At 50.6% G+C, this 284497-nt stretch overlaps 6 protein-coding genes across 7 annotated transcripts; 3 read left to right on the top strand and 3 right to left on the bottom strand.

Annotated features, from left to right (window-relative positions):
• Positions 1–35119: 35119 nt before the first annotated feature.
• KCNAB3 (potassium voltage-gated channel subfamily A regulatory beta subunit 3) lies at positions 35120–82555 on the top strand. The gene is given in 15 exon segments (XM_060256072.1): positions 35120–35203; positions 35205–35368; positions 54922–54965; positions 55230–55267; positions 58041–58120; positions 63112–63156; positions 63999–64043; positions 65453–65496; positions 66693–66779; positions 71971–72056; positions 76611–76731; positions 77882–77976; positions 79306–79426; positions 80511–80599; positions 82287–82555. Coding segments are annotated over 15 exon segments (1233 nt in total). The 3' UTR covers positions 82377–82555.
• A 21406-nt stretch (positions 82556–103961) lies between these two features.
• Positions 103962–108469, top strand: RNF227 (ring finger protein 227). The gene is made up of 2 exons (XM_060255676.1): positions 103962–104501; positions 106537–108469. The coding sequence occupies exons 1-2, from the start codon at positions 103964–103966 to the stop codon at positions 106587–106589; spliced, it is 591 nt and encodes a 196-aa protein (XP_060111659.1). The 5' UTR covers positions 103962–103963; the 3' UTR covers positions 106590–108469.
• A 6770-nt stretch (positions 108470–115239) lies between these two features.
• On the bottom strand, positions 115240–216514 carry CHD3 (chromodomain helicase DNA binding protein 3). Its single transcript, XM_060256840.1, is given in 41 exon segments — positions 115240–115474; positions 118212–118338; positions 118454–118617; positions 119745–119940; positions 122446–122578; positions 123142–123250; positions 123524–123664; positions 124058–124159; positions 124652–124805; positions 125532–125650; positions 126168–126333; positions 129739–129883; positions 132654–132787; positions 133156–133241; positions 133821–133886; positions 135330–135507; positions 135610–135776; positions 137283–137514; positions 139833–139957; positions 140555–140672; positions 141688–141786; positions 141788–141820; positions 141975–142116; positions 143614–143787; positions 147211–147332; positions 147480–147613; positions 149854–150058; positions 168766–168957; positions 169041–169140; positions 169775–169906; positions 170890–171101; positions 171434–171637; positions 172275–172505; positions 173378–173553; positions 176985–177120; positions 178348–178478; positions 180300–180571; positions 190108–190229; positions 193115–193288; positions 193926–194044; positions 216435–216514. Coding segments are annotated over 41 exon segments (5880 nt in total). The 5' UTR covers positions 216445–216514; the 3' UTR covers positions 115240–115376.
• Positions 216515–237588: 21074 nt separating this feature from the next.
• On the bottom strand, positions 237589–250834 carry LOC132584878 (cytochrome b5 domain-containing protein 1). Of its 2 annotated transcripts, XR_009556268.1 has the most exons (6): positions 250607–250834; positions 249053–249129; positions 244951–245169; positions 243061–243291; positions 242264–242359; positions 237589–238197 (listed from the first exon to the last, which is right to left on the bottom strand). XR_009556268.1 is itself a non-coding variant. In XM_060256838.1 (5 exons), the coding sequence occupies exons 1-4, from the start codon at positions 250731–250733 to the stop codon at positions 243061–243063; spliced, it is 654 nt and encodes a 217-aa protein (XP_060112821.1). In that variant the 5' UTR covers positions 250734–250825; the 3' UTR covers positions 237589–238197. The 2 variants fall into 2 exon arrangements, 1 of the variants encoding a protein (XP_060112821.1); XM_060256838.1 differs by lacking the exon at positions 242264–242359 and having other exon boundaries at positions 250607–250825.
• Positions 250824–257526, top strand: NAA38 (N-alpha-acetyltransferase 38, NatC auxiliary subunit). Its single transcript, XM_060256839.1, has 3 exons — positions 250824–251033; positions 254983–255166; positions 257129–257526. The coding sequence occupies exons 1-3, from the start codon at positions 250929–250931 to the stop codon at positions 257239–257241; spliced, it is 402 nt and encodes a 133-aa protein (XP_060112822.1). The 5' UTR covers positions 250824–250928; the 3' UTR covers positions 257242–257526.
• A 10519-nt stretch (positions 257527–268045) lies between these two features.
• On the bottom strand, positions 268046–280870 carry TMEM88 (transmembrane protein 88). Its single transcript, XM_060255789.1, has 2 exons — positions 280598–280870; positions 268046–270762 (listed from the first exon to the last, which is right to left on the bottom strand). Exons 1-2 carry the CDS (start codon positions 280868–280870, stop codon positions 270496–270498), a joined length of 540 nt encoding a protein of 179 aa, XP_060111772.1. The 3' UTR covers positions 268046–270495.
• Positions 280871–284497: the final 3627 nt, after the last annotated feature.

Below are 284497 nucleotides of genomic sequence, written 5' to 3'. Positions count from 1 at the left end.
AGAAATCACCAAAATTTTGGGCTATGATTTTAAGAAAATTGCAGAGACGTTTTTACTTGGATTACAATTAGAAAAATACCCAAAAGAAGACAGGACTTTAATTTGGTACCTGTTATCAGCTGCTAGGACTTTGTACGCGCAGCTTTGGAAGCAAGAAAAAATACCAGAGAAATGGGAATGGACCATGAAAGTTTTATCGTGGTGTGAAATGGACAAATTAACCAGAACACTAAGAGACTATGATTTAGAGATATTCAAAAGGGAGTGGAGAAAATTTAAAGGATATATGGAGAAAACTTGGAAAGTAAAGAAATATTGGACATTTTTTTAGTTGTAAGAATATATATACGGAACTTTGAGCAATCAGAAGTGCCTTTAGTATGGATTTGAACTTATAACCTCGGGGAAGTCAACATTGGAGGGAGGGGGGATGGAAATGTCATATGGGTTAATGTGAAAAAAAAAGAAAAAATTAAGAAATAGATAAGCTTTGTAACCATATGCTACCAATAAATTGTTTAAAACTCTAAGAGAAGCCATGTTGGATCAGGCCAATGGCCCATCCAGTCCAACACTCTGTGTCACACAGTGGCCAAAACCCAAGGGCCATCAGGAAGTCCACCAGTAGGCCCAGAACTCCAGAAGCCCTCCCACTGTTACCCCCCAAGCACCCAAAACACAGAGCATCACTGCCCCAGGCAGTGTTCCATCTGTACCTTGCTAATAGCCACTAATTAACTTCTTTTCCATGTCTATCTAATCCCCTCTTGAAGTCGTCTATGCTTGTAGCTGCTGTCACTTCCTGTAACAGTGAGTTCCTCACGTTGATTACTCTTTGGGTGAAGTAGGACTTCTTTTTATCTGTTCTTAACCTACTGCTCATTAATTTCATTGTGTGCCCACGAGTTCTTGTATTGTGAGAAAGGGAGAAAAGTACTTCTTTCTCTACCTTCTCTATCCCATGCATAATTTGTAAACCTCTTATCATGTCACCCCTCGGTCATAGTTTCACCAAGCTAAAGAGCCCCAAGTCTTTTAACCTTTCTTCATAGGGAAAGCGTTCCAACCCTTTCATCATTCTAGTTGTCCTTTTCGGCATTTTTCCCAATGCTATAATATCTTTTTTTAGCTGCTATGACTAGAACTGTACACAGTACTCCAGATGAGGCCACACCATCAATTTATATAGGGGCATTATGATACTGGCTGATTTGTTTTTCAGTTCCCTTCCTAATAATCCTCAGCATAGCATTTGCCTTTTTTTTATTGCCATCACACACTGAATCGACATTTTCAGTGAGTTATCTCATTTCATTCATTCATTCATTCATTCATTCATTCATTCATTCATTCATTCATCATTTTATTTGTATCCCGCCCTCCCCGCCGAAGCAGGCTCAGGGCGGCTCCAAGATCTCTCTCCTGGTCAGTCTCCACCAGTTCAGACCCCTCAATGCGTATTTATGATTAGGATTTTTTTTGTTCTGATGTGCATTACTTTGCATTTGCCCATGTTGAACCTCATTTGCCGCGTTGATGCCCACTCGCCCAGCCATAACTGAGTATCTGATCCTTTCCTCTGGAGCGCCTCACATTCCTCGCGGTTCTCACCATTTTGAACACTGCATGACTCATGAAACCTCCTCCGCTGCCACAGATTTTGTTAGTCTTTAAGGTGCAACTAGGCTCTTGCTCTTTTTGCTGCTGCTTTAGACCAGGGGTGGGGAACCTTTTTTCTGCCAAGGGCCGTATGGATATTTATAACATCATTCGTGGGCCATAAAAAATTATCAACTTAAAAAACAGTGCGCCGCCAAGGGAGAACGATTCAGGCTGGCAAAATTAATGCAAATAATTGTTTTTCTATTTGAAGGCATGTGAGGCGAGCCTGATGTGGCGCACACACACACATACACACGACCCACCGCCCTTGGCAAAGGCATAGGTCCAGGGCTTTTTTGTAGAAAAAGCGTAACAGGAACTCAGTAGCATATTAGACCTAAGGTTGCCAATCCCCAGGTGGGGGCAGGGGATCCCCCGATTTGAAGGCCCTTCCCCCCGTTTCAGGATCGTCAGAAAGCGGGGGGGGGGGGGGAAGGAAATGTCTGCTGGGAACTCTATCATTCCCTATGGAAAGTTAGTCCCATAGAAAATAATGGAGAATTGATTCACGGGTATCTGGAGCTCTGGGGGGACTGTTTTTTGAGGTAGAGGCACCAAAGTTTCAGTACAGCATCTAGTGCCTCTCCCCAAAATATCCCCCAAGTTTCAAAACGATTGGACCAGGGGGTCCAATTCTATGAGCCCCAAAAGAAGGTGCCCCTATCCTTCATTATTTCCTAGGGAAGGAAGGCATTGAAAAGGTGTGCCGTCCCTTTAAATGTGATGGCCAGAACTCCATTTGGAGTTCAATTATGCTTGTCACAGCCTTGCTCTTGGCTCCACCCCAATGTCTCCTGGCTCCACCCCCAAAGTCCCCAGGTATTTCTTAAATTGAACTTGGCAACCCTAATTAGACCACATGCCCTAATATTAGCATATTAGGTCACACACTTATTAGCATATTAGGCCACACCCTCTGGGATGCAGGGCCAGTCCTGGTTGTTTCCTGGATGGGAGACCACCGAGGAAGAGGAAGGCCAGGGCAAACCACCTCTTCCGGTTGGCATATAACTGACGGGTACCTGAAAAACCCCAAAGGAAGGTTGTAGGATAGCACATTGATAGATCGTTTTCTTGTTTTAACTGCTGTAAACTATTTAATGCATTTTAATATTCATTAATCTTATTGTTAGAATTTTATGTCGTGAGCTTCCCTGAGCCGCCTCGGTGGGGAGGGCGGGATATAAATCAAATAAAATGAAAATAATCAAGTGCAAACAGAACGGTGGCAGTAACTTTTCTAGGCCCTGCAGCAATTCTGGCCGGCCAGCCAGGCCCCAGGGAGACTGCCGCACAGTACATCTGGGCCCTGTGATCTCTGCTTGGCCCTGGGGAGGCTGCTGCACAGCTCGGCTGGGCCCCACGATCCTCGCTGGCCAGCCGGGCCCCAGGGAGGCTGCCACATGGCTCGGTTCGGCCCAGCAATCCCCGAGGGCCATACCAAGTGACCTCAAGGGCCGTATACGGCCCTCAGGACAGAGGTTCCCCACCCCTGCTTTAGACAGACTAACACAGCTGCCCTCTTGATGTACTCCCATCAGTGGGCAATAGATTCAGGATAGGCAGAAGAAGATGATGATATTGGATTTATATCCTACCCTCCACTCCAAATCTCAGAGTCTCAGAGCGGCTCGCAATCCCCTTTATCTCCCTCCCTCACAACAGACACCCTGTGAGGCGGGTGGGGCTGGAGAGGGCTCTCACAGCAGCTGCCCTTTCAAGGACAACCTCTGCCAGAGCTCTGGCTGACCCAAGGCCATGCCAGCAGGTGCAAGTGGAGGAGTGGGGAATCAAACCCGGTTCTCCCAGATAAGAGAGCTCTGGCTGACCCAAGGCCATTCCAGCAACTGCAAGTGGAGGAGTGGGGAATCAAACCCGGTTCTCCCAGATAAGAGAGCTCTGGCTGACCCAAGGCCATGCCAGCAGGTGCAAGTGGAGGAGGGGGGAATCAAACCCGGTTCTCCCAGATAAGAGAGCTCTGGCTGACCCAAGGCCATTCCAGCAGGTGCAAGTGGATGAGGTGGGAATCAAACCTGGTTCTCCCAGATAAGAGCTCTGGCTGACCCAAGGCCATTCCAGCAGGTCCAAGTGGAGGAGTGGGGAATCAAACCCAGTTCTCCCAGATAAGAGAGCTCTGGCTGACCCAAGGCCATTCCAGCAACTGCAAGTGGAGGAGTGGGGAATCAAACCCGGTTCTCCCAGATAAGAGAGCTCTGGCTGACCCAAGGCCATTCCAGCAGGTGCAAGTGGAGGAGTGGGGAATCAAACCCTGTTCTCCCAGATAAGAGAGCTCTGGCTGACCCAAGGCCATTCCAGCAGGTGCAAGTGGAGGAGTGGGGAATCAAACCCGGTTCTCCCAGATAATAGAGCTCTGGCTGACCCAAGGCCATTCCAGCAGGTGCAAGTGGAGGAGTGGGGAATCCAACCCGGTTCTCCCAGATAAGAGAGCTCTGGCTGACCGAAGGCCATTCCAGCAGGTGCAAGTGGAGGAGTGGGGAATCCAACCCGGTTCTCCCAGATAATAGAGCTCTGGCTGACCATAGGCCATTCCAGCAGGTGCAAGTGGAGGAGTGGGGAATCAAACCCGGCTCTCCCAGAGAAGAGTTCCGCACATTTAACCACAACACCGAACTGGCTCTCAGAGGCAAAAGGAAACGCTTCTTTATTCGATCTGTAATTAAATTACGGAATCCACTGCCAGTGGATGTAGTGGCAGCCACGAGCGCAGATGGATTTGAAGGGGTGAGAGAGACTCGTGGAAGAGAAGCCCACCAGTGGCCTGGAGCCGTGGTGAGTCAAGGAACACCCCTGTTCAGAGGCAGTGAACCTCTGAAACCCAGCGTCAGATCGAAGGGCAGAGTTTTGACCCTCGAAAGCTCATCCCCTCCCCCCAAAAGCATGTTGGTCTCCAAGGTGCTGTACCCTCAGACATGATCCTCTGGGGAATTGGTTGCCAGCCCGAGCAGAAGGCGATGCCCAGAGGGGCGGCCCGCACCATCATCCACAGGGACATAAGGCGAGGAGGAGGGTCCGGTCGAAGGCCGGCCTGGAGGCCTTGCTCACCAGCTGCCAGCCCTCTAAATCCCCCACATGTTCTCTCCCCAGCAGGCGGGGAGTGGGGGGGGGGAGGGAGGGGAATGAGAAGGGAATCTCCAGGCATTAAGCGCCGTGGCTGCAGCTAAGCCACTGTCCTCGGCTCTGGTGCAGCAGGTGCCGCGGGCATCTCCGGCAGGCCCCTGGCAAGCCCTCCGGCGGGCATCATGTTTGCCAGTTCTTCCCGGGGTGGTCCTGCCCCCGCAGGCCGAGGGGGGGCCGGGGGGCCGGCGGGCAAGTACAGCGTGGACGAGCTGTACGGGCTGCCCAAGAAGAACAAACTGGTGCGAGGGGAGAGCGTCCGGCGCCGCAGCCAGGTCTCCCAGGGGGCCCCAGCGGGGCGGGAAGGCCAGGCCCTGACCCCCGCACAGGTGCTGGAGGCGGCTCGGCGGCTCCTGGAGAGGCGGCGGATGGAGAGCTACCTGTTGGAGGCTGGGATCGCTGCCGAGGAGCTGGAGAGCGGCCGCACGGGCATGGTGTACAGGTACTGGGTGCCGTTGAATTGCCAGCCAGTTAAAAGGGCAGCAAGGCTTGCACGAGGACGAGCGGTGCGGTTTCGGGACCCTGGCAGGGAATCGCAGTGTCAAGCTTCTAGCCCTCACGGCGGCTGGGATGTGGGTTCGGGGACCACTTGAAACCACAGGGGGAGGGCAAAAGGGAAGGGCTTCTGGATCGGTTGTCGTTCTCAGTCTTTTCGTGAGGGTTTTCACCTCCTGGGCCCTAACCAAGTTATCCGGCTTCTGAAAAATAAGGGAAGCTTGCAAGCAGGCCAACGTCTTCTGATCCTTCTTTCTGCCCATGGAAAACGGGGTTCTCAGCTTATGCCAAGGCGTAATCCAATCCAATTTATTACGGTTCAGTTGACCAGCAATAACAATACACAAAATCTCATAGTCACAGACCATCATTTCTGACGACATAGAAGCATGCTCATATTCAAATTCCGCCAATGTTAAACCTTAAAAACGGCATTATTAACCATCTCTACTTCGTTAAAAAAAACCCTTCCGCTTATTTATGGCTAAAAAACAATATTTTGCTATTGCCTGAGTTACAGGCTTCTTAGTATCTTCCGATAAGTGTTTCAGTAGCACGGCACCTGTAAATTCCAGATAATTATCTAGAAGTTTAAATGTAGAGAGTAATGGAAGTATTAGCTGATGTCTCTCCCTGGAATAGAGCTCACAGTGTAAAAGAATAGAACAAAATAGAAGACAAGGGCACCTTTAAGACCAACTAAGAAGAAGAAGATGATATTGGATTTATATCCCGCCCTCCACTCAGAAGAGTCTCAGAGCGGCTCACAATCTCCTTTCCCTTCCTCCCCCACAACAGACACCCTGTGAGGTAGATGAAGATATTGGATTTATATCCCGCCCTCCACTCCGAAGAGTCTCAGAGCGGCTCACAATCTCCTTTCCCTTCCTCCCCCACAACAGACACCCTGTGAGGTAGATGAAGATATTGGATTTATATCCCGCCCTCCACTCTGAAGAGTCTCAGAGCGGCTCACAATCTCCTTTCCCTTCCTCCCCCACAACAGACACCCTGTGAGGTAGATGAAGATATTGGATTTATATCCCTCCCTCCACGCCGAAGAGTCTCAGAGCGGCTCACAATCTCCTTTCCCTTCCTCCCCCATAACAGACACCCTGTGAGGTAGATGAAGATATTGGATTTATATCCCGCCCTCCACTCCGAAGAGTCTCAGAGCGGCTCACAATCTCCTTTCCCTTCCTCCCCCACAACAGACACCCTGTGAGGTGGGTGGGGCTGGAGAGGGCTCTCACAGCAGCTGCCCGTTCAAGGACAACCTCTGCCAGAGCTAAGTTTTATTCGGAATGTCAGCTTTTGTACGCTCTCAAGCAGACTTCACTAGACAACATGGGAACGGAAGCAGCGATTCTTAATATAAGTGGGCAGTGCAGAATCATGGGAATGTTTTTAGCATTTTCTACACTGCCCACTTACCGTATATTAAGAATCGCTGCTTCCGTTCCCGTGTTGTCTGATGAAGTCTGCTTGAGCGCTCACGAAAGCTGACATTCTGAATAAAACTTAGCTGGTCTTAAAGGTGCGCTTGTCTACTGCTTTGTTTTGTTGCTTCAGACCAACATGGCTGCCTACTGGGATCGGTGTAAAAGAATGCGAGCGACAGCTTCAACTTCCTTTTCTGAGCGTATGCATGAACAGGAAAGGATCAGATACTCAGTGGGGCCAGCGGCAGATGGAGGTGGAGGGCAGGGAGCAGGAACATGGAGACTGCAGCAAACAGGCGAGGTCATCCACTAGATCTTTCAGGGCATGCAATAAATCTGCCAATAACTTTGGAAACAGAGTCCCCCATGGGTCTGGGGGAGAGCAGCCCCTGCAGGCCCCTTCTGCCTGTCCGAGCCCCTGGGCCCCCATGGGAGAGGATGAGCTTCCAGTCCAAAAAGACACGAAATCGTTTCCTGATACCAATAATCTCCTAAGATTATTCTTATGCCAATGGATTAGTAGATAATGGCTCTTTCTCTTGAGTCCCAAGGGGGAGTCAGGAAGGAGAGCTCTCGACGGTCCAGGTCAAGGCGTCGGTAGGGAGGCCTCCATGTGAACCAGCCCAGGACCTGAGTTCATCTTCGGAGGCCCCTGTCCTTCGCGCTCTGCCTTCTGAGGATAGGCAGCTGGATACTAGCAGCAGGGCCTTTTTGGTGGTGACACCCTGGCTCGGGATCTCCTTCCCTAGGAAAACCTGCCTGGTGCCATCGCTGCTGTCCAGGTGCCTGGCGGAGCCTTTCCTTTGTTCCAGAGGACTTTATCGGCAATGAGCTTCCCTTTTGCCGCCGGGATGCGTTAGATGGTTTTTTACGTGTTCATCTTTTTTCTGTCGGATGTGCATTCTGCGGGTGCTCGGTGATTTGAAAGCCTGTAAACCGTTTTCGGGCAGGGGAGGCAGCACAGCCCGGTCTCATCCCATCCTGGAAGCTGAGCCAGGGTCAGTGGTTGGACAGGTGATCCCAAGCAAGGGTCTGCAGAAAAGGCCACGGCCAACCACCTCCGCTTCCCACGTGCTTTGAAAGCCCCTTTTCACATTTAGAAGAAGAATTGCAGATTTATACCCCGCCCTTCTCTGTGAAAGAGAGCCCCGTGGCGCAGAGTGGTAAAGCTGCAGTACTGCAGTCGGAGCCCTCTGCTCACGACCTGAGTTTGATCCCAGCGGAAGCTGGGTTCAGGTAGCCGGCTCCAGGTTGACTCAGCCTTCCCTCCTTCCGAGGTCGGTAAAATGAGTAGCCAGCTTGCTGGGGGGAAAGTGTGGATGACTGGGGAAGGTAATGGCAAACCACCCCATAAAAAGTCTGCCATGAGAACATTGTGAAAGCAACGTCACCCCAGAGTCGGAAATGACTGGTGCTTGCACAGGGGACTACCTTTACCTTTTACTTCTCTCTGAATCAGAGACTCAGAGTGGCTTACAATCTCCTTTGTCTTCTCCCCCCACCACAGGTACCTTGTGAGGTGGGTGGGGCTGAGAGAGCTCTCCCAGAAGCTGCCCTTTCAAGGACAGAGACTCAGAGCAGCTTACAATCTCCTTTATCTTCTCCCCCCCACAACAGACACCCTGTGAGGTGGGTGGGGCTGAGAGAGCTCTCCCCAGAAGCTGCCCTTTCAAGGACAACTCCTGTGAGAGCTTTGGCTGACCCAAGGCCATTCCAGCAAGGCCATTTACTGTTAAAGTCCCAATTTGAGTCTGATGCCTACCAATTCCTCCTTGTGGAACAAATGGATCTCCAAGAGCAGGGCCAGGCATCTGCTTGAGACAGGCCCGCGGTGTCTCTTCCAAGCCCGAGAGAGTCCTGCCGTGAGCTGTTAACGGAGGCTGACTCAAGCTCCTTCCTTCCAGAAAATAGGCTCTCTATCCAAGAACTAGTGGACGGGCTCTTCCCTTGAAGGGTTGCAGCCCGATGTTGCTGCAGCGCAAGGCCATGCGTTGTTCTCTTTGTTTCCCACCACAGCCATGCATTTGGGCTTACCGCACCCCGCAATGCAGCCACTCCCTGCTCTTCTGCATCTCGAGTTTTCACACACAGTCCCCTTGTAGAAGAAAGTAAAAATCGGATGGTGACCGTAGCCATGAAATTAAAAGACGTCTGCTCCTTGGGAGGACAGCTGTGGCAAACCTGGGCAGTAGAATACAAGATAGAGACGTCACCCTGCCAACAAAAGTCCGTATAGTCAAAGCGATGGTATGCCCAGTAGTAATGTATGGCTGTGAGAGCTGGACCATAAGGAAGGCTGAGCACAGAAGAATAGATGCTTTTGAGCTGTGGTGCTGGAGAAGAATCTTGAGAGTCCCTTGGACTGCAAGAAGATCCAATCAGTCAGTCCAAAGGGAAATCAACCCAGACTGTTCCCTGGAAGGTCAGATGCTGAAGCTGAAACTCAAATACTTTGATCACCCAATGAGAAGGGAGCACTCCCTGGAAAGACTCTCGAGAGTCCCTTGGACTGCAAGAAGATCCAATCAGTCAGTCCAGAGGGAAATCAACCCAGACTGTTCCCTGGAAGGTCAGATGCTGAAGCTGAAACTCAAATACTTTGGCCACCCCATGAGAAGGGAGCACTCCCTGGAGAAGACTCTTGAGAGTCCCTTGGACTGCAAGAAGATCCAGTCAGTCAGTCCTAAGGGAAATCAACCCTGACTGTTCCCTGGAAGGTCAGATGCTGAAGATGAAGCTCAAATACTTTGGCCACCCCATGAGAAGGGAGCACTCCCTGGAGAAGATCCTGATGCCGGGAAAGACAGAAGGCCAAAGAAGAAGGGGACGGCAAAAGATGAGATAGCTGGACAGCATTGCTAATGTAACAAACACGAATTTGAGCAGACTTCGGAGGATGGTGGAAGACAGGAGGGCCTGGTGTGACTTTGTCCATGGGGTCACAAAGAGTCGGACTTGACTGTGCGACTGAACAACAACAACAACAAAATCGGAACCGGGTGTATATTCCCTGGGCACACCCCTCCAGTTTCAGGCCCACGTCTCTTTTGCCCCTTCCGAAGCAGGTCAAGAGGGTGGCTGGATGACAGGAGGAGCTCATGCAGAGGAGACGAGGTTTAATCAGGAAGCAGAAAGCTCAACACAGATTGGGGCAGCGATGGGGATAGTAAAACTTCCCCACAACGCGGGGGATCCATTTCCATTTGCCCTCTCTTTATGCCTCTATCAGTCAGATGGACGTCAGCCTCAAGGAGCCAGAGATCTGCCTCTGCCCTGCATTTTTGGAATCCGATTTGGGCGGGTGGTCCTCCCAGTCTACCCATTCCCCCAAACTCCTCTTCCTTTCTGTTGTTGATAGAGCCAGGTGGGCAGCTGTATTGGTCTGAAGCAGTAGAACACAGCAGTAGTCAAGTTTCACCTTTAAGACCAACTAAGTTTTATTCGGAATGTAAGCTTTCATGAGCTCTCAACCAGACTTCATCAGACAAAATGGGAACGGCAGGCAGCGATTCTTAATATAAGTGGGCAGTGTAGAATCAGGGGAATGTTTTTAGCGTTTTCTACACTGCCCGCTTATATTAAGAATTGCTGCTTGTTGTTCCCATTTTGTCTGATGAAGTCTGCTTAAGAGCATACGAAAGCTGACATTCTGAATAAAACTTAGTCGGTCTTCAAGGTGCACTTGTCTACTTCTTTGTTCTAAAGCTTTATTGTTGTTTCAGCCCAGTTAACACTAACTAGCAAACACCAGACCCCGACTTGTGATTCTTCTAATCTGCTAAAAACTCACTGCCCACTTTCTCTATATTTAGGACTTCTTGCCATTCCATACTATTGTCTGATGGAGTGTGCTTAGAGCGCATGGAAGCTTACGTTCTGAATAAAACTTTACAACAAAGCAGGAGAATTAGGGTTTGTAGAATCTTTCGGGCTCAAGTGCCGTGTTCTACTGGAGAAAGTTTTCCTTCCAGACGTTTCGTTCTCAGCTGCCGAGAACATCCTCAGTGGCGTTGCAGCGGGAGCAGGCGCTCAGACCTTCTTGGCTGCTGTGCATTGAGTGGGATTGAGTACCCCTCAATGCACAGCAGCCAAGAAGGTCAGAGCGCCTGCTCCGGCTGCAACACCACTGAGGATGTTCTCCGCAGCCGAGAACGAAACGTCTGGAAGGAAAACTTTCTCCAGTAGAACACGGCACTTGAGCCCGAAAGATTCTACAAACCCTAATGATGTTACCAGCCGTGAAAACCTGAAATCTTTGATAAAAGCAGGAGAAGTTGCACCTTTATGACCAATGAAGTTTTATTTCGAATGTAAGCTTTTGTGTGCTCTAAGCGAACTTCATCAGATGAGGAATCCGGTACAGTGAGCAGAGCTGCATAAAACTGGTAGCCAGAGGTTTAGAATGCAAAATGGTACAAATTTAAGATCCAATGACAGAACAGTAAAATTAACAAATTGAGCAAAACTTTGATCTGGGCAGCATGAGCATGAGAAACCAATAAAACAGCAACATGTCAAAATGTGAGAATGTCTGGGCGTTTTCGCACTCACCTTCAGCCGGCGCGACCCCCCTCTTCACCGCGCAGGATCTGCGCGGATTTCGCACTAAATGCCGCGGAGCAGCCAGAAGAGCCGGAAACTCCCGTCGCAAAAGCCGCGCAAATGGAAACTGCTTTTTGACGGTTTACGTTTGAGCGGCTTTTACGCCAGGAGCTTCCGGCTCTTCCGGCTGCTCCACGGCATTTAGTGCGAAATCCGCGCAGATCCTGCGCGGTGAAGAGGGGGGTCGCGCCGGCTGAAGGTGAGTGCGAAAACGCCCTCTGTTAATCACCCCATTGTCATAAACCTGGTTCAAGATGAGGGCATTCCTTTCTCAGAGGTTTTTCCCATCCAACTAATTTACCTTTTAACATGTGACACATATAGTTTGCCTTTAGAAGAAAAACGCATTAAAATATAGCAGAAGATGGGTTTAGTACGTCAATGCAGCTCAAAGAGAAATACATTGGATAGTGATGTTCTTGTCCACCTAATTTACTTTTTAGCTCCCTGTACCTGATTCCTTGTCTGATGAAGTGTGCTTTTAGAGCACTTGAAAGCTGACGTTCTAAATAAAAACTCGGCTGGTCTTCGAGGTGCCACTTGGCTCCTGCTTTGTTCAACTGCTTCAGACCAAGACGGCTGCCCGCTTGGAGGAGTCAAACTTTGTTGGTCTTAAAGGTGCAACTTGACTTTCCTGTTGTTGAGTTGCTCAGCATCTGCGGAAGCCCTGGGGGAGGACACTAGGTATTTTTTTTTTCCTTTTGGTGACCCAAAACTTATCTGGACTCCACTTTCTCATGGCCTGATCTGAGGCCTCAGATTCAGTGGGAGCTCAGCTCCTGAACTTTTCTGAGAGTTCCTCCTCCTGAGAGTTCCACCTCCTTGTCCATTGAATATTGGATTTATATTGGATTTTGATTTATATCCCACCCTCCACTCCGAAGAGTCTCAGAGTGGCTCACAATCTCCTTTCCCTTCCCCACCCACAGCAGACACCCCGTGAGGTAGATGAAGATATTGGATTTATATCCCGCCCTCCACTCTGAAGAGTCTCAGTGCGGCTCACAATCTCCTTTCCCTTCCTCCCCCACAACAGACACCCTGTGAGGTAGATGAAGATATTGGATTTATATCCCGTCCTCCACTCCGAAGAGTCTCAGTGTGCCTCACAATCTCCTTTCCCTTCCTCCCCCACAGCAGACACCCCGTGAGGTAGATGAAGATATTGGATTTATATCCCGCCCTCCACTCCGAAGAGTCTCAGCGCGGCTCACAATCTCCTTTCCCTTCCTCCCCCACAGCAGACACCCTGTGAGGTAGATGAAGATATTGGATTTATATCCCGCCTTCCACTCCGAAGAGTCTCAGCGCGGCTCACAATCTCCTTTCCCTTCCTCCCCCACAGCAGACACCCTGTGAGGTAGATGAAGATATTGGATTTATATCCCGCCCTCCACTCCAAAGAGTCTCAGCACGGCTCACAATCTCCTTTCCCTTCCTCCCCCACAGCAGACACCCTGTGAGGTAGATGAAGATATTGGATTTATATCCCGCCCTCCACTCCGAAGAGTCTCAGCGCGGCTCACAATCTCCTTTCCCTTCCTCCCCCACAGCAGACACCTTGTGAGGTAGATGAAGATATTGGATTTATATCCCGCCCTCCACTCTGAAGAGTCTCAGAGCGGCTCATCTCCTTTCGCTTCCTCCCCCACAACAGACACCCTGTGAAGTAGATGAAGATATTGGATTTATATCCCGCCCTCCACTCTGAAGAGTCGCAGAGCGGCTCACAATCTCCTTTCCCTTCCTCCCCCACAACAGACACCCTGTGAGGTGGGTGGGGCTGAGAGAGCTCTCTCAGAAGCTGCCCTTTCAAGGACAACCTCTGCCAGAGCTATGGCTGACCCAAGGCCATGCTAGCAGCTGCAAGTGGAGGAGTGGGGAATCAAACCCGGTTCTCCCAGATAAGAGTCCGCACACTTAACCACTACACCAAAGAGACCTCAAAGAGCACATATCTGCCCCACCCTTCCAAGTAGCTGTGAGTGGGGCTGGCCGTGCGCTGAAAAACAGAAAAGCAAACCCAAGTTTTGCCTGTGAAACATAAGTGTGACCTTTCCTAAACTCCCGCATCCACAAGTTATTACAAAAGCAGAAAACAATTCAGGGTAACATATACCATAAAAATAATACCTATTCTTATGTCCAGTCCCGGGTAGTCCAGACTAGCCCAGGGGTGGCCAACGGTAGCTCTCCAGATGCTTTTTGCCTACAACTCCCATCAGCCCCAGCCATTGGCCATGCTGGCTGGGGCTTATGGGAGTTGTAGGCGAAAACATCTGGAGAGCTACCGTTGGCCACCCCTGGACTAGCCCAATCTCATCAAATTTTAGAAGCTACGCAGGGCCAGTCCTGGTTGTTTCCTGGATGGGAGACCACTGAGGAAGAGGAAGGCCAGGGCAAACCACCTCTGAAGGTCTATTTCCAGGCCTTGGATTCAGCAGGAGCTCACAGCACAGCTCCTGAACCTCTCTGAGGGTTTCGCCCTCCTCCTCCCCACCTACCTTGTCCATGGAATAGGAGGTGCAGCTGCATAACAATCCCTGGATTAGGAGAGCCGGCAGCCAGCCAGCCACCAGGGGCTTTGCCACACCCCCAGCAGCCCTCATGAACCCCTGGAGAAGCCCATGCCACCCTTTCTCCACTTCTGATGTGATTTTGGGCAGCGGGTGGCTTGCTGGCCTTTTGCCTGGGGGGAGTGGCGGCCCAGGAGAGCCTAGGGTTGCCAATCCCCAGGTGGGGGCAGGGGATTCCCTGGTTTGGAGGCCCTCCCCCCCCCACTTCAGGGTCATCAGAAAGCGGGGGGAGGGGAGGGAAATGTCTGCTGGGTACTCATGATTCCCTATGGAGACTTATTCCCATAGAAAATAATGAAGAATTGATCCGTGGGTATCTGGGGCTCTGAAGGCCGTTTTTTTAGGTAGAGGCACCACATTTTCAGTATAGCATCCAGTGGCTCTCCCCAAAATACTCCCTAAGTTTCAAAAAGATTGGACCAGGGGGTCCAATTCTATAAGCCCTCAAAGAAGGTGCCTCTATCCTTCATTATATCCTTTGGAAGGAAGGCATTGAAAAGGTGTGCCGTCCCTTGAAATGTGATGGCCAGAACTCCCTTTGGAGTTCAATGATGCTTGTCACACCCTTGCTCCTGGCTCCACCCCCAAAGTCTCCTGGCTCCACCCCCAAAGTCCCCAGATAGTTCTTGAATTGGACTTGGCAACCCTAGGAGAGCCCCAGGTGAGCGAGGCCTGCTTGGGCAGACTGGATCTCTAGCCAACCCAAGCAGACCTTGCTCACCCAGGGCTCTCCTTTCTTGCATTGAGTTGCTTTTGCCTGGGGGGAGGGCGGCATATGCTAATAAGTGCTGCCACTTAATTTTCTACAAAACGACCCGTGTCTGTTGCCTTGAAAACCCCACAGCAGGGGTGGCCAAACTTGCTTAACAGAAGAGCCGTGTGGAATAAGTGGCAGATGTTTGAGAGCCGTGAGGCATGAATGTCAAGCGGTTGAGGGAGGGAGGGAAACGGAGAGAGGGAGAGGTGGAAAGAAAGCAATTTTAAATGCATTTTCCAAGCAGCCAGCTGGCTTGGCTTGGAGAAGTGATTTAAAGGGACAAATGTCTTTTCCAAGCCAGCTAACGGGGTGGTAGGAGCTTCCATAGCCACGCAAGATGTGTGAAAGAGCCAGAGTTTGGCCACCACTGCGAGATCACCATAAGTTGGCCGCCACCTGATGGTCACCCCCCTCCCCCCGCAAAAAAAAAACAAACCCACCACTGCAGCATAGTCTACCATCCGGTTCCTTTTGGTTAAGTTTGGTGTAGTGGTGAAGTGTGCGGACTCTTATCTGGGAGAACGGGGTTTGATTCCCCACTCCTCCACTTGCACCTGCTAGCATGGCCTTGGGTCAGCCATAGCTCTGGCAGAGGTTGTCCTTGAAAGGGCAGCTGCTGTGAGAGCCCTCTCCAGCCTCATCCACCTCACAGGGTGTCTGTTGTGGGGGAGGAAGGTAAAGGAGATTGTGAGCCGCTGAGGGCGGGATATAAATCCAATATCTTCATCTTCTTCCTCTTCTTTTTTATAAAAGCATCTTCTTGAACCAATCCCAACGGAACCCTCTTTACCTTCATGCAAATGCCCTCTCGAACAAAAGGTTGATTTCGGATTGGGAAGGACAATGCATCTCCCCCGGTGTGGTGTGCCTGGTATGGCCCTTTTTGTGAGCTTCTCCTTCCCATGGCCGGCAGGTGGGAGTAGGCGGCTGTCTAGGGCGCTGCATGACCTACAGGGCCCCCCCTCCCCACACGCCAGCTGGCCTGGCCCCTTTTGCCCGTCCGAGACTTGAGTGGAGGAAAGAGGCCCCTCAGCCTTGCTCCCCTCAACTTTTCCTAATGGGAGGCAGCCTGAGAAGAGGCAGAGGCACCACACTGCAGGGGCGGCATTTGCACGGCGGGCTCCTCAAGAGGAGGCCGCCGTGCAAATGGGGCCATCCGGCCCCGTTCAACTTTCCCACTCTGTGGGGAGATCGAGTGGGGGGGAGGGGGAGACTTTTGCACAGCGGGCTCCTCAAGAGGAGCCTGTTGTGCAAATGGGGCCTGTTTTGGGTGGGCGCCCGGGGCCCTCCCCCACTGGAGGGAGGGGGGCGTGGCTCCTTGCCTAGGACGGCAGAAGCCCCAGCGCCAGCCCTGTTCCTTCCACCTCTGATGTGCCTGAGGGGAAAAAAACCTTTAAAAGATTCCTTTGTGGCTTTAATTCAAGTTCAGAGTAGTTCAACTGCCTCAGAAGGAAGTAATGAAAGACGCCGTTGTGGTTGGAAAAGTGAAAGCCAGACCACCGTAGGGAGAGAAGTGCCTTCTTCAAGCCAGCCGGTATGGAAACATATTGCAAGCCAGTGCAGATGTCCCAGCCTCACAAAGAGCACATTGCAGTAATCCAGGGCCAATGGCTGGGACTGATGGGTGTTGTAGACAAAAAACATCTGGAGAGCTACCGTTGGCCACCCCTGGTCTAAAAGGTGCTTTCTTTATATCTCTCCCATGGGATCCAGGGAACTGGACAAAGGAAGCTCTGGCTCTTTCCTTCCTTCCCCAGGGGACCAGGAGGGGGAGGAGCCTCAGCCAATAGAAGGAAGAGAGGCTTGGCTCAGTAGCTGTGTTGTGCGACAGAGAACCTGGCAAAGCAAGCTATCCCTCCCCTCCTTCCTCCCCCAGGGAGGAGCCTCAGCCAATGGTGAAAATAGAAGCTTTGCTCTGTAGCTCCTGTGCGATTGAGCCAGCCTGGCAAAGCAAGCTGAGATGCAGAAGGAAGCAAGAGAGAGGGAGAAGGAAGCAAACAAGAGCCAGTTGCTCAGGGGCCTGATAGGAGCCCCCTGGGGGCCTGATTCGGCCCCCTGGTCCGCAAGTTTGACACCCCTGTCCTAGAGCATCCCTGACACGTGTTTGCCCAGCCACTGATGAAAGACTGCCAGGTAAGGAGGAACCCCATTCTGAAGTAGCCGATTCCACTGCTGAACAACTCATCCTGTTAAAACAGATAAAAGGAAGTCCTTCACCCAAAGGGTGATTAACATGTGGTATTCACTGCCACAGGAGGTGGTGGTGGCTACAAGCATAGCCAGCTTCAAGAGGGGGTTAGATAAAAATAAGGAGCAGAGGTCTATCAGCAGCTATTAGCCACAGTGTGTGTGTGTGTGTGTATACACACACACACAAACATATATTGGCCACTGTGTGATACAAAGTGTTGGACTGGATGGGCCATTGGCCTGATCCAACATGGCTTCTCTTATGTTCTTATGTGACACAGTGTTGGACTGGAGGTGCTACTAGCCTGATCCAAGATGGCTTCTCTTATGTTCTTATGTGACACAGAGTGTTGGACTGGAGGTGCTACTGGCCTGATCCAACATGGCTTCTCTTATGTTCTTATGTGACACAGAGTGTTGGACTGGATGGGCCATTGGCCTGACCCAACATGCCTTCTCTTATGTTCTTATGTGACACAGAGTGTTGGACTGGATGGGCCATTGGCCTGATCTAACATGGCTTCTCTTATGTTCTTATGTGACACAGAGTGTTGGACTGGAGGTGCTACTGGCCTGATCCAACATGGCTTCTCTTATGTTCTTATGTGACACAGAGTGTTGGACTGGATGGGCCATTGGCCTGACCCAACATGGCTTCTCTTATGTTCTTATGTGACACAGAGTGTTGGACTGGATGGGCCATTGGCCTGATCCAACATGGCTTCTCTTATGTTCTTATGTGACACAGAGTGTTGGACTGGAGGGGCCATTGGCCTGATCCAACAGGGCTTCTCTTATGTTCTGTTTTAAAACAATTTTATTTGGTAACATATGGTAACAAATTCTATTTCTTGCGTCATTAATAACTTCTTTTATTTATCCCATATATTACTTTCTGCCCACCCCTCTCCCCGTTATTTGACCCCCGCCGGTGTTATTTACTTAAAGTACTAATGTTTAAAGGTACCCTTAACTAATAAAAACAAAAATTAATATTCTTCTTTTTTCTAAGACTTAATCATTATCAAAAACTGTCGAATGTCCTTTTATTTTCCACTCTTTTTCTACCTATCTTATGAACTTTTTCCACTCCATCTTAAAAACTTCTAAATCATAGTCTCTTAAAATTCTTGTTAATTTGTCCATTTTACTCCATGTCATAACTTTTACAATCCAATCCCATTTCTCTGGTATTTTTTCTTGCTTCCACAACTGCGTATATAATGTCCTAGCAGCTGAAAGCAAGTACCAAATTATAGTTCTGTCTTCTTTTGGAAATTTTTCCATTTTCAATCCCAACAGAAAAGTCTCTGCAACTTTCTTAAATTCATATCCCAAGATCCTAGAAATTTCTTGTTGAACCATATGCCAATACTTTTTTGCTCTTTCACAAGTCCACCACATATGGTAGAAGGAACCTTCATGTTTTTTACATTTCCAACATCTGTCTGGCATCTTGTTATTCATCTTTGACAATTTCTTAGGAGTCATATACCATCTATACATCATTTTAAAACAGTTCTCTTTAATACTATGACACGTCGAAAGCATAGAGTTCTTCCACAAATATTCCCAAGTTTCCATCTGTATTTCTTTATTTACATTAATTGCCCACTTAATCATTTGAGATTTCACTACATCATCTTCCGTAGACCATTTTAAAAGTAATTTATATAATTTTGAAATTAATTTTTTATTGTCTCCAAGCAGAACTTTTCCCATTTCTGTTTGCTCTTTTCTTATTCCTTCAGTTTTAATGTCATTCTCCACCAACCTCTTTATTTGTTGCATTTGAAACCAATCATATTTGTTATTCAGCTCTTCAGCAGTCTTCAATTCTATTTTGCCACTTTGTATTTTTAATAGTTGATTATATGACACCCCCTTTTCTTCACCCGTCTCAGCTGTTATTTTTATCACTTCTGCTGGCTTCTCTTATCTTCTTATGTGACTCAGAGTGTTGGACTGGATGGGCCACTGGCCTGATCCAACAGGGCTTCTCTTATGTTCTTATGTGACTCAGAGTGTTGGACTGGATGGGCCACTGGCCTGATCCAACAGGGCTTCTCTTATGTTCTTATGTGGCACAGAGTGTTGGACTGGATGGGCCACTGGCCTGAGCCAACATGGCTTCTCTTCTGTTCTTATGTGACACAGAGTGTTGGACTGGATGGGCCACTGGCCTGAGCCAACATGGTTTCTCTTCTGTTCTTATGTGGCACAGAGTGTTGGACTGGATGGGCCACTGGCCTGAGCCAACATGGCTTCTCTTCTGTTCTTATGTGACACAGAGTGTTGGACTGGATGGGCCACTGGCCTGATCCAACATGGCTTCTCTTATGTTCTTATGTGGCACAGAGTGTTGGACTGGATGGGCCACTGGCCTGATCCAACAGGGCTTCTCTTATGTTCTTATGTGACAGAGTGTTGGACTGGATGGGCCACTGGCCTGACCCAGCATGGCTTCTCTTCTGTTCTTATGTGACACAGAGTGTTGGACTGGATGGGCCACTGGCCTGATCCAACAGGGCTTCTCTTATGTTCTTATGTGACAGAGTGTTGGACTGGATGGGCCACTGGCCTGACCCAGCATGGCTTCTCTTGTGTTCTTATGACTGCAATTCCCTTTTGGGGCAGCTTACAAGCAGGCAGTGTGTGTGCCTAGACAGTAGGGATTTCAAAAGGGGTCTCAGGATGGCAGTTTGTCACCTGTGGTGTGTGTTTCAGTAGTGAAAGACTGAATGCTAGGCAGAGTTCATGTATCCTCCACCGCTAGGAAAAAGCACCCGGACGAACACACCTGATTCTTGCTGCATCCCCTGCCCCATTAATAAAGCAACTTTCCTCTCCCCCACAGGAGATTCTCTAATATGCTGTTAGAGGCCACTCCCCCATCTAGTAAGAGGCTCTAAGGTCAACGCTCCTGAGCTTCGTTTCCTCTAGATGGCATGGCGCAGAAGGCTGATGGGATGTTATTTGTAGTATATGCCTTATTTCCAAATAGATCTGCAGAACTATTTGCAGGCTTTTTTCTTTCTTTCTTTTTGCTGATCAGTTGCACAGTCAGGTCCGACTCTTTGCAACTCTATGGACCAAGTCACACCAGGCCTTCCTGTCTTCCACCATCCTTTAAAGTCCGCTCAAATTCATGTCAGTGACGCTGTCCAGCCACCTCGTCTTTTGCCATCCCCTTCTTCTTTTGCCTTCTGTCTTTCCCAGCATCAGGATCTTCTCCAGGGAGGGCTCCCTTCTCATTGGGTGGCCAAAGGATTTGAGCTTCAGCTTCAGCATCTGAGCTTCCAGGGAACAGTCTGGGTTGATTTCCCTTAGGACTGACTGATTGGATCTTCTTGCAGTCCAAGGGACTCTCAAGAGTCTTCTCCAGGGAGGGCTCCCTTCTCATTGCGTGGCCAAAGTATTTGAGCTTCAGCTTCAGCATCTGACCTTCCAGGGAACGGTCTGGGTTGATTTCCCTTAGGACTGACTGATTGGATCTTCTTGCAGTCCAAGGGACTCTCAAGAGTCTTCTCCAGGGAGTGCTCCCTTCTCATTGGGCAGCCAAAGTATTTGAGCTTCAGCATCTGACCTTCCAGTGAACAGTCTGGGTTGATTTCCCTTAGGACTGACTGATCGGATCTCCTTGCAGTCCAAGGGGCTCTCAAGAGTCTTCTCCAGGGAGTGCTCCCTTCTCATTGGGTGGCCAAAATATGGGAGCTTCAGCATCTGACCTTCCAGGGAACAGTCTGGGTTGATTCCCCTTAGGACTGACTGGATCTTCTTGCAGTCCAAGGGACTCTCAAGAATCATCTCCAGCACCACAGCTGGAAAGCATCTATTCTGCAGGCTTTTCATGGAGGCAAAAACTAACTCCTTCCTACACAGAGAGGACAACCTCCCCTCCATTCTGGGGTACTTTTCCTTCTGCCAGCTCTTAGAAGTTCTGTGACCCTCGCTCTGGTTTCCAGTTCAAACGCTGCCTGTTTGAGAGGTTTGGAGGGGGGGGGTGGGGTGCTAAAGGATGCTGTGAAAATGACCCTTGTAGCCTGAATGCCAGAGAGAGGCCATAGCTCAGGGGGGAGGCTTTTGTTTTGCGTGTGGAAGCACAGCCAGCATCAGCATCCCCTGAGATGGGGTAGCGGCCAGAGCTTCTGTTGGGGCTCACTCCCAGGGCTGGATTAACAATTAGGCCAAGTAGGCACCGGTCTGTGGGCCCCAATGCTTTTAGGGCTCACCCCCTGTTTCCCCCCTGCTTGCAGCCCTCCCAGCCTGCACACGGAGCCAGCAACTGAGCTGTTCTTTACCCAACTTCCCTGGTGCAGCTGCTGCTGGTGTTGTTGCCAGGTTTGCCTCTCTGTGCCTCTCCCCTGCAGCTTTGCCAAATGGGGCTTTTGAGAAGATGCCTGCAGGCTGCAGCGGGGGGGTGGGGGCATGGGGGGGTGGGGGGGGTGCTCTGACTCTGAGATAATTTGCTTGACTGCCTAGGGGCCTCCGCAGGGTTTAATCCGCCACTGCTCGCTCCAGCTACCACTGGGAAGCTCAGACAAACAAACACTGCGATATGCAGGCTAACGCATTTAGTACAACTTTTAAGAGAGTCACGTAAATCTTTTGTAAAAGTTATAAAGAAAGTACAGCTTTACAGTATTGTAAAGAAAAGTGCATCCAATGAGCACCAGGATGTAGGCTCCTTTCATCACAAGTCATCCTCGGGAGTATTTTCTATTTTCTTCCGAAGTTATCAGCCTCTTGTTACAATTCATTGTTGACCATGGGAGAAAACCGGGCCTTAACCGCCTAGATTCGGCTGGCAAAATACTCCCTACGACTTCTTTATTTTATTCAGAATTTATCATCCTGGAATAAAACATGGTAATTATAATGAGATACAACACAAAACTGAATAGAAGTGAATATTATTATTTTTTTAAAAAATGAATTTTTAAAAAAATATATTGATTATTATTAAGAACTTACCTCTCAATACAACTTGTTTATATTCATTAGGAGCGAGCCATTCCTGAACCTCTTCTCTAACCAGATGCAAAAGCCTTCTGAATGTTGATGGCAAAATGCTCTCCTTCCCATTTCAGTGTTTAATTTAGGAGCGAGCCAGTCTTGAACCTTTTCTCTAACCAGATGCAAAAAGCCTTCTTAATGTTGATGGCAAAATGCTCTCCATCCCACTTCATTGTTTAATTTAGGAGCGAGCCAGTCTTGAGCCTCTTCTCTAACCAGATGCAGATGCCTTCTGAATGTGGATGGCAAAATGCTCTCCTTCCCATTTCAGTGTTTAATTTAGGAGCGAGCCAGTCTTGAGCTTATTCTCTAACCAGATGCAAAAAGCCTTCTTAATGTTGATGGCAAAATGCTCTCCATCCCACTTCAGTGTTTAATTTAGGAGCGAGCCAGTCTTGAGCCTCTTCTCTAACCAGATGCAGATGCCTTCTGAATGTTGATGGCAAAATGCTCTCCTTCCCATTTCAGTGTTTAATTTAGGAGCGAGCCAGTCTTGAACCTCTTCTCTAACCATATAAGAACATAAGAGAAGCCATGTATACATATATATACATATATATACACACTGTGGCTAATAGCCACTGATGGACCTCTGCTCTATATTTTTACCCAATCCCCTCTTGAAGCTGTCTATGCTTGTAGCCGCCACCACCTCCTGTGGCTGTGAATTCCACATGTTAATCACCCTTTGGGTGAAGAAGGACTTCCTTTTATCCGTTCTAACCTGACTGCTCAGCCATTTCATAAAATGCCCATGAGTTCTTGTATTGTGAGTTCTTGTATATGCAAAAGCCTTCTGAATGTTGATGGCAAAATGCTCTCCTTCCCACTTCAGTGTTTAATTTAGGAGCGAGCCTGACTTGATCCTCTTCTCTAACCAGATGCAGACGCCTTCTGAATGTTGATGGCAAAATGCTCTCCTTCCCATTTCAGTGTTTAATTTAGGAGCAAGCCAGTCTTGAGCCTTTTCTCTAACCAGATGCAGACGCCTTCTGAATGTTGATGGCAAAATGCTCTCCTTCCCATTTCAGTGTTTAATTTAGGAGCGAGCCTTCTTGAACCTGTTCTCTAACCAGATGCAAAAAGCCTTCTTAATGTTGATGGCAAAATGCTCTCCATCCCACTTCAGTGTTTAATTTAGGAGCGAGCCAGTCTTGAGCCTCTTCTCTAACCAGATGCAGACGCCTTCTGAATGTTGATGGCAAAATGCTCTCCTTCCCATTTCAGTGTTTAATTTAGGAGCGAACCAGTCTTGAACCTCTTCTCTAACCAGATGCAAAAAGCCTTCTTAATGTTGATGGCAAAATGCTCTCCATCCCACTTCAGTGTTTAATTTAGGAGCAAGACAGTCCTGAACCTCTTCTCTAACCAGATGCAAAAAGCCTTCTATATGTTGCTGGCAACCGCCCTGCCCAGGGATTTCACAACAACCCTGGGAGGTAGGCTAGGCTGAGAGTCTGTAAATTGCTCAAGGTCACCCAGAACACTGCCACGGCAGAGTGGGGATTCGAACCTGGAGCTCCCAGATCTTAGTCCAGTACTCTAACCACTGCATCACACTGGCCCACCACTGGGAGCCAATGCTCAGTGACCCAGGCTGGTTTTCTGAGTGTCTTGGAGGTCCCCTGGCTGCAAGGGAGGGATGGTTGCTCAGTGGTAGAGCATCTGCTTGGGAAGCAGAAGGTCCCAGGTTCAATCCCCAGCATCTCTAACTAAAAAGGATCCAGGCAAATAGGCATGAAAAACCTCAGCTTGAGACCCTGGAGAGCCGCTGCCAGTCTGAGTAGACAATACTGACTTTGATGGACCCAGGGCCTGATTCAGCAGAAGGCAGCTTCATGTGTTCATAGATACTCCCTTTGGGAGGGATGGTGGCTCAGTGGTAGAGCATCTGCTTGGTAAGCAGAAGGTCCCAGGTTCAATCCCCAGCATCTCCAGCTAAAAAGGGCCCAGGTAAAGAGGCGTGGAAAACCTCAGTTTGAGACCCTGGAGAGCCAACTGCTGGTCAGGGTAGAGATGGTGGCTCAGTGGTAGAGCATCTGCTTGGTAAGCAGAAGATCCCAGGTTCAATCCCCGGCATCTCCAACTAAAAAGGGTCCAGGCAAATAGGCATGAAAAACCTCAGCTTGAGACCCCGGAGAGCCGCTGCCAGTCTGAGTAGACAAGACTGACTTTGATGGACCAAGGGCCTGATTCAGTGTAGGGCAGCTTCATATGTTCTTCTCCACCCAAGCTTCTCCTTTGTAAATTGTTCCGGGCCTCCAGGCTCTGCGCTTGGACCCCCAATCTCTCTCCCAGAGAGCCGTCACAACATGGAGATTGTGAGCATCACTCTTCGGATGCCGCCGAAGAGCAGGGAAGGCCTGGGTGCGAGAGAGAGAGCCGGTGCCGCAGCCTGTGCCCCCTCCCACCCAGCTTGGCTCCTTACCCCCTCCGGCCTACTCAGCTGACACCTTGCATCTGGACAAATTAGAAGTGATGGGTGCACAAACGCGTGCAGACACACACACACACAAGCGCGCCCACGCACAATTTTCCCTGTCCACTTCACCGGATAGAGACAAAGGCGGCTGTCACGTATTTGTCGTTTCGGGGAGGGGGGTGTTTTTGCCCTCCCTGCCCCCCCCTCCCCTTGGCCACCGCCATCTTTTCCCCTTCCTGTGAACGCGCGCTGGCCATGTTCCCTTACAAGCTGCACGGCACCGACGCTTTCGGGACCCCGTTACGGCGGGCCCCCCTGCGAGCCGGGAGAGAGAGCCTGAAGCGGAAGAGGTCAGCCCTCCCCTGCCCCCAGCCCCCCACCCCCCAAAGTGGCCTGCAGGAGTTCCTCACCAGCCATGGGATAACCACGATTCCCAGCCCGTTAATGAGATACAGGTAACCAGCCAACAATCCAGATCATAAGGCAGACCTGGGTGGGGGTGGGAACGGGGTGATAAGGGGCCTTCCCATCTCGGGTCCTCTCCCTGGGTCGAAGGGAAAGGTGGTTTATCTGTTGCATCAGGGCGGGACTTTGGGTTGCCAGCTCTGCGTTGGGGAATTCCTGGAGATCTGGGGGTGGGGCCCTGGGGTTTGGGAAGGAGAAGGAGGGAGGGATGGTGGCTCAGTGGTAGAGCATCTGCTTGGGAAGCAGAAGGTCCCAGGTTCAATCCCCGGCATCTCCAACTCAAAAGGGTCCAGGCAAATAGGCGTGAAAAACCTCAACTTGAGACCCTGGAGAGCCACTGCTGGTCAGGGGAGGGACGGTGGCTCAGTGGTCGAGCATCTGCTTGGGAAGCAGAAGGTCCCAGGTTCAATCCCTGGCATCTCCAACTCAAAAGGGTCCAGGCAAGTAGGCATGAAAACCTCGACTTGAGACCCTGGAGAGAGAGACTTGAGACAAGACTGACTTTGATGGACCGAGTGGGGTCTGATTCAGTAGAAGGCAGCTTCATATGTTCATAGATACTCCCTTTGGGAGGGATGGTGTCTCAGGGGTAGAGCATCTGCTTGGGAAGCAGAAGGTCCCAGGTTCAATCCCCGGCATCTCCAACTCAAAAGAGTCCAGGCAAGTAGGCGTTAAAACCTCAACTTGAGACCCTGGAGAGCCGCTGCTGGTCTGGGTAGATGAGACTGACGTTGATGGACCGAGGGGCGGGGTCTGATTCAGTAGAAGGCAGCTTCATATGTTCATATATGTAGGACCTCCGCGGGAGAGAATGTCAGAGAGTCCATCTTCCAAAAGAGCCATTTCCCCCGGGGGGGGGAGGGGGAAAGATCTCCATAGGTTGGGGATCTGACGTAATTCTGGGAGATCTCCAGGCCCCACCTGGAGGCTGGCACCCCTAGCTGAGAGGGGCAGGTTCCTGCCTCGTGGTCTCGTTCAATGTCGAGTTTTTTAATTGCATAATCGCTGCTGTCCTTGGGCTGAATGGAGGCTCCCTGCTGTTTCTGCCCTTTCTCAGCACTTCCCACCCCCCCCCCCCCCAAGCAAGCACTGGGTCTTTCTGGCTTGTTTTGTGGGAAGAGCCTTCAACGGAAGGCTGTTAGCCGTCTGGCTTCGATGAGGGCCAGGGCCTTTTCGGTCCTGGCCCCTCCCTGGTGGAATGAACTCCCGCTGCGGGACTTATCCGGGTTTCGCAGGGCCTGTAAGACAGCGCTCTTCCGTCAGGCTTTTAATTAATCCAGCAGGCGCCCTTTGAAAGTGATCACTTCCCCCAGCATTTCAACCATTACGGTGTGATGTGATGCTCTTAGCCGTCAGCCGCACGCTGTTTACCGCCTGTGTCTGTAAGATGGTTTACTGCACTGCTCATGTTTTTGTAATGTCTGTTTTTATGATGCTTTTTTAAACTCTGTTGTTTTATTGTTGTGAGCTGCCCCGAGCTGCTTGTGAGACAGAGTGGGATATAAATCCAGGGCGCTTTTTTTTTTTTGCAGAAAATCCCCGCAGGAACTCCTCTGCATATTAGGCCACACACCCCTGATGCCCAGCCAGCCAGAACCGCGTCCCTGTGCGTCCCTGCTCAAAACAAAAGCCCTGGGTATGGCTGGTGAGGAGGAAGGCACAGCGAAGGCCGAGGGCCAGCCTTCGTTCGATTGGCCCTTGGGAGGTGCAGAGCCGGCTCTGTTGCTAGGCGAACTAGGTGATTGCCTAGGGCGCTGGCCTTCTGGGAGCGCCGAATTGGGCGAGGGCGGGTTTTGGTAGAAAAAGCCCAACAGGAATTTATTGGCATACTAGGCCACACCCCCTGACCCCAAGCCAGCCGGAACTGCGTCCCTGTGTGTTCCTGCTCAGAAAAAGCCCTGTATAAATCTAAAAAATTAAATTAAATGAAGGCAAACTCAGGTTGAGCAGCCGGGCCAGGAGGGAACGGGAGGCGGCTGCTTCCGGATTTGGGAGCACGAGAGCCAGTTTCCGCTCGGGTCTGTCTCTTATACCAAGGAAGCTTTTAAAAAAAAAAAATCAGAGAGGGAGGCGGGAGCTTGTCCACAGCAATGCAGGGCTTCTGGCCGGTCTCCTGGAGAGGCCGCTCCTCGGCTCTGTCTGACAGCCTGCTGCTTTAGGAAGCCCTGGAGCTGACCGCTTCCGTCCTGGCTGGTGGGGTGGGGAGGTGGGGTCTGATGGAGAGACCACCTAGGGTATGGCCAGGGCTTTTTTGGTAGAAAAAGCCCCACAGGAATGAATTTGCATCTTAGGCCACAGCCCATGATGTCACCGCTGTTTCACATAGAGCTTTTTTTTTTAGAAAAAGCCCAGCAGGAACTCATTTGCGTATTAGGCCACACACCCCTGGTGCCCAGCCAGCCAGAACTGCAACTCTGTGTGTCCCTGCTCAAAACAAAAGCCCTGGGTATGGCTGGTGAGGAGGAAGGCACAGCGAAGGCCGAGGGGCAGCCTTCGTTCGATTGGCCCTTGGGAGGTGCAGAGCCGGCTCTGTTGCTAGGCGAACTAGGTGATTGCCCAGGGCGCTGGCCTTCTGGGGTGCCGAACTGGGCACCCTCATGTGACTCAGTGATGTTATCAGTGCGGAGGGGGGGTGCCCCAGAAGTTAGCCTTGTTAGGGTGCCAGTCAGTCTAGAACTAGGTGATGCAGCACAGGGTTGCCAACTAGGAGCGCCAACCTCCAGGTAGGGCCTGGAGATCTCCCGCTGTCCCAACTGATCTCCAGATGACAGAGATCAGTTTCCCTGGAGGAAACGGCCCTCTTGGAAGGTGGGCTCTACAGCCTTAGATCCCATTGAAGTCCCTCCCCAAACCCTGATTTCCTCAGGTTTCATCCTCCCCACCCCCCACACCTCCATCCCCAATCGCCAGGTTATTCCCCAGCCCGGAGCTGGATACCTTTAGGAAATTGCTGGGATATCGGGGGAGGCTGTGAATCCGAGGACAGAAATCAGTGGGGTCCAGGGCTTTTTTTTTTTGTAGCAGGAACTCCTTTGCATATTAGGCCACACCCCTCTCGTTAACCTGTACGAAGAGCCCCGTAAGCTCTTGGAGGATTGGCTGCATCGGGATGTGTGGCCTAATATGCAGAAGGGTCTAATGATCTAGAGTTCACCCTCCAAAGCAGCCGTTTTCTCCAAGGGGAAACTGATCTCTATGGTCCGGAGCCCAGTTGTAATACCAGGACCTCTCGAGGCACCCCCTGGAGGTTGGCTACCCTAACCTCTGCCGGTTCAAAGCTCACGCTCGGGTGTCAAGTCGTCAGGTGGCTTGAGGCAGGTCGTTCTTAGCTGCCAGTTTCCACAAAGCCCAGCTCCTGCCCATCACTGTATTGCCGGTTTAAGGACGACTGGAACTTAGGAAGCTTTACACAAATGCAATGGTTTCTTCGTCACAGAAGTCGGCACCTCCTTTTGCTCCCTTCCCTGCTACTTCTATTGCCTTTCCTGTGCTGGAGTAGCCAGCGGTTGCGTGCAGAAGATGGTGGCTCAGGGTTATTGTCAGGCCTTTGGCTTCGTGTTTTTTGCCCCCGTGCCAAGATAGATGCTTGGCTGGCGTAGGGTTTCCAATCCCTGGGTGGGCGCAGGGGACCCCCCAGTTTGGAGGCCCTCCCCCCGCTTCAGGGTCATCAGAAAGCAGGCCGGGGGGGGGGAGGAAATGTCTGCTGGGCACTCCATTATTCCCTATGGAAGATTTTGGATTTGGATTTATATCCCGCTTTATACTCTGAATCTCAGAGCGGTCACAATCTCCTCTTTCCCCCCCCCCCAAAAAAAACACCCTGTGAGGTAGGTGGGGCTGAGAGTGCTTTTACAGCAGCTGCCCTTTCAAGGACAGCTTCTATGAAAGCTACGGCTGACCCGAGGCCATCTCAGCAGGTGCAAGTGGAGGAGTGGGGAATCAAACCCGGTTCTCCCAGATAAGAGTCTGAGCACTTACCCACTACACCAAACTGGCTCTCACAATCTCCTTTATCTCCCTCCCCCACCACAGACATCCTGTGAGGTGGGTGGGGCTGGAGAGGGCTCTCACAGCAGCTGCCCTTTCAAGGACAACCTCTGCCAGAGCTATGGCTGACCCAAGGCCATTCCAGCAGATGCAAGTGGAGGCGTGGGGAATCAAACCCAGTTCTCCCAGATAAGAGTCCGCACACTTAACCACTACACTAAACAGGCTCTCTTACAATCACCTTCCCTTCCTCCCCCACAACAGACACCCTGTGAGGTGGGTGGGGCTGGAGAGGGCTCTCACAGCAGCTGCCCTTTCAAGGACAACCTCTGCCAGAGCTCTGGCTGACCCAAGGCCATCCCAGCAGGTGCAAGTGGAGGAGTGGGGAATCAAACCTGGTTCTCCCAGATCAGTGCACTTAACCACTTAGCAAGAGCTCTGGCTTACCCAAGGCCATTCCAGCAGCTGCAAGTGGAGGAGTGGGGTATGAAACCCGGTTCTCCCAGATAAGAGTCCGCGCACTTCACCACTACACCAAATTGGCTCTCTGGAGATCATTTCCCATAGGGTATAATGGAGAATTGATCCGGGGATATCTGGGGTTCTGAGGGGGGGGGGACTGCTTTTTGAGTGCCAGATTTGCAGCTTAGCATCCCATGCCTCTCCTAAAAACACCCTCCAAGTTTCCAAAGGATTGGACCAGGGGGTGACCTTGGGTCAGCGGCAGAGGCAAAGCAGAGCATCTTAAAGGCGAAGCGATGGGGATGGTTGTTGTTGTTCAGTCACACAGTTGAGTCCGACTCTTTGCGACCCCCTGGGCAAAGTCACGCCAGGCCCTCCTGTCTTCCGCCATACCCCAAAGTCTGCTAAAATCTGTGTTAGTTCCATCAATAACGCTGTCCAGCCATCTCCTCTTTTGCCGTCCCCTTCTTTGGCCTTCTGTCTTTCCCAACATAAGGGACTTCTCCAGGGAGGGCTCCCTTCTCATTGGGTGGCCAAAGTATTTGAGCTTCAGCTTCAGCATCTGACCTTCCAGTGAACAGTCTGGGTTGATTTCCCTTTGGACTGACTGGTTGGATCTTCTTTTAGTCCAAGGGACTCTCAAGAGTCTTCTCCAGTGAGTGCTCCCTTCTCATTGGGTGGCCAAAGTATTTGAGCTTCAGCTTCAGCATCTGACCTTCCAGTGAACAGTCTGGGTTGATTTCCCTTAAAACTGACTGGTTGGATCTTCTTTTAGTCCAAGGGACTCTCAAGAGTCTTCTCCAGTGAGTGCTCCCTTCTCATTGGGTGGCCAAAGTATTTGAGCTTCAGCTTCAGCACCTGACCTTCCAGGGAACAGTCTGGGTTGATTTCCCTTTGGACTGACTGGTTGGATCTCCTTGCAGTCCAAGGGACTCTCAAGAGTCTTCTCCAGGGAGGGCTCCCTTCTCATTGGGTGGCCAAAGTATTTGAGCTTCAGCTTCAGCATCTGACCTTCCAGAGAACAGCCAGGGCTGATTTCCCTTAGGACTGACTGATTGGATCTCCTTGCAGTCCAAGGGACTCTCAAGAGTCTTTCCAGGGAGTGCTCCCTTCTCATTGGGTGATCAAAGTATTTGAGCTTCAGCTTCAGCATCTGACCTTCACGGGAACAGTCTGGGTTGATTTCCCTTAGGACTGACTGGTTGGATCTTCTTGCAGTCCAAGGGACTCTCAAGAGTCTTCTCCAGTGAGGGCTCCCTTCTCATTGGGTGGCCAAAATATGGGAGCTTCAGCATCTGACCTTCCAGGGAACAGTCAGGGCTGATTTCTCTTAGGACTGACTGGTTGGATCTTCTTGCAGTCCAAGGGACTCTCAAGAGTCTTCTCCAGTGAGGGCTCCCTTCTCATTGGGTGGCCAAAGTATTTCAGCTTCAGCATCTGACCTTCCAGGGAACAGTCAGGGCTGATTTCTCTTAGGACTGACTGGTTGGATCTTCTTGCAGTCCAAGGGACTCTCAAGAGTCTTCTCCAGTGAGGGCTCCCTTCTCATTGGGTGGCCAAAGTATTTCAGCTTCAGCATCTGACCTTCCAGTGAACAGTCAGGGCTGATTTCTCTTAGGACTGACTGATTGGATCTTCTTGCAGTCCAAGGGACTCTCAAGAGTCTTTCCAGGGAGTGCTCCCTTCTCATTGGGTGATCAAAGTATTTGAGCTTCAGCATCTGACCTTCACGGGAACAGTCTGGGTTGATTTCCCTTAGGACTTACTGGTTGGATCTTCTTGCAGTCCAAGGGACTCTCAAGAGTCTTCTCCAGCACCACACCTCAAAGGGTCCCAAATCCTAACCCCAAGGAGACTTCATTTGTTGCCCAACTAAATGATGCCTGTGTTTGTTCATTGCAGATTTCCTCCTCCTCCGGGCCGAGGGGCAAAGGGTTTTGCAGGGCACTGGGGCAGCAGGATAACCCAAGCTGGCCCGATCCTGTCAGATCTCAGAAGCTAAGCCGGGTCAGCCCTTGTTAGTTGGCGGGTGGGAGACCACCCAGAAAGTTCAAGGTCGCTATGCAGAGGCAGACAATGGGAAATCGCCTCTGCTCATCTCTCGGCTCGGAAACCCGATGGGGGAGAGATCTTGGGGTCGTGGTAGAGAACTCACTGAAAATGTCAAGACAGTGTGCGTTTGCAATAAAAAAGGCCAACGCCATGCTGGGAATTATTAGGAAGGGAATTGAAAACAAATCAGCCAGTATCATAATGCCCCTGTATAAATCGATGGTGCGGTCTCATTTGGAGTACTGTGTGCAGTTCTGGTCGCTGCGCCTCAAAAAGGATATTATAGCATTGGAGAAAGTCCAGAGAAGGGCAACTAGAATGATTAAAGGGCTGGAGCACTTTCCCTATGAAGAAAGGTTGAAACGCTTGAAACTCTTTAGCTTGGAGAAACGTCGACTGCGGGGTGACATGATAGAGGTTTACAAGATAATGCATGGGATGGAGAAAGTAGAGAAAGAAGTACTTTTCTCCCTTTCTCACAATACAAGAACTCGTGGGCATTCGATGAAATTGCTGAGCAGACAGGTTAAAACGGATAAAAGGAAGTACTTCTTCACCCAAAGGGTGATTAACATGTGGAATTCACTGCCACAGGAGGTGGTGGTGGCCACAAGTATAGCCACCTTCAAGAAGGGTTTAGATAAAAATATGGAGCACAGGTCCATCAGTGGCTATTAGCCACAGTGTATGTGTGTATATAAATTTTTTTGCCACTGTGTGACACAGAGTGTTGGACTTGATGGGCCGTTGGCCTGATCTAACATGGCTTCTCTTATGTTCTTATGTTTGCCATAAGGCAGTATTTTCAGCCACCCTCACCAGGGCTTTTGGGGTGGGAAAAGCCCAGCAGGAACTCATTTGCATATTAAGCCACACTCTCTGGTATCACCATTGTTTCCCATTGGGCTTTTTTGTAGGAAAAAGCCTCACAGGGATTCATTTATATATTAGGCCACATCCCCTGACACCGTGCTAGCCGGAACTGCGTTCCTGGTCAGAGAAAGCCCTGCTCATGACCAATCTCCAAGCAGAAGAAGACGGGAAGGTTTTTATGCCTCTCTTTTCTCTACCCTAATGAGTCTCAGTTTGGTGTAGTGGTGAAGTGCGCGGACTCTTATGTGGGAGAACCGGGTATGATTCCCCCACTCCTCCACTTGCTGCTGCTGGAATGGCCTTGGGTCAGCCAGCCCATAGCTCTCGCAGAGCTGTCCTTGAAAGGGCAGCTGCTGTAAGAGTCATCTCAGCCCCACCCACCTCACAGGGTGTCTGTTGCGGGGGAGGAAGATAAAGGAGATTGTGAACCACTCTGAGATTCGGAGCGGAGGACGGGATTTAAATCCAATATCTTCTTCTTCAAAGCAGCTTCCCTTCAATTGCTTTTCCCATCCTCTCCACACAATAGGCACCCTGTGAGGGAGGTGGGACTGAGAGATTTCTGGGCGAACTGCGACTGACCCAAGGTCACCAAGCTGGCTGCATGTAGAGAAATGGGGAATCAAAACCAGTTCTCCAGATTACAGGCTGCGGCTCTTAACCACTACATCTCTGTACATAAACTTCTGATCTCTCAGCTGTCCGAGGTCCACGATGTATAATAACGTATAATGCTGTTGCTTTACTTTTTTGTTGTTGTTGTTCAGGCCAATAATAATTGCATTACAGGTGGGGATTCAACAGGCGCAGTTTACTTCAGCCAGACCTGTTGAGCTCCTGCCTGTCTAATTTGGAAGCGGTTTCTCACTTGGTGTTGGTAAATGTGAATTTCAGCCGCTCGCGCTCCTGAGTCCGTTTTTCAGGCTAAACTTTGTGAATTACAGGAAAAGAGGGGGGGCTGCAGTGGTGTTGGCATTGTGCGACAGGCAAGAGGGGCCCTGTGATATTCTGACAGCGGCACTCCTCACAGCGCTAGGAAGAAAGGCACAGGCAGAAAAGTCAACAGGAAGGAAGCCCACAGTTTGCCCATCTATCTCTCTGACTCTCTTGTAACCCCACTCTGGAGGCTGAAGCTAACGGAGAGCATCTGCTCCTTTTCTTCCGATAGGAAGCACCCTCGATCTGTCTGGCAGGCTCAGTTTTAAGCGGGAGGAAAATGCGATCTTTCTGAAAGTCCTTGTGAGGGAAGAAATGCCGATTTTTGCATGGAGCAGCCTGGCATTTTCCTTGCTGAAAACCAATAAGGCCAGCGTCGTGAATGGTTAGAGAGTCAAAGTAGGATTGGGAGACCTGGGTTCGAATCCTCACTCTGCTAAGGAAGCCCTGCCGCTAGGCAAACTAGGTTGTTGCCTAGGGTGCTGGCCTTCAAGGAGTGCCAAAGTGGGCACACACCCCCCCAATGTGACTCAGCGTCATTATCACTGCGGGGGGTGGGGTTGCCAGAAGTTAGCTTTGCCTAGGGGGTGCCAGTCTAGGGCCAGCCCGGTGCGTGATCTTGGGCCGGTCACACCCTCTCAGCCAAGCCTACCTCACAGGGTTGTTGTGAGGTTAAAATGGAAAGGAATCAGGCTAGCCACCCTGGGGAGAAATGTGGGGTAGTATAAATGAATACAATAACTCCTCAGCAGCAACCAGCAGAGGGCGCCAGGGGACTTGCCAGTTGCCCCACAGAAAGACTGGGGGAAACCTCTGGGGACGCTTATTTCACAACGTTTCCACGGCAGACTTCTTTACGGGGTGGTTTGCCATGGCCTAGCGACCCCGTGGCGCAGTGGTAAAGCAGCAGTACTGCGGTCTGAACTCTCTGCTCACGACCTGAGTTCGATTCCGGCGGAAGCTGGATTCAGGTAGCCGGCTCAAGGTTGACTCAGCCTTCCATCCTTCCGAGGTCGGTCAAATGAGTCCCCAGCTTGCTGGGGGGAAAGCGTAAAAGACTGGGGAAGGCAATGGCAAACCACCCCGTCAACAGACTGCTGTGAAAACATTGTGAAACCAACGTCACCCCAGAGTCGGAAACGACCGGTGCTTGCACAGGGGACCTTTCCTTGCCATTGCCTTCGCCAACCTGGAGCCGCCTACCTGAACCCAGCTTCCACCGGGATCGAACTCAGGTCGTGAACAGAGGTCTCCGACTGCAGTCCGGCAGCACTGCCGCTCTGCGCCATCGGGCTCTCCCTGTGAATTTCGGGGGAGGTCTTTGTGAGTTTCCTGCATTGCGGAGGGGTGGGGGTGGGCTAGATGACCCTGGAGGTCCCTTCCAGCTCCAGGATTCCATGATTCTCAATGGCTCTTCCCCCCCAATCCTCTCCCCCCCCCTCATCTCTCTCTTAACTTAGCCTGGTTCTGCGCCTGAGGATTATCCCGAGCAAAGAGGATAAAGGGGGGGGGGGGGGAGAGGAGGGTGCAGAGAGAGAGAGAGAGAGAGAGAGAAAGGGGAGGGGGGCGGACCACGTGCCCCCTGCAAGAGCCCTCCGCATCTGGCGCTGTCCTCTGCCCCTCCCTCCTCTCCGGGCGGCAGCAGCAGCCGCCAATGGGGGCCAGGCCTGGCGCCGCCTGCGCCCTCCCCCACGGGGTGGTCCATCCGCCGCTGCATCCTCCTTCAACTCGCCCGCATCCCGGCGCCTGAGCATCCCTCCCGCTGACGATGCGGCGGTCTCCGGGGGCGGGCCTGCCCCCCCAAAGCCGGCGGGGGGAGGGGCCTGGCATGCAAATGAGGCCCGCCTGAAGCGCACCGGCGGGGCCACCGGCTGCAGGACCCCGACGGCGGCGCCCCCCCCATCCCTCCACCCCCCCGCTGGTTTGGGAAGCCCCCCCCCCCGCCGCCCCCCCAGGGCGTCTCTGCCGCCCAGCCCGGCTCCCTTTGGCCCTCCTTGCAGCAGGTGGGGCTTGGGGGTCGCCCCCCTGAGCCGGGGGGGCCGGCAGGATGCAGGTGTCGATCGCCTGCACCGAGCAGAACCTGCGGAGCCGCAGCAGCGATGACCGGCTGTGCGGGGGGGGCGGCGGCGGCGGGGGGCGGGCGAGGCCAGGGCCCGGGCAACGGCGGCTACCAGCCCCCTCCCGGCAAAGCCAGCCGCCTGGCCCTCCTCGGGCCCCGCGCCCCCGGCCAGCACCTGCCCCACATCGCCTTCGTCCTCCGCGAGTCCACCGGCCGCGCCACCGGCATGAACTACAGGTAGGACTGGACGGCCGCCGAGGGGAGGGAGGGAGGGAAGGAAGGGGCCCTCCGCGCGGGGTGGGGGGCAGGAGAGCCAGGGGGTCTGGGAAGCTGGGAGGGGGGGCGCTGCAGGCAAGACTTGGGGTGCAGCAAAGGGGGGGGCACTTCCAAGAGACTTGAACCCAGGATTGTGCGGGGAAGGAGGGGGCCCCACCCAAGTGGGGGGGAGGAGAGCCGAGGGGGGTCTTGGAAACTGGGAGCGGGCAGATCCCGGGAGGGGGGGGGGCTCTGCAGGCAAGGGTTGGGGCGCAGCAAAAGGGGGCACTTCCAAGAGACTTGAACCCAGGATTGTGCGGGGAGGGAGGGGGCCGGAGGAGGAGAGCCGAGGGGGGTCTGGGAAGCTGAGAGGGGGCAGATCCCGGGAATGGGGGGGGGGCGCTGCAGGCAAGACTTGGGGGGTGCAGCAAAAGGGGGGTGCTTCCAGAAGACTTGAGCCCAGGATTGTGGGGGGAGGAGGGGCCCTCGGGTGGGGGGGGGAGAGAGCCAAGGGGGTCTTGGAAACTGTGGGGGGGGGGGCGCTGCGGGCAAGAGTTGGGGTGCAGCAAAAGGGGGGGCGCTTCCGAGAGACTTGAGCCCAGGATTGTGCGAGGAAGGAGGGGGCCCCACCCAAGTGGGGGGGAGGAGAGCCGAGGGGGGTCTTGGAAACTGGGAGGGGGCAGATCCCGGGAGGGGGGGGGGTGCTGCAGGCAAGACTTGGGGGTGCAGCAAAAAAGGGGGGCGCTTCCAAGAGACTTGAGCCCCGGGTTGTGGGGATGGGGAGGCCGGGGGGGACAGTGAGGGGGGGCGGGAGCAGGGGATTTGGGGGTGCAAGTGCCAACCAAGCATCTGAGGCCAAAGGGTCTCGGGACTTCCACTCTGATGGGGTGGGGGGCGCTCCCTGGTTCTTTGGCCTTGGCCTACCTCAAAGGTGGGTGGGAGGGGGCCCTGGAGGGGGGAGACTTTTGGGGATTGGGGAGGGGTCTTCTTGGGCAGAGAGGTTCTTGCTAAGGCCCAAAAGCTGGCCTGGAAATGCCTGGGACTGGAGCTCTGACTGTGAAGGTAGCGTGGGGCGGGTGGAGCTACTCTGGAAGACCCCTCCAGGTCTATCAAGGGCAGTTGGGTGTTTCTTGGAAGGGGGAGTGACTGGGGCTGGGGCTGCCCCACAAGAAGCCCCCCCCCCATCGCTCCTGGAGCCGCACATTCAGCCACACGCAAACAACTCTCTTGTCGCCTGTCTCTCTCCCCCCCCTTCAATTTAATCCTCCAGCTTCCTGTTTAGCATTTTAATTAAAGGCAGGTCAGATATTTGCTGACCCCCCCAAAGGGAATCCATTTGCTTGCGAGAAAGAGGGAAGGGGTGGGGGAGGAGAGAGGAGATAAGTAGCTGAGAGTTTTGGGGGCTCCAGAAGGACTCCTGTAAGATGGGGTGTTGGGTCTCACAGCAAGGAGGGTGCTGGAGGACTAAAGAAGGACCCTGCTAGATCAGACCCAGCATTTCGGTTTCCTAGGGCAACGGTCCCCAACCTTTTTGGCACCAGGGACCAGTTTTGTGGAAGTCAATTTCTCCACGGACCGGACCGGAGGCAAGGGCGATGGTTTAGGGATGATACAATTGTTCGCTTTCTTTCTATTCATTTGGTGCGGCGGTTAAGCGTGCTGGGACTCTGATCTGGGAGAACCGGGTTCGATTCCCCACTCCTTCGCTTGCAGCTGCCGGAATGGCCTTGGGTCAGCCGGAGCTCTCACAGAGCTGTCCTTGAAAGGGCAGTTTCTGTCAGAGCTCTCTCCGCCCTGTCAACTATCTCATGGGGGGGTCTGTTGTGGGGGAGGAGGGAAAGGAGATTGTAAGCCGCTCTGAGACTCTGACATTCGGAGTGGAGGGTAGGATTGGTCTTATTATTATTACTGCTACTACTATGGCCCAGTTGCTAACAGACCACAGAGCGGTATTGGTCCACAGCCCAGGGATTGGGGACCCCTGTCTTAGGGTGCCAGGAAGATGCCCCAGGAACCAAGAGAAGGCAGGAAGTTAACAGACCCCTCCCCACTGTCTGCCTCCCAGCCAATGTTATTTGGAGATACATTGCCTTGGGAGATGGAAGTTCCAGTTATCCCTTCATAAACCTTTTCTCCTCCTCCATGAACTTGTAAAATCCACTTCCAACACTACCTCCCCACATCCCCGGCCGCAAATTCCGTAAGTCAATGGTGCATCGTGCGCAGAAGGGCTCTCTTTGGCTTGCACAGAGGAAAAGTCAGGACTTCTCGAAGGGAAACCCGGGAGAATGGAGGTGGGGGGGGGGGGACATATTGTCTGCTCGGTCAAAGCAACGTAGAGAAGAGGGGCAGAACAGAACCCCTGCCTGTCTGGGAGGGGGCCTGGGGGTGGGGAGCCTTTACAAATCTGCCTTCACACTCCTGCCTGGCGCAGCTGACACTGCAGAAAAGAAAGGTTCTCTCGCCGAGTGTCGGTTTCTCGTTGGCGTTGCAGAATGAGTTAGGGGCCTGTGGAAGGGCCTGGGGTTGGGCTATTGGGGGAAGCAGGAATTGATGCAGGAGTTCTGGGTCTCTCGGAGTTGATGGGGCAGGCTCTGGTGTGTAAAGACTGGGGCTGATAGCCCAGAATCTTGGAGAGTGGACGAAGGACTCCTGAGTCCTGGGCGGAGGGGGGGGGTAGGCCTCAGGAACAGGGCTGTAGCCAGGATTTCAGGAGTGGTGGGGCCCTCAGTAGGATCTGTTGTTTGGAGGGGACACACCCCGTTTGGCAGCCCACGGCTTCAGCACTTAAGCTGCCTTGAGTTCCACAAGTCATCCCCCCTCTTCGTGCCTGGGCAGTCGCAGCAGCTCTGCTCCCCCCCCCCCATCCCTTACTTATGGGCCTGTCTCTCAGAGAGACAGAGACCTCTTGACTCTTCCCCTCTCCCCCCCCCCCCCACCGCCTTTGCTCTGCAAGGTGTGTTTGGGAAGGGGAGAGGAAAAAAGCGAAAAGACCAGCAGCGATGCTGTTACTTGTTCAGAATGGCGATACGGAGGAGCCAAATAGTTGGAAGGGGGGGTTGAAAGGATGGGCTTGGAGCGAGGGCACCTGGGACAGTCGCCAGGACTCCGGGGTCCAGTTCCCCTGGCGCACGCGAGTCAGATTGTTGTTGGGCCCGCCTGGCCACCCTCCAAACCGCCTCACAGATCTCATAATTGCTGCCTCCCAGCTCAGGTTCCCTTGGGCCGCAGCCAGCGAGGTTGCCTCAACAACAGATTAAAAGGACAGGCAACCTGCAACGGCAGGGAGGGGGGGGGGCTTTCAGGTTGAACTCTTGGGGCTGCGATGAGGGGAAAGAGCAGCCAGGGGGGAAGGGGGCAAATGGGATGGGGGCAGTTGGAGGACGTCATTCCCTCCCTCCCCCCACTCCCACCCCGAGAAAGAATTTCTAGCAGACCCTTCAAAAATGCAGTTCTGTTTTGAAGAAGGAGAGGATATTGGATTTATATCCTGCCCTGTACTCTGAAATAGAGCCCCGTGGTGCAAAGTGTTAAAGCTGCAGTCCTAAGCTCTGTTCATGACCTGAGTTCGATCCCCGGCGGAAGCTGGGTTTTCAGGTAGCCGGCTCGAGGTCGACTCAGCCTTCCATCCTTCCGAGGTCGGTCGAATGAGTTCCCAGCTTGCTGGGGGGAAAGCGTAGAAGGCAATGGCAAGCCACCCCGTCAAAAGTCTGCCGTGAAAACGTGAGAGAAACGTCACCCCAGAGTCGGAAACGACTGGTGCTTGCACAGAGGACCTTTCCTTTCTTTTCCTATACTCTGAATATCAGAGTCTCAGAGCAGCTCACAACCTCCTCTATCTCCGCCCCCCCCCGCCCCAACAACAGACACCCTGTGAGGTGGGTGGGGCTGAGACAGCAACTGCCCTTTCAAGGACTATATCTGCCAGAACTATGGCTGATCCAAGACCGTTCTAGCAGCTGCAAGTGGAGGAGTGTGGAATCAAACCCAGTTCTCCCAGATAAGAATCTGCACACTTAACCACTACACTAAACAGGCTCTCTTACAATTACCTGCCCTTCCTCCCCCACAACAGACACCCTGTGAGGTGAATGGGGTTGAGAGGGCTCTCCCAGAAGCTGCCCTTTCAAGGACAGAGTCTCAGAGCAGCCTACAATCTCTTTTCCCTTCCTCCCCCACAACAGACATCCTGTGAGGCGGGTGGGACTGAGAGAGCTCTCCCAGAAGCGGCCCTTTTAAGGACAGAGTCTCAGAGCGGCCTACAATCTCCTTTCCTTTTCTCCCCCACAACAGACACCCTGAGAGATGGGTGGGCTGAGAGAGCTCTGACAGAAGCTGCCCTTTCAAGGACAACTCCTGCCACAGCTATGGCTGACCCAAGGCCATTCCAGCAGGTGCAAGTGGAGGAGTGGGGAATCAAACCCGGTTCTCCCAGATAAGAGTCCGCGCACTTCACCACGACACCAAATTGACTTTCAGACAGAATTGGTAGGCAATTCTGACCTCCTTTAGTTTGGTGATGGAAATATTGGCATATCTTATGATGCACTAAGTTCCAAATGACGGTTGGTTGAACTTTATTGCAAGTTGCCCCAAGGATAGGGTCGCCAAGCTTAGGCATCGCCTGGAGCATCTCCCGGAATTACATTGATTGTCCATGCACAAGTGTGTGGGTTCCATGACATTATCCCTTAATGAGGTCCATCTCCAAATCCTGCCCTCTCAAGATGACACCCCCAAATCTCCAGGAATTTCCTAACCCAGAGTTGGCATCCACACCTGGGCTGGTCCTCAGGCTAAACCACCCAAAGGACTGCTTGAAGAGGGCCCCAATTCACTGTGAGCAAGCTGTGGCGGGGAAGGAAGGAAGGGGGCTGACTTTGCCTCCCCGCCCCCCCGCTCAAGGCTGGGATGTGGCTGCCAGCAGTGTAACCCAGGAGGGGGTGGGCATACCTCCGCTGAGGTCACAAAATGCCTTGAACCTTCCTGGAGGCAAACTGGATAAATCCGCTGCTTGGTCCATCAACGTCTGTAATGTCTGCGCAGACTGGCAGCGGCTCTCTAAGGTCTCCGATCAAGGCTTTTAACATCCCCTCCTGCCTGGTCCTTTTTGACAGGAGATGCTGGGGATTGAACCTGGGACCTTCTGCATGCCAGGCAGAGGCTCTGCCACTGAGCCACAGCACTTCTCCTTTAGTCTCCAGAGACTCAGGTTGAGGTCTTTCCCATCACCTCCTGCCTGGTCCTTTTAACTGGAGATGCCGGGGATTGAACCTGGGACCTTCTGCATGCCAGGCAGATGCTCTGCCACTGAGCCACAGCCCTTCTCCTTTAGTCTCCAGAGTCTCAGGTTGAGGTCTTTCCCATCACCTCCTGCCTGATCCTTTAACTGGAGATGCCGGGGATTGAACCTGGGACCTTCTGCATGCCAGGCAGAGGCTCTGCCACTGAGCCACGGCCATTCCTAAGTCTGTAAAGTCAAACCCGTAAGTCCTCGGCTACTGTGGACCTTGATGGGCCAAGAGCCTGATTCAGGTTAAAGGGACTTTGTGAGCTTGTCTTAGGACAGGTAAGTTAATGTTTTTAAAGAATATAATGTGATAGCAGATCCCCCGCCCTGCCCCAAGCCATAGTATCTTTCCTGGCTCACTTCTCGGAGTCAGTTGGGCATAGTGACTAAGAGCACAGATTCTACGCTGGAGAACCAGGTTTGATTCCTCACTCCTCCACACCCAGCTGCTGGAGTGACCTTGGCTCAGTCACAGTTCTGTCTCCGAGATGTTCTCAAGAGCAGCTCTCTCGGAGTTCTCTCGGCCCCACCAACCTCACAGGACAACTGTTGTGGGGAGGGAAAGGGAAAGGAGAGTAAGCCACTCTGATACTCCGAACGATGGGTAGGGTATAAATCCAATCTCCTCCACCTTGTCTTCTTCTCCTTCTCCTCCTCCTCCTCCTCCTCTTCTTCTTCCTCTTCTCCTCCTCCTTCTCTTCTTCTCCTCTTCCTCCTTTCCTCCTCCTTTTCTTCTTCCTCTTCTTTTTCTCCTCCTTCTCCTCTCCTCTTCTTCTCCTCTTTCTCCTCTTCTTCCTCTTCTTCTCCTTCTCCTCCTTCTCTTCTTCCTTTTCTCCTCCTCCTCCTTCTCTTCTTCTTCCTCTTCTCCTCCTCCTCTTGTTCCTCTCCTTCTCTTCTTCCTCTTCTTCCTCCTCCTTCTTCTTCCTCTTCTGCTCCTCCTCCTCCCCTTCTTATTCCTCTTCTCCTCCTCCTTCTCTTCTTCTTCCTCTTCTCCTCCTCCTCTTCTTCTTTTCCTCCTCCTTCCCCAGGTGTGAGTAGGTTTTGCTGGAATTTTGGCACCGTAGGTAATCTTACAAAAAAGGATGGTGATGATAATAACAACACCCCCTTTGGCAGTGGATATAGGGGAGTGCTCCAAGGAATACCTGAAGGGAGTTATTACTTATTTCAGGAAGGCACTTTATTATGAGTAGGTTAAAAGCTTCTTGATTTAACAATAATGTTATTTACTCAGGGCCTGCGTTTCTGACTCATACAAATGCAGGGCTATTAAAATGCATCTGGTTTGGATTTGGCAACAGGGTCAGCTGCGTTTCTGTCAACTGCAAAGCAATCACTGCGGGGGGTGGGGGAACCCTTGATTTCTTTCTGGAAATGAGGAGTGCGGCTTTGGGAATGGGCAGGGTTTGCTATCGGTCTTCTGGGACGAGTACCCTGCAAGAGGTTTTGCTGGGCTTCATCTGCATGTGGATTGGCTGGCTTCCTTGAGATGCCCGTGGCAGGCAATCTCCACTCAGATCCTATGAACATATGAAGCTGCCTTCTACTGAATCAGACCCTCTTTGGTCCATCAAAGTCAGTCTTGTCTACTCAGACTGGCAGCAGCTCTCCAGGGTCTCAAGCTGAGGTTTTTCACACCTACTTGCCTGGACCCTTTTGAGTTGGAGATGCCGGGGATTGAACCTGAAACCTTCTGCTTCCCAAGCAGATGCTCTACCATTGAGCCACCGTCCCTCCCTTAAAGTTGCCTTCGTTCCTTGTGAACATATGAAGCTGTCTTCTGCTGAATCAGACCCTGGGTCCATCAAAGTCAGTATTGTCTATTCAGACTGGCAGCGGCTCTCCAGGGTCTCCAGCTGAGGTTTTTCACGCCCACCTGCCTGGACCTTTTTTGTTGGAGATGCGAGGGGATTGAACCTGGGACCTTCTGCTTACCAGGCAGATGCTCTACCACTGAAGAAGAAGATAGAAGAAGATATTGGATTTATATCCCGCCTTCCACTCTGAATCTCATCAGATCTCAGAAGTTAAGCAGGGTTGTCCCTGAATAGTATTTGGAAGGGTGACCTCCAAGGAGTACCAGGGCCGGGATGCAGCAACAGTTTTCAGACCACCTCTGAAACGTCTCTTGCCTTAAAAACAAGTCTGGCTCATAAGAACATAAGAGAAGCCATGGCCCATTCAGTCCAACACTCTGGGTCACACAATGGCCAAAAAAAAGATATTGGAAGATACTGGATTTATATCCCGCCCTCCACTCCGAATCTCAGAGCAGCTCACAATCTCCTTTATCTTCCTCCCCCACAACAGACACCCTGTGAGGTGGGTGGGGCTGAGAGAGTTCTCACAGCAGCTGCCCTTTCAAGGACAACCTTTGCCAGAGCTGCGGGTGACCCAAGGCCATTCCAGCGGGTGCAAGTGGAGGAGGGGGGAATCAAACCCGGTTCTCCCAGATAAGAGAGCTCTGGCTGACCCAAGGCCATCCCAGTATCTGCAAGTAGAGGAGGGGGGAATCAAACCCAGTTATCCCAGATAAGAGAGCTCTGGCTGACCCAAGGCCATTCCAGCAGCTGCAAGTGGAGGAGTGGTGAATCAAACCCGGTTCTCCCAGATAAGAGAGCTCTGGCTGACCCAAGGCCATTCCAGCAGCTGCAAGTGGAGGAGTGGGGAATCAAACCCGGTTCTCCCAGATAAGAGAGCTCTGGCTGACCCAAGGCCATTCCAGCAGCTGCAAGTGGAGGAATGGGGAATCAAACCCGGTTCTCCCAGATAAGGGTCCGCGCACTTAACCACTACACCAAACTACTACCACTCAGCCACTATCCTGCCCCTATCTTGTTCTCTCCTTGGCATTCCTCAAAGCACCTCTCTTCCCATTCTCCCAGGGGAGATTTCCAGCAAGATAGCATGGAGGAGAAAGAGGGGAGAGGGGAGATTCAATGTAGGCAGGGAATATTTGTCCTGTGAAGTCCGACAGAGTTCTCAGGAGAAATTATTCTGACCCCCCCGGAGCAAGGTTGGACTCATGGAGGGGGGGGGGGAGTTTCCACAGATTGTATTTCTGGCCCGTCCTACAGTCTGTTATCCACGGATCCCTTATGGTTTAATTATGAGGCCAAGTCGCGGTTTGTATCAGCAGCATCTGGTATTTAGGGAAGGGTGATATTATCCCTTTTCAGGGTGGAAAGGGCAAGGGGGCGGAAAGAAGAGAATACAGAGGGCACAACCGCCTCTCTCCCTGAACATAAGAGAAGCCATGTTGGATCAGGCCAACGGCCCATCCAGTCCAACACTCTGTGTCACATAAGAGAAGCCATGTTGGATCAGGCCAGCGGCCCCTCCAGTCCAACACTCTGTGTCACATAAGAGAAGCCATGTTTGATCAGGCCAGCGGCCCCTCCAGTCCAACACTCTGTGTCACATAAGAGAAGCCATGTTGGATCAGGCCAGCGGCCCCTCCAGTCCAACACTCTGTGTCACGTAAGAACATAAGAGAAGTCATGTTGGATCAGGCCAATGGCCCATCCAGTCCAACACTCTGTGTCACACAGTGGCCAATATGTGTGTGTGTGTGTGTGTGTATACACACATATACATACATACATATACGCACATATATACACACACACAAACACAGATATATACACACACACAGATATATATATATATATATATATATATATATATATATATATATATATATATATATATATATATATATATACACACACACATATACTGTGGCTAATAGCCACTGATGGACCTCTGCTCCATATTTTTATCCAATCCCTTCTTAAAGCTGGCTATGCTTGTAGCCGCCATCACCTCCTGTGGCAGTGAATTCCACATGTTAACAACCCTTTGGGTGAAGAAGGACTTCCTTTTATCCGTTTTAACCTGACTGCTCAGCAATTTCATCGAATGCCCACGAGTTCTTGTATTGTGAGAAAGGGAGAAAAGGGCTTCTTTCTCTATAATCTTGTAAACCTCTATCATGTCACCCCGCAGTCGACGTTTCTCCAAGCTAAAGAGCCCCAAGCGCTTTAACCTTTCTTCATAGGGAAAGTGTTCCAAACCTTGAATCATTCTAGTTGCCCTTTTCTGCACTTTTCCCAATGCTATAATATCTTCTTTGAGGTGCGGTGACCAGAATTGTACACAGTATTCCAAATGAGGCCGCACCATCGATTTATACAGGGGCATTGCAACTTTCAACCTTTCAGACGCACACAGGAACACAGAGATAACGTTTGCCAGCTTTTTTTTTTTTTAATCCATCCAGCTCTTACACTTTTAACTAGCGCAGAGGTGGGGTAACTGGGGAAAACAGCTGCTGCTTCCTTTGCCCGTGTCAGGGAGCTGGTTAGGGACCCCAGATCCTCGCGTGCTAGAAACCAGAACTGGCATGTGCGGAACTGGCACTCCTCTCAAAAGTCTAGACGCCATGTCTTGGGAGATCGTCAGAGTAAGGGAAGAGTAAAGGGAAGAAAGAGGCAGGCACCGGGATAGCTGAGTCCGGCCCGGGGTTTCCGAGACCTTGATGAAAACAGCCGGATTTCATTTTTTAAATGAGAGAAGTTTGGGGGCTCACCATCTAGACCTGGAGATTCGTCCCTTATCCTGCTCCCCAGTGGGTGGCCATGGACACTTGGTGGTGGTGGGTAGTGCCGTCAAGTTACATCTGCTTTATGGTGACCCCGAAAGGTTTTCAGAAGGAAGTCCTTCACCCAAAGGGTGATGAACACATGGAATTCACTGCCACAGGAGGTGGTGGCGGCTACAAGCATAGATGGCTTCAAGAGGGGATTGGATCAACATCTGGAGCAGAGGTCCATCAGGGGCTATTAGCCACAGCATATTGATGGAACTTTGTGTCTGGGGCAAGGGATGCTCTGTATTCTTGGTGCTTGGGGGGGGCAACAGGTGGAGGGCTTCTAGTGTCCTGGCCCCACTGATCGACCTCCTGATGGCACCTGGGTTTTTTGGCCACTGTGTAACACAGAGTGTTGGACTGGATGGGCCATTGGCCTGATCCAACATGGCTTCTCTTCTGTTCTCATGTGTTGGACTGGATGGGCCTTTGGCATGATCCAACATGGCTTCTCTTCTGTTCTCAAGTGACACAGAGTATTGGGCGGGAGGGGCCATTGGCTTGATCCAACATGGCTTCTCTTCTGTTCTTATGTGACACAGAGTGTTGGACTGGATGGGCCATTGGCCTGATCCGATATGGCTTCTCATATGTTCTTATTCATTAAGGCAAGAGGCTAACAGAGGTGGTTGGCCGTTGCCTGCCTCTCTGCATGTCAGCCCTGCTGCGCTTTCTTGGTGGTGGCCCCCCATCTGAGTAAAAACCAGGGCCGACCCTACTTAGCTTCCAAGATCTGATGAGACTGGGCTAGCCTGGGTCATCCAGGTCAAGGCAAGAGATGTGCAAAGGTGGTTGGCCATTGCCTGCCTCTCTGTAGCAACCCTGGACTTCCTTGGTGATCTCCCATCCCAATATTAACCAGGACTGACGCTGCAGAGCTGCCAAGATCTGACAAGATGTGGATATCCTGGCCATCTTGGTCAGGACATGGGGTCTTAGTGGAGGCAAAGAAGCACTCTGTGTGTGCTCAGAGGCTCTGCTCGTTTCAGGACTGAGTGTAGATGTCATTTCTAAAGCAGTTTGGCGAGGGTGGGCTTCCCCATGCATGCTGAATTTGTTACTCAAGAAGTCGGTGGGGGCCACGTTCCAGCCTTCTGTTTGTTACAGAGGAAGACGACTGCGGATTTATACCCCGCCCTTCTCCCTGAATCAGAGAGCGGCTTACAATCTCCCATATCTTCTCCCCCCACAACAGGCACCCTGTGTGGTGAGTGGGGCTGAGAGAGCTCTGACAGAAGCTGCCCTTTCAAGGGCAACCTCTGCCAGAGCTCTGGCTGACCCAAGGCCCTTCCAGCAGCTGCAAGTAGAGGAGTGGGGAATCAAACCCGGTTCTCCCAGATAAGAGTCCGCGCAGATAACCACTTAGCAAGAGCTATGGCTGACCCAAGGCCCTTCCAGCAGCTGCAAGTGGAGGAGTGGGGAATCAAACCCGGTTCTCCCAGATAAGAGTCCGTGCGCTTAACCGCTACACCAAACCGGCTCTCAGCTCACTCTCTTGTTCGTTTGGCACACAAACTGGGGGGGGGGGGGGAGCGGGAGGGGAAGAATGAGTGAGCTCCCTGCAGCTCTGTCCTGTCCTCCACCACCACCCCCCTCTCCGTAGCAGAAACTTCCAGCCGTCAGCAGAACTGACCCGGTTTCGAAGCCCCCAGCTCAGCACGCCAACGTGGGTCTATTTTTATCGCGTTAGGGCTCTCAGCGGTGGCTCAACTTGCTAAATGAAGCCAGGAGAGGAAGGGCACACAGCACTAATGAACACAGGGCCGGTCCTAGAGCAGGAACCCCACATCTTCCTGGGAACTCTGGGAACTTGGGAGCAGAGTTCGAGAGAGGACCCAGGTGTCTGGACTCCTGACCCACCTTGGCTGCCGCTAAGGGGCACAATGAACCTCTGGAGGTGGGTTTGTTCCCCGCAAACACATTAGATGTTGCAGACTCAAGAGCCGTGGATGGAAACCTGCTGCCCTTTCCCGCTCAGTTGTGGGAGCGAAAGGGCAGCTTTACACAACCGTTTGCGTGCTTTTCGGAGACGTGCTAATCCAGGGCCAGCATCGATGTACCCTGAGGTGGGGCAGCTGCCACGGCCCAGGGTTTCTGGTGGGCCCACTGCCACCAGAACCCCCCCCCCCCTCTGCCCATCTCTCCTCCACCTGTTCACTGCCTGTGCTCCGGGCCGCGAAACCTGCCGGGAAGAGCACACAGGTGACATGCAACAGGCACAGGCAGGTGGGGGGATAGATGCATGGGGGCGTGGAAAGTGAGCTTGAGGAGAGGCAGTCATCATAATTATTATTGTCACATGGCTGTGGGGGTAGTAAGGCCAGGAGATCCTAAAATTGTCTGGCAGCCAGAAGGTCTAGTTCTTTTACCGCTATGCACCACTAGAGCAGATAAAAGGAAGTCCTTCACCCAAAGGGTGATTAACACATGGAATTCACTGCCATAGGAGGAAGTGGCAGCTACAAGCATAGACGGCTTCATGAGGGGATTGGATAAGCATATGGAGCAGAGGTCCATTGGTGGCTAATAGCCACAGCGTATTGTTGGTACTCTCTGTCTGAGGCAGTGATGCTCTGTATTCTGAGTGCTGGGGGGGTGAACATATGAACATATGAAGCTGCCTTATACTGAATCAGACCCTCAGTCCATCGAAGTCAGTATTGTCTACTCAGACTGGCAGCGGCTCTCCAGGGTCTCAAGCTGAGGTTTTTCATGCCTATTTGCCCGAACCCTTTTTAGTTGGAGATGCCGGGGATCGAACCTGGGACCTTCTGCTTACTAAGCAGATGCTCTACAACTGAGCCACCGTCCCTTCCCGGGTGGGAAATAGTGGGAGGGCTTCTAGTGTCCTGGCCCCACTGGTGGACTTCCTGTTGGCACCTGGGTTTTTTTGAGAGCCAGTTTGGTGTAGTGGTTAAGCGTGAGGCCTCTTATCTGGGAGAACCAGGTTTGATTCCCCGCTCCTCCACTTGTACCTGCGGGAATGACCTTGGGTCGGCCATAGAGCTGGCAGAGGTTGTCCTTGAAAGGGCAGCTGTTGTGAGAGTCCTCTCAGCCCCACCCACCTCACAGGGTGTCTGTTGTGGGGGAGGAAAGTAAAGGAAATTGCGTGCAGCTCTGAGATTCGAAGTGGAGGGCGGGATATAAATCCAGTATCTTCCAATATCTTCTTTTTGGCCACTGTGTGACACAGAGTGTTGGACTGGATGAGCCATTGGCCTGACCCAACATGGCTTCTCTTATGTGACACAGAGTGCTGGACTGGATGGACCATTGGCCTGACCCAACATGGCTTCTCTTAAGTTCTTATGTGACACAGAGTATTGGACTGGATGGGCCACTGGCCTGATCCAACATGGCTTCTCTTATGTGATACAGAGTGTTGGACTGGATGGGCCTTTGGCCTGATTCAACATGGCTTCTCTTATGTTCTTATGTGACACAGAGTGTTGGACTGGATGGGCCATTGGCCTGATCCAACATGGCTTCTCTTATGTTCTTATGTGACACAGAGTGCTGGACTGGATGGGCCATTGGCCTGATCCAACATGGCTTCTCTTATGTTCTTATGTGACACAGAGTGCTGGACTGGATGGGCCATTGGCCTGATCCAACATGGCTTCTCTTATGTTCTTATGTGACACAGAGTGCTGGACTGGATGGGCCATTGGCCTGATCCAACATGGCTTCTCTTATGTTCTTATGTGACACAGAGTGCTGGACTGGATGGGCCTTTGGCCTGATCCAACATGGCTTCTCTTATGTTCTTATGTGACACAGAGTGCTGGACTGGATGGGCCATTGGCCTGATCCAACATGGCTTCTCTTATGTTCTTATGTGACACAGAGTGCAGGACTGGATGGGCCACTGACCTGATCCAAAATGGCTTCTCTTATGTTCTTATGTGACACAGAGTGTTGGACTGGATGAGCCTTTGGCCTGATCCAACATGGCTTCTCTTATGTTCTTATGTGACACAGAGTGTTGGACTGGAGGGGCCATTGGCCTGATCCAACATGGCTTCTCTTATGTTTTTATGTGACACAAGAGTGTTGGACTGGATGGGCCTTTGGCCTGATCCAACATGGCTTCTGTTATGTTCTTATGTGACACAGAGTGTTGGACTGGATGGGCCACTGGCCTGATCCAGCATGGCTTCTCTTATGTTCTTATGTGACACAGAGTGTTGGACTGGAGGGGCCGTTGGCCTGATCCAACATGGCTTCTCTTATGTTCTTATGTGACACAAGAGTGCTGGACTGGATGGGCCTTTGGCCTGATCCAACATGGCTCCTCTTATGTTCTTATGTGACGCAGAGTGTTGCACTGGATGGGCCACTGGCCTGATCCAACAGGGCTTCTCTTATGTTCTTATGTGACACAGAGTGTTGGACTGGATGGGCCATTGGCCTGATCCAACAGGGCTTCTCTTATGCTCTTATGTGACACAGAGTGTTGGACTGGATGGGCCACTGGCCTGATCCAACATGGCTTCTGTTATGTTCTTCTGTGACACAGAGTGTTGGACTGGATGGGCCACTGGCCTGATCCAGTATGGCTTCTCTTATGTTCTTATGTGACACAGAGTGTTGGACTGGAGGGGCCATTGGCCTGATCCAACATGGCTTCTCTTATGTTCTTATGTGACACAAGAGTGTTGGACTGGATGGGCCACTGGCCTGATCCAACAGGGCTTCTGTTATGTTCTTATGAGCCAGACTTGTTTTTAAGGCAAGAAACATTTCAGAGGTGGTCTGTCATCACCTGCTGCTGCATCCCGGCCCTGGTACTCCTTGGAGGTCCCTTCCAAATACTATTCAGGGCCAACCTTTCTTAGCTTCTGAGATCTGGTGAGATTGGTCTATCCAGGGTGGGGCATTGGTGGTAGAATCCACCCCAGGCATACTCTGCCCAGAGCCATCCAAACATCTGGAGTCAAAAAAGGGGAATACTTTATCTTGGATAAAATAAAAGACAAGATCTCAGGCAAAATGTCTACTGCCCCACGTTCTACTCTACTGTTTAAAGGGCCACCTTTTCTAGCAGATTTTCTGGCTGGCCTCTGTAGTTCAAATAGGTATACTTCAACTATCTCTTCCACATTTTTGGTTTCTCGCTGCCTTTAGTTACAGTATTGTGGAGAGCCAGTTTGGTGTAGTGGTTAAGTGTGCGGACTCTTATCTGGGAGAACCGGGTTTGATTCCCCACTCCTCCACTTGCAGCTGCTGGAATGGCCTTGGGTCAGCCATAGCTCTGGCAGAGGTTGTCCTTGAAAGGGCAGCTGCGGTGAGAGCCCTCTCCAGCCCCACCCACCTCACAGGGCGTCTGTTGTGGGGGAGGAAGGTAAAGGAGATGGTGAGCCGCTCTGAGACTCTTCGGAGTGGAGGGCAGGATATAAATCCAATATCTTCTTATTGCACTCTTATCTTTGATGCTATTCGTTTTTGTGTTGCTTATTTTTGGTTTTATTTTACTCACAAGATGTGTATGCCGTTTCTCTTCTGACTTTATTGTTTTTGTATTTTTGAAACTTTTCCCCAATAAAATCATTTCAAATGGGGGAAAGCGGGGGGAGGAGGGGGGTCTCTCCAGATTGTCAGAAAATATGTGATTTGCACCGTTGGCAAAAGATGATCTGAGGCCACAAGGAAACATCGCCTTTTCTAGTTTGCTCAAAATTCTCTTCCTTGGGTCAGCCAGAGCTCTTTCAGCCCCACCTCCCTCACAGGGTATCTGTTGTTGGGGGGGGGGGAGGGAAAGGAGGCTGTGACCGCTCTGAGACTCTGAGATTCAGAGTATAGGGAGGGATATAAATCCAATATCATCATCTACACCAGTTTGGTGTAGTGGATAAGTGCGCAGACTCTTATCTGGGAGAACCGGGTTTGATTCCCCCCTCCTCCACTTGCACCTGCTGAGATGGTCTTGGGTCAGCCATAGCTATCACAGGAGTTGTACTTGTAAGGGCAGCTGCTGTGAGAGCCCTCTCGGCCCCACCCACCTCACAGGGTGTTTGTCGTGGAGGGGGCGGAAGGTAGAGGAGATTGTGAGTGCTCTGAGACTCTGAGATTCAAAGTATAGAGCGGGATATAAATCCAGTATCATCATCTTCTTCTTCCTTGAACCTGCATTCCTAGACTGTTGGGGGGCGGTTCCCTTTCTCCCCTACCTCGGCTGTATCACAATGCCGATGGCTGAAGCTGAAACCTACCATTAGGAAACAGTACAGCAGTTGTCAGTGCAGTCAGAGCATGCAGAGACACCCCCCCAGCCCCCCGCCCAGATTTACTTATTTATTTACTTATTTACTTAATTTATATCCAATCCAAATCCCTTTATTGGCATATAAATAAAAAGTACAGCATAGCAAATTTACATGGAGTTTCAGCTATAAAAAACCAGTCAGACATCAAGAAGGGGAGCTAGTCTTGTGCTCCCTGGTTGTTACAGCAGCCCAAAAGGTACTTTGCAACCAGGCTTGTGATATGGGAACATTGGTCAGATAGTAGGAAAAAAAACTAACTTCGCTTCAGGTAATCCATAAAAATTAGACAGAACAGGTTTGATTATGCAGTCCCGCACTTCCCCATAAAAATCACAATAAAGTAAGACATGGGCGACCATTTCAAGGTGCCTTCCATTACATGGGCAGACTCTATCCTGATAAGGGCTGTCGGCAAACCTCCCAGACAATACCGCTGAGGGTAGAACATCGAGTCTTGCTAACATAAAAGAGCGGCGTAACTGGGGTGAAGTGATCTGGGAAAGGTAGGCAGCAGGCAGCCCATGATCTGGGAAGATACCAAATGCTAACGGAGAACAAGTTTTATGTCCAGAAGAACACAGGGACCGTTTCTCAATATCTAAGATCCTCTGTTTCAGGATTCGGAATGCCTGCGTTTCACTTAGCATATAGAAGTTGTCCAAGGGTGCACCTATGGAATGTATTTTCTTCTGGATCTGACTATACCAAGCGGAAACGAAGGAATCCGCTAGCATCATATGGCTAGAACTAGCAGGGTTTGCACTAAAGTGTAGGTGTAGCCAAAACTTTATAGTTAGTAGCCATGCCTTGGTCTCAATCAAATGGGTTCCAGCCTCTAGGCACACTGCAGCGTAGCTGACACAGTCAGGGACCCCTAAAATACGGCGTAAAAATGCTGCCTGAATTTGCTCAAGTTGGTAGAGGGGGAAGAAGACTGTTTGCGGCCTCTCTTGGTTTAAAAGGGGCATTTGACTCTATTCCCAGGAATCTTCTCTGGAACAAATCGGACATCATGGGTCATCTGGATAAACGCCTACTTTTTCTTATTCGTAAAATGTATTCCCTTAATAGCCGTCAAGTGCGATATAACAGGTTCGGAAAGTGCAGCTAGTGCAGAACGCAGCAGCCAGACTGTTATTGGGGCTCCGTAAGTGGAGCACGTACCGCCGAGGCTGCGGTTATTCCCCACTCCTCCACTTGCAGCTACTGGAATGGCCTTGGGTCAGCCGTAGCTCTTGCTAAGTGGTTAAGTGCACAGACTCTTATCTGGGAGAACTGGGTTTGATTCCCCACTCCTCCACTTGCACCTGCTAGCATGGCCTTGGGTCAGCCATAACTCTAGCAGAGGTTGTCCTTGAAAAGGCAGCTGCTGGGAGAGCCCTCTCTAGCTCCACCCACCTCACAGGGTGTCTGTTGTGGGGGAGGAAGGGAAAGGAGATTGTGAGCCGCTCTGAGACTCTTCGGAGCGGAGGGCGGGATATAAATCCAATATCTTCATCTACCTCACAGGGTGTCTGTTGTGGGGGAGGAAGGGAAAGGAGATTGTGAGCCGCTCTGAGACTCTTCGGAGCGGAGGGCGGGATATAAATCCAATATCTTCATCTACCTCACAGGGTGTCTGTTTTGGGGGAAGAAGGGAAAGGAGATTGTGAGCTGCTCTGAGACTCTTCGAAGTGGAGGGCGGGATATAAATCCAATTTCTTCATTTACCTCACAGGGTGTCTGTTGTGGGGGAGGAAGGGAAAGGAGATTGTGAGCTGCTCTGAGACTCTTCGGAGTGGAGGGCGGGATATAAATCCAATATCTTCTTCTTCTTCTATTTTCACCCTACTGTTTACACAAAATGCCGCAAATTTTAATGGTGAAATTCTATACATCAGGGGTGGCCAACGGTAGCTCTCCAGGATGGCCGATGGCTGGGGCTGATGGGAGTTGTAGGCAAAAAACATCTGGAGAGCTACTGTTGGCCACCCCTGCTATACATTAGACATGCATACCTGTTACTATACTAAAACCTCTGTTCTGTAACTTTCAAGGTTTAAAGGACTGTTGTATCAAGGTTAAAGAAAGTTCAATAAAATTGTTAATTAGAGGGGGGAGGGAAGGAAGAGTACCGTTTTGCAGGCCCTGTGGGAATGTGAGAGTTCTCGCAGGGCTCTAGCCTCCTCCGGCAACACATTCCATCAGCTAGGGTTACCAAGTCCATTTCAAGAAATATCTGGGGACTTTGGGGGTGGAGCCAGGAGACATTGGGGGCGGAGCAGGAGCAAGGGTGTGACAAGCATCATTGAACTCCAAGGGAGTTCTGGCCATCACATTTAAAGGGACAGCACACCTTGTTAAATGCCTTCCTTCCATAGGAAATAATGAAGGATAGGGGCACTTTCTTTTGGGGCTCATAGAATTGGATCCCCTGGTCCAATCGTTTTGAAACTTGGGGGGTATTTTGGGGAGAGGTACTAGATACTATACTGAAAATTTGGTGCCTCTACCTCAAAAAACAGTCCCCACCAGAGCCCCCGAAACCTCCAGATCAATTCCCCATTATACCCTGTGAGAATCGATCTTCACATAGGGAATAATGAAGTGCTCAGCAGACGTCTCCCCCCACCCCGTTTCTGGCAACTCTGAAGCGAGGGAGAGCCAGTTTGGTGTAGTGGTTAAGTGTGCCGACTCTTATCTGGGAGAACCAGGTTTGATTCCCCACTCCTCCACTTGCACCTGCTGGAATGGCCTTGGGTCAGCCAGAGCTCTCTTATCTGGGAGAACCAGGTTTGATTCCCCACTCCTCCTCCTGCACCTGCTGGAATGGCCTTGGGTCAGCCATAGCTCTGGCAGAGGTTGTCTTTGAAAGGACAGCTGTTGTGAGAGCCCTCTCAGCCCCACCCACCTCACAGGGTGTCTGTTGTGGGGGAGGAAGGTAAATGAGATTGTGAGCTGCTCTGAGACTCTTCGGAGTGGAGGACGGGATATAAATCAAATTTCTTCTCTCTACTCATGAGTTGCTGCCAACTTCTTCCAAGTAACACAGACACCCCATCCCAAGAGGAAGCCTTTCAATCGGAGACTGAAGCCTCCGGAAGTGGAAAGTCACATGGTGGCTGTGGGGGCGGGGCTTCCCCCCAACTGGCCAGCTGACTGGGGGCGGGAAGGAGCCTGGGAAAGCGGAAGAACCCCCGCTGGGACCTGGGGTTTGGCAAGCCTACCACCAGCTAGGGGCAGCAACAGAGAAGGCCCTGGCTGTCGTCGTTTTGAGCTTCGCTTCTCTGATGCTGGGGACTGTCAACAGATTGTGAGACCTTTGTTCCTGTGTTTCCTTTCTCTGCAGGAACCTGGGGAAATCAGGGTTACGTGTTTCGTGCCTCGGGCTTGGTAAGTCCCCGGGGAGAAGAGGGGCTCGTGGGAGAGGGGCCTAGGAGTGCAAGAGCCTGAGGGCAATGTGGGATGAGTATCTGGTGCATTATCAGAGGCGCTCTTTACCAGCCAGCCAATAATCGCTCAAAAATCCAATCCCACCGTGGGGGGAAGCGGGCTGAGGTTGGTTGGCAGAGACCTCCTTTGGTCCATGTTCAAGGAGCGGAGCCTGTTTGGGAACGTCTTTGTGCTTCGTCTCATGATCTTCCTGTCTCCCTGCAGGTACTTGGGTGACGTTTGGATCTCAGATCTCTGATGAGGTGAGTAAGGCTTCCCAGCAACTGCTACTCTGAGAGCCTGCACAGTCTAGCGGTTAGGATGTCCGAGCAGGTTCAAGTCCCCCGTGGAAGCTTGCTGGGGAATCTTGGGCCAGTCTTGACTCACCCTCTTAGCCTAGCCTACCTCCCAGGGTTGTTGTTGTGAGGAGAAAATGGAGGAGAAAAGGAGGATGGAACCTGTTTTGGGTTCCCATTGAGGAGAAAGGTAGGGTATAAATGAAAATAAAATGAAAATATATAAATTTGCGCTCACTCTGGGCATTCTGCACTGTATATTTAAATTCAATGGGGTCTGAGTCGCTCTCCGCCACATACTTGTGTGCTTACCTGACCACTCTAGGAATTCTGAAAATTGTATACCTTTGCAGGTCCCAATTTAGTAGTGACTCCTAGACTTCATCCTAGAGACCTATAATTCCCAGAATTCCAGGAGAGCATCTCACAGTCTGTTGAACGAGCTTAAATTTGCACTGTGAGATGGAGCTGACTCATCCATTTGAACGTTTCGCACACAATAGAGGTGCTGCCACAACACATGGTAGCGTTGCCAACCTCCAGGTGGGGTAGGAATGAAGCCCGAAGGCATCCATGCAAAAATAATCTCATTAGGGTTTGTAGAATCTTTCGGGATCAAGTGCCGTGTTCTACTGGAGAAAGTTTTCCTTCTGGAAGGAAAACTTTCTCCAGTAGAACACGGCACTTGATCCCGAAAGATTCTACAAACCCTAATGATGTTACCAGCCGTGAAAACCTGAAATCTTTGATAAAAATAATCTCAATTATGGAAAACTTTATATAAATAATTTACTGCATGTCCAACAAATCTAATAAATACAGTAGCAAAGTATCCCGAAAACTCAGTCCTCTCATTCAACACACAGTATATATCTTGATAGTAGAAGTCCGGGGGAAACCTTGCGAAAACATGAAGTGGAAGTCCAAGGTTACGGCGATTCTTTCAGTCAAGAAGGTATTGACGACAAGCGACAAAGAGTTATTTCGCGTTAGCGGCACAGCGCAATTCCATAATCCTTTCAGCCGGGAAGGCATATACAACGCTGTTTCGTATGAGCAGCACAGCGCAATAAAGAAACAGGGAAGCGCATATAGCCGTTAATTTGCCGGGAAAAGTTCAGCTAAGCTGTGTATGAATTATTCAGGAACTGTGAAGCTTGTTCAAGCCCCAGGTGAAACAGGGCTATTTGCGTTTCCCTGTTGCTTTATTGCGCTGTGCTGCGGGGGGGAGGAATCTATGGCATTTTTCCCTGCTCAGACCCCTCCCCTCTAGGGTTGCCAATCCCCAGGTGGGGGCAGGGGATCCTCCGGCTTGGAGGCCTTCCCCATGCTTCAGGGTCGTCAGAAAGTGGGGGGGAGGGGAGGGAAATGTCTGCTGGGAACTCTGTTATTCCCTATGGAGATTTATTCCCATAGAAAATCATGGAGAATTGATCTGTGGGTATCTGGGGCTCGGGGGGGCCTGTTTTTTGGGGTAGAGGCACCAAATTTTCAGTATAGCGTTTAGTGCCTTTCCCCAAAATACCCTCCAAGTTTCAAAAAGATTGGACCAGGGGGTCCAATTCTATGAGCCCCAAAAGAAGGTGCCACTATCCTTCATTATTTCCTATGGAAGGTTTGGAATTTAAAGGTGTGCCGTCCCTTTAAATGTGATGGCGAGAACTCCCTTTGGAGTTCAATTATCCTTGTCACAGCCTTGATCTTGGCTCCACCCCTAATGTCTCCTGGCTCCACCCCTAAAGTCTCCTGGCTCCACCCCCAGAGTCCCCAGATATGGCCAAGACATGCTTATAAAATTCTGAGGAGATTTGCTTTGGCCTGTTCTTGAATTGGACTTGGCAACCCTACTCCCCTCCCTAAACCCTGCACTCCCTAGACTTCAACCCCCAAACTGCCAGGATTTTCCCAGCCCAAAGTTGGGCCACCGTTCAGGTGGATGTTTCCAATGCAAGACAGAATTTAAAGGAAAAATCAGCTGGCAGAAGAGAAGAAGAAGATATTGGATTTATATCCCACCCTATACTCTGAATCTCAGAGTCTCTGAGTGGTCACAATCTCCTTTACCTTCCCCCCCCCCCACAACAGACACCCTATGAGGTAGGTGGGGCTGAGAGAGCTCTGACAGAAGCTGTCCTTTCAACTCCTGCAAGAGCTATGGCTGACCCAAAGCCATTCCACCAGGTGCAAGTGGAAGAGTGGAGAATCAAACCCGGTTCTCCCAGATAAGAGTCCACACACTTAACCACTACACCAAACTGCTTACATTGGTGTTGGGGGGGGGGGGGCAACAGTGGGTGGGCTTCTAGTGTCCTGGCCCCACTGGTGGACCTCCTGATGGCACCTGGATTTTTTGGCCACTGTGTGACACAAAGTGTTGGACTGGATGGGCCATTGGCCTGATCCAAAATGGCTTCTCTTATATTATTATCTGGTTTTTTCAAAAGGTTATGGATAGGTTTGCAAACTCCAGGTTTGGAAATTACTAGAGGTTTTGGCGGTAGATCCTGGGGAGGTTGGGTTTTGGGGAAGGGAGAGACCTCAGTGGGGTAGAATGCCATAGACTTTACCCTCCAAAGTAGCCATTTCGTCCCGAGGACTCTGTTGCCTGGAGACCAGCTGTAATTCTGGGGGATCCCCAGGCTGCACCTGGAGGTTGACAACCCACCTGATGGAGCTGTTGTTATCAGCATTTATATTCTCCCTCTCTTTCTCTCTCCTTCACCTTCCTCTCACTTTCTAGATGGCGGAGAATGTGCTCACCATTGCGTACGAGAACGGGGTCAACCTCTTCGACACAGCCGAAGTGTACGCTTCTGGCAAGTAGGTTCAGTTACTACAACCTCAGCTGCTTTCCCCACAGGTCTTCTGTGCCTTTAATAGTTCCACAGTAAGGAGAAATTCAACAGGTGAAGCTGCACCCTATGAATGTCTGTCTCTCTTGGACCAGGAGGTGTCAAACTCATTTGTCATGAGGGCCGGATCTGACATAAATGAGATCTTTTCAGGCCAGCCTGGGCCATGTTGGGCCGGGCCATGTGTGTAACTATTTAAGACTAGGTAGCAGAGATATACACTTTTTAAAGGACAAAAACACGACAAAATATTATTTAAAAAAAAAACACCTTAAAACATGCTTAAAACATTAGCACTTTGGGGTCTTAAAGGTGCTTTCTTTGTATCTCTCCCCTGGGATGCAGGGAACTGGGCAAAGGAACCTCTGGCTCTTTTCCTCCCTCCCTCGGGGACCAGGAGGGGGGAGGAGCCTCAACCAATGGAGAAAATTGAGGTTTTGCTCTGTTGTTTCTGTGTGAGCGAGCAAGCCTTGCAAAGCAAGCTGAGATGAAGAAGGAACCAAGAGAGAGGGAGAAGGAAGCAGACAAGACACAGTTGTTCGTGGGCTTGATAGAGCCCCTAGGGGCCTGATTAGGCCCTCGGGTGTAGAAGGCAGGAGAGAGCCAGAGATAATCATGACTTTTATCTCAGACTAAAAGGTCCCTCAGCCTCAGCTCCAGGTCTTCCCTGCCTTTTACCTACTGGTGCTCCATTCTCAGGCGCCAACGGCTAAAAAGAGGTATTCTGGAGCTTTATCCTGTAAGCCTGAACCCCAACATCTGCCAGAGGTCAGCAATAAAGGAAAGGCACTCTGCACGTGCTTGGGGAGCTCTCTTCTTCACTGCTTTCTCCCAACGGCGTGAGCCCTCTGGAGTCTGTCCCTTGGCTCAGATTCTGCCCTGCCCGCTGACCAAAGATCAACAATGCCCCCCCTACAAAAGGATGTTCCTCTCCCACCCCCCCACCCCCATTTAGGGCTACCAAACTCTTACTGCAGGTAAGGCTCGGAAATCTTCAGGATCAGTTCCCCTGGAGGAAATAACAGCCTTATGTGGGGGGGGGGGGTCTGTGACATTATACCCCACTGAGATACCTCTCTTCTCCCCTCCCCCAAACCCTGCCCACCACAGGCTTCTTCCCCAAATCTCCGGGGATTTCCTGAGCTGGAATTGGCAGCCCAATCTCCCTTTCTTCCCTCTCCAACGTCTCTCAGTTCTAAACCTTCCGTTGCCCGCCCTGTGTTATTTCCGATAGATGCTCTGGTTAAATACGACCGGGAATCTCTATAAATATAGCACAGCGCACCAGGCTAACCGCGCAGTGAAGCTTTGGATGTTGGCAGACTTTCAGAGTTACACAGAACAGTGTTGGAGTCCAGTAGAGCACCTTTAAGACCAACCGAGTTTTATTCAGAATGGAAGCTTTCGTATGCATGCGCTGTCAAGTTGGCTGATTCAATAACGAGACCTTTTTGATAAAAGTTTCTAGTTTATTGATATCATTGTTCTCGACTACTCAGAGAGATTGAAAGACTAAGGAACATACAGCAAAGCATAATCATATAAGGTATACTTCAAAGGGATTCTTTAGGGAGGGGGTACTATGCAGGGCACATTCACACATTGATGTTACAATTTCGTTCTCAGGCCTGTTGGCCTTGGGCGAGAAACCTCCCCCGGTGCCCAGCCTGAGAAGGCGCCACAATCTCTTTCACATATTCCCATTTCAAAGCAAAACTACATAACGAAGGAAGGGAGGGGGGAGAGGAAAGTTCGAGCTAGCAGCATCGGCATACGGTGTGGCTTTTACCCAGAATGCTTCCCCCTGAACCAAAGATGGAATACAGACTTGACCAGAGTTGAAGCAGACTTGACATGCGCACATCATCAGACGAAGGAATGGGGTACAGTGAGCAGCAGAGCTACATATAGTTGGTGGGCAGTGGTTAAGCATGCCAAGTGGCGCAGAGTTATAATCCAATAGCAAAACAGTGAAATTAACAAATTGAAAGGGCATTTGGTCTGGATAACATCTGCATTGTCAGAACTGAAGAAGGTGTTGTAGGGCAATAAAAGCTGTCTGTTAATTACGTACTCTCTGGTTTCTGAAAGTCTGGCTTAAACGGAGAACTATTTTCTCAGAAGTGTTCTTGTTCCCTAATTCACTTTTTAACATGTAGCATACATTATAAACATCATTTCATAGAATCATAGAGTTGGAAGGGATCTCCAGGGTCATCTAGTCCAACCCCTTGCACAATGCAGGAAACCCACAAATACTTACCCCAAAATTCACAGGATCTTCATCGCTGTCAGATGGCTGTCTAGCCTCTGTTTAAAAACCTCCAAGGAAGGAGAGCCCACCACCTCCCGAGGATGCCTGTTCCACTGAGGAATCGCTCTAACTGTCATGAAGTTCTTCCTAATATTGAGCCAGAAACTCTTCTGATTTAATTTCAACCCACTCATTCTGGTCCTACCTTCTGAAAACAATTCCACACCCTCCTCTATATGACAGCCCTTCAAATACTTGAAGATGGTGATCCTATCACCTCTCAGCCGCCTCCTCTCCAGGCTAAACACCCCCAGCTCCTTCAACCTTTCCTCATAGGACTTGGTCTCCAGACCCCTCACCATCTTCGTCGCCCTCCTCTGGACCCATTCCAGCTCGTCTATATCCTTCTTAAAATGTGGCGCCCAAAACTGAACACAATGCTCCAGGTGAGGTCTTACCAGAGCAGAGTAAAGCAATACGTGCTCTGGACACTACACTTCTGTTGATACAGCTCAAAACTGCATTTGCCTTTTTAGCCACCGCATCACACTGTTGACTCATGTTCAGCGTGTGATTCACTAAGACCCCTATTTCAGTTTGCTAATGCGCAAAAAAAATACACTAGAATATAGTGGGAGATGGGTCCAGTGCATGCAATGGAAGTTACACAGAGGCAGTAGCCAGATTTAAAACTAATAAGAGCTCTTTAATATATGGAACTCATTCTAGACAGTGTAGATGAGAGACAGAGCTAGAATCTATGCTAACTACCTAGGATGGATATAGATGCTGGGAAGAGTGGTACTGCATCTATTGCTCAAATATAAGAGTGACGTGATCCTTCTTTGTGTGTGTGAGCGAGAGGAAGTGTGAGTTTGGAAGAGAGGAAATTGGTCCCTACGAATGTATCAGTCTACAAATAAAAGGGGAACAGAGGCAGAGGAGTAAACAGGAAGGATGCCCCGTCTGTCTGTCTGTCTGACTCTCTTGTAAAACACACACACACCCTGCTGAGGTGAAAAGATAGCATCAAGTCCTTCTCCTCCAACAATTTCTGCCTGCCGGACACTTTCTGGGCAAAAAAGCTGTCTCAGGACTTTCCAAAGTCACAATTAAAACTCGGTGACATGATTCTGTCAGGTCAGATTTGGGGATAGCCGGAAGGAAGGAAGGAATACGTACATAAGCAGGATGAATTCAGTCTCAAGGGAATGTCAGGTGACAGGGGGAATTTGGAAGTGGGGGAGGTTGAACAGCCCAGTCGCAGGCTGGCTTGAACGCCCCGAGCTGAAGAAGGGGTGCCTTTAGATCAGGAAGGCCGAGGGGTTTGATTTGTACAACTGGGGGTCGCAAGATGCTTGCAGTCCAGAGAGCTTCGCAGAATACCGTAGGTAGGAACGGCAAGGTGATGGAGGAGCCCCCTTTACGCAAATATGGAAAATACGAAAGAAATCACAAAAGCAAACAAGTCCAAGGCCCATCAGTTTGGTGGAAGCCCGAGGTCAGGGGCATTGAATTCATTTGTTATGAGGGCCGAATCTGACATAAATGAGACCTTGTTGGGCCGGGCCATGTGTGTACCTATTTAAGATGAGGTAGCAGAGAGATAACTTTGATAAAGGACACAGGCAAACACAAATATATATATTTTTTAAAAAAACTTAAAACATGCTTAAAACGTTAGCATTGGTCATAAAGATGCTTTCTTTGTATTTCTCCCATGGGACCCAGGGAACTCGGCGAAGGTAGCTCTGGCTCTTTCCTTCCTTCCCCAGGGGGCTGAGGGGGGAGCCTCAGCCAATAGAAGGGAGAGAGCCTTGGCTCAGTAGCTCTGCGGTGCAATTGAGAGAGCCTGGCAAAGCAGGCTATTCCCCCCCTTCCTCCCCAAAGGAGGAGCCTCAGCCAATGGAGAAAATAGAGGTTTTGCTCTAGAGCTCCTGTGCAATTGAGCAAGCTTTGCAAAGCAAGCTGTTCTGCAGAAGGAAGCAAGAGAGAGAGGGAGAAGGAAGCAGATGACAGCCAGTTGCTCGGGGGCCTGATAGGAGCCCTCCGAGGGCTTGATTTGGCCCCCGAACTGCATGTTCGACACCCCTGTTCTAGGTGGAAAATTTGGCACAGGCTGCAGCTGAATGTTGTTTGCTATTGCATACATGAGAGCCAGTTTGGTGTAGTGGTGAAGTGCATGGACTCTTATCTGGGAGAACCAGATTTGATTCCCCACTTGCACCTGCTGGAATGGCCCTGGGTCAGCCATAGCTCTTGCAGAGCTGTCCTTGAAAGGGCAGCTTCTGGGAGAGCCCCCCCCCTCACCTCATAGGGTATCTGTTGTGGGGGGGAGAAGATAGAGGAGATTGTAAGCTGCTCTGAGTCTCTGATTCAGAGAGAAGGGCGGGGTAAAAATCTGCTGTCTTCTTCTTCTTCATGGCTAGAAGGAACAGCTTTCACCCCAAAAGACACAAAGTGTTCTATGAGGCTTTGGTGGATGTACTGGAAACTGTATGGGGGCCTGTGTTTTCCTGTCTGCCTTGGCAGACAGGGCGACTCTCTGAGAATTCCAGATTCTTGTTTGTGTCCTCTTCGGCCCCTCTAATGGATCAGGCTGGAGGCAGAACGGCAGCTTCGATTTGAGCAACCAGAGAAATCAATCGGAGCTTTCCGCCTGGCGTTATTTTTACCTTTACTGTTGTGTTTCTTCTGCCTCGCAGAGCAGAGAAAACATTGGGGAACATCCTGAAGAGCAAAGGATGGAGGTAAACACACACACACCCCACCCCAGCATGAAGATCCCCCCCACACACCTTGACTCTTCCCCAAATTCAGTAGGAGATGCTCCCCCTCCCACCCACCCCTACCCATCCTGTATTAACCTTCTACAGTTTGATGTAGTGAAGACGATGTGCGGACTCTTATCTGGGAGAACCAGGTTTGATTCCCCACTCCTCCACTTGCAGCTGCTGGAATGGCCTTGGGTCAGCCATAGCTCTGGCAGAGCTGTCCTTTAAAGAACAGCTTCTGGGAGAGCTCTCTCAGCCCCAGCCAGTTTGGTGTAGTCGTTAAATGTGCGGACTCTTATCTGGGAGAACCAGGTTTGATTCCCCATTCCTCCACTTGCACCTGCTGGAATGGCCTTGGGTCAGCCATAGCTCTTGCTAAGTGGTTAAATTTGCGGACTCTTATCTGGGAGAACCAGGTTTGATTCCCCACTCCTCCACTTGCAGCTGGTGGAATGGCCTTGGGTCAGCCATAGCTCTGGCAGAGCTGTCCTTGAAAGAACAGCTTCTGGGAGAGCTCTCTCAGCCCCAGCCAGTTTGGTGTAGTCGTTAAATGTGCGGACTCTTATCTGGGAGAACCGGGTTTGATTCCCCACTCCTCCACTTGCAGCTGCTGGAATGGCCTTGGGTCAGCCATAGCTCTGGCAGGAGTTGTCCTTGAAAGGGCAGCTGCTGTGAGAGCCCTCTCAGCCCCACACACCTCACAGGGTGTCTGTTGTGAGGGAGGGAGATAAAGGAGATTGTGAGCCACTCTGAGTTTCAGAGTGGAGGGTGGGATATAAATCCAATGTCGTCTTCTTCTTTTTCTTCACTTGTCGCAGGCGTTCGAGCTATGTTGTCACCACAAAAATCTACTGGGGAGGCCAGTAAGTACAAGGGATACCCAGGGAGTCAGTGATGGTCTTCTATTGGGGGGAGGAGTTCATGTCGTATAGGAGAGCAGCGGGGGTCTGGGGCAAGGGGGCTGGATGTAGGGTGAAGCAGTGGGAGGGGAAGGGAATTTGGGTTGGGTCTTGGGGAATTCACTCTTGGAGCATCGAGGGGCCTTCAAGAAATGTGGCGGCGGAATGCGTCTCCGCAGGGGCAGGGGTCAGAGGAAGAGGGACCGACTTGGAATACTCCCGCCAATACTCCCTCTAAGCTGTGGAGCCCTTTGAGCAAAAATTTGTCTTCATGAGCTACTGCCACGAAAGTTGTGAGCTGGGGTGGCCGAACTTGCTTAACGAAAGAGCCACATAGAATAAACAGAGCCAGTTTGGTGTGATGATTAAGTGCGCAGACTCTTATCTGGGAGAACCGGGTTCGATTCCCCACTCCTCCACTTGCAGCTGCTGGAATGGCCTTGGGTCAGTCATAGCTCTGGCAGAGGTTGTCCTTGAAAGAGCAGCTTCTGTCAGAGCTCTCTCAGCCCCACCCCACCTCGCAGGGTGTCTGTTGCGAGGGAGGAAGATAAAGGAGATTGTGAGCCACTCTGAGATTCGGAGTGGAGGGCAGGATATAAATCCAATATCATCTTCTTCTTCTTCTTCTTCTTCTTCTTCTTCACTTGTCGCTTCACTTGGGGGAGGAAGGGAAGGTGATTGTAAGAGAGTCTGTTTAGTGTAGTGGTTAAGTGTACAGACTCTTATCTGGGAGAACCGGGTTTGATTCCCCACTCCTCCACTTGCAGCTGCTGGAATGGCCTTGGGTCAGCCATAGCTCTCGCAAGAGTTGTCCTTGAAAGGGCAGCTGCTGTGAGAGCCCTCTCAGCCCCATCCACCTCACAGGGTGTCTGTTGTGGGGGAAGGAGATAAAGGAGATTGTGAGCAAATCAGATTCAGAGTGAAGGGTGGGATATAAATTCAATAATCTTCTTTTTCATCATCAGATGTTTGAGAGCCACAAGACAAAGGATGGAAGGAAGAAAATAGATGGAGGAGGGAGGGAGAGGTGGAAAGAAAGCAACTTTAAATGCATTCTTCAAACTACCGGCTGGCCTGGCTTTGAGAAATGATTTAAAGAGACAAATACCTTCTCCAAGGGGTTGATGGGGTGGGGGCTTCAAGAGCCACACGCTATTTGTGAAAGAGCCGCAGTTCAGTTTGGTCACCCCTCCTTGTGAGCTGCTGCATAAATTAGTTTGTTCTGGGGCCCTCCTTTCTGAGCTAAGACCAAAATGTGTGAGCTGGAGGCTAGAAACCTGTGAGCTAGCTCACACTAACTCAGCTTAGAGGAACACTGACCCCCTCCCACACACACACACACACACGTTTTGTCTTTGTGTTTCCCCCCAAAGGGCCGAGACCGAGAGGGGCTTATCCCGGAAGCACATAATTGAGGGTAAGGTGGGGGGAAGAGGCGGGAGATTTCGGGGGGGGGATGGGTGAGCAGCATATAGAAGAGTTGGGGGAGTGGTCAGGGTGTGGTGGGTTCTGGGAGGGGGAGGGGAAAGGTGTGGGGAATTCTAGGGTGTGGGATTCTGGGGTGGGTAGGCAACGAGCAGCGGAGAGGGGAGGGCATAAGGAAGGGGAGGCGTGGGTCGGGTGATAAGCGGGGAAATTAAGAGAAGATCAGGTTGTCAACTCCAGGCTGGAAAATACCTGGAGATTTTGGAGGAAGAATCTGAGGAGGGGAGCGGATTTGGGGAGGGGTGCGCAATGCCAAAAAGTCCACCCTCCAAAGCTGCCGCTTTCTCCAAAGGGACTGATCTCTGTCGTCCGTAGATCGGTTGCAACTAGGGTTGCCAAGTCCAATTTAAGAAATATCTGGGGACTTTGGGGGTGGAGCGAGGAGACATTGGGGTGGAGCCAAGAGCAAGGGTGTGACAAGCATAATTGAACTCCAAAGGGAGTTCCGGCCATCACATTTCAAGGGACTGCACATCTTTTCCTTCCATAGGAAATAATGAAGGATAGGGGCACCTTCTTTTGGGGCTCATAGAATTGGACCCCCTGGTCCAATCTTTTTGAAACTTGGGAGGTATTTTGGGGAGAGGCACTAGATGCTATACTAAAAATTTGGTGCCTCTATCTCAAAACACAGCCCCCCCCAGAGCTCCCGATACCCACGGCTCAATTCCCCATCATTCCCTATGGGAATCGTTCATGGAGGTGCATGATGGCTGTGGGGGTGGGGCTTCCCCCGCTGACCAGCTGGCTTGGGGGGGGGGGAAGCCTGTAAAATCGGGGGTTCCCCCTCTGGGACCTGGGGATTGGGAAGCCTAGTTGTAACTCTGGGAAGTCTCAAGGCCCCACCGGGAGGTTGGCGGCCCAGAGAGGAGAGGATTTGAGGGTTTAAGATGCAGACAGAACTGTCGGAAGTCTGGTGAAGGGAGGCAGAATTTCCTTTCTTCTTAGCCAAGCAAGGGTAGGTGCGTTTGAAGCCTTGAAAGTAGAGGGGGGGGGCTTTTGAGTGGGAGCTGAGGGGAAGCCTGTCTGCCAGTATTTTTTTTTTTATTTTTTTGGGGGGGGGGCTATCAAGTTATTGTTTTTGAAGGGATGCTCATGTCAAACGTTTCCCTCTCCTTGGCCTCGTAGGGCTCAAAGGGTCTTTGCAGCGGCTTCAGTTGGAATACGTGGACATCGTGTTTGCTAACCGGATGGATGCCAACAGCCCCATGGAAGGTGAGTGTCCCCCCGCCAACACAAAAAGCTTCAAGGAGTTCTGCGTTGTCATCTCGGCCTCCCTCTCGCAACTGGGAGATGGAAACCAAACCTGCCCTCCGAGGTCTTTTTAGCGAGCCCTCCCTCCAGCCCCTTGAGACACCTGCCGTTCCAGACAAAAGGCTTCCCAGTTACCCCTCCACAAACACACACCCGCCGTAACTCAGGGGTTCCCCACTACACCTCCCCTTCTTACTTTATTTAAAACCAGGGCTTTTTTTGAGCAGGAACACAAAGGAGCACAGTTCCAGCTGCTTTGGCATCAGGGGCGTGGCCTGATATGCAAATAAGTTCCTGATGGGTGTTTCCTACAAAAAAAAGGCCCTGTGAGAAATCAGGGGGTGTGGTCTCATATGCCAATGAGTTCCTGCTGGGCTTTTTTCTACAAGAAAAGCCCTATTTTAAAACATTTATTGGCCACCTTCCTACTTTGCAGCACGCAAGACAGCTTACACTGTGGATCGAATACACTCCTTTGAGGCTAGAAAACTCCCAGCATCCATCTGTCTTATTTCCCCCTGTGTGTTTTATTTATTTATTTAGTAGATTTTTATTCCACCCTCTCCACCAATGGACTCAAAGGGGATTACAACAGAAACCAGCTTGCGCCCCACTTGTATCCAGCAAGCATCCAACTTGGATTTGTACAAAATATTTCACTGTAACGATTGCACAACAGTCCTATAAGGAAGGCCACAGTTAATGCCGTGTTTCAGGCATGGGGGGAGCAGGGGTGGAATTCTAGCAGGAGCTCCTTTGCATATTAGGCCACACCTCCCTGATGTAGCCAATCCTCCAAGAGCTTACAAAGAAGAGCCTTGTAAGCTCTTGGGGGATTGGCTACATCGGGGTGTGTGGCCTAATATACAAAGGAGCTCCTGCTAGAATCCCAGCCTTGGGGGTGGGGGGAATGTGGCCAAGAGAAAATGTGACTTGCCCAAGGCCGAATCGAGGAGCCAGTGGCAGAGAGCCAATCTGAAGCCCGGCTCTTTCGCCGCTGGGCTGACTCCCAAACTCCAACCGCCTCTCACCGGTTCTCTCCTTCCCCCTTGCAGAATGTGACCCGAACTTCCGATTGCTCTTGCTGGAAGGTACTGCATATCCCCCACCCCCCACACTCAAAACGAACCAACAAACTCTCCTACTGGTTGACCCCTCCCCCTCCCCAAATCCTGTGCGTGAGAATCCTGACCCCTCCACCCCATACCTCTCAAGCCTTCCACTGAAGGACAGGCCCCAATCAGGAGATTTTAAAGGAGACGTTATGGGGAAGAATCAGAAGTCAGAGCATTGTTTCTGGTTTTGAGGGAGGGGTGGCGGGGAAGCCATGCTTGGCCTCGGACTGGTTGGCCGTGCAGAGCCCCCGAGCAGCTGCCAGGGGTGGCTGGTCACGGCACGGGGGAGGCCTGCCAGGTCAGAGCTTCAACCAGGGTCCCCTCTAAGCTGAGTTAATGTGAGCTAGCTCACGGTTTTTTAGCCTCCGGCTCACACGTTTTTGTCTCCGCTCGGGAAAGATGATCCCAGAGCAAACCGATTGGCGCAGCAGTTTGCAGCTTGAATGCCAGCAGCTCGCAAAGAATAAAACTTGGCGGGTCTTAAAGGAAGGGGTGCCAAGTCCAATTCAAGAAATATCTGGGGACTTTAGGGGCGGAGCTAGGAGACGTTGGGGCGGAGCCAGGAACAAGGGTGTGACAAGCATAATTGAACTCCATGAGAGTTCTGGCCATCACATTTAAAGGGACAGCACACCTTCCATAGGAAATAATGAAGGATAGGGGCACCTTCTTTTGGGGTTCATAGAATTGGACCCCCTGGTGCAATCCTTTTGAAACTTGGGGGGGGTACTTTGGGGAGAGGCACTAGATACTATACTGAAAATTTGGTGCCTCTACCTCAAAAAACCCAGAGCCCCCAAAACCTCCAGATCAATTCGCCATTATACCCTATGAGAATCAATCTCCACATAGGGATTAATGAAGCGCTCAGCAGACTGGAGCCTCCGGAGGGGGAAAGTCACATGGTGGCTTTGGGGGCGAGGCTCCCCCCCCCCCCCCCCGCACCGGCTAGCTGACTGGGGGCAGGAAAGAGCCTGGGAAAGTGGAAGAACCACCGCTGTGGGAATTGACAAGCCTACTTAAAGGTACCACAGGACTCAAACTCCGGTCCGCTGATTCAGAAAACAGGGTGACCCACCAGAATGGATCTTTGTTGTACAAGATTTGTGGAAGGACCGCTCTTTAAAACCTGCATTCCAGGTAGCCACTTGGGAGGTATGTGAGCCCTGAAACTCTGTGTTGTCTTTGAATCCCCAAGCGGCCTCCCCAATAAACAGCCCTGCACACCAGACCCTTGAGAATCCCAACCCATCCCATAATTTCCTCTCCTGCATAGCTGCTGCAGCCCCTAAGGGAGAGGAAAACCCTTTTGTGCGTAACCCAAGTGCTCTCCCCCGGGGACCCCACCCCACAAATACAAGAAGTGGAGTTTGTCTGTTGGGAAGCGGGTGCAGAATTGTTTGTGGGTGTTCTTGTAATCTAGTGCACAGCAATTGTGTGAGTGTCAGGGTTGCCAACTGACCTGAGAAAAAAAAATCAGCCTCTCTGCTCTTGGACTTTTACAAGAAGCTTGATCTGCTGATACCGGCTGGGGAAGATTTTCGTGATGCACAGAGAGGCAATTTTATTTGCTCCGTTGACAAATAAAGGCAGCAGAGCTGGGAGTGTGCAACTAGTGTGTGTGTGGGGTGTAAATCCGAGTGCTGTTTGCAAGCAGAAGTGCACTTGTGTATTTTTGCAGTGGTGGGGAGGCCCCCACGACTGAAGCTATTTTGCAATTTGAGGAGCCAGGAAGGAGGCCAAACAGTCTGAATGTTAACATTTTCAGTCTGGGAAAATCCCCGCAACCAATTTATCCATTTTGAATTCAAACATCTGCAAGTGGAAATAAACAATATACCCAAAGAGGGTGAATTCTATGTTATCGTTCCCTTCTGAGGTCCCCCCCCCCTTCTCCACACCCTACCGTTCCCAGGCTCCACCCCCCAAATCTTCAGGAACTTCCCAACCTGGAGTTGGCAACTCTAGACACAGATTTGGGGGTGGTCCGTCCAATGCAACTCCTCCCCACCCCCAAATTGTTTCCTCTGCTGAGGTTCCGTTCCCAGCAGAGAGATCGGACTTGGCCCTGGGGGCTCGCTCACCCCGCCTGGCTTCCCATCACTCCCCTTGTGCCAGCAGCTCTGAAAGAAGAAAGGAAGCCGCAACAAAGAAGAAACTCCCCGTGCAAAACACAATTCTGACTTGTAGGTATCAAAATACAAAAAGAGTATCAACAGGACGCAGCATCTCAGTCGTGCACCAAGTTAAAACCTCGTAAGTCCCACGATGCTCCTACTGTCCTTACGTGGCTCAAAGCCACTGTATTATATTCCGTGCAATGTTTGAGAAAAAGGTCCAACGGAGAACCGGTCCGCTTTGCAAGCCGTTTCGGATCTCTAATCCTTCTTCTAGGGACCAATCTTGTATATGATGTGCAATTTTCTAGGTCCAGCGGTGCCAAAAAGTATTCAATCAACCGTGTCAGTCTAGAATTCCTATTTTTTTCTAATTTTCACACATAATATTGCAGGAATGCCATAGTTAATACAAGAGCCCCGGAACGCAGAGTGTTAAAGCTGCAGTACTACAGTCCTAAGTTCTGCTCACGACCTGAGTTCAATCCCCAGCGGAAGCTGGGTTTTCAGGTAGCCGGCTCGAGGTTGACTCAGCAATCCATCCTTCCGAGGTCGGTAAAATGAGTGCCCAGCTTGCTGGGGGGAAAGTGTAGATGACTGGGGAAGGCAACGGCAAACCACCCCGTCAAAAGTCTACCGTGAAAACGTTGTGAAAGCAACCTTACCCCAGAGTCGGAAACGACTGGTGCTTGCACAGGGGACCTTTCCTTTCCTTTTCATAGTTAATACATTCCATTTGAGCCACGTAAGGACAGTAGGAGAATTGTGGGACTTACATAAGAACATAAGAGAAGCCCTGTTGGATCAGGCCAATGGCCCATGCAGTCCAACACCCTGTGTCACATAAGAACATAAGAGAAGCCATGTTGGATCAGGCCAATGGTCCATCCATTCCATCACTCTGTGTCACATAAGAACATAAGAGAAGGCATGTTGGATCAGGCCAATGGCCCATCCAGTCCATCACTCTGTGTCACATAAGAACATAAGAGAAGTCATGTTGGATCAGGCCAATGGCCCCTCCAGTCCAACACTCTGTGTCACATAAGAACATAAGAGAAGGCATGTTGGATCAAGCCAATGGCCCATCCAGTCCATCACTCTGTGTCACATAAGAACATGAGAAAAGCCATGTTGGATCAGGCCAATGTCCCATCCAGTTCAACACGCTGTGTCACATAAGAACATAAGAGAAGCCCTGTTGGATCAGGCCAATGGCCCATCCAGTCCAACATTCTGTGTCACATAAGAACATAAGAGAAGCCATGTTGGATCAGGCCAATGGCCCATCCAGTCCAACACTCTGTGTCACATAAGAACATAAGAGAAGCCATGTTGGATCAGGCCAATGGCCCATCCAGTCCAACACTCTGTGTCACATAAGAGAAGCCATGTTGGATCAGGCCAGTGGCCCATCCAGTCCAACACTCTGTGTCACATAAGAGAAGCCATGTTGGATCAGGCCAGTGGCCCATCCAGTCCAACACTCTGTGTCACATAAGAGAAGCCATGTTGGATCAGGCCAGTGGCCCATCCAGTCCAACACTCTGTGTCACATAAGAGAAGCCAGGTTGGATCAGGCCAATGGCCCCTCCAGTCCAACACTGTGTGTCACACAGTGGCCAATATATGTGTGTGTGTATACTTATGAGCTTTTAACTTGGTGCACGACCGAGATGCTGTGTTCTGCTGATACTCTTTTTTTGTATTTTGATACCTATGATTCATAACAAGTCAGGATTGTGTTTTGCATGGAGAGCCTTTTCTTTGTTACGGCTTCCTTTCTCCCCCGTGGTCCCGTCAATACTGCGACGCCAAAAGAAGAAAGGGCTGCCGGTCTTTAAACGAGGGAAGGAGACAGGCAGGGGCTGGGGGCGGGGCCAAACAACCCCCTGCCTGACCTTTCTTTCTCCCCTACAGAGATTGTCCGGGCCATGACGTACGTGATCAACCAGGGGATGGCCATGTACTGGGGCACGTCTCGCTGGAGCGCCATGGAGATTATGGTAAAGGCTGGGTCGAGGGGTGCTGCGCGCATGGCGGGGCCGTGGCTCAGTGGCAGAGCCTCTGCTTGGTGTGCAGAAAGTCCTAGGTTCAATCCCGGGCATCGCCAGTTAAAAGAACCAGGCAGGGGGCGATGGGAGACGCTGGAGAGGGGCTGCCAGTTTGAGGAGGCAATATTGACCTTGATGGACCACGAGAACTAAGCGCTGATGCAGCCCTGATGCAGCAAAGCTTGATGGGATCATAGAGTTGGAAGGGACCTCCAGGGGCATCTAGTCCAACCCCCCTGCACAGTGCAGGAATTTCACAAATGCTTCCCACACACACACACACATCTCCAGTGACCCCTGTTCCATGCCCAGAGGATGGGGGGGAAACCCCTCCAGGATCCCTGGCCCAATTGGCCTGGAGAAAAATTGTGAACCGACCCCCAAGTGGCAACCAGCATTTCCCTGGGTGTGTAAGAAAGGGCCACGAGAACTAAGCACGGATGCGACCTTTCCTGCGCTCCTCCTCATGAACTGCCAAAGTTCACAGCATCAGCATGGCTGTCAGATGGCCCTCGAGCCTCTCGTTCGTTTGAAAACCTCCAAAGAAGGTGAGCCCTCCAGCTCCCAAGGAAGCCTGTTCCACTGAGGAACTGCCAGGGAGTTCTTCCCGATGTTTAGCTGGAAACTCTTCTGATTTGAAGCGGCCCCGTGGCGCAGAGTGGCAAAGCAGCAGTACTGCAGTACTGTGATCTGAACTCTCTCTCACGACCTGAGTTCGATCCCAGCTGAAGCTGGTTCAGGTAGCCGGCTCGAGGTTGACTCAGCCTTCCATCCTTCCGAGGTCGGTCAAATGAGTCCCCAGCTTGCTGGGGGGAAAGCGTAGATGACTGGGGAAGGCAAGGGCAAACCACCCCGTAAAAAGTCTGCGGTGGAAATGTTGTGAAAGCAACGTCACCCCAGAGTGGGAAACGACTGGCGCTTGCACAAAGGACCTTTCCTTTCCTTTCCCTTCTGATTTAATTTCAACCTGTTGGGTCTGATCCAGCCTTCTGGGGGCAACAGAAAGCAATTCTGCACCATCCTCTTCCTATAAGGAGAGGATGTGGCTCAGCGGTAGAGCATCTCCTTGACATGCGGAAGATCCCAGGTTCAGTCTCTGGCATCTCTCGTTAAAAGGCTCAGGTAGTAGATGGTGGGAAAGACTTCCACCTGAGACCCTGGGGAGAGAGTGGCTGCCAGTCTGAGTAGACAATACTGATCTCCACAGACTGATGGCCGGATTCAGCAGAAGGCAGCTTCTCGTGTTCCTGGGTCTTGTGCGTGTTTGCTTTGGAATAAGGCCTGGTTTGTAGGTACAGAGAAGGAGGTGGCAGAACAGCGGGTGCTAGGGTTGTCAACTTCCAGGTACGGCCTGGAGATCTTCCAGAATCGCGACTGGTTTCCAGAAGACGGAAATCAGCTCCCCTGGAGATAACGGGGGCTTTCAAAGGTAGATTCTATGGCCTTATATCCTGCTGAGGGCTCTCCTGTCTGGTTGCCAACTCTACTTTGGGAAATACCTGGAGATTTGGGGGGAGGGCTATAATGGGGAAGGGAGGGACTTCAACGGGGTGTGATGTTATAGGGCCCGCTTTCCAAAGCGGTCAGTTTTCTCCAGGTTTGCTCATCTCTGTCGCCTGGAGATCAGTAGTCACATTTATTTATTTATTTACTTTAGATTTATATGCCGCCCGTTCTGCCAGCGGACTCGGGGCAGCTAACAGCCTCATTTAGGGTTGCCAATCCCCAGGTTGGGGCAGGGGATCCCCCGGTTTGGAGGCCCTCCCCCCCACTTCAGGGTTGTTAGAAAGCGGGGGCAGCAGAGGGAAATGTCTTCTGGGAACTCTGTTATTCCCTATGGAGATTTATTCCCATAGAAAATCATGGAGAATTGATCCGCGGGTATCTGGGGCTCTGGGGGGGGCTGTTTTTTGGGGTAGAGGCACCAAATTTTCAGTATAGCATCTAGTGCCTCTCCCCAAAAGACCCTCCAAGTTTCAAAAAGATTGGACCAGGGGGTCCAATTCTATGAGCCCCAAAAGAAGGTGTCCCTATCCTTCATTATTTCCTATGGAAGGAAGGAATTGAAAAGGTGTGCCGTCCCTTTAAATGAGATGGCCAGAACTCCCTTTGGAGTTCAATGATGCTTGTCACAGCCTTGATCTTGGCTCCACCCCTAATGTCTCCTGGCTCCACCCCCAAAGTCCCCAGATATTTCTTGAATTGGACTTGGCAACCCTAGCTGCGTTATAAAAACCACAATTCCAGTTGCAATGTTAAAACAATAAAACTTAATAATAACAATTGAGACCTCAGTGTTTGGTGCTATACGAGAATCTTGACATAACCGGATCGGATTGTTTTCGATGTCACCGTTCTTCTGATGATCCGTTAGTGGTCCTTCTGAAGGTCTTTCCCAGCAGCATAGAAGTGGCAGCCTTTTACCACTTAGTTTTAATAGGCCCATCGGAAAAGTTCAGTTTTACAGGCCCTGCAGAATCGGGAGAGGCCCCGCAGGGCTCTTATGGCCTCTGGGAGAGCGTTCCGCAGCATCGGTGCTGCCACTGAGAAGGCCCTGGCCCTGTGTAGAGCTTAGTCTCCCTTGGTCCAGGGATGGATAGCAGATTTTGAACTCCCAAATGCAGTGCTCTCTGGGGGACATATGAGGGGGGTGGGAGAGATCTAACAGCAGGAGATCTCCAGCCAACACCTGGTATACATCTTAAGGAGGGACGATGGCTCAGTGGTAGAGCATCTGCTTGGTTAGCAGAAGGTCCCAGGTTCAGTCCCCGGCATCTCCAAAAAAGGGTCCAGGCAAAGAGGTGTGAAAAACCTCAGCTTGAAACCCTGGAGAGCCGCTGCCAGTCTGAGTAGACAATACTGACTTTGATGGACCAAGGGTCTGATTCAGTATAAGGCAGCTTCATATGTTCATATATGTTCCTCAAACTAGGTCTGGCAAGCTCCCGGGGGGGGGGTCTCCTTCTCTGGAGGTCCCCAACCTCCCAGCCCACAGTGGGCCGGCGGGGGGGGGGATCCCTCCCCTGATGTTGCTGGCACAATGACATCACTCGCAAGTGACATCACACGCCAGCCACTCTAGAAGCTTCCAGGAAATCTCTATGGTTTCCCTGGGTGCTCTAGCAATTTGGAAGGGAAACTCCATGGCAGGGGTGGCCAATGGTAGTTCTCCAGATGTTTTTTGCCTACAACTCCCATCAGCCCCAGCCATTGGTCATGCTGGCTGGGGCTGATGGGAGTTGTAGGCAAAAAAAAATCTGGAGAGCTACTGTTGGCCACCCATGCTCTATGGTACCATGGAGGCTGCGGGGGACTTTGCAACTCGAACCCCGCCCTCCTCAGCTCCAACCCCTCCACCCAAAAAAAAAAAATCTAGAGGAATTTCCCATCCTCAGCCAGTGTGTTCCACTGGCATGGCCTTGGGTCAGCCATAGCTCTGGCAAAGGTTGTCCTTGAAAGGGCAGCTGCTGTGAGAGCCCTCTCAGCCCCACCCACCTCACAGGGTGTCTGTTGTGGGGGAGGAAGGGAAGGTAATTGTAAGAGAGCCAGTTTGGTGTAGTGGCTAAGTGCGTGGACCCTTATCTGGGAGAACCAGGTTTGATTCCCCACTCCTCCACTTGCACCTGCTAGCATGGCCTTGGGTCCGGCATAGCTCTGGCAGAGGTTGTCCTTGAAAGGGCAGCTGCTGTGGGAGCCCTCTCCAGCCCCATCCACCTCACAGGGTGTCTGTTGTGGGGGAGGAAGGTAAAGGAGATTGTGAGCCGATCTGAGACTCTTCAGAGTGGAGGGCGGGATATAAATCCAATATCTTCATCTACCTCACAGGGTGTCTGTTGTGGGGGAGGAAGGGAAAGGAGATTGTGAGCCGCTCTGAGACTCTTCGGAGTGGAGGGCGGGATATAAATCCAATATCTTCATCTACCTCACAGGGTTCTGTTGAGGGGGAGGAAGGTAAAGGAGATTGTGAGCCGCTCTGAGACTCTTCGGAGTGGAGGGCGGGATATAAATCCAATATCTTCATCTACCTTACAGGGTGTCTGTTGTGGGGGAGGAAGGGAAAGGAGATTGTGAGCCGCTCTGAGACTCTTCGGAGTGGAGGGCGGGATATAAATCCAATATCTTCATCTACCTCACAGGGTGTCTGTTGTGGGGGAGGAAGGGAAAGGAGATTGTGAGCCGCTCTGAGACTCTTCGGAGTGGAGGGCGGGATATAAATCCAATATCATCTTCTTCTTCAGACTGCAAAGTAGCCGGTCCCAGTTCTGAACGCTCCTTTGGAATTTAATAAAATGGCTGGGAGCAGAAGGCAGCTGCCCTGCCAGTTTTCGATTCCCAGGGAGGTTTTAACAAAAGGAACATCCTGAAATGTGACCCTCTGGGAGCCTGTGTCCATATCTCTGCCGCTTCCTTTCTCTGCGCGTTTGATCCAGCTCCAACGCCCGCTGTGCGTGTTCCCTGGAGGGATCCGTCGTCTCTAACCAGTTCCTTCGCTCTCTCCCAAACCAGGAGGCCTATTCGGTGGCCCGGCAGTTCAACCTCATCCCCCCCGTCTGTGAGCAAGCCGAATATCACATGTTCCAGCGGGACAAAGTGGAGACTCAGCTCCCTGAGTTGTATCACAAGATCGGTAAGCGGGGAAGACACGAGCTAGAGTTTGGGTCGCATCTTATTGGAGGGAGTTGAGGGCAGCTAAGGTGGGGGTGGGGAGAGCTAGACAAGCAGAGGGATCTAGAACACGAGTCCCTACCCTTTTTGAGTCTGCAGGTCCGTTTGGAATTCTGACATTGGGCGGTGGGCTCCATCACAAAATGGCTGCCGCAGGAGGCAGATCCAAACACAAAATGTTGGAGAGTAGGGTTAAGAACATAAGAGAAGCCATGTTGGATCAGGCTAATGGCCCCTTCAGTCCAGCACTCTGTGTCACATAAGAACATAAGAGAAGCCCTGTTGAATCAGGCCAATGGCCCATCCAGTCCAGCACTCTGTGTCACATAAGAGAAGCCATGCTGGATCAGGCCAAAGGCCCATCCAGTCCAACACTCTGTGTCTCATAAGAACATAAGAAAAGCCCTGTTAGGTCAGGCCAATGGCCCTTCCAGTTCAGCACTCTGTGTCACATAAGAACATAAGAGAAGCCCTGTTGGATCAGGCCAATGGCCCATCCAGTCCAACGCTCTGTATCACATAAGAACATAAGAGAAGCCCTGTTGGATCAGGCCAATGGCCCATCCAATCCAACGCTCTGTATCACACAGTGGCCAAATATATATATATAGATACACACACTCTGTGGCTAATAGCCACTGATGGACCTCTGCTCCATATTTTTATCCAGTCCCCTCTTAAAGCTGGCTATGCTAGTAGCCGCCACCACCTCCTGTGGCAGTGAATTCCACATGTTAGTCACCCTTTGGGTGAAGAAGTACTTCCTTTTATCCGTTCTAACCTGACTGCTCAGCAATTTCATTGAATGCCCGCAAGTTCTTGTATTGTGAGAAAGGGAGAAAAGGACTTCTTTCTCTACTTTCTCCATCCCATGCACAATCTTGTCAACCTCTCTCACGTCACCCCGCAGTCGACGTTTCTCCAAGCTAAAGAGCCCCAAGCGCTTTAACCTTTCTTCATAGGGAAAGTGTTCCAACCCTTTAATCATCCTCGTTGCCCTCTTCTGGGTTGTCAAGTCTGGGTTGGGAAATACCTGGGGATTTGGAGCGGGAGAAAGGAGTCCATTTTTCTTCCTTCTCCTCACCGCCTGCCTTGCCTTTTTGCTCTGCTAGGGGTGGGGGCTATCACGTGGTCCCCACTGGCCTGCGGACTCATCACCGGGAAATATGAGGAGCGGGTTCCGGAGAACTGCCGGGCGGCCATGAAGGTAGGGTCCCTTGCAGTCCCTTCCTCGGACACAGCAGGTCCTTGAAGCGTGGGATGACCCCCGAGGATCCCGATGGGTCTTGTTCTCCTGTGGGATTTTGAGAGGGAGCGGCGGGCGCCACCCCAAACAGGAGGTGAAACCGAAACCAAAATGGCTGCATTGGGAGGAGGAGTCAAACAGAATCCCTCCCTCTTCCTCCCTCCCGGGAAGAAGGAAAGACAGAAGGGAGAACGGAACCAGCTGCTCGCCAGTGGTCCTTTGAGTGAATGAAGGCAGACAGTAACAACCCCCGCCCACTTTGTACAAAGCTTGGCAGGTGCCTATTAGGCCACACCCCCTGATGTAGCCAATCCTCTTGGAGCTTACAGTAGGCCCCGTAACAAGAGTCCTGTAAGCTCTTGGAGGATTGGCTACATCAGAGGGGTGTGGCCTAATATGGAAAGGAGTTCCTGCTACAAAAAAAAAAAAAGCCCTGCAGGTTCCAAGAGAAGTACTGGCCAGTTTGGTGTAGTGCGCAGACTCTTATCTGGGAGAACCAGGTTTGATTCCCCACTCCTTCACATGCAGCTGCTGGAATGGCCTTGGGTCAGCCAGAGCTCTGACAGAGTTGTCCTTGAAATGGCAGCTTCTGGGAGAGCTCTCTCAGCCCTACCCACCTCACAGTGTGTCTGTTGTGGGGGAAGAAGGGAAAGGAGATTGCAGGCCACTCTGAGACTCTGTCTTTGAAAGGGCAGCTTCTGGGAGAGCTCTTTCAGCCCCACCCACCTCACAGGGGGTCTGTTGTGGGGGAAGGAGGGAAAGGAGATTGCAGGCCTCTCTGAGACTCTGTCTTTGAAAGGGCAGCTTCTGGGAGAGCTCTCTCAGCCCCACCCACCTCACAGGGTGTATGTTGTGGGGGAAGAAGGGAAAGGAGATTGTAGGCTGCTCTGAGCCTCTGTCCTTGAAAGGGCAGCTTCTGGAAAAGCTCTCTCAGCCCCACCCACCTCACAGGGTGTCTGTTGTGGGGGAAGGATATAAAGGAAGTTGTGAGCCACTCTGAGACTCTAATTCAGAGAGAAGGACAGTGTATAAATCTACAGTCTTCTTCGTTGTGTGTAGAACAGCCAGGAGATCCAAAGATTGTCTGGCGGCCGCGAGCTCTAGCTGTTACCATTATGCTAGCGGTGAGCATGGTTTTAGGGGCTGAGAGAACTCTAGGGAACAGTGACCAGCCCAAAGGCACCCGGCTGGCTTCATGGGGTGGAGGAGTAATGCTGGTCACAGCTGAGGGGAGGAGGTGCTTCCCGTCTCACTTCTTGAGGGCAGCTGCTCTCTTCCTTCCTTCCTCAGGGGTACCAGTGGCTGAAGGAGAAGCTGCAGAGCGAAGACGGGAAGAAGCAGCAGGCCAAAGTGAAGGAGCTGCACCCCATTGCCGAACGCCTTGGATGCACGGTGGCACAACTGGCCATTGGTGAGCGGGGAGAGGGAGGAGGCGTGGAGGGGGGGGCAAAGGAAGGGTCTCCGGGGGGCCCTATGGGGCATGCCAGGGGGTCTGCTGCAGGGGGAGACTAAAGGAAAAGGGCTGCGGCTCAGTGGCAGAGCCTCTGCTTGGCATTCAGAAGGTCCAGGTTCACTCCCTGGCATCTCCCTTTAGAAGGACCAGGCAGGAGGTGATGGGAAAGACCTCTGTCTCAGACCTTAGAGACTAAAGGAGAAGGGCTGTGGCTCAGTGGCAGAGCCTCTGCCTGGCATGCAGAAGGTCCCAGGTTCAGTCCCCGGCATCTCCACTGAGAAGGACCAGGCAGGAGGGGTTGGAGAGCTGCTGCCACTCTGAACGGGCAGCAGTGAGTAATTTGATGTAACAGTGCAAGGAACTTTCAAGTATCTGAATCTCATCTCTTAGCAGGAGGGAAGGGAGACGGGCATTTCTGTGGCTACGAAAAAGATGCGGATGAACCTTGCTTAGAAATCGGAAGACAGTTTCCAAAGGCTAGAGGAGTGCAGCTATCCAGGGTTCTCTCCCACACGGATGTGAGAGAAAAGAACCGCTCTGGTTGGACCAGTCTGACAAGGAATTGTGGGCAGTTGGCCTTTTGATGCTGACCTTCTGAGGCAACTTCAGGGGAAGGCCTCGGCCTCTGTGCCCTTTTGTTGGCCCTCTAGAGGAACTGGCTGGCCACTGTGTGAGACAGGAGGCTGGACTAGATGGACCCTCACTGGTCTGACCCAGCAGGGCTCTTCTGAGGTTCTTTTCAGAAGAAGGCCTTGGCCTCTGTGCTGTGTTGTTGGCCCTCCAGAGGAACTAGATGGCCACTGTGTGAGACAGGAGGCTGGACTAGATGGACCCTCACTGGTCTGACCCAGCAGGGCTCTTCTGAAGTTCTTCTCAGGGAAAGTCCTTGGCTTCTCTGCCCTGTTGTTGGCCCTCCAGAGAAACTAGATGGCCTCTGTGTGAGACAGGAGGCTGTACTAGATGGATTCTCACTGGTCTGATCCAGCAGGGCTCTTCTGATGTTCTTACTTCTTTCTTGTCTCCCCCCCCCCCGCCCCCAAAGCCTGGTGCCTGCGTTCAGAAGGCGTCAGCTCTGTCCTCCTTGGCGTCTCCAGCACCGATCAACTCATTGAGAATTTGGGATCCATTCAGGTAAGGCGAACGCCAAGTAGTTCCAACCGTGCCTTGAACCGATCGATCGACTGCTGCCAAGCCTTTTTACAGTGATAATTTTGCATTTAAAGGAAAAAGAGAGGAGCCCAAAAAATCCCTAAGGATTACTGCCGTCTGCAACTCACTGCCGTCTGCTTCCTTCTCTCTCTTGCTTCCTTCTGCATCACAGCTTGCTTTGCCAGGCTTGCTCAATCGCACAGGAGCTACAGAGCAAAACTCCTCCCTTGGGGAGCAAGTGAGGGAAGGAGAGCTAGCTTTGCCAGGCTCTCTCAATTGCACAGAAGAGCTACTGAGCCAAGCCCCTCTTCCTTCTGTTGGCTGAGGCTCAGCGAGCCATTGAGGTGGATTAGGCTGAGTGTGTGTGTTTGTCTGTGTTCTTTTTAAAGTTTATATCTCCCCTAACCGGCATTACATGTTATGATACACATGGCCCGTCCCGACAAGGTGAAGATCCAGCCCTCGTAACAAATGAGTTTGACACCCTTGTGCTAATGTGTCAAACAGAATACATACATAAGGCTCAGACAGATCAGGTGCCAAATACACCTCTGAAGCACAGATGGCAGACTCCCGCAGCCTCGGTTTGCCTTGAGTCCTGCAGGGGAGAAAGAACAGGTTTAACCCCTCCTCATCCACTTGGTTTCACTATTAGAAATCAGCCCCATCACGCTTTTCGCACTTTAAAGGAGGCCAAAGAATTAAACCTGCTCTGTCTTCCCCACATGGCCCCAAGGCAAACTGGGGCTGCCCTTTTCATTTCAAGAACAGAATGGAGCACATGACTGTTTGAATCTTAGGAAAGGCCAACGCCATGCTGGGAATTATTAGGAAGGGAATTGAAAACAAATCAGCCAGTATCGTAATGCCCCTGTATAAATCGATGGTGCGGTCTCATTTGGAATACTGTGTGCAATTCTGGTCACCGCACCTCAAAAAGGACATTATAGCATTGGGAAAAGTGCCAAAAAGGGCAACTAGAATGATTCAAGGTTTGGAACACTTTCCCTATGAAGAAAGGTTAAAACGCTTGGGGCTCCTTAGCTTGGAGAAACGTCGACTGCGAGGTGACATGATAGAGGTTTACAAGATTATGCATGGGATGGAGAAAGCAGAGAAGTCCTTTTCTCCCTTTCTCACAATACAAGAACTCGTGGGCATTCAATGAAATTGCTGAGCAGTCAGGTTAAAACGGATAAAAGGAAGTACTTCTTCGCCCAAAGGGTGATTAATGTGGAATTCACTGCTACAGGAGGTGGCGGCGGCGGCCACAAGCATAGCCAGCTTTAGGAGAGGATTGGATAAAAATATGGAACAGAGGTCCATCAGTGGCTATTAGCCACAGTATGTATGTGTATATATATATATATATATATATATACACGCACACACACACACATGTGTGTGTGTGTGTATGTATATGTGTGTGTGTGTATACACACACACACACACATATTGGCCACTGTGTGACACAGAGTGTTGGACTGGATGGGCCACTGGCCTGATCCAACATGGCTTCTCTTATGTTCTTCTGTGACACAGAGTGTTGGACTGGAGGGGTCATTGGCCTGATCCAAGATGACTTCTCTTATGTTCTTATGAGAGGGGGATTCAGGGTATCGTACGGACATCTGCATTTCCTCCTAATGGATACCATCTCTCTCTACAGGTTCTAACCCAACTGACGCCCCAAGTTGTCCAGGAAATTGATGCGCTTCTGGGTAACAAACCCAATACAAAAAAAGAGTCCCGGGCGTAGGGACACTATGGCGCCCGGGACTGTGCACGCTCTTGTCCCAACGGACTGCATCTCCTTCCGCTCCTCTGTGGGGCTCCCGTCCCCACCAACCTGCTCCTCCCCACATGCTCTTCCACCAGCTGCTGCCTCTTAATTTTGTGGGGAGGGCAAAGAGGGGCCGCTTTGCGCATGAAACCAAATATCCGTGTACTTCCATGTCGGATCAAGCGGGAGGGGCGGGATCGGGGGGCTGACCTGCCCCGTGGCAGCTGCTTCGATTACAATACAACTATACGGCATGAGCAACTGAGCTATGGGGCTGGCGGGTGAGAGGCCCTGCTACCTGCTAAGGCCGGAACGACCAGCCGCTTTGCCTCTCTTTCCATATCAATACGCCTGGTTTGTTTTTTTTAAAGGGGCAGGCACACTGTAACAAGGGAAAGGGGGAGGCAGTTGGAATACAAGCACACAATTGGTTTATATGGCAACAATCCCCCTTCCTCGATTCATTGTTGGCATTGTGGTTCCATGTGTGGGATTGTGTTACCCCATCTGCTTCTTTATTCTTCTTTCTCTTGATCATATATATTTTTTAATTCGTTGGATTCATGATGTCTTAAGAATTCCCAGGGACAAAGAGTAAGAAAGGAGGCAGAAAATGTGATACAAAAGGCGTCGTGGCCTCGCTCTGAGACTACGCTGCCTCGGGGGAGAGAGAAAGGCAGGGACTACTAAAGGCAGAAGCAGCTGTGCCCTTACAAAAGATGCTGTTGAGATACGGGGTGCCATTTAGAATAGTGGGAGACGAACAGATCTGGCACATCATGGATCCCATCGGATGAGAATTTCTCGTGCCCAAGCCTCACTGCATTGGAAAAAGTGCAGAAAAGGGCAACTAGAATGATTCAAGGTTTGGAACACTTTCCCTATGAAGAAAGGTTAAAACGTTTGGGGCTCTTTAGCTTGGAGAAACGTCGACTGCGGGGTGACATGAGAGAGGTAGCAGGGCCTCTCACCCGCCCTGGTGTTCATTTCAGCAGGACTCCAACAAGAGAAGCAGCCCCGTGGCGCAGAGTGGTAAAGCAGCAGCACTGCAGTACTGTGATCTGAACTCTGCTCATGACCTGAGTTCTATCCCAGCGGAAGCTGGTTCAGGTTGCCGGCCCAAGGTTGACTCAGCCTTCCATCCTTCCGAGGTCGGTCAAATGAGGACCCAGCTTGCAAGGGGGAAAGCGTAGATGACTGGGGAAGGCAATGGCAAACCACCCGGTAAAGAGTCTGCCATGATAACGTTGCAAAAGCAACGTCACCCCAGAATTGGAAACGACTGGTGCTTGCACAGGGGACCTTTCCTTTCCTACAAGAGAACTTCCAGGCCGTGGGGTCTCATGCTGATTGGTGGTAGGCGGGCGCCATTTTGGATTTTCTGTCCAACTGTTTTGGACAGGCTCAATAGGAAGGTGTTAAGGCAAAACAGGGGAAATGCGTGAAGAGGAAGCAACGATGACCGGTTTGACCCTGAGATCTCTGCCCCACCCCAACTACAGTTCCCAGCACTCTTTAGGGAGAAGGAACAACTGTTGGGAACGCAGGTGTTTCCTGCAGGAGAAAGAGGGAGAAGAAGAGAAACGGAGAGACGCGGCGGGGCTGTTGTGTCGAGAAATGACACCTGTGTCCCCGGTTGTAAATAGAAGTCCGCCAAGGAGTTTGTCTAATATTTGATTTGCACCAAAGCTCTTTATTTCCCCTCACCAATTTGGGTAGGAAACCGAATCCACCTCAGCTCTCCGTTGGCTTTCCTGCCACCTATCGGTTTTCCCCTATGGTTGGCTTCCCCCCCTCGTTTCTTCCTTGGTCTCTAACGTTCCCCTCGTCTCCCCACCCCAGTGAGGGGAGACGCGCTTCTTCCTTCTGCCATCTTGGTTCTTATTTGACTTCTTTGTTCTTCCATGTTGAGAACATCTCCACCCCACTCTAGGGAAAGAGCCATTCTCTTCTTAAAGCAATAATCTGAACAGAAGCGCCCTCAGGGCCGAGGGTCACCTTGGGGCAAGGGGGGGAGAGGATGGCTTAGCATCTAGGCCCCGCTCCTGCGTGCCCGGCGTCCCCTTTCTTTGCACGGCTCACGGCTTCGGATATACCGCGCTTCCAGGGCAGGCAGCGTTTGCGCACGCCTCTTGCCCAGGCCGTAAAAAAGTATGACCGCTGCATTTTCTCGGTTGAGAATGATTCTGCTTTGAGGTTTACTCTAGAGTAGCAGTTTTGTTGCTTTTGCAGGGGTGGGGGTCTCTGCAGGAGGTGATGCGCCTTTGAGGAAGGGGTGGCTGGGAGGTTAGTGGCTTGGAATCGAGTTACGTTATAACGAAAGGAAAACCTGTACAGAAGTAAGAACGGTTAACACAAGTCTCGGCTTGGTCTTCTCTGCTTTGAAACAAACAATTTGATCTCGGTATCCTTAACAAAAGGCAACAATGCCAGAATTTAACAACAATTGGCAGAATGACAATAGAAAGTTCGTAGTACAGCAGCAGGAGGAATGGATTGCCTAGGTAACTCTTCATTTCATTCGCCTTCTTCAGGCTGCAGTACACTGGGTAAAGCTGCAAATGTACGAATGAAAAATGAAAGAATTATATAACCAAAGACCTCAGAAGGATCACAGTTCTGGAACCGAGTCGCAGGCTGGTGGTGACCTCCTTAGCTGGCTCGTAAATGACATTAAAGTTACAACTTCTGAAAATCTCCTTAGGATCCTCGGCCACTCGAAACAGAGGCTGAAACATTGAAGCCCCTCCCACCCCTTTTGAAAGACCCTTGTGAAGGGTCATCCTGCCTTTTTTCAGGTCCTGCATTTCCCATAATTCCCTGCCAGATGCTTAGTACAGGGAAGGAAAGCTGCCTTGCTAACCAACTGTTAAGGCATTAGAGCAGGGGTCCCCAACCCACAGACCGTGGACCGGTCCTGGTCCGTGGCCTGTTAGCAACCGACCTGTTAGCAACCGTGAGTTGTATAATTATTTCATTATATATTACAATGTGGTAATAAGAAGACGATGACATTGGATGTATATCCTGCCCTCCATTCCGAATCTCAGAGCAGCTCACAATCTCCTTTATCTTCTCCCCCCACAACAGACACCCTGTAAGGTAGGTGGGGCTGTGAGAGCTCTCCCAGAAGCTGCCCTTTCAAGGACAACTCTATGGCTGACCCAAAGCCACTCCAGCAGCTGCAAGTGGAGGAGCGGGGAATTAAATCCAGTTCTCCCAGATAAGAGTCTGCACACTTCACCACCATACCAAATAAAGAGCACAGTTGCATCATCTCGAAACCATCGCGACCCCCGCCCCCCCGCTCCATGGGAAAATTGCCTTTCACTAAACAGATCCCTGGTGCCAAAAAGATTGGGGACTACTGCATTAGAGTGCCAAATGAAGTCTCAAAGGAGGAGGTGGAGACAATGGACGCAACAGGCCTTGTGAGTTCAAAGTAGCCATTGTTCTGTTCCCCCTCCCCTTTATTGCTATAGGGGTCCCCAACATTTTTGAGCCTGCAGGCTCCTTTGGAATCCCGTGGTGGGTGCTGCCACACAAAATGACTGTGGGACCAGGGACACGGCAGCTGCCGCAGCCGGCCTTCAGCCACACAGCGAAGAGCCTTCTGCCGCCACGTTAAGAATCTGCCCGTCAATCAAATCTCCAATAGCCAATCCAAAGCCTTGCTGGGCAAAAGCATTGCCTGGCCCCACCCCCTTTCTAAAAATACTTGGAGGGCACCGGGAATCGGCAGGTGTCTTGGTGCCCAGAGAGTCCCAGGTTGGAATTTCCCTGAGTTAGAGCATCTCTCAAGCTCAAAACAGGCGTTTGGGTTACCCCTAGAATACAGTCTTCATGTGGGAATGGGCAGTTGCAGCTTTTCATGGCATGGAGGTAAATCATTTCATGAAGCCTCTGTTAGCAAGGCAGGGGCATTTCTGTTCTCCAGATCAGCTGGCAACCCGAAATGGGTTAGTGGCTCATTCCCTCCTTCCTCCCATCACTTAAGAAGAGCCATTCTCTTCTTAAAGCAATAATCTGAACAGAAGCGCCCTCAGGGCCGAGGGTCACCTTGGGGCAAGGGGGGGGGAGAGGATGGCTTAGCATCTAGGCCCCGCTCCTCTTCACCCCACCCCCAAGAAGACAGTCCAGGGGCAGGGTCTCTCCCCCACCCCAATAGCCTTTAAGAAATTTGTCCCTGGACAAGGAGACTGTGAGCTGCTCTGAGATTCGGAACGGAGGGCAGGATATACATCCAATGTCATCATCTTATTGTTATTACATTGTAATATCTAATGAAATAATTGAAGTGAGCGCAGGGGTCCCCAGCATGGAGAGAGAGAATGAGGCTGACGGCTGCTCCTGTTGAACGTCTGCCTGCCAGGCAGCTCTTTAAACGGACAGGGGCCCAGCCCAGAAACAAAATGTGGCATCCCCTAGAGGCAAAGTTATTTTCACAGTGACCGGATTTGGAGCACCTTCTCTAAATTTTTCCATATCCCGACTTCCCAACCTGCAAACTTCGGACTGGCACCTTGCAGACAATATGAAGGGCAGGAGGAGAGACAGAATACATTCGATTAGGAGAAACTGCTCTCCTCCTCAAAGTTAAAAAGCTCTTCCCCCCTCATTAAAAAAAAACAGACCACAAATCTTAACAGATGCCTCCTATCTCCTAATAAGAGCCCCGTGGCACAGAGTGTTAAAGCTGCAGTACTGCAGTCCTAAGCTCTGCTCATGATCTGAGTTTGATCCCAGCGGAAGCTGGGTTTTCAGGTAGCCAGCTCGAGGTTGACTCAGCCTTCCATCCTTCCGAGGTCGGTAAAATGAATACCCAGCTTGCTGACCGGGGGGGGGGGGAAGCATAGATGACTGGGGAAGGCAATGGCAAACCACCCCGTCAAAAGTCTGCCGTGAAAACATTGTGAAAGCAACATCACCCCAGAGTCGGAACCGACTGGTGTTTGCACAGGGGACCTTTTCTTTCCCTATCTCCTAGAAGGAGAGACCTCTTTCGAGGGTCCCCAAAACCCGTCTCCAGGGTTCTGTCCCCAGGCGAAAAGGTTTTCTTCACATCTGTTGATATCTAGGAACCTTGTCGCTCCTGTTAAGGTTTTTCTGCATCAGCAAAGCGAAAGAGGTTTTTTAAAATAGCCCAATTTCTTCTCGATGAGCCGGCTGTCTAGAGGCTACGAGCGCTGAGGTTTCCCGAGAGCGAAGCTCCTTTTGAGTGAGAGCACTTCCCCCTTGAGTTGAGTGAGGGCACCCTGGGCTTCCACCCTGCGAGGCCAAAAGAACCCCTCTTTTTAAGCCTCACCCCCTGCAAAGACCACCATGGGGGTGGGGTGGGGATATGCTTGATACATGTAGAATTGGCACTTGGCTTTTAATTTTTTCGTTTTTTTCTCTCTTTTCTTTTTGGAGTATGTTTGAAATGTTGAAATAAATAATACATGAAGCGACCAAATCGATCTGGCCTGTGTGTGAGTTATTCCTTTTCTTCTAAGCAACAGGCAGCCGATGGCCCGTCTCAGCAAGGGAACTGCGGGAAAGTCCCAGGGCTAATAAGTTGAACAAGGATTGCCAACGCTGGCTTGGGAACTGACCAAGAGAGAGATCTTTGGGGTTGTGGTAGATAATTCATTGAAAATAACAAGACAGTATGCGATTGCAATAAAAAAGGCCAACGCCATGCTGGGAATTATTAGGAAGGGAATTGAAAACAAATCAGCCAGTATCCTAATGCCCCTGTATAAATCGATGGTGCGGCCTCATTTGGAATACTGTGCAATTCTGATCATCGCACCTCAAAAAGGATATTATAGCATTGGAAAAAGTGCAGAAAAGGGCAACTAGAATGATTAAAGGTTTGGAACACTTTCCCTATGAAGAAAGGTTAAAACGCTTGGAGAAACGGCGACTGCGGGGTGACATGAGAGAGGTTTACAAGATTATGCATGGGATGGAGAAAGAAGTCCTTTTCTCCCTTTCTCACAATACAAGAACTCGTGGGCATTCCATTAAATTGCTGAGCAGTCGAGTTAGAACGGATAAAAGGAAGTCCTTCTTCACCCAAAGTGTGATTAACATGTGGAACTCACTGCCACAGGAGATGGTGGCAGCTAGAAGCATAGCCAGCTTCAAGAGGGGATTGGATAAAGATATGGAGCAGAGATTCACCAGTGGCTATTAGCCACAGCGTATTATTGGAACTGTCTGGGGAAGTGATGCTCTGTATTCTTGGTGCTTGGCGGGGGGGGGGGGGGGGGCAAAGTGGAAGGACTTCTAGACCCACTTGCGAACAGAGTGTTGGACTGGATGGGCCTTTGGCCTGATCCAACATGGCTTCTCTTATGTTCTTATGTGACACAGAGTGATGGACTGGATGGGCTATTGGCCTGATCCAACATGGCTTCTCTTATGTTCTTATGTGACACAGAGTGTTGGACTGGATGGGCCACTGTGTCATGCATGTGGGTTCAATGATGAGTCGATGTTGATACAAAGACTACGTTTATTGATAGAACGATACTTTCTGTAGAACAGGTTCTCGAGAGTAATGCTGACAATACATTGATACAATACTTTTAAGGCTTACTTCAAAAGGATTCCAAGGGATGGGAGTGCAGGGTAGCACTCACACATAAACTATCATAAATGTCTATGTTCCCATAGTGTTATCAGGATTTTGTCCTTGCTTTCCCCAGATGTCTCGTACTCCCGTACAGGAATGTATGGGAAGGTGCTGATTACTTAGTTTCAGTTCTCACTACTTCTAATTTTAAGCCATAAAGCAAGACCAGGGGAAGGGAAAGAATAACAAAGCTAACCAAGTTCAATACTCCATGACACTTCACAGACCAGGTTTAGGCAGGACCCTACAACGATCAATTATCAATGGAATTTCCCAATGCTTGACACACTGGCCTGATCCAACATGGCTTCTCTTATGTCCTTATGTGACACAGAGTGTTGGACTGGATGGGCCATTGGCCTGATCCAACATGTTCTTATGTGACACAGAGGTCGTTTTCGCACTCACCTTCCGCCGGCGCGACCCCCCTCTTCACCGCGCAGGATCTGCGCGGATTTCGCACTAAACGCTGCAGAGCAGCCAGAAAAGCCGGAAGCTCCCGGCGCAAAAGCCGCTCAAACTGAAACCGCCAAAAAGCAGTTTGGCGTTTGCGCGGCTTTTGCGACGGGAGCTTCCGGCTTTTCTGGCTGCTCCACAGCGTTTAGTGCGAAATCCGCGCAGATCCTGCGCGGTGAAGAGGGGGGTCGCGCCGGCGGAAGGTGAGTGCGAAAACGACCAGAGTGTTGGACTGGATGGGCCACTGGCCTGATCCAACATGGCTTCTCTTATGTTCTTATGTGACACAGAGTGTTGGACTGGATGGGCCATTGGCCTAATCCAACATGGCTTCTCTTATGTTCTTATGTGACACAGTGTTGGACTGGATGGACCACTGGCCTGATCCAATATGGCTTCTCTTATGTTCTTATGTGACACAGAGTGTTGGACTGGATGGGCCATTGGCCTGATCCAACATGGCTTCTCTTATGTTCTTATGTGACACAGAGTGTTGAACTGGAGGGGCCATTGGCCTGATCCAACAGGGCTCTCTTATGTTCTTATGTGACACAGAGCGTTGGACTGGATGGGCCATTGGCCTGATCCAACATGGCTTCTCTCATGTCCTTATGTGTCACAGAGTGTTGGACCGGATGGGCCATTGGCCATCTGACAGCAATGAAGATCCTGTGAATTTAGGGGGCAATATTTGTGAGTTTCCTGCATTGTGCAGGGGGTTGGACTAGATTACTCTGGAGGTCCCTTCCAACTCTATGATTCTATGATCTTGTTAATATCAAACCTAGATGCTTTCCTGGACTGAATCCTCCTGGATGGAATTGAGACCTAGGTTTCCTGTCTCATCTCCACGCCTATTACCCCTCTGCATATCAGACCTAATCCAATCAAGCCTGCTATTGCCATTTGGCATCTGAAATCACCTTTATAAAGATTATATTTCTGATACCTCAAGTCGCATTGCATGGCATCCGTGGCTTAGCCCAACAAAGTTACATTTATGTCAGAGCCGGCCCTCGTAACCAATGAGTTTGAGTCCTCTGATCTGGGCCCTGCAAGAGTCCAGGGCAGAGCTACTCAGCTGCCCAGAGAAGTTGCAGGAAGCCACAATTAACTCATTTGGCAGCCAGCTAAGCAGCAGCTTCCTTTATGACAACTTCCAAACGGCTGAATTAGGTTGAAAATAACGCCGCATAATTCATACTCATGCAGGGTTTCATCACAAAAGCACCCCAAGCTGTTTCAAAGGAAATGTCCTTCTCAAGTCTCTGCCCGGGACTTCTCTCCACCATTCTGCCAAGCACGACTTTACACATTGCAGCCCGCCGAGCCATTATTCCCCCCCTCCTATGCAGATTCATGCGCTGCAATGGCTAATCTGTATGACCTGCAGGACGGTAAATGGGATTGCCATACATGCCTGTTTTTATGCATACACACCAAATCTCACTCGTGCATGCTGAGTCTATCACACATGAGCACACATGGAGTTGCCTTCTACCGAATCAGACGACGACGATGATGACAATGATGACCATGACGATGATATTGGATTTATATCCCGCCCGCCCTCCACTCCGAAGAGTCTCAGAGCGGCTCACAATCTCCTTTCCCTCCCCCCCCCCACAACAGACACCCTGTGAGGTAGATGAAGATATTGGATTTATATCCCGCCCTCCACTCCAAAGAGTCTCAGAGCGGCTCACAGTCTCCTTTCCCTTCCTCCCCCACAACAGACACCCTGTGAGGTAGATTAAGATATTGGATTTATATCCTGCCCTCCACTCCGAAGAGTCTCAGAGCGGCTCACAATCTCCTTTCCCTCCCCCCCCCCCCACAACAGACACCCTGTGAGGTAGATGAAGATATTGGATTTATATCCCGCCCTCCACTCCGAAGAGTCTCAGAGCGGCTCACAATCTCCTTTCCCTTCCTCCCCCAAAACGGACACCCTGTGAGGTAGATGAAGATATTGGATTTATATCCCGCCCTCCACTCCGGAGAGTCTCAGAGCGGCTCACAATCTCCTTTCCCTTCCTCCCCCACAACAGACACCCTGTGAGGTAGATGAAGATATTGGATTTATATCCCACCCTCCACTCCGAAGAGTCTCAGAGCGCTCACAATCTCCTTTCCCTTCCTCCCCCACAACGGAAACCCTGTGAGGTAGATGAAGATATTGGATTTATATCCCGCCCTCCACTCTGATGAGTCTCAGAGCAGCTCACAATCTCCTTTCCCTTCCTCCCCCACAACAGACTCCCTGTGAGGTGGGTGAGGCTGAGAGGGCTCTCACAGCAGCTGCCCTTTCAAGGACAACTCCTGCTAGAGCTATGTCTGACCCAAGGCCATTCCAGCAGCTGCAAGTGGAGGAGTGGGGAATCAAACCCGGTTCTCCCAGATAAGAGTCCGCACCTTTAACGACTACACCAAACTGACTGGAGCTGAGAGAGCTCTCCCAGAAGCTGTTCTTTCAAGGACAGCTCTGCCAGAGCTAGAGCTGACCCAAGGCCATTCCAGCATGTGCAAGTGGAGGAGTGGCGAATCAAACCCGGTTCTCCCAGATTAAGAGTCCGCACACTTAACCACTACACCAAACTGGCTCTCATATGCCCGTCAAGGTCAGTATTGAAGTATGAAGCTGCCATTTTGTGCATCGAGGTTAGTCTTGTCTACCTAGACTGGCGGCAGCTCACCAGGGTCTTGGGCAGAAGTCTTTCCCATCACCTCCAGCCTGGTCCTTCTAAGGGGAGATGCTGGGGATTGAACCTGGGACCTTCTGCATGCCAGGCAGAGGCTCTGCCACTGAGCCACAGCCCTTCTCCTTTAGTCTCCAGGGTCTGAGACAGAGGTCTTTCCCATCACCTCCTGCCTGGTCCTTCTAAGGGGAGATGCTGGGGATTGAACCTGGGACCTTCTGCATGCCATGCAGAGCCTCTTCCTCCAAGCCAGAGCCCCTCGCACAACAGCTGACTCCAGTTCGCAGGAGACCCTGATCCATTTCTGGCCCTCTGTTTTCTACCAAGCCCCTTGTTTTGTTGGCTTTTCTCATCTGAGGAGCTCTCCGTTGATCTGTGAGGCGCCTCCTTCCCAGTGCTGTGCCTTTAATCTCCTGCTTTTGGAGGGATGGCTTTGCTTTGGGGCCTCAGGCGCATTCAAGGGCCGGCCGAGCAGGATTGACGCAGACGCAAACACGTGCCCGCCGTGCCCTGAGGGAAACCGCACTTCCTCTCAACAGCCTGACAATGTTATTCATGCGGAAATAGCTTATCAATCGCCTTCTTTTTCTGTTATGAATCAAGAGAGTCGGGAGTGGATGCCTAAGGCTCATTTGCCACCAGAGGTTTCACTAAGTTGGCGAGAAGCCGTGTCGCACAACTCCGCAATAGCTCAGGGTAGACAGCAGTTGCCAAGCACACAACACACCAAAGAGGGCCGTTCCCCCTGCTTGGATCGATGGGAATTCTCTGGTGGGGGGGAGGGTGGGATTTGGGAGCGTCCGAGGTCCTTCTCGTTTGGGTCCATTTCACCAGGGCAAATCAGTCAATCGAAGGCGGCCAGCCGGCCGGACTTGCCTCGTGCGGCGTCTGAAAAATTAAGTCATCAAGCCGGTTTGGTTGTTGGAAGGAGCAGGGAAGCGCCCACGTTTATTTGGGTTGGGACAGAAATAGGCCGAGGCCAGAACCCGCCCAAACCAATTATGAGAAACAAACAGGGGAAAGGCGGCATCATTTACTGCAATAACTTCACTAGGTTCTAGGAGCAAGCAGCATAGTTACGCAGAGTTCTTCGACTGTTTGTCTTCCCGAAAAAGACTCCTGTATAACATGAAAGCTTCAGCTTTCTTACACTGTAAGCCAAAGCATTTTTACTTGGGAGTAAGCCCCATGGAATTAAGTGAGACTTGGTTCTGAGGAAAGCACCCAAAGGACTGGACCACAACTAGACCAGGGGTGGCCAACGGTAGCTCTCCAGATGTTTTTTGCCTACAACTCCCATCAGCCCCAGCCATTGGCCATGCTGGCTGGGGCTGATGGGAGTTGTAGGCAAAAAAACATCTGGAGAGCTACCGTTGGCCACCCCTGAACTAGACCAAGAAAAGTTATTCTCTGGTGTCATCCTATCAGAGGTATCAACACCACAACAATCAATCACCCTTGGCCAACAATGATCCTGCTGTGTAGAGATACCTGCTTTTTATTTTTGACAGCTGTTTGCCCCCCTCCCCGGATGGGGGACAACACAACAATGCAGTTTGGGGATGATACTCGATCCAGCTTTATTTGCTGAAAAAGGGAGCCAATGAAGCTACAAAAAGGACATTTTGCTGATTCCATATAGCTCAGAAGATGGACCCCTGCCCCAATTCCACTGGGCCAACCACATGGATCCACGCCACAGTTACCCTGAGGTTAGACTACTCCAATGGGCTGTACATGGAACTGCCCTCAAAGACAACTCAGAAACTCCAGCCGGTAGAGAACTCTGGCCCAGCCACTATTAGGGAACAAGAGGCGCTTGTGTGTTGCTCTCTTTCTGTGTAGACATTCCGTGATCAATCACGAGGGTTCTTTTTTTCATATGTGGTGGACTTGTGAAAAAGAGAAAAAGTTTTGGCGGATGATACAACAAGAAATCTCTAAAATTTTGGGATATGACTTTAAGAAAGTTGCAGAGACTTTTCTGCTAGGATTACAAATAGAAAAAATTCCAAAAGAAGTCAGCACTTTAATTTGGTATTTGCTCTCAGCCACTAGGACATTGTATGCGCAGTTGTGGAAGCAAGAAAAAATACCAGAGAAATGGGACTGGATTGTGAAAGTTTTATCGTGGAGTGAGATGGACAAGTTAACAAGAACTTTAAGAGACTATGGTTTGGATCTTAAAAAGGAGTGGAAGAAATTTAGAGAATACATAAAGCAAGAGTGGAATGTAAAAAGACATCGGACAATTTTTTAACATGAATGGGAGAAAAGAAAGACCTTGATCTTTGATTGATTAGGGGTACCTTTATAATTGAACTTAAATATATAACCTCGGCGGAAGTCTAGAAATGGAGGGAGGGGGGATTGAAAATATCATATGGATTAGAGATAGCAAGGATATAATTAAATATTGTAAACATACGTTATTAATAAAATTGTTTTAAAACGACATTCCGTGATCAGTTCCTGGGTTTGATTCAAGGTGCTGAATGGTCTTGGGCCGACACACCTGCTACGTTCTGCTGTGATGCGCTGTGTTCATCTGAGCAAAGACTTCCAAAAGTCCCACACTGCAAGCAAGTCAAATTGACAACTGCCTGTTCGCCCGCATTCTCTGGAGGGACTTCTGAATTCTGGAATGGTCCTCCTGAAGCTACCAGGAAAAACCCCTCATGCTTTTATCCTTTGCAAAATGTGCAAAAAAGCATTGCTTAGGGGGATGGCGCACAGCTCAGAGGATGGTTTTTGATAGGGATAAAGACTTCACTGATTGTCCTGCCTTCCCAGAGAGGTGTGCAAACAGTGTTTTCCTTTTGCCCTAGTTCAACAGTCCCAGCCTAACTGGCTTGTTTTCTCTTATTAGGAATCATTGCTGTTAGATTCAAACATTACCATACCTTGTCCACACACTGATTGTTTGATATCATCATATCCTGTAATCTGTTTCCTGATTAATTGGACATGTTACTGTATTTGTAATATTAATAACAACAAAAACCCATAGACTGGGGGGTGGCCAACGGTAGCTCTCCAGCTGTTTTTTGCCTACGACTCCCATCAGCCCCAGCCAGCCCCATACCATCACATCAAATGATCTGGACACTATACTGTAGATACAGCTCAAAATTGCATTTGCCTTTGCAGCCACCGCATAACACTGCTGATTCATGTTCGGTGTATAGGCCACTAAGACCCCGAGATCCTTTTTGCATATACTACTGCCAAGAGAAGTCTCCCCCATCCTAAAATGAAGCATTGGATTTTTCCTACCTAAATGCAGAACTTTACATTTATCCCTGTTAATTTCTTTATTTTAGCTAAACTGGTAGATTACGTCTGGCCTGGACTACTGTGATGCTCTCTTCTTGCGGCTACCCTTGGAGACAGTTTGAAGGCTGCAGCTAGTGCAGAATTCTATGGCTGGATAACTGATTGGGGCCAGCTATTGGGAATGTATGACCCTGGTATTATTGCAATTATACTGGCAACAGCTTTGCTCCTGAGCAGTGATCCCTCTAAGCTGAGTTAAGAACATAAGAGAAGCCCTGTTGGATCAGGCCAATGGCCCCTCCAGTCCAACACTCTGTGTCACACAGTGGCCAAAAAACCCAGGTGCCATCAGGAGGTCCATCAGTGGGGCCAGGACACTAGAAGCCCTCCCACTGTTGCTCCCCCCACAAGCACCAAGCGTACAGAGCATCACTGCCCCAGACATAATAACATAAGAGAAGCCCTACCGGATCAGGCCAATGGCCCCTCCAATTCAACACTCTGTGTCACACAGTAGGAAAAAAAACCAGATGCCATCAGGAGGTCCACCAGTGGGGCCAGGACACTAGAAGCCTTCCTACTGCCCCCCCAAGCACCAAGAATACAGAGCATCACTGCCCCAAACATATGAGAAGCCATGTTGGATCAGGCCAATGGCCCCTCCAATTCAACACTCTGTGTCACACAGTAGCAAAAAACCCAGATGCCATCAGGAGGTCCACCAGTGGGGCAAGGACACTAGAAGCCCTCCAACTGGGCCCGCCCCAAAGAACCAAGAATACAGAGTATCACTGCCCCAGACACAGAGTTCTATCAATATGCTGTGGCTAGTAGCCACTGATGGAACTCTGCTCCATATTTTTATCCAATCCCCTCTTGAAGCTGTTTATGCTTGTAGCCGCCACCTCCTCCTGCGGCAGTGAATTCCGCATGTAAATCACCCTTTGGGTGAAGAAGTAGAAGAAGAGTTAGCGTGAGCTAGCGCACAGATTTTTAGCCTCTGGCTCACACATTTTTGTCTTAGCTCAGGAAGGACGACCCCAGAGCACAATAATTTATGCAGTCGCTCACAGTTTTAATGCCGGCAGCTCACAAAGTAGAATTTTTGCTCACAAGACTCTGCAGCTTAGAGGGAACCTTGCTCCTTAGCCCACGTGAGGCTGTTGGTTTTGTCTTTTGAAGTCCTACATGGCTTGAGACCAGTGTAAAGGTCACTCTTCCCCATATGTTCCTGCTTGGAAACTAAGAACACATAGAGAAGCCCTCTTGACTCTTCTACTAATCAAAGGCGCTCGTAGGCCCTCACCCTAGACAAGGCTGACGTCTGGTGCCTCTCCCCTCGCCACACTGATGACATCATCAAGTCACATGGGGGGTACCCCCAGATGGTTGGCGCCCTAGGCAACTGCCTAGTTTGTCTAGTGACAGGACCGGCCCTGCTTGTATAGTGGGTAGAAGATATTGGATTTATATCCTGCCCTCCACTCCGAAGAGTCTCAGAGCGGCTCACAATCTCCTTTCCCTTCCTCCCCCACAACAGACATCCTGTGAGGTAGATGAAAATATTGGATTTATATCCCGCCCTCCACTCTGAAGAGTCTCAGAGCGGCTCACAATCTCCTTTCCCTTCCTCCCCCACAACAGACACCCTGTGAGGTTGATGAAGATACTGGATTTATATCCTGCCATCCACTCTGAAGAGTCTCAGAGCAGCTCACAATCTCCTTTCCCTTCCTCCCCCACAACAGACACCCTGTGAGGTAGATGAAGATATTGGATTTATATCCCGCCCTCCACTCTGAAGAGTCTCAGAGCGGCTCACAATCTCCTTTCCCTTCCTCCCCCACAACAGACACCCTGTGAGGTTGATGAAGATACTGGATTTATATCCTGCCATCCACTCTGAAGAGTCTCAGAGCGGCTCACAATCTCCTTTCCCTTCCTCCCCCACAACAGACACCCTGTGAGGTTGATGAAGATACTGGATTTATATCCTGCCATCCACTCTGAAGAGTCTCAGAGCGGCTCACAATCTCCTTTCCCTTCCTCCCCCACAACAGACACCCTGTGAGGTTGATGAAGATACTGGATTTATATCCTGCCATCCACTCTGAAGAGTCTCAGAGCAGCTCACAATCTCCTTTCCCTTCCTCCCCCACAACAGACATCCTGTGAGGTAGATGAAAATATTGGATTTATATCCCGCCCTCCACTCTGAAGAGTCTCAGAGCGGCTCACAATCTCCTTTCCCTTCCTCCCCCACAACAGACACCCTGTGAGGTTGATGAAGATACTGGATTTATATCCTGCCATCCACTCTGAAGAGTCTCAGAGCGGCTCACAATCTCCTTTCCCTTCCTCCCCCACAACAGACACCCTGTGAGGTTGATGAAGATACTGGATTTATATCCTGCCATCCACTCTGAAGAGTCTCAGAGCGGCTCACAATCTCCTTTCCCTTCCTCCCTCACAACAGACACCCTGTGAGGTAGGTGAAGATACTGGATTTATATCCCACCATCCACTCTGAAGAGTTTCAGAGCGGCTCACAATCTCCTTTCCCTTCCTCCCCCACAACAGACACTCTGTGAGGTAGATGAAGATATTGGATTTATATCCCGCCCTCCACTCCGAAGAGTCTCAGAGCGGCTCACATAGGGTTGCCAAGTCCAATCCAAGAAATATCTGGGGACCTTGGGGGTGGAGCCAGGAGACTTTGGGGGTGGAGCCAGGAGGCATTGAGGGTGGAGCCCGGTGACATTGGGGGTGGAGCCAGGGGCAAGGTTGTGACAAGCACAATTGAACTCCAAAGGAAGTTCTGGCCATCACATCTAAAGGGACCGCGCTCCTTTCAAATGCCTTCCCTCCAGAGGAAATAATGAAGGATAGGGGCACCTTTTGGGGGGGCTCATAGAATTGGACCCCCTGGTCCAATCTTGTTGAAACCTGGTGGGTATTTTGAGGAGAAGCACCGGATGCTATGCTGCAAATTTGGTGCCTCTACCTCAATAAACGCCCCGTCCCCAGAGCCCCACGTACTCGCAGATCAATTCTCCATTATTCCCCATGGGAATTGGTCTGCATAGGGAATAATAGAGTGTCCAGCAGACATTGCCCCCTCCACACCAGAGAAGAGGAGATTGCAAGTGGGGCGGCTGCTTTGGGAACAGCGAGAGTGGCTTCGACAATTAATACATGCCACAACCAAGGGCATTAAAGCCAGCCCTGACATTTATACGGCGCATTGCAAAAGGGATTAAAGGAGCTCTTCCCAGCCATTATCTCGGCAATCAGAAGGCACCTAAAAGGTAGGTCAGCATGATTATCATCCCCACATTACAGGAAAGAGACGGAGGCCGTTGTGGTTCAACTGAGGCTGCCGAGGGAACACTGCAGCTGGAGCGAGATTTGAACCCAGGACTTCAATCTCACACTTGCCTATGTTCCCCCGTAGGACAAAAGGGGCAGATTTCAGTTCCAGCCTAGATAGATGACCCACAGCAATTAGCCACAGCGTATTGTTGGAACTCTCTATCTGGGGCAAGTGATGCTCTGTTTTCTTGGTGCTTGAAGGGGGGGCACAGTGGGAGGGCTTCTAGTGTCCTGGCCCACTGGTGGACCTCCTGATGGCACCTGGTTTTTTGGCCATTGTGTGACTCAGAGTATTGGACTGGATGGGCCATTGACCTGATCCAACATGGCTTCTCTTATGTTCTTATGTGACACAGAGTGTTGGACTGGATGGGCCATTGGGCTAATCCAACAGGGCTTCTCTTATGTTCTTATGATTCTCTCATTTCATACTGCCTTTATTTGCAGGAGGTCAAGGTCGGAAACGTGGTTCTCTCCTCCATCCTAACAGCAACTCTGCGAGGTAGGCTTGACTGAGGGATAACCATTGATCTTCAATCTGACGAAGAGAACTAAAGATCTTGATGGCCTCTAAGGTGCTCCTGGATCCGAATCGCGTTTAAATCACATAGTTGTAACTTTCCTATATGCTGTTAGCCTAACTGACTCCATATTGTAACCAGATACTAACTCAATGTGCTCTCAGCTAGGCCACTAACCAGACCGCTATGCATTTCAAACAAACTGTGATCACTGAAGGGTGGCAGATAGCCTCTGGCCAACATCTGCAGGTGCCCTTTGAAGCCGGCCGGCCAGGACATCTCAGCACGACTCCATCCTCCCTCGCTGATAACAGACCCTGGGAAACAGTTGTCTTTGGCCGTGTGAAAGATCGTTTTATTGTTGCTGCCACAACCACATAAAAATGTAACCAATGCTAACTTCGTTATCAGTGTTATTCTGTGCCTTCAGTACTGTAGTTCTCAATAAACGTCTATACTTTTGTAACGAAGTCCTGGGCCTCGATCGAAGTTCTTCCAGTTCTGGGTATGAGGCCTGAATGGGGATTTGCACCTGGGTGTCTTGGTTTGATTTCCTTACTTTGCAATTCTGACCCTGGAGGCTTGGCAAACCTCACCCCTGAGATGTGCTTGGATATGCCAGAGAATGGATATGCCTTTAGTGGCCAGAGTCAACCCCCTGGATGACACTGTCTATGGCAAGAGTCTTCTCCAGGGAGGGCTCCCTTCTCATTGGGTGGCCAAAGTATTTGAGCTTCAGCTTCAGCATCTGACCTTCCAGGGAACAGTCTGGGTTGATTTCCCTTTGGACTGACTGGTTGGATCTTCTTGCAGTCCAAGGGACTCTCGAGAGTCTTCTCCAGGGAGTGCTCCCTTCTCATTGGGTGGCCAAAGGATCTGAGCTTCAGCTTCAGCATCTGACCTTCCAAGGAACAGTCTGGGTTGATTTCCCTTAGGACTGACTGATTGGATCTTCTTGCAGTCCAAGGGACTCTCGAGAGTCTTCTCCAGGGAGTGCTCCCTTCTCATTGGGGGCCCAAAGGATTTGAGCTTCAGCTTCAGCATCTGACCTTCCAGTGAACAGTCTGGGTTGATTTCCCTTAGGACTGGCTGACTGGATCTTCTTGCAGTCCAAGGGACTCTCAAGAGTCTTCTTCAGTGCTAATTCTCTGGCTTTCTGTTCCGTGCCTTCATATTCATTCCTGTGGGCATTGCTCCCCCATCTCACCTGCTTCTGAGGAATCACATTACATCATGCAGGCGTCCTGATCCAAGGGTGAGTCAGTCTGTGAGTTCTGGCGCTTCACGGGTCGTGACAAAAGCCACGGGAGGAAGAAAGGAAGGCCGTGAATGACTCTTCCAGGGATATCACCCCACACAGCAGGTTCTTCCAAAAAACCGCCTGCCTTCAGTTGAACCATGTGCTGGGGAGAGGCGGGGAGGGGGGACATTATTGCAACATGCACAGAATTAATCAGAAGAACAGACGCTAGGCAAATTGCATTCAGGAGAAACCGAAGTGGAATGAATCGTGGATTGCAACAGAAGCCGGAATTACCAGCGATTAATTTGACAAGGAAGGAGCCACCAGGGAGAAGATCAAGAAAAGTAGTTGCGTTCCCCCCCCCCCCTTAAGCCTTACCCTCCCAATCCGTGAAACGAGGCACAGATCACATGCTGCTGAATGCGTTGAAAACAAAACATTCTAATTCTGAGGTTAATCTCTGAGATTATTGGTTGTGAAAACTCCGCTAACCCTTCGCTCGTCCTATGATGTTAGCCCCAGGAAGTCATTCAAGAGACTGATTTAGAACTGGTACCCCCAACTAATAATCATGGCTAAAATATTGACAGTTATCAGAAATGTTTGGCTATTTCTGCAGTCTCTGGATGGCTATATAAAATTTGGAAAACGGCACACTTAGCCAAGGTAATTTATCTGAGCCAGTCTTTTTGACTCTGGGGCATCTTTATCAAGATAAATTTTTGCAATATTGGGAATTCTTTTTATTGCGGTCTGGGATGATAAATGCCAGGCAGGCATCTGCTCATCCGTTTATCTTGAGTCACCCAAACAGCTGATTTATCGCACATCTGGGTGGAATCTGTGGAGCAACCTCTCTTAATATTCCACGCCACAGACATCGACATATTGCTTTATCTACATTATCTGAGCCTGTAGATCTCACTAGTTAGCCTTTCTGTACTTGCTTCATAGGGGTGCCAACCTCCAGGTAGTGGCTTGAGAATTGATCTCTGGGCAACTAAGATCCAAGGCGGGGCTGGATCTTAGTACCTGATGGAAGGCTAGCCTGATTTCAGCACTGGCTCTGGATATGGGAGACCACCAGGGAAGTCCAAGGTCAGGGTCATGACACAGAGGAAGGCAATTGCAAACTATCTCTCAACATCTCTTGCTTCGAAACCCTTACGGAGTGGCCATAAGTCAGCTGCAACATGACAGCAAAACCCCCAAAAAAACACTACAGCAGAAAAAATCCACTTTATGTACGTAAGTGCCTAAGCAAGGGGCTTTCAAGGCAAGGGAGAAGCAGAGGTGGTTTACCATTGCTGTCCTTGGCACCGTTTTTCTTGGTGGACTCTGATCCAAGTATCCAAGGGGTCTTAGTGGACCATATGCTGAACATGAGTCAACAGTGTGATGCGGCGGCTAAAAAGGCAAATGCAGTTTTGGGCTGTATCGACAGAAGTGTAGTGTCCACATCACGTGAAGTGATGGTATCACTTTGCTCTGCTCTGGTAAGACCTCACCTGGAGTATTGTGTTCAGTTTGGAGCACATTTTCAGACGGATCTAGACAAGCTGGAACGGGTCCAGAGGAGGGCAACAAAGATGGTGAGTGGTCTGGAGACCAAGTTCTATAAAGAAAGGTTGAAGGAGCTGGGCGTGTTTAGCCTGGAGAGGAGGCAGCTGAGAGGTGAGAGGATCACCATCTTCAAGTACTCGAAGGGCTGTCATATAGAGGATGGGGTGGGATTGTTTTCTGTGGCCCCAGAAGGTAGGACCAGAAACAATGGGTTGAAATTAAATCAATGGAGTTTCTGGCTCAACATTAGGAAGAACTTTCTGACTGTTAGAGCGATTCCTCAGTGGAACAGGCTTCCTTGGGATGTGGTGGGCTCTTCTTCCTTGGAGGTTTTTAAACAGAGGCTAGATGACAGCAATGAGGATCCTGTGAATTTCGGGGGAGGTATTTGTGAGTTTCCTGCATTGTGCAGGGGGTTGGACTAGATGATCCTGGAGGTCCCTTCCAACTCTATGATTCTGATTCTACCATCCACACTTAGCTCCTGAAATCTCGTGAGATGGGGCTGTAGAATGCTGCTTCCCCTTGCATCCACTTTCACTGCCCCATGTATAAGTCTCTGTCCTGTCTCCCCGGAGCAGTCTTTCCTAGACTGAAAAGTCCCAGGCACCTCCATCCTTTCCTCCAAATCATCTTCGTTGCCCTCTTTTGACTTTTTTTCCAGCTCTGCAATACCCTTTTCGAAATACAACAGCCAGAACTGTGCTTAGAACTCCAAAGAAGGCCATAAATCTACACGGAGGGGCATTTTTTTATTTTTTATTTAGTGACTGTATTTATATCCCTTTCTTCCCAACCGGGACCCAAAGCAGCTCTCCTTTGATCCTCACAGCAACCTGGTGAGGCTGAGAGGGTGATTGGCCCAAGGTCACCCAGAGCAAGCAGCCCCGTGGCGCAGAGTGGTAAAGCAGCAATACTGCAGTATTGCGGTCTGAACTCTCTGCTCACGACCCGAGTTCAATTCCTGCGGAAGCTGAATTCAGGTAGCCAGCCCAAGGTTGACTCAGTCTTCCATCCTTCTGAGGTCGGTAAAATGACTATCCAGCTTGCTGGGGGGAAAGTGTAAAAGACTGGGGAAGGCAATGGCAAACCACCTCGTAAAAAGTCTGCCATGAAAACGTTGTGAAAGCAACGTCACCCCAGAGTTGGAAACGACTGCTGCTTGCACACGGGACCTTTCCTTTTCCTAAGCGCCTTCTAAGTGGCCCCGTGGCGCAGAGTGGTAAAGCAGCAGTACTGCAATACTATGATCTGAACTCTCTGCTCACGACCTGAGTTCAATCCCAGCGGAAGCTGGTTCAGGTAGCCGGCTCGAGGTTGGCTCAGCCTTCCATCCTTCCGAGGTTGGTCAAATGAGTCCCCAGCTTGCAGTGGGGGAAAGTGTAGATGACTGGGGAAGGCAATGGCAAACCACCCCGTAAAAAAACGTCTGCTGTGAAAACGTCATCCCAGAGTCGGAAACGACTGCTGCTTGCACAGGGGACCTTTCCTTTCCTTTTCCACCCAGAACAGAAATATGGATTCGAACCTGGGTCTCCCAGAAAAAGCTCCACCGGTTCAACTTCTGCCTGCGCTGTGCTAAGGCGGCCACTGTACGCCTTACGTCACCACGCCCACTCGCCTGAGCCAGTGGCTGGGAAGGAAAGGGGCGTGGCCCCCTCCCTCCCACCTTCTCCGGCCGTTGGCTGAGGGAAGTGGGCGTGGCTAGGCGCGCGCGCCTTCCTCCTGCTGCCTATATATGGAGGGTGGCGGCGCGAGGCGTCCGCCAATGCTGGCTGGCCGGCGCTGGGGCGAGAGCTACGGGTGGCGGGATGGGTCAGCTGGAGGCGGGCGGGGCCGAGGAGCTGGAGTGCGGCATCTGCTGCCAGCCTTACGACTGCTGCGGGCGCGCGCCGCGCCGGCTCGGGAACGCGCGCGGCTCCTGGAAGCCCTCGCAGTGCCGCCACGTGCTCTGCAGCGCGTGCGCGTGCCGGCTGGCGCGCGAGGGCGGCTGGGACGAGGTCACGTGCCCCTACTGCCGCACCGTCACGCCCCTCCGCGAGCGGGGCAACTTCCTGGCGGCCGGCGTGAGGCGGAGCAGCGGCTACGGGCGACGCCGCCTCGTCCTGCCGCCCATCGACACCGAGCTCTGGCAGCGCGTCGTCCTGGCCGAGCGCGAACGGCAGGAGGCGGCCTGGCTGGCGGGCGAAGCTCCCGGCGAGGAGGACGACGGCGAGGCCGAGGACGAGGCCGGGCAATGGCGGCTCTGGAGGGCCCTCAAGAGGATCCTGAAGGGAGGCGCCGGCCGCACTGCGCATGCGCCCAGGAGAAGCCGCTCCGTCCCCGCGCGGCGCAGCCAGCCAATCAACCGTGAGTACCGCGCCCCAGCCTTGCTTGGCGCGCCGCGCAATCGATCGATAGGCTCTAGCAATCGATTACCAGAAAGGCACGATCAGCATATGTCTTCTTGTGGCCAGTATGGAATGGAAGGGATGGATTTGGCTGCCTTGCCGGTCGCTTCTTTTTGCCGCTTGGAATTCAAAAGCTGTAGCATAATTTAAATTGTTCGATCCGAGTCCATCAGTACCTTAGTTTATCAGTTGATCTCTGCATATTTGCAATTCTGTGCGCAGAAGTGGCCGTGTCAGTCGTAACAAAGTGGAACGAGAATGCAGCAGCGTCTCGCACTAAAGATGAATTGCAGCATGAGTTCTGGGGAGTCGGGGCTCGCCCCCCGAGGATGCATCTCCCTCCAGCTTAAACTGGAATAACTGTTGTTAGTTTTTTGTGGTAGTGTTGTTTTTTTGTATTGAGTGTAGAAAAAGAGAGCATGACGTGAAATACAAAATGTGTTTTATGGTTCCTGCATTAGATTTTGTGAATTTTTAAATGATAAGTTTAAGGATAGCTGTAACATATTTTACATATGTTATCTACATCTGATTTTGTTTGAATAGAGACATTTATAAAAACCATAGGACCAGACACTGTCTTAGAACAAAGAGGCATCCGTTCTTTGCTAACATGCCCATACAGAAGGGGAAACCTCTTCTTTAGATTAACTTTAGCGCTGTATGCTTCCTGCCCCTAGAAACAAAGTCTGACTTTTTGCCATGTTATTTTTGCTCATGCCAACTAAATATAAATACCAACACTCATACTCCTGAACTGTGGATAGCATCTGTACAGGTCTTTCAATATGCTGCAGAGGCAGTTTATATCCATAGCTGTCTATGTTATTGATTAGAGCAGTGTAGTTGCTGCCTTTCTCCCCGTCCTTCCAAATAGAGGTAAATAGATAGTTGTTGTGTTGCTGTAGTAATTCATACAGTTCAGTGTGCTTCACGGTACTTAATTTTAAAATGATCAAGTAGCACCCTTCAACATATGTTACAGTACTTTTTCTCCCTTTCTCGTTTGTACCAGCTTTTTCAGGCACATGTTCTTGGCTTTCTTAAATGTACAGTTTGAGTGAGGTGGGGCAGGTGGAGAAATGAATTGGTAGCTTTTGCTGGTTGCATGCAAGTTCTTTGCACTTAAATCTTGTGTTGTATCCGGTCAACCTAGTCTCAGGAGGAGCAGAAGACACCAGATGCATGCCATGCCTGAGGGACATGTGACAGCCTTGCTGGGTCCGATGCGCTCACTTTATTCCATTGGGAGTTCTTGTGTAGGTTCTCTTGCAAATGGAATAGTGCCCATTGAGTTGGTGTGAGTGTGGAGGAAATAGAACTAGATCTGGGTCCAGTAGAGACCAATGAGATGTGTGTGTGGGGGGGGGTGTTACGCTTTCAAGAATCAAAGGGACCTCAGACTCTTGAAAGCTTAAACCCTCAAAATCTCTTAAGGTGAAATTGGTCTTGAATTTAGCTGCTCTACTGCAGACCAACATGGTTACTCTCCTGAAACTATCTACGTGGAGGAAATAAGGCTCTTTTTGACCCAAGATGGTAAAGAGATGTATAGGGTTAGACCAGGGAAGTGTTGAGAGCCATAATTCTCCATGACAAGTCCACATCCCTTTTGGCCAGGGGTGGGGTTGAGCATCTAAGGGCTGAACCTCTAATTCTACTGGATCTCTGCCAGTCCCTGGTTTGGCCTTCGGCTTTCTTTGGCGCTATGACAAGATACAGAAACACAGCTGTATTTAAGTAAACACATTAGTGTGTGGCTATAGCGATTCTAATGATTTTATAATGTTATTTTATCATACGTTTTTAATTGTTAGCTACCTTGGTGACCCTTGCAAGGCCAGAACCACCGGGTATAAAGTCTGTAAATAAATAAGATTACAAGAAGTCTGCAATAGTGTGCAATAGAAGGTGGTGCTGAAAGGAGGCTTGGAGGTGTATTTTAAAATGTTATGGGCTCATCAGCATTACTGTTGTTCTTTGTTCTCTCTCAGCCGATGTGTCTGATATGAAGGACTTGACGGTCATGTCCTGTTATGTCATCTGAGGACTAGATGGTCCCAATGCAATTCCTGATCTTCTGCAACCGAAGAACAGAGCTAACTGATAACCTGTGAGCTTTGACACAGCCAACATTTTGTGATGAGCTCTGAGTTGAATGCCGGTTCCTCGCAGTGTGCAGGTTGGTCGTCTGGTCAGCATCCAGCAGAGGTTTTTTGTCTACTTTAAAAATTAATCCTCATTCGCCGAATGGAGGCTGGTGGACTTCCGTGACTCAGGAATTATGGACTGTGATGTGGGCTGCTGCTTTTTCCGTGATGTGGAATGGCCCAGAAGAAAGAGAAGGTGGTAGGAAGAGAGGAACAGACTTGACAGAACACATTAGGTCCCGTGGGAACTGGCATCCCTGCTGTGCTAAATCAGAAACATTGCAACTGTTCTTGCCTTCTAATATGTCGGACGTTCTGAAGCAGCAGACTTTCCCCACAATGTATTCTGCATCTCTAAAACACCCTGCCACACTGGCAGATTTCAAGAGACAGATGTGGATTGGGACCATATGGCTATGACACGGCTCATAAGAACAACTCAAAGGCATTTTGTATTTCTACTGTGAACTCACCATTTTTATGAAATGTGGGTGTTTGGAGGAGCTGGAAACAGGCCTCATTGCAGTCTATGATATTTGGCTTTTGCCTTTTTTTGCCTTCCAAATGAAAAAAACTTGTTTTATGTTCAGCATCCTTTTTTCATCCTTGTGGGGTTAAAAAACAGCCCTGTGTTCATCATTATTATACCTACAGTTAGCACGACATTCAAGACAGGCCTCTGCTCCGATGAGCTTATACTTGAAAACATGTTCTAATGGAGAAAGGGAAAGGAGAGGAGCTACTTTCCACAAAAAGCCTTTATGGAGAGAGGCTTGAAGGCAGTTGAGGGGGTGACAGGAGGTAGTTCTGGGCATGAGGGGCAGAGTCGTTGGAGGGAGCAGAGTACTGTCCCAAGGCTGAAGGTGAAAGGCCCCAGGTGGGCACGTATTTGAAGGTGGGCACACAAGTAACAAAGCCATGGGGGGTTTTGTGCTGGATCTGAGCATGGGAGGATTGAAGAAAAGCGGTGAATAATTGGTAGCCTTATGCTGGATAGAAGGGCAGCCAGAGAACAGTTTTTGTTGAGAGGTTCTGTTTTTGCAGTGCTGTGAAGGAAGCAGCAGCATAACTGGAGAATGGGGGAGAAATCAGAGAACAGTTGGAAAGAAGACAAAGGGGGGGGGGTGGAAGGAGATGCTGATGATGAAGGGAAGAATAGCAAAGTTCAGGCTTGGACACATTGCGTTTAAGAGATTCTAGAGGAAACCTCAACAAGGCAACTGGAAATGTGGGCAGGAGGCAATCCAGGGCAGAGAGGTATATCTGGCCGACATTAGCATGTTTGTGGTTTAGAAAACCTTTAGTGGCTTCTTTGGCACATCCTGCTAACAGTGGACTGGGCCATTTTGGTCAAAGCACCCAATTTATTGAGGGGTGAAAGGCTAAGCCAGGGATCCGCAGTAAAATACTAGTTTGGCCAGAAGTCAGGTGACCAAGGTTTTTTGCTAGCCAGGAAAAAAGCCAGCTCTGAAATCCAATCCCCAATGCCTGCACTGGCTTTGTCCATACTTTTCCCTACCAAGTGCCGCATTCATTATAAGCTACAGGGTGGATTCTGTTATGGAAATAATCATTTGGAATAAAATGTGTACAGAGAAGACCCTGTTTCCTGGGAGCAGTATTGTTTCATGGAAGGTTGTTACAAATGCTCTTATTTTTTAAAGAAGCATTTCTGTGAAATGTGTTCTTTATTTGATATTTATTGTTTTAGGCATTTTCCAATTAATATTTTGTCAGTTGTAACTTATTTAATTTAAATTAAAACCTTTGAAATGTTGATTTGGGTGTCATCTTTTGCCAGAAAAGGGGGCTTTTTGCTTCCAAACATTCACGTTACATGGACCCATCGATGGGATCTTGTGTGTATTCAGGCTTTACATCTTAGTTTCAAACGACCGCGGCCAACCAAAATTCTCTTGCTTAAACTGTCGAAGTCTCACATAGCCAGAAGTTCCATAATGCAGCATGTGGGGAATTTTTCTCCCCATGTGGACACTGGGGGCTGTTTCAGGTACCACACTAGAGTTGGTCCATGCTCCCCCTCCCCAAATCTAGAATTGCAGAAACCTCTTCATGTAACTGGCTTCACAGGCTGTTCTAGAAAATCTGTGAAATATTGGAAATGGCAGTCAACCTCTGGGATGGAAGCAGAGTCTAATATTGCCTGAGGGCAATTTGATTCCTTCTTTAAGAAGAAGAAGATGAAGAAGATATTGGATTTATATTCCGCCCTCCACTCCGAAGAGTCTCAGAGCGGCTCACAATCTCCTTTACCTTCCTCCCCCACAACAGACACCCTGTGAGGTGGGTGGGGCTGGAGAGGGCTTTCACAGCAGCTGCCCTTTCAAGGACAACCTCTGCCAGAGCTATGGCTGACCCAAGGCCATTCCAGCAGGTGCAAGTGGAGGAGTGGGGAATCAAACCCGGTTCTCCCAGATAAGAGTCCGCACACTTAACCACTACACCAAACTGAGGCTAATCCCATGAAGGACAAAACAAAACACTGTAGTATAAGGTGCTGAGAGTGCAAGACTAGGAGAGACCCACGTTCAGATCCCCACTCTGCCGTGAAAGCTCGCTGAGTGACTCTGAGCCAGTCACACACTCTCAGCCCAACTTACCACACAGGGTTGTTGTGAGGCTAAAACAGAGAATGGCATGTGAGGATACACGGAGAACAACATAAGCAAGTTTGGGTCCACACTGAGATGAGGATATACTTGTAAATGAAATAAATAAATCTTTGCTGTGCATTTGAAGCGCTGATATCCTGGCCTTTGCTCTCCCAGCATCCAGTAAACCATCCCTTTCCCAACCACTGAGTAGCTCAGAGCTTCCTGTGTGTAAATGCCAGCACAATACAGGCATCTTTTCTTTCCTCGGGTTTCTCCATCTAGCTGACTCAGCCCGACTTCCCTAGCATGGCACAGCCTGTCTCTTTGGCTCGGGGTCCCTCAGATTCCTGGTTTCCCGACAGAATGGATTGCAGCATTCTTCAACCATATCCTGTTTAATCACCGCTCCGTGCCTGTAGCCAGCATGTCACTCCGGACGAGGGATCTTAATGGGCCGTGTGGGTTGTGGGCGGTGTGACTCACAAGGGTTGATCCACCTTAGCTAGCAGCACAACCGAGAGAGAGGCAGGCAGCCACCCGCAAACACAGCAGTCGTGGAGGGATGTGACTAAGACTTTTGGTGGCTAACGAATCTCGTTTCAAAATTAAGCTGGCAATCATCTCGATGCGCAGCCTCATGTGATTAGGGCAGCAACCTGTTATCAAAACGACCTCAGCACATGAGCTATCAACCTGAAGGAGAAGAGAAGAGGGGGGAAGAGAAATGAAATCCCCAGGAAGAGCAGAGGAGGATCTTACACAAGTCCTCGTGGACTAGACCCAATAAAATAATTCTGCTCCTCGTGTACGGATACTGAAAAATGTATCGCCACTATTTATTTTCCTTTTTATATTCCACCTTTCCCCCTGATGGCAACCCAAGGCAGCTTACACTGTTCTTTTCTTCATTTTATTCTCGCCACAGGATTGTGCTGATGTGTATTTGAGCTTCTGGCAAGTACTACCTGTCCCAACTTTCGTGTGGTTCCTATCTCTGGGGATTCATTTCTGAAACGAAGCCAGTCTCCCGTTGGGTACACCAAAGTGTGAACTGTCCCCCGAGACCTAAGTACAGCTACAAGGAATGATTTCCCAAGGCAGGAAATGCCTTGTACAGGTTTTACTGACATGTTTTAAAAGTCCTTGTTCTTGTGTTTCCTTATTTTCCAAAAAAACGTGAAAGGAACAAGGCAAGGCCCCTGCATCCAGGTATCACCCACACAGCGCGGTATAAATATTTGTGTCAGAAGCTCAAATACACTGGAAGTCTCACCTACCTCACAGGGTTGTTGTGGGGATAAAATGGAGAAATGTCAGCTACTTTGGGTTCCTATCTGGGAGAAAGATAGGGGTATGAAAAGTAAAATAAAGATATGTTAAGGAAAACACAAGAGCAAAGGCAGTTCCCACCCTGAGAAATCATTTGTTGTTACTGTAATTGAGTCTTGGGTGCAATTAACACTTTGGAACCCAGTGTGAGATCAACTTAATTTCAGAAATTAGTCCCCAAAGATAGAAACCACACAAATGGCTAGGCAGAGTGCTGGGTCAGGTAACTCTCCAGTTCCCTGACAAGAGTTTGTAATTTGGCAAAGTGCTTAGAGCTGCCATAGAGCCGGCTTGTGGCAATGGAATTGTTCCCACGAGAGTAGCTAATAGCATTGCCCTGAGACCAGAAAGAATAGGGATGATTTTAAGCTCCAAGCTGCGTGGGGAAAACAACTGGGAGATCCCATGGGTACCATCATTACTGTCTTTACAGAGAGCAAAGATCATGAAATAAATTTTGGACTACTTTCCAAGGTGGCATCAGTAAACACCGAGGTAGTCTTGACCGTGGATGGCAGCGGGGGGGGCATCAACTTTGAAAGAAAGACTGCTGGTCTGCAGATGGGCCAAAGGTGTATTGGGAGGGAGCCCAATTTACCTCAGGGGGTAGGGAGAGATTGTGAGGAGCAGATAAATGCTCTTTCGGCTCCCAGGTTTCCACTCCGAAGCATGACCCACTTTCTGGGAGCCTGGCTAGATCAAGGAGCTGCCAACACCACCTTTGCTGTAGGAGGCAGAGATCTGAAGGACCCAGTGCTTGGGAAGCTCGCTAAAGGGGGTAGCAGTGAGAAGAGAGACCAGATGAAGCAGCAGCTGCGTCTCGGGTAGGAAGTCTGTCACGGCCAGGCAAACGGAAGTCCCACAAAGTCTCTTATCAGCATTAAGCGATTAGTTGGGCCTGGCAGTCAGCGCAGTTGACCTAGCTTGGGGACTGGCAGTCTGTCTAGCTTAGTCCTGTCTGCTTTCTAGGTGCAGGATGGACTTTCCCCACAGCTGTTGCCTGAGACCTTTTAACTGGAGCGGCCAGAGACTGCACCAGGGACCTGCCGCACTCTGCTTCTCAGGTATGGTCTCCCAGAGCGCTGTCTCCTGTGTCAAACAGTGGCCAACCAGTTCCTCTGAAGGGCCAATAACAGGGCAGAGAGGCTGAGGCCTTCCCCCTAAAAGAACATCAGAAGAGCTCTGCTGGATCAGACCAGTGAGGGTCCATCCAGCCAAGCCTCCTGTCTCACACAGTGACCAACCAGTTCTTCTGGAGGGCTAACAACAGGGCAAAGAGGCTGAGGCCTTCCCCTGAGAAGAACATCAGAGGAGCCCTGCTGGGTCAGACCAGTGAAGGTCCACCTAGTTCAGCCTCCTGTCTCACACAGGGGCCAGCCAGTTCCTCTGGAGGGCCAACAACAGGGCAGAGAGGCCGAGGTCTTCCCCTGAGAAGAACATCAGAGGAGCCCTGCTGGATCAGAGCAATGAGGATCCATCTAGTCCAGCCTCCTGTCTCACACAGTGGCCAGCTAGTTACTCTGGATGGCCAGCAACAGGGCAGAGAGGCCAAGACTTTTCCCTGGGGTTGCCTCCTGGCACTGGGACTCAGAGGCTGACTGCCACTGATAGACCTTTCTTCCATGAACCTCTGAAAACCTGTTCTGCACCAGCTGCAGTCTCTGAACCGCCTTCATGGGTGAGCAGCTGACAAGTGCTGGCATTTCAGCTCTTTTCTTACTTGCAAGGAATGATCCTGCGTGCAAGAAATGTATGGGCCTGACCATATGGCAGCACAAAACGTCAGGCGGTATATTTTTCTAGCAGAGCTTCTGAAACTCCACAGGGGCTCCTGCAGGTGTGACAGCTGGGTGACGGCACCAAAGAGCTCCCAGTGCCCTGAGTGACTGGATTAAAAAAAAAAACCAGGTCACCTGTAGCATTAGGGAACAGGCTGTACACGGCTAGCGTTTTTTTGAGAACTCCAACAGCACTTGGGGAAACTAGGACACACCGTCAAGAGCGGCCCAGCCAGCTGTTCGCTGGGAACTGTGATAACCTCTCCTGGTGGAAAGGATCCTGCTTTTTTTTTTAAAAAAAGGGTTTGTTTTTCTTGCATAAACGAAGTCTCACTAGCGGCAAAGGCACACAAGACTTCCCTTCGCAGCCCCAATGCACCATTTAAGCTGTGTCCATTCTGGAATGCAGTGCCCTCCCTCCTTAGGATCTCCTGCAGTCTCCCAGACAGTGTGCACCGTGAACACCACGTGGAGGTGCAGTTCCTTTTCCCTCAGAGCGAGGATATCGCCCTTGGGTGATAATGGACCACAGCACCACGCCCACAGGCGCCCCTCATGGCACAAAAGGGGCTGCGAAGCAATGTTCCCTCTAAGCTGCAGGATCTCGTGAGCAAAAATTCTACTTTGTGAGCTGCTGGCATTAAAGTGGTGAGCGACTGCATCAATCAGTATGCTCTGGAGCCATTTTTCCTAAGACAAAAAGGTGTGAGCTGGAGGCTAAAAACCTGTGAGCTGGCTCACGCTCACTCAGCTTAGAGGGAACACTGGAGAGGTGCCCGTCTGGCTGCGTTGCACTTCTTCCTGGGCTTCCCAAGCCCCAGCCTCGCCCCGCTCTTGCCTGCTGCGGTGTCTGGATCTACTCTACCTTCCTGTCTGCTACTCGGATGCCCAGGAAATCTTCAGATTCCTCCTGCTGTCTTCCCCTCTTCTACCTTCTCCTGCCCCCTTTTCAGATTAAGTCTCCCCCCCGCTTGTGCCTTTCAAGTACTGCCTGCTAACATCCCCAGCCATTCCTATTCCCACCCGTCTTCTCTTTCAATCCCTCTCTCTCGCCCTCTGCCCTCTCCTAGCTCGGGCCCCGGTTCACCTTCTGCTCTCTTCAGATGGAACTTTTGGGCCTGTTACTGGCCTATGCCCATTCACAAGACAGGGCCATTTCAGGGTCTGCGTGGAACGGCCTCTGTTGAAACTGGTCTATTTCCTTCCGTGCAATAAACAAAGAGGCAAACAGCCTGGCTTTTCTTTGGAAAAGCAAGATCTTAGATTTTGCTAAATCCTTACGTTGTCTCTTTTTAAAAGAGGAAAGCGGAAACAGTGAGGCATTCTGAATTTAAAACTGCAGCAGCTACACCTACGATTACAAAGTCGTGCTCCTCCCGGAAAATGGTTTTGTTCAGGACAGCCTCGCTTAGCCCTGTTTGCAGCCACCTTTTGGGTTCGGTTCCAGTCTAAATCACTGCAGACCCTCAGCCAATGGAGAACAACAGACGGGGTGGGGGAGCAGGAAAGTTCGAGCCTGGATCCAACCCTCTGTCCAGAAAAATCATAACACGGAAAGACAACGTACGGAGATGTCAGTGTCAAATCCACACAGATCTTTTCATCAAGCGATCTTGACAAATGCAAATGTGTGCAGTCGCACCTACCGAGGTGGTGTGAGGAGCCACAGGGGTGCAGCGCAAATACACAGCGATGCAAGACAGCCATGTACGGCTCTCTGCTCCCAGGGTTCAAGTTCAGTCCCAAAACGCACTGTCTCTGGAGGTACTCTGTAATGCGTGACTTGAACATGAACCTGTGAAGCTGCCTTCTACTGAATCAGACCCCCCTCGGTCCATCAAAGTCAGTCTTGTCTACTCATACTGGCAGCGGCTCTCCAGGGTCTCAAGCTTAAACTAACTTAACTTAAACAAAACGAAATTTCACAAAGCAAAACTAAATTTGGGGGGGGGGAGGAGAGAATGGGGAGGGGGACTCGCATTCCTTTCCAAAGCCCCCCCAAAGACGACGCAAGGCAGCTGGGGTATGTAGCGAAGGAAACCGTGTGCCTTTATTCTGCAAGGTTTAAACAAGAAGTGACTTGAGAATTGGCAACCGATTCAGGAGTGCGTCCTGGCCCTCCTGTTGCCCCCGCCCGCCCCCGCCCCCCCCCAAAACAAAACGCTTCCGAAGACAAGAAGTTGGGCGGGGGACGCGGGAGAAAGACAAGCCCCTTCCCCAAAGCCACCCTTGGAAGAGGCACAAATCCAGCACCTGCCCCCCCCCCCCACAGCCCCACACACGGGAGGGGAGGCGTCTGCTCCTCCCCGCCCACCACCCTCAATGCGTTCTCAGAACAGAACATGGCCAGGGAGTGTGTGTCCCCCCTCCCCGGACTGCCCCGTTATCGCCCCACGGGGGGTTCAAGCACAAGTGGGAAGGGGGTTAAACATACAGGATGAGAGTGTATACATTATATATATATTCATATTTATAGAGTCGCTCTTCGCAGCGTTGCTCAGAGAGGCGTTGCTGCTGGGAGCAAAATGCCAGGAGGCAGACTGCCCCCTCCCCGCTCACAGGCAGGACACCCAAAAAAGACGCGAGTCATGGATTCCGGTTCCTCTCCCACTCCTCCACACCCTCTCGAGCCCTGAGTCGGGAACAGAACCCAGGAGTCCCGGCTCCCAAACCCCCCTCCTCTCAGTTGCTTCTGCGCCAGTCAGCTTGGAAACCCAACCTCCCCACCCCCAAGAAGTGGGAAGAGAGGGGCATGGGGACAGCGACAAAATCAAATGCGGAGGAGCCAGGGTGGGGGGTGCTTCGTCCCCTCTCCCCGCCCCCTGCTCCCAGCCCCCAAGGCAAAGCCGTCAATGTGATCAGAAAATAAAAAGAGGAGAGGCTTGAAGGGGGAGGAGTCTCCCTCTTGCCAGAAGGCAGAACCTGTCCAGTCGTGACCAGGCGGGCGAGCCGGAAGTGGCCCTCAGTCGTCTATGCATATCACCTCCCCGCTTTTTGCCTCCTTCTTCTCCAGGCTCTCGCCTTCCTTCTCTTTCTTCACGATCACGGGGGGGCCGTTGGCTGCAGAAGGACAAGAGGTGAGAGCTGGCTCAATTGGCAAGAAGAAGTTGCACCCCCGCCCCTCCGCCTGGCACCAGCTCACAGCCCCTCTCACCCAGCCATGTTAAACCCATCCAGGCCAGCGTCATCTCATCGCTGAACACAGAGACTACAGCATGGCCAGGGGGCCACCAAGGCATCTCTTCCTTCACTTTTCTCACATCCTTCGTAAATGCCAAAAAGCCGAGTGGCACAAGGAAAGGAAACGTCCTCTGTGCAAGCACCAGTTGTTTCCGACTCTAGGGTGACGTTGCTTTCACAAGTGTTCACGGCAGACTTTTTACGGGGTGGTTTGCCATTGCTTTCTCCGGTCAGCTATGCTTCCCCCCCACCCCAGCAAGCTGGGTACTCCTTTTACCAACCTCGGAAGGATGGAAGGCTGAGTCAACCTCGAGCCAGCTACCTGAACCAGCTTTTGCTGGGATCGAACTCAGGTCATGAGCAGAGCTTAGGACTGCAGTACTGCAGCTTTAACACTCTGTGCCATGGGGCTCTCTAAAAGCAAAATGTAAAATAAAGGTAAAGGTAATCCCCTGTGCAAGCACTAGTCGTTTTCGACTCGGGTGACGTTGCTTTCACAACGTTTTCACAGCAGGCTTTTGACGGGGTGGTTTGCTATTGCCTTCCCCAGTCCTCTACGGTTTCCCCCCAGCAAGCTGGGGACTCCTTTGACTGACCTCGGAAGGATGGAAGGCCGAGTCAACCTCGAGCCGGCTACCTGAAAACCCAGCTTCTGCCGGGGATCGAACTCAGGTCGTGAGCGGAGCTTAGGACTGCAGTACTGCAGCTTTGTGCCACTCAATGTACCCTGGAAAAAAGGAAAGGTCCCCTGTGCAAGCACCAGTCGTTTCCGACTCTGGAGTGACGTTGCTTTCACAACGTTTCCACAGCAGACTTTTTACGGGGTGGTTTGCCATTGCCTTCCCCAGTCATCTACGCTTTCCCCCCAGCAAGCTGGGGACTTCTTTGACTGACCTCGGAAGGATGGAAGGCCGAGTCAACCTCAAGCCAGCTACCTGAAAACCCAGCTTCCGCCGGGGATCGAACTCAGGTCGTGAGCGGAGCTTAGGACTGCAGCCCTGCAGCTTTAACACTCTGCGCCACGGGGCTCAGTGCTGCAAGCTGCCCCTTGCTCTAAAAAGCCCTGGATTCTCCAAGCCTGAGGCAGCTGCTCTGTTCCAAGGGAAGTCCTCTCTGGCTCCTCCCTCCACCTGCAGCCTGCAAGAGAACTTACCTATGTGAGTTCTTGCCCAACTGCCCTCATCTCTTAAAACATGTGAAGCTGCTTTGTATCGAAACAGACCCTTGGTCCGTCGGGGTCAGTGCTGTCTGCTCAGACCGGCAGTGGCTCTCCAGGGTCTTAAGGAGAAAAAGGTCTTTCCCATCACCTATTCCCTGATGTTGTTGAACTGAAGACTGGTCTGGGACTCCCTAAATGCCAAGCCGCTGTTCAGCCGCTGAGCCACAGCCCTTCCCTGTTACTGCTCCACAGGAATCCTCACCCAGTCTCCCTCCCCCCCCCCCCACAATTCCCCACACAAGGACGAATGGTCTGGGGTGAAGGCAGAAGGCCCCTCACCACTCCAAGCACGACCCCTGCACCCATCATGCCCCAGCCCCTCCCCCTGAACTTGGAAGAGGATGTCTGCCTGTCATGATCCTGAGCCTAGCGAGGCCCCAGAGAAGCCTGCTTAGGAGTTACTGGAAAAAGCCTACATCTCCCAGGATCCCCTCTGTCCCTCCGATTGGGTAGCAAGGGCTTTGGAGGGAAACAGGCCCAGAGAGGGGTGGGGCCTGAGAAGAGAATATAAAGGCCAAGCCCAGGAAGTGGGTGTTCTTTCCCTGGAAGGCTGAGCTGGAAGCAGGGGAGAGACCCTTACCCAAGGGGGTAAGTGCTGGTAAGAGTAGAAGAAAAAGAAGATATTGGATTTATATCCCACCCTCCACTCCGAAGAGTCTCAGAGTGGCTCACAATCTCCTTTCCCTTCCTCCCCCACAACAGACACCCTGTGAGGTGGGTGGGGCTGAGAGGGCTCTCACAGCAGCTGCCCTTTCAAGGACAACCTCTGCCAAAGCTATGGCTGACCCAAGGCCATTCCAGCAGGTGCAAGTGGAGGAGTGGGGAATCAAACCCGGTTCTCCCAGATAAGAGTCCGCACACTTCACCACTACACCAAACTGGCTCTCCAAGGGTGAGTAAGATAGATGCGTTATATCTTACAGTAGGCACTGTAAGACAGACGTGTTAGGGCATTTGTTTATTTTTCCCTTCACCCTTTTACTGGTTAATGCACCTTGTTAATTTATATTGCACTGGAATAAACCTTTTTGTTGTTGTTTACTCTGCCTGGTCCATTATTTGGCCTAGCTAAGGGAGGCCTGAAGGGTTTGGGAGGATACTCTGGGCCTTCTCAAGGAACCCTTAACCCAGAGTGGTGGCAGCAATTTGGTAAGACCCCTCTGAGTCGTGACACTGCCCCACACCCATCTATTTCCCCAATGCAATTTTGTCTCTGTCCTCCACAACCAGGCCTCGGCTTCAGCAGGAGCTCACAGGAGTGCAGCTCCCGAACCTTTCTGAGGATTCCCCCTCCTCCTCCCCACCTTGTCTATTGAATAGTAGGTGCAGCGGCATAACAATCCCTGGATGAACTCCACTACCTATTTTTCTACAAAACGAACCCTGCCCACAACCAACCTGTGATGAAGGAGCCGGTTGGCATTTGGCTGTAGTTGGCACCCATGGTGGGCAGCACCCCTCCGGCACTGGCCCCGAACGAGCCCCCAAAGGTTGGAGGGGTGGCATAGGGCCCAGGGGGGAAAGCCTATGAGAGAAGAGAGGGAGAAGGGTGGCCACTGAACAAAGCAGTGTCACAAAATGCCACAGAACGTCCACGGACAGTGTCATCACAGCTCTGTGGACGGGGTGGGGATAGTTACCGGGGTAGTCTGTGTCTCATTCCCTTTGCTGGCCAAGCGGCTGAGGATGCTGCGTTCAGACATCTGGAGGCGGGCAGCGATTGGGGGGATGCGGGAAAGCGTAGCAGGCAGGCGCGTCACGTCCGCTTTCATGTCACTGAGAAGTTCCTCCAGCTGGTTCAGCACTGGCAGGCCGGCAGGAGACAGAGACAGAGAGAAAGAGAAGGAGAAAGAGAGACCGAAATCTGTCAGGGTGGCAGAGACCGAGGCATGGGGGACTCCTCCTGGCACCTGCAACCCACGTGCCCGTCCTTCTGTAAAAGATCATTATTTCACATAACAATTGGGTATGTGACCCCAATACCCCCTCTCTCTCTGGAAACCTATTAATTCTACGCTAGAATTACTCCAGAGGTACTCTTCAAGGAGTTAAAATATAACCTATCCTTTTCCCAGATGTTTACCCACCAGATAATCCAGGCTGTCCATCAGTGTACACAGAGAGAGAAAGAGGGAGAGAGAAAACTGTCCCACTCGCAGGACACGAGAGATTCTCAGATTATACTGAGTGGATTGGGGATGGGGTGAGGGAAATGAATACACGGAGAATACTTATGGGAAACTGAACACCAGAGAGATTCATGTGATACTTGTGAGGGGAGGGGGATACACCAGAGAAACTCACAAGGAAACAAATAGAGATACTTGAGCAATACACCAGAGATATGAAGGAAGTGAAATTCTTAGAAGGTATTCACTTACTACTGGATAGGGACAAATGTTAACCAGTGCTACTTAAGTGGCATTTGGTGAGGGAATACGTGAGATGCTACAAAAGCCGTGAGCCAGATATGCCGGAAGCACTCACTGTATCACTCGAGAGAATATTCTGGGGGTTAAAAATATTCCTGTGTATAGATGCAGCAAAAGTACTGAAGATGACTGTGTAAAGAAAAGCTTCCACTGTTATGCCAAAGGATACTCTGTGGAGTATTCAGCAGACATGCTTGGTAGAGGAAGGTTTTTCGGAAGAGAGATGCTAGAAGAATGCTCAGCGGGCACACAAAAGATCGTTGGCAGATACGAGGAGATACTCGTGGGATACTCCACGGATAGACCAAAGCGAGATACACCAAAGATACACAGAGCAGGATCAAGGAGACAACCGAACACAGCGGCTTTTTCTCATCATTACCGCACTTTAATGGATTCAGAGCATGGTACAGAAAGACGCACAGAGACGCGGGGGGGAAGGGGGGAGGGGTTTACAAGGACTGTCCTCTCCGGGCCCGCCTACTCGCCCGCCTCTTACCCTTGTGCAGGACGGCGTTGGCGGGCTTGTTGCCGGCCAGAGACTCCTTGGACAAGTGCTGGTGGCTCTCAGCCAGACACTCCACCTCGGCAAAGCGAGTGTTGAGGGCCATGGCCGGGTGGCTGGGGTCCTGAGTCATGTTCAGGTAGGCGGCTCGACGCAGCTGCTCCTCGATCACCAGGGCCTGCTCCAGGAGCTGCGGGGAGGAGGAAGGAAGCGGTGGGGAAACGGGCCAAGGGGAGGGGCCTCGGAACAGCAGCCGGGCCCAAGGAAACCTGCAGGAGGAGGGCCCGGTTTTCTGCAAGTGCTGATTCGTTTAGTGAGCTCCCAGAATGGCCCTGAGGCTACAGCAACTGCCCTGTGAGGACTGGTTAAAACATTCAAGGCTTGTTTAGCTTAGAAAAGAGGCAAGTATGGTAGAGGTCTATAAGATTATGCATGGTACTAGGACCCAGGGTCATCCGCTAAAAATAAGAACAAAAAAGCCCTGTTGGATCAGAGCAGTGGTCCATCTAGTTCAACATCCCATCTCTCACAGCAGCCAACCAGTTCCTCTGGAGGTTCAACAACAGGGCACAGAGGCTGAGGCCTTCCCCTGATGTTGCCTCCCGGAATGGGGATTCAGAGTTTGACTGCCTCTGAAGGTGGAGATCCAAAACATATCCTAGCATAATGAGAACATAAGAAGAGCCTTCCTGGATTAGAGCAGTGGTCCATCTAGTCCAGCCTCCTGTCTCACACAGTGGCCAGCCAGATCCTCTGGAGAGCCAACAACAGGGCAGAGAGGCCGAGGCCGTCATAAGGACATCAGAAGAGCCCTGCTGGATCTGCCCAGCAGTCCATCCAGTCCAGCCTTCTGTCTCACACAGTGGCCAGTCAGTTCCTCTGGAGGGCCAACAACAGGGCAGAGAGACCGAGGCCTTCCCCTGAGAAGAACATCAGAACAGCCCTGCTGGATCAGACAAGTGAGGGTCCCTCTAGTCCAGCCTCCTGTCTCACACAGAGGCCAACTAGTTCCTCTGGAGGGCTAGCAACAGGGCAGAGAGGCCAAGGCCTTCCCCTAAGAAGAACCTCAGAAGAGCCTGCTGGATCAGACTAGTGAGGGTTCATCTTGACCAGCCTCCTGTCTCACACAGTGGCCAACTAGTTCCTCTGGAGGGCCAACAACAGGGCAGAGAGGCCAAGACTTTTCCCTGGGGTTGCCTCCTGGCACTGGGATTCAGAGGCTGACTGCCACTGATAGACCTTTCTTCCATGAATCTCTCTAATCCCTTTGTAAAGCCATCTCTGAGGATGGCCACCATGCCATCTCCTGGCAACAAATTCTACATTTTAATCACTATACATGCAAAGAAGTATTTCCTTTTGTCCATCCCGCATCTACTGCCCCTCAGCTTCATCGGACGCCCTCGAGCTCTAGTGCTTTGGGGGTGGTAAATTCAGGACGGGAAAAAGAAAAAGCCGTGAATGGGAAATCTGTTTTTCAAAGCCGAGGTTCTCAGAGTGCTGAACTCTGCCACACGCTGTGCTTATGCAGTGCGATTGCGGGAACATGCTGTATAAATTGCACATCGCTCGCATGGTCAGGTCTGCTGAAGATTACTCCGGAGGCTGCTGACTCAAGTTGTTAATGTTTGCCGTGCTGCCCATTTATGCTCAAAAACTGAGTTTTAAACTGCGGAAAGCAAGCGTGCAGGTTACGACAGAGAAACCGTGCTTGACTTCGGAGAACACAGCCCAGCCCCAATGAACACATGAAGCTGCCTTATACCGAATCAGACCCTTGGTCCATCAAAGTCAGTCTTGTCTTCTCAGACTGGCAGTGGCTCTCCAGGGAAGCTGGGGGTTTTCATGCCTACTTGCCTGGACCCTTTTTTTTTTAGTTGGAGATGCCGGGGACTGAACCTGGGACCTTCTGCTTACATATGGACATATGAAGCTGCCTTCTACTGAATCAGACCCTGGATCCATCCAAGTCAGTCTTGTCTACTCAGACTGGCAGCAGCTCTCCAGAGTCTCCAGCTGAGGTTTTTCACACCTACTTGCCTGAACCCTTTTTAGTTGGAGATGCCGGGGATTGAACCTGGGAACTTCTGCTTCCCAAGCAGATGCTCTACTGCTGAGCCACCATCCCTCCCCTGACCAGCAGTGGCTCTCCAGAGTCTCAAGCTGAGGTTTTTCATGCTTACTTGCCTGGACCCTTTTTAGTTGGAGATGCCGGGGATTGAACCTGGGACCTTCTGCTTACCAGGCAGATGCTCTACCACTGAGCCACCATCCCTCCCTTAAAGTTGCCTTCATTCCTGGTGAACATATGAAGCTGCCTTATACTGAATCAGACCCCTCTCGGTCCATCAAAGTCAGTCTTGTCTACACAGACTGCCAACAGCTCTCTAGGGTCCCAAGCTGAGGTTCTTCATGCCTATTTGCCTGGACCCTTTTTAGTTGGAGATGCCAGGGATTGAACCTGGGACCTCCTGCTTCCCAAGCAGATGCTCTGCCTCTGAGCCACCGTCCCTCCCCTGACCAGCAGTGGCTCTCCAGGGTCCCAAGCTGAGGTTTTTCATGCCTATTTGCCTGGACCCTTTTTAGTTGGAGATGCCGGGGATTGAACCTGGGACCTTCTGCTTCCCAAGCAGATGCTCTACCGCTGAGCCACCGTCCCTCCCCAATCCGTCCTCATCCGATCCGTCCTACTTACCTTGAACCTCCTGGCCAGGAACTTGTTCTTCATCTCCAAGAAGTTCCCCTTGTTGGCTTCCGTCTTGAAAGGCTCGTTGATGATGGCGAACTGGTTGTCGTTCTGGATATCCTGCCAGCGGGCATAGCCGTGGCTGCACAGCGATGGTGGGCATTAAGGAATCTCCAGGGCTGAAGCAAAGATCCGGCTGCTTCTCCCCAGCAAGGGAAACGACACCACCGTCTTCTCCACCACACAGCAAGGGCCTATCTAGGATCTTCTACACAGAGATCGTTTCCCACCTTTAGGATCTAAACCGCCCCCCCCCCCCACATGGAAGGCACTAATTCCTGGTTCAGGTACGGGGAGGTCACACATGAAGTTGTCTTCTACTGAACTGGACCCGTGGCCCACGAAGGTCGTTCGTGTCTACTCTGGCTGGAAATGGCTCTCCACGATCTCAGGTAGAGGTCTTTCACATCACCCGCTACTTGATATTTTTTATCTGGAGATGCCAAGGATTGAATCTGGCACCTTCTACATGTCCAGCAGATGCTCTGCCGTTAAGCCACAGCCCCTCCCTGGTCATTTGCGTGTGGCTGAATCTGCTCTCCCCACTGGTCTACAAATACAGAATGGAGATAGATGGGAGGGAGGGAGGGAGGGAGGGAGAGCCTCCCCTGTCTCTCAAGGGCTTGAATGAGTCAAAAAGGATACAGGACGATGCCAGCCAGGAGCCAGTAATCATGCCGACGGTGCCAGATCTCATTAAGCTTACTGGAGGAGATGGCGGCTCTCTCCTCATTCTGCCACAGGGTGTGAAGTTCTAAAAGATCCATAGGAACACAGACAGACAGAACAGACATCCACAGTTAAGTGCCTCGGTTCGATGCTGAGAGTGAGTGAACGAGCATCTATTGTTTCAAGCAGCCCGAGCGACACTCACAATGCACCCTCTCACCCAAGCAACACATGCACACAAAACACACACTGCCGGCTTCCTTCCCTTGATGGCCAAAACAGGCTGCTGGGACTTGGGCAGACATAAAGTTCCCGCTACCCCCAGTGCTGAACAAGGGCGTCGGCCATCCCATCTCACCCGTGAAGCCGCCATCGGCAATGTTGAACATGAAGCGGGGCTTCTCGGCCTTGTCGTCTTTCTTGCCATTGTTCCGGCTGTCGTCTTTGAGGATGCCGGCTTTCGGCTCTTTTCCTGGCTCCCTCTCCGGTTTCGCCTCTTCTTTTAAAAGGGACGGTTCAAACGAGAAGGCGGGTCAAGAGAAGCCGACCCCAAGTTCCCCAGGTCCCCTACTGGACAATTCTCTCCCCCTTAGTTCTTCTACAGAAGCCACCCCTGGAGCTCCAACCACACAGATGGCCGCACGGAATCATCCTGCAAAGGTCTCCCAGAGGAAGGAGAGACTGACTCTCCTTTTGGTCTTTCCAAGCAGCTCCAGTTCACCAGCCCCCTGGGCCATCAGAGCCCTCTCAGAAGCCGTCAAAAGGCCCCGGATGTCTCCAGGAATTGGCAGGCTGCTCATGCTCATTCTCTGCAAGGGGTCAGGTCATGCTGCCAGCCTGAATTCCAGCAGCCGCAGGTGGGTGACCCTTTCCCGGCCGAGGCCCAGGTTACCTTTCTTCATCTCCTGCGTCTCCCCTTCAGCCTTTTCCTTGCTTTCCTCGCTCTCGGCAGGTTTCTCTTCAGCTGCAAGTTTCTCCACATCAGCTTCTGCACCTTCGGTAAGGACAGGGAGAGCACGAAGGGGTCAAGTCAGACACGGCCGAGAGTCTCTCACTGCAACGAACCCCTGGAGACCCAAGGTGGCTGAGAAGGTCATGCTGGAGAGCGTGCGATTGCCCCTGCAATCCTCACAGCGTCTCGCTTTTATTTTCCTTCTAAAAGGCAAAAGCCAAGGGCCTGCCCTCTTGAGGAACCGAGACAGGAGGCCGGCTGAAGCTTCCATTGAGGCGAGTTCATTTCCAGGCCCAGATGCCTTTTCCCCATGCCAGCAAGCGGCAGGTATTAATTCCTGCAGTACAAAATTGCCAGGGACAAAGGGCTGAGGTATTCTGACCCCTCTAGGGGCACGCTTCCTGTTTTTCTCAAGGAATGTCACAGTGACTGGGCCAATCCAGACAGCAAACGCAACAGACCTGGCATTTCTCCAACACAAGGTCAACTGGACACACCCTTTAAAAAAAACCCCTCTTTCCTGTGAACTATTACCTGATTTCTCTCTCTCTTCCTTGACAGCGAGCTCAGCTTCCGTCTCCTTCTCTCCCGGGGCCATCGATCCTTCTTCTTCGGGTTTCTTGGACGGCTCCAGCTCTGTTTTCTCCCCAGGGAAGGTGCTGGAAATGGGCTGCTCAGGAGCTGAAGGCTAGCAAAGGGACATGTGCAAATGGCCATTAGAGAAGGGTGCTTTCGGGACACGTGGGTCCAGGTGGGCAGGGCTTAAGGGCAGCTGCCTTGGTGGCCCTCGTCAAGGCAGAAAGACAGGATACAACGTTTGTGAATAAATACGTAAGTAAAAGAAGGATGAGTTGTCCTTTGGGGAAATGCTTGGCACATGCACAAGGTCCCTGGTTTGGGAGACTGTCCTGTGGCTGATGGGCTCTCTTAAGGTAAGCGACCCTTTGCACCAAGAGCTCATCGCCAGACATTCTGCCGGGCTGGGAAATGCTCAACAGTCGATACAACAGCACCAGAGGGCAGCAAAGGGCCTTCTGTGGTGGTATCCTCACCGCCAGCAGGTGGCGCCACCGCTCTGCGTAACTCAAGAATTAAAATGTGATTTTTATCACGTCCATTTTAAATGGTTAGCTACCTCAGTGGTCCTTCTAACGCCAGAAAGGTGGGATACAAACTTTGGAAAATAAATAAATATAAGAGTTATCTAGTTTTAAGCTGGCAGGGCCCTTTAAAAAGGAAATAGAAGGAGGAGGGTAGGGCAGGGGCTTCGGTATACCCCATATCCACTGGATGCCTTCACTACTTTTCCTTTCAAAAACCTCCCCTCAAGATTCTCCACAAAGTACCCCTGCAAGACAGCTCCTTTCCCTGCTGTGAGGCTGGGTGGAAGAGATTCCCCCGTGGAAGCACCAACCTCTGTCTCCATTTTCTCGACGTTCCTGGCTTCCTTCTCCGGTTTCTCTTCTTTGGCCTCTGTCTCCTCCTTTTCTGCCAGGATTCCCCCGTCCCCTTTGTCACTCGGAGCTGGGGTAGCTGGGGAGATGGATAATCGGTCCTGGGAATACTCCGTGTTCCTTCCCTTCTCCAAACACACACCTCCCTACAATCTTATATCCCTTCGTGACCACAACTGAACTGAGCTGGAGCCAATCCCAATTAAGAACACGTTTAACAAACCACATTTTGCTCGATTTCACACATGTGCTAATACAGCGTGGCTGCCACTTCGTTATGTACAGGTGGCCTAAATTCAGGGTTCACGTACTCAGACAAGGGTTAGCCAACTGGGGAGGCACAATTCAGATCCCTCGAATGCTGGAACTAATCTGGAGCAATCTAATCTCTGTAGCCGTTCCTAATTCTTACCAAGAGGGCAGTTTGGAAATCCTAATAACTAAGATGCTCTGCAACAACTTTCCCATACCCAGCTGGATGTGAATTTAAGCTCCTAGAGATGGCTTCTGGTCTGCGATGGAAAGTGTTTTGAAGTGCAGGATGGTGTGGCCTGGGCTCCTTCGTGGGGCACCAGCCGTGTTCCCGGGATGCCTACCTGGCTTTGAGGTGCAGGGCGTGTTGGTGCAGCTGGGGTCCGGGGTGGTGGTGGAGGTTTTGATGGTGGGGGATGATGCTCGGGAGGACTTCTTGGAGTCAGCGCTGGGGTCAGGCATCAACTCTGGCATGCTCCAGCGCCCGTTGATATGCTCAAACTCTTGCACCTGCGCGTGCAAAAGAGACAGACGTTCCTCTGTGAGCAACACATTTTAGCTGCAGTGACAGGAATGAGGGTGACGGAAAACAGCTGATAGCGGAAGAAGATGATATTGGATTTATACCCCGCCCTTCACTCAATCTCAGAGCGGCTCACAATCTCCTTTCCCTTCCTCCCCCACAGCAGACACCCTGTGAGGTAGGTGCGGCTGAGAGAGCTCTCACATCAGCTGCCCTTTCAAGGACAGCTCTGCCAGAGCTATCGCTGACCCAAGGCCATTCCAGCAGGTGCAAGTGGAGCAGTGGGGAATCAAACCCGCTTCTCCCAGATAAGAGTCCGCACACTTCACCAAACTGGCTCTCTTACAATCTCCTTTCCCTTCCTCCCCCACAACAGACACCCTGTGAGGTGGGTGGGGCTGAGAGGGCTGTCACAGGAGCTGCCCTTTCAAGGACAGAGTCTCGGAGCGGCCTACAATCTCCTTTCCCTTCCTCCCCCAAAACAGACACCCTATGAGGTAGGTGGGGCTGAGAGAGCTCTCACATCAGCTGCCCTTTCAAGGACAGCTCTGCCAGAGCGATGGCTGACCCGAGGCCATTCCAGCAGGTGCAACTGGAGGAGTGGGGAATCAAACCTGCTTCTCCCAGATAAGAGTCCGCCCACTTCACCACTATACCAAACTGGCTCTCTTACAATCTCCTTTCCCTTCCTCCCCCACAACAGACACCCTGTGAGGTGGGTGGGGCTGAGAGGGCTCTCACAGGGGCTGCCCTTTCAAGGACAGAGTCTCAGAGCGGCCTACAATCTCCTTTCCCTTCCTCCCCCAAAACAGACACCCTGTGAGGTAGGTGGGGCTGAGAGAGCTCTCACATCAGCTGCCCTTTCAAGGACAGCTCTGCCAGAGCAATGGCTGACCCGAGGCCATTCCAGCAGGTGCAAGTGGAGCAGTGGGGAATCAAACCCGCTTCTCCCAGATAAGAGTCCGCACACTTCACCACTATACCAAACTGGCTCTCTTACAATCTCCTTTCCCTTCCTCCCCCACAACAGACACCCTGTGAGGTGGGTGGGGCTGAGAGGGCTCTCACAGGAGCTGCCCTTTCAAGGACAGAGTCTCAGAAAGGCCTACAATCTCCTTTCCCTTCCTCCCCCAAAACAGACACCCTGTGAGGTAGGTGGGGCTGAGAGAGCTCTCACATCAGCTGCCCTTTCAAGGACAGCTCTGCCAGAGCGATGGCTGACCCGAGGCCATTCCAGCAGGTGCAAGGGGGGGGAGTGGGGAATCAAACCCAGTTCTCCTAGATAAGAGAGCTATGGCTGACCCAAGGCCATTCCAGCAGCTGCAAGGGGGGGAGTGGGGAATCAAACCCAGTTCTCCTAGATAAGAGAGCTATGGCTGACCCAAGGCCATTCCAGCAGCTGCAAGTGGAGGAGTGGGGAATCAAACCTGCTTCTCCCAGATAAGAGTCTGCCCACTTCACCACTACACCAAACTGGTGTCTTACAATCTCCTTTCCCTTCCTCCCCCACAACAGACACCCTGTGAGGTGGGTGAGGCTGAGAGGGCTCTCAAGGACAGCTCTGCCAGAGCGATGGCTGACCCAAGGCCATTCCAGCAGCTGCAGGTAGAGGAGGGAGGACTCAAACCCGGTTCTCTCAGAGGAGAGTCCGTGCACCTAATCACTACACCAAATTGGCTCTGAAAGCCCACCCTGCAGCCTCGGTCAGGCTTCTCTTGGAGGGACCCTTCAGCCACTGTCATCCCAGTGCCCCACGCAGGTACACGGCATCCCAAAACACAATTTCTGCCAGGCAACTAAGATTGCAAGGAGGGGCCCCACTTGGCTGCCCCACCAATCTGATGGGCAGCAGCTTCAGGACGGACAAAAGGAAATGCTGCTTTCCACAGAGAGTGATTAAAATGGGGGATTTGCTGTGCCAGAGGATGCAGCCATGGCCACAGGAATAAACAGTTTTAAAAGGGGATTAAACAGATTCATGGAGAAGTCTACCAGTCATGGTGACTAAGAGGAACCTTCACCTTCAGAGGCACTAATCCTCTGAATCCCAGAGCCAGGAAGACCTTGGCCTCTGTGCCCTGTTGTTCGCTGTCCAGAGGAACTGGGTGGTCCCTGTGTGAGACACGATGCCAGACCAGATGGCCCACTGGACTGATCCAGCAGGGCTCTTCTGATGGTTCTTATGTTCAAAGAAGCTCGTCCGGTGATGCACAAAAGAGGGCCTTTTCGGTGGCAGCCCCATGATTTTGGAACCACTCCCCCACAAAGGTGCGCCTGGGTCCCACGTTTTTGATCATCAAGGGGCAGTCAAAAACAATTTTATTTAAGAATGCATTTGACTAATTACTTTTTATTTACCGACTATCCTGATTGGAGATTGTGGTATTTTATGTCTATTTTTATCATTGTTGCTCATATTGTAATCCAAGTTGAGTTCCTTAAAACATACAAATAAAATTCTACATATATTAAGAACATAAGAGAAGCCATGTTCGATCAGGCCAATGGCCCATCCAGTCCAACACTCCGTGTCACATAAGAACATAAGAGAAGCCATGTTGGATCAAGTCAATGGCCCATCCAGTCCAACACTCTGTGTCACATAAGAACATAAGAGAAGCCCTGTTGGATCAGCCAACGGCCCATCCAGTCCAACACTCTGTGTCACATAAGAACATAAGAGAAGCCATGTTGGATCAGGCCAGTGGCCCATCCAGTCCAACACTCTGTGTCACATAAGAGAAGCCATGTTGGATCAGGCCAATGGCCGATCCAGTCCAACACTCTGTGTCACATAAGAACGTAAGAGAAGCCATGTTGGATCAGGCCAATGGCCCATCCAGTCCAACACTCTGTGTCACATAAGAACATAAGAGAAGCCATGTTGGATCAAGCCAATGGCCCATCCAGTCCAGCACTCTGTGTCACATAAGAACATAAGAGAAGCCCTGTTGGATCAGGCCAATGGCCCATCCAGTCCAACACTCTGTGTCACACAGTGGCCAATATATGTGTGTGTGTGTGTATATATACATACACACACACACACACACACTGTGGCTAATAGCCACTGATGGACCTCTGCTCCATATTTTTATCCAATCCCCTCATTATTTTAAATAAATTCTCCAGCACTCCCAAAAGTACAGTTATTCATACTAAAAAAAACCTCTAAGCAGATGACTGTCATGCATTTTCAGGCTCTTCCTCCACCATGCTGAGGACTAGAATATATGAAGACTGGAATTCTAAGTCATTCCAGGCTCTCTCTTCACCACTAGGCAACAAGACTCTGAACATCTGCTTAAGGACGTTTGTCCCCATGCAAAACCACTTAGCCAGTTTTGACCCTGCTGAGCCTTCCTCGCTCAGCCGTCAGCTTCCCCACCTACCTTCTTCTTCACCAGAGACATGACGCCTATCCGGGTGAGGACCTGCTGCCTTGACAACCCTTCTCGGGGCACCCCGTCAGCAAAGGTCTCTGAGCCATCGGCCCCTGGCTCGCAGAGGTGTCTCATGAAGAGAGAAACGTAGGCCCTGAGGAAGCAGAACACCCACAGCTGAATGAGGACCAAGGCCAAACAGGGGGAGGAGGGATAACCACCAACACACCATGAGGTCCCAATCCACATACCGCTGCTTTCTGTGTCTGGCAAGCTGCTGCAGGGAAGGGAGAGAAGGGGAGTTCTGCTCTGTCTTCACTGGCTGGCCTACAATTTTGGCTGAGCTGCAGATCTCTAGTGACTAGGACTGCCCTAGGGTTGCCAATCCCCAGGTGGGGGCAGGGGATCCCCCGGTTTGGAGGCCCTCCCCCCGCTTCAGGGTCATCAGAAAGCAGAAGAAGGGGAGGGAAATGTCTGCTGGGAACTTTATTATTCCCTGTAGAGATGTATTCCCATAGGAAATAATGGAGAATGGATCCGCGGGTATCTGGGGCTCTGGGGGGGGGGGGGGCTGTTTTTTGAGGTAGAGGCCCCAAATTTGCAGCGTAGCATCTGGTGCCTCTCCCCAAAATACCCTTCAAGTTTCAAAAAGATTGGACCAGGGGGTCCAATTCTATGTGCCCCAAAAGAAGGTGCCCCTATCCTTCATTATTTCCTATGGAAGGAAAGCATTGAAAAGGTGTGCCGTCCCTTTAAATGTGATGGCCAGAACTCCCTTTGGCGTTCAATCGTGCTTGTCACAACCTTGCTCCTGGCTCCGCCCCCAAAGTCCCCAGATATTTCGTGAATTGAACTTGGCAACCCTGGACCGCCCCCCACCCCCGCCCCAAGCAGCCAGTAAACCCTCCAACTTGTGGAGGAAGCCCATGGGAAAGGGACAGGGAAAGGGTCCCACGTGGCTCCCAGATGCACACTGTGAAGGCCTCGGAGTTCGGCCCCGCTGTTCCCCTCCCTTCCTTGGTTTTGCCATCAGACTTTCTCATTCATCTTCACCCAGCAAGCCCCTGGGTCTCTTGTCGCTGCAGGCCAGCCTGGGAGAAGCCATAGCTTGGGCTCCCCACTGCGACGGGCCACAGCTCCCCCCCCCTTCTGTGAGGGGGCTGCTCTGTGTCTGCATGAGAGAGGGGAGGGGCACCTCTTCACCTCGCCCTCCAGGAAACACAGACAGGGAAATGTTCAGGAGGCAAAGTCAGATGAGTAAGAACCGTCATCACTTGGCAAAGAGGGGCCTGACGTTCGATTCGCCTGCCCTCTCAGCAGGGCTCCAGGGAGTAGGTGACTTCCTGCACCAGGCACACGGTGGGGTTGAATCCTGCCCACCTCCTGTGAATCTATCTATTTATTTATTTATTACATTCCATTTATATCCCGCCCTCTCCGCAAGCGGACTCAGGGTGGCTCACAACATCATACCATACAATCAATCCAATAAAACATATAAAACCATAATTTACTTATTTCAGTTTTAAAACCATTCTGTGGCGCTGCTTCAGTACAATACAAGCGGTATTGAATTCTCGACTGTGATCACCAGCTTCTATAAGATGTCCGGTGGCAGCCCTTTTTCAATTAAACAGCAAAAGCCTGCTTAAACAATTCGGTCTTACAGGCCCTGCGGAACGCAGACAAATCCCGCAGGGCCCTTACGGCTTCTGGGAGGGTGTTCCAAAGTTCTGGTGCTGCCACCGAAAAAGCCCTCGATCTCCTTACACACAACCTGGCTTCTTCTGGCCCAGGGGCGGACAACAGATTTTTTGTCCCTGATCGCAGTGCTCTCTGGGGGATAGATGGGGAAAGGCGGTCCCGTAGATAGACAGGTCCCTGACCATAGAGGGCTTTAAAGGTTAATACCAACACCTTGAAGCAAACTCGGAACACAACAGGCAACCAGTGCAGCTCCCTCAGCACTGGCTGAATGTGCTCCCGTGGCGGCAGCCCCATTAACAGCCGTGCCGCAGCATTCTGCACTAGTTGTAGTCTCCGGGTTAGCATCGAGGGTAGCCCCATGTAGAGAGCATTACAGTGATCTATTCTTGAGGTGACCGTAGCATGGATTACCGTCGCTAAGTCGTTGCGCTCCAGGAAAGGGGAAATTCACCTCTGGGGCGGGAGTAGACACACAAAGCTGCCTTATTTTGAACTGGACCCTCAAGTCTGTCAAGGTCTCACACTGGCAGGCACCAAAGCCTTTCATACCTGGTCCTTTGAACTGGAGATGGTGAGGACTGAGCCAGGGACCTTCCGCATGCAAGACAGAGGCCTTTCCACTGAGCCACTGTGCTCCGGTCCAGCCTCCCTCTGGCTTCGGAGCAGGCATGGCCCATTTCTTTTTCCAGAATGCCTACAGAGCAGCTTCTTCAAAATGGAATAGGCTCTGCTTGCCTGTCAGTTTTAGGGGATTCGTGCAATGTTCCAGAGGGAATCTCACTGCGTGTGTCTTGGCTTCTGCTATACACAAAGCTGCCCTCTTCTGAGTCATGCAAGGTCAGCGTTGCCTATTCCGCCTGGCAGCGGCTCTCGGGGGTCTCACATCATCCTTTTAACTGAAGATGCTGCCAGGAATCGAACCTGGGACCTTCTGCACGCTAAGCAGAGGCTCCACAGACTATGCAACATACTTTAGGAGACAAAACTGTACGCAGGGGCCATTTTGCAGAAAAAGAGGTGGCGGAGCTCATCCAGGGATTGTTATGCAGCTGCACCTACTATTCAATGGACAAAGAGGTGGAACTCTCAGAAGGAGGAGATGAAACTCTCAGAAAGGTTCAGGAACTGAGCTCCTGTGAGCTCCCACTGAATCCGAGGCCTGACTGCATGTTCCTGGTTCCCTCCACACACACACCCCCCCCCGGGCAGCCACCTACTTAAATTCTTTCTCCGTCTTGCCCCGCAAGTCCCGGACCAGCCACTGGGAGGTGAAGGCATCTTGGGGAGGCATGCCCCAGCGCATGACAGCATTCAGGAAGGCCTTGCGCTGGCGGGTGTTGAAGCCCAGCACCTGGGAGCGAGGAAACACTGCCGTTAGCTCCTGCTGCTAGCGACCCTGGAGGTCTGCGGCAGGCCACTGCTGCAGGGAGCAGCCGTCCCACCAGGCAGCTCGCCCGCTACTTGAGCATGTGCGCAACGGTGAACTGTTTGGTAACATTCTTTGGCATCGCTGCACTTATTCCCCCACGAGCTCGTCCCTCTTCCAATCAGCCTATCCTCCAATTCCACCCCCCTTCCCAACACCCTTATGCCTCCTGCGCAAACAGGGTGCTCCCCCTCTTGGGTAAAGCCCTCTTTTGCATTCCACAGGGAAGGGGACCCACACCACACACACACCCCTCCTCCCTTGTAAACTGTCCCGCGGGGCTGCTCTCTCACCTCGATGTTCCCGCCAACCCGGGCCAGGAGTGGGGGCAGAGGCTTGTCCTTCTCATTCCGGAGCTGCCGTCTGGACTGTCGGCGACCTTTTGGCAACCAGAGTGAGAGACGGGGGCTTAGGATCAAATCCCTCCAGCGCTGGAGTGTTACTAAAGGCATGGCTGGATGCCCGGAAAGCCTCCTCCTGGCTTGGCAGGAGAAAGAGCTTGCCGAACCAAAGTCCCCCCCGCCACCACCACCCCCGAGCTGGCCTGCCTGAGGCCGCACGCTCGTCTGGCCCAGGGAAGACAGGAAGTGAGCCCAGTCCCCTGGCAGGCTCACGCCCAGGGCTGGCGGGGATCCCAGACAGCCAAGGGCAGTTTGCCGCTGTGATACAAAGCAGCCTCTCATCGTGCACAGCCAGGCCAGCGCGAGAGAGCCAGTCCTATCAGACAGGGGAGGTGTGATGGAGGAGGCTGGAGCAGGCCAAGGTTCAGGGAAGAGTGTACAGAGGGCAAGAAGAGGGCTTTTCGCCAGGTCAAGGCAGCGAGCCACCTGGAGCACTCGGTTAGTTCCTCGCTCTCTGCTTGGCAGAAGCTCGCGCGCAACAGGTGGAAAAGCGGGCAGGTGACAGGTGGGGCGACGGCTTGAGGTGGGCAAGAGAGCAAGAAAAAGCAAGCCCTCACCTTCCGGCCTCTCGTCAAAATCTTCATCCTCTTCTTCGGAGCCCACCGAATACTCGGACTGATTGTCTGAAAGATGGCCCAGTCAGCAGGCATGTAATTTCTTCGGTAAAAATATCTACACCCTCCCTTTCCTCGCCATTCGAGGCAGCTTGCAATAGCTGAAAGACTTTTTTTCAGTTGGAACCAAAACAAAACAGCAAGCCCCAAGCCTCTCTTCCCGCTTAAAAGGTGCCTGCCAATTCAAGCCCCCTTCTCAAAAGCTCTGGCAAACAGCCAGGCCCTGCCGCGCTTCCTGGAGATTTTCAAGGAGGGATCCTCCTCTCCTCTTCAAAGAACCCACCCCACAGAGATGGAGCTGCGACAGAAAAGGCCCCGGCTCTCATCGGTGCCAGACGAGCCATCCAAATTGGCGTGAGAGCCAACCGGTGTCTGCCTGATGACTGTAGCTAGGACACAGGGACAAACGGAAGGAGGCAGTCCTCCAGATATGCAGCAAGAAGAAAAGTGGCAGTTCTCTACGGCTACGGACAGATTAACACATCTACCCGTTTTGATCTGTCTTCAGCTATGTAGCCCTCAATTGCTGCAGTTTAAACATCTCCTTAAAGCAGCTCATTGGAGCGGCACTAACGCCACAGGATAAACTTTCGGGCACGTTTCTACGGTAGGTAAGGAACCCTGACCTGGATGGCCCAGGCTAGCCTGATCTCATCGGATCTCAGAAGCTAAGCAAAGTCAGCCCTGGTTAGCACTTGGAAGGGAGACCACCAAGAAAGATTCTCCAGAGGAACAGAAGAGAAGCCATGTTGGATCAGGCCAATGGCCCATCCAGTCCAACACTCTGTGTCACATAAGAACATAAGAGAAGCCCTGCTGGATCAGGCCAATGGCCCCTCCAGTCCAACACTCTGTACACACAGTGGCCAAAAAACCCAGGTGCCATCAGAAGGTCCACCAGTGGGGCCAGGACACTAGAAGCTCTCCCACTGTTGCCCCTCCCAAGCACCAAGAATACAGAGCATCACTTGCCCCAGACAGAGAGTTCCAACAATATGCTGTAGCTAATAGTCACTGATGGACCTTTGCTCCATATGCTTATCCAATCCCCTCTTGAAGCTGGCTATGTTTGTAGCCGCCGCCACCTCCTGTGGTAGTGAATTCCACATTAATCACCCTTTGGGTGAAGAAGGACTTCCTTTGATCCGCTCTAACCCGACTGCTCAGCAATTTCATTGAGTGCCCACGAGTTCTTGTATCGTGAGAAAGGGAGAAAAGGACTTCTTTCTCTACCTTCTCTATTCCGTGCATCATCTTGTAAACCTCTCTCATGTCACCCCTGAGTCGATGTTTCTCCGAGGAAAGCAATGGCAAACCACCTGTCCCTCTCTTGCCTTAAAACCCCTACAGGGTTGCCATCAGCTGGCTGCAACTCGATGGCCATTTCCACCACCGCCACAACGGCCCTTTGCAAGCCCAAGGGCACACCCGGGATCTCTCAACAGGGCTGACCTTGGTCCTCCTGGGCCGCGTCATTGTAGTTGACCTGCTTCCGCACCCGCTTCCCCTTGCCCAGGTTGCGGGCCAAGTCCTCCTGCTGTTGCTCATAATGGTGCCGCAGCAGCTTCTCCCAGTAGTCGGGGTCCACGTTCTCTTCTTGCTTAATGATCTCCCTCTCTATCTCCTCGATCTGAGGGGGAAGGAGCCGGTCAAGGGCACATGCATGCCAGCGCAGCCATCTCCCCAGGCTTCAGTCCCTGCCGCCCGGTCTCCCTCGCTCCATCCCTCTCACCTTGTCTTCCTCCCGGACCACGTACTGCGCCACCTTGAAGGAGCTGAGGTACTCGTTCATGTTCTGGACGTCCGCATCGTCGGTGGCATCCTGGTTCCGGTCCAGCAGGCGTGCAATGGCTTCATTGTCATAGTGGATGACGCTGCTGTCCTCTTCCTTGTTCTCCCCTGTGGGGAGAGTGAGGATAGAAGGCCACGGATCAAAGCTGAGGCTTGGGAAACTGCTGCTAAGTCCCCCCCCCAAAGCATGCTGGGATTTGTGCTCAGACAGCTACGCATTTCACCCCTAGTTCACTCCCGGATGGGAGAACAGGCTTCTTTGGCATGTTGCATCATTATTATTACTTGCAAAATCGGTATGCCACCTTTCTGCCCTTTACAGGGGCCACCAAGGCAGCTAACAATTTAAAACATACACAATGAGCCACATTCTAGAACAATTAAAATCAACACACACCCCAAAGACTCACACCGTTAAACCCATTAAAAGCAGTTACAAAATGTAAAAACGGCAACTAAAGCACTGATTAGGAAGGAGAGATCAGAGGGAATGGCAAACAAAACGAAGAAGTCTTCACCCACTGGCAGAACATAGCAACAGAAAGGGAGAGCCGACTCTCCCAGAGGAAAGAGGCTCAGTGCCATGACCGAGAAGGCCCTGTCCTGGGTTGTGCCGCCTGCCTAACCTCGGAAGGCCCAGGGGGCACCCCAAGCAGGGCCTCCAAAGATGGCTGCAGTGGGCAGGCAGGCTCAGGATGAAGCTTCTGAGAATTTAGGGGGAGGGGTTTGTGGGTTTCCTGCATTGTGCAGGGGGTTGGACTAGATGACCCTGGAGGTCACTTCCAACTCTTCTTAGATTCTATGATTCTATAAAGGAATGGGTGATCCTTCAGGCTTGCTGGTCCCAAACTGCAGTGGTTGTTTCCCTGGAATCGCTGCCTCAGTGTTCAGCTCCTAGTAGGGTTGTCAATCCCCAGGTGAGGGCAGGGGATCCCCCGGTTTGGAGGCCCTCCCCCCGCTTCAGGGTTGTCAGAAAGCGGGGAAAGGGGAGGGAAATGTCTGCTGGGAACTCTATTATTCCCTATGGAGATTTATTCCCATCGAAAATAATGGAGAATTGATCTGCGGGTATCTGGGTTTCTGGGTAGGCTGTTTTTTGAGGTAGAGGCACCATATTTTCAGTATAGCATCCAGTGCCTCTCCCCAAAATGCCCCCCAAGTTTCCAGAAGATTGGACCAGGGGGTTCAATTCTATGAGCCCCCAAAGAAGGTGCCCCTATCCATTATTTCCTATGGAAGGAAGGCATTGAAAAGGTGTGCTGTCCCTTTAAATGTGAGGTCCAGAACTCCCTTTGGAGTTCAATTATGCTTGTCACAGCCTTGACCTTGGCTCCACCCCCAAAGTCTCCTGGCTCCACCCCCAAAGTCCCCAGATATTTCTTGAATTGGACTTGGCAACCCTAGCTCCTAGTGTTCCTGGATTCCTCACTGTGCCCGGAAGCCCAGGTTGCCACAAGGGTCAGGCACAGTGTCCCCAGCGGCAAAACCCTTTCTGCTGAGATGCTGACCGTGCAGCAATCCCTCCTGCTCCTGCAACCAGGAGGCTCAGCTACTGCAATACACCCTGCTGAACACTGCTCTCATCCACCTCCCGTAGACACAAAGCTCTCTCACCTTCGTTTTCGTCCTTGAAGAGCTCCTCGGTGCCGAACTTGAGGATGTCGTCCAGCTCCTGCTTGGACATGCTGCCCGACTTGGAGCCCAGTCCTGGGCGTACCACCAGGTGAGTCAGCATCATCTTGCGCTTGGCCACCTGCGTAATCCGCTCCTCGACCGAGGCCCGTGTCACAAAACGGTAGATCATCACCTTGTTGGCCTGGCCAATGCGATGAGCTCTGCTGAAAGCCTGGGGGGGGGGGGTGGAGGAAACAGGAAGAATCAGAGAAGGGCAGCGGTGGAATTCCAGCAGGAGCTCCTTTGCATATTAGACCACGCCCCCTGATGTAGCCAATCCTCCAAGAGCTTACAAAAAAGAGCCTTGTAAGCTCTTGGAGGATTGGCTACATCAGGGGGTATGTGGCCTAATATGCAGAAGAGCTCCTGCTCATAAGAACATAAGAGAAGCCATGTTGGATCAGGCCAAAGCCCCATCCAGTCCAACACTCTGTGTCACATAAGAACAGAAGAGAAACCATGTTGGATCAGGCCAGTGGCCCATTCAGTCCAACACTCTGTGTCACATAAGAACACAAGAGAAGCCATGTTGAATCAGACCAATGGCCCATCCAGTCCAACACTCTGAGTCACATAAGAGAAGCCATGTTGGATCAGGCCACTGGCCCATCCAGTCCAACACTCTGTGTCACATAAGAACAGAAGAGAAGCCATGTTGGATCAGGCCAAAGGCCCATCCAGTCCAACACTCTGAGTCACATAAGAACATAAGAGAAGCCATGTTGGATCAGGCCAATGGCCCATCCAGTCCAACACTCTGAGTCACATAAGAGAAGCCATGTTGGATCAGGCCAATGGCCCATCCAGTCCAACGCGCTGTGTCACATAAGAACATAAGAGAAGCCATGTTGGATGAGGCAAGTGGCCCATCCAGTCCAACACTCTGAGTCACATAAGAACATAAGAGAAGCCACGTTGGATCAGGCCAATGGCCCATCCAGTCCAACGCTCTGTGTCACATAAGAACATAAGAGAAGCCATGTTGGATGAGGCCAATGGCCCATCCAGTCCAACACTCTGAGTCACATAAGAGAAGCCATGTTGGATGAGGCCAGTGGCCCATCCAGTCCAACACTCTGTGTCACATGAGAACAGAAGAGAAGCCATGTTGGATCAGGCCAAAGGCCCATCCAGTCCAACACTCTGAGTCACATAAGAACATAAGAGAAGCCATGTTGGATCAGGCCAATGGCCCATCCAGTCCAACGCTCTGTGTCACAGTGGCCAATATGTGGCCAATATGTCACACACACACACACATATATACTGTGGCTAATAGCCACTGATGGACCTCTGCTCCATATTTTTATCTAACCCCCTCTTGAAGCTGGCTATGCTTGTAGCCGCCACCATCTCCTGTGGCAGTGATTTCCATGTGTTAATCATCCTTTGGGTGAAGAAGGACTTCCTTCTATCCGTTTTAACCTGACTGCTCAGCAATTTCATCGAATGCTGACGAGTTCTTGTATTGTGAGAAAGGGGGAAAAGGACTTCTTTCTCTACTTTCTCCATCCCGTGCATAATCTTGCAAACCTCTATCATGTCACCCCGCAGTCGACGTTTTTCCAAGCTAAAGTACTCGAATTCCACCCCTGGAGAAGGGTGATGTAGGGCTGGGTCATAAGACAAGGTGGGACGGCAGCAGGGAGGCGTCCAGATTTGGTCTTCAGAACAGTCACTGCTGAAGGCTCTGACTAGGACTTCCTTTGAGTGTGGGGTAACAGAAGAGGAATTTGTCACTCAGAAAACTATGTGTGTTCCTATATCTAGCTTATATAAGAACATATGAAGAGCCTACTGGATCTAGTCCAGCATCCTGTCTCCTACACTGGCCGACCAGTTCTTCTGGAGGTCTAACAACAGTGCACAGAGCTTCCTCCTGATGTTGTCTCCTGGCACTGGGATTTAGAGGCTGACTCTCGAACGTGGAGGAACTTTCATCACTATCCTCCAAGCCTCAACTCATCCTTCTTTTGGCATTTCAGCTCCCCTGAACAGACTTCATCCAGGGTGGCTTACCCAGTCTCACAGCCACCCATTCATTCATTCATTCATTCATTCATTCATTCATTCATTCATTCCAAATCTGTAATGCTGTGAAAACTGGACAGGCCCCATCTGGCTACCCCAGACTGGTTTATTGATTTTGAGCTGCTCAGTTTACTACATTCTTTGTCTTTCAGGCAAGCAAAGAAACTTGCACACCCAGCCCTGAGGAAAAAACTTTATTCGTCTACTTCCTGCCCCTTTCCACAGCAATCCTGTCATCCAAAACAGAGAGAGTAAAGACAATTAGTTTGTGGTCACAGACCAAGAGATAACTACAGACAGTGTCTATAAAAGCCAGAAGCACGCAGCAGTGCTTCACCACAGACCACTAATGCAGTCCAGAAAGTACCAGTCAAAAGCATGAAAAGCTAGGGTTTTGAACAGACATCTGTGACGGGGGAGAATTCAGGAGGCAAACAGTGAGCAAAGCTGGGGACCTACCTGGATATCGTTGTGGGGATTCCAGTCTGAATCAAAGATGATCACAGTGTCTGCCGTGGCCAAGTTGATGCCCAGACCGCCTGCGCGGGTGGAGAGCAGGAAGCAAAACTGCTGAGCTCCTGGAGCTGAAAAGGAACAAAGGCCTCAGCAAGCAAGCAAGAACGGAGAGCAAATGATCTGGACGGCTGGAAAAGAGAGAGACTCAGGATGACTTCACACTAGAGCTTTGCTAGTTGAGAACAGATCCCCACAGATGACACACGTGAGCATCACAGCTCCTAAGAGGTCTCCACAGAGGCCTCCTAAGAAGATAGGACTTGGCTTTCCCCCTTAAATGGCACAAAAAAGAGCAACCAGGAAAGTATCAGATGCCTCCTCCTCAGGATTTACACTATCTATTGTAAATAGAGCCCATCTATTCAGACTTTATTCCTGTAAACTAAATGCACAGATCACATCTGGCTATCAGCTTTCTTTTCCCACCATTTGCACTTTTGCAAAGTGCTGAAGAGGCACCTAAAAAGGCCAGGATTTTAAGGTTTCCATGCAGACTCCTGTCCAAACTGTCTTTCTCCTGTCCGCACTGTGTTTACACTGGAGGTTGGACTACTGCTCCTCTTTCTCAAGCCTGTCCCTTGCCAATGAACCCTAGACGGACCTGTATAGCTACGAGCCTGATGCAGGTTCCTTCGTCTATCAGGCCTGGCAGCCTGTTTGCTCACCATTAAACCTGTCGATGGCTTCTTGTCGCAGGGCACCAGTAATGCCACCGTCAATGCGCTCATACTTGTACCCTTCGTAATCAAGGAAATCTTCAAGGAGGTCCAGCATTTTGGTCATCTGTGATTGAAAAATGGTACCCGTGAATGAGATGAGACTTCTGGTACCTTCAGACTCCCTGCTAGAATTCCAGTAGTGAGAGCCAGTTTGGTGGAGCGGTTAAGTGCACGGAGTCTTATCTGGGAGAACCGGATTTGATTCCCCACTCCTCCACTTGCAGCTGCTGGAATGGCCTTGGGTCAGCCAGAGCTCTCTTATCTGGGAGAACAGGGTTTGATTCCCCACTCCTCCACTTGCAGCTGCTGGAATGGCCTTGGGTCAGCCGTAGCTCTCGCAGGATTGTCCTTGAAAGGGCAGCTTCTATGAGAGCTCTCTTAGCCCCACCCACCTCACGGGGTGTCTGTTGTGGGGAGAAAGATATAGGAGATTGTAAGCTGCTCTGAGACACTGTCCTTGAAAGGGCAGCTGCTGTGAGAGCTCTCTCAGTCCCACCTGCCTCACAGGGTGTCTGTTGTGGGGGAAGAAGATAAAGGAGACTGTAAGCTGCTCTGAGACATATGAACATATGAAGCTGCCTTATACTGAATCAGACCCTTGGTCCATCAAAGTCAGTATTGTCTTCTCAGACTGGCAGCGGCTCTCCAGGGTCTCAAGCTGAGGTTTTTCACACCTATTTGCCTGGACCCTTTTATGGAGATGCCAGGGATTGAACCTGGGAGCTTCTGCTTCCCAAGCAGATGCTCTGCCACTGAGCCACCGTCCCCCTAATTCTGATTCAGAGAGAAGGGAGGGGTATAAATCCGCGGTCTTCTTCTTCAGTACACTGCAGGACTGACATGCCACCCAGGTCTTAAGGGCCAAGCCATGACAAGGCCACCAAAACCGGTACCCTTAGGGTGAGCTCCTCCTCATAACCTTTGGCCCCCACCCTGACTGGACAGGGCTCTGTGCTGCAAGTTTCCCTGCACCGTACAATTGGAGAACTCACAACCTGATGAGGCGCCCCTCTTCCTTTGCCACCAACATGCCTAACTAGCTGAAAGAGAACGACAGTTCAGGCTCCGCCCAGCCTCACCTGGGAGAAGATCAGCACCCGATGGCCCTGCTCTTTCAGCTTCCTCAGCATCTTCTGCAACAGCATCAGCTTCCCAGAGGACTTGATGAGCGCCCCCCCCTTCGTAGGCACCGCTTGGCAGCTTAGGGGACTCCTGCCAAGGCAAACACGGCAGCCTCCATCAGCGCAGACGCCCACCATCAGGGGCTTACCCTTTCGCTGGAGACAACATGCTGCTCCACAACACAGCCCGCCCTCTGCCTCCCAGCTGAGGGCCCTGCCCGCCCAGCTGCCAGTGCAGGACATACCATTGCAGCAACAGGGAAGAGGTAGGGGTGGTTACAGCATTTCTTCAAGTCCATCATGATGTTGAGCAAGGACACCTGATTCCCGCCACCGCGTGAATTCAGAGCTTCAAAGTTGCGGGTCAAGATGTATTTATAATATTTCCTGATTTTTTTGGGGGGGGGGTGAAGGAAGAAGAAGGGAAGAAATATGCTGGCAGGAAGAATGCCCCGGCCCACCCATCTCTTCACATAAAGCATTGTCAAGATCCTCTCCTCCCCCCGCCAAAAAAACCCCCAGAAGCCTCATCAGGGCATTAAAAATAGCTTTAAAATGAGACATGCTCTATTGATCATCCCATGGTGGTCTTTTAATGTGGTGACAGAGTGTAAAAAAGACAGAAACAAACTAAGATCACTGTCCCGTCAATCAAAGAAGCTTGTTTGTTTGGCACGCAAGGCAGGGCCTTTTCAGTGCCAGCCCCATGATTCTGAAACAATCTCCCCGCGACAGTGCACCTGGTCCCCTCTCTTTCGATCTTCAGGAGGCAGCTGCTGGTGATTTTATTTAGGAGGAACTTAAGCTGCAATCAAATTTTGAATTTATGTATTTTTAAGTACAGTTTTGTTTACATTTTATTTACATTATAAGCCACCTCAAACTCTGTTACAGCAAAAAAAGACCAATAAGGTTTTGAATAACATAAATGAATAAATAAGAACATAAGAGAAGCCATGTTGGATCAAGCCAATGGCCCATCTAGTCCAACACTGTGTCACATAAGAGAAGCCATGTTGGATCAGGCCAAAGGCCCATCCAGTCCAACACTCTGTGTCACACAGTGGCCAATATGTGTGTGTGTGTGTGTGTGTATACACACACACACATACATACATACACACACACATATATATACACACTGTGGCTAATAGCCACTGATGGACCTCTGCTCCATATTTTTATCCAATCCCCGCTTAAAGCTGGCTATGCTTGTAGCTGCCACCACCTCCTGTGGCAGTGAATTCCACCTGTTTATCACCCTTTGGGTGAAGAAGTACTTCCTTTTATCTGTTTTAACCTGACTGCTCAGCAATTTCATTGAATGCCCACGAGTTCTTGTACTGTGAGAAAGGGAGAAAAGGACTTCTTTCTCTACTTTCTCCATCCCATGCATAATCTTGTAAACCTCTCTCATGTCACCCCGCAGTCGACGTTTTTCCAAGCTAAAGAGCCCCAAGCGTTTTAACCTTTCTTCATAGGGAAAGTGTTCCAAACCTTTCATCAATCAAAATAAAACCATCCACCGCAGGGCACAATCAGAAGTGGTATGATGCAGCTGGCCAAAGGTTTGCTCTAGGAACTGTGGCCGCTTCTCCATTTTTAACAGGACTGTGGCTGCTTCTCCATTTTTATAATTTCCAGCTGCTTCACCCACCCCCGGATTGAAATCATCCTTCCAGGGAATTCAAGAACCTGGACTTTCCTCTCCAGCCTGGCCATTTTCTCTGCCTCCGCAAACTCTTCCCTACCCCCATTTCCTTTCCAGACTCCTCACCTCTATTGATAGGTCCTCAGCAGGGATGACAGTCACCCCCCGCCCCCACCCGCATGCAGACACAAGCCAGGTCTTGCTTCCCCCACCCTCCGCAGCCCCCCTCGTACTTCTGCATGGGGCTCAGCTCCACCCGGACAATGAGCTCGGTCTTGGCAGGCATGTTCTTGAAGACATCGGCCTTCAGTCTGCGCAGCATGTGGGGGCCCAGCAGGTCATGGAGCTTCTTGATCTGATCCTCCTTGGAGATGTCAGCAAACTCCTCCAGGAAGCCTTCCAAGTTGCTTAGGGGGGAGAGGAGACAAGGCAGCAGTTAGGTCGACACCTCTGCAAGCCTTTCGTGCATGAAGGGCCAAGGAAAGGCAGAGGGAGAGACCCTCATCTGGAGGAAGAGCTCCCGCAGAAGATGGGGGTGGGAAGTGCTGGGGATGCAGAGTGTCTCCAGCAACAATTTCACATCGGCTGCAGCTCAGTATGAGGCTTCTTGCGCTGTAACCGATGTGAAATTGCTGCTGGAGACATAAGAACATAAGAGAAGCCATGTTGGATCAGACCAAAGGCCCCTCCAGTCCAACACTCTGTGTCACATAAGAACATAAGAGAAGCCCTGTTGGATCAGGCCAAAGGCCCCTCCAGTCCAACACTCTGTGTCACATAAGAGAAGCCCTGTTGGATCAGGCCAGTGGCCCATCCAGTCCAACACTCCGTGTCACATAAGAGAAGCCCTGTTGAATCAGGCCAGTGGCCCATCCAGTCCAACACTCCGTGTCACATAAGAACATAAGAGAAGCCAGGTTGGATCAGGCCAATGGCCCATCCAGTCCAACACTCTGTGTCACATAAGAACATAAGAGAAGCCCTGTTGGATCAGGCCAAAGGCCCCTCCAGTCCAACACTCTGTGTCACATAAGAGAAGCCCTGTTGGATCAGGCCAGTGGCCCATCCAGTCCAACACTCCGTGTCACATAAGAACATAAGAGAAGCCAGGTTGGATCAGGCCAATGGCCCATCCAGTCCAACACTCTGTGTCACATAAGAACATAAGAGAAGCCATGTTGGATCAGGCCAGTGGCCCATTCAGTGCAACACTCCATGTCACATAAGAACATAAGAGAAGCCATGTTGGATTAGGCCAAAGGTCCATCCAGTCCAACACTCTGTGTCACATAAGAACATAAGAGAAGCCATGTTGGATCAGGCCAATGGCCCATCCAGTCCAACACTCTGTGTCACATAAGAACATAAGAGAAGCCATGTTGGATCAGGCCAATGGCCCATCCAGTCCAATACTCTGTGTTACATAAGAACATAAGAGAAGCCCTGTTGGATCAGGCCAATGGCCCATCCAGTCTAACACTCTGTGTCACATAAGAACATAAGAGAAGCCATGTTGGATCAGGCCAATGGCCCATCCAGTCCAACACTCTGTGTTACATAAGAACATAAGAGAAGCCCTGTTGGATCAGGCCAATGGCCCATCCAGTCCAACACTCTGTGTCACATAAGAACATAAGAGAAGCCCTGTTGGATCAGGCCAAAGGCCCCTCCAGTCCAACACTCCGTGTCACATAAGAGAAGCCAGGTTGGATCAGGCCAATGGCCCATCCAGTCCAACACTCCGTGTCACATAAGAACATAAGAGAAGCCATGTTGGATCAGGCCAGTGGCCCCTCCAGTCCAACACTCTGTGTCACATAAGAACATAAGAGAAGCCATGTTGGATCAGGCCAATGGCCCATTCAGTCCAACACTCCGTGTCACATAAGAACATAAGAGAAGCCATGTTGGATTAGGCCAAAGGTCCATCCAGTCCAACACTCTGTGTCACATAAGAACATAAGAGAAGCCATGTTGGATCAGGCCAATGGCCCATCCAGTCCAACACTCTGTGTCACATAAGAACAGAAGAGAAGCCATGTTGGATCAGGCCAATGGCCCATCCAGTCCAACACTCTGTATCACACAGTGACCAATATATATATATATATATATATATATATATACACACACACATACACAACACATATATATACACACTGTGGCTAATAGCCACTGATGGACCTCTGCTCCATATTTTTATCTAATCCCCTCTTGAAGCTGGTTATGCTTGTAGCCACCACCTCCTGTGGCAGTGAATTCCACAGGAGGTGGTGGCAGCTACAAGCATAGCCAGCTTCAAGAGGGGGTTAGATAAAAATATGGAGCAGAGGTCCATCAGTGGCTATTAGCCACAGTGTGTGTGTGTGTGTGTGTGTATATATATATAAATTTTTGGCCACTGTGTGATACAGAGTGTTGGACTGGATGGGCCATTGGCCTGACGCTCTGCATCCCCTTTTTTAAAAATTATGTAAAGAAGTTATATAATTGAATCAATATCGGTCCCAGGTCTGATGAAGTCTGGAAAGAAACAAGTACTTAATCGATTGGCTTGTCACCGCACTACTTCGGGACTTGAATGTACACGTTTTGGACATTTGGACTGGTCTCTATATATTTCTTAGTAGATTGGTCACTAGCTTGCATTTTGTGTTGTGTTATCCATGATAGCGACCTCTCTCGGATTGTATTCTCATCAGTGTCAGGGTGCATCAGAAGTGGCACGATGCCGCTGGCCCAAGGCCCTGCCGCAGGTTAGTTCTGGGGACTGCAGCTCAGAGCAGAGGCTGCATCTCCGTTTCTATCCTTTCCAACGGCTTCAGCGGTTTCTCACGTATAAATCTGCCTCGATAAAAAACTTGAAACCAGGGAGGAAGCCTCACCCGGGAGTCCAGGGAGGAAGCAGCGTGGCAGGTGTGTGCTTGAAGGCACAGGAACAAATCCGAACCCAAAGGCATGACTGTTTGCAGACTTCAGAAAGCCTTGCTAGCCACTCTTGTGACTTTCGGGGGAGGTGAGTGATCACCAGCTCTGCTCAGATCCTGCCAGAAGTCGTCTACGTTTGCCAGCAGAGAGACAAAATTTCAAGACCAGGCGGCAGTACATTTGATAAATCTGCAAACTTGAGGATTCTGCAGTGACGTGGGGGGGTGGGGTGAGATGGAGGTGGCAGAGTGAGAGAAGAGTCAGGGCAGGGCCAGGGAAGCGTGAACGAGGAGAGGGAATGCCAGAACGCAGCTCTGGAGTTGGCCCGATCGCTTGTGACAAAGTAAGACGACGTCAAACCAAACCGTACCATCAGCTCTGGCTAAACTCGTGATCTGGGGGAGGGAGTCTGAATGCAGTTCCACTTTCAGGACTCAAGACTTGGGTAGATCTGAGCAGCTTCCTTCACGGAAGCTGGACAAAATCACGAGGCCAATTCTCTCCTGCCCGCTTGACGCTCTCCTCCACGTGAAGGAGAAGCCAAAATTCTGCAAGGATCAACTATCAGCGGAATAAAATTCCACCGGCTGCTTCTCCCTGGGGAATGACCCAAGAGGCCAGGCTGGTGTGGTGGCGATGTGCAGGTCTAACCAGCAGAGGGAGACATCCTTTCAAGGATACAAATGCTGGAAAGCATCGAGGTAGGTAAGGTTTTCCTCGCTGGTGTCTTTACGTTAACACACTCTCCGGGGCAAGGTCTGAGGCACTGAGCCCTGCAACAATCCCACCCTATTAGTTCCAGGTCAGCTACTCTGCCATTACCTTGACCGTGGGGTTAACACTGAGCATCTCTAGCTCTGTGCCTGACTGCAATTGGGGAATAAAGAGCAGACTGGCCTTACTTGAACCTCTCGGGCGTGAGGAAATTCAGCAGGTGGAACAGCTCTTCCAGGTTGTTCTGCAGCGGAGTCCCTGTCAGCAGCAGCTTGTGGTCGATCTTGTAGCCGTTTAGTACCCTGAAGAACTGGAGCCAAGAGTGGGGTTGCTGTTAGGGGGGCCGGCCTCATCCCCCTCCCCTTACCCAGAGCAGAAGCAACCCCTCCCCTCCCCAGCCCCTAGACTCTGCTCTGTGGTTCTCACCCCCCACCACCCCCCCAGCTTCCCAACTCACTTTGGACTGGTTGTTCTTCAGCCGGTGAGCTTCATCCACGACAAGACAGGCCCACCGGATGGACGCCAGGGCGGCCTGGTCGATGGTGACCAGCTCGTAGGAGGTGAGGAGGACGTGGAACTTCACCTGAGCTTCTCTCTGTGGGAGAAGGAGGGTTTACGCACAGCTGTGCTCCACCCAGACCAGGCCAGGGGCCTCCCCAAGAGAAGGGATTATGCCTCCTCTCCAGAAAAGGGGGCAGATCTGGAGCTGAGGCCACATTCAGACTAACAGATACGATAGGTCTGCATGCCTGTAATGCCGCTTAAACCCCTGTGCCGTCCTTTCTGAGAGAGGAGCACATAGCTCCAAGCCACGACCGTTCATAACAAGTGATGTCAGAAGAGAGCCCATTCTAGGGCTGCCCCAGCTGAAACCCATCAGAAACAGGGCTGTTTCTTCACTAGAAAATTAGCCTGGCACCGCTGAACATGATTCTTCTTGCCAGGGCTTTTTTTTTTTGTAGCAGGAACACCTTTGCATATTAGGCCCCACCCCACTGATGTAGCCAGTCCTCCAAGAGCTTACAGTAGCCCCTGTACTAAGAGCCCTACAAGCTCTTGGAGGCTTGGCTGCATCATGGGGGTGTGGCCTAATATGCAAAGGAGCTCCTGCTCCCCAAAAAAGCGCTGCTTCTTGCTCAGAAACATGTCCAGAGGTCCTGCAGGTGTCAGTGCTTCAGTGCTTTCAAAAGCAGCTCTTGAAAGCTCCTTATCCTGAAAGTCTTGGTCTGCAGGGCGGCTCCCGGACTCGAATCGAGCTGTTCTACTGCAGAACAACGCAGCTGAAAGTTCACTGCACAACCAGGAGACAGCTTAACCTACCTCACAGGGTTGTTGTGAGGACAAGACGGGAGAGGGGGAGCCATGCATGGAACTCTGAGTTCCTTGAAGGAAGGGCAGGATGAAAATGAGATGGGACAGATAGATAGGGAGCATTGTGCAGCGAGTGGCTAAAGGCGTCCTGCAAAAGTTTGGCAGGGAAGGGGTTAACCAGCTTTCCCCCTAAAGGGTCAGGCTGACTGAAGAAGATATTGGATTTATATCCAGCCCTCCACTTCGAAGAGTCTCAGAGCGGCTCACAATCTCCTTTCCCTTCCTCCCCCACAACAGACACCCTGTGAGGTAGATGAAGATATTGGATTTATATCCCGCCCTCCACTCCAAAGAGTCTCAGAGCGGCTCACCATCTCCTTTTCCTTCCTCCCCCACAACAGATATGCTGTGAGGTGGGTGGGGCTGAGAGGGCTCTCACAGCAGCTGCCCTTTCAAGGACAACCTCTGCCAGAGCTATGGCTGACCCAAGGCCGTTCCAGCAGGTGCAAGTGGAGGAGTGGGGAATCAAACCCGGTTCTCCCAGATAAGAGTCTGCACACTTAACCACTTAGCAAGATCTATGGCTGACCCAAGGCCAGCCCAGCAGCTGCAAGTGGAGGAGTGGGGAATCAAACCCGGTTCTCCCAGATAAGAGTCCGCATACTTAACCACTTAGCAAGAGCTATGGCTGACCCAAGGCCATTCCAGCAGGTGCAAGTGGAGGAGGGGGGAATCAAACCGGGTTCTCCCAGATAAGAGTCCGCACACTTAACCACTTAGCAAGAGCTCTGGCTGACCCAAGGCCATCCCAGCAGCTGCAAGTGGAGGAGTGGGGAGTCAAACCCGGTTCTCCCAGATAAGAGTCCGCACACTTAACCACTTAGCAAGAGCTATGGCTGACCCAAGGCCATCCCAGCAGCTGCAAGTGGAGGAGTGGGGAATCAAACCCAGTTCTCCCAGATAAGAGTCCGCACACTTAACCACTTAGCAAGAACTCTGGCTGACCCAAGGCCATCCCAGCAGCTGCAAGTGGAGGAGTGGGGAATCAAACCCGGTTCTCCCAGATAAGAGTCCGCACACTTAACCACTTAGCAAGAACTCTGGCTGACCCAAGGCCATCCCAGCAGCTGCAAGTGGAGGAGTGGGGAATCAAACCCGGTTCTCCCAGATAAGAGTCCGCACACTTAACCACTGCACCAAACTGGCTCTCCAGTTTGCAATGTCAGACCTAGGCCAAGCCCCAGAGCAAGCAAAAGAGCAGCTGCTGCAGCTAGTGCTGGGGGGGGGAGGGATCGGGAGAACCCATGCAGAGAGGGGCTGTGGCTCGGTGGAACAGCATCCGCTTGGAACCCAGACGGCCCCAGGTTCAGTGTCCAGTTAGAAAAATCTGGCCGTCGATGACGTGGAAGAGCTCTGTCTGAAACCCTGGAAAGCTGCTGCCGATCAGAGCAGACAAACACTGACTTTGACGGACCGGGGGTCTGATTCAGTTTAAGGAAGATCCGCGCGAGCGCGCTCACTTGCCTTCATTTTGAAGGCCTTCTTCCCACCCTTCATGGCGTTGTCCTCGAAGGAGAACTCGTTCTCGCGGATGATGGAGCGGCTGTCCTTGTCCCCCGTGTAGGTCACCACGTAGAAGTTGGGCGCCCACATCTGGAACTCCCGCTCCCAGTTGATGATGGTGGACAGTGGAGCGCTGACCAGGAAGGGACCCTTGGTGTGGCCCTGGAGGGGAGGAGAAGGAGGTTGGAGGCGCAGCATGAGGAAGCCGCGTCAGGCCTGGAAGGAGCGGCTTCTCTGGGGAGCCAAGCAGGCTTGTCAGCAGCTCCCATCCCTGACTCAGCCTGATGCAGCGACTCTCCGGCGCTCTGCTTTTGGCTCCCAGGGGCTAAGCCAGGCAAAAAAGAAACCCATTCATAAAACGCTGGCTGCCAGAACGAGCGAGGTTCTCCCCGTGGCTCTGCTGGGATCGCTGACACGCGGCCAGCCGCAGCAGCTGTTCGTACAGAAATAACAGCTGCTCGCAGAACGGCTCTTTGCCTAGGCCCAGTGCGTTCTTCCCACCAAACGTTTCCTTAGCACCAGCACTGTGCTAGGTGCTGTACAGATGGGGGACATCAGACAGACACACACACACACACAGTCACTGCCATGAGGACTGACCCTCTGCCTCCGACAGAAAAGCCAATGCCCCCTTCGTCAGGTACCAGCCGGAATGGAGATCCCCGCGTCCCTGCGTCCCGATCAGAACGTGGGAGGGGGCTTGCAAGGAAAGGAGTCAGGATCCAGAAGTGCAAAGCAAAACGCAACCGACTCGACGCGCGATTCTTACCACACTACAGAGGCTGATTCCCTGCCCCTAAGCATTTCTCTCGATTTGATGAAGAGGATTTCGTTCTGCATTGCACCTGAGCATCCTCCAGACTCCTTTCTTTGCAACACCCCCTCCCCCCGCCCCTTCAGAACGGGACATAAGGACTCCAGGGTCTCCACTTTGACTTGTAACTGAGCTCTGGCTCTCAAAAGCTCATACCCTGAAAATCTGGTTGTCTCTAAGGGGCCACTGAACTCAAATCTAGCTCTTCTCCTTGATACGCAATGTGTACAAATCACAGACAAGCGGACAAGCTCCTGGGATGGGTGCAGCTGCCCTGGGTGGGGTTTGGGTGTTGCGCTTCCCTGGTGCTAAACTAAACCTTTGGCTAAGGATGATGGGGAAGGCGATGGCCAGAGTTCTCAACACGGGGCGACACAACCACATCTGGTGGGATTAGCAGCTGGAGCAGCCAGGGACACAGCTGTAACTCTCAGCTGCTCTGTTACAGCCAGGGCTTGTTCCCCCTGTTGGAGAAGCCGGCGGCTCCAGCAGCGCAACAAGGCGGGAGGTCAAAAAGAGCCCTTGCTGGGAGGCTGCCACCAGGAGACAGAGAAGCAAAGTGGGGGACGAGGGAGAAGGCCTGAGGCAGGGGTGGCCAAACTTGCTTAACGCAAGAGCCTCGTAGATTAAATGTCAGATGTCTGAGAGCCGCAAGACATGAACGTCAGATGTTTGAGAGCTGTGAGACGAGGAAGGAAGGAAGGCCAATAGTTAGGGGTGGGAGGAGGGAGAGAGATGGAAAGCAAGCAACTTAAACTCTGAATGCCTTCTCCAAGCTACCAGCGAAGCGATTTAAAGAGACAAACGCCTTCTCCAAGCCAGCCGATAGGGCAGTGGTGGCTTCAAGAGACACGCAAAGCGTGCGAAAGAGCCACACGTGGCTCCCAAGCCACAGTTCGGCCACCCCTGGCCTGAGGCTTCTCTAGGTCTGACTCAAGCAGGCAGGCAGAACCCTCTGAGTGGAGCAGCGGATCTTAGGAACTCTTTGTGGAAAAAAGAACAAAACGGAGCTGAGTTTGGACATAAGAACATAAGAGAAGCCATGTTGGATCAGGCCAGTGGCCCATCCAGTCCAACACTCTGTGTCACATAAGAACATAAGAGGAGCCATGTTGGATCAGGCCAATGGAGCCTCCAGTCCAACACTCTGTGTCACATAAGAACATAAGAGAAGCCAGGTTGGGTCAGGCCAGTGGCCCCTCCAGTCCAACACTCTGTGTCACATAAGAACATAAGAGAAGCCATGTTGGATCAGGCCAATGGAGCCTCCAGTCCAACACTCTGTGTCACATAAGAACATAAGAGAAGCCATGTTGGATCAGGCCAGTGGCCCCTCCAGTCCAACACTCTGTGTCACATAAGAACATAAGAGAAGCCAGGTTGGATCAGGCCAATGGCCCATCCAGTCCAACACTCTGTGTCACATAAGAACATAAGAGAAGCCAGGTTGGATCAGGCCAGTGGCCCATCCAGTCCAACACTCTGTGTCACATAAGAACATAAGAGAAGCCAGGTTGGATCAGGCCAAAGGCCCCTCCAGTCCAACACTCTGTGTCACATAAGAACATAAGAGAAGCCAGGTTGGATCAGGCCAATGGCCCATCCAGTCCAACACTCTGTGTCACATAAGAACATAAGAGAAGCCCTGTTGGATCAGGCCAATGGCCCCTCCAGTCCAACACTCTGTGTCACATAAGAACATAAGAGAAGCCAGGTTGGATCAGGCCAATGGCCCATCCAGTCCAACACTCTGTGTCACATAAGAACATAAGAGAAGCCAGGTTGGATCAGGCCAGTGGCCCATCCAGTCCAACACTCTGTGTCACATAAGAACATAAGAGAAGCCAGGTTGGATCAGGCCAATGGCCCATCCAGTCCAACACTCTGTGTCACATAAGAACATAAGAGAAGCCAGGTTGGATCAGGCCAAAGGCCCCTCCAGTCCAACACTCTGTGTCACATAAGAACATAAGAGAAGCCAGGTTGGATCAGGCCAATGGCCCACCCAGGCCAACACTCTGTGTCACAGAAGAACATAAGAGGAGCCCTGTTGGATCAGGCCAATGGCCCATCCAGTCCAACACTCTGTGTCACATAAGAACATAAGAGAAGCCAGGTTGGGTCAGGCCAATGGCCCATCCAGTCCAACACTCTGTGTCACATAAGAACATAAGAGAAGCCAGGTTGGATCAGGCCAAAGGCCCCTCCAGTCCAACACTCTGTGTCACATAAGAACATAAGAGAAGCCAGGTTGGATCAGGCCAATGGCCCACCCAGGCCAACACTCTGTGTCACAGAAGAACATAAGAGGAGCCCTGTTGGATCAGGCCAATGGCCCATCCAGTCCAACACTCTGTGTCACATAAGAACATAAGAGAAGCCAGGTTGGATCAGGCCAATGGCCCACCCAGGCCAACACTCTGTGTCACAGAAGAACATAAGAGGAGCCCTGTTGGATCAGGCCAATGGCCCATCCAGTCCAACACTCTGTGTCACATAAGAACATAAGAGAAGCCAGGTTGGATCAGGCCAATGGCCCACCCAGGCCAACACTCTGTGTCACAGAAGAACATAAGAGGAGCCCTGTTGGATCAGGCCAAAGGCCCCTCCAGTCCAACACTCTGTGTCACATAAGAACATAAGAGAAGCCCTGTTGGATCAGGCCAAAGGCCCCTCCAGTCCAACACTCTGTGTCACATAAGAACATAAGAGAAGCCCTGTTGGATCAGGCCAAAGGCCCCTCCAGTCCAACACTCTGTGTCACATAAGAACATAAGAGAAGCCAGGTTGGATCAGGCCAGTGGCCCCTCCAGTCCTACGCTCTGTGTCACATAAGAACATAAGAGAAGCCCTGTTGGATCAGGCCAATGGTCCCTCCAGTCCTACGCTCTGTGTCACATAAGAACATAAGAGAAGCCCTGTTGGATCAGGCCAGTGGCCCCTCCAGTCCAACACTCTGTGTCACATAAGAACATAAGAGAAGCCATGTTGGATCAGGCCAGTGGCCCCTCCAGTCCTACGCTCTGTGTCACATAAGAACATAAGAGAAGCCCTGTTGGATCAGGCCAGTGGCTCATCCAGTCCAACACTCTGTGTCACAGAAGAACATAAGAGAAGCCAGGTTGGATCAGGCCAGTGGCCCATCCAGTCCAACACTCTGTGTCACAGAAGAACATAAGAGAAGCCAGGTTGGATCAGGCCAATGGCCCCTCCAGTCCAACACTCTGTGTCACGTAAGAACATAAGAGAAGCCAGGTTGGATCAGGCCAATGGCCCCTCCAGTCCAACACTCTGTGTCACGTAAGAACATAAGAGAAGCCAGGTTGGGTCAGGCCAATGGTCCCTCCAGTCCAACACTCTGTGTCTCATAAGAACATAAGAGAAGCCAGGTTGGGTCAGGCCAATGGTCCCTCCAGTCCAACACTCTGTGTCACATAAGAGAAGCCCTGTTGGATCAGGCCAATGGCCCCTCCAGTCCAACACTCTGTGTCACGTAAGAACATAAGAGAAGCCATGTTGGATCAGGCCAGTGGCCCCTCCAGTCCAACACTCTGTGTCACGTAAGAACATAAGAGAAGCCATGTTGGATCAGGCCAGTGGCCCCTCCAGTCCAACACTCTGTGTCACATAAGAACATAAGAGAAGCCATGTTGGATCAGGCCAGTGGCCCCTCCAGTCCAACACTCTGTGTCACGTAAGAACATAAGAGAAGCCCTGTTGCATCAGGCCAATGGTCCCTCCAGTCCAACACTCTGTGTCACGTAAGAACATAAGAGAAGCCCTGTTGGATCAGGCCAATGGCCCCTCCAGTCCAACACTCTGTGTCACGTAAGAACATAAGAGAAGCCATGTTGGATCAGGCCAGTGGCCCCTCCAGTCCAACACTCTGTGTCACATAAGAACATAAGAGAAGCCATGTTGGATCAGGCCAATGGTCCCTCCAGTCCAACACTCTGTGTCACATAAGAACATAAGAGAAGCCCTGTTGCATCAGGCCAATGGTCCCTCCAGTCCTACGCTCTGTGTCACATAAGAACATAAGAGAAGCCATGTTGGATCAGGCCAATGGCCCATCCAGTCCAACACTCTGTGTCACATAAGAACACAAGAGAAGCCAGGTTGGATCAGGCCAATGGCCCCTCCAGTCCAACACTCTGTGTCACATAAGAACATAAGAGAAGCCCTGTTGGATCAGGCCAATGGCCCCTCCAGTCCAACACTCTGTGTCACAGAAGAACATAAGAGAAGCCATGTTGGATCAGGCCAGTGGCCCCTCCAGTCCAACACTCTGTGTCACATAAGAACATAAGAGAAGCCAGGTTGGATCAGGCCAGTGGCCCCTCCAGTCCAACACTCTGTGTCACAGAAGAACATAAGAGAAGCCATGTTGGATCAGGCCAATGGCCCCTCCAGTCCAACACTCTGTGTCACATAAGAACATAAGAGAAGCCAGGTTGGATCAGGCCAGTGGCCCCTCCAGTCCAACACTCTGTGTCACAGAAGAACATAAGAGAAGCCATGTTGGATCAGGCCAGTGGCCCCTCCAGTCCAACACTCTGTGTCACATAAGAACAGAAGAGAAGCCCTGTTGGATCAGGCCAGTGGCCCCTCCAGTCCAACACTCTGTGTCACATAAGAACATAAGAGAAGCCCTGTTGGATCAGGCCAATGGCCCCTCCAGTCCAACACTCTGTGTCACATAAGAACATAAGAGAAGCCCTGTTGGATCAGGCCAATGGCCCCTCCAGTCCAACACTCTGTGTCACAGAAGAACATAAGAGAAGCCATGTTGGATCAGGCCAGTGGCCCCTCCAGTCCAACACTCTGTGTCACAGAAGAACATAAGAGAAGCCATGTTGGATCAGGCCAGTGGCCCCTCCAGTCCAACACTCTGTGTCACATAAGAACATAAGAGAAGCCAGGTTGGATCAGGCCAGTGGCCCCTCCAGTCCAACACTCTGTGTCACAGAAGAACATAAGAGAAGCCATGTTGGATCAGGCCAGTGGCCCCTCCAGTCCAACACTCTGTGTCACAGAAGAACATAAGAGAAGCCCTGTTGGATCAGGCCAATGGCCCCTCCAGTCCAACACTCTGTGTCACAGAAGAACATAAGAGAAGCCATGTTGGATCAGGCCAGTGGCCCCTCCAGTCCAACACTCTGTGTCACAGAAGAACATAAGAGAAGCCATGTTGGATCAGGCCAGTGGCCCCTCCAGTCCAACACTCTGTGTCACAGAAGAACATAAGAGAAGCCATGTTGGATCAGGCCAATGGTCCCTCCAGTCCAACACTCTGTGTCACAGAAGAACATAAGAGAAGCCATGTTGGATCAGGCCAGTGGCCCCTCCAGTCCAACACTCTGTGTCACAGAAGAACATAAGAGAAGCCCTGTTGGATCAGGCCAATGGTCCCTCCCGTCCAACACTCTGTGTCACAGAAGAACATAAGAGAAGCCCTGTTGGATCAGGCCAGTGGCCCATCCAGTCCAACACTCTGTGTCACATAAGAACATAAGAGAAGCCCTGTTGGATCAGGCCAATGGCCCCTCCAGTCCAACACTCTGTGTCACATAAGAACACAAGAGAAGCCCTGTTGGATCAGGCCAATGGCCCCTCCAGTCCAACACTCTGTGTCACATAAGAACAGAAGAGAAGCCCTGTTGGATCAGGCCAGTGGCCCCTCCAGTCCAACACTCTGTGGCACATAAGAACAGAAGAGAAGCCCTGTTGGATCAGGCCAATGGCCCCTCCAGTCCAACACTCTGTGTCACATAAGAACACAAGAGAAGCCCTGTTGGATCAGGCCAATGGCCCCTCCAGTCCAACACTCTGTGGCACATAAGAACAGAAGAGAAGCCCTGTTGGATCAGGCCAATGGCCCCTCCAGTCCAACACTCTGTGTCACATAAGAACACAAGAGAAGCCCTGTTGGATCAGGCCAATGGCCCCTCCAGTCCAACACTCTGTGTCACATAAGAACAGAAGAGAAGCCCTGTTGGATCAGGCCAGTGGCCCCTCCAGTCCAACACTCTGTGGCACATAAGAACAGAAGAGAAGCCCTGTTGGATCAGGCCAATGGCCCCTCCAGTCCAACACTCTGTGGCACATAAGAACAGAAGAGAAGCCCTGTTGGATCAGGCCAATGGCCCCTCCAGTCCAACACTCTGTGTCACATAAGAACACAAGAGAAGCCCTGTTGGATCAGGCCAATGGCCCCTCCAGTCCAACACTCTGTGGCACAGAAGAACATAAGAGAAGCCATGTTGGATCAGGCCAGTGGCCCCTCCAGTCCAACACTCTGTGTCACAGAAGAACATAAGAGAAGCCATGTTGGATCAGGCCAATGGTCCCTCCAGTCCAACACTCTGTGTCACAGAAGAACATAAGAGAAGCCATGTTGGATCAGGCCAGTGGCCCCTCCAGTCCAACACTCTGTGTCACAGAAGAACATAAGAGAAGCCCTGTTGGATCAGGCCAATGGTCCCTCCCGTCCAACACTCTGTGTCACAGAAGAACATAAGAGAAGCCCTGTTGGATCAGGCCAGTGGCCCATCCAGTCCAACACTCTGTGTCACATAAGAACATAAGAGAAGCCCTGTTGGATCAGGCCAATGGCCCATCCAGTCCAACACTCTGTGTCACATAAGAACACAAGAGAAGCCCTGTTGGATCAGGCCAATGGCCCCTCCAGTCCAACACTCTGTGTCACATAAGAACAGAAGAGAAGCCCTGTTGGATCAGGCCAGTGGCCCCTCCAGTCCAACACTCTGTGGCACATAAGAACAGAAGAGAAGCCCTGTTGGATCAGGCCAATGGCCCCTCCAGTCCAACACTCTGTGTCACATAAGAACACAAGAGAAGCCCTGTTGGATCAGGCCAATGGCCCCTCCAGTCCAACACTCTGTGGCACATAAGAACAGAAGAGAAGCCCTGTTGGATCAGGCCAATGGCCCCTCCAGTCCAACACTCTGTGTCACATAAGAACACAAGAGAAGCCCTGTTGGATCAGGCCAATGGCCCCTCCAGTCCAACACTCTGTGTCACATAAGAACAGAAGAGAAGCCCTGTTGGATCAGGCCAGTGGCCCCTCCAGTCCAACACTCTGTGGCACATAAGAACAGAAGAGAAGCCCTGTTGGATCAGGCCAATGGCCCCTCCAGTCCAACACTCTGTGGCACATAAGAACAGAAGAGAAGCCCTGTTGGATCAGGCCAATGGCCCCTCCAGTCCAACACTCTGTGTCACATAAGAACACAAGAGAAGCCCTGTTGGATCAGGCCAATGGCCCCTCCAGTCCAACACTCTGTGGCACATAAGAACAGAAGAGAAGCCCTGTTGGATCAGGCCAATGGCCCCTCCAGTCCAACACTCTGTGTCACATAAGAACACAAGAGAAGCCCTGTTGGATCAGGCCAATGGCCCCTCCAGTCCAACACTCTGTGTCACATAAGAACAGAAGAGAAGCCCTGTTGGATCAGGCCAGTGGCCCCTCCAGTCCAACACTCTGTGGCACATAAGAACAGAAGAGAAGCCCTGTTGGATCAGGCCAATGGCCCCTCCAGTCCAACACTCTGTGGCACATAAGAACAGAAGAGAAGCCCTGTTGGATCAGGCCAATGGCCCCTCCAGTCCAACACTCTGTGTCACATAAGAACACAAGAGAAGCCCTGTTGGATCAGGCCAATGGCCCCTCCAGTCCAACACTCTGTGTCACATAAGAACACAAGAGAAGCCCTGTTGGATCAGGCCAATGGCCCCTCCAGTCCAACACTCTGTGTCACATAAGAACAGAAGAGAAGCCCTGTTGGATCAGGCCAATGGCCCCTCCAGTCCAACACTCTGTGTCACATAAGAACAGAAGAGAAGCCCTGTTGGATCAGGCCAATGGCCCCTCCAGTCCAACACTCTGTGTCACAGAAGAACAGAAGAGAAGCCATGTTGGATCAGGCCAGTGGCCCCTCCAGTCCAACACTCTGTGGCACATAAGAACATAAGAGAGGCCATGTTGGATCAGGTCAATGGCCCATCCAGTCCAACACTCTGTGTCACATAAGAACAGAAGAGAAGCCATGTTTGATCAGGTCAATGGCCCCTCCAGTCCAACACTCTGTGTCACAGAAGAACAGAAGAGAAGCCATGTTGGATCAGGCCAATGGTCCCTCCAGTCCTACGCTCTGTGTCACATAAGAACATAAGAGAAGCCCTGTTGCATCAGGCCAGTGGCCCCTCCAGTCCAACACTCTGTGTCACAGAAGAACAGAAGAGAAGCCATGTTGGATCAGGCCAGTGGCCCATCCAGTCCAACACTCTGTGTCACATAAGAACATAAGAGAAGCCCTGTTGCATCAGGCCAATGGTCCCTCCAGTCCTACGCTCTGTGTCACATAAGAACATAAGAGAAGCCATGTTGGATCAGGCCAGTGGCCCATCCTGTCCAACACTCTGTGTCACATAAGAACATAAGAGAAGCCCTGTTGGATCAGGCCAGTGGCCCCTCCAGTCCAACACTCTGTGTCACAGAAGAACATAAGAGAAGCCCTGTTGCATCAGGCCAGTGGCCCCTCCAGTCCAACACTCTGTGTCACATAAGAACATAAGAGAAGCCCTGTTGCATCAGGCCAGTGGCCCCTCCAGTCCAACACTCTGTGTCACATAAGAACATAAGAGAAGCCCTGTTGCATCAGGCCAGTGGCCCCTCCAGTCCAACACTCTGTGTCACAGAAGAACATAAGAGAAGCCATGTTGGATCAGGCCAGTGGCCCATCCTGTCCAACACTCTGTGTCACATAAGAACATAAGAGAAGCCCTGTTGGATCAGGCCAGTGGCCCCTCCAGTCCAACACTCTGTGTCACAGAAGAACATAAGAGAAGCCCTGTTGCATCAGGCCAATGGCCCCTCCAGTCCAACACTCTGTGTCACAGAAGAACAGAAGAGAAGCCATGTTGGATCAGGCCAGTGGCCCCTCCAGTCCAACACTCTGTGTCACAGAAGAACAGAAGAGAAGCCATGTTGGATCAGGCCAATGGTCCCTCCAGTCCTACGCTCTGTGTCACATAAGAACATAAGAGAAGCCCTGTTGCATCAGGCCAGTGGCCCCTCCAGTCCAACACTCTGTGTCACAGAAGAACAGAAGAGAAGCCATGTTGGATCAGGCCAGTGGCCCATCCAGTCCAACACTCTGTGTCACATAAGAACATAAGAGAAGCCCTGTTGCATCAGGCCAATGGTCCCTCCAGTCCTACGCTCTGTGTCACATAAGAACATAAGAGAAGCCATGTTGGATCAGGCCAGTGGCCCATCCTGTCCAACACTCTGTGTCACATAAGAACATAAGAGAAGCCCTGTTGGATCAGGCCAGTGGCCCCTCCAGTCCAACACTCTGTGTCACAGAAGAACATAAGAGAAGCCATGTTGGATCAGGCCAATGGTCCCTCCAGTCCAACACTCTGTGTCACATAAGAACATAAGAGAAGCCCTGTTGCATCAGGCCAGTGGCCCCTCCAGTCCAACACTCTGTGTCACAGAAGAACAGAAGAGAAGCCATGTTGGATCAGGCCAGTGGCCCATCCAGTCCAACACTCTGTGTCACATAAGAACATAAGAGAAGCCCTGTTGCATCAGGCCAATGGTCCCTCCAGTCCTACGCTCTGTGTCACATAAGAACATAAGAGAAGCCATGTTGGATCAGGCCAGTGGCCCATCCTGTCCAACACTCTGTGTCACATAAGAACATAAGAGAAGCCCTGTTGGATCAGGCCAATGGCCCCTCCAGTCCAACACTCTGTGTCACATAAGAACATAAGAGAAGCCCTGTTGGATCAGGCCAATGGCCCCTCCAGTCCAACACTCTGTGTCACATAAGAACATAAGAGAAGCCATGTTGGATCAGGCCAGTGGCCCATCCAGTCCAACACTCTGTGTCTCATAAGAACATAAGAGAAGCCATGTTGGATCAGGCCAATGGTCCCTCCAGTCCTACGCTCTGTGTCACATAAGAACATAAGAGAAGCCATGTTGGATCAGGCCAATGGCCCCTCCAGTCCAACACTCTGTGTCACATAAGAACACAAGAGAAGCCCTGTTGGATCAGGCCAGTGGCCCCTCCAGTCCAACACTCTGTGTCACATAAGAACATAAGAGAAGCCCTGTTGGATCAGGCCAATGGCCCCTCCAGTCCAACACTCTGTGTCACATAAGAACATAAGAGAAGCCCTGTTGGATCAGGCCAATGGCCCATCCAGTCCAACACTCTGTGTCACATAAGAACACAAGAGAAGCCCTGTTGGATCAGGCCAATGGCCCCTCCAGTCCAACACTCTGTGTCACATAAGAACAGAAGAGAAGCCCTGTTGGATCAGGCCAATGGCCCCTCCAGTCCAACACTCTGTGTCACATAAGAACATAAGAGAAGCCCTGTTGGATCAGGCCAATGGCCCATCCAGTCCAACACTCTGTGTCACATAAGAACACAAGAGAAGCCCTGTTGGATCAGGCCAATGGCCCCTCCAGTCCAACACTCTGTGTCACATAAGAACAGAAGAGAAGCCCTGTTGGATCAGGCCAGTGGCCCCTCCAGTCCAACACTCTGTGGCACATAAGAACAGAAGAGAAGCCCTGTTGGATCAGGCCAATGGCCCCTCCAGTCCAACACTCTGTGTCACATAAGAACACAAGAGAAGCCCTGTTGGATCAGGCCAATGGCCCCTCCAGTCCAACACTCTGTGGCACATAAGAACAGAAGAGAAGCCCTGTTGGATCAGGCCAATGGCCCCTCCAGTCCAACACTCTGTGTCACATAAGAACACAAGAGAAGCCCTGTTGGATCAGGCCAATGGCCCCTCCAGTCCAACACTCTGTGTCACATAAGAACAGAAGAGAAGCCCTGTTGGATCAGGCCAGTGGCCCCTCCAGTCCAACACTCTGTGGCACATAAGAACAGAAGAGAAGCCCTGTTGGATCAGGCCAATGGCCCCTCCAGTCCAACACTCTGTGGCACATAAGAACAGAAGAGAAGCCCTGTTGGATCAGGCCAATGGCCCCTCCAGTCCAACACTCTGTGTCACATAAGAACACAAGAGAAGCCCTGTTGGATCAGGCCAATGGCCCCTCCAGTCCAACACTCTGTGGCACATAAGAACAGAAGAGAAGCCCTGTTGGATCAGGCCAATGGCCCCTCCAGTCCAACACTCTGTGTCACATAAGAACACAAGAGAAGCCCTGTTGGATCAGGCCAATGGCCCCTCCAGTCCAACACTCTGTGTCACATAAGAACAGAAGAGAAGCCCTGTTGGATCAGGCCAGTGGCCCCTCCAGTCCAACACTCTGTGGCACATAAGAACAGAAGAGAAGCCCTGTTGGATCAGGCCAATGGCCCCTCCAGTCCAACACTCTGTGGCACATAAGAACAGAAGAGAAGCCCTGTTGGATCAGGCCAATGGCCCCTCCAGTCCAACACTCTGTGTCACATAAGAACACAAGAGAAGCCCTGTTGGATCAGGCCAATGGCCCCTCCAGTCCAACACTCTGTGTCACATAAGAACACAAGAGAAGCCCTGTTGGATCAGGCCAATGGCCCCTCCAGTCCAACACTCTGTGTCACATAAGAACAGAAGAGAAGCCCTGTTGGATCAGGCCAATGGCCCCTCCAGTCCAACACTCTGTGTCACATAAGAACAGAAGAGAAGCCCTGTTGGATCAGGCCAATGGCCCCTCCAGTCCAACACTCTGTGTCACAGAAGAACAGAAGAGAAGCCATGTTGGATCAGGCCAGTGGCCCCTCCAGTCCAACACTCTGTGGCACATAAGAACATAAGAGAGGCCATGTTGGATCAGGTCAATGGCCCATCCAGTCCAACACTCTGTGTCACATAAGAACAGAAGAGAAGCCATGTTTGATCAGGTCAATGGCCCCTCCAGTCCAACACTCTGTGTCACAGAAGAACAGAAGAGAAGCCATGTTGGATCAGGCCAATGGTCCCTCCAGTCCTACGCTCTGTGTCACATAAGAACATAAGAGAAGCCCTGTTGCATCAGGCCAGTGGCCCCTCCAGTCCAACACTCTGTGTCACAGAAGAACAGAAGAGAAGCCATGTTGGATCAGGCCAGTGGCCCATCCAGTCCAACACTCTGTGTCACATAAGAGAAGCCCTGTTGCATCAGGCCAATGGTCCCTCCAGTCCTACGCTCTGTGTCACATAAGAACATAAGAGAAGCCATGTTGGATCAGGCCAGTGGCCCATCCTGTCCAACACTCTGTGTCACATAAGAACATAAGAGAAGCCCTGTTGGATCAGGCCAGTGGCCCCTCCAGTCCAACACTCTGTGTCACAGAAGAACATAAGAGAAGCCCTGTTGCATCAGGCCAGTGGCCCCTCCAGTCCAACACTCTGTGTCACATAAGAACATAAGAGAAGCCCTGTTGCATCAGGCCAGTGGCCCCTCCAGTCCAACACTCTGTGTCACATAAGAACATAAGAGAAGCCCTGTTGCATCAGGCCAGTGGCCCCTCCAGTCCAACACTCTGTGTCACAGAAGAACATAAGAGAAGCCATGTTGGATCAGGCCAGTGGCCCATCCTGTCCAACACTCTGTGTCACATAAGAACATAAGACAAGCCCTGTTGGATCAGGCCAGTGGCCCCTCCAGTCCAACACTCTGTGTCACAGAAGAACATAAGAGAAGCCCTGTTGCATCAGGCCAATGGCCCCTCCAGTCCAACACTCTGTGTCACAGAAGAACAGAAGAGAAGCCATGTTGGATCAGGCCAGTGGCCCCTCCAGTCCAACACTCTGTGTCACAGAAGAACAGAAGAGAAGCCATGTTGGATCAGGCCAATGGTCCCTCCAGTCCTACGCTCTGTGTCACATAAGAACATAAGAGAAGCCCTGTTGCATCAGGCCAGTGGCCCCTCCAGTCCAACACTCTGTGTCACAGAAGAACAGAAGAGAAGCCATGTTGGATCAGGCCAGTGGCCCATCCAGTCCAACACTCTGTGTCACATAAGAACATAAGAGAAGCCCTGTTGCATCAGGCCAATGGTCCCTCCAGTCCTACGCTCTGTGTCACATAAGAACATAAGAGAAGCCATGTTGGATCAGGCCAGTGGCCCATCCTGTCCAACACTCTGTGTCACATAAGAACATAAGAGAAGCCCTGTTGGATCAGGCCAGTGGCCCCTCCAGTCCAACACTCTGTGTCACAGAAGAACATAAGAGAAGCCATGTTGGATCAGGCCAATGGTCCCTCCAGTCCAACACTCTGTGTCACATAAGAACATAAGAGAAGCCCTGTTGCATCAGGCCAGTGGCCCCTCCAGTCCAACACTCTGTGTCACAGAAGAACAGAAGAGAAGCCATGTTGGATCAGGCCAGTGGCCCATCCAGTCCAACACTCTGTGTCACATAAGAACATAAGAGAAGCCCTGTTGCATCAGGCCAATGGTCCCTCCAGTCCTACGCTCTGTGTCACATAAGAACATAAGAGAAGCCATGTTGGATCAGGCCAGTGGCCCATCCTGTCCAACACTCTGTGTCACATAAGAACATAAGAGAAGCCCTGTTGGATCAGGCCAATGGCCCCTCCAGTCCAACACTCTGTGTCACATAAGAACATAAGAGAAGCCAGGTTGGATCAGGCCAATGGCCCCTCCAGTCCAACACTCTGTGTCACATAAGAACATAAGAGAAGCCATGTTGGATCAGGCCAGTGGCCCATCCAGTCCAACACTCTGTGTCTCATAAGAACATAAGAGAAGCCATGTTGGATCAGGCCAGTGGCCCATCCAGTCCAACACTCTGTGTCACATAAGAACATAAGAGAAGCCCTGTTGCATCAGGCCAATGGTCCCTCCAGTCCTACGCTCTGTGTCACATAAGAACATAAGAGAAGCCATGTTGGATCAGGCCAGTGGCCCATCCTGTCCAACACTCTGTGTCACATAAGAACATAAGAGAAGCCCTGTTGGATCAGGCCAATGGCCCCTCCAGTCCAACACTCTGTGTCACATAAGAACATAAGAGAAGCCCTGTTGGATCAGGCCAATGGCCCCTCCAGTCCAACACTCTGTGTCACATAAGAACAGAAGAGAAGCCATGTTTGATCAGGTCAATGGCCCCTCCAGTCCAACACTCTGTGTCACAGAAGAACAGAAGAGAAGCCATGTTGGATCAGGCCAATGGTCCCTCCAGTCCTACGCTCTGTGTCACATAAGAACATAAGAGAAGCCCTGTTGCATCAGGCCAGTGGCCCCTCCAGTCCAACACTCTGTGTCACAGAAGAACAGAAGAGAAGCCATGTTGGATCAGGCCAGTGGCCCATCCAGTCCAACACTCTGTGTCACATAAGAGAAGCCCTGTTGCATCAGGCCAATGGTCCCTCCAGTCCTACGCTCTGTGTCACATAAGAACATAAGAGAAGCCATGTTGGATCAGGCCAGTGGCCCATCCTGTCCAACACTCTGTGTCACATAAGAACATAAGAGAAGCCCTGTTGGATCAGGCCAGTGGCCCCTCCAGTCCAACACTCTGTGTCACAGAAGAACATAAGAGAAGCCCTGTTGCATCAGGCCAGTGGCCCCTCCAGTCCAACACTCTGTGTCACATAAGAACATAAGAGAAGCCCTGTTGCATCAGGCCAGTGGCCCCTCCAGTCCAACACTCTGTGTCACATAAGAACATAAGAGAAGCCCTGTTGCATCAGGCCAGTGGCCCCTCCAGTCCAACACTCTGTGTCACAGAAGAACATAAGAGAAGCCATGTTGGATCAGGCCAGTGGCCCATCCTGTCCAACACTCTGTGTCACATAAGAACATAAGAGAAGCCCTGTTGGATCAGGCCAGTGGCCCCTCCAGTCCAACACTCTGTGTCACAGAAGAACATAAGAGAAGCCCTGTTGCATCAGGCCAATGGCCCCTCCAGTCCAACACTCTGTGTCACAGAAGAACAGAAGAGAAGCCATGTTGGATCAGGCCAGTGGCCCCTCCAGTCCAACACTCTGTGTCACAGAAGAACAGAAGAGAAGCCATGTTGGATCAGGCCAATGGTCCCTCCAGTCCTACGCTCTGTGTCACATAAGAACATAAGAGAAGCCCTGTTGCATCAGGCCAGTGGCCCCTCCAGTCCAACACTCTGTGTCACAGAAGAACAGAAGAGAAGCCATGTTGGATCAGGCCAGTGGCCCATCCAGTCCAACACTCTGTGTCACATAAGAACATAAGAGAAGCCCTGTTGCATCAGGCCAATGGTCCCTCCAGTCCTACGCTCTGTGTCACATAAGAACATAAGAGAAGCCATGTTGGATCAGGCCAGTGGCCCATCCTGTCCAACACTCTGTGTCACATAAGAACATAAGAGAAGCCCTGTTGGATCAGGCCAGTGGCCCCTCCAGTCCAACACTCTGTGTCACAGAAGAACATAAGAGAAGCCATGTTGGATCAGGCCAATGGTCCCTCCAGTCCAACACTCTGTGTCACATAAGAACATAAGAGAAGCCCTGTTGCATCAGGCCAGTGGCCCCTCCAGTCCAACACTCTGTGTCACAGAAGAACAGAAGAGAAGCCATGTTGGATCAGGCCAGTGGCCCATCCAGTCCAACACTCTGTGTCACATAAGAACATAAGAGAAGCCCTGTTGCATCAGGCCAATGGTCCCTCCAGTCCTACGCTCTGTGTCACATAAGAACATAAGAGAAGCCATGTTGGATCAGGCCAGTGGCCCATCCTGTCCAACACTCTGTGTCACATAAGAACATAAGAGAAGCCCTGTTGGATCAGGCCAATGGCCCCTCCAGTCCAACACTCTGTGTCACATAAGAACATAAGAGAAGCCAGGTTGGATCAGGCCAATGGCCCCTTCAGTCCAACACTCTGTGTCACATAAGAACATAAGAGAAGCCATGTTGGATCAGGCCAGTGGCCCATCCAGTCCAACACTCTGTGTCTCATAAGAACATAAGAGAAGCCATGTTGGATCAGGCCAGTGGCCCATCCAGTCCAACACTCTGTGTCACATAAGAACATAAGAGAAGCCCTGTTGCATCAGGCCAATGGTCCCTCCAGTCCTACGCTCTGTGTCACATAAGAACATAAGAGAAGCCATGTTGGATCAGGCCAGTGGCCCATCCTGTCCAACACTCTGTGTCACATAAGAACATAAGAGAAGCCCTGTTGGATCAGGCCAATGGCCCCTCCAGTCCAACACTCTGTGTCACATAAGAACATAAGAGAAGCCCTGTTGGATCAGGCCAATGGCCCCTCCAGTCCAACACTCTGTGTCACATAAGAACATAAGAGAAGCCATGTTGGATCAGGCCAGTGGCCCCTCCAGTCCAACACTCTGTGTCACATAAGAACATAAGAGAAGCCATGTTGGATCAGGCCAATGGTCCCTCCAGTCCAACACTCTGTGTCACATAAGAACATAAGAGAAGCCATGTTGGATCAGGCCAGTGGCCCCTCCAGTCCAACACTCTGTGTCACATAAGAACATAAGAGAAGCCATGTTGGATCAGGCCAATGGCCCATCCAGTCCACCACTCTGTGTCACATAAGAACATAAGAGAAGCCATGTTGGATCAGGCCAATGGCCCATCCAGTCCAACACTCTGTGTCACATAAGAACATAAGAGAAGCCATGTTGGATCAGGCCAATGGCCCATCCAGTCCATCACTCTGGGTCACATAAGAACATAAGAGAAGCCCTGTTGGATCAGGCCAATGGCCCATCCAGTCCAACACTCTGTGTCACATGAGAACAAGAGAAGCCATGTTGGATCAGGCCAAAGGCCCATCCAGTCCAACACTCTGTGTCACATAAGAACATAAGAGAAGCCCTGTTGCATCAGGCCAATGGTCCCTCCAGTCCTACGCTCTGTGTCACATAAGAACATAAGAGAAGCCATGTTGGATCAGGCCAAAGGCCCATCCAGTCCAACACTCTGTGTCACAGAAGAACATAAGAGAAGCCATGTTGGATCAGGCCAAAGGCCCATCCAGTCCAACACTCTGTGTCACAGAAGAACATAAGAGAAGCCATGTTGGATCAGGCCAATGGTCCCTCCAGTCCAACACTCTGTGTCACATAAGAACATAAGAGAAGCCAGGTTGGATCAGGCCAAAGGCCCATCCAGTCCTACGCTCTGTGTCACATAAGAACATAAGAGAAGCCATGTTGGATCAGGCCAATAGCCCATCCAGTCCAACACTCTGTGTCACAGAAGAACATAAGAGAAGCCATGTTGGATCAGGCCAATGGTCCCTCCAGTCCAACACTCTGTGTCACATAAGAACATAAGAGAAGCCATGTTGGATCAGGCCAGTGGCCCATCCAGTCCAACACTCTGTGTCTCATAAGAACATAAGAGAAGCCATGTTGGATCAGGCCAATGGTCCATCCAGTCCAACACTCTGTGTCATGTAAGAACATAAGAGAAGCCATGTTGGATCAGGCCAGTGGCTCATCCAGTCCAACACTCTGTGTCACATAAGAACATAAGAGAAGCCATGTTGGATCAGGCCAGTGGCCCATCCAGTCCAACACTCTGTGTCTCATAAGAACATAAGAGAAGCCATGTTGGATCAGGCCAATGGCCCCTCCAGTCCAACACTCTGTGTCACATAAGAACAGAAGAGAAGCCCTGTTGGATCAGGCCAAAGGCCCATCCAGTCCAACACTCTGTGTCACACAGTGGCCAAAAATTTTTATATATATATACATATATATATATACACACACATATACACACACACACTGTGGCTAATAGCCACTGATGGACCTCTGCTCCATATTTTTATCTAACCCCCTCTTGAAGCTGGCTATGCTTGTGGCCGCCACCACCTCCTGTGGCAGTGAATTCCACAAGTTAATCCTTCTATCCGTTTTAACCCGCCTGCTCAGCAATTTCATCGACACACAAAGCCTTTGCAGAGTAGGCAGAAGCAGAACTGCGGAGCCTTCCTCCTGCTCCTCAGCGCTCCCCCCCCCCCCCCGGTCCTGCCCTTGCGAGATGAGCAACTTGCTCAGGGCTGCCCTTCTCCGCCACGGAGCGATCAGGCCTCACCTCCCTATACAGCGAGTACAAGAAGACGATGGTCTGGATGGTCTTGCCGAGACCCATCTCGTCCGCCAGGATGGTGTCTGTGCCCTGGGCCCAGGAGAATCGCAGCCAGTTCAGGCCTTCCAGCTGGTACATGTGCAGTGTCCCTCCCGTGGCGGTGATGAAGCGGGGCTGGCTGTCGTATTTCACGGTGGGCTGTGAGGAACGGAGAGTGCCATACTTAATGCCGCACTGCCTCAGGCCTACCCCACCCTGGCAGCCACTGCCCCAGAACTTACATCATTGGTGGGAGAGTTTGGAGGGTCCTCCGAGGTCAGTTCCTTCTTCTTCTTCTTGTACTTCTTGGGCTGAACAGGATCTTCACCCATAATTAGTTCCCTAGAAGAAGGACCCAGTTAGTCAGGGGTTCCCCTGCTGCACGGCTGTTGGGTTTTTGATGCAATTTCACTTCCCGTTGTCATGAGTTCATTGGGTGTTTGTATATGCATGCTGATGTTTAGCCAGTGAGCAGGTAGAGCCAATGAGAACGTTTGCACGTACTTCCCGCCAAGGCTAGGTGTCAATATGCATAGTGACCACTGAGGGAGAGCCCTAATAGGCTAATCCATACGTTTGGGTGGTGGTTTAAGGAAACCATTTGGTCAGTTTTACAGCCCTTTGTGTTAAGCCCTCAGATCTCCATGCAGTTGAAGTTAAGACTCGAGAGAGTTAAGATGTAGTCTAGAAGCTAGATAGGATATTGAGTCCTCCTTTGTTTTCTAGAAATCCCAGTCATACCTTGTCCTCATGAGTAAAGTAAACTACTTTGTTTCTTAAGCTGAACCGTGTGCCTGGCTGTTATTCGTGGTTCTCTCCGCGTTACTCTGCTAATAGCATATCTAAACTCCAACAATGGCCCCCTGCCCTGGCAGCTGCCAGAATCACACCAAGAGCCGACCACATTGCTCTGTCCCTTGCCATGGTTCTCCTGGCCCGCTGGTGGCCGCCAGACTGGGGCACACCTCCTTCTTACCTGTGCTGCCAATAGGCCTGCTTGTGGTACTCGTAGTCGGGAATGGCCATCTCGTCCTCCTCCCACGTGGACTGATCGTAGGAAAGGTCACGCCATTTCACCAGGTAGTGGTAGTTGCCCTTTTTGTCAATGCTGCATTGCAGAAAAGCAGCGAGGCGTGTGGGGGGGGGGGGGAGAAAAGCAGAAAGAAAACAAGCACACACAGGTTGGGGTTGGCTTGCCACAAGCGAGCTGCAGGGATCTACTTAACAGAGGCAAATCCAGAGATCGCAAAATGGATATCGTGCCCTTAAGGGGAAAAAAGACTGCAGACTCCAAGATTTTCATCCAGCAAAAATACTATTCTCTTGGAGGAAATCACATGAGAATTGTTGTATGTTTGTATCTATGGCTGTTCTTTTCTGCAGTCCTGAGGGCTGGAAGCTTGACGGTCTATAAAATAAAAGATTCACAGGCACCTGGAAGACGCCTTAGGTGATGCCCAGATATCGACACCCAGTAGCAGGAACTCCTTTGCATATTAGGCCGCACCCCCCCCCCCTAATGTAGCCAATCCTCCTGGAGCTTACTCCTGTACTGTAAGCTCTTGAAGGACTGGCTACATCAGGGGTGTCTGGCCTAATATGCAAAGGAGCTCCTGCTAATTCCACTCCTAGGTCACACCCCCTGATGTAGCCAATCCTCCCAGAGCTTACAGTAGGCCCTGTACAAAGAGCACTGTAAGCTCTGGGAGGATTGGCTACATCAGGGGTGTGTGGCCTAATATGCAAAGGAGCTCCTGCTAATTCCACTCCTAGGCCACAACCCATGATGTAGCCAATCATCCTGAAACTTACAGTAGGCTCTGTACTAAGAGCCCTGTAAGTTCTTGGATGACTGGTTACATCAGGGGTGTGTGACCTAATTTGCAAAGGAGTTCCCGCTACACAAAAAAGCCCCGTCAGCACCCCAATCTATGCTCCTTTGTTGGTCCTGCTAGCGCCTGCAGCCGGCTCTGAATGCACCCAAGGCCTCCCATCGCTAACAGCTGGGCCACAGAGTCCCCAGAGGCTGCCTGGGTCTCACCAGGCCCACCCCCTTCATTCACTCACTGACACACAAGCCCCCCTGCTGACCTGTGGTTCAGAACGCGATGGATGGTCATCCAGTCGGGCTTGATGCCGTAGCGGTAGAACTTCTCCTCCATCTCAGCGTAGAAAGGGTCTTTGTTCTTCCTCTTCTCGCTCTTGCCATCGTCGTCGCCGGAGCCATAGTCGAGCGGCGGGGGCTCGTCCATGTCATTCTTCCGCTGGTAGTTTCTGTACATCACCAGGTGAAAGATCTCGAGCTGGTTGGGGAGGGGACAGGAGAGAAGCAGAATGACTCTCCCAGAAGCTGCCCTTTCAAGGACAATTCCTGCAATAGCTCTGGCTGACCCAAGGCCATTCCAGCAGGTGCAAGTGAAGGAGTGGGGAGTCAAACCTGGTTCTCCCAGATAAGAGTCCACACACTTAACCACTACACCAAACAGGCTCTGCAGGTGACAAGGGAGCTCCCCGCAACATTCGAATTACATGGCCAGATAGCGGATCCTATTGGCGGCCTCTGCAAAGGCAAGGCATCTTCCACAATGAGGCACATCATCACTCCCTCTCGTCCTGCTATCATACAAAGCCGCACCTGCAGTTCCTTGATCCAGGAGCAGTGCCAATAGGAGAGACCGACCCATTTGACAAAGAACTCGCGTTCCGAACGCCCTTGCAGAGACTTTGGCGGTGGGTCTTCAGGCTTGGTGTCGGGCGACAGGAGAACGGCTACCGGGGTCGGGGGCTCCCCCCATCGCCAGTGGAGGATTTTCTGTACGCGGCCCTTCAGCATGGGACACTGGGAATGGGAAAGGAAGGCGTCAGAAGCACCAGGATTCTTTCCGGCCAGTCGTCTTTTCAATTCATTTCAATTTTATTTATTCAAAGCTTTCGTGAGCTGCCTTTCAATAGTTTAGGAACTCAAGGTGGCTGACAATGTAAAGAAGAGTGAAATATTATAAAATGCATAAAAAGCCATGATTTAATTGAAAGACGTAACACATTAAAACACTTGTTTAAATCAGTAATTGAAACATTTCTTCGTAGGCAGAAGAATTGACTCAAATGCCATCAGGAATAAACCTCTGTCTTCAGCAGCCATCCGAAGATGAAGAATGAGGGGTCCAGATGTGTTTCCCTGGGGGGGGGAGCTGTGGGGCTGCCACGGCAAAGGCCCTCTCTCATGTGCCCACCAAAAGAGTTTCTCTGGTCGACAGGACAAATCAGGAGGGCCCCTCCCTGCGATCTTAGTCCCCGGGCAGGAGCGTATGGGAGAAGACAGCCCTTCAGTCACTCCACCTGCCTTGCTGCGAAAACGGTCCTTAGTGAAACCGGGGAGCCTCACAGCCTAGAAAGGGCATGGGGTCTATCTCCTTAGTCTCCCAGCCTGGCCTCTCCCATGTCTCACCACGACGGCTGTCCCTGTTTGCCCTCACCGTGCAGCGGGGACACAACCATTCCCCGTTGGGGATCTCGGGAAGTGGCGGGTTGAGGCAGTGAATGTGGTACGAGGAGATGCAAGCGTCGCAGCACAAGAGCTCGCCTCCGTCCTTGCAGACTCGGCAGTACTCCATGTGGTCGTCCTCTTCCTCTTTCTCGCCGTCGTCCATCTCCCCTTCGTACTCATCTTCCTCCTCCTTTGGCTCCCACTGCACCCCTTCCTTCTCCTGCAAGCCAAAGACACGACACAGCCAAAGAGAGAGAGCTGGATCATGACATTCGGGCTGTGTGGCTATCAGCGCACCAAGCTTCGAAACGATAGAAGCCACAGCGTCTTTGCAAGAACTCAGACGGACTGCAGGCATTCGGCAGCCTGATTTTATATCCCCTGAATTTCCAGCAAAGGCAAGCAAGAAAAGGGCAAAGCTGTCGCCACCAAAAAGGCAATCGTAGGTTAGGAGGCCCAGAGTAGCCCTCAAGAATTACTTCGAGTATTCTACAGAAAAGAGCCAAACGCCTGCATCCTGTCAGAGCAAACTGTGGCTCTTAGCAAAGCGTCAGAATAGAAAGCGTCACCATTTCCCATTTTTATTAAGGGAGGGCTTTTGGTCTTCACGATTCTGAAGCAACACAGCACCATAAGAAAGTCTGATGGGAAGCCACAAGGCAGCCGAGCGGACGACCTTGCAGCCTCTCTGCTAAACCCGAGCCCCCATCTCCTTGTCTCTATGCACACAGCACCCCCACAGTCCCTCTGCGCCCCAGTCTTTCCCAACACCCCTAGCCTAAAAAAAAAAAAAATCCTGTTTTTCAACCAGAACCTTGTGGATCAGTGCATGCAAATTCATGATTTCTTTTTATTTTTTTTTCATGACCCATCCCACTTGCAGAATTTGGATCGGGATAAATTTTGGGTTGTTATTTTGCAAGCACAGCATCCTGGGCCCCTGGGAGCTGGACCTGCACCGGGAGCAAAGCGAGGGCTGCAGCTGGCGAGCGCCTTCCCTGCAAGCGGGGGGAGGGGGGGCAGGGGGGAGGGAAGGCAGGGGGCGGGAGGTGCCGGTGTGCAGAGAACCAGGAAGAAAGGCGAGCAGCTTACACAGTGGGGGCAGCTCCACTTGCCCTCGGGGGCCTTGTCTAGCTCCGGATCCAGGCACACCAGGTGGTAAGCTCTGGGACATGAGTCGCACAGGATGATCTCCCCTCCCTGCTGACACACCTCACAGTAGTCTTGGTGGTCTGTCTCGTAGCCGTCTGCCTCTTCTTCGCCAGCAACTGCCGGGCCCGGGAAGCAGGGAGAAAGCAGAAGGCATAAGCGAACGTCCCGAGCGTTAAGCCGAGTGCGATTTACTTCGTCAGGGGCGGGTCTCGGTGGGGTGGGGGCTGCGAAGGACCGGCCTGCTCTCCAGGAAATGGAGGTTTACTGCCTGCCCCGAAGATAGGTTTGTAACCGGAATCAGGGCTGTAGCCAGGATTTTGTGTTTGGTGGGGGGGGGGGAGCACCCAGTTTGGCAGCCGAGGGCTCTCAGCACTGTAAGCTGCCTTGAGAACCACAAGCGAACCCCACCCCCCCTTCGCCTGGGCAGTCACAGCAGCTCTGGTCCCCCCCCCACCCATTTCTCATGTGCCCCTCTCTCAGAGAAGAAGAAGATGATGATATTGGATTTATATCCCACCCTCCACTCCGAAGAGTCCAAGAGCGGCTCACAATCTCCTTCCCTTCCTCCCCGCCCCCACAACAGACACCCTGTGAGGTAGATGAAGATATTTGATTTATATGCCACCCTCCACTCCAAAGAGTCTCAGAGCAGCTCACAATCTCCTTTCCCTTCCTCCCCCACAACAGACACCCTGTGAGGTAGATGAAGATATTGGATTTATATCCCGCCCTCCACTCCAAAGAGTCTCAGAGGGGCTCACAATTTCCTCTACCTTCCTCCCCCACAACAGACACCCTGTGAGGTTGATGAAGATACTGGATTTATATCCCGCCCTCCACTCCGAAGAGTCTCAGAGCGGCTCACAATCTCCTTTCCCTTCCTCCCCACCCCCACAACAGACACCCTGTGAGGTAGATGAAGATACTGGATTTATATCCCGCCCTCCACTCCGAAGAGTCTCAGAGCGGCTCACAATCTCCTTTCCCTTCCTCCCCCACAACAGACACCCTGTGAGGTAGATGAAGATATTGGATTTATATCCCGCCCTCCACTCCGAAGAGTCTCAGAGCGGCTCACAATCTCCTTTCCCTTCCTCCCCCACAACAGACACCCTGTGAGGTGGGTGGGGCTGGAGATGGCTCTCACAGCAGCTGCCCTTTCAAGGACAACCTCTGCCAGAGCTATGGCTGACCCAAGGCCATTCCAGCAGGTGCAAGTGGAGGAGTGGGGAATTGAACCCGGTTCTCCCAGATAAGAGTCCGCACACTTAACCACTACACCAAACTGGCTCTCCTCTTGACTCTTCCCCCACTTTGCTCTGCAAGCTGTGTTAGGGAAGGGGAGAGAGAAAAGCGAAAAGGCCTGCAGCGATGCTACTTGTTCAGAGTGGCGGTGAGCAAACGGGGACAGATTGGGGGCCCCCTCCAATGGAGGGGCCATATAGTTGGAAGGGGAAGTTGAAAGGACGGGCCTGGCCCCTCCCAGGCCCCCCTGTAGCTATGGGCCTTGGCGAAATGCAGTAACCGCGTACCACAATGAGGGGGAGAAGAAGCTGCCCTGCGAGGGCTGGTTAAAATGCTTAAGAGCGTTTAGCATAGAAAAGAGACAAGGGGGACTTGCCCCAGCCTGGATGGCCCAGAGTAGCCCTCAAGAATTACTCTGAGTATCCTACAGAAAAGAGCCAGACGCCTGCATCCCATCCAAGCAAACTTCGGCTCCTAGCAAAGCCCAACTGCATTCAAATTCAGAAGTTAAGGAGGGCTGGGCCTGGTTAATATCTGGGTGGGGGACCACCAAGGAAACAGAGGGGCCTCTACACAGAAGCAGATGAGGGCAAACCACCTCTGATTGTTGCCTTGCCTTGGAAACCCCAGAGGATTGCCATAAATCATCCAGGACTTGACAGTGTTTTCCATCACCGAGGGGAGATGAGATAAGAGGCCTATAAAATAATGCGTGCTGCGGAGCGTCCCAGGAGAATCTTTTCTCCCTCTCCCATAATACTAGAATCCAGGGTCATCCGCCAAAGCCGAAGGGTGGGTGATTCAGGGCAGACGCAAGGAAGTACATAGTTAAATGGCGGAACTAATTGCCACAGGATGGGGCTACAGATGGCTACTAGTCATGATGGACACCTACTCCCTCCAGTACCAGAGGCAGCATGCCTCTTTCAAGCTATTGGGGAGAAGGGGTGGGAAGAAGAAGAAGATGATATTGGATTTATATCCCGCCCTCCACTCCGGAGAGTCTCAGAGCGGTTCACAATCTCCTTTCCCTTCCTCCCCCACAACAGACACTCTGTGAGGTAGACAGAGCGGCTCACAATCTCCTTTCCCTTCCTCCCCCACAACAGACACTCTGTAAGGTAGAAGAAGATATTGGATTTATATCCCACCCTCCACTCCAAAGAGTCTCAGAGCAGCTCACAATCTCCTTTCCCTTCCTCCCCCACAACAGACACTCTGTGAGGTAGAAGATATTGGATTTATATCCCGCCCTCCACTCCGAAGAGTCTCAGAGCGGCTCACAATCTCCTTTCCCTTCCTCCCCCACAACAGAAAACCTGTGAGGTGGGTGGGGCTGAGAGGGCTCTCACAGAAGCTGCCCTTTCAAGGACTACCTCTGTCAGAGCTATGGCTGACCCGAGGCCATTCCAGCAGCTGCAAGTGCAGGAGTGGGGAATCAAATCCAGTTCTCCCAGATAAGTGAGCTATGGATGAACCGAGGCCATTCCAGCAGGTGCAAGTGGAGGAGTGGGGAATCAAAGCCGGTTCTCCCAGATAAGAGAGCTCTGGCTGATCCAAAGCCATTCCAGCAGCTGCAAGTGGAGGAGTGGGGAATCAAACCCAGTTCTCCCAGATAAGAGAGCTATGGCTGACCCAAAGCCATTCCAGCAGCTGCAAGTGGAGGAGTGGGGAATCAAACCCAGTTCTCCCAGATAAGAGAGCTATGGCTGACCCAAGGCCATTCCAGCAGCTGCAAGTGGAGGAGTGGGGAATCAAACCTGGTTCTCTCAGATAAGAGAGCTATGGCTGACCCGAGGCCATTCCAGCAGGTGCATGTGGAGGAGTGGGGAATCAAACCCCGTTCTCCCAGATAAGAGTCGGCACACTTAACCACTACACCAAACTGGCTCTCCAGTTTGGCTCAGGAGGAGGTGGCTCATGGGCTTCCTCAAGGCAGCTGGTCACAGAACGCTGGCCTTGGTGGGTCTGATCCAGCAGAGCTCTACTTGTTCTTATGCTCAGTAACTGCCCACTTAAAATCACTAAGGACGGTTTAGAAAAAGAGCATGAAGGAACCCTTGGGGAAGTCAACTGCTAAGGCCCACCCCTCAGTTCTTAGCACAGAGTGTGGTGCGGCGTGCACACAGCTGCTCGTGCACTTATGCGGCCTTAGCTGAAGGAAATGAGGAAGCTAGAAGAACTTCTTGCTTCCTCGGCAGAGACCTTGGCTTCTAGGGAAAAGCTAGTGGGTTCGTCTCTTCTTAACCCAAACGCAGCGGGAAAGGAGACGGCTGCGTTGGCCCCCGCATCCAGCACTCACCTTTTTTCTTCTTCCGTCCAGGCCTGCCCCGCTTCAGTTTCTTGACCCTCCCTGAACTGTCGGAACGCACCGAGGAGCTGTGAACGCTGGAGTTGTCAAGGTCAGATTCCTCCTCCGGCTCTCCCAACTCGTCGCTCTGAAACAAATGCTGTACATAACCGGAGCGGCCCTCCATTAGGCAAGGCCCTTCCAGAGGCAGAAATGAGGGGATTGATGGGAAAAGGAAGAGACTGCAGGGGGGGGGGGAGGGAGGCAGTGGGCACCTTAGGCTAGCATCTGGCACCAAGGGTAAGCAAGAAGGCAACTTGCCATCTCTGGCATCCCAAAGGTGGGAGGAGGGATAAAGCAAAGAGGGTCTAAAATAATAGCAAGGTCTAGAAGGACCACAGTGCAAGACAACTTTTTAAAGATCGAAGAAGAAGATATTGGATTTATATTCCGCCCTCCACTCCGAAGAGTCTCAGAGCGGCTCACAATCTCCTTTACCTTCCTCCCCCACAACAGACACCCTGTGAGGTAGATGAAGATATTGGATTTATATCCCACCCTCCACTCCGAAGAGTCTCAGAGCGGCTCACCATCTCCTTTACCTTCCTCCCCCACAACATACACCCTGTGAGGTGGGTGGGGCTGAGAGGGCTCTCACAGCAGCTGCCCTTTCAAGGACAACCTCTGCCAGAGCTACGGCTGACCCAAGGCCGTTCCAGCAGGTGCAAGTGGAGGAGTGGGGAATCAAACCCGGTTCTCCCAGATAAGAGTCTGCACACTTAACCACTTAGCAAGAGCTGTGGCTGACCCAAGGCCATCCCAGCAGCTGCAAGTGGAGGAGTGGGGAGTCAAACCCTGGACAAGTTTGCATCCTGCTCTCAACAAAAAGGCAATGTCTGAGCCGCAGGCCGCCTTCAGGCCCTAGTTGAGGCTTCCCAGAGGCACCGAGTTGGACCTTTGGCCTGATCCAGCGAAACTCACTTAGGATTGTAATCCTGCTCAGTGATGGTTTGTGGCGGGCGATTCAGTGTGACAGTTCTGCGTTATGACACCGAGGTGGGTATATGAAGAGAGAACACGCAGAGAGGCACAGCCGCACCACGCGACCCAGAGTCAAGTCTAGTTCAGAACCTTCATCCCCAGGAAACCCACCAAAGTGGGTGGGCAACACTTAAGGACGAGCAGACAGAATCTCGAGCGGTCGGGCCTTCAGGGACCCACCGAGCAATTTCTCCCCCTCCCCACACCATAGCTAGCAGAAGCACATTCAGGCATCAGCATATGCGAAGATACTTAAATCTGCATGCTGCTAAACAGGCCCCCACGTCACGTCCCCACGGACATTCTCGCATCAGCCTCACAGAGTGAGCCTTACTGAGCCGCTCTTCTTGCGCTTGCTCCCAATCATGCCCAGCTTGATCTTCAGAGGCGCCATCCTCTTCCCCTTGCCCTTCCTCTTCATCTCCGGGATGCGCGGGCTCTTGCTCCGTTTCTTGTGGCCAGGACCTGAGGTGGGTGAAGGCAAACAGAGCAGCTCCATCGGGGTCAGCACCTCACTCGAACGGGCGGAGCGAGAGAAGCCTTGCCGAGGAGACAGGCTTCCAAAAAGCAACAAGGGCGGCGGGCGGGTGGCACCGCTCAGCCACAGGCCCTTGTTGGGGGCCTGCCCCATGACTTCCTGGTGAGGCCCCCTGACTCAGGGCCCCCGACCCACCGCCTTCCCTTTCTGCTGCCTGGGAGGCAGGAAAGCAGATTGCGAGAGGTTGGTCCTCCCTGTTCAGAGACCTGGGGGAGGGGGAGATGGCCCTTTGGAAAGTAAAGAAGCCCTGCTGGTGCCTTCCTGCTGCCAAAGGCAGCCTGGAAAAAAGGTCAGACAGACAGAGCATCAGTGCACAGCTTCCCAGCAACAATTAAATTAATTAAAGAGCCCCCTGAGAAATTTAAATGCCCCGCAACATTTGAAATCCTGGTTGCAGGCCTGTTCAGCAAGCATCGGGCCTCCCCTTCCCCAAGAACCGGACGGTCCTCAGCTGCTCCCCTGTCCCGCTCCAACCCACTGCACTCCACCCCTCTTGGGATGCTCTCAGCTCTCACAAGACACTCTGCTTTGTTTTCAGCTGTGGCGAGTTAGACTACCAGATACCAGGTACAAGCTATAAAAGACGGCCCTGGACAACAACGAACGGTGGCTGGTGAATTCAAATGTCACAAACCGACCAGAATGAATGTTAAGGATATATATATATATATATATATATATATATATATATATATATATATTTAAAAAGCAAAACAAATAAACAAGCTACAACCATGCTTGGAATCTAGGTCTGGGGTCAGCCAACTATCCTTGGTTGGCTTGCATCCATCTACAAGACACCCAACAGAGCAATGCGGAGAATTAAGAACTATAACGAAGCTGTAAGAAATTTTATAGCACTGTTTTTAAGTTTTAAATTTATAAATCGTTTACATGTGTTTTTGCTTTTAAAATCATAAAGCTACTGTTAATGCTGGGTTATGATGGTGAGCCGCCCAGAGTCCGTGTGTGGAGAGGGCGGCGTACAAATGTAAGGTAAATAAAATAAATCAAATAAACAATTAACTGGGGCTTGCTTGAGCTACCATTTATCACACTGTCTTACTGCAGCCTTGGAGAAAAACAAAGCTAAGGTGGGAGAAAGCCACCCAGGGCCAAAGTCAGCGCTTCTCAGTGGAGTCCCATGTGCTGCAGCCCCATCGGCCAGCAGCCTAGTCCTCTCAGAGTTCCCATGAAGAAGTCAGTCGTTCTGGACGCCAGACTCCCATGTTCACGTTTAAGCCATTCTTGTGCTGAGATCACACACACCAAATAATGCACTTTCCAGCTGGATTTTGTCAGTTTGCACCGTACAATCCAGCTATAGGGAAAAAAGCAATGAAAGTGGATTCAAAGTGCATTATTTAGCATGTGTGATTGCAGTTTGCACCGTACAATCCAGCTATAGAAAAAGCAGTGAAAGTGGATTCAAGGTGCATTATTTAGCATGCATGATTTCAGCCTTGTGCTCCCTTCTGAGAGAAGCCACAAGGACCCAGTCCCATCTCAGAGAACCAAGGAGTCCTGGCTCTTGCATTAATACCCCCCCGCCCACCCAGATGCCAAACCTCTCCAAAGTAACTACAAACTTTGGCACCCACCTCCACCTACCAGCCCCTCTTCCCCAGAACTGGGCACTTCACAGCTCTGAAACTGGAAACAACGGGAATTGGACAGATCAATTTCTAGGAGTCCAGTCTCACCCTTCCCTGCACACGTATACCCTGCTGAGGACTAGTAACACTCACCTTTTCCTTCTTTGGTTTTGGCTTTGCGGAGGGGAGCAGGCTGAGGTGGCTGAAGTGGAGGTGGTGGCGGCAGCTCAGGCGCGGTGGTGACAGCTGACACCGCAGCAGACACCTGCTCGGCTACAGCTGCAGCAGCGGCTGCCGCAGCTGCCGCTACAGCAGCCGTCGACCCTTTGAAGGGGTTGTTGGCGCTGAACTCTCGCCACTTGGCTCCCATGATAGTCATCATTTTGGACATCGGAATCTTAGGATTCTTTTTGGCAATGAGAGGCCTGTAAAGGGGAGGGGAACAGAAGATCAGCTCCTCCAGCGCCCTCAGTTAAGGGTCCAAACCCCCCACAGCCCCTTTCTGGGCTTAGGAAAGAAGGCCTAAGAATGTCACTGGCTTGCTGCCTTCTCCGTCATTCTGACAGGCTTGAAATCTCATATTCTCCTTTAAACACCATCCAGGAGCCCTGAAACCATGATCCCCAGAGAACACAGAAATCCAAACTCACCACCACCGCCTCGGGTCTCTTTCTTCCACAAATCACAGGATTTCCTGATCCCACCCAAAGCAGGCAATGCACAGTGCCCCCTAAACAGAGTTAATCCCACTGACTTTTATTAATTTAGAAGGGCATAACTGCTAAGGGTGGCATTGGCAGCGTAGTTCTAGGTTCCAAGCCTAGCAAAACTAATACACACAAATTGATGTATTGAATTGACCTAAATATATATACTCTGCGCTAGAGTTTTATGTATGGGACCAGAAAGTCAATCCCTCCCTCTCCAACCCAGTCCACAATAGGAACCAGATCATCATACAGATAGTTTCAAAGGATAGCTATGTTGATCTGCTTTAGAACAACTAGATTCGAGTCCAATGGCACTTTAGTATCCAGCAAGATTTTCAGCGTATAAACTTTCATGAGTCAAAGCTCCCTGCGTCGAGCTTTTTACTCGGTTGGGAAGGATTTAGAAGGTGCCCAGCTACACCAGAGAGCCTCATTCCTCAAATCATTTCTTTAGCACAACTTCATTAACTTCATTTATACTTTGCTCTTCTCCCCTGAGTCGGCTTCCTTATTCTCTACTACAATGCAGGGACAAGAACAGGGTCCAGCTGATCTCAAGACAGAGCTGTTAACATCTGAGTCACTGTTCAGGCTGGCTTCTTACAGAGAACCTGACAAGAGCGATTCCAATAGCAATCCCATTACCAAGCCAGGGTACGTGTGCATTATGATTTCCCAGACTCCGCCCCCGTGCACCTTTCTACCATTTAATAAATATATTTGCCCATCACAAGGGCTTTTTTTGGTAGAGAAAAAGCCCAGCAGCTCATTTGCATATTAGGCCACACTCCCTGATGTTGCCATTGTTTCACACAGGGCTTTTTTGATAGAAAAAGCCCAGCAGGAGCTCATTTGCGTATTAGGCCACACCCCCTGACACCAAGCCAGCTGGAACCGCCTTCCTGTGTGTTCCTGTTCAAAAAAGCCCTGCCCAACACTCTTTTTATTTGCAATGAATGACAGCTGAGCCATGTGGATCCTCCAACCTAGAGCAAGCTCCAAGTTTCCCGTCACCCTCCACCTGGTGTCTGTGCCAGAAGTGGCGCTGCTTCTGCAGGGATGCACAGCTGGGCAAAGCTCAGGCCCTCCCAGATACTCCTAACCCAGGAGGTAGCATCTGTAAACATTTTGCATCCAGGTGGAAACAGGCCCTTCCGGGCCTCAAAAGCACGAACGCAGCGTGTGAGCCACGCGAAGGCAGCCCTCTGCTGAGCTGGAAGAGCAGAGGGATGTAGAAGCAGGCTTGCCCAGTGCAACAGCAGCCCAAAGCATTATATGTAATTCTCCCCCCCCCCATCCCGTCCCTCTCTCATGGTGCGTGCCTGCGTAGAGAGTGGTAACCTTCTAGCCCAGCAAAGCGAGGATTACAGCTGCTCCCTCCTTTCAGATCTTATCGGTCTCCAGGGAAGACAAGAACTGCCAAACGGTTTAATCCGACAGAGACCAAAGGCAGGCGCTCACTGGAACAAAGCTTGGTGTTGCAGTACAGGACCCGAGGCCACAGCGACGTGACCTCCCCTCCTCCTCCCTCCCGCCAGCCCCCCCCCCCCCAGCCCACAACATCCATCATTTGCAATAATCCCAGCGGGCAATAGCTGAGACTTCTTGATCCCGCTGCCCTCAGCACTTCATCTGCTGTCAACACACAGCCCCAGGAACCAGAGCACTGATGTCTGCCCCGGCTGGGGCTCCAGTCTCTAAGGACCCCTGGGACTCGGCCTGGCAGATATTCCCAGCCCCTGGTGTTTCTGCACGAGGAGCAGAAATGCACGTTTTTTATTGGTTGGACAGGAAGGCCCTGTGCTTGACTCAGCAGTACTGCATTCCTAGAGCAGGGGTGGCTGGTAGCTCTTCAGATTTTTTTTTTTGCCTACAACTCCCATAAGCCCCAGCCAGCATGGCCAATGGCTGCGGCTGATGGGAGTTGTAGGCAAAAAAAAAAAACATCTGGAGAGCTACCGTTGGCCACCCCTGTCCTAGAGCACAGGCCAGTGGATAATGATGCAGCCTTAAGCCCCGCCTCGGCCAAGGACTCCAGGAGAGTCCCAGGTCCCCTCGTTTATCAGACAAGAATCACAGAGGCCTCTTGTCCCTGGACAAACCTGGGGAGAACTGCAAAGCATGTTCCAAATCAAACACACGACATAAATCAGTCCACAAATCACCACCGTGGATTTATCCTATCCACGGAGAGGGGGTGAAAGATCTATGGAGGGCTACAGAGCCACGGGCATTCACGTTAAAGATCAGCCCTTTCAGATTTCACACGCTTTCAAACCTAGCAGTCCCAAACAGAAAGGCTAGACAGGATGGATACGTGACGGAGAAGGAAGAGAACACAAGGGCCTGCCTAGAATCTCAACTCAGACGGGCTGCGATTATGCCAAGTGGAAGAGCTGCAGTTGCAGACGAACCAGTGCCCCTTGGATCTGCAGATCCTGGCGCACAAGGAGTTATCTGGGACTGCCAACTGTATTGGGGACTAGAATGGAACCACCAAGGCACCAACTCTGGTCGCTCATCTAGCATCTTCTGAATGACACTCAGAATTAGATGGATGGTCAGGAACACGTACAGGAGTCTGATCAGTCGGACGAAGGAGCGGTCTGTGCCTTCTGCCTGCTGACAAATGAATCTCGCAAAGAACCAAGGCAAGTGATGGCTCTCTGCTGAAGTGACTAGTTCCCCTACTGGAAGTCCTGGCGCAGCCCTTGAAACAGCAGGATCCGGAGATCGATCTGTTGACCCAGATGACACTAGCAGGAGATTAAAACCCTTTGCAGTGGATTTATATGGACCCTTGCCAGCAGAATGAAATTCTGACAAGGTAACAGAATGCCTAGGAGAGTCTCCTCCCTTTACCAGAGCCAGTTTGGTATAGTGGTGAAGTGCGCGGACTCTTATCTGGGAGAACCGGGTTTGATTCCCCACTCCTCCACTTGCACCTGCTGAGATGGCCTTGGGTCAGCCATAGCTCTGGCAGAGGTTGTCCTTGAAAGGGCAGCTGCTGTAAGTCCCTCTCAGCCCCACCTACCTCACAGGGTGTTTGTTGTGGTGGGGGGGGAGGTAGAGGAGATTGTGACCACTCTGAGACTCAGAGTATAGGGCGGGATATAAATCCAAAATCTTCTTCCTCTTGCTCACAACCATTTCCCTTATCTTTACTCTTTGTTCCCTGGAATGGAAGACTTCATTCCTTTGGGTGTTTACCACCGCGGCAAGATGTTGGATCCGCTGGCTGGGGTTGAGGTTGCTCATGCCCTAGCTGATCACACACCCATATGCTTGTGGGTAACCGTTTGTAGTTTATGAATCCCCCTGGGCCGGGTAGAGGCTTGGCAACTGGGTCAAGAGCGGGTCCAGGGAAAGGAAAATTGCAGCACATCACAGCCAGATGTGGGCCACAAGCAATTTTCTGTACACTGGGTGGGACTGATAGACTGAATAGCAGAGCTTGGTCCTGGAAGTGGTTCCCCGCAGGGATGAATCTCAGGAATCTCCAGTGTAAGGGTCTCGGACAAGTCAACGGAAGCTGGGTGGCCTCTTTCTGGATAAGTATTCACTGGAATGTCTCCACGTGGAACAGTTTTCTTCATTCTCTGCTTCAGCCATTCGACACCCAGCGTGGCAAATCTTATTTTTTTTTTTAAATTAAGTAGACCTCTGACTGAGGATGTTTCTCTGGGGCAGGCTCAATGGCTCCAACTGGAAGGTGGCGAATGGCATGCAGGGTCCGCTGATCTTTAACACTGTCAGCTGCGTTGAAGAAGTGAATGAACTTGTTGCTTCTGAGCTCCAGGGCATAATCTTTGAAGATGGTCTTCCAGGACCTATCTGTGAGAGGTGTACTTCTGCCAGGGCAGAGTGGAAGTGCTGTAAGACAGCCCCCTATCTTGGCTGGCGCCTGGGATAATCCAGCATCATACCTGGTTGGGTTTCTTTCCTCCTTTAAAGAAAGATGTGGCTGATGATGATCACACTGAAGATCTGAGATCTGCAACAGTCTGCAATCTCTGGAAAGAAATGTGGATCTGGAGTTTCAAGACTCTCCCCCCTTCCTGAGGGAAGGCGACACTTTCTCGTTTCTCCTTTATTTAGAATAAGTTCCAACGAGGCCTCCAAAACAATAAGTTAGCCAAGCAGACTTGGAACCTAGGGCACACTTCCCAAAAGCAGAGCCAGGCATCCCTGTGTGCTGCCATGGCCCTAGGCACCAGCTGGATGGGGTTATGGGATGAGCTGGCCACCAAAACAGTTGCCAGAGCCATCTTCCTCCAGATCACCTCTGTGCATTCAGCACATAGATCCCTGGTTCTTCGTGGAGAACAGAAGAGGGCAGCTTCACCACTGGTGCAGCCGTCAGATGTGCCTTCAACCTATCCACGGTCCTGGAAGCCAGAGAGTAAAGCTACAAGGCCGGTCTGAGGGATGCTCTGCCACAAGCATGCCATTTTGCTTCCAGACTTCTTGAAACAACTGTAATTACCTTCTTCCTTTCCTGGTTCATCAGACATCTCCAGCACTATGAGCACCATGTGGAAGAAGAAATCACGTGGTGGAAACAAGTATGGAGCCTCTACCTCTTTGGGGGCAGAATCTTCCTCACAGTGCCCACTGCAGGGTTGAACTCAAAAATGGCACTACAATTGCGGGTACACTGTGAAGGTTGACCCTCTTCCTCTTGCGGCATGGCTCAAGGGACGCTCCAGGGTTACCCTGAAAGATCTTGATCTGTCAGGGGAGATGGCACATCCTAATTTACTTGATAAGGGCCCCATGGGGCAGAGTGGTAAAGCTGCAGTACTGCACTCGGAGCCCTCTGCTCATGACCTGAGTTCGATCCCAGCGGAAGCTGGTTTAGGTAGCCGGCTCCATGTTGACTCAGCCTTCCATCCTTCCGAGGTCAGTAAAATGAGTCCCCAGCTTGCTGGGGGGGAAGTGTAGATGACTGTGGAAGGCAATGGCAAAACCACCCCGTAAAAAAGTCTGCTGTGAAAACGTTGTGAAAGCAACGTCACCCGAGTCGAAAACGACTGCTGCTTGCACAGGGGACTACCTTTACCTTTTAATTTACTTGGATGCTGGGAACTGTTACTGTCTCAAGAGATGCAAGGAACCGTAGAGCCAACAGCTCTGAAGATCTGTGTGCCAGCTGAGCATCACAAGCTGCAGCCGCAAGAAGTCTCAGAAGCATAAGGAGAGAGAAAATCCTCTGTGGCCCACACTTATCAGGGAAGGGATGTTCTAAGTGTGAGGGAGAAGGGATTGATTGCCTCACCCCTTCCTCTCTCCTGCTGGAGGCAACAAGGTAGCCTCGCTGGAAGCCTAACTGCTAAGAACAAGAAGAGCAGTATAATGAAAGGAGCCAGAGATGGCTAAAGAGCAGGGGATGCGGGTAGAACCAACCCAAAACGATACCTCCAAACGCTCACTAAGGAGGGGTGAAGAAGAAAGAGGGTTTTTGACCAGGGGTCGTTTTGTAGAAAAATAGGTGGTGGAGCTCATCCAGGGATTGTTATGCGGATTGTTATGCAATACTATTCAACGGACAAGGAGGTGGAACTCTCAGAAGGAGGAGATGGAACTCTCAGAAAGGTTCAGGAGCTGCGCTCCTTTGAGCTCCCACTGGATCTGAGGCCTGGTTTTGACCAAAGATCATGTGACCCAGGTCTGTTACCCGTGAGTGCTCCACCCCAGCAACGCTAGGGAATGCAGTGTTGGGAACCCTTTTGAGCTGAGATGTTCACCTGAACGGTTTCATCTGGGCTAACCTCAGGCCCACCCTGCCTGACCATTTAAAAACAAACTTTATTTAATGTTTACAATTACAACCATGACATGTCCGTACAGTTCCCATGGACAAGATCAATCTAATGTTGAAAACAAAGTACAAGGTCAGTTGTGCAGAATATACAAAATAACCCCAAATCAAAAACACATCAGTTTTCTGTAAAATGAATTGTGGTGCCTGTTAAGGCACTTTGAGGCGTGAACTGTCGGTTGTCAAAATTTTTCTAAACAGGTAAGGTCCTAGCCTTCATTGCTGCAGCCTAAGAACGAACACCAGGGCTAACATCTGTGGGAGGACCAGGATGTCTCTGCTTAGTCAATTCCCCCAAACTGCAGGCTTACGAACTCCATTTTCCTCCACAACTCCTCTCCCCGCTCACATGTTGACTCTCTCCTCCATTTACAGATTGCTCTAAGTTGCCATGACACCCAAAGTGTGAAAGCCTCCAAACCACAATCTGAAGTGGGTTTGGCAACCATGGTTTGGAGGTTGGCTTAGATGTTTGTTTTGCCTATGACTGTAGCAAGCTGGAAATGGAGGAGGCACTGAGTACAAGATGGGAGGGCAAGAAGGGGGCGGTTGTCAGAAGGGACACACACGTCCCTGATCTAAACCATGGTTTACCAGATGGGATGAACTGAGCCAATCAGGAGGCTGCTATGATCTCATTTTGACTATTCAATTTGATTTCTTAATTATTAATGGTCACCGCAGCCCATAATGCACTGCAGACTATTAAGAGATGCCATTAAAGAAATATGAGCTCTTATGTTAAAAGGAGGGGGGGGGGAGTAAGCGTTTGCACGGAACGGCGGGGGGGAAATATCTGCATTTATTTCATTTCAAAATGCTTTCCAGAAATAGGCGGGGCTGGCAAACAAAGACAAGCTCGCATTTTAAAAAGCCAGCTCCCAATCTGCCATGTCTACAGAGCGCAGAGTCTGGGAAAAAGCGTCAGCCGGGAGGAGGAGATGGAGAGACAAAAGGGACACAGGCAAGAAGGACAACAAGATAAAGAAACGTCTGGCCAGCATTACTTCGTATTTCAGGTTGCGGTTCCATATGGGAACAATCCCGCTTTCAGTAGAACAGAGGGAGACAGAATATTAAGAACAGATTAAAGAGGAGGGGAGAGGAAAAGGGTCGGCACGAATTGGAGAGGGGAGAGAAAAAACAGAAGGTAGCAATAGAGGGGCGATACACAACAGCATATGCGGGGGCTGGGGAAGATTTCCCATTGAATCGCATCCTGTGGAAAATCTGGGTCCTAAACATTCTCTCGAAGTCTAACCCCAATAAAAAAAGACAAAAGTTTTCCAGCTTTGGATTCCTCCCCAGTTCAGATCTCTTGTGGTAAGCTCATCTGTTTCTTCTTCTTTTTGCTCCAATCCCTTTTATTTCTGCCCTTACACAAGTTCCTCTCTCTCTCCCTCCCGACTTTGAAAGCTGCCCACCTCTCTTGACCCCAGGGGCCGTGCTAGTCATCAACGTTCCCTCGAAGCTGCAGAATCTTGTGAGGAAAAATTCTACTTTGTGAGCTACTGGTATAAAACTTGTGATCTACTGGCATTAAAGTTGTGAGCTCCTGCATAACTTAGTTTGCTCTGGGGCCATTTTTCCTGAGCTACGACACAAATGTGTGAGCTGGAGGCTAAAAATCTCGCTCAGGCTAGCTCAGCTTGGAGGGAACACTGCTAGTCATAAACTGTGTTCCACGCACAAAAACATCAGGGGAAACCCACATGGTGAGGAGGGGGGGGGGTGCTACCATTCTATCCCCTCACTACCCCACCAGCTGTGAGTTGTCCAAGGAGTGCTAGAAAGAATACAGGAGTGTTGGTTCCAGGGCTGCAGAGAGACTGCCCTTTAGAAAGATGGGACTATAAATGCTATAAAACAAATAGATTTGGATGAATGCTTCAGCCCACAGTAGCTTTGCCCTGAAGCTCTCCAGTTGGCCTTGGGCGGCTGGTTCTCTCTCAACCCGGATAACCTCACAGGACTGCCAACGAGCGGCAATCATAAAAACGGCGACGACAGAGCAGCACTCTGCACACAGAAGGATAACGCAACACCAGAGAGCGCAACAGACGGCACAGCGGCAGCTCCGCAGATCCCCCAGAAGCCCAGATTATGCACTGCGTTTTAGGAACGCGGTAGGTCCCAAATGCACAGCAGCAGACCTTCAAGCCTCAGGGAGCCACGAGGAGCATGTAAAAGGAACGGCTTCTAAAGGGCCTCGCCTCGCCGGCAGGAGCTCCATCACGCTGGTCTCAAGAGAGCCCTTGGCTACTCCCAGCAGCAGTGGGGGGGAGAACGCGGCAAGCTGTCTCAGGTACGGGCAAGTGCCAAACGATTTAGAGCTAATTAGAGCCAGGCTGAGAATTTTCCCTTTCCCCAACCCCCCACTAGCAATCCTGTCCCCCAAGCACCTGGCACAAATCACTGCCTTGATTAAAACTGGCAAGACCCAGGTGGCCTCTCAATCCCCCCGAGCCTCAGCGCCGGATTTCTCCCATTGGTCACAGAGGCCTGTTGGCAGCAGAACGTGGCTCTGCCCGCCAAGCCAAAGAGGGGAGACACGGCGGGGCCTGCCAAGGCCATTGGCTGCTTTCTTCTAGTTGACAGAAGTTCAGCCTTGCCAAGACTGAGCCGCAGCCAGGCAAGCCCTCCACTCTGCGGGTACGTTTGGCGTCCGTTCCAGCGCTTGAACTGCACAAGGCCACGGGCAGGAAAAGAGAGATTCCCTGCCTGCCGTATCCTTGCAACGTTGACAGGTTCCTTGCCTCCTCTAGCAGCACCTGTCCTTTCGTTACACAGACAATGAACAGAGGCTGCATTCACACAAAGCGTTATTTCACACTGCTGTGTGGCACCCCTTGGACAGAGATTAGTTGAGGGCTCCCCTGCTGAGAGCTCCAAGGCAAAGACCTGCAGTCCTAACGCATTTGCTCATTTGTGCGCTTTGGCGCCAGAACAGAGCCTGATTTATCATCCCTTCCCCGAGAGAAGAACCGTTTTCTCCCCAGACAGCAAGTCAGGGGAATACCTGAGATATCTTCAGATGACGTTACAGAACACAGAGCCCGAGAGCAGTGCGCAGACAAGATGTGCACCCTTGAACACGTGCGCCTGACACCGTTGCCTTGATGCAACTCAGCAGGCCTCTGCATGGCTAGATGGGAGACCTCCGAGGGAGAACACACCCTCCCTTCCTCATGGGCACCAGCTTGAGCCGGTGTGGCAGAGCGATTGGAGTGTTGTGGTACTTTGCTCTGTTGCTTCAGACCAACAAGGCAACCTCCTGAAAGTGTGCGACACTGTTTGTGAAGCCACATCTCCAAATGCAGACAAGTTCCACTTTTGTTAGATTGTTTTTTCAGCTGGTAAATCCTGATTTCTCTCCCCCCCCACCACCCACCTTTCAGGAAGGCACCCACCCACGCCCCGCTGAACCCACCTCATGAACTGGCTGAAGGCTTTGTAGTTCGTCAGGGTGTGATAGTCCTCTTCCGTGAAGACGTGGTCCACATCCTCCAGCCCCCAAGTCATGAGCAGCTGAGCAGAGGATTTCTGCTCCACCTTCAAACGAATAACAATCAAATTGTTCAGGAGGTTCTAAGTCCCTTAAACGTGCCTTGAAAAATTCAGCTGCCACATTGGAAAGGAGAAGCCACTGGAACGTCAGTCCCTTCTAACTCTTCCCATTCGTAGACAGTGACATTACACCAAGGAGGCGCAGGGAATCCCTGAGGCGGCTGAGCTGTAGCTGACTGAACAATCCTCAAAAGAACAGCCCCATCCCTAAGCCCCGGCTGGCTGGAGAAAGCGGAGGGGGAGACACGAGGCACTGTCCATTGAGCCTCCCTGCAGCTGCAAGAATCATAGAGCTGGAAGGGACCTCTAGGGTCATCTAGTCCAACCCCCTGCACAAGGAAGAAAACTCACAGACGCCTCCCCCTCAATTCACAGGATCGTCATCGCTGTCAGATGGCCCTCTAGCCTCTGTTTAAAAACCTCCAAGGAACGAGAGCCCACCACCTCCCGAGGAGGAAGCCTGTTCCACTGAGGAATTGCTCTAATGGTCAGGAAGTTAGAATCATAGAGTCGGAAGGGACCTCTCAGGGTCACCTAGCCCAACCCCCTGCACAATGCAGGAAACTCACAAACCCCTCCCCCTAAATTCACAGGATCCTCATTGCTGTCAGATGGCCCTCTAGCCTCTGCTGAAAAACCTCTAAGGAAGGAGAGCCCACCACCTCCCGAGGAAGCCTGTTCCACTGAGGAACCGCTCTAATGGTCAGGAATCCTAGAGTTGGAAGGGACCTCCAGGGTCGTCTAGTCCAACCCCCTGCACAATGCAGGGAACTCACAAACACCTCCCCCTAAATTCACAGGATCTTAGAATCCTAGAGCTGGAAGGGACCTCTAGGATCATCTAGTCCAACCCCCTGCACAAGGAAGAAAACTCACAAACCCCTCCCCCTCAATTCGCAGGATCTTCATTGCTGTCAGATGGCCCTCTAGCCTCTGTTTAAAAACCTCCAAGGAAGGACTTCCTGTTTGGCTGGAAGACAGGCTGCAGCTCCCTAACAGAGGGGGATTTTATTGTCACTGTTCAGATGGCCCTCTAGCCTCTGTTTAAAAACCTCCAAGGAAGGAGAGCCCACCACCTCCCGAGGAGGAAGCCTGTTCCACTGAGGAACCGCTCTAACGGTCAGGAAGTTCTTCCTAATGTTGAGCCAGAAACTCTTTTTATTTAATTTCAACCCACTGGTTCTGGTCCAACCTTCCGGGGCCACAGAAAACAATTCCACCCCATCCTCTATAGGACAGCCCTTCAAGTACTTGAAGACGGTGATCCTATCACCTCTCAGCCGCCTCCTCTCCAGGCTAAACATCCCCAGCTCCTTCAACCTTTCCTCATAGGACTTGGTCTCCAGAGACCCCTCTATAGGACAGCCCTTCAAGTACTTGAAGATGGTGATCCTATCACCTCTCAGCCGCCTCCTCTCCAGGCTAAACATCCCCAGCTCCTTCAACCTTTCCTCATAGGACTTGGTCTCCAGACCCCTCACCATCTTGGTCGCCTGCTGTTGTTCTGCCAGCTGGGGAGGAAAACAAGTCTGTCTCTGCGTTGGAGCCTATAGTGAAGCATGTCTCCAACTTTAGTGCAGGGAGGGAGAAAAAATCCATTCCCCAAGTATCCAAGACTGTAGAAGGCAGGGGTCCTCGGCCCTTCTGAGCCTACCGGCACCTCTGCAATTCTGATATAATGTGCTGGGCGCAACCACAACATGCAGAGAGCGAAGACATGCATCACTCTAATAGTAACTCTCAGGAACTCCTTTGCCTATTAGGCCACATGTAGTCAATCCTCCAAGAACTTACAGCAGGCCCTGTACTAAGAGCCCTGCAAGCTCTTGGAGGATTGGCGACATCAGGAGGGTGCGGCTTAATATACAAAGGAGTTCCTGCTACAAAAAAAAAAGCCCTGGCAACTCTTCAGTGCTTCAAGCAGAATTTCTGTTTAACTGGATGCCTTTTAAAACGAAGCAATATCTTCTTGCAAGACATCTTCAGCCGCACAGTGCAGAGCCTTGTGCCGCGGCGGAGGCTGCGCCTGAAGCAACTTTTAAAGAATCGGCACAACCAATGGGGTCTCCGACAGCCAATCAGGGGCCCTGCTGAGCAAAGGCCCACCTGACCCTTCCCAACTTCCTAAAAACACTTGGTGGGTGCCAGGAAAGGTGATGGTGGGCAGCACACTGGGGCTCTGCTATGAGGCCTCTTGAGCAAAATATTCAGGTGATGCCTTGAGAAGGAGCAGTTCGGGGGGGGGGGGGGAGGGTTGTCACTTGGCCTTTGGACATCCTTGCAGAGCAACAGCCTGCAAGAAGCAAGCAGCCAACCCCAGCCTAGGAATGAGGACCTGCAGCCCAAATAGGTCACCTGTGCCTAAAGGGGCAGCTACCAGCAGCAGATGAGGGACTGCAGTGGGCAGAGGAGCACACGGGGCCGTGGGCCGGAAACTCTGCCCCCACAGGACACGAGCCTTGGGCCCCTGGAGACCACGTCCAGGTGCACTTCCCCCTCACGCTCTTCCGAAAGCAGCAGAGGCAGGGAGGAGGGTAGGGACCAACGTTCCCTCTAAGCTGCAGAGCCTTGCAAGCAAAAATTCTACTTTGTGAGCTACTGGCATGAAAGTTGTGAGCGACCGCATCAGTTCTTGTGCTCTGGGGCCATTTTTCCTGAGCCAAGACAAAACCGCGTGAGCTAGAGGTTAAAAGTCTGTGAGTTCGCTCATGCTAACGTAGCTTAGGGGGAACAAGCGGTAGGGACAGATGAAATGCAGGCCTGCGAAGACAGATGGGTCTACTCTGTCTCTCCCCACCTGCCTGTTTGCCATCTCTTAAAAGGGGAGGGGATTTCGCCCAGACGGAGAGGTGGCTATTGCGGCCTCCTACCTTTGGCTTCTGCACTCCATCTTCCTCCGACTTTTTCCGCCGCTTTGTCTTCTTCTCCTTCTTCTCCCGATGCTTCCTCCGCTTTTTCTTCCCCACTCCTCCATAATCACTTCCGCCGCTCTCCGACTTGGCCCGATACTCTTCTCGGTCCGACTCAAACTCATCCTCGCTGACCTGCCAAGAGAAAGACCGGGGGAGGGGGGGGGAGGAGGGGGCGGGGAGGACGTAGCAAGCAAGATAATTAGCAGTAATTAATGACAAGGCTGCCTGCTGGGCACAGACAAGCCCGGTGCCAAGAAGAGGGCAGCCCGTTAATTACAGTGCAGCAAAGGGGCTTAGCTAAAGCAAACAGGCTGTGACTTCTGCACACTCACAAGACAAAGAGGAAGCCAGGAAACAGGTAAGGGGGCAGGCAAGTCAGCAGCAGGCAGCCCCAGGCAGGAAACTGTCTGTTACACAGCACGACGCCTGAAGGAGGTGCAGGGCCTTGAAAGGGAGACCCAAGGGAGCGCTGGCACGCGAGAACGCTCATGTTTTGCAGGCACAAACAACCCACTTTCCCTCAAAATGCAGAAGAGCCAGCAGGAACTCCTGGCAGGGTGCCACGTTCTGCCACTTGTTCCTAATTGGCTCTGCAGCACTAGAAGCGCAGGCAATGCAGCACACATCACTGAGTCACACTTCTCACTGCACACCACCTTTCTGGCTGCTCCCATCAGCTCCAAAGTGCCCAGAAACTGGTAGTGCCCCTGTGCAAAACACAGACAGACTCGCAGGGGGAAGGTGGAAATAGTCCCTTTGTTCTACTTACTAATTTCTTGCGTTTCCTGGGTTTCCCTGGCTTGTTCTCTTTCTGCTTCTTGGGCCCTCGCTTCCTCTTCTTGATAATGAGGGGGCTCTCTAAGCCGCGAAGCTCCTCATCGTCCTCGTCTGCAGGTGGCACAGGGTGAGAATCCCAGGGCGGAAAGAAAGACAAAAGAATTCACCCGTCAGCTTTGCTGCTTCTGGCCAGCTCCATCCCCAGCTCACAGGCATGCCGAAGCGATTATCCTCTCTCCCGCCTGCCCTGTGCTGCTCTCCCTGCCAGCAAATCTCACTACTGTGTTCAGGGGCCACGCTACAGGAAGCTGAAACGCCAGAGCAGTTCCCCTGTGGTCAGCCTTATCCAGAGAGGCTGGATCATTTCTAATGTCGTATTTGGTTTTTTTTATTCCTCCTCTGTTTTCCACCAGTCGGAAGGGCTACCATCTGTTCCGATCCTTCCAAGCTGGTCAGAGGCCGCAGATTACAATCCCCTTAAGGAGCTCCCACAATGGCCTTGGCTCATTTTGCTTGAAAAACCACTTGAAGCCAGGAAAGGAAGGGCGGTGGGGGGGGGGGGAGGTGCTGGCCTGCTGGCATAAGGAGCAAGGAGCACATATGGCCACAGTGAGCTGACACAATGCCAGGCAGATGGCAACACAAGAAAGGGATCTCGGGGCTTACATCATCACCCATCCACAGATGATCAGAGCCGAAGAGAAAACTTGGGTCTATTCTACCTTAATATCAGTGAACACCATCCTCGTGTGGAAGATAACAAGCACAAAAGCAGGTGAGAGATTCAGAAGAGAGCAAATTTATACCACGCCCTTCCTCAAGGCCTACGCCATGCTGGGAATTATTAGGAAGGGAATTGAAAACAAAACAGCCAGTATCGTAATGCCCCTGTATAAATCGATGGTGCGGTCTCATTTGGAATACTGTGTACATTTCTGGTCACCGCAGCTCAAAAAGGATATTATAGCATTGGAAAAAGTCCCGAAAAGGGCAACTAGAATGATTATAGGGTTGGAACACTTTCCCTATGAAGAAAGGTTAAAACGCTTGGGGCTCTTTAGCCTGGAGATACGTCAACTGCGGGGTGACATGATAGAGGTTTACAAGATTATGCATGGGATGGAGAAAGTACAGAAAGAGGTCCTTTTCTCCCTTTCTCACAATACAAGAACTCGTGGGCATTCAATGAAATTGCTGAGCAGTCGGGTTAGAATGGATAAAAAGAAGTACTTCACCCAAAGGGTGATTAACATGTGAAATTCACTGCCCCAGGTGGTGGCGTCTACAAGCATAGCCAGCTTTAAAAGGGGATTGGATAAAAATATGGAGCAGAGGTCCATCAGTGGCTATTAGCCACAGCATATTGTTGGAACTGTCTGGGGCAGTGATGCTCTGTATTCTTGGTGCTTGAAGAAGAATTGAAGATTTATACCCCGCCCTTTACAGACTCAGAGTGACTTACAATCTGCTATATCTTCTCCCCCCACAACAGACACCCTGTGAGAGGGGTGGGGCTGAGAGGGCTCTCACAACAGCTGCCCTTTCAAGGACAACCTCTGCCAGAGCTAATGGCTAACCCATTGAAGGAGTGGGGAATCAAACCCGGTTCTTCCAGATAAGAATCCATGCACTTAGCCACTACACCAAACTGGCTCGTGGGGGGGGGGGCAAAGTAGAAGGGCTTCTAGCCCCACTTGTGAACCTCCTGATGGCACTTGGGGGTTTTTGGGCCACTGTGTGACACAGAGTGTTGGACTGGATGGGCCATTGTCCTGATCCAACATGGCTTCTCTTATGTTCTCCTATCCCACAGCAGCCCATGGCTGAGCATTCCTCCCCCTCCCCAATGGTTTCTTCTCACTCACTCCCCTAGCCACCATTTTCAACCTTTCTTTCTTGCCACTGCCAACTGAGTCTCTACTGTTCAGTCCAGACGTTTCCTAATGGTGAAAAGTGCTGCCAGGTTGCAAGCTGACCTATGGTGACCCTGTAGAACTTTCAAGGAATGCAGCCAGCAGAGTGGGTTTGCCACTGCCTGCCTCTGCTTTGTGACCCTGGGCTTCCTTGGCTGTCTCCCATCCACATACTAACCAAGGCGGACCCTGCTTAAGCTTCCAGTTTGGTGTAGTGGTGAAGTGTGCGGACTCTTCTCTGGGAGAACTGGGTTGGATTCCCCACTCCTCCACTTGCACCTGCTGGTATGGCCTTGGGTCAGCCGTAGCTCTGGCAGAGGTTGTCCTTGAAAGGGCAGCTGCTGTGAGAGCCCTCTCAGCCCCACCCACCTCACAGGGTGTCTGTTGTGGGGGAGGAAGGGAAAGGAGATTGTGAGCCGCTCTGAGACTCTGTCCTTGAAAGGGCAGCTTCTGTCAGAGCTCTCTCAGCCCCACCTACCTCACAGGGTGTCTGTTGTGGGGGAGGAAGGGAAAGGAGATTGTGAGCCGCTCTGAGACTCTGTCCTTGAAAGGGCAGCTTCTGTCAGAGCTCTCTCAGCCCCACCTACCTCACAGGGTGTCTGTTGCGGGGGAGGAAGGGAAAGGAGATTGTGAGCCGCTCTGAGACTCTGTCCTTGAAAGGGCAGCTTCTGTCAGAGCTCTCTCAGCCCCACCTACCTCACAGGGTGTCTGTTGCAGGGGAGGAAGGGAAAGGAGATTGTGAGCCGCTCTGAGACTCTTCGGAGTGAAGGGCGGGATATAAATCCAATATCTTCATCTACCTTACAGGGTGTCTGTTGTGGGGGAGGAAGGGAAAGGAGATTGTGAGCCACTCTGAGACTCTTCGGAGTGGAGGGCGGGATATAAATCCAATATCTTCATCTACCTCACAGGGTGTCTGTTGTGGGGGAGGAAGGGAAAGGAGATTGTGAGCCACTCTGAGACTCTTCGGAGTGGAGGGCGGGATATAAATCCAATATCTTCATCTACCTCACAGGGTGTCTGTTGTGGGGGAGGAAGGGAAAGGAGATTGTGAGCCACTCTGAGACTCTTCGGAGTGGAGGGCGGGATATAAAGCCAATATCTTCATCTACCTCACAGGGTGTCTGTCGTGGGGGAGGAAGGGAAAGGAGATTGTGAGCCGCTCTGAGACTCTTCGGAGTGGAGGGCGGGATATAAATCCAATATCTTCATCTACCTCACAGGGTGTCTGATGTGGGGGAGGAAGGGAAAGGAGATTGTGAGCCGCTCTAAGACTCTGGAGTGTTGGGCGGAATATAAATCCAATGTCGTCGTCTTCTTCTTCCAAGATCTGATGAGAGTGGGCAAGCCTGGGCCATGCAGGTCAAGGCCTGTTCCTCCCTTCCGCACTCTTAATTTCTATGAGCAAATGAGCGCCCAGTGAAACCACAGGTCCATCTTGCCCAGTACTTTATTGTAGTTGGCGCAAGGTTTCCAAAGACTCAACCAGAGTCCTTCCCAGTGGCACTGAGTGATGGCAATGCACAGGGAATGGAGTTGCACTGTACTAAATATTCACAACATTCCTTGGAAAAAATTATTAGGGACTGTGGTTTATACTAGTCTGTACAGCTTGACGAATAGGGTCCTGCTATGAAATCTGGCACCATTTCTTACGTCATCTCATTCTTCGCATCAGTTTCTGTTTTTCAGATTTCTGGTTGGTTCTGCAACCCTAATCCCATTGCGTTGTTTACTGAGCATCCCATCCCTCAAATGTATTGACTCATTCTATGTATTCTACCTTGAGTCCACCTGAGAAGGGAGGGCTATAAATTATGTAAACCAGGGGTGGCCAACGGTAGCTCTCCAGATGTTTTTTTGCCTACAACTCCCATCAGCCCTAGCCATTGGCCATGCTGGCTTGGGCTGATGGGAGTTGTAGGCAAAAAAACATCTGGAGAGCTACCATTGGCCACCCCTGATGTAAACAAACAAAACAAGTTCCGGGGGCAGCAATAACCCTTTGCAGGAAAGAGTGAGCTAGATAATTAAATGTTTTTCACATTTCATTAATTTCCACATGCATAAGACGAGCACAGGTAGAGGCAAGGCGGGACTTCTACGGGGCAGCTGATCCACTACGCCACAGCAGATCCCAGGAGAAGGTTCCACACCTTCCAAGCACAGCCTTCCTGCTTCTCCCTCCCAGCATCAGGACTGATCTTTTCCCACACACACCTGATGGGACTGCTTGCCCAAAGCCATTAAGGTGGATCTCAACAACTGCTAAGACACATGACCTTTCCTTTCCTCACGTAAGAAGACCCACCACTTACACTACGCAATATCTAGAGAAGATCTAAACACCTGATGAGTTATATTAGGGGGAAAAATGAACAAGAAAACAAAAACACACGATTATTGTTGGAGTTTGCAAGTTCAATCACTTCAGTCATGTTTATGCAGGCTAAAGTTAGTTAGCTTAGAACCAATCAGAAGGTAGACATGCCGCCAGAGGAAGGGAGGTGATATTCCTAATGAGTTGGGATTAGGGCCAGCTATTGGACGATCCATTTTATTGGGCGTGCTAATTGCACTTTGTCACGTAGACAGGAAAAGGTGAGAGCTTTGGGGAAACTTTCAATCTCCTTTGTTCTCACCCACACACAAGGTTTAGCTATCACACCGACAAGACGTAGAATAGAAAGCTAGACTCAATGTAACTGTCACAAGCGAAGCCACCCCCTTCTCTTCTGAAAATCTCAAAATCAAACAAGCAAAACTACTTAATGTGGAAGTTGAGAATCAAGCGCTGCTTTGGGGATTCAGAAAGTTATGCATACTGTTAAAATGCTCCTCAAAACACAACAGAGCTAGAAAATTTTTAAATAGATTATGTGAAAACTTGTTTTATAATCTTAAAATATATTTCTGATTAAGAGACCCCCCCCTGGTTTCTGTCTGTGAAACTGTCAAAAAACGGGTTAAACTGGAAAATAAATACACACAATGAACTGCGAAATGCACACAGTTCCTGAGAAGAAAATTGCATGCTTATAAATTGCAAGAAGGAGAAAATGTCTCTGATCATTTGAATGCAAACATGAACACCATGGCAGAATTAAAAACAGCTGGAGTTGAGGTTACAGATGCTGAAGTAAACGCTACCATTCTAAATAGCTTTCCTGCCACATATATCAATTATATAGCTGTTCTAGAGACAAGAGATACAAGTTAAACTGAATTTCACTCTGAACTTTTTGAAAGACGAAAGTTTGAGAAGATCTAGGAAAAACTGCAAAAGGAATGTCTACTTTAAGAGTAAAGCATGAAAGTGTTGTATGTTTTCATTGTCAAAAGAGAGGCCATGTAGCAAAGTTTTGTAGATGAAAGAAAAAGCAGAGAAATGGGGGCAGAGTGCAAGCTCTTGCACTCAAAGGGACTTCAAGCAGGCAGAGTCATGACGATCAAAAGGACAGAAAGGCTTGTAAAAAGTTGTATCTATACGGCTGCCGGAGAAGATTCAAGTGTAAAGAATTTCTGGTTGCTAGATTCTGGATCTCAGTTTCATGAGTGCCATGATAGAAGTTGCTTTGTGGAATTGGAGGAAGGCAAAAGACAATTTTAGTTCAAGCAGATGGCAGCACGTTGCCAACTCCCCAAGGAATTGGAATTGGAATGCTGAGAATTCTTAGCACAAACGCAGAACCTACTGAGATCTTGTAAAGACTGTGTATATGCACCTCTGGCATATCAGATTTTGCCGCCCGTTAACAGGGTAAAACAAGGAAATTGTTTCATCACTGAGGACAATATGTGCAGTATTTTTCATCCTGAAGGCAATGATGAAATACTGGCAGAGAAAATAGCTGGACTGTACCATTTAAACCTGTTTCTGAATCAGTGTGTCTTGCTAAGAGACAGGAACATTTTCATTCTAACTACATGTTTGTGTGGCACACAAGGCTGGCCCACAGGAATATAAAGTCTACAGAGAGCCAGCTGCAGAATCCCAGTGTGCAAGGAACTGAATGTGACCAGATGCAGGGCCATTGTCTGCCTGAAAAGGGACTGCGCCTAGCTACAGCAACCTGCAGAGTGTACACAATGAGAAGCTGTTACAGGTCTACTCAGACTTGGTTGGTCCACTGAGCACGCTGCCTGCTCATGCAAGCTGGTCTGCCTGACCCTCCTCTGGGCAGAAGCAGCAAATACAGCTGTTTATTTGCACAACTGGATTATCTCAAAACTGACAGGGAAAACTCCATTTGAGCAGTGGTATGGGAAAAGGCCAAGCCTAAAGAATTTAAAGACGTCTGGCTCCAAAGCAAACGCTCATGTTCCCAAGGAAAGAAGGGAGAAGCTGAATGCCAGAGCTGAGGTGGGAATCGAAGTGGGATATTGCCCAGGAGAAAAGGATGAAGAATCAGGAATCCGAAAACTTTTTTTGGTTACATAGGGCAATGCGGCGCAGACATACTCCAAGCTCCTAAGCCATCAGGGGTCCACTGTGCAAACCAGTCAGGAGGCTGATGGTGAAGTGTCTTTTAGTGATATTGGCCGTTTGGCTGCTGCCAGCGATGCCAATCAACAGGCAGTGCCAACTAGAGACACAACAATCAAAAGGGGCACAGGACATGCCAGGCCAGAGGAGGCAGGAACGGCTGTGAGACAATCAACAAGGAGCAATAAAGCAGCAGCCCACAGAGGTACGGCTTTTGTGCAAATGTGCAACCTAACGGTGAAACCCTAAGCTGCAAGGAAGTGACTGAGCAGCCTACGTCTCTTGACAAGAGTGCCACCTTCATGACACTTCTAAGTGTTGCGGCATCAAGAAGCATGCATGTTGAGCATTTGGACATTAAAACACCATTCCTTGCCTCCTGAGCATGCAAGTACTGACAGCCAGTCTGGTGTAGTGGTTAAGCGTGCAGACTCTTATCTGGAAGAACCAGGTTTGAGTCCCCACTCCTCCACTTGCAGCTGCTGGAATGGCCTTGGGTCAGCCATAGCTATCGCAGGAGTTGTCCTTGAAAGGGCAGCTGCTGTGAGAGCCCTTTCAGCCCCGCCCATCTCACAAGGTGTCTGTTGTGGGGAAGGAAGGGAAAGGAGATTGTGAGCCGCTCTGAGACTCTTCGGAGTGGAGGGTGGGATATAAATCCAATATCTTCTTCTTCGATCTTTAAAAAGTTGTCTTGCACTGTGATCTGTTGTGGTTGTGTCTGTTGGGCAGCTGCTGTGAGAGCCCTCTCAGCCCCACCCACCTCACAGGGTGTCTGTTGTGGGAGGGGAAGGGAAAGGAGATCGTGAGCCGCTCTGAGACTCTTTGGAGTGGAGGGCGGGATATAAATCCAATATCTTCATCTACCTCACAGGGTGTCTGTTGTGGGGGAGGAAGGTAAAGGAGACTGTGAGCCCCTCTGAGACTCTTCGGAGTGGAGGGCGGGATATAAATCCAATATCTTCATCTACCTCACAGGGTGTTTGTTGTGGGGAAGGAAGGTAAAGGAGACTGTGAGCCGCTCTGAGACTCTTCGGAGTGGAGGGCGGGATATAAATCCAATAACTTCATTTACCTCACAGGGTGTCTGTTGTGGGGGAGGAAGGGAAAGGAGATTGTGAGCCGCTCTGAGACTCTCCGGAGTGGAGGGCGGGATATAAATCCAATATCTTCATCTACCTCACAGGGTGTTTGTTGTGGGGGAGGAAGGTAAAGGGGACTGTGAGCCGCTCTGAGACTCTTCGGAGTGGAGGGCGGGATATAAATCCAATATCTTCATCTACCTCACAGGGTGTTTGTTGTGGGGGAGGAAGGTAAAAGAGACTGTGAGCCGCTCTGAGACTCTTCGGAGTGGAGGGCGGGATATAAATCCAATATCTTCATCTACCTCACAGGGTGTTTGTTGTGGGGGAGGAAGGTAAAGGAGACTGTGAGCCGCTCTGAGACTCTTCGGAGTGGAGGGCGGGATATAAATCCAATATCTTCATCTACCTCACAGGGTGTCTGTTGTGGGGGAGGAAGGTACAGGAGATTGTGAGCCGCTCTGAGACTCTTCGGAGTGGAGGGAGGGATATAAATCCAATATCTTCATCTACCTCACAGGGTGTTTGTTGTGGGGGAGGAAGGTAAAGGAGACTGTGAGCCGCTCTGAGACTCTTCGGAGTGGAGGGCGGGATATAAATCCAATATCTTCATCTACCTCACAGGGTGTTTGTTGTGGGGGAGGAAGGTAAAGGAGACTGTGAGCTGCTCTGAGACTCTTCGGAGTGGAGGGCGGGATATAAATCCAAAATCTTAATCTTCTTCTTCTTCTTTCCTGATCCTTCTGTTCAGCCATTTAAGGTCTAGAATGGCTCTTACACCCCCCATTCTTCTTTGGGACAATTAAAAGAACAGAGTAGACTCCAGAGGTCTTCTGTCCTCCCAGCATAGGCTCCAGGAGGCGACTGATGGCATTGACAAGAAGCTGATGCTCCCGTGGGCAATTCTTCCTTGAAGCAATCTGGGGGAGCAGACAGGAATTCCAGGGAGTACCCCATTGTCACCGCATCCAAGACCCACTGTTGCCGCCCATGGTGGCATCACATTGAGAGGCGAAGCTCTAAAGCCGACTCCATCCCTTCCGGCCCTGAGGCCTGGCAGTAGTCATGTGGAGGAATCCTTCTTAGACCCTTTGGTATGCTGGGCTGGCCTAACGTTCTGGTGAAGGAGGAGTTACTGCCCTCTGGACGCTTGGGTTGCCACTTCCTCTAGTTATTCCTAATGAGTTGGAATTGGGGCCAGCTATTGGATGATCAATTTTATTGGGGTGCTACTTGCACTTTGTCATGTAGGCAGGAAAAGGTGGCAGCTTTGGGGAAACTTTCAATCGCCTTTGTTTTCACCCGCACATGAGGTTTAGCTATCACGCTAGTAAGATGTAGAATAGGAAGCTAGTAAGGATATTTTTTTCCCCTCAATGTAACCCTTCTTATTCTAGTAAAGTCTTTTTTCTTAGAATAAATACACACGCATGGCTTCCTCCCTTCTTTTACTCCGCTAAATATTCAACAATTATTCGTCTCATAGCAATGATATTTCTCCTGATCGCATCTGGGTTTCGCTTCACCTAAGAACCAAACTACACATTACGGTTTTCATCCCCCACAAAGAGACAAGCCGCATCCCTCCTCCCCGGTCCCTTTTGGGTTGGAAAAGTGATAGGAGGGTATGCTGAAGACGCTTCTCCCTCTGGGCTATAGTCCCGATTCAAATCAAGGCCACTGGCACTTGGCAAAGAAGTTCCCTTGCATCTGATGCATGGCTCTCTGAGTAAAGTCAGGATGGCAGAATACAGACAAAAAGAAGTTTGGCCCTTCCAGCTCTTCCTATTCCAGTCTTCACCATCAGTAACACAAAAGAGCCACATTTCTTCCTTTAACGTGCTAATAGACTCCTGTGTAATTAGAAAGAATCTTGAGAGTCTCTTGGACTGCAAGAAGATCAAATCAGTCGGTCCTAAGGGAAATCAGCCCTGGCTGTTCCCTGGAAGGTCAGATGCTGAAGCTCAAATACTTTGGCCACCAAATGAGAAGGGAGCCCTCACTGGAGAAGACTCTTGAGAGTCCCTTGGACTGCAAGAAGATCCGATCAGTCAATCCTAAGGGAAATCAACCCAGACTGTTCCCTGGAAGATCAGATGCTGAAGCTCAAATCCTTTGGGCACCAAATGAGAAGGGAGCGCTCACTGGAGAAGACTCTTGAGAGTCCCTTGGACTGCAAGAAGATCCAGTCCGTCAGTCCTAAGGGAAATCAACCCAGACTGTTCCCTGGAAGATCAGATGCTGAAGCTGAAGCTCAAATCCTTTGGCCACCAAATGAGAAGGGAGCCCTCACTGGAGAAGACTCTTGAGAGTCCCTTGGACTGCAAGAAGATCCAGTCCGTCAGTCCTAAGGGAAATCAACCCAGACTGTTCCCTGGAAGATCAGATGCTGAAGCTGAAGCTCAAATCCTTTGGCCACCAAATGAGAAGGGAGCCCTCACTGGAGAAGACTCTTGAGAGTCCCTTGGACTGCAAGAAGATCTGATCAGTCAATCCTAAGGGAAATCAACCCAGACTGTTCCCTGGAAGATCAGAGGCTGAAGCTGAAGCTCAAATACTTTGGCCAACTAATGAGAAGGGAGCATGCACTGGAGAAGATCCTGATGCTGGGAAACACAGAAAGCAAAAGAAGAAGAGTATGGCAAAAGATGAGATGGCTGGACAGCGTTACTGATGTAACTAACACAAATTTGAGCAGATTTTGGAGGATGGTGGAAGACAGGAGGGCCTGGCATGACTTTGTCCATGGGGTCGCAAAGAGTCGGACTCGACTTGTGCGACTGAACAACAACAAAAGCGGAAAGTACAATCAAATCATAGCCAACTTACGCAACCCCTTAAGAGTTTTCAAAGGCAAGAGATCTTCAGAGGTGGTTTCCCATTGCCTGCCTCTGCACAGCAATTCTAGGCTTCCCCTTGGGGTCTCTCATCCAAGGACTATCTAGGCCTGACCCTGCGTAGCTTCTGAAATCTGATGAGATCAGGCTAGCCTGGGCCATCTACACTTAGCAAAAGCCCTAAGAATGGATTTCTGACATGCTCAAGATACAGGATAAAAAAAAAAACCCCTCTTTGTGCCCATGTCAATTGCTATCTAGAAAGGCATGTCCTAGCCCTAGGCATCTTCCCTCTTACATTTGTTCTGTACTACAGCAGCAGACTTAAGCAGTCAAGCAAAGTTTTTCTTTCCAACCCCGAAACAGACAAGCAAAAAAAAAAAAATTAACACCTTGCAAAAATCTCTTATTTCTGGCTCTCCCAAAGATCTCCAGATCTCCCTGCTGCAAGGGAGTTTTCCAAGCACCAAATTCCAAAATCGTCCACCCACCAAGCACAGGTTCTCTGAGGAGCAGCACTTCCCTTGTCTCCGGGGCTGAGTAGGATTCCAAGTCTGGGGTCATTCCTGTTGCTTGCTTCCAGGCACATTTCCATTAAGAACAAGCAGAATTCCGAATCAAAAGCGTTTCTCTGTGGCAAGCTGTGGAAACACTCTCTTTTTTCCTTCACGCCGCTTCTGAAATGGATTTCAGGCTGACCCAACTCAGGTTACGGATCAAACTTCAAATCCAAGTCTTGGCACGACGTCTTTATCTGGCAGCGCTTCCACACACTTCCAGGGTTTCCCCCATCTTTCCTAAATCTGCTTCACTGTGATGCTTTGAGAAATATCGCAACTAAATAGAGTTGGCACCCACGTCGACGGGAAAGTCCGGATCTTCCCAGTCCTGCCTACGGCAACGCCATTTACCCTGCCTGCCGGTTGAAGGGCTTTGTGTTTGTTTAAAACAACAACAGCAATTGACATATCATTACTACCTTATAATTATAAGCTATCAGGTTTTCTGAATTCCAAGTTTTCGGGTTTTAAAAAATGTAAGGCTGTCGCCCAACTCACTACGAAGATTCCCTGCGCTTCCTCCTTTGAGGGACTCCAGTTTTTCACGCTCGTAACTGCTGGCAGGCTCCTGGACGGAGAAGGCCTCTTGCTTTCAGTGATTGGCTGCACAAGTTCACCACCCAAGCCCATCAGTAGCTCATCCACCTCCTCGATCCCTTTGAACTGCCCCCCAACAAGATTCTTTGCAACTGAGCTTTGGGGTCAGCCATACCGGCTGTACTGATGCATGGCTCTTACTTAGATGTTTTAAGACTCTGGGCAATGCATCAGTTGGGTTTTTTTTTTTTTTTTTTGCGACAAGGCCTCCATTTTCACTGAAGCTTGCTGAGACTTGGCTTCAGAACTGCTGGCTTTACTTCTGGAACCCGGCTTCCAGCTTCTGGCTTTGCTGTTGGAACAGCCGCCTCTTCTAGGAACGTCTGGTCCTCCATTCTGGCTCGGACGCAGCAGCTCACAGTTTCTCTCCAAGGAAGAGCAATTCCACCACTGACGCACACGCCACTTCTCCATGTGGTGAGAGATTCCGGAGACCAGCGCTTACCCAAGTCGGTTCCTTTTGGAGACTTACAGTGATTCTGTGCCATCTGTTGCATTTCCAAGCGTACAAACCAGGCCTGTAGCCACAGGGGGGCCTGTGGGGGCACTGCCCCCTGACTTCCAGTTAGGGGGGCCCCCCCAACTCCCAGGGGGCCCTCCAGGGTGCAGCCTGCTGATCAGGGCTCAGTGCACTGCAGCAACAAAAGCAGCAGGTGGAAAAAAGGAAGGTCGAGGAGCGGGAGGCAGAGGAAGCCAGGTGGAATGGGCCAGGGCGGGAGGGGGACAGATGGAGCTGCTGGCTGCAAAGCGCTGGGGCGGGGGAGAGGGAGGTGGAAGGAAAAACCCCTGCTTGCATGCAGGATGCACTCCCTTCTGGAGCCCAAAGTTTTAGGGTTTTCTGCCTTGACTTGGCCACTTTCGGAGCCTCCAGCTTTTGCCCCTACCCCAGGAAGCTTCTGAGAAGTGGATGGGAAAGGATGACCCCTGACTTTTTAAAAAGCCCCCCAACCTTTAAAATCCTGGCTATGGCCCTGGTACAAACAGATCACATGTGGAAGCAGAGCAGTGCTCCTTTGGGGCAGCAGATCTACTACCCCACAATTCTGACCCTCTAAGCTGCTTCGGCCAACTCACAGCAATGGCTCTCCACTTTTGTTTCTCCCAGTATCAGAAACTCTCTCACACACACACACACGCAGACACACACCTGTCTGCTCCATTCAGGTGAGGCGGGGCAGTTCCCTGTAGCTCTGATGGGCTACCTGACCAGAACAATTAAGGTCAAACGAGGGGGGAGATCTACAAACTTTAAGAAATACAACCATTCCTTTTGTCATGTTGGGTGGGGTGCTGCACCAATCAAGACCAAAGATGATGACAGTGACGAAGAAGGCAACGGAGATGAACACAAAGAAGAGGTAGAGGAGGAAGAATTGGGTTTACACTCCACTCTTCACTCGGGAGTCTCAGAGCAGCTTACAATCTCCTTCCCTTCCTCTCCCCACAACAGAGAACCTGTGAGGTAGGTGGGGCTGAGAGAGCTCTCAGAGAACTGCTTTTGAGAGAACAGCTCTGCTGAGAACTTGTGGATGGCCCAAGGTCACACCAGCAGCTGCACTTGGAGAAGCGGGGAACCAAACCCAGTTCTCCGCATTAGAATCCAATATTCTTAACCATTACACCAAACCTGGGACTTCTTTAATGGTAGGCCTTTGGAAGTGAGGGAATACCTCCACTGAACCTGGAGTGGAAGGAAACACTACCCACAGGACATTTTAGCTGTTACAGTGAATCTTACTTAGGACTGGGGCACTCTAGGAATGAAAAGAAAAACTGTCCAGGCTTTGTGGAGGGGCTGACGGTCACAGATACAAAGTCGCTCTGCTGTGCAGTAGGGGCTGCTACACGGCATAACTCCTAATAGGAGTCACCCGGGCCAACTCCCCTCTCGTTCACACTTGTTGTAAATCAGGAGTGACTCCACTGGCATCAAAGGAAATCACTTCAGTATATTAAGACAGAGGAGGGACCATTAATCCTCTGTGTTTTCCCCGACAGCTTTTCAACCTCCTGCTCCCCTCGATGCACAGAGGAAGGCTCTATCTACCGTGAGCTGCACGCAGAGGCTGCACACGCCGCCGCCTCGTTAATATCACAGGACAGCCGGCTCAGTGGTAATTAGGCGCTCCAGAGCCACTCTGCCCCCTTGAGCGATTTCTCTTGTCTTGCCAGACAAGGCGGGCGGGGAAGACAGAAGAGCCGCAGTTAACCTGGCTAAGATTAATGTGGGACGCAACCTTGCTTAGTGCCAGTGCTCGGAAAAACCTTCCTCCCAGCCAGGAGGAACGGTCCGTCGGGCCCTCTGAACCTGAGCGACAGAAGCCTTTGTTGTGTCTGACGCTGGCCAAGAGAGGGAAAAAGAAACCTTGGATGGCTGCAAGAAACATCAATAGCACAGGGTGAAGCCGGGCCTGCTGAGGCTGGAGAATACAGAACTGTACAAGGAAAGGACAGAGAGGCCATGAGGCCTCTTGAAGGCAAGACAGAACAACCGTGTTCAAGACCTTCTCGTTCAAGACCTTCATGCAATAAAGCTTATTGCATGACTCCGAACGAGTTCGCTGGCACCTTTAAGACCAACGAAGTTTAATTCAGGGTACAAGCTTCCGTGTTCTATTGCTTCAAACCCACCTGAATCTGTATGACTCTGAGCATGTTAGAAATTAACCTAGGACTCATTGTAAAAACATCCCCCCCTTTTTTGCTAATGGGATACCAGCACTAGCATATACTTATAGTCTGTTGTAAACTAGAAGCAATTGTTTCCAGAATATCTGCACCTCAGAGACCAACAAGATTTTGGCAGCATGGTTTTTTTGCAGTCAAAGCTCAATATCAACCACCAACACCACCACCCCCCAAATTTTTTTTGCTGGTCTGTAATGTGCTCGGGGACTCAAATCTAGCGGTTCTACTGCAGACCAGCATGGCTGCCTTCTGGTGCTTTGCGGAATATGAGGCGTTCAAACACCTACAATATAGGACCCCGTGGCGCAGAGTGGTAAAGCTGCAGTTCTTCAGTCCGAGCTCTCTGCTCACAACCTGAGCTCAATCCTGGCGGAAGCTGGATTCAGGTAGCCGGCTCAAGGTTGACTCAGCCGTCCATCCTTCCGAGGTCGGTAAAATGAGTACCCAGCTTGCAGGGGGGGGGAGCGCGTAGATGACTGGGGAATGCAATGGCAAACCACCCCGTAAAATAAAGTCTGTCGTGAAAACGTCGGATGCAACGTCACCCCAGAGTCGGAAACGATTGGTGTTTGCACCTTTGCCTTTTTAAACACCTACAATGCACAGCAAGGGCGGCGGGAGAACAGCCGCGATTCCAGTTTTGGGGGCAGGGAAACCAAACAGAAAGACAGAGAGTGCTGATCAGGACAGGGCACAGTATTAAGGAGCAATGGGCAGATTGCTTCTATCCGCCTCCCTTCCCATTATTCCAAGCCTAGCCATGACTCCTCCTTCAGGTCGTTTCACTTGTCCTCAGGTCTTCTCTCTTGCCAGGTTTCCCTGAGAGGAGATGGTGAAAGAAACAGGTAATGATGAATATGAAGACGGCGAGGGGTCTGGAGACCAAGTCCTATGAGGAAAGGTTGAAGGAGCTGGGGATGTTTAGCCTGGAGAGGAGGCGGCTGAGAGGTGATAGGATCACCATCTTCAAGGACTTGAAGGGCTGTCCTATAGAGGATGGGGTGGAATTGTTTTCTGTGGCCCCGGAAGGTAAGACCAGAACCAATTGGTTGAGATTAAATCAGAAGAGTTTCCGGCTCAACATTAGGAAGAACTTCCTGACCGTGAGAGCCGGTTTCTCAGTGGAACAGACTTCCTCAGGAGGTGGTGGGCTCTCCTTCCTTGGAGGTTTTTAAACAGAGGCTAGATGGCCATCTGACAGCAATGAAGATCCTGTGAATTTAGAGGGAGGTATTTGTGAGTGGTGCTGGAGAAGAATCTTGAGAGTCCCTTGGACTGCAAGAAAATCCAATCAGTCAGTCCTAAGGGAAATCAATCCAGACTGTTCCCTGAAAAGTCAGATGCTGAAGCTGAAGCTCAAATACTTTGGCCAGCAAATGAGAAGGGAGCACTCCCTGGAGAAGATCCTGATGCTTGGAAAGACAGAAGGCAAAAGAAGTAGGGGACGGCAAAAGATGAGATGGTTGGACAGCGTTACTGATGTAACAAACACGAATTTGAGCAAACTTTGGAGGATGGTAGAAGACAGGAGGACCTGGTGTAACTTTGTCCGTGGGGTCGCAAAGAGTCAGACTCGACTGTGCAACTGAACAACAACAAATTTGTGAGCTTCCTGCATTGTGCAGGGGGTTGGACTAGGTGACCCTGGAGGTCCCTTCCAACTCTTATGATTCTATAATAGGCATGTAATGTTCGAACAGCCCAGTTTTATGCATCTCCTACAGAAGCCATGCCCAGCCCTCCCCACTGGATGAAAATAAATGGTTGTTCACCCAGTCACACCAGAATGGACCACATCGCAATTATACTGGAAACTAAGAAGCTGGCTGGCCACTGTGTGACAATGGATGCCAGACCAGATGGACCGCAAAGTCTGATCCAGCAAGGCGTCTCTTACGAGAGGAAAAAAAAAAGTTCAATAAAGCCACGTTGCTCAGATGCATAAACAGGTGAGTGAACACATGTAGTCATTTGCAGAAGCGCTTCACTCCTCCAAGTTGGCTGTTGCACATATAAAATGGGATCCTGCAATTATCATTGTCCATGAAGCATGTCCGGACGCAGCCCCTGCCCGCACAGCTTCTCTCTGTTCTTTAAATCCATGAGTTCAGACCCTCTGAGAGTCGCACCCACTGGGTCATCACCAGCCCACACAGAGTAGCCATCGCATTCACTGGATCAGCTGCTTGCACACATATGAAGGAAGGGCACCACCCTCCTGCCTCTGTTTGCGTGAACTCTGCTAGCAACAGCTGGGTGGCTCAGCGGAGTCATTCAGTGGTGAAGAGGATTCCTCCATGACTCTGACCCTTGGCTTTTTCCTCTTGGTGATCTTCCTGTCCCTGGCTCTCCTGGACTGCTATCCAAGGCCCCAGCTTGGACATCAGCGAAGTCATAATCTGGTCTCACCGCTTCCCCTCATGTGACTTAGATATCAAGCCATCTCCAACCAAGCTCAGCTGGGTCTGGGGCCAGCCCGATACAGACAGCTCAAAGGCCACTGCTCTAGAAGACCTGTGTTTTAACACTGCCTCTGGTAACTGACCCATTCTGTTCCTTTGCAAATCTCCTAGAAACATAAGAACAACCCTGCTGGATCAGACCAGGGGTCCATCTAGTCCAGCATCCTGTCTCACACAGCGGCCATCTAGTTCCTCTGGAGGACATGAAGACTGAGGCCTTCCCCTAATGTTGCCTCCTGGCATTGGGATTCAGAGGTTGACTGCCTCTGAATGTGGAGGTTCCCTTTAGTCACCATGGCTGGTAGACACTGGTAGATTCGTCTTCCATGAATCTAATCTCCTTGTAATGCCATCTATACCTATAGTCATCACTACATCCTCTGGCACCAAATCCCACATTTTATTCACTCACTGTGTACAGCAGGGGTGGGGAACCTTTTTTCTGCCAAAGGCCATATGGATATTTATAACACCATTCACGGGCCATAAAAAATTATCAATTTAAAAAACAGTGCTCCGCCGAGGGAGAATGATTCGGGCCAGCAAAATTAATGCAAATAACTGTTTTTCGATTTGAAGTCATGTGGGGAGAGCCTAACCTGCCACCCTAGGCAAATGCATAGGTCCAGGGCTTTTTTGTAGAAGAAGCCCAGCAGGAACTCAGTAGTATATTAGACCACACCCCCTAATATTAGCATATTAGGTCACACACTCACTAGCATATTACCATCTGGGATAATCAAGTGCAAACTGAACTGTCACATCCACTTTTCCAGGCCCTGCAGCAATTCTGGCTGGCCAGCCAGGCCCCAGGGAGGCTGCTATGCAGTACACCTGGGCCCTGTGATCCCTGCCTGGCCCTGGGGAGGCTGCTGCACAGCACGGCTGGGCCCCACAATCCTCGCTGGCCAACCAGGTCCAGAAAGGCTGCCACATGGCTCTGTTTGGCTCAGCCATCCCTGAGAGCCACACCAAGTGACCTGCCCTCGGGACAGAAGTTCCCCATCCCTGGTGTACAGAAATATTCCCTTTTGCTTGTCCTGAAGTCTCTCAACACAGGGAAAGGTCTAAATGGAATATGATTAAAATACGCTTCTGAAACCTAGAAGATCTGTGCATAGTAGACACCCTTTCCCCACAATGTGCATTGTGTCAAGTTTCCTTGAAGGAAGGTGAGGTATACATGTAACAATTTAAGAATCAGGCTTACCTTACAGCTGCCACCTGCTAGCTAAACTGTCTTTCCTTGGCTCCCTCACACAGCTGGCCTCAGAACCCAGGACACAGATTCCAACATGCTTGAGTTCCCAGAAGCATTTCCAGCTAACTCAAGGGCAAGCGGCAGGGCATGAGTCAGACAGACAGGCATGACTTGTGTGGTGCTCCTGGCATTCTACTTCACCCACATATTCCTAGTCCCGTTACAAAAAGCAGAAGACTGAGAGAAACTTTTAAAATAAACTTTTTCCCATTCACAGTCACGAATTGGGTCAACCGATAACTGTGAGCCTTTTGCTGGCACAAAAAAATAAATACATTTGTTTTTACCTGAACCACTATTCATCTCACAGTTGAAATGATCACATTCCCCTCACCTCAAGGCTAGAATACTAGATCGGATCGGGTAGCTTATCTCAAGCAGAAATTTAAAAGCCTCGGACACTGGAGACAGCTTCCCTTGGGTATGCAGTTAAGAGCACTTCTTTTTTTGGCGGCTCAAAGTATCAGCCAGAACTTTTGCTGACCCACTGAATCAATCTTCGTAGGCCAGGAGTTGGTCACACATGCCTAGAGCACCGTACCACATCATTTGGCTTGGCAGCCACCCAAGATAACACTGCTGGAGGTGTGGGGAAAAGCCACACGCACGACTTATGCCTGTCGTTGCCTCTCGACCTTACAGCCTCCAGCCAAGTCCAAGGCTGATCCTGAAGAAACAGACACAACTTTTGGGGGGGAACATGTGGGCCAAAACGGCTGCCAGTTCCAGGACTAAACAATGTGTGGATTTTTTATTTACATTTTTAACTGGGCCTCCCTTAAGATAGCCTTATCTGGAACCGGCACAAGAACTGGATCCCTCATTTATTTATTTGCTTGGCATCAGGCTAAATTGATTTGATACCCCCCCCCCCAGACAAAACATTTATCTTCAGAACAGCGCCTGTGTTGAGATAACATAAAACTCATTTCAGCTGGCTAACAAAACAGAATACTTTGTTAAAGCAACACAGTTGACAAACAAAAATGTAAGAGCACCCATTTGGTAACCCTCAGCCCTAGTTCACTGTCTGTAAAATGGGAGCAGTAATAATTATTCATTTCTAAAGTCTCTTTTAGTACATAAAATATTTTATAATGCTTCGCTGTAACAGCCTGCGAGAGGCAGCCAATGTGGTATATGCTGCTGCGCAATACTCCCTCAAAGCTGTGGAGTCTTGTGAGCAAAAATTCTACTTTGTGAGCAACTGGCATTGAAGTTGGGAGCTGTTGCATTAAAGTCGTTTGCCCTGGGGCCATTTTCCCTGAGCTAAGGCAAAATGTGTGAGCTGGAGGCTAAAAAGCTGTGAGCAAGCTCACACTAACTCAGTTTAGAGGGAACACTGGTGCTGAGTGATGAACTAGGATTTAGGAGATCCAGGTTCAAAACTCTATTCAGCTATGAAGCTCACTACCTTGGGGCCACTCACCGTCCCTCAGCCTAGCCTCCCTCGCAGGGTTGCTGTGAAAGTAAAATGGAGGAGAGAACCACATATGCTGCTCTATGCTACTTGGAGGAATAGCGAAATAAAGAAAACTGGCAGTGAAACAATCACCTGCCTAAGAGCTGTTCCACACAGCCTGGAGGATACGTGCAGCAGAATGCAAGGAGAAAGAGTCCTGAATCAATAGGTTAGACCAGGGGTGGCCAAATTGTGGCTCAGGAGCCACATATGGCTCTTTCACACATATTGTGTGGCTCTCAAAGCCCCGCTGCCCTGTCAGCCAGCTTGGAGAAGGCATTTGTCCTTTTAAATCAGTTCTCTAAGCCAAACCAGCCAGTAGCTTGGAGAATGCATTTAAAAGTTGCTTCCTTCCTTCCTCTCCCATCGTCCGTCCGTCTGTCTGTCTGTCTGTCTATCTATCTATCTATCTATCTTCCTTCCTTCCTTCTCTCTCTTCCTTTCTTCCTTCATACATTTGACATTCATGTCTTGTGGCTCTCAAACATCTGATGTTTATTCTGTGTGGCTCTTACTTTAAAGCAAGTTTAGCCACCCTCTGGGTTAGACTGTACCACATCAGGTTGCAGCAGGGAGTTGGATGGATCAGAACTTTCTACCTGCCAAACTAAGTTTTTTTTAAATTATTACTTCTTGCATACGTGGGGGGACATGCAAACTGGTCTCCCCCCCACACACACACACACTGTAAAGTGGTGCAACCCACTCCGCCCGTTCAGCATTCTACTACTTCATTCAGTCTGCTGTGTGTACAGACCATGCTCCACATTCTGTGGGACAAGGAGGACTTTACCATTTCAGACTTCAATTGGGTGGTCTCGTTTTCAAATACTTCCCTCCATTAAAAAAAATACATTTTCTTGTGCATAGAAAATTAACACAGGACCCAATGTGCTAATTTACCACAGGCAATACCTAATGAAGGAAACTTGAACGCTCATACCCCTGAAAATACTAGAATCATAGAATCATAGAGTTGGAAGGGACCACCAGGGTCTAGTCCAACCCCTGCACAACGCAGGAAACCCACAAATACCTACCCCAAATTCACAGGATCTTCATCGCTGTCAGAAGGCCATCTCACCTCTGTTTAAAAATCAACACGGTCTCAAAGTTGGTCTCTAAGTTGCTACTGGACTGGGGTCCACCTGTTCCTCTGCACACCGACTTGCTTTGCCCTCTGAAGCTATCTACATGCAGGGAAGTTTCCATCCTATCACTTTGTACTGCTCAATGCATGACACAGTTCTAAAGCCACCAGGAATCTGAACATTCTCACATGCATTACACACGGCCCCTATCTAACACTGGACCACTGCAAGGGTCAACACAATGCATTCAAAGTTTTAAATGAATAAATAAAATAAATTAAGACCCACGAAACAACCCAATGCCTGGAAACGCCCCCCCCCCCCCCCAGGCAACAGAATCCAGCCTGCTCGGGCCCAGACTCTGGTTTTTTCATTTCACCTGCAAGTTTGGCATTCCTTTATCTCCAGCAGCATAACCACGCTTGGGTTTCCTTCCTCCCCTGGCTGCTGGAATGAGATGCTTTCGCTGGATTCCCCACCCCCCACATGGTCACCGACAAAACGCCTTGATATTTGAGACTCTGTGCAATGAAGGAGCGCAGACCTAGAGAGGGGAACCACGCTTCTCCAGGACACAGGCAGTCGCCTCCAGCTGCACAGTTCAGCTCCAGGGAGCCAGAACTCCCCGCCACCCAGTGCCTGCCAGACGACCTAGACACGCGTTGTCTTGCTCTTCTGTCCCAATCCCTCTTTTCTCATTTCCCATCACCCCACCTCCTCGAGCCACAGGACACAAACTACTGTATAAATCACAGCTGGCACTAATTGGCTCCCTGCGCCAGCTGCCTCTGCCGAGAGGTCGCAGGCTAAACGGGGCTGCAGGAAGCTAAACTGCCCTCTCGTGCCCCCGCAGGGGGGGTTCCTCCAGGTCAAAGATTAAACATACTGACTACAGAGAGAGCCAGCATGTGTGGGAACAGCACGGCTGTCCACTCTTCACGGATAAACACATAGCCTGTGGGTTTCCCCCCAACACACACTATTCAAATCCACCCCCTTCCTCCCCACAGGATTTTATATCCCTATTGCAGGCCGGATAGCTCTTCCTGGCTCACACCAACCCAACCTCCATTTCCAACAGTGCCAAACTCAAAATAGTCACAGGAGTTATGCTGAGAGCTAAATCAGGCCTGCGAGAAAAGAATACCACATTCAGACTTTAATTCAAGTTCAGTGGCACTTTTTAAGACCAACCCAAGTTTTATTCAAGGTATACGCTGTCGTGTGCACACGCGCTTCTTCAGATAACGTTGAAATGGAAGTCACCAGCCCATCCGTGCGCTGTTCACCCTCTACCTACGTGGATGGACTGGTAACTTCCGTTTCGATGTACCTGAAGACGTGTGAGTGCGCACGACAGCTCATACCTTGGATAAAACTTTGTTGGTCTTAAAGGTGCCACTGGACTCAAACTTTGTTCTGTTGCTTCCGACCGACACGGCTGCCCACCCGGATCTACATTCGGGCTTTGCCACCGTCAGCCTAGTCCGCTTTCCCCAGTCCGCATCTGCCCTCACGCTTCCCCCACCCTCAGCTGTCTGAGATCAGTCAACTCATACAACGCTGGCGAGAGCATGCCAGATTTCCGAGACAATCCAGCGACTGGTCCAATCTCTGCTGAAACTGCAATCCAAAAATACGCATCTTTCCTAGCAGACCTCCTAATTTTAGTGCCCGATATTAAAAACAGGTGCAAAAAGGCAAATGTGGATTTAGCCGACCAAGAAGGGACGGGTGCAGCCCCTCAAAACTGGGCACGGGCTGCAAATTCTAACACAGTCTTTGCCTACACTTGAGCCAACCAAACGTTTTTTTTCTTCCCTCCGTCTTGCAAAATAAAGCCAAAATGATCATCCCTTCCCTAAAGCTTCCTCCCACTCCAGATAACAAATGCCGTTAAGATTAATGGATACTGGTGCAAATAACCACAATTGAGGCCCCACTTCCCATCCTTCCCTCCCCCCCTTCTTTTTTCTCCGCTTGCTACATTATACATCTGGCACAACCCCTAGCTGCTTCTTCTGACAATACAACATTTGTCTCTGAATCCTCCAAGATGATTCACCTTGTTGCATTTCCCTCAAACAACGCCGCTTTCCTTCCGCTTCTGGTGGGATGGAACTGACAAATACGAAGGGGGGGCGGCACACATCGGGGTAGGCTTATCAGACACCCCCTCCCCTGCAACTCTTGTCAATTTCTAATCCATCTATCCATCTTTTTTTTCCCTCCTACTTCTTCAACGCATTCCTCTCCCCCCTCTTCCCCCCCCCTTCCCTAATCATAATATTGGCACACATGCGCAGAAGATTTTTATATTTGGCAAGCAATCAACTAGAATTTTCCACACACGTGACATTTCTACTCCCTACCTTGAAAATATATATTATATAAAGCTAACAAAGGATCTTGAAAGGCAATGGTGGGTGGGGGGGGGGGGAGACAAAGATAGAGAATGCAGATGTGTAGCCATAACTACAAATTACAGAAGACCATACCCTGTCAACAATTGCCATCTCTTTCATGACAAACGGCATTTGTGTATTTTAATATTTTTTTTTTAAAATGGACAACCAATTTGTAAAGGAGGGGGAGGAAAGAGAAGAACAGTGCATTTTATCTGTGTCGGTTAATGGAGGAAAATAACTGCCATTTCCATTAGTGAGAAATTTTAATCACCAGAGCAAAAACAGGCATGTTGGCAAGGGGGGGGGGGGTAACATTCAGTGAACCAGGGAAAGATTTATGGGATGCCTGAATGCTATGATTGGTCCACTAACATGCTAGATTAATAGTGAAGTGGGATTTTTTAAAAAAAAGAAAAAACACCAGTCCCTCAATAGTTGAGCATAGTAAGGATGAAAAAAACCCCAAGAGGAAAGCAATGGGATGTTCAGCCAGCGGCTGAAAACAGGGCGGTTGTCTTCCAGCCAGTTACACTGCTACAAATCTAGACTAGAAGGGCACCAGCTGGCAAGAAGCGTTGTTGGCACACATAGCCAAGAGATCTGCGCTTGTACACAGCTGGGGGAAGTCAGAGCACCAGGGTCTTCCATCCCCAGATCGCTCAGAACTTCTCGGGCAGCATGGGGGATATTACCTTGTTGAAATGCGGGACAGGCCTGGAGAAAGGGACTGGCTGAACCAGGCTAGCTTCCAGAACTATCAGAACGCAAGCATTTGTAGGTCAAACTAGGGATCCAAGTCATCTGCAAGCAGAAACCCGTGAAAATCAAGAGGATTTAAAATGCTTCTTTAGCCTCTCTGGAATCTTTCTTCGCGCTAGTAGGTGGCCACCTGCTCCCCCACCGTTCTCCCCGTTCCGGTTATCCATCCTCTTCTCTTCTCTGTTCAACGCAAAGCCCCATTGCCCTTGCTCTGCGCTCTCAGCTCACACTGGCTTTTCTTCTGCCCACAGGCGCTGGCTGAAGGGCTGACTTTCTTGCCTGTGAAGTGCTTTCCTGATTACAGCCCACCCTTCTCCATCACCCTGACCCTGCTTCTGCCGCTTCTCAGAAATGACCTGACACTGTTCCCCCACCTGCTGCTCTTTCTCACATAAGCAATGCTCATTTCCATGTGAGCAGAGTTCAGACTGCTGTCAGGATTTTTTCCCCCCTTTTCTTTACTTAGCACACATACGTTTGTGAGACTTCCGAGCATTTTAAAGTATAATGTTTAAAGTATAATGCAGGACACAGGTCTCTCTATGTCCCACAGACCACAAATCCTTCTGTAGTACTTGCCTGAGAATCGCTGCTTGGTGAACTAACCCCCCCACCCCTAACATCAGCTATAGAAGCAGCGCGTAACAGACAAAAGCAGGGCCAAAAACATATCATATGACGCAATCACCACAGCATGAAAATGTCTCTTAGCTGACATATGCAAAAATACGTACTATGCGCCTCACTGTGTGCTTTAAGCCTTCACAAGCAATGGGAGAAAAACTTGAAAATGCCCAAATGACCATCTGCTGATATCCTGGGCCACTTCTACAGTAATTCACAGTAATCCATGCAACGGTCACCTCCAGGCTAGACTACTGTAACACGCTCTAGGCTGGCCTGCCCTTGACTTTGTCCCGGAAACTCCAACAGGTCCAGAATGTGGTGGCGGAAGTCCTGACGGGAAGGCCACAGATGGCACATATTCTACCTATGCTGCGCCAGCTACACTGGCTTCCGGTTGCGCACCAACTTAGATTCAAGGTTCTGGTTCTGACTTTAAGGCCTCGAGCTGTCAGGGACCAACGTATCTATGGGACCACCTCCTCTGCTATGTCCCTGGAAGAGCATTACACTCTACAGGTAAAAAAATCTACCGGTGATCCCTGGCCCCAAAGAGATCTGGCTGTCCTCAACAAAGGGCCAGGACCTTTTCAGTTCTGGCCCCAACCTGGTAGAACACTCTGCCGTAAGATATTAGGGCCCTGCGGGATCTTCTGCAATTCTGCAGGGCCTGCAAAGCAGAGATGTTCCCCCAGGCTTTTGCTCGAGGACAGTGAGAATTGTTGGCCTGGCACCCCTCCCCCCTTCTCCCCCCTCCAAAGGGGATTCTCTGCTCCTGATATCTCAAAAGCTGAATTGCTGCACACTACAAAGGATGTTATCGGGTGGTGAACTGTTTTTAATTAATCAGATTTATTGATTTTTATATGTATATGTTGATGCACATCGCCTAGAAGCCCAGCATCGGCCGGGATAAGGCAATTCACATTGATAATTCAGAACATCCCACCTAGGAGCTCACTTCAGCTACAGGCACCGAGGTTGAAAGGATGAGATCAGCCAGTATCCTAATGCCCCTGCATAAATCGATGGTGCGGTCTCATTTGGAATACTGTGTACAATTCTGGTCACCGCACCTCAAAAAGGATATTATAGCATTGGGAAAAGGGCAGAAAAGGGCAACTAGAATGATTAAAGGTTTGGAACACTTTCCCTATGAAGAAAGGTTAAAACGCTTGGGGCTCTTTAGCTTGGAGAAACGTCGACTGCGGGGTGACATGAGAGAGGTTTACAAGATTATGCATGGGATGGAGAAAGTAGAGAAAGAAGTACTTTTCTCCCTTTCTCACAATACAAGAACTCATGGGCATTCAATGAAATTGCTGGTCAGATTAAAACAGATAAAAGGAAGTACTTCTTCACCCAAAGGGTGATTAACATGTGGAATTCACTGCCACGGGAGGTGGTGGCGGCTACAAGCAAAGGGGAGAGACAGTGGCTCAGTGGTAGAGCATCTGCCTGGTAAGCAGAAGGTCCCAGGTTCAATCCCCGGCATCTCCAACTAAAAGGGTCCAGGCAAATAGGTGTGAAAAACCTCAGCTTGAGACCCTGGAGAGCCACTGCCAGTCTGAGTAGAAAATACTGACTTTGATGGACTGAGATTCTGATTCAGTATAAGGCAACTTCATATGTTCATAGCCAGCTTTAAGAGGGGATTGGATAAAAATATGGAGCAGAGGTCCGTCAGTGGCTATTAGCCACAGTATATATACACTCTGTCACACAGTGGCCAATATATGTGTGTATTCACACACACACATATATTGGCCACTGTGTGACAGAGTGGTGGACTGGATGGGCCATTGGCCTGATCCAACATGGCTTCTCTTATGTTCTTATGTTTGTATCTGTAACAACTGTAAAGCGCTTACTGCAGTAAGAAATATTCTCTAGACTAGAGGAAATTCTGGGAAGCACAGCAAAATACAGTGGGTCCTGAGTTCCTTGGAAGCAGGATAGGATAAATATATAAGTTAATTTGACCTCATATTTTCTAAGTTATTGACCACTGCAGGAACACCAAGCCTTATTATTCATCTATACTTTATTATCCCACCCACCCGAGCGCAAAACAGTGAATATGGTCTCTGACCCTTCTCATTTTGTCCTCAGGACAATCGTGTGAGCTAATATGGGTTGAGAAAAAGTGACCCTTCCAATGTCAGCTCAACCACATACTTAGTCCAACACTAACAGTACAATCCCAAACAGAGTTACTCCAGTCTAAGTCCATTTATTTCAATGGGCTTAGACCAGAGTAACTCTTCTTAGGATTGGACTGTAAAACAACTACACCACACTTGCTCCCACAATTTAGGATTCTACAAAGTATATATACACACTGAATATCTCACCTAACATAGGACTGATAAATCCCAACCCCCAAAGGCAAGTGACAGGTCACATTTGCCTCAAAGCACAGTCCCAAAGCAAATAAATAAATACAATTCTATTGCCATAAAAGAATCCCGAGATTCTTTCAAACTGCTGACAGTCTCCAGCTGCAATACAGGTCCCTATGAACCCTTCCACACTGAGAAGTTACAGTCCAGTAGGAAAAGTACATACAGTCCATTAAATATAAGCACGGCCTTCCTAAAGAATGCTCAGAATTACAGGACATTTAAATGTATACATATATACATACATGAAAATATGTACAACATCCCTTCTTGTGAAGAGTACTCCAAGAAGAGTACTCCAAAAGGCAAGAAACAGTAACTGATTGAGTTCTATATATCTGCTTCATTAGTACTCCACTCACCGCCCCCCACGGGGTCCCAAAGAGGCATCTTCATTTTATCCTCACAACCCTGTGAGGTAGTCTAGGCCAAAAGTATGTGACTGGCCCAAAGTCACCCAGCAAGCTTCCATGGCAGAGTAGGGATTCAGACCTCATCAGCCACGCTTTTCCCACAAGAATCACATTGACTAGAACTTTGAGGACCCACAGTAGCCAACCAACTTGCCTTTGGGAGAGCAAAACAGTACATAAACAGACATACAGATTTATTGTATGTGGCCACTGGCCATCACTATACAAGTTTCATAAAACAGTACGTTTCTGGGACCATTCCCCTGTTAGCGTCATTTCTATGCCCAAAACACAAGGCAGACTTTTATCCAACTGCAGGATAGTCACAGCTCCAGCTATTTAAGAACTGTCTGACATGCCCACATCTTCCTCTAGAGTAGTGCACACATCCATAGCATGGCTTCTGCCACTGAAGTGATCGAGTACACCTCTGACTGAAATCCCCCAGATGGCCTAGTTCAAGGGCTGGATTCTCGAGAAAGCCACATAAGACATAAGACTGACCCATCCATCAATGTCAGCAGAATTGCCACAGGAGATGTGTGAACCTCACAAAGAAAGAAGCACTTCCTATCCTAACTGTCACAGCACAAACCAACCCATTGACAAATCCTGCAACGCAGAAGGCCCTTGTGCTTCTCACTTTGTTTTCTCTAACGTTTAAACAAAAAGCAAACAAACAAGCCTGCCTTTACATCTACCAGCAAAGATCAGATATTTATCTGATAATCTCAGTGATAACCTGGTGCTGAAAGAAGGACAAGGACGGCCCTGACAATGGCAAGAGACAGCGTTTATCAGCTGAGAAGTGAAGAAATTTTAAATGTGTCAGGTCTTCCTGCCAACAGTCTGAATATCACTTGGCAAGACAGTGGGCCATCTAAAGTGTCAAGAGGAACTTCCCCTTCATCTGTTGGCAACACGTTCCAGTAAAATGAGTCAGGCTCCTAAACATCACCTGGTTGACCCTGAACCTATCCAACTCACATGTCCTCCTACCGCTATCCAAGAGTTACTTTTACTGCCAGGTTCCACATCTCACTCACATCACATGGATCTCACTCCCACTTATCTTTTAAAGACTAAATACGCGGGGAGGGTCTGTTTTTTATTTACTGCTATACGACACTTTGGTGTCGCCCCTGCACAAAGCCTGATCTTGTTGAATCTGAGAAGCTAAAAAGGGTCAGCCCTGGTGAATCCTTGGATCGGGAGACCAACGAGGAAGGTCCAGGGCTGCTAACACAAAGGCAGGCAACGATAAACCCCTCTGAATCTTTTGCCTTGAAAACTCCGTGAGCGGCTACCGTAAGCCAGCTGTGACTTGACAACACTTACCACCACCAACACCACACTTGGATGCAGGCCTTGCACAAATATTACTAATATTGCTTGAACAAAGTCTGAGTCCAATGGCAGCTTTAAGACCAGCAAAGTTTCATTCTGGGTATAAGCTTTCGTCTGCATGCACACTTTATCGGATTCATCCAGAGGAACGCATTCCCCTCCTTACCCAGTGTCTCCCTGCCAATTCCAACCAACGGCCTAAACACCAAGGACAACAGGCCACAAACAATGCCCCGCCAACCCCCTTCCCAAAGCAGTGCCAATGGATATTCCTGGAGGCCGCTGGGCCTCATCATTCGCAGTATCCCTAGAGGACTTCTGCTCCCTCAGCCAGTCCCGTTACCAGCGGCCAAACACCACTGCCAGCCCCCTCACCCCTCCCCAACTGCTCCTGTCAATAATGGCACACGACCCCGCCAGGCAGCCAGCTGTTCCCAAGACCTTTCAGGCACACTTTCCAGCAAGACTCTCGAGAGTCACATGACTTCTTGCAATGCAAGAGCCAAATGCCCCCCTCCCCCCTACACACAAACACACTATCCCTTCCGGGAAACTTTACTGACCCGTTGCCCCGCAAGCATGGCCCATTCCCCAGCCATACCAAGACCATCTCTTGCCACCCACCTCTCCCCATGATGCCCACTGGAGGACTTCATGCTTTGATCTCAGGAGGGGTGTGTGATTTGCACACATAAATATAACTCTTTCATTTTTTGCACACATAAATATGACTCTTTCATTTCCTAGCCAGGCGACTCGACATCCCCATACACCAGGGGAGTGGGGGAAAGTGAGGAAAACACTTTGGAGAGGGCAGTCTTAACTAAGTCACGATTTATGTGGGATGCTGGTTATGTGGGGGGGGGAAGGGCGTGAGGGACCTTATTTAACCCCTCCCCATATTTGACAGGTCAGACCCTGAACCACTTCATTATGAGATGGTGGGTGAGCAAGGGGGTGGGTGAGCCCCCTCCCAGCCCTCTGGAGACAAGAGTAAGGGACAGTGAGTGAGTTTGGGGGGGGGCATGAGGGACCTTATTTAACCCCTCCGCATTTTTGACAGGTCAGACCCCTGAACCATGAACCACTTCATTATATGATACCATGCGGGGGGGGGGGGGGTTAAGCCCCCTCCCAGCCCTCTGGAGAGAAGAGAGTTTCGCCTGCTTCACTCTCCATATGGGATGGTGAGTTGAGTTTGAAGGGAGGGGACATGGGGGACCTTCTCTAACCCCTCCCCATTTTTGACAGGACAGACCCCAAACCACTTCATTATATGCGACGGGGGGGGGGGGGGGGTGGTAAGCTCCCTCCCAGCCCTCTGGAGACAAGAGAGCTTCACTATCCATATGGGACGGTGAGGGAGTTTGGGAGGGGGAGGGGAGGGGGGCATGAGGGACCTTCTCTAATCCCTCCCCATTTTTGACAGGTCAGACCCCAAACCACTTCACTATATGGGGGTAATCCCCCCCCCCAGCCCTCTGGAGAGAGTTTCGCCTGCTTCACTCTCCATATGGGATGGTGGGTTGAGTTTGAAGGGAGGGGACATGGGGGACCTTCTTTGACCCCTCCCCATTTTTGACAGGTCAGACCCCCAAACCACTTCACTATATGAGATGGGTGTGTGTGTGGTGGTAATCCCCTCCCCCCCAGCCCTCTGGAGACAAGAGAGCTTCACTATCCATATGGGATGGCGAGGGAGTTTGGGGGGGGAGGGGAGGGGGGCATGAGGGACCTTCTCTAACCCCTCCCCATTTTTGGCAGATCAGGCCCCGAACCACTTCATTACGAGAAGGGGGGTGGGCAAGGGGGATGGTAATCCCCCCCCCCAGCCCTCTGGAGAGAGTTTCGCCTGCTTCTCTCTCCCTATGGGATGGTGAGTTGAGTCTGAAGGGAGGGGACATGGGGGACCTTCTTTGACCTCTCCCCATTTTTGACAGGTCAGACCCCAAACCACTTCACTATATGAGACAGGGGTGTGTGTGGTGGGAAGCCCCCTCCCAGCCCTCTGGAGAGAGTCTTGCCTGCTTCCCTCTCCCTATGGGACGGTGGGTTGAGTTTGAAGGGAGGGGACACGGGGGACCTTCTTTGACCCCTCCCCATTTTTGACAGGTCAGACCCCAAACCACTTCACTATATGGGGGTAATCCCCCCCCTCCCAGCCCTCTGGAGAGAGTCCCGCCTGCTTCCCTCTCCCTATGGGCCGGCGAGGGAGTTGTGGGGGGGGGGGGGCTGAGAGACCTTCCTTAACCCCTCCCCCCCCAGGCCAGGCCAGGCCCGTTCCCCCTCCCGGCTGTCCAGGCGAGGCGAGGCGAGGGGAGGAGCGGCCTGGCGCGGCGGGACAGGGCAGTGCAGGGCAGCAGAGGCCAGGGCAGCCCCCCCCCCCCGCCGTGCCGCGAACTCCCGCCGGCTCCTTCCTCCTCCCCCCCCCCCACTAAAAGGGAGGGAGGGACTGGCGCTCGGAGCCGTTGGGCAGCGCGCGGGCGGGCGGGAGAGCGGGGGGGGTGGTGGAGTGAGGTGAATGGGGGGGCCCTCGACGCCCCCCCTCCTCCTCCTCCTGCAAGCCGCCCTCCCTCCCCTCCCCTCCCCCACCCCGCCCGCTTTTGGCGCCAAAGCCCCGAGGGGCGGGGGGGTCGTTGTTTACCTGGCGGCGCCTCAGTCCCCCCGGCGGGCGCGGATGCTGCTGCTGCTGCTGCTGCTGGCGGCGGCGGCGTCGGTGTCAGCCGAGCGGGCTCCAGAGGCTGAGGGGCGGCGGGCGGGAATATGTCGCCGCCTGGGCTGTTGTCCCCTGCTCCGCCGTCCTCCTCCTCCTCCTCCTCTTCCTCCTCTTCGTCCTCGTCCCCCTCCGCCTCAGACGCCACCATCTCCTCCTCCTCTTCCTCGTCCTCCCTCAGAGGGGAAGCCATGGTGGTGCTGGAGGAGGGGGGAGGGGGGGGGAACACGAGAGAAAAGAAAAGGGGGGGGGGTCGGGCCCCTTCCCTCCCTCCCTCACAAAAGCCCTCCCGCCCCCTTCAAATCACCTCTGCCCCAAAAATGAAATCAAAAAGTCCCATGGATTTTCTTAAAACACACACAAAACTCTCCTCCTGCTACAACTTTGCCCTGGCTTACAAATGTTCCCTCGTTTCTCCTTCCCCCCCCCCACCCCACGCTTTAAAACAAAAAAAAAATCAAAAGATATATTTAAATTTTGAGGGGGGGGGAATGCAAGATAATATTTTCCACAAGAGCAAGAAACAAAAATGGCCGCCCCTTAAATTATTTTTAAAACAGACCCCCCCCCTCTCCAAGGAGGTAAAAATATATATAGGTGCCCCCCCCTCCCAATATTTAAACAAAAAAAAACCCCCCACACACACACACATACAAAATGGCTGGCTTAGTTTTTAACCCCCTCTTCCTTAGGGTTAAAAAAAATAATAATCTCTTCCTCCCTCCCCCCCCCCTTTTAAAAAATCAGCTCCAAATAAAAAAAAAGAAATCTCATGCAAGAAAAGAAATGGATAATAAAGATAAAGGCCTTTTTTTCTTCTTTGCTGTTATATTTTCTTTTTCAATCTCCCAAGATCTGTGATCATGAACAATATTTAGACATTCCTGGCACTGGGGGGAAACTGACAAGATTTCTGCATAAAACAAAGATGGCTGCTCTAAATTATTTCTTTTTTTTTTTCCCTTATGCTCTTCCCCCCCACCCCCACCTCCCTCAATAAAAATATTTTTTACAGGGAGGGGGAGAGAGAAAGAGAGAGAGAGAGAAAAGGTTGGATTAATCAGTACTCATGCTCAGTTATGACATCAGCATAAAATTGTTAAAGGTTAACTAGTTCCATACTAGTCAGACCATGACTTTTTGTGTGTGCTTGTAGCTGCTTTACTAGCACGAGAAGAAAGAAGAGGGGGTGGGTGGTTTTTTTTTCTCTTCCCCCCCCCTTTATTTTTTTTTCTAACTTTAAATACTTCAGAAGGGAGTGGTTTATTTCACTCCTTTTCCTCTAGGGCAAGAAAGGAAGAAGAGAAAGGGGGGAGGGGAAAAAAAAAACCACCCTGATTACTGCAGTTCATTAAAAGATTTTATCCAAATGCACATAAACAGACTTTGCTGTTTTCCTAGAGCTTTTAAAAATGTTTTTAAAGCTTTTTCTTTTTACATAATATATGTATATAATCTCTGCAGCTATGATTTTTTAAAAAGGCTAACGTATTCTGTTTTTTTTAAAAAAAACACACACACGGAGGTGCTATTTATATCTACCCCATGGCAATATTTTTGCCCCAGAGGAACAAATCAATGTAAATTGAAAGTGCAGGTTTTCAAAGATTAAAATCTCTGATTAGTTATTCCTGTCTTTCTTGGAAACTGTTTTCTCTTGCCAAACAGTTGGGGAGTATTTTTAAAGCCAATTTGGGGAAACACAATGGCCACAATCCACCACACTGTTACACAAACTTTAAAAGACCCACTGAATTCAATGTGGCTAAAGCATACATAACTATTTGCCAGACTATTTACTTATTATAACTACCCCTTCCATTTTATAACTGAAAAAGGTAATTCAAATGAAGTATTTTATAAAAATTAAGAAGATAAGCAAACTTTGTGGATCTAGACATTTATTTGAGCTTAAAAACTTCAAAGCTTTCAACAATACATAGAAATTATCTTTTTTTAAAAAAAATCATGGTTGCAAAGAAAATTTGTTTTTAAACAATATTATAACAGAGGGCTTCAAAACCAGAAGAAAGTTCTTAGATACTCAAGTTTTATTTTTGAAAGTCTCAAAATAATCTCAATGGTATCTCATCGCTATGTTTTAGCAGACTGGAATATTGTACCTGCATAGGTATCTCATGACTGCTAACCTAGCTCACTCAGCATAGGGCTTTACATATAACACTCCAGAAAGGGGGGTGAAGATAGGTCTGTATTTAAATTTGGAAGAGGCATAGTGCTCCATGCAAAACACTGCTTCTGCTATCAGAGCATGCAGACAAACCTAAAGTGAAGCCCCTGTTTACACCTGATAGAGACTCCAATGTGGACTCAGGCTCATTTACTACCATGCTGATACCCATGAAAGGAAGCTAAACTGAAACTTTGCCTAAATTGAAGCCAGCGTACAGGGACCCAATTCGGCCAAATGCAATACTCACATGACTGCTACTGGCAGCAGAGAAACAGTTTATACAAATAAACACTAAATATAGCTAAATGGAACAATGGAATAACCATTTTACCCCACATGAGCTGACTATGCATGGTTTTTTTTTTAAAAACTGATCTATTCTTTCCACCCACATTTTGGTTGAGCTGGTGTTATGCTGTAGTTTAAAACTATTCCAACATAGGGTAGGAACATATCAGAAATCATGTAATATTTTCAAACCGTATTTTGAATAATTACCATAGTTGGGTAATTATTGTCCACCAACAAATTTATGCTGTTTTTTAAAAATTCCCCTTTGGTTTTATTTATTTTTATTCGATTTATTTTATTTTCTTAATCACACTTTTCAAAGAATGCTGGGGATCTACCCTCCCCCTTATCCAAATCATTATTATTTTTTAAATGCATTGGCGATGCTTTGTTGTAGGATAAAGGCCTTATTGAAAGACTGGCGAGGCCTACGGATAATTATTCTCCTTAAAACAACAGGCTTGTTATCGAATAATATTTTCCCTGTCATAAATGCAAATGACGCAAACGGGATGGCCACGTTGCCTCGCTCCATTTTCAATATTGTCGTGCACTCCTGATTCTTGTACTCTGAGCACTTGAAAATAAGGCTACAACAAAAGAAGGTGCGCCATGAAATTTGAGAGCAACCTGATAAAAGGAGGCTTGTCTTTGTCACAGATATTGAACCATAGGTGTAATGCCATGTTTCTGTACATCTTCCGTAACACTGTGCTCTGCGTGGTGCTGGTGCCAAATTTGACCCCACTGCTCCTCAGGAGCAGGAGTTTGCAGATTTCCATCCATCTGTCACTTTTCCAGAAGTAAACATTGCATGAAATAAAAATAATATTAGGTAGTAAGGCCCTGGGTGCTAAACCCACCTGGAAATCAGAACCCCGGTCATAAAGCTTTGTTTGGAAGAAAATCTACTTAAAACCATGTCACATTCAGTCTGAAGACGGTGGTACTGCAGTTAGTGGTACCCGTATTCTCCAATGACTGGGAATGGGAGCTTCCCTTTTACAGCAAGGAATGGAACACAATCCGCTATTACAACATAGACGTTCCTCAGTGAAAGTGCTCAGCCCTTCATACCGCGCTTCCCCCAGCCCCACCTTGACTTTTTAAGTGTCCACTGAAGAGTAACTGTGCCTGCAGGACACACCATTTGCAAAAAGAATGTTATCCCCCACCTTGCTCTTATATTTAATGCAACACCCTCTGACGCCCTCCAGGATCTTGGGCGCCAATCCCGCTCACTCATGTCGAAACATTTCTCTGGCAATGGTCAAAGCCAGCACTTCAGGAGGAACCTTGGAGGTTTCATGCTGACAAAAGTCCTTTGCTCTAAAATGCAATTTCTAGCTCATGTTAGAGCATTTCTTTTTCTTGGCGCAAAGGGGAAACCTTCAAGGTGTAAAACAAAATCTGAATTTAAGCCTTACATGAAATGGCCTGAGCCTCGTATTATTCAGTTTGTTAAAACACAGCAATGAGATGAGAACAGAACAGATATTTCCAAATAAGGGAAACGCCTCTGAATCTTAACCCTAGTTGTTTGTGGCTTTGCCCTCATTGCCCAAGGGAAAAATCTTGGGAAGAAGTAAAACATCCCTTTCCTTCTGTCTTTTGTCTGCCTTTGATGTTCCTTCACAATGCAACAACCCTCAAATCCCATCCAGAAACCTAAAGCATGATACTAATGGGGGTGGGGATGGTATTGCATAGTGTTTATCTCAATAGTTTGCCCCCAACTGCATCTTGTCTTTCAAGAGGGTCAAAGATGCACAGCTCATTACACCACAAACCTGCTCTTCCCTCAAGGGAACTGCTTCTGTTCAGCTTAGGGGGGAAAAAAATCTTTCAAGGCCTTTTCCCTGCAGATTACTGTGCGGCTGAAATACACACAGATCCACACAAGCTAAATCTGTGTGAGAGCCCATGGAAACATGGGAATACTAAACTTTGATTCAGAAAACTCAAAGTGCCATTGCCATCTGTCGCAGATGCCTTCCTGTAACCTCAGGCGACTGACACCTTTGCCAACTTTAAGCATACTGGGGGGCGAAATGAACAAGACCTCCCACTCCTTGGCATTCCATCAAGAGTCTTAAAATTCAAAACAAAATTATAATGGGCTGTGGCGGGGTGGAGTTAGTGAAATTCATCACTCCACAAAGGGTTCTACTGAATTTGGCTCTCTGGCAAACAAGAACCGTTGGAGGATGTCCCAGTTCAAAGGTCATGCTCTCCAGACTTTGCGTAAGCCACAGCTGGCTGGACTGGTGTTTCCTCCTCTACTGCAAAGTGATGAATTTTGACCAAGCTTAGCTTCACGCTGGTGGTGCAAAGTGCTGTCAAGTTACAGCTGACTTAGAACGGCCCCTTGTGCATTGCTTGGCTCTGAATGGCAACTCCTTCCTTGGTGGTCTCCCATCTGAGTACAAATTAAGGCCAACACTGCTTAGCTTCTGAGATCAGGCTAGACTGGGACATCCAGGTGGAATACGTGACAAGATATAGGAGGAGTATTGTTTTTTTTAATGGGGGTGTTGGTGGGGGGGGGAGGTCAGATTGACCAGGGCTAAGCAGCTACAAACACATAAGACAGAGGAGAGACAGAGATTCACAGGCATAACAGCCTCCAAGTTTTCCCAGGCTGGGTTATTTCTCTAGGTAGAAAATGGACGGTAGGAACACCTAGAGAGGAAGTGTGAGGTTATGGGACCTGCCGGTTCCATGCCACAAGGCGACTTCCAGTCCTTCGTGTCCCATTCATAAACCACGCTTACAGGAGGTTTTTTCTTTTCCTGCAACAGATCCCAAGGACAACAACTATCCAAGGAGGAACAGAAAGAGAAAGAACAGCTGGGCGTATGTCATGAGAGCCTGCGGTTTTGTTGGCATTACATGGGGTTAGACAGATGCCCATTATCTCTACCACAGCTGAGAGGAGATTTTTGACACCCCTGGGGACAGCAGGAAGAGGTTATTCCCGATGAGGAGACTCTACAGCTGTGGAAAACGAGAGGCATCTAACACAGAAATACAACTTTCACTCCATGACCGACTGAAGTCTAGCATTCCAGGATGGATTCCCTGAGTACTTTAACCACAGTCCCATCAAAGCCACATCCTTTCACACCTGTACACCAACGGCTGAATTCTCCCAATGATCATGCGATGGGCCCTGGAGATCTTGGGTCCTTCCGGCCTGTCCTGTCTAACCCTGTGGCTTGCAAGCTGAACACAGGCATTCTTGCAACCAGGCCACCATGTAGTTATGCCACAGAGTCCCATCTGACTGGTGGAAGTGTGAGTGAACACAAGGGTAGAAAGCCACCATTGCAACAGGGAAAAGGGGGAGATAGCAAGCCACCTCTTTCTCCACTTGACTTGGAACCCTAAGGGAACTTCGTCTCTGAATCAAGACATAGGCTGGTAGGTCTTCAGTTCACTAACGGTCCCTGCTTGTGGGTCACATCTGAGACGTGATTAAGGGTGTAGACCACTTCCCTCTGAACTCCAGCTGCACTTCACAAGTACAGCCAACCACCACTTGCCAGATATGTTTTGGAATAGTACTGCCATTTGATTAAACCACTGCCAGTCCCACTTCAGGACCTGCACACCGCCGTGCATCTGTGCAGGCTTTTTTTTGCTGTTTCTGAACATTGCTCTGGGTTCCCAGCAGCCATCTGCAGCAACGGAAAGGCGCTGGAGAGCAGTACTAAGGAGAGGTGAGTGCAGTGGTTCAGCTGGAGCCTGAAGCCAGCAGCCCGCAGGCTGCCTGTTGAGAGACAGAGCCTGATTCGGTCAGCCCTATACCAGATCCAGTGGTGTTTTCCTGTCCTTTGTAGAACCTCAGCTCAGCCTCAGCTATTTGACAGCTTCTTCCTCAGCCTCTCTGGGAACTTTAATATACCCCCAAGTACATTCTAAGTCATGGGTGTCAAACATGCGGCCCGGGGGCCGAATCAGGCCCTCGGAGGGCTCCTATGAGGCCCCTGAGCAACTGGCTCTTGTCTGCTTCCTTCTCCCTCTCTCTTGCTTCCTTCTGCATCTCAGCTTGCTTTGCAAGGCTTGCTCAATCGTACAGGAGCTACAGAGCAAAACCTTGATTTTCTCCATTGGTTGAGGCTCCTCCCCCTCCCGGTCCCCTGGGGAGGGAAGGAGAGCCAGAGCTTCCTTTGCCCAGTACCCTGGATCCCATGGGAGAAATAAAAAAAAAGTAACTTTAAGACCAAAAAGTGCTAATGTTTTAAAGTATGTTTTAAGATTTAAAAAAATATTTTGTCATGTTTGTCTGTGTCCTTTATAAAGTTTATATCTCTGTTAACTAATGTGTCTCCCCCCCCCCCAGCAACCTGGGTACTCGTTTTACCGACCTCGGAAGGATGGAAGGCTGAGTCAACCTTGAGCCGGCTAGCTAGGTTTTCAGGTAGCCAGCTCAAGGTTGACTCAGCCTTCCATCCTTCTGAGGTCAGTAAAATGAGTATCCAGCTTGCTGGGGGTGGAAAGTGTAGATAACTGGGGAAGGCAATGGCAAACCACCCCGTCAAAAAGTCTGCCGTGAAAACGTTGTGAAAGCAATGTCACCCCAGAGTCGGAAACGACTGCTGCTTGCACAGGGGACCTTTCCTTTCCTACCTAATCTTAAATACGTACACACATGGCCCGGCACAGCATGGCCCAGCCTGACAAGGTCTCATTTATGTCAGATCCCGCCCTCATAACAAATGAGTTCAGGAAAGGAAAGGTCCCCTGTGCAAGCACCAGTTGTTTCCAACTCTGGGGTGATGTTGCTTTCACAACGTTTTCACGGCAGACTTTTTACGGGGTGGTTTGCCATTGCTTTCCCCAGTCTTTTACACTTTCCCCTCAGCAAGCTGGGTACTCATTTTACCTACCTCGGAAGGATGGAAGGCTGAGTCAACCTTGGGCCGGCTACCTGAATCTAGCTTCTGCCGGAATCCAACTCAGGTTGTGAGCAGAGAGTTCAGACCACAGCACTGCAGTACTGCTGCTTTACCACTCTGCGCCACGGGTTCAGCACCCCTGTAATCTAACTGGTAGAAAAGGCAATCCTAAAAGCATTTTCCTGGGAGTAAGCCCTCTTATGTAGAACTCTGAGCAGACTTGCTGAGTATTACACTGAAAGTAACAACCCCACACTTTCTTCAAATTAGGTTTTGTAATTGTTATTTTAGACTATCTTACGTATATAGGATCATGACTGACCGACCCGCCCCAAGTGCCTGTGCCATTTTCTACTCACTCTACATTCTTATACTCCATATATTTATTTATTTAAAATATTTATATGCCCCCCTTTCTCCTGAGCAACTCAGCAGGTAGGAACAACAATCCAAGATGAAAGAAAAGTGTGTACAGTAACAGAGATAACCAGCAAGCATTAAAATGGTTAAGTATAAAATGCATTTCAAAACTCCTCTTATGCCAAGCTCTAGTCCCTGTGAGAAAGGCAGAGTATGAATGAAAACCATCATCATCAAGATATTCCTCCTCTACCCAGGCACCAACTGCTGAAAAAGTTATCTGGAATAATTCTGTTTTCAGAATTATTGTGGAGGAGAGAAGCCCCCAACCTCCTCCTCCAGGAGACTTTTTTGTAAGCATGAAGCAGCCACTGAAAAAACCTGGGCCCTTTAAAAATGTGCCTTATTCAAAGGGATCATAGAGTTGGAAGGGACCTCCAGGGTCGTCTAGTCCAACCTTGGTAGGGACCTCCAGGGTCGTCTAGTCCAACCTCCAACAGACCTTGGTAGAAAAAAAAAGAAACTGCTGCATGGGAACATGCAGGCAAGACTTCCCCGGGCAGGTTGCGAAGGGCTTTTAAAGGCAAGCACCAGCATCTTGAATTGGATCTGGAAATGAACGAGCAGCCAGGGAAGGGGCTTGATCAGAAGGGAAGGTGCAAAGTATGACCCTAATCTGGCACCTGGTAATGAATGGGTGGCCTGGCCACATTTTTTACCTCTTCAAACTTCCAGATAGTCTTCAAGTGTAGCCGCATGTAAAGCACCTACAGTACTCTACCCTTGAGCTTACTAAAGCATGGACCAACATGGCCAGATTGAGAGTCTCCAAGTGAAACCAGTTTTCCAACTAAATGAAGTTGGGGGGGGGGGAAGCATTTTTTGTGGTCATGTACACCTGATTGTCTCATTCGCACTGTGTTGTTTCCCCCGAGTTTTTTGGCGAAGAGCATTGCAAGAAAAGACTTATGGTTTCTCACACTCCAAATTGCCATAAACCAGCTTGTGAAAGAAATGGGAAGACGCAACAGCACCAACACGAAAAGAAAAATGACACTGGTTTTGGAGTCATCAGAGTGCAGTCGCACCCGTTCACTACATGGGTATGCCTGTCTTGGTTTTGCAATAAGGAAGCGGCTAATGGAAAAGATACCGCTGGCATGGGATCGCTTTGGATGGACAAGTGCCTCAGCCTTAAATAAACTGCGGAAGATGGTGGCATGGCCAGCAAAAGGGCTGTTATCATGTATTTAGAGCTGCGAACAGCGCGCATAGAATCTGTTAGGGCAAAAATGCACTTTTAAGGATTCTGCTTCACTATGTACTTTAGAAGAAAATATTCCTTCTTGCATATGCATGTGCACTAGCCATGCAAGTTTTGGAATCAATGTGCCCCTTTGATCCCCAAAGACCCCCAACTGGGGCTGGCGGTTCTAGTTTAGCCATAACCCTCCCAAGCATTTAGGACGGCATCAGATGCTGCCTTTGAAAGTTAACAGGCGGTTTCTGCTCAGGCTCCCTTGAGATCTGTCACGTTCCCCTCTTTTAAAGAAAGATTTTCCTCCTCCTTCTCAAAGGATGTCACTTTGCCTACAGACAAGGGTCAGCAGGCAGGGAGCCTAGCAGCTGCTCGCCAAGAGAGAAACACCCCCTAAGCAATTACTTCTGAAGTTAGCTCACTGGAGAGCCTACACCTCTCCACGGGATTCGCTGCTTCCACGGGTTCAATTTTGATTCCGCTTTCTCCTGCACGAGGTACCCCCCACAGCGTGATCCACAGATGTTCCTGTCCCATATTCCAGAGCTGGGAGTTTCTATCTTCTTGTCTCTCTGTGTGTGGTTCCATCTAGATTTTAGATTGAAATTCTCAGGACAGAGCCTTTTGGAAACCAGAATGTGTACAGTAACTAGATGCCGAACTTAAGCTAAGACGTGCAACGACTTGGGACACTGATTGAGAGAACCAGAACACAAAAGTGATTAAGTGGCTGAGCATCTGCCCAGCAAGCGGAAGGTCCCAGGTTCAATCCCCGGCATTTCCAGTGAAAAGGAGCAGGCAGGAGCAAGGAGGTGATGTGAAAGACCTTTCCCTGCCTACAGCCCTGGAGAGCAGCTGCCCGTCTTGAGTAGACAGTACTGACCTCAACGCACCAAGGGCCTGATTCAATACAAGGCAGCTTCTTATATGTTCATATAAATATGAATGTAACTGTATGGTGCAGGAGCAGAGGCACTGTTCAGAATCTTGGTAGAAGAGGACTACCAGGTTCCCTATCCCCATATATGCACATATGCATAAGGAAAAAACTGGTCACGTGACGGGGGCGGGGGGGGCTTTTCCATCAACAGCACCAAAACACATTGAGTTCATCTAAGACTTTGCTTTGTTTCTGTATGTCAAAGCAGATTTTGCAAATTAATTCAGAGCCTCTCCCAAATATTAGAACCAAATTTTATAAATTCAAATAGGAGAGCCAGTTTGGTGTAGTGGTTAAATGTGCAGACTCTTATCTGGGAGAACCAGGTTTGATTCCCCACTCCTACACTTGCACCTGCTAGCATGGCCTTGGGTCAGCCATAGCTCTGGCAGAGGTTGTCCTTGAAAGGGCAGCTGCTGTGAGAGCCCTCTCCAGCCCCACCCACTTCACAGGGTGTCTGTTGTGGGGAAGGAAGGTAAAGGAGATTGTGAGCCGCTCTGAGACTCTTTGGAGTGGAGGGTGGGATATAAATCCAATATCTTCATCTACCTCACAGGGTGTCTGTTGTGGGGGAGGAAGGGAAAGGAGATTGTGAGACGCCCTGAGACTCTCCGGAGTGGAGGGCGGGATATAAATCCAATATCTTCATCTACCTCACAGGGTGTCTGTTGTGGGGGGGGGGGGGGAGGAAGGGAAAGGAGATTGTGAGCCGCTCTGAGACTCTCCGGAGTGGAGGGCGGGATATAAATCCAATATCTTCATCTACCTCACAGGGTGTCTGTTGTGGGGGAGGAAGGGAAAGGAGATTGTGAGCCGCTCTGAGACTCTTCGGAGTGGAGGGCGGGATATAAATCCAATATCTTCATCTACCTCACAGGGTGTCTGTTGTGGGGGAGGAAGGAAAAGGAGATGGTGAGCCGCTCTGAGACTCTTCGAAGTGGAGGGCGGGATATAAATCCAATATCTTCATCTACCTCACAGGGTGTCTGTTGTGGGGGAGGAAGGGAAAGGAGATTGTGAGCCGCTCTGAGACTCTCCGGAGTGGAGGGCGGGATATAAATCCAATATCTTCATCTACCTCACAGGGTGTCTGTTGTGGGGGAGGAAGGGAAAGGAGATTGTGAGCCGCTCTGAGACTCTTCGGAGTGGAAGGGGGATATAAATCCAATATCATCTTCTTCTAACCCCACTCTGCCTTCACATTTTTGCTTTCAGATTGGGGAAGGTCCGCTTTTTGGCAGCCTTTTCAACTAATCCAGCGCTCTGACATCAACGCTGGTCCGCAGTTTTCCCCTTGCACAGATGCAAAGGTACTGAACCTACAGGCGAGCACACTCCCCTTCCACTTTCACAACAATCCTGTGTGGTAGGTTTTGCAGAGAGTGACTGACTGACTGCCACTGAAGTCCCCGAGAGCTTCGTGCCTGCGTGGATATTTGAGGCTGGAGCTTCTTCATCTCAGAACCTGCTCTCCTCTCTGCTAGTGCTTCTCAGCCTTTTGAATCTTACATCCTGCCAAACAATCAAAAGGACTTAACATAAGGACTAGAAATAATTTTTAAGAACCACTTTCCCAAGAAGGACAGTTCTATCTTTACTGGCATTCTGTTATCACTACTGGCAAGTCAAAAGATCACAGATGGATAATGCACAGCAAACAGAGGGACACCAACTTCTCAGTGATTCTTATGAAAACCATGAACCCCACCTAGTACAGTTCTGCCTCCCACCAGCAATATCTGCACCCACCAGCTGAGAGCCACTTTCTCTCTACCACTCTAGGATTCACAGAGCATGTTGCCACTTGATGGTACAGCGATGTGCCATGGTGGGAGTTCCCTGATTGGATCCTGGCCCCCTTTCTTTACAGCTGTGGCAGTGGGACAAGGTGCAGTTCAGATCAGGACCGAAGGACTGGGCATATGGGGACTTCAACGCTTCCCGTGCGACATTTCCCCAGTTTAGCAATTTACCCCTACAAATTAAGCTTATATGTTTCTCCATGTGTGGCAATTCATATGGGGACAGTATTTCTGGACAAAAAGTGGTTTTGCAAGCCCTCTGGGCAATGTCACAGCCCCGATCCAACTCGCCCCCTTCCTCTGACTGCTATATTCGTGTTTGATAGAAACATGGGTGATTAGACCATGGATTTCCTGCCGCACCTGGCCTCACTTCGGATGCCCCACGTTCTACCCCTGCAAGGAAGAACACCGGCAGAGCTCCCTCAGATGGTCACGGCCCTGTGGAATGACAAGTCTGCCGGCGCAAAAGGTCCATATTCGATATTTAAAACTATTTCAGGAGTCACTTTGGATTCAACACAGCTGCTTGATGAGTGACTGCTGACATCTAGTGGCGGCCACAGCGAACAGCGTGCCTACAGCACGCCAGTACACATACCACTGGTGGAGAGGCCTGGGGTCCTCAACCTTTTTGGTGGCCTTTGGAATTTGGAGACAGGGCTCTGGCTGCCTGGAACCACAAAATGGCTGCCACAGGAGGTGGAGTCACATACACAGAGAAAGCCCAAGGATAAGGAAGAAGGAGGGGAATTAAAAACACACGGACCGGGAAAGGGATAGGAGGGAGGAAAACAAACACTGATGTAGGCAGCTGCCGCTGAAATATTATTTTAATCTGTACACCCGATCAGATCTTCAGTGGTCAGTCAAAAGCTCTGCTGGGTAAGAGCTGCCCCCCCCCCCCAATCTCACCTGTTTTCTTAAAAACAGCTGCTGGGCACCAAATTAAGGTGTCAGCGTGTGGCCATGAGCATCCCTTTGGAGATCCCTGGGATGGACAGATCCTCAGGTCCATAAAATTATGTTTCAGGGATCCATTTACATTAGTCCTTCGCAATAATCATTTTGATGCCTCTCAAGTCCAAGCAGATATCAGCAATCGTAACAGAACTGAGGGGAGACCTAAATAGTTTTGTGTTGCCCCCGTTTCTCTTTTTGCCACAAGATGCTCAAGATGGCTGTTTTATAGTAAAGTCTTTTAATGATGCTAGAAAGACACTCTGCTCCTGTTTGGCACAAAAAGCAAAACTTCAGGTTGTTGAAAAAAACAGTAATGCAGCAGTCCAGCCCTTTGAGCTCACCAGAAAACTCCCTCCGCCACACTCACGCAGCTCAGTGCCTGGCTCCACAGTGGGTCGAGAGGAAAGGCCTCTGCGAGCAGTGCAGGATATGAAGAATGCTGCGTCATTGCACCTATGACAGGCAAAGAGCGGGAGGACATCACCTGCGTGATCGAGAAGCATTAACTTCGCAAGTTATCAGCTTCCTTGATAAAAGGAAGTCCTTCACCCAAAGGGTGATACGCATGTGGAATTCACTGCCACAGGAGGTGGTGGCGGCTACAAGCATAGCCAGCTTCAAGAAGGGGTTAGATAAAAATATGGAGCAGAGGTCCATCAGTGGCTCTTAGCTACAGTGTATTATTGGAACTGTCTGGGGCAGTGATGCTCTGTATTCTTGCTGCTTGGGGGGGGGACAAAGTGGAAGGGCTTCTAGACCCACTTGTGAACCTTCTGATGGCACTTGGGGGGCGGGGTTTGGCCACTGTGTGACACAGTGTTGGACTGGATGGGCCATTGGCCTGATCCAACATAGCTTCTCCTCTGTTCTTATGTGACACAGAGTGTTGGACTGGAGGGGCCATTGGCCTGATCCAACATGGCTTTTCTTATGTTCTTATGTGACACAGAGTGTTGGACTGGAGTTGCCACTGGCCTGATCCAACATGGCTTCTCTTCTGTTCTTATGTGACACAGAGTGTTGGATTGGATGGGTCACTGGCCTGATCCAACATGGCTTCTCTTATGTTATGTGGCACAGAGAGTTGGACTGGATGGACCACTGGCCTGATCCAACATGGCTTCTCTTATGTGACACAGAGTGTTGAACTGGATGGGCCATTGGCTTGCTCCAACATGGCTCCTCTTATGTTCTTATGTGACACAGAGTGTTGGACTGGATGGGCCACTGGCCTGATCCAACATGGCTTCTCTTATGTTATGTGACACAGAGTGTTGGACTGGATGGACCACTGGCCTGATCCAACATGGCTTCTCTTATGTGACACAGAGTGTTGGACTGGATGGGCCATTGGCTTGATCCAACATGGCTCCTCTTATGTTCTTATGTGACACCAAGTGTTGGACTGGATGTGCCATTGGCCTGATCCAACATGGCTTCTCTTATGTTCTTATGTGACACAGAGTGTTGGACTGGATGGGCCTTGGCCTGATCCAACATGGCTTCTCTTATGTTCTTAAGTGCCCCAACACCTCCCTTCCCTGAACTGAGACACCAACAACTGGCACAAAGAGGATGGTTGGAGGAGGAAGGTAGGGAGAAAATCCACCTGTTCCCAAACGGGGAAGATTCTTCAGGAGCTCTCCCATAATCCCTTCTTGAAATTCCCCATTTATTGTCTTACTGTAGAAAGGAAAGTAGTAAAAGATTACTGCCAACTTGGTGACAAGGGGATTTGGACCTTACAAATAACATCAATCTTCACTAATGAAGAAGCTAACCTACTTCACAAACAAAAGCCCTTCTTTTTTTGCTACATTATGGCGTTAAATGCCACAAAACATGGGGATGGGGCACTGGTTCAGAAGGCTTCAAAAAACAGTTGTGAAAGAGGAGCAGCCATAAACAGTTATTCATCATGATACCTTTAGGACAGCCTTCTTCCATATGGACCTGTTCACTCCAGTCCTGTGTGAAGTAGCGGTTAAGAGCGTCAAACTAGTTTCTGGGAGACCTGCGTTCGATTCCCCTCATGTGCCAGGGACACTCACTGGCTGACCCTGGCCAGCCACACTCTCTCAGTCTAACCTACCGCACAGGGTTGTTGTGAGCATAAAATGGAGGAGAGGAGAAGGATGAAAGCCACTCTCAGTACTCACTGGAGAGAATGGCGGGGTACAAATGAATTGGACAAATACATCTTTCGAGGCCCTGCTTCTGTTGCCCCTCACCATCTGAGGCTAGGTGGGCCTGAGAAAGGGCCCTGTCAGCCATGCTCCAAAACTGTAGAACTCCCTTCCCAGAGAGATTTCTCTGTCTCCCTCTCTCAGTGTCCACTGCCAGCAGGTGAAGACTTTTCGTTTCCTTTGGCATTCTCCCAGTAATCCCTTCTCCCCAGCTCTGGTGCGGTTTATGTATCTTTACTGAATTATCATTTAAAATGTTTTTAATTGTTCCAACATTGTGATGTTTTTAATATGTGTCACCTTGGGGACCTTGATCAGGTAGAAAGGCAACATAAAAACAAGAGAAGCCATGCTGGATCAGGCCAATGGCCCACCCAGTCCAACACTCTGTGTCACATAAGAACATAAAAGAAGCCATGTTGGATCAGGCCAAAGGCCCATCCAGTCCAACACTCTGTGTCACATAAGAACATAAGAGAAGCCATGTAGGATCAGGCCAATGGCCCATCCAGTCCAACACTCTGTGTCACATAAGAGAAGCCCTGTTGGATCAGGCCAAAGGCCCATCCAGTCCAACACTCTGTGTCACATAAGAGAAGCCCTGTTGGATCAGGCCAGTGGCCCATCCAGTCAAACACTCTGTGTCACGTAAGAACATAAGAGAAGCCATGTAGGATCAGGCCAATGCCCCATCCAGTCAAACACTCTGTGTCACATAAGAACATAAGAGAAGCCATGCTGGATCAGGCCAATGGCCCACCCAGTCCAACACTCTGTGTCACATAAGAACATAAGAGAAGCCATGTAGGATCAGGCCAATGGCCCATCCAGTCAAACACTCTGTGTCACATAAGAACATAAGAGAAGCTATGTTGGATCAGGCCAATGGCCCATCCAGTCCAACACTCTGTGTCACATAAGGACATAAGAGAAGCCATGTTGGATCAGGCCAATAGCCCATCCAGTCCAACACTCTGAGTCACATGAGAACATAAGAGAAGCCATGTTGGATCAGGCCAATGGCCCATCCAGTCCAACACCCTGAGTCACTTGAGAACATAAGAGAAGCCAGGTTGGATCAGGCCAGTGGCCTTTCCAGTCTAACACTCTGTGTCACATAAGAACATAAGAGAAGCCATGTTGGATCAGGCCAATGGCCCATCCAGTCCAACACTCTGAGTCACATGAGAACATAAGAGAAGCCATGTTGGATCAGGCCAATGGCCCATCCAGTCCAACACCCTGAGTCACTTGAGAACATAAGAGAAGCCAGGTTGGATCAGGCCAGTGGCCTTTCCAGTCTAACACTCTGTGTCACATAAGAACATAAGAGAAGACATGTTGGATCAGGCCAATGGCCCATCCAGTCCAACACCCTGAGTCACTTGAGAACATAAGAGAAGCCAGGTTGGATCAGGCCAGTGGCCTTTCCAGTCTAACACTCTGTGTCACATAAGAACATAAGAGAAGCCATGTTGGATCAGGCCAATGGCCCATCCAGTCCAACACTCTGAGTCACATGAGAACATAAGAGAAGCCATGTTGGATCAGGCCAATGGCCCATCCAGTCCAACACCCTGAGTCACTTGAGAACATAAGAGAAGCCAGGTTGGATCAGGCCAGTGGCCTTTCCAGTCCAACACTCTGAGTCACATAAGAACATAAGAGAAGCCCTGTTGGATCAGGCCAATGGCCCATCCAGTCCAACACTCTGAGTCACATGAGAACATAGGAGAAGCCATGTTGGATCAGGCCAATGGCCCATCCAGTCCAACACTCTGAGTCACATGAGAACATAAGAGACGCCATGTTGGATCAGGCCAATGGCCCATCCAGTCCAACACCCTGAGTCACTTGAGAACATAAGAGAAGCCAGGTTGGATCAGGCCAGTGGCCTTTCCAGTCCAACACTCTGAGTCACATAAGAACATAAGAGAAGCCCTGTTGGATCAGGCCAATGGCCCATCCAGTCCAACACTCTGAGTCACACGAGAACATAGGAGAAGCCATGTTGGATCAGGCCAATGGCCCCTCCAGTCCAACACTCTGTGTCACACAGTGGCCAAAATACACACACACACACACACACACTGTGGCTGATAGCCACTGATGGACCTCTGCTCCATATTTTTATCCAATCCCCTCTTAAAGCTGGCTATGCTTGCAGCAGCCACCACTTCCTGTGGCAGTGAATTCTACATGTCCATCACCCTTTGGGTGAAGAAGGATTTCCTTTTATCCGTTTTAACCTGACTGCTCAGCAATTTCATTAAATGTTCATGATTCACATGAACCAAAAAAAAACCCCTCAAAGTTTAAAAGCAGGATGCTGCCAGTTCTTGTGAAGCGATGGCTGGTCGCAAGGCAAGAAATGGCTCCTTCCTGCGCTGGGTGGGCATTTGGATGGAGTCCTCGGGGGCCCTTTTGTTCTGAAAGAATCAGAAGTGGAGAGCGGAAGGAGGATAAGAACAGGGCTTGAGAGCAGTGTCCCCTCTAAGCTGAGTTAGTGTGAGCTAGCTCACAGTTTTGTAGCCTCTGGCTCACAAATTTTTGTCTTGGCTCAGGGAAAATGTCCCGAGAAAATTAATTTAAGCGGTAGCTCACAATCTTAACGCCAGTAGCTCATGAAGTAGAATTTTTGCTCGAGAGGGAATATTGCTCGAGAGGCAAGTCAGAACACAACTCTAGCTGCGAGGCAGGGGTCACCAACGCGAGGCGCAAGGGTGCCAGGATGCTCACCAACACCTTTCTCGATGTGCCACCAAGTGCTGACAGAAAGTGGGTGGAGACAGGCGAGGCTTGTGCCCAACAGGCCTCCTGATTGGCTGTGCAGATTAAAAGCCACCCTGCTAAACAAAGCTTCTACCAGCAATACTGGAGAGCTACTGTGAGGGGTATGCACGACCTCATTCCCTGGCATATTATGGTTTCCACCACCTCATTTGGCAGCCGTTGTGGTTGGCTCCTTCTCCTGTGGCAGCCATTCCACTGATATGCTCGCCAGCCTTTGCCAGAATCTGAAAGGGGCCCAAAGGCTCAAAAGGATTTGAGACTCCCGCTGTAAACAGTGGGGGCACTATGGGCCCAACTCCTCCTATTACAGGCCCCCTGCTCTTCCATTTGGGATTACCTAAAACTCAGTGAGGTCGTCGTTGAAGTAGAGCAGGATGGCCGGGGTGAAGGAGTCCGCATCCATGCCGAGGGTGTAGAACTCCTCGTCCTCATCTGGGATGTGGTTCTGCTGCAGGTTCCGATCCATGTCCAGGTTGACTCCTTCGTATTTCCAGGTGTAGCTGGCGGCGTGGACATTGAAGGGAAGGTACCGTCGCAGGATCTCCCACATGGATTCTTCAGAGCACACCTGCGGACGTTTTGTGTGACATTCTGGAAGGCTGAAAGCGTCTCAGAACTGAGCAAAGCTCTGCAGCCTCCGTGTCCTCAGAGGGAACGGGCAGCCATGTCTGATTTCCAAGCCTTTGCCCAAGAGATGCCCTCCACAGAAAACCAGAGGGGGCATAACGAACATCTCTAGATCCCAAAGCAACGGTGCATAACCAGGAAACCAAGGGTGATTTCTTTCTTTTTTTTAATAAACTTTTTAAGATGGGAGGAGGAGGAGGAAGATGAAGAAGGGGGAGACGGAGGAGAGGAGAAGGAGGAAGAGGATGAGAAGAAGAAGAAAGAAGGTGATGATGATGATGATGATGATATTGGACTTATATACCACCCTATACTCTGAATCTTTGAGTGTCAGAGCGGTCACAATCTCCTTTACTTCCCCTCCCCAACAGATACCCTGTGAGGTGAGCCTGAGAGAGCTCCTGCAGCAGCTGCCCTTTCAAGGAAAACTCTGCGAGAGTTATGGTTGACCCTAGGCCATTCCAGCAGATGCAAGTGGAGGAGTGGGCAATCAAATCCGGTTCTCCCAGATAAGAGTCTGCCCACTTCACCACTACACCAAACTGGCTCTCTTACAATCTCCTTTCCCTTCCTCTCCCAACAACAGACACCCTGTGAGGTAGAGAGGGCTCCCACAGCAGCTGCCCTTTCAAGGACAACTGTGAGAGTTATGGCTGACCCAAGGCCATTCCAGCAGATGCAAGTGGAGGAGTGGGCAATCAAATCCGGTTCTCCCAGATAAGAGTCTGCCCACTTCACCACTACACCAAACTGGCTCTCTTACAATCTCCTTTCCCTTCCTCTCCCAACAACAGACACCCTGTGAGGTAGAGAGGGCTCCCACAGCAGCTGCCCTTTCAAGGACAACTGTGAGAGTTATGGCTGACTCAAGGCCATTCCAGCAGGTGCAAGTGGAGGAGTGGGGAATCCATCCCAGTTCTCCCAGATAAGAGAGCTCTGGCTGACCCAAGGCCATTCCAGCAGCTGCAAGTGGAGGAGTGGGGAATCAAACCCGGTTCTCCCAGATAAGAGAGCTCTGGCTGACCCAAGGCCATTGCAGCAGCTGCAAGTGGAGGAGTGGGGAATCAAACCTGGTTCTCCCAGATAAGAGTCCGCACACTTAACCACTACACCAAACTGGCTCTCCATTTTACAATTTACAGTCCTTATTTACACTCCTTTCTTTTCATTGTGTAATTTTCTTCACTATGTAGTGGTAACTACCAAGTTCAAGAACAGTGGCTCCTTTAAGTCCAACAATGCTTAATTCTGGGTAGAAGCTTTTGTGGGCATACCCAGAATTAAATGCTGTTCGTCTTAAAGGTGCCGCCGGACTCCAACTTTGTTCTACTGCTCCAGCCCAACACGGCGATCCGTCTGAATCTATCTAGTGTCCGTCATGCCTACCTCAAAGGGTGGTTGTGAGGACAGAATGGAGAAGACGACGGCGTAAGCCTCTTGGGTATTCATTGGGGAGAAAGGTGGGGAATAAATTAAGCAAGTAAATTAACCAAGTGTCCCCAAAAAAGCATCTGTGCGCATACATGATATGCTAAGAGAAGTCCCCAGGTCTCGGGTTCTTTTCACCTTGCTTCTGCGGTAGGAGCAAAATGGGACTCACCTCCAGCATGTGCTCTTGGGAAGTCAGAGTGTTGATGATCCGGATGTGCCTGGTTTTGGCGGACAGGATGCCAACCTCATACTTGGGATTCTTCCACCAGGGCTTGCCAAAGTCATTGGCCCAGTCTGAGCGAGGCAGCGGAGGTGGGATGTGTATAAAGCGGCCCTGGGGGGTGTAGTACTTGAGACAGCCTGTGAGGGGATCGATGTGCGTCTGGATCTGGAAAAGAAGACGGATGGGAAGCCTCAATTTCCATTCTCAGTTAAGAGGGATTTCAACAAGAAGGCTCACAGGACACGACCAGCTGGACATGGCCCAATGGTGTGACGCTGGATTAAACTGAAAAGCCTCATTTGGGGAGTTGCAGGAAGAGAAACAAGCCTGCATCTTTATTTGGCATTTTGGCGTCTTTCCGTTTGCTGCATCAAAATGCAGGGAAGCGGTTGTCAAGGAATTCGTCAAGATGCCAAGTAGAAATCAAAGGACGATGAAACTGCAGTGGGATGGGACATCACTTCCTGACTGAGGATCACACAAAATGGTGCAGATAGGACAGGTCTCAACTAACAAGCAATCTTCATTGATTATGGCATTAAAGAATACAGAACTTGCCAAAAAAGCAAACTGTTAGAGGTTTATCAGAGCAGTTATCTGCCAAATTGTGAAGCTAGCAAACCTGGACTCCCAGTTGTTGCTTATGGGACCTGCCAGCACTAGAGATGTGAAGGCTTGGAAAAATTGAGGATATTGAAAAGAGTAAAAGGCTTTTTTAAGGACAAGGTTTTACTTCTTCAAGATCTAGGGCAACTAGAATGATTAAAGGTTTGGAACACTTTCCCTATGAAGAAAGGTTGAAACGCTTGGGGCTCTTTAGCTTGGAGAAAGGTAGACTGCGGGGTGACATGAGAGGTTTACAAGATAATGCATGCGATGGAGAAAGTAGAGAAAGAAGTACTTTTCTCCCTTTCTCACAATACAAGAACTCGTGGGCATTCGATGAAATTGCTGAGCAGTCAGGTTAAAACGGATAAAAGGAAGTCCTTCTTCACCCAAAGGGTGATTAACATGTGGAATTCACTGCCACAGGAGGTGGTGGCGGCTACAAGCATAGCCAGCTTCAAGAGGGGATTGGATAAAAATATGGAGAAGATCCATCCGTGGCTATTAGCCACAGTGTGTGTGTATATATGTGTGTGTGTGTGAGTGTGTGTGTATATATATGTGTGTATATGTATGTATATATGTGTGTGTGTATAGATATATACATATATATAGGTATATACACACTATATTGGCCACTGTGTAAAACAGAGTGTTGGACTGGATGGGCCATTGGCCTGATCCAACATGGCTTCTCTTATGTTCTTATGATTTTAATGTCCAACAATGTACACCTTAGAGAATGGTAATTCCTGTGTAGACTGTATGCATACACAATTTGTTCAAGGATATTTAAATGCTCATAATTACAAATGCCATATTTATTTATTTAGTTGTTAATACTCTGCCCTTTTTGCTGAGACACGAATTACATAGCATAAGTCAAGCAGTCAACAGGATGGGACGTCCAATACAGTTCAACAGGGTTTGGACTACAAAAATCTAAAGCAAACAGAAATCTCAAAAAGAGCTGAAAACATGCTCATAGAATTACAGAATCATGGAAGGGGACATCTGATCCAATCTCTGGCTCAATGCAGGATCAGCCTAGGGCATCCCCAACAAGTGTTCATACAGCCGCTGGAAGCTCACCACCTCCCTCAGCTGATTCCACTGCTGAAAAACTCTTACTGCAAAAACTCTTACTGGCCACTGTGTGACACAGAGTGTTGGACTGGAGGGGCCTTTGGCCTGATCCAACATGGCTTCTCTTATGTTCTTATGTGACACAGAGTGCTGGACTGGATGGGCCACTGGCCTGATCCAACATGGCTTCTCTTATGTTCTTATGTGATGCAGAGTGTTGGACTGGATGGGCCTTTGGCCTGATCCAACATGGCTTCTCTTATGTTCTTATGTGATGCAGAGTGTTGGACTGGAGGTGCTACTGGCCTGATCCAACATGGCTTCTCTTATGTTCTTATGTGACACAGAGTGCTGGACTGGATGGGCCACTGGCCTGATCCAACATGGCTTCTCTTATGTTCTTATGTGACACAGAGTGCTGGACTGGATGGGCCATTGGCCTGATCCAACATGGCTTCTCTTATGTTCTTATGTGACACAGAGTGTTGGACTGGATGGGCCATTGGCCTGATCCAACATGGCTTCTCTTATGTTCTTCTGTGACACAGTGTTGGACTGGAGGGGCCACTGGCCTGATCCAACATGGCTTCTCTTATGTTCTTATGTGACACAGAGTGCTGGATTGGATGGGCCATTGGCCTGATCCAACATGGCTTCTCTTATGTTCTTATGTGGCACAGAGTGTTGGACTGGATGGGCCTTTGGCCTGATCCAACATGGCTTCTCTTATGTTCTTATGTGACACAGAGTGTTGGACTGGAGGGGCCATTGGCCTGATCCAACATGGCTTCTCTTATGTTCTTATGTGGCACAGAGTGTTGGACTGGATGGGCCTTTGGCCTGATCCAACATGGCTTCTCTTATGTTCTTATGTGACACAGAGTGCTGGATTGGATGGGTCTTTGGCCTGATCCAACATGGCTTCTCTTATGTTCTAGAGCCAGTTTGGTGTAGTGGTGAAGTGTGTGGACTCTTATTTGGGAGAACCGGGTTTGATTCCCCACTCCTCCACTTGCACCTGCTGGAAAGGCCTTGGGTCAGCCATAGCTCTGGCAGAGGTTGTCCTTGAAAGGGCAGCTGCTGTGAGAGCCCTCTCAGCCCCACCCACCTCACAGGGTGTCTGTTGTGGAGGAGGAAAGTAAAGGAGATTGTGAGCCGCTCTGAGACTCTTCGGAGTGGAGGGTGGGATATAAATCCAATATCATTATCATCATTATCATTCTTATGTGACACAGAGTGTTGGACTGGATGGACCACTGGCCTGATCCAATATGGCTTCTCTTATGTTCTTATGTGACACAGAGTGTTGGATTGGATGGGCCTTTGGCCTGATCCAACATGGCTTCTCCTATGTGACACAAAGTGTTGGAGTGGATGGGCCATTGGCCTGATCCAACATGGCTTCTCTTATGTTCTTATGTGACCCAGAGCGTTGGAGTGGATGGGCCTTTGGCCTGATCCAACATGGCTTCTCTAATGTTCTAATGTGACACAGAGTGTTGGACTGGATAGGCCATTGGCCTGATCCAATAGGGCTTCTCTTATGTTCTTATGTGACACAGAGTGTTGGACTGGAGGGGCCATTGGCTTGATCCAACATGGCTTCTCTTATGTTCTTATGTGACACAGAGTGTTGGACTGGAGGGGCCACTGGCCTGATCCAACATGGGTTCTCTTATGTTCTTATGTGACACAGAGTGTTGGACTGGAGGGGCCATTGGCTTGATCCAACATGGCTTCTCTTATGTTCTTATGTGACACAGAGTGTTGGACTGGAGGGGCCATTGGCCTGATCCAACATGGCTTCTCTTATGTTCTTATGTGACACAGAGTGTTGGACTGGAGGGGCCATTGGCCTGATCCAACATGGGTTCTCTTATGTTCTTATGTGACACAGAGTGTTGGACTGGAGGGGCCATTGGCCTGATCCAACATGGCTTCTCTTATGTTCTTATGTGACACAGAGTGTTGGACTAGAGGGGCCATTGGCCTGATCCAACATGGCTTCTCTAATGTTCTAATGTGACACAGAGTGTTGGACTGGTTGGGCCATTGGCCTGATCCAACATGGCTTCTTTTATGTTCTTATGTGACACAGAGTGTTGGATTGGATGGGCCTTTGGTCTTATCCAACATGGCTTCTCTTATGTTCTTGGACAGAAGTCCATGGGGTTATGCATTTATGCTCTGCTACAGCCCCTAAACAAGTTTGACTACAATCCTGTGCATACTTCCTTAGGAGTTAAGCCTCACTGCATTCAGAGGGCCTACCTTCCAAGTAAAGATGCCTAGGTGCGAGCTAAGTGTTGACCAGCAGTGCTTTCCTCCAAGACACTACTAGACTGTGGGGACTTACATCCTTGGTCTTGGGGTTGAACCAGTGGCTGATGTCTTTCCCTGCTGCATCTAGGATAGGCTTCAGCAAGAGATCACCTGGACAGGCAGAGAGAAAACCAAACCAAAGTCAACAAATTCCAGAAGAGGGGGCATAGCTAGTTGCTAAGGCAAAATCAAAACAGAGTCTTGTGTACCTTAAAGGGATGTTGTGGTAGAAACCTACACAGACCAGCACCCATTCCTTCTGACACATCTTTACAGTGCAACAAGACCTTTCTTTTTAAAGGTCAGATTGCTCACTGGTTGGGACTCAGGCCGCTGAACGCAAGCCACAAGATCCTTTCTCCAAAGGGCCATTTCATATTCTGCATTAAGACCCCCCAACATCGACATTGAGGCGAGTGAACACAATGCAGGATGGGGAGAGAGTGACATCTGCTTCCTAAAGGGAATTCCGAAAAGGCGCTGAAACACTGCCCCTCCAAGAGCACTAGTGGGGGAGCATGATCTATGCTGGCAATGCAGGAATCATTTGGCCCAGAGGGGAAACTTTGAGCTCCTAGCAGGGATCATTGGCGGGTTTGGGAATGAGATGGAGAAGGGAAGAAAAAATTCCATCTCCTACTGTGCACCCAGCAGCCTCTCATACTGCAAAAGGTCAGCTGTAGGGCCCTGCTGTGGGGTCACCAACAACCAAAAAGAAAAATGTGCCCTCTAATGGAGGCTTAATCAGATGTGAGTGACCAAGTGATGTTATTTACCTCCCTGCCCTAAAAAGCTTCAGCTGCCCATTTACACAGGCTAAGTCACTGAGGCGTAAAGGTGAAATTTTCAGCACAGCTAATCCCTCCTTCTGCCACGGAAGCTCGCTGGGTGACCTTGCGCCAGTCACACACTCTTGCGGGGGAAGGTGGGTTTGTAGAAAAAGTCCAGCAAGAACTCATTCGCATATTAGGCCACACACCCCTGAGGTCACCATTGTTTCACATAGAGCTTTTGGGGGGGAGAAAAAGCCCAGCAGGGGCTCATTTGCATATTCGGCCACACCCCCTGACACCAAGCCAGCTGCAACTGCGTTCCGGTTCAAAAAAAATTGAAATTTTCAGCACAGCAAATCCCTCCTTCTGCCATGGAAGCTCGCTGGGTGACCTTGGGCTAGTCACACACTCTTGCGGGGCTTTTTTGTAGGAAAAGTCCAGCAAAAACTCATTCGCATATTAGGCCACACACCCCTGAGGTCACCCTTGTTTCACACAGAGATTTTTGGGGGAGAAAAAGCCCAGCAGGAGCTCATTTGCATATTAGGCCACACCCCCTGACACCAAGCCAGCCGTTCCTGTTCAAAAAAAACCCCTGCACTCTTGCCTACCTCACAGGGTGGTTGTTGGGAGGATAAAATGGAAGACAAGAGAACCACAGAAGTCGCCTCGGGTCCCCGTTGGGGAGAAAGGCGGACTATAACTATAACAAATAAATATTCCAGGGGCAGCACTTCGTCCCCCGCCCTCCCCTTTCCAGGCTGTTGGCAACCCAGGGTCCCCAGGGGCAGGGGGCAAAAGGAAGGCCGCACTACCCTTGTACTGCTTCGCCAGCGGGGTGAGGTCGAAGACCCGCCCCAAGAAGGCCACCCAGAGGTCCCAGGGCCGGTTGTGCACCGCCACCTCCTTCGGGCTGTAGTAACGGGGCCGGAAGACGTCCATCCCGGGGAACCGCCTGGGCCGCGTGGGCCGCTGCCATGGCAACGCACCCGCGGCCGCAACGCCTCATGGGAAACGGAGCCTGGGCAGGGCGGAAGCGCTGTGGCGCGCGGGCTGCTGGGAGCTCCACTCCAGCGCGCGCGCGCGGCCTTCTGGGGATTGTAGTCTCTGATCAGGAGGAGGAGGAGGAAGGGGGCGATGAAGATGGCGGCGCCGGCTCTGCCCGAGCAGCTACTACTGCCGTCGCCGCAGCAGCAGCAGAGGGGGGAGGAGAACGGCTGCGAGAACAGCCCCAGCTCGGGGGTAAGCAAAGGGCAAGGGAGGGCAAGGTCATTGGGGGAGAGTCCAGCACGTTTTTGGCTCCCGGAAGGGGGATTGGAGGTGGGGGCAGAGGATCCCCTGGTTTGGAGGGCCTCCCCCCCACTTCAGGGCTGTCAGAAAGCGGGGATGGGAAATGTCTGCCGGGCACTCCATTATTCCCTATGGAGACCAATTCCCATAGGGTATAATGGAGAATTGATCCGCGGGTGTCTTGGGCTCTGGAGGGGCAGTTTTTTGAGGTAGAGGCACCAAATTCTCAGCATAGCATCCGGTGCCTCTCCCCGAAATACCCTCCAAGTTTCAAAAGGATTGGGCCAGGGGGTCCAGTTCTATGAGCCCCCAAAGAAGGTGCCCCTGATTCCAAAAAGGGGGGAATTCCTTCAAAATTTGTATGAGGCTGCTGAAATGGATTTTTTTAAACAGTTACGTTGAAAGAGGGCAATTTGCGAGAATGTAAAGAAACTTGGGAGCCATTATATGAGTGGGTGAAGGTTATAAGTTAAATTTAGGAAAGCAGATATTGAGTGAAATAATATGATATGGAAAGAATTTGAACGTAATTACGTTTGATTTAGAAACGTAAGTCCTTGAAGCAGATAAGGATGGAATATGAACATATGAAGCTGCCTTCTACTGAATCAGACCCTGGGTCCATCAAAGTCAGTCTTGTCTACTCAGACTGGCAGCGGCTCTCCAGGGTCTCAAACTGAGGTTTTTCAATGCCTGTTTCCTGGACCCTTTTTAGTTGGAGATGCCGGGGATAGAACCTGGGACCGTCCGCTTACCAAGCAGATGCTCTACCAGTGAGCCACCATCCCTCCCTTAAAGTTGCCTTCGTTCCTTGTGAACATATAAACATATGAAGCAGCCTTATACTGAATCAGACCCTTGGTCCATCAAAGTCAGTCTTGTCTACTCAGACTGGCAGCGGCTCTCCAGGGTCTCCAGCTGAGGGTTTTCACACCTATTTGCCTGGACCCTTTTGAGTTGGAGATGCCGGGGATTGAACCTGGGACCTTCTGCTTACCCAGCAGATGCTCTACCCCTGAGCCACCCTCCCTTCCCGTAAGTCAGTCTTGTCTACTCAGACTGGCAGCGGCTCTCCAGGGTCTCAAGCTGAGGTTTTCCACGCCTACTTGCCTGGACCCTTTTTTAGTTGGAGATGCTGAGGATTGAACCTGGGACTTTCTGCTTCCCAAGCAGATGCTCTAGCACTGAGCCACCGTCCCTTCCCCAAGAGTGTGACAATATGATGTATGTAACTGAGTTGGATCCTTATGCTTCAGTGCATATTGTATAGAGTGTGTGTTTTGTTTTTCTTTTTGTGGTGTGTGTGTCAGTGTTATCTATAATAAACTATGAACAATTTTTTTTAAAAAAGAAGGTGCCCCTCTCCTTCATTCTTTCCAGTGGAGGGAAGGCATTTCAAAGGCGTGCGGCCCCTTTCAAGTTGATGGGCAGAACTCCCTTTGGAGCTCAGTCATACTTGCTACCCCCTCGCTCCTGGCTCCACCCCCAAAGTCTCCTGGCTCCACCCCCAAAGTCCCCAGATATTTCTGGAGTCGGACCTGGCAACCCTGTACATGGGAGGCTCATCAGATTAAAGGCAGGAGTGGGGCAGGGGGCAGGCTGGGGTAGAGAGGGCGTGTCCCCTCCACAGGGGAATGCTTGGCGCTGGGGCTGCCCTTCTAGTATTCAAAGGGCCTCCCATACTACAGCTTGCTAACACCCTAACAATCACCCTGCAGGGTAGGCTTGTGCCATTCTCCCCCTTGGGGGGGCTGAGAGAGGAGGTGCTGACTAAGAGCGCCCCCCCCCGGGTTGGGTTGCCAGGTCCTCTCTGGCCACCAGCAGGGCCGGGAGGGGGGAGGGTAGAGTTGTCAGATCTAGGTTGGGAAATTTCTGGAGATTGGGGATGGAAGACGGAGACCTCAGTGAGGTCGAGTGCCCCAGAGTCCACACTCCAAAGCAGCCCTTTTCCCCATGGAAACTAGGGTTGCCAATCCCCAGGTGGGGGCAGGGGATCCCCCGATTTGGAGGCCCTCCCCCCGCTTCAGGGTCGTCAGAAAGCGGGGAGAGGGGAGGGAAATGTCTGCTGGGAACTCTATTATTCCCTAGGGAGATTTATTCCCATAGAAAATAATGGAGAATTGATCCGCGGGTATCGGGGGCTCTGGGGGGGGCTGTTTTTTGAGGTAGTATAGCATCTAGTGCCTCTCCCCAAAATATCCCCCAATTTTCAAAACGATTGGACCAGGGGGTCCAATTCTATGAGCCCCAAAAGAAAGTGCTCCTATCCTTCATTATTTCCTATGGAAGGAAGGCATTGAAAAGGTGTGCCGTCCCTTTAAATGTGATGGCCGGAACTCCCTTGGAGTTCAATTATTCTTGTCACAGCCTTGATCTTGGCTCCACCCCTAATGTCTCCTGGCTCCACCCCCAAAGTCTCCTGGTTCCGTCCCCAGATATTTCTTAAATTGGACTTGGCAACCCTAGTGGAAACTGATCTCTGTATTCTGGAGATGAGCTAGAATTCCAGGAGATCCCCAGGTCCCACCTGGAGGCTGGCACCCCTACGAGATCGTGGCAGAGGCAAGATGCTTGTTCATCTTCGCTTAGGGTAAGAAATATTTGGGGAGGGACGGTGGCTCAGTGGTAGAGCATCTGCTTGGGAAGCAGAAGGTCCCAGGTTCAATCCCTGGCATTTCCAAAAAAGGGTCCAGGCAAATAGGCGTGAAAAACCTCAGCTTGAGACCCTGGAGAGCCGCTGCCAGTCTGAGAAGACAATACTGACTTTGATGCACCAAAGGTCTGATTTAGTATAAGGCCGCTTCATATGTTCATATTTGGGGGCTTTGAGGGTGGAGCCAGGAGATGTTGGGGGTGGAGCCAGAAGCCAGGGTGTGACAAGCATGATTGAAGTCCAAAGGGAGTTCTGGCCATCACATTTAAAGGGACCGCACACCTTTGAAATGCCTTCCCTCCCCTGCAAATAACGAGGGATCGTGAGTTCGATTCCTGGCATCTCTGCATAAAAGCTGTCAGGTAACAAGACCTGAGACACCACCCCCACCGTCTAGATTAGCCACCAGATGCACCAAGAATCTCAGATTTCTTCAGAGCACAGGTGGGCTTGTGTCTATTTTTTTTTTCCCAATAGGCTCCAGTCTTTCCCACTGGAATGCTTGAAATCCAAATGCACCGTTGCTTCAATCCGTTTTTGTCTAGCAGTTGAATGTAATTCAATCGATGTTACCCACCCTGAGTTCTGTTATGCAATGTGGGAAGGCTATAAACCTAAGATGCTAAATAATAATGAATAAATAAATTCTAACTCACCTCCTCATAGTGCACCCTGGATAACGCTGAAGAGATACAACTTTTCGTTGAATGCCCATGAGAATGCCCAGCAGTTTCATTGAATGTCATCTAGTCCAACCCCCTGCACAATGCAGGAAACTCACAAATACCTGAGAGTCCTCTCAGCCCCACCCACCTCACAGGGTGTCTGTTGTGGGGGAGGAAGGTAAAGGAGATTGTGAGCCGCTCTGAGATTCGGAGTGGAGGATGGGATATAAATCCAGTATCATCATCTTCTTCTCCCCCTAAATTCACAGGATCTTCATTGCTGTCAGATGGCCATCTAGCCTCTGTTTAACTTCTGTGAGGGAGTGAGAGGCAGCAGGACGCAGTGGTTAGAGTGAGGCCTGGTGAGAACTGTGTTCAAATTGCTGCGCACCATCAAACGTATCAGATGACTTTCTCTCTCGGTGTAATCAGCCTCACGGGGTCTTTGTGAGGGTAAAACAGAGGCAGGGCGAATGGCGCGCTGAGCTGCACCTTGGAGAAGAGTTTGAGATAAAATGTGAGCCGTAAGCTAAATCCTAAATCCTGCGGCCCACGCAGGCTAACTGGCTGGATGTTTTGCCAGGAATCAGGCGAGGAGAAGGGCGAGTCATCGTACCAACGCTCCCGATGCAAGCTGGAGAACCTGCTGAACAAGAGCATGCGCATCCGCATGACGGACGGGCGCACGCTGGTGGGCTGCTTCTTGTGCACCGACCGAGACTGCAACGTCATCCTGGGCTCAGCCCAAGAGTACCTGAAACCCACAGGTGAGGCCTCATCCCAGTTTGCCAGGGGATGGAGTGATTTACATGTGACCCCCAGCACTGCCCAAAAAGCACTCCACCTGTGACTTTGCGTTTGCACGGCATCTTGCACTTGCGTGACACTGCCACTTGTGCAAAGAAGTGTGTAATCCCACGTGGAATGCTTTTTTAGGGTTGCCAGGTCTGACAGGAAATATCTGGGGACTTTGGGGGTGGAGCCAGGAGACTTTGGGGGGTGGAGCAAGCATGAAGGGAGTTCTGGCCGACAAATTTTAAGGGTCTGCACTCCTTTTAAATGCCTTCCTTACACAGGAAGTAATGGAAGATGGGGGCACCTTCTTTTAGGGTTCGTATCCAATCTTTTTGAAACTTCGGATGTGTGTGTGAGGAGAGGCACCAGATGTTATGCTGAAAATCTGGTGCTTCTTCAGAAAAAACAGCCCCCCCCCCCGCCCCGAATACCTACTGATCAATTCTCCATTATACCCTATGGGAACTGGTCTCCATAGGGAATAACGGAGTGCCCAGCAGACACTTCCCTTCCTCTCCCAGCTTTCTGACAACCCTGAAGTGGGGGAGGACCTCCAAACCGGGGGATCGGAAACCCAATGCTTTCCCCGCGCTTACAACACAGTTAAATGCAGCCTGGTTCCAGAGCTGGGAAAGAGCTCCTGGCTTCTTTGGGGAAGGATTGGGGTGGGTGGAAACGGGGCATTTGTAGAAGAGAAGAGAGGCATAGTTCGATGAATACATGAAACTGCCTTCTACTGAACCAGACCCTTGGTTCATAAAAGTTAGTGTTGTCTACTCAGATTGGCAGAAGAACATGATACTGGATTTATATCCCGCCCTCCACTCTGAAGAGTCTCAGAGCGGCTCACCATCTCCTTTACCTTCCTCCCCCACAACAGGCACCCTGTGAGGTGGGTGGGGCTGGAGAGGGCTCTCACAGCAGCTGCCCTTTCAAGGACAACCTCTGCCAGAGCTACGGCTGACCCAAGGCCATTCCAGCAGCTGCAAGTGGAGGAGTGGGGAATCAAACTTGGTTCTCCCGGATAAGAGTCCGCGCACTTCACCACTACATCAAACTGGCTCTCAAACAGGGTCTCAGGCAGAGGTCTTTCCCATCACTTCCTGCCTGGTTCTTTTAGAAGAAGACTGAAGATGTATACCCTGCCCTTCTCTCTGAATCAGAGACTCAGAGCAGCTTACAATCTCCTATATCTTCTCCCCCCCACAACAGACACCCTGTGAGGTGGGTGGGGCTGAGAGGGCTCTCACAGCTGCTGCCCTTTCAAGGGCAACTCCAGCGAGAGCTATGGCTAACCCAAGGCCATTCCAGCAGCTGTAAGTGAAGGAGTGCTTCAATGGAACAGGCTTCCTCCTCGGGAGGTGGTGGGCTCTCCTTCCCTTTTCAACAGAGGCTGGATGGCCATCTGACAGCAATGAAGATCCTGTGAATTTAGGGGGAGGGGTTTGTGAGTTTCCTGTATTGTGCTGGGGGTTGGACTAGATGACCCTAGGTCCCTTCCAACTCTAGGATTCTATGAACAGGCTTCCTTGGGAGGTGGTGGGCTCTCCTTCCTTGGAGGTCTTTCAACAGAGGCTAGAGGGCCACCTGACAGCAATGAAGATCCTGTGCATTTAGGGGGAGGTGTTTGTGAGTTTCCTGTATTGTGCTGGGGGTTGGACTAGATGACTCTGGAGGTCCCTTCCAACTCTTATGATTCTATGAGTGAGGAATCAAACCCGGTTCTCCCAGATAAGAGTCCGGTACACTTAACCAGTACCCCAAACTTCGCTGGAGATGCTGGCAGGGATTGAACCTGGGACCTTCTGCATGCTGAACAGATGCTGTTGCTACTGCGGCCCTACAGCCCCTCCCCGCAACCAAGCCTTTGGGTTCCCTGCAGCAAAGGTGGTCTCACAAGGGACCCACGCTCTTCTCTTTTCCACCTTCTGCAGATTCCTTCTCCGCAGGAGAGCCCCGCGTCTTGGGCCTGGCGATGGTCCCCGGGCATCACATCGTCTCCATTGAAGTTGAGTTGGAGAGCTTGGCTTCCTTGCAGTACCTCTGATAAGCCAGCAGAGAGCAGCCGGTCTCAACACTTGGGGAGAAAAACAGACCCGGCAACTTCTAGGGACTCTGTGGAGCCCGTATTCCCCTCCCCTCCACACACACAACTTCTGGACTCTCCACGCTCCTGATTTTGCCTGGACACTGGCTGCACTGGACTGGCTGTACTGGACTGATTTGTGGTGGGCGAAAGGGCCCCCCCCCCAGGACTTTGGAAGCCTCCAGTTGCCAAGGAGTTTGCGTTTAAAGTTGTTCATTAAATCTAATAAAACCTGGTGGTCGCCCTAAGTTGGCGGTGTCTTTTTAGTGTCTTCCTCGATAGCACAGGAGCATTGTGTGGTCCCTTAGATTCATGGAGGAAGGGTCTGTCAGGGCCTGCTAGCTGTAATGGCTAAAAGCCTCCACGTTTGGAGGTAGTCAGCCTCTGAATCCCACAGCCAGGAGACCACATCAGGGGAAGGCCTGGCCCTGTTGCTGGCCCTCCAGAGGGACTGATTGGCCGCTGTGTGAGGCAGGAGGCTGGACTGGATGGACCCTCCCTGGTCTGATCCAGCAGGGCTCTTCTGTGAGGAACTGTGTGAGACAAAAGGCTGGACAAGATGGACCCTCACTGGTCTGACCCAGCAGGGCTCTTCTGATGTTCTTCTCAGGGGAAGGCCTCGGCCTCTCTGCCCTGTTGTTGGCTCTCCAGAGGAACTGGCTGGCCACTGTGTGAGACAGGAGGCTGGACTAGATGGACCCTCACTGGTCTGATCTAGAAGGGCTCTTCTGAGGTTCTTCTCAGGAGAAGGCCTCGGCCTCTCTGCCCTGTTGTTGGCCCTCCAGAGGAACTGGTTGGCCACTGTGTGAGACAGGAGGCTGGACTAGATGGACCCTCACTGGTCTGATCCAGCAGGGCTCTTCTGATGTTCTTCTCAGGGGAAGGCCGCAGTCTCTTTGCCTTGTTGTTGGCTCTCCAGAGGAACTGGCCAACCACTGTGTGAGACAGGAGGCTGGACTAGATGGACCCTCACTGGTCTGACCCAGCAGGGCTCTTCTGATGTTCTTATCAGTGGAAGGCCTCTGTCTTGTTATTGGCCCTCCAGAGGAACTGGTTGGTCACCATGTGAGACAGGATGCTGGACTAGATGCACCCTTGCCTATTAGGCCACACACCCCTGATGTAGCCAATCCTCCAAGAGCTTACAGGGCTCTCAGTACAGGGTCTACTGTATGCTCCAGGAGGATTGGCTACATCAAGGGGGCATGGCCTAATATGCAAAGGAGTTCCTGCTACAAAACCCTGATTAGGGGAAGGCTTCAGCCTTTGCTCTGTTGTTGACCCTGCGGAGGAACTGGTTGGCCACTGGGTAAGACAGGACGCTGGACTCGATGGACCACTGCTCTGATTCAGCAGGGCTCTTCTCATGTTTCTTGCTGCGCGGAGGCCATAACCCCCTTAGAGAACCCCTAGTCCCCATCTCCCAGCACTGGGGGGGTCAGCCATTAGTGACCTCTGAGCTAAATGCAGCCCTGAAGAGGTGTTAATGAGGCAGCAGGGATGCGGCCCCTCCCTTTGATCTGCCTGGGGGGGTGGGGGAGGAAGGCATTTGAAATGGGGAGGCCGAGCGAGCAATCTTCCCCTTTGTTGCTTCCCCTGCCATCCCTCCAGGAAGCAGTGGGGGTGAGGAAGGTTATCCTGTATGATTCCCGTCAGCAGGAAGGAGGGGCCCTCCAGTCCTTCCTGACAATCCTCTTTCCTTTTCCTTCTGCTGCTAAAGATGCTGTTAAATTTGGCTCCTGCCCTTTGACTCCAGGGTGCAGGGTAGGCGGTCAACCACCCCTGTCTTTTCTTCAGCTCTGGGTGCGAGAGAAGCCGACTGCCTGGGTTTTTCAGTCCTTTTTTTTTATCCACAGCGAGAATTAGAACATAAGAGAAGCCATGTTGGATCAAGCCAATGGCCCATCCAGTTCAACACTCTGTGTCACACAGTGGCCAAAAAACCCAGGTGCCATCAGAAGGTCCATCAGTGGGGCCAGGACACTACAAGTCCTCACACTGTTGCCCCCCAAAGCACCAAGAATACAGAGGATCGCTGCCCCAGACATAAGAACATAAAAGAAGCCATGTTGGATTAAGCCGGGGGGGGGGGGCAGTGGCTCTCCAGATGTTTTTTGCCTACAACTCCCATCACCCCAGCCAGCATGGCCAATGGCTGGAGTTGATGGAAGTTTTAGGCAAAAAACATCTGGAGAGCCACTGTTCCCTACCCGTGGATTAGGCCAACGGCCCATCCAGTCCAACATTCTGTGTCACACAGTGGCCAAAAAAATCCAGGTGCCATCAGGAGGTCCATCAGTGGGGCCAGGACACTAGAAGTCCTCACACTGTTGCCCACGCCCCCTTCCAAGCATGAAGAATACAGAGCATCCCTGCCCCAGACAGATAGTTCCATCATACCCTGTGGCTAATAGGCTCTGATGGATCTCTGCTCCATATGTTTATCCACTCCCCTCTTGAGGCTGTCTATGCTTGTAGCTGCTACCATCTCCTGTGGGAGTGAATTCCATGTGTTAATCACCCTTTGGGAGAAGAAGAACTTCCTTTTATCCGTTCTAACCCGACTGCTCAGCAATCTCATTGAGTGCCCACAAGTTCTTGTATTGTGAGAAAGGGAGAAAAGTACTTTCTCTACCTTCTCTATCCAGGCATAATCTTGTCAACCTCTCTCATGTCACCCCTCAGTCGATTTCTCCAAGCTAAAGAGCCCCAAGCGTTTTAACCTTTCTTCATAGGGGAAAATGTTCCAGACCTTTAAGCATCCTAGTTGCCCTTTTCCGGACTTAGAAACACCTCTGTTTACAAAATGAACTGGAACCAGGCTTCTGAATTTAGCCACTTGAGTGTATGCTGTGTGTCTTCATCTGATAGTCATAGAGAGCCAGTTTGGTGTAGTGGTTAAGTGTGTGGACTCTTATCTGGAAGAACAGGGTTTGATTCCCCATTCCTCCACTTGCATCTGCTGGAATGGCCTTGGGTCAGCTATAGCTCTGGCAGAGGTTGTCCTCGAAAGGGCAGCTGCTGTGAGAGCCCTCTCAGCCCCACCTACCTCACAGGGTGTCTGTTGTGGAGGAGAAAGATAAAGGAGATTGTGAGCCACTCTGAAATTCGGAGTGGAGAGTGGGGTATTAAAGCCAATATCTTTTTTCTTATTATTATTTTTAATCTATTTTTAAAAACTCCCCTCCGCCAAAAGAAATGGGACAAGATGATGCACATAAAAGTATCTGAAAAATAGAAATAATTTTGGGAGGCATTTTTGTATTTGTGTGTGTACCTGGGTACTTGGAAGTCATGACGATCTCTGGTGATTGACTTCTACTGGGAGCATGGAGAATATTCAGAGAGGTGGCTGAATAAAGCCTGCTTCTGCCTTCCAGCTCTGGTATTCCAAGGAGGTCTCCCATCCAAATACTTGCCAGAGACGACGCTGCTTAGCTTCCAAGATCTGACAAGATCGGGCTTGCCTGGGTTACCCAGATCAGAACAAAAATGCATTTCAAATATAATAGAAATCAAAAACAGACTGGCAAAGATTCTTCCAGCCAACGGACAAATACAGTTTTACAGCCTCTCCTGATAATGGGCGGGAGGTGCAAATGTACTCTGAAAGGAAAAGGAAAGGAAAGGTCCCCTGTGCAAGCAACAGTAGTTTCCGACTCTGGGGTGACATTGCTTTTACAATGTTTTCACAGCAGACTTTTTACGGGGTGGTTTGCCATTGCCTTCCCCGGTCATCTAAACTTTCCCTCCAGCAAGCTGGCGACTCATTTGACCGACCTCGGAAGGATGGAAGGCTGAGTCAACCTCGAGCCGGCTACCTGAAAACCCAGCTTCCGCCGGGGATCAAACTCAGGTCGTGAGCAGAATTTAGGACTGCAGTACTGCAGCTTTGTGCCTCTCAATGTACCCTGGAAAAAAAGGAAAGGTCCCCTGTACCAGCACCAGTCGTTTCTGACTCTGGGGTGACGTTGCTTTCACGTTTTCACGGCAGACTTTTTACGGGGGTGATTTGCCATTGCCTTCCCCAGTCATCTATGCTTTCCCCCCAGCAAGCTGGGGACTCATTTGACCAACCTTGGAAGGATGGAAGGCTGAGGCAACCTTGGGTGGGCTACCTGAATCCAGCTTCCGCCGGAATCGAACTCAGGTCGTGAGCAGAGAGTTCAGACCACAGCACTGCAGTACTGCTGCTTTACCACTCTGTGCCACGGGGCCGCTGAATGTACCCTGAGTGGCAGCTAATTCCATATCCTAGGGGCCTCCACGGAAAAGGCCCTGGGATGGGACCTGCAGTGACCTCACATCGGGGAACCATCATGTGAGCTAAGCCAAGGCTGCCTAGGGCAGGAGCGGAGGCACGATGGGGACTCGGTTCCCACCTGGTCATTGGTGATGGGGGAAGGGACGCACTTCTGGACCTCCTGGACCTGCCCCCACCCCCAATGAGTCCAAGCGGACCCCCGAGCTTTGCCCTGGCTAGCCGTAGAAGAGGAATGAGGCAATCTTTGCCTTGAGACAGCCTCTCTAAAGAAGGGCAGGGAAAACACAAAACTGTGTTCAAGAAATAAACACATTCCAAAAATGTATAGACTCTGTGTCAAATTTCTTAAAAGACTCAGAGATACCAAACACAGCAAAAACAGTCTCTTCCACGAGGGAGGATCCCACGGCAGAGAAAGGACAGTCCTTTTGCGCATAGTCCATGTTCACAACGAGTCTTTGCGCACGTGGACTTTATGCACTGAATAGGGTTGCCAAGTCCAATTTAAGAAATATCTGGGGACTTTGGGGATGGAGCCAGGAGAGATTAGGGGTAGAGCCAAGATCAAGGCTGTGACAAGCATCATTGGACTCCATAGGGAGTTCTGGCCATCACATTTAAAGGGACGGCACACCTTTTCAATGCCTTCCTTCCATAACCACTCTCTCAAACACAGTTATACGTGGGTCCTCAATATTGGGTATAAATGTAGATTTGCCTGCTTGCTTGTCCACTCAGACTGGCAGCGGCTCTTCAGGGGCTCAAGCTGAGGTGTTTCACGCCCACCTGCCTGGACCTTTTTTAGTTGGAGATGCCAGGGGATTGAATCTGGGACCTTCTGCTTCCCAAGCAGATGCTCTACCACTGAGCCACCATCCCTCCCCTGACCAGCAGTGGCTCTCCAGAGTCTCAAGCTGAGGTTTTTCACGCCTACTTGCCTGGACCCTTTTGAGTTGGAGATGCCGGGGATTGAACCTGGGACCTTCTGCTTCCCAAGCAGATGCTCTACCACTGAGACACTGTTCCAAGATCTGGCCATTAAGGGCAGGGCTTTTTTTGAGCAGGAGCGCCCAGGAACGCAGTTCCGGCTGGCTTGACACCAGAGGGTGTGGCCTAATATGCAAATGACTTCCCGCTGGGCTTTTTTTCTCCATAAGAACCCTATGGGAAACAATGGTGATGTCAGGGGGGCATGGCTTAATATGCAAATGAGTTCCTGCTGGGCTTCCTCTACGAAAAAAAAAGCCCTGGTTAAGGGGATGGCCCCATCGTCACTAGTTTCGTTAACGAGCCTACCCTTTGGGAGCAGGGGGTAAGCTCTTGCCCTCCACCGGCTCCAAACCTCTCCAGAAACATCTGGAAGGTCTGTTCCCCACCCCCAAAATAACACAACAGGGAGCACAGGGAGGGAGAGCCCGTGGCAGCTGTCTTATCTTATCCAAGGTTCCTTCCTCCTGGCTGAGCGTGGAGTTTCCAGCAGACTCTCTCGCGGTTTCCAGGGCTGACTCAACTCTTCCTTATCCTGTTTGGAACAGGATCTTCCCCTTGGCGGCCCCACGGCCCAGAGCCGGGTTTCCTTTGCGCCTCAGACACCTGCAAGCCCCACAGGGGAGGGGCCCAGGTAGGGCCCCGTGGGTTTCCCTTGACGGAGGGAAAATGCTTTCTCGACACTCTTGTAGGGAGTGGTGGAAAGCGCCACGGAGTCGCAGCTGGTTTACAGCGACCCGGTAGGGTTTCCAAGGCAGGAGACGTTCAGAGGTGGTCGGCCATTGCCTGCCTCTGCGTAGCGACCCTGGACTTCCTTGGTGGTCTCTCATCCAAAGACTCACCAGGGCCGACCCTGTTTGGCTCCCTAGATGAGATTGGGCTAGCCTGTACAACCTTGGCTGTAGGAGGGAGACAAACCGGGTTCCCTCTAAGCGAATGCAATTTTGGGCAGTCTCAACAGAAGTCTAGTGTCCAGATCATGTGATGTGATGGTATTACTCTGGTCTGGTAAGACCTCACCTGGAGTCTTGTGTTCAGTTTTGGGCACCACATTTTAAGAAAGATATAGACAAGCTGGAACGGGTCCAGAGGAGGGCGACAAAGATGGGGAGGGGTCTGGAGACCCAAGTTCTGTGAGGAAAGGTTGAAGGAGCTGGGCATGTTTTGCCTGGAGAGGAGGTGGCTGAGATGTTATATGATCGCCATCTTCAAGGACCTGAAGGGCTGTCCTATAGAGGATGGTGTGGAATTGTTTTCTGTGGCCCCGGAAGGTAGGACCAGAACCACTGGGTTGATATTAAATCAAAAGAGTTTCCGGCTAAACATTAGGAAGAACTTCCTGACCGTTCGAGCGATTCCTCAGTGAAACAGGCTTCCGCGGGAGGTGGTGGGCTCTCCTTCCTTGGAGGTTTTAAAACAGAGGCTAGATGGCCATCTGACAGCGATGAAGTTCCTGTGAATTTGGAGTAGGTATTTGTGCAAGGGTTTGGACTAGATGACCCCGGAGGCCCCTTCCAACTCGATGATTCTATGAGTTAGTGTGAGCTAGCTCACAATTTTTTAGCCTCCAGCTCACACATTTTTGAGAGCCAGCTTGGTGTAGTGGTTAAGTATGCGGACTCTTATCTGGGAGAACCGGGTTTGATTCCCCACTCCTCCACTTGCACCTGCTGGCATGGCCTTGGGTCAGCCACAGCTCTGGCAGAGGTTGTCCTTGAAAGGGCAGCTGCTGTGAGAGCCCTCTCCAGCCCCACCCACCTCACAGGGTGTCTGTTGTGGGGGAGGAAGGTAAAGGAGATTGTGAGCCGCTCTGAGACTCTTCGGAGTGGAGGGCAGGATATAAATCCAATATCTTCATCTACCTCACAGGGTGTCTGTTGTGGGGGGAGGAAGGGAAAGGAGATGGTGAGCCGCTCTGAGACTCTTTGGAGTGGGAGGCGGGATATAAATCCAATATCTTCATCTACCTCACAGGGTGTCTGTTGTGGGGGAGGAAGGTAAAGGAGATTGTGAGCCGCTCTGAGACTCTTCGGAGTGGAGGGCAGGATATAAATCCAATATCTTCATCTACCTCACAGGGTGTCTGTTGTGGGGGGAGGAAGGGAAAGGAGATGGTGAGCCGCTCTGAGACTCTTTGGAGTGGGAGGCGGGATATAAATCCAATATCTTCATCTACCTCACAGGGTGTCTGTTGTGGGGGAGGAAGGTAAAGGAGATTGTGAGCCGCTCTGAGACTCTTCGGAGTGGAGGGCGGGATATAAATCCAATATCTTCATCTACCTCACAGGGTGTCTGTTGTGGGGGAGGAAGGGAAAGGAGATTGTGAGCCGCTCTGAGACTCTTCGGAGTGGGGGGCAGGGTATAAAACCAATATCTTGATCTACCTCACAGGGTGTCTGTTGTGGGGGAGGAAGCTAAAGGAGATTGTGAGCCGCTCTGAGACCTTTGGAGTGGGGGGGCGGGATATAAATCCAATATCTTCCTCTACCTCACAGGGTGTCTGTTGTGGGGGGGGGGGAGGGAAAGGAGATTGTGAGGCACTCTGAGACTCTTCGGAGTGGAGGGCGGGATATAAATCCAATATCTTCTATCTTCATCTTCATCTTTGTCTCAGCTCAGGAAAAATGGCCCTAGAGCAAACTAATTTATGCAGCAGCTCACAACTTTAATGCCAGTAACTCACAAAGTAGAATTTTTGCTCACAAGACTCCACAGCTTGTAGGGAACACTGGAGAGGGAACCAACAGCCTGAGATGTTATACCTCACCCAAGAATCCATGATCCAGGCCACGTCCAGACTCCAATCTCATGTCTCAGTTGGCTGTTTTCAGTTGTGAGGAGTGGGTGAGAGCAAGGGTCTAGGGCAGGGGTGTAAAACAAGTGGATGACCTTGAAGCAAGGAGAAGGCCTCCAAACTGGGGGATCCCCTCCCCCCACTTGGGTATTAAATAACAGAAAAAAGTCACATGGACAGAAGACTGGAAGGAGTGCAGCAGCTCCGTGCTCAAGATGCCTCTTATCCAATTTTATCAGCTATTGTTGGAGTAAATGTGTTGAGAATCATGCGTAAGTGTGAAGAGTAAAGCAAAATAGTGGCACAAAACTGTAGCTTGGATAAAGCAGTTGGTAGAGCATCTGCTTGGTAAGCAGAAGGTCCCAGGTTCAATCCCTGTCATCTCCAACTCAAAAGGGTCCAGGCAAGTAGGCACGAAAAACCTCAGCTTGGGACCCTGGAGAGCAGGGGAGAGATGGTGGCTCAGTGGCAGAGCATCTGCTTGGTAAGCAGACGGTCCCAGGTTCAATCCCCAGCATATCCAACTCAAAAGGGTCCAGGCAAGTAGGCATGAAAAACCTCAGCTTGAGACCTTAGGGAGCCGGTGCCAGTCTGAGTAGATGGTACTGGCTTAAGGGGAGGAACGGTGGCTCAGTGGTAGAGCATCTGCTTGGGAAGCAGAAAGTCCCAGGTTCAATCCCCAGCATCTCCAACTAAAAAGGGTCCAGGCAAGTAGGCGTGGAAAACCTCCGCTTGAGACCCTGGAGAGCTGCTGCCAGTCTGAGTAGATAATACAGACTTTGATGGACCGAAGGTCTAATTCAGTAGAAGGCAGCTTCATAGGTTCAGTAATGCAAAACAGAAACACAGACCGGTTATGCCTGTAAGCTGATCTTGGTACTTTGAATCTGTGTTGAAGTATCCTCTGCATACCTTGTGCAAATTGGGACGTTTCTACATTTTTGCTACCAGTAAAAGAAATTGGCATTTCAGTTTTTTGGGAGAAAGTATTCTTTATGGAACTCCCTAAAAAAAAAGATAATTGGGCAAGAGGCATCTGGTGCACGGAGCTGTTGCTCTCCTTCCGGACCCGCCTGGGGACTGGCAGCCCTACCCTTGAGTCGACCTCCAGTTTGCCAGCTCAGCTGACAGGCCCGGTGGAAGCCTAGCCTTGCCCTGGCAGGGTCCCATTAGGTCGGGCAGCAGGCGGCCTACTCTTCCCCTCAGGCCTGCCAAGAATCCCGACAACCACAGAGGCTAGGAAAGCGACATTTTTGAATAGAGAAGACCCACAGCTCTAGATCTCTGGCAGGTTTAGGGAATGATGGGGAATTGATCCATGGGTATCAGGGGCTCTGAGGGGGGGGCTGTTTTTTGAGGTAGAGGCACCAAAGTTTCAGTATAGCATCTAGTGCCTCTCCCCAAAATACCCCCCAAGTTTCCAAATGATTGTACCAGGGTGTCCAATTCTATGAGCCCCAAAAGAAGGTGCCCCTATCCTTCATTATTTCTTATGCATTATTATGCTTGAGATGTGATGGCCAGAACTTCCTTTGGAGTTCAATGATGCTTGTCACACCCTTGCTCCTGGCTCCGCCCCCAATGTCTCTTGGCCCCACCCCCAAAGTCTCCTGGCTCCACCCCCAAAGTCCTCAGTTATTTATTGAATTGGATTTAAACATATAAACATATGAAGCTGCCTTCTACTGAATCAGACCCTGGTTCCATCAAAGTCAGTCTTTTCTACTCAGACTGGCAGCGGCTCTCCGGGGTCTCAAGCTGAGGTTTTTCACATCTACTTGCCTGGACCCTTTTTAGTTGGAGATGCCGGGGATTGAACCTGGGACCTTCTGCTTACCAGGCAGATGCTTTACCACTAAGAGTCCCACCCACCCTCCCAGAGCCACCGTCCCTTCCCTGACCAGCAGTGGCTCTCCAGGGTCTCAAACTAAGGTTTTTCACACCTATTTGCCTGGACCCTTTTTAGTTGGAAATGCCGGGTATTGAACCTGGGACCTTCTGCTTACCAGGCAGATGCTTTACCACTGAGTATCCCACCCACCCTCCTAGAGCCACCATCCCTCCCCTGACCAGCAGTGGCTCTCCAGGGTCTCAAGCTAAGGTTTTTCACACCTATTTGTCTGGACCCTTTTTAGTTGGAGATGCCGGGGATTGAACCTGGGACCTTCTGCTTCCCAAGCAGATGCTCTACCACTGAGCCACCATCCCTCCCACTTGGCAAGCCTACTCCCAATCATAGGACTTGTCAAACTTTTCTTCTTATGTGACACACGCAAGCCCTTTCGTGCCCCTTCCGTACCCAAAAACTCAGCCAACGATGGGCCACCAAGGAAACTGTGGTGAGCGACTGGGGACGGGGCCTGAACCAAACCCCCTCGCTCTTTGCAACGAAGGCACAGGCAGTGTGCAAAGGCCAGCATGGCGTCATGGTCCAGAGGGTCAGATGGAACCTGGGACCTTCTGCATGCCAAGCAGAGGCTCTGCCGCTGAGCCAGTCTCAGGCAACGACGCGCCACCAAGGGACCCAGGTTCGAATCCCAAGTCTGCTGGGGAAGCTCATCACGAGGCCTGGCGTCAGTCACAGGCTCTCAGCCTTAACCTACCTCACGGCATTGTGGGTGAGGCGGATAAAATGGAGGCAAGGAGAGAGAAATGCAACCCGCTTTGGGCATCCACTGGGGAGAAAGGAGTGGTATCAGCAAGGCAAATCAATCAATCAAGGGGAAAAGAAGTATATTGAAGGAACTGTCTCAATACATTTCAGATTAGAACAGCTTGATGACTGAGCCAAGCAGAAGTTTTTAGAGATATATGTATAATATCCAGGGCTTTTTTTTTTTTTTGTAGCAGGAACTCCTTTGCCTATTAGGCCACACCCCCTTGATGTAGCCAATCCTGGAAGAAGAGCCCTGGAAGCTCCAGGAGGATTGGCTACATCAGGGGTGTGTGGCATTTTAAGAAGGATATAGACAAACTGGAACGGGTCCAGAGGAGGGCGACAAAGATGGTGAGGGGTCTGGAGACCAAGTCCTCTGAGGAAAGGTTGAAGGAGCTGGGGATGTTTACCCTGGAGAGGAGGCAGCTGAGAGGTGACAGGATCACCATCTTCAAGGACTTGAAGGGTTGTCAGATGGTGTGGAATTGTTTTCTGTGGCCCCGGAAGGTAGGACCAGAACCAAGGGGTTGAAATTAAATCAAAAGAGTTTCCGGCTCAACATTAGTAAGAACTTCCTGACCATTAGTGTGGTTCCTCAGTGGAAGAGGCTTCCTCCTTGGGAGGTGGTGGGCTCTCCTTCCTTGGAGGTTTTTAAACAGAGGCCGGATGCCCACCTGACAGCAATGAAGATCCTGTGAATTTAGGGGGAGGTGTTTGTGAGTTTCCTGCATTGTGCAGGGGGTTGGACTAGATGACCCTAGAGGTCCCTTCCAACTCTATGATTCTAATAGGCAAAGGAGTTCCTGCTACAAAAAAAGAGCTCTGAATATCACAAGAATGGAAGGCAAGTAGAGCAAAGGGCTGACCCATACAGAACTTGTGAGGCTCCACCCCACCCCGGTGCAGTAGATGTCTGCTACACAACTTGGGCTGAAATTCAGATTGCCGCAGCAAAATGATCCATGGGGCCATTCATCTGCCTCCCTTTCCTATCGCTTGCCCCATCGCTAAACAGCAAGCGCAGATCAAGTTGCAATGAGTTCCGCTGGCCCCAAGAGAGCTTCTTGCTAGGGCGGATAGCTTCCCCCCCCCCCACTCCCCGTTCCAGTCACACACTTCACCCGTGTTCCCTCCAAGCTGAGTTAGTGTGAGCTAGCTCACAGATTTTTAGCCTCCAGCTCACACCTTTTTTGTCTTCGCTCAGGACGGATGATCCCAGAGCACCCTCATTGATGCAGCAGCTCACCACTTTAATGCCAGTCGCTCACAAAGTAGAATTTTTGCTCACAAGACCCCGCAGCTTACAGGGAAGGCTGCACTTCACTTAAATCTGCCCCATCTGCTCAGCTCCCAGTATGGATAAGTCAAATTCTCCAACTCCCGCCCCCCACTCCCCGCCCTTCAGCAACAAGGGAAAAGATCAGATATCAGCATCCCTCAAGGTTTCTTTTCGGGAAGCGGAGGGCAGGCGCTGCCCATCATGATCCCAGGAGGCACTCAAAATACCTACTCTTGTCCATTAACCAGACAACGCAAAGACTGCAACATTTTCCTCGCCCCTCCCAAAGTCAGGCAAAAGCATATATCGATCCTTTTCCCGGCTGAACGGCTTATGATCCACAGAGGGACGATTTTGGTGCTGTAGTTCTTCAGCCAAATCAGCTTTCCTCTTCCCCCTCTCTTCGTAGGGGATGCAGCGGTCTTGGGCTGGAATTCAGCCCCTCTCTGGGGGCTTGCACACCTGTGAGCCTGAGAGTGGGGAGAGTCTGATGCACTGCTGCAAACCTCACTGCTGTGAAGTATCTGCTGTGTGTCGGCGGGGGGGGGGGGAGGGAGCCAGTTCTTTAGAGCTCACCCGCTTCCTTTTCTCCCCCAATGAAGATGAAGATATTGGATTTATGCTTCTTAATAAACTCTTTCCATTCTCCCTCCCCCCAGCTGCTTTCTAAGGTTGCCAAGTCCAATTCAAGAAATATCTGGGGACTCTGCAGATGGAGCCAGGAGACATTAGGGGTGGAGCCAAGAGCAAGGCTGTGACAGGCATAATTGAACTCCAAAGGGAGTTCTGCCCCTCACATTTAAAGGGACGGCACACCTTTTCAATGCCTGCCTTCCTTCCATAGGAAATTATGAAGGATAGGGGCACCTTCTTTGGGGGCTCATAGAATTGGACCCCCTGATCCAATCTTTTTGAAACTTGGGGGATATTTTGGGGAGAGGCACTAGATGCCATACTGAAAATTTGGTGCTCCTACCCCCAAAAACAGCCCCCGCAGAGCCCCAGATACCCGCAGATCAATTCTCCACGATTTTCTATGGGAATAAATCTCCCTAGGGAATAACAGAGATCCCAGCAGACATTTCCCTCCCCTCCCCCCGCTTTCTGACGACCCTGAAGCGGGGGGAGGGTCTCCAAACCGGGGGATCCCCTGCCCCCACCTGGGGATTGGCAACCCTACTGCTTCCGCCCCCCACCCGCCCCCAGTCCCAACGTGCCCCCTTGCCCCTCCCATCTCAGACCCAAACTTTCTCCACAGAGTCAAGATCCTGGGCGCAGCAGCAACTGGAACTCTGGTAGCGGGACACGGGCAGGTTCTTGTAGACGGCTTTGCTGTAGGGGATGAGGCAGTAGCCCAGCTGCAGGCGACGCGCCACCCGACAGTAGGCAGCCAGCGCCAAGACCAAGAGAGGCACCAGGAGAGCGAATCCCACCACGAGGAGAGCGATGGAGCCGGAGTCATGAAGATGGGCTGTGCAGTACTCGGCCTGGGTGTCCAAGAACTGCAGAGAGAAGGTGGGGGGGATGGAGAGACCACAGTGAGCACGTCAGTAAGGCTTTTGATAAAGTTGCACATACTGTCTTTGCTGACAAGTTGGTAAAATAGGGTTGCCAAGTCCAATTCAAGAAATATCTGGGGACTTGGGGGGTGGAGCCAGGAGACATTGGGGCGAGGCTAAAAACAAGGGTGTGACAAGCATAATTGAACTTCAAGGGAGTTCTGGCCATCACATTTAAAGGGACTACACATCTTTTTAAACGCCGTCCTTCCATAGGAAATAATGAAGGATAGGGGCACCTTCTTTTGGGGTTCCTAGAATTGGACCCCCTGGTCCAATATTTTTGAAACTTGGGAGGTATTTTGGGGAGAGGCACTAGATGATATATACAATTTGGTGCCTCTATCTCAAAAAACAGCCCCCCCAGAGCCCCCGATACCTGCGGATCAATTCCCCATCATTCCCTATGGGAATTGTTCATGGAGGTGCATGATGGTTGTGGGGGACCTCTGGGACCTGGGGATTGGGAAGCCTATGGTAAAATGTGGTTTGGATTCTGTTACCGTTAGGTGGGTCTGTAACTGGTTGACAGAACGCACCCAAAGAGTGCTTGTGAATGGTTCCTCGTCCTCTCGGAGAGGAGTGACAAGTGGAGTGCCTCAAGGATCTGTCCTGGGACCTGTTTTGTTCAACATTTTTATCAATGATTTGGATGAAGGAATAGAGGGGATGCTTATTAAATTGGCAGGTGATACTAAATTGGGAGGGGTTGCAAACACAGAAGACCGAAACAGGATACAGGATGACCTTGACAAGCTGGAAAACTGGGCTAAAACCAATAAAGTGAATTTTAACAGGGATAAATGTAAAGTTCTGTATTTAGGTAGGAAAAATCCAATGCATGGTTATAAGATGGGGGAGGCTTGTCTTAGCAGTAGTATGTGCGAAAAGGATCTCGGGGTCTTAGTGGATCATACGCTGAACATGAGTCAACAGTGTGATGCGGTGGCTAAAAAAGGCAAATGCAATTTTGGGCTGTATCAACAGAAGTCTAGTGTCCAGATCACGTGATGTGATGGTATTGCTTTACTCTGCTCTGGTAAGACCTCATCTGGAGTCTTGTGTTCAGTTTTGGGCACCACATTTTAAGAAAGATATAAACAAGCCGGAACGGGTCCAGAGAAGGGCGATAAAGATGGTAAGGGGTCTGGAGACCAAGTCCTATGAGGAAAGGTTGAAGGAGCTGGGGATGTTTAGCCTGGAGAGGAGGCGGCTGAGAGGTGATAGGATCACCATCTTCAAGGACTTGAAGGGCTGTCCTATAGAGGGGTCTCTGGAGACCAAGTCCTATGAGGAAAGGTTGAAGGAGCTGGGGATGTTTAGCCTGGGAAGGAGGCAGCTGAGAGGTGATAGGATCACCATCTTCAAGGACTTGAAGGGCTGTCCTATAGAGGATGGTGTGGAATTGTTTTCTGTGGCCCCAGAAGGTAGGACCAGAACCAATGGATTGAAATTAAATCAAAAGAGTTTCCGGCTAAACACTAGGAAGAACTTCCTGACCATTCGAGCGGTTCCTCAGTGGAACAGGCTTCCTCCTTGGGAGGTGGTGGGCTGTCCTTCCTCGGAGGTTTTTCAAGAGAGGCTAGATGGCCATCTGACAGCGATGAAGATCCTGTGAATCTAGGGGAAGGTGTTTGTGAGTTTTCTGCATTGTGCAAGGGGTTGGACTAGATGACCTTGGAGGTCCTTTCCAGCTCTGTGATTCTATGAACTTCCTGACATTAGAGCCGTTCCTCACTGGAACAGGCTTCCTTGGGAGGTGGTGGGCTCTCCTTCCTTGGAGGGGTTTAATCAGAGGCTAGATGGCCATCTGACAGCGATGAAGATCCTGTGAATTTAGGGGGAGGTGTTTGTGAGTTTCCTGCATTGTGCAGGGGGTTGGACTAGATGACCCTGGAGGTCCCTTCCAACTCTATGATTCTATGTCAGTGGGTTCTCAAATGCAAGTCGCAAAAGTGCACCTGTGTGCCAGAGCACTTCATCATTCCCCCCCCCCCAGCAGCAGCCAGCAGCTAGAGATGCCAAGTCCACCGAGAAATATCTGGGGACTTCGGGGGTGGAGCCAGGAGACATTGGAGGTGGAGCCGGGCGCAAGGTTGTGACAAGCATAAGTGAACTCCAAAGGGAGTTCTGGCCATCACTTTTAAAGGGACTGCACACCTTTTAAATGCCTTCCTCCACTGGAAATAATGAAGGATAGGGGCACTTTCTTTGGGGGCTCACAGAATGGGACCCCCTGGTCCAGTATTTTTGAACCTTAGAGGGTGTTTCAAGGAGAGGCATTGGCTGCTATGCTGGAAATCTGGTACCTCTAACTAAAAAAACAGCCCCCCCCCCCTCTGAGCCCCAGATAGGAAAGGAAAGGTCCCCTGTGCAAGCACCAGTCGTTTCTGGTGATGTTGCTCTCACAACTTTTGCACAGGAGACTTTTTGAGGGGTGGTTTGCCATTTCCTTCCCCAGTCATCGACACTTCCCCCCCCCCCCCACAGCAAGCTGGGTACTCCTTTGACCGACCTCGGAAGGATGGAAGGCTGAGTCAACCTCGAGCCAGCTACCTGAAAACCCAGCTTCCGCCGGGGATCGAACTCAGGACGCGAGCAGAGCTTAAGACTGCAGTAATGCAGCTTTAACACTCTGCGCCACGGGGCTCTTAAGCCCCAGATAACCCTGGATCAATTATCTATTATATCCTATGGGAATCGGTCTCCATAGGGAACAACGGAGTGCCCAGTAGACATGTCCCTCCTCCCTCCCCCCGCTTTCTGATCACCCTGAAGCAGGGGGAGGGCCTCCAAACTGGGGGATCCCCTGCCCTCACCTGGGGATTGGCTACTCAACCAGCAGCTCCGCGTGCCCAGTCGTAACACCCTGGTCCTGGGTGTTGGGGTGACAAAAGGCAGGCATACTGAAACGTGCCCAAGTAAAGGTGTCTTCCTTAGCCCTCTCTTGGGAAGGGCCAGCCCCCTCCTTAAAACGACCCTTCCCCCTGCGGGTGAGCCCACAGTCTTTATAGATCGCCATTGAAGAGAAAGGTGGGGTAGAAATGAAGTAAACAATGAAGTAAATTCCTGGAAATATTTAGAAGAATTGCAGATTTATACCCCACCCTTATCTCTGTATCAGAGACTCAGAGCGGCTTACAATCTCCTGCATCTTCTTCCCCCACAACAGACACCCTGTGAGGTGGGTGGGGCTGAGAGGGCACTCACAGGACAATTCTTGTGAGAGCTATGCCTGACCCAAGGTTGACTCAGCCTTGCATCCTTCCTTCCGAGGTCGGTCAAATTAGTCCCCAGCTTGCTGGGGGGGAAAGTGTAGATGACCGGGGAAGGCAATGGCAAACCACCCTGTAAAAAGTCTGCCGTGAAAACGGTGTGAAAGCAACGTCACTCCAGAGTCGGAAACGACTGGTGCTTGCACAGGGGACCTTTCCTTCTCTCTGAATCAGACACTCAGAGCGGCTTACAGTCTCCTATATCTAATCCCCCCAGCACAGAAACCCTGTGAGGTGGGTGGAGCAGAGAGGGCTCTCACCGAAGCTATCCTTTCAAGGACAAACTCCTGAAATAGCTACCGTATGTCTAATCCAAGGCTATTCCAGCAGCTGGAAGTGAAGGAGTGGGGAATCAAACCCAGTTCTCCCAGATAAGAGTCCGCGCACTTAACCACTACGCCAAACTGCCTCTCAGTAGCACCTTTAAGATCAACAAAGTTTAATTCAGAATGTAAGCTTTTGTGTGCTTGCACACGTCGGTCATAAAGGTGCGACTGGACTCCGACTTTGTTCCTTTCCAGAAGCGCTATCGCCGTCACCATGATGTCATCCCTGTTAATAACAGTCGGAGACCCATCCTAGGGTTGCCAGCCTCCAGGTAGGACCTGGGGATCTGGAATTACAACTGAGCTATGGAGAGCAGTTCCCCTGAAGACAACGCCTGCTGGAGAGGACTAACGCTATGATATAGCACAGATTTTAGGTAAAATCCCTCCCCAAATCCCCCCTCTCTGCAGACTTTTGCTTCCAAGTCTCCAGAAATTTCCCAGGCTGGAGTTGCCAATCCTACAGCCCCTTGCACTCTTCTTGCTCCCACTTCTTTAAAAAGGCCAGCCCTTTCCAAACCCCTTCCCCCCCCCCCCCCCCCGTAGCTAGGGGCCCAGGCACTTCCTGTAAAAACAGCTCTTCCCCCCACACCCCACACCCCTGCCCCAGGCCATATCTCCCAGCAGGAAGAAGGGGGCAGGGCGGACCATCCTTTCTGGAATGCAGCCTCCAGTTGGCCCGCCCTGCAAGGTTATCAAAGCCCTGGGCTGCTTTGGCATCTGCTTTGTGTCACTGTATGTGGGGAGGAGAAGGAGATCTGGGAGACAGATTCCAGAGTTTCGGGCCCAGCAGCTGCTCTCCCAAGAATCCCCATTTGCAAAGTTCATTTCCCAGTAATGCATTTTACAGGCTGAACTGGGATCCTGCACCTAGGTGGCCGTGCTTTTCTCTCTCCCCCCCCCCCCATGTTTATGACCTACCGCTGTGTACTCTTTCCGGCCACAACTGTTTCTGCTCTCACTGGGTTGCCGGTGAGGCTGTTCTGGAAACAGCAGTTTCTGTCAGAGCTCTCTCAGCCTCGCCTATCCCAGTTTTCCAACTGGGACATTCCTGAGGGCTTTAGAAGAGAGCTTAGGGAGGGTGGGATTTGGGGAGGGGAATGCTACAAAGCCCACCTTCCCAAAGCATCTATTTGCCCTAGGGCAACTGAGCAGAGGTGCTTGCCTCCGCATACGAATCCTGGGCTTTCTTGGTGGTCTCCAACCTTTGATGAGGTTGGATTAGCCTGGGCCATCCAGCAGGAGGAAGAAGAAGAGGAAGAGCAGGAGGGTTGGATTTATGCCCCGCCCTTCACTAACTGAAGGAGAGTGGTTTACAATCTTTCTCTTCCCCTCCCCGCAACAGACACCCTGTGAGGTAGGCGAGTCTGAGTGACAGAAACTGCAGTTTCCAGAACTCCTCTGACAGAGTTTATTTATTTAGTAGGCTTATATTCTGTCTTTTCCCCGTAAACTCAAACGAGTTATGACTGACCCAAGGTCACTCCAGCAGTTGCAGGTGGAGAAGTGGGGAATCAAGCCAGTTCTCCCAGATAAGAATCCACGCACTTAACCAAACTGGCTCTGGAGAACTGTCACAGTTAGATATTTGACTGGAAGAAGGTGTTCTGTAATTCGAGCTCTAGCCAAGTTCTTGGGAATTGCAGGGATAATCTTCGCAGGATTCTTGATGTTCCAAGCACCACTGTCTTCTGGAGTTGGGCTGGTGTTGTTTGCTCTATGCCCAGAATGTCCAGGTGTTTACTAAGACTTCCAGCACTGCTTCAACGGCCCCCCTGACAACTGGCACAATGGTCCTCTCCCCGAGGCACTCTAACTCTGTTCCTAGGTCTTGGTATTTGTGCTCTTCTCCTGTTCTTTCTTGTCTATTCTGTTACCCTGGGATTGCAAGTTGATGGTAAGCCATACTTCTTGCAAGTATAGTTACAACTCTTATCCTGAGGTTCTCTATAGTCAGTTTGAGAAATTTTACTGCAGCCACCTTGGCCACCAATTGCATCCTTTGTTGTGCAAAGTCAACATTTGCTGTTATCACCGGTCTTCCGAATCTTGGTTTTAATGGCTCCTTCTGTCTCTTCACATTCCCCTTTCTGGAGCCACTTTATTTTTGTTATCAACTTTTATTTTCTGTATTGTTATTATTACAATCCGCCTTTCTCACAGGGACCCAAGGCAGATTACAAGAATGATTTAAAAAAAAAATTAAATCAGATCCAAAATTTTAAAGTCTGGTATTGCACGCCGTCCAGAATTGTTTCGTAGTAATTTGACTTCAAATCCAATTGTTGGAAAGGATGTGGGGAAATAGGCACGCTAAAACATTGTTGGTGGGACTGTCCCATAATAAATTCATTTTGGAAATCAGTGATTAAAATTGCTATGGAAATAACAGGCTGGGATATTCCCTTCCTACCTGAGTCGATCCTTCTTAATATTCGGAACGAGAAACCTTGTTCTAATCTGAAATTAGAGCTACTTTCGCTCTTGTTAACGGCAGCTACAATTAACGTGGCACCATGTTGGAAGTCTGACAGAAGTCCCAGTATTCGTCAGTGGTTTGATAAAGTCTGGGATCTCGTGATTCAAGATAAGTTGGCATCCTGCATTTTGAAATATGAAGATCCCTTATTAGCTGGCACCTTTGTCGAAAAATGGTTTGCTTTCCTTGCACATATAAATGAGAAACCATTGTCCAGTTCATCTATCTATCCCAACAAAATACCAGGACTAAATTCCGTATTAAATGGCTGTAAAAGTACGATGTGAAGATGGAAATGTGCGTTAATTGTTTGTGCATGAATTTTTTTTATCTATGTGTCTGTTTTTCATTGCTTCTTTATGCTTTATAATTGTACGTGGTTCTGTTTTTATATGATCAGTACTGGATATGCGGCGTTAACTTTCTAAAAAATAAAAATGGTGAGTTATTAAAAAAAAAAAATGAAACCAGCACGCAAATGGCAAGATGCAACATTTGAATCTACCAGCCCTGAGCTTGTGACCAAACAGATTTGCCTGTTTCCGCCCCCCCCCCACACCCGCCATCAAGGGGATGCGGATGTGATCCACACAAGACCCGCTAAAGCTCAGAGCATTCCACAGTGGCCTCCCACCCCAAATCCCCTTTAGCCAAGACCACCCTAGAGGGACCACAGCTGCTAGGATGACTTCAGAGGGGGGGAGGCGAAAGGGGGGGAGAATATCTGGAGGTCACGTGGGGGTAAATAGCGAACAAAATTCCAGGGCTTAGCAAGATTTTTGCCTGTTGATCCTTTGGGAGAGGTGGGGGATGAGGGGCAAAAGGAAGCATTCCTGAAATGTCATAGAAATGGGTACTGGATTTAGCCAACAAGCAACCAAACTTGCCTGGCTTTAAAGGGATTAAAACAGCAGCATTACCTTGCTGAAGGCATTCTCGTACAAGAAGGAGAACAAAAACTGCAGATTTATACCCTGCCCTTCTCCCTGAATCAGAGACTCAGAGTGGCTTACAATCTCCTATATCAGGGGTGGCCAATGGTAGCTCTCCAGATGTTTTTTTTGCCTACAACTCCCATCAGCCCCAGCCAGCATGCCCAATGGCTGGGGCTGATGGGAGTTGTAGGCAAAAAACATCTGGAGAGCTACCATTGGCCACGCCTGTCCTATATCTTCTCCCCTCACAACAGACACGCTGTGAGGTGGGTGGGGCTGAGAGGGCTCTCAGAGCAGCTGCCCTTTCAAGGACAACCTCTGCCAGAGCTATGGCTGACCCAAGGGCATTCCAGCAGGTGCAAATAGAGGAGTGGGGAATCAAACTCGGTTCTCCCAGAGTCCACGCACTTAACCACTACACCAAACTGGCTCTCAGAGGGGCAAGCTGGCCTGGAACAACTGGCACCTTGAGCATATGCAGAGTGCCTTTCTCATCAATGACAGACAGGCTGTCCAAACCTGCGCCGAATTTCCTCCCTTTGAAAATGACTCCCCCCTCCAAAGGTCCCAACATGATCTTCTGGCTCAGTTTTGGGTTGGTGGGAACGAGCTGTGTAGGGTTGCCAAAACCCAGGTGGGGGCAGGGGATCCCCCGGTTAGAAGCTCTCCCCCCACTTCAGAGTCATCAGAATACGGTGTGTGTGTGTGTGTGTGGAATGTCTGCTGGGCATTCCATTATTCCCTATGGAGACCGATACCCTTAGGGTATAATGGAGAATTGATCCGCGGGTATCTAGGGCTCTGTAGGGGCTGTTATTTGAGGTAGAGGCACAAAATCTTCAGCATAGCATCTGCCACCTCTCTTCAAAAGACTCTCCAAGTTTCAAAAAGATTGGACCAGGGGGTCCAATTCTATGAGGCCCAAAAGAAGGTGCCCCTCCTTCATTATTTCCAATGGAGGAAAGGCATTTAAAAGCTAAGCTTTAAATATAGCCAGTACTCCGTCTGGCGTTCAGTTATGCTGGTCGCAGCCTTTCTCCTGGCTCCACCCCCCAAAGTCCCCAGATATTTCTTGGATTGGACTTGGCAACCCTAGAACTGTGTGGTTCAGAGTGCTCAGGAATAAGAAAACTGCCGGGGTCATTCAAGACTGGTGTAACAGAGCCCTGGGTTCAAATCTTCGCCTAGGGCCACTCCCTTGTCCTTGCGTATCTGTAAAAGGCAACCCAGAACTGGACCGGAGGATTGGAAGCTATGAGTATTTTGTTCAGGATGGGGAGGTATTGCTTGCCAGAGTTGGCAACCCCCAAGTGGGGGAGGGGGGGTAGAGATTTCCCAGAATCATGATTGGTTTTCCAGAGTAAGACCAGTCACCTTGATTGCTGTGAAGGGTGGAATCTACGGCACTGTGCCCCACTAAAGTCGCTCCTCCCGCACTCCACCCAGAGATCTCCAGGAATTTCCCAACATGGAGTTGGCAACAATGGGAAGCAGCCGTTTGCTCTGAATGGGAGGGGACTAAAGAGCTCAGAGGGACGACCGGGGTGTAGGTGAAGATCTAGAAGAGACAGCCAGCAATTTAAAAAACCCGTCTCCTCTTGTCTAACAAAGCAGCTCGAATTCACTTTATCTGGCAGGATTCAAATTTGGGGGGGGGGGGGAGAAAGGACAGTGAGCCACGTCCTGGGGAGGAAATGTGTCACACTCCCTCCCCCCCCCCCCCCCGCCTGGATTTTAAAAGCAGCTGAAGGTCCAGACAGACCAACCCGGGCAATTCCACCAACGCTCCTGCACTTAAAACAGTTTAAAAAGGAACGAGAGAGAGAGAGATGTGAGGCAGAACCTGCCATTGTAGTCTCTGTTGTCACTAGGTAGCTTTAGATTTTATACATTTTAAATTGGTCTTTTATTGCTTATACTGTTTTACCTCGGAAGGATGGAAGGCTGAATCAACCTCGAGCCGGCTACCTGAAAACCCAGCTTCCGCTGGGATCGAACTCAGGTCATGAGCAGGGAGCTCAGACTGCAGTACTGCAGCTTTACCACTCTGAGCCAGGGGGCTCTTTAAAAGGTAAAGGCAGTCCCCTGTGCAAGCACCAGTCGTTTCCGACTCTGGGGTGACGTTGCTTTCACAACGTTTTCACGGCAGACTTTTTACGGGGTGGTTTGCCATTGCCTTCCCCAGTCCTCTACGCTTTACCCCCAGCAAGCTGGGTGCTCCTTTGACCGACCTCAAAAAGAAGGATGGAAGGCTGAGTCAACCTCGAGCCGGCTACCTCAACCAGCTTCCGCTGGGATCGACAGCTCGTGAGCAGAGGGCTCCGAAGGGCGGGTTAAAAATAAATAAATAAATAAAATAAATAAATAAATTTGGGGGGGGGTGCTCAAAGAGGCTGTAGATTTCCCCTCCCAGGGCTTGGGTCTGGAATCTCGGTTTCCGTTATTCAGCGGGGTTAGAAAGACACTTTGAACATGCTCAGAGAAACTGCCGCATCCTTTGGCATCGGCACATCACATCTCAGAGATCGGAGCACGTATCCTAGGAATCCAACCCTTGCATTTGTAGCATGCGCTCTCTCCTACATACATGCACCCCCAAAGTGCATTTCTGCTAATGCTCCTCAATACACACCTGCACCCCGCTGCTGTCTTCCCAGGCCTGATCCTTTCCGGCAATGTTTGTGGTCCCCAAGAATAGTTTTGTAGCCTCAGCAAACTGGGGAGGGGAGGGGGGAGCTATAAGATGGGTGAAGCAGGGCTTACCTTGGAATGGCACAGGAACCCGAATCCCAGAAGGATCCCTGCGGGGAACAGGATGACCCCAAAGATGAGCCCCACCAAGAGAAGATTGAGGAGGCCCACCAGCAAGTTCTGGAGCGTGACCAGCACCGCGCAGGCCCAGCAGTCCAGAGAACCCCGCAACTCTAAGGCCCCTTCCCCGGCGTATGGTGGGGGTGGCAGGGGGGAGGCCTCCGGGCCACTCTCCAGATCCGGGGACCCCGGCACGGCTCTCGGGCAGCGACTGTCTAAGCCCATGTTGCAGTCCGGCGGCCTTCTCCTGCTGGGGCAGACAATGTGGGAACAGTGGCAGGCTCTGGTCCTCTTTCCCAGACACTCCCCGCTCTCTTCCTGCAAAACTCTGACTGGGCTGAAGTTAGCAGCATCCTTTACACCCTCCCAGGCATCTCCACCCCCTGCTGCTGAGCCAGCCTCCCAACTCTCCTGGATAATCTAGGAATGCCACACACACACACAGCCAGCACCAAACACAACCAAACCACACCATCCAAGGAGGGCTGCACGTCCCCAAAGCTGGGGGGGGGGGAGGGAGAAAAGCTCTCCCAGGCCCTCAAATTCCAAAGATGCTTCTCTTTTTAGAGTCAGACACATCACAGCACCGCCCCACTAGGTCCTGACAATAGGGGGCAAGCTCTCTAACACAGCCTAGGCCCACAGGCGGCAAGGGGTTGCCAACTCCAGGTTAGAGAATACCTGGAGAATTGGGAATGCAGCTTGCGGAGGGGCCTCCGTGGGGCACGACGCCCTTGAAGTCCATCCTCCCCAGCAGCCGTTTTCTCTCCGTAGTCCAGAGATCAACTGTGACTGATCCCCAGTTTCTCACCTCGAAGGAGAAACCAGGAAGACAAACCGTGAAAACTTAAGAAGAAAACAAACGAATCCAAATTTATACAATTTTTTTTAAAAATACATCTTTTTAGTATCTCTACCAATACAATATTACAAACCCTCAACATAGATCACGTGCAAAGTCCATGTACTGCGTAAACTAGGGGAAAATTCCTATAAGACTTCAAAAGCCTATAAAGTTTTCAAAGTGCATCGCACTTAGAACTGTCAAGGGAAGTAAGTCTTTTTAAAGGTAAAGGTAGTCCCCTGTGCAAGCACCAGTCGTTTCAACTCTGGGGTGACGTTGCTTTCACAACGTTTTCACGGCAGACTTTTTACGGAGTGGTTTGCCATTGCCTCCCCCAGTTATCTACACTTTCCCCCCAGCAAGCTGGGGACTCATTTTACCAACCTCGGAAGGATGGAAGGCGGAGTCAACCTTGGGCCAGCTACCTGAACCCAGCTTCTGCCGGAATCGAACTCAGGTCGTGAGCAGACGGCTCCGACTGCAGTACTGCAGCTTTATCACTCTTCACCACAGGGCAATACAATATTACAGGGGTGACCAATGGTAGCTCTCCAGATGTTTATTTTTTGCCTACAACTCCCATCAGCCCCAGCCAGCATGGCCAGCGGCTGGGGCTGATGGGAGTTGTAGGCAAAAAAAAACATCTGGAGAGCTACCATTGGCCACCCCTGCAGTATTACAAACCCTCAACAAAGATCACGCATGCGAAGTCCATGTAATACGTAAACTAGGGGAAAATTCCCGTAAGGCTTCAAAAGTCTATAAATTTCCAAAGCCCATCACGCTTACGACTGTTAAGGGAAGGTCTTTTAAAAAAAAAAAAAAAATGGTAGTCCCTTGTGCAAGCACCAGTCATTTCCGACTCTGGGGTGACATCGCAATTCTTCATAGAAAGCGCTTGTCCCGATCCCAGATGCTAAATAAAGTGCTTATAGAAGCTTTTATAGGGGTCCGTCCATAGATTGGAATGTAAAATTGACAAGACACAACTACCAATGGATTACAAGCACTTTATTTACTATTTGGGACAGTGCTTGCCTGGACGGTCGTAAGTGTAACGCACTTTGGAAACGTTATAGACTTCTGAAGTCTTACAGGAATACCCCCCGAGTTTACATATTACATGGACTTTGCATGCGATCTTTGTTGTGGGTTTGCCATATTGTGTTGATAGAGACACTAATATACAATCAGCGACCCAACAACTTTGGGTAATACCTGGCCCCAGAGACATCCATTTGGCCTCGATGAGGGCCAGGGCCTTTTTGGCCTTGGCCCCTGCCTGGTGGAATGAGCTCCCTGTGAAGATCCGGGCCCCGTGGGATCTGCTCCAGTTCTGCAGGGCACGTTAAACAGAGCTCTTTCGCCAGGCTATCAGCTGAGGAAGTGGACGTCCCTCGTTACCGGCCTCCCCCCTTCATTCCATCCCAGTGCTATAAGATCTGCTGGACCTGAACTATAGGTCATGTCTGTGAGGCAGAATTTGCCATTTTTGTACCTTTTGTTACTCTGTAATTTTAGATTTTATATATTTTAAATTGGTCTTTTATTGTTGATTGCTTTTATGATATAATCCATGCTGAGCCTGTTCTACGAGAAAGGCGAGCTAAAAATCGAATCGAATCAATAAATATATGAAAATCTGCATTACTTTGTATTGCTTAATTTTCACGGTTTATCTTCCCGTTTTCACCCACCCACCTAGAAGGCGGCCAGCCCACGAGACGGACATTTCACAAGCCTCGCCCACCCAAATGGGAAAGCAGAGAGGCAACTTTTGAGCCCCAAGGGATGAACCGCAAATCCGGTCCCCTTCCACCCAGAAAAAAGGGACAAAAAATAACAAAAAGAGATAGGTGGAGAGAGAGAGAAAGAAAGAAAGAAGTCTGGTTGTTTTATCTCTGTGAGTTAATTTAATTTTTTTTTTACATTTACAAAATAAGATTTGTTTATCCTTGTCCCCCTACAGTACAATAAGAATCCTTTTCTTAAAATTTTGTTTTCCAAAGACGCTAGATGTTCCTCTGTTTTATTTCAGTGTGTTTGTGAAAGAGAGAGGAAAAAAAAAACAATTGGGAAATTAAAAAGTGCAGGTTTCGGAAGGAAGGGAGCTCTACAATGCAGGGTGGGGCGAGATTCTGCTAAAAAACAAAAAAGGAAATCAACAAGATGATCCGGGATTAAACTCCCCCCCCACACACACACCGCCGCCCCCCCCATGAGAAGTTTGAGCACCATGTCACAGGAAATATTAACAGATCAAAAAAAAAAATAAATCAGAAATTCAAACAAAAATTCCAGAGTGAAGCCGGAACAACAAAAGACTTAAAAAAAAAAATAACAAGCAGATACAACATTGTAAAAAGATTCTTTTTTTTTAAAAAAAAAAAAGCTGGATCAAACCCCAATAAAAGACCAATAAATAGAGAAATCATTACCAAAAAAAAGAGAGAGAGAGAATGTATAAATTAAAACGAGGAAGAGAGAAAGCATTTACAAAAATTGCAAAACAATTCCGAGGCATGGCGTTACAAACACACACACAAAATATACTTATATATAAAAGGAAAAAAAAATTACCCCAAATCTGAGACATTTTCCGGTTTCAAAACTATGGATTGGGAGTGAGAACTTCAGAGCCAAACGCATGCAGAGTTGGCAGGGAGGAAAAGGGGAGGCGGAGAGGGAAGAATTAAAGGATTTGAAGGGTAGAGCATTTAAGGGGGTTTTCACAGGTAAAGAGGGAGGATTAAAGACAGCGTATGAGGGCTCCCCCAAATGGCATAGGGGGTGGGCTAAGAGAACCCCTAAGGGAAGGGGGAGACAGAACAAGCACCCTCCCCCAATTTTTGCAAAATACTCTCCCATCTACCCGTGTGTCTGATTTGGGGCGAGCACCAAGCCCTCACTGTAGGGCTGTTTTGTTTTGTTTTTTTCACCATTGCACGGGGATTTCCCAGTGCCTTGCACGAGCATTTCCCCTCCCCCACCGGACTCCTTTCAGCTGT

This window comes from Heteronotia binoei, chromosome 15, assembly GCF_032191835.1.
Source record: "Heteronotia binoei isolate CCM8104 ecotype False Entrance Well chromosome 15, APGP_CSIRO_Hbin_v1, whole genome shotgun sequence".
NCBI classification, from domain to species: domain Eukaryota; kingdom Metazoa; phylum Chordata; class Lepidosauria; order Squamata; family Gekkonidae; genus Heteronotia; species Heteronotia binoei.
Note: the sequence above shows the minus strand (reverse complement) of the source record. Positions and strands in the feature narration are given on the sequence as shown.

What these genes read in the sequence shown, in the direction of transcription:
- LOC132584878 (XM_060256838.1), bottom strand. Translation starts at nt 250,733, where the DNA reads ATGGACGTCTTCCGGCCCCGTTACTACAGCCCGAAGGAGGTGGCGGTG. An exon ending in TCAACCCCAAGACCAAGGAT is followed by an intron (nt 245,170 to 249,052) that starts GTAAGTCCCCAC and finishes CTTCTTTTCCAG; the next exon opens with ATCCAGACGCACATCGATCC. An exon ending in CCCAAGAGCACATGCTGGAG is followed by an intron (nt 243,292 to 244,950) that starts GTGAGTCCCATT and finishes AAACGTCCGCAG; the next exon opens with GTGTGCTCTGAAGAATCCAT.
- NAA38 (XM_060256839.1), top strand. Translation starts at nt 250,929, where the DNA reads ATGAAGATGGCGGCGCCGGCTCTGCCCGAGCAGCTACTACTGCCGTCG. An exon ending in AGAACAGCCCCAGCTCGGGG is followed by an intron (nt 251,034 to 254,982) that starts GTAAGCAAAGGG and finishes ATGTTTTGCCAG; the next exon opens with GAATCAGGCGAGGAGAAGGG. An exon ending in AGAGTACCTGAAACCCACAG is followed by an intron (nt 255,167 to 257,128) that starts GTGAGGCCTCAT and finishes CACCTTCTGCAG; the next exon opens with ATTCCTTCTCCGCAGGAGAG.
- TMEM88 (XM_060255789.1), bottom strand. Translation starts at nt 280,870, where the DNA reads ATGGGCTTAGACAGTCGCTGCCCGAGAGCCGTGCCGGGGTCCCCGGAT. An exon ending in GGTTCCTGTGCCATTCCAAG is followed by an intron (nt 270,763 to 280,597) that starts GTAAGCCCTGCT and finishes TTCTCTCTGCAG; the next exon opens with TTCTTGGACACCCAGGCCGA.
- RNF227 (XM_060255676.1), top strand. Translation starts at nt 103,964, where the DNA reads ATGGGTCAGCTGGAGGCGGGCGGGGCCGAGGAGCTGGAGTGCGGCATC. An exon ending in GCGCAGCCAGCCAATCAACC is followed by an intron (nt 104,502 to 106,536) that starts GTGAGTACCGCG and finishes GTTCTCTCTCAG; the next exon opens with CCGATGTGTCTGATATGAAG.